Source organism: Haliotis rufescens, unplaced genomic scaffold (assembly GCF_023055435.1).
Source record: "Haliotis rufescens isolate VD_foot unplaced genomic scaffold, xgHalRufe1.0.p SCAF_1, whole genome shotgun sequence".
Classification (NCBI taxonomy): domain Eukaryota; kingdom Metazoa; phylum Mollusca; class Gastropoda; order Lepetellida; family Haliotidae; genus Haliotis; species Haliotis rufescens.
The window spans coordinates 41,308,701-41,570,448 of NW_025963779.1; the positions used below are offsets into that span (position 1 = coordinate 41,308,701).

Sequence of the window (261,748 nt, forward strand, 5' to 3'; positions counted from 1 at the left end):
TTAAACATTAACCAGTATTACAAAACTTATGTTCACATTTAATGTCCATGATAGATATAGCTGGGCGCTAAACTTTGCTGAATATCTTTCTCAATGAAGAGTGCTTTTCAAGAAAAATTGTATGACAGTCTATATTTTACCGACTGAGCCGAGAAATATACCTTTGTAGTCACATTTCTCCCTGGGTATAAATGGGGTAACCATTTAAATTGCGGCATGGTAAATCAGGCGGCATTAGTCCAGATTAGTACACGAACGCACGCGCGCAAACATGCTCGTCGCTATATAAGCGCAATAAACTTGAACGTGACGTTAACCCCCAATTTCATCTCACCTCACATGTATATAGATCAATCTGTTCTTTACAATCGGGAAAAGTAAAGCGATAAATTCTTTGAAACAGAGATATTTCCGTAAACATTTTACTTATTATGTATCATACCTGTACAGGTTTCAATAAAAGGACGTTCTACCTATACATCTTACACTCTTCTGTTTTCCTTCCTGTGCATACCGCTAATGTTTTCTCTTTCATTTACCTTCTTAAGTTCCTCGACATTGTTTTCTCCTACCTACACATCCTGGTGTCCATCACTATTGTTTTCTCCCACCTAGTCATCCTGGTGTTCATCACTATTGTTTTCTCCTACCTACACATCCTGGTGTTCATCACTATTGTTTTCTCCTACCTACACATCCTGGTGTCCATCACTATTGTTTTCTCCTACCTACATATACTGTTGTCCATTACTATTGTTTTCTCCCACCTAGTCATCCTGGTGTTCATCACTTTTGTTTTCTCCTACCTACATATACTGGTGTCCATTACTATTCTTTTCTCCCACCTAGTCATCCTGGTGTCCATCACTATTGTTTTCACCTACCTACATATACTGGTGTCCATCACAATTGTTTTCTCCTACCTACACATCCTGGTGTTCATCACCATTGTTTTCTCCTACCTACACATCCTGGTTTTCCTCACTATTATTTTCTCCTACCTAAACAACCAGGGATTCATCACTATTGTTTTCTCCTACCTACACATCCTGGTGTCCATCACCATTGTTTTCTCCTACCTACACATCCTGCTGTTCATCACTTTTGCTTTCTCCTACCTACACATCCTGGTGTCCATCACTATTGTTTCCTCCTACCTACACATCCTGCTGTTCATCACTATTGTTTTCTCCTACCTACATATACAGGTGTCCATCACTATTGTTTTCTCCCACCTAGTCATCCTGGTGTCCATCATTAATGTTTTCTCCTACCTACATATCCTCGTGTCCATCACTATTGTTTTCTCCCACCTAATCATCCTGGTGTCCATCACTATTGTTTCCTCCTACCTACACATCCTGCTGTTCATCACTATTGTTTTCTCCTACCTACAAATCCTGGTGATCATCACTATTGTTTTCTCCTACCTACACATGCTGGTGTTCATCACCATTGTTTTCTCCTACCTACACATCCTGGTGTTCATCACCATTGTTTTCTCCTACCTACACATCCTGGTGTTCATCACTATTGTTTTCTCCTACCTACACATCCTGGTGTTCATCACTATTGTTTTCTCCTACCTAAACGACCTGGTATTCATCACCATTGTTTTCTCCTACCTACACATCCTGGTGTTCATCACCATTGTTTTCTCCTACCTACACATCCTGGTGTTCATCACTATTGTTTTCTCCTACCTACACATCCTGGTGTTCATCACTATTGTTTTCTCCTACCTACACATCCTGGTGTTCATCACTATTGTTTTCTCCTACCTACACATCCTGGTGTTCATCACCATTGTTTTCTCCTACCTACACATCCTGGTTTTCCTCACTATTATTTTCTCCTACCTAAACAACCAAGGATTCATCACTATTGTTTTCTCCTACCTACACATCCTGGTGTCCATCACTATTGTTTTCTCCTAACTACACATCCTGGTGTTCATCACTATTGTTTTCTCCCACCTAGTCATCCTGGTGTCCATCACTATTGTTTTCTCCTACCTACACATCCTGGTGTCCATCACTATTGTTTTCTCTTACCTACACATCCTGGTGTCTATCACTATTGTTTTCTCCCTCCTAGTCATCCTGGTGTCCATCACTATTGTTTCCTCCTACCTACACATCCTGCTGTTCATCACTATTGTTTTCTCCTACCTACACATCCTGGTGTTCATCACCATTGTTTTCTCCTACCTACATATACTGGTGTCCATCACTATTGTTTCCTCCCACCTAGTCATCCTGGTATTCATCACCATTGTTTTCTCCTACCTACACATCCTGGTGTCCATCACCATTGTTTTCTCCTACCTACACATCCTGGTGTCCATCAATATTGTTTTCTCCTACATACACATCCTGGTGTCGATCACAATTGTTTTCTCCTACCTACATATACTGGTGTCCATCACTATTGTTTTCTCCCACCTACACTTCCTGCTGTTCATCACTATTGTTTTCTCCTACCTACACATCCTGGTGTTCATCACCATTGTTTTCTCCTACCTACACATCCTGGTGTCCATCACTATTGTTTTCTCCTACCTACACATCCTGGTGTCCATCACTATTGTTTTCTACTACCTACACATCCTGGTGTCCATCACTATTGTTTTCTCCTACCTACATATACTGGTGTCCATTACTATTGTTTTCTCCCACCTAGTCATCCTGGTGTCCATCACTATTGTTTTCTCCTAACTACATATACTGGTGTCCATCACTATTGTTTTCTCCCACCTAGTCATCCTGGTGTCCATCACTACTATTTTCTCCTACCTACACATCCTCGTGTCCATCACTATTGTTTTCTCCCACCTAATCATCCTGGTGTCCATCACTATTGTTTTCTCCTACCTACACATCCTAGTGTTCATCACTATTCTTTTCTCCCACCTAATCCTGGTGTCCATCACTATTGTTTTCTCCTACCTACACATCCTGGTGTTCATCACTATTGTTTTCTCCTACCTACACATCCTGGTTTTCCTCACTATTATTTTCTCCTACCTAAACAACCAGGCATTCATCACTATTGTTTTCCTCCTCAACTACACATCCTGGTGTTCATCACCATTGTTTTCTCCTACCTACACATCCTAGTGTTCATCACTATTGTTTTCTCCTACCTACACATCCTGGTGTTCATCACCTTTGTTTTCTCCCACCTAGTCATCTTGGTGTCCATCACTATTGTTTTCTCCTACCTACACATCCTGGTGTCCATCACTATTGTTTTCTCTTACCTACACATCCTGGTGTCTATCACCATAGTTTTCTCCCACCTTGTCATCCTGGTGTCCATCACTATTGTTTTCTCCTACCTACACATCCTCGTGTCCATCCCTATTGTTTTCTCCCACCTAATCATCCTGGTGTCCATCACTATTGTTTCCTCCTACCTACACATCCTGCTGTTCATCACTATTGTTTTCTCCTACCTACACATCCTGGTGTTCATCACCATTGTTTTCTCCTACCTACATATACTGGTGTCCATCACTATTGTTTTCTCCCACCTAGTCATCCTGGTATTCATCACCATTGTTTTCTCCTACCTACACATCCTCGTGTCCATCACCATTGTTTTCTCCTACCTACACATCCTGGTGTCCATCACTATTGTTTTCTCCTACATACACATCCTGGTGTCGATCACTATTGTTTTCTCCTACCTACATATACTGGTGTCCATCACTATTGTTTTCTCCCACCTACACATCCTGCTGTTCATCACTATTGTTTTCTCCTACCTACACATCCTGGTGTTCATCACCATTCTTTTCTCCTACCTACACATCCTGGTGTCCATCACTATTGTTTTCTCCTACCTAGTCATCCTGGTGTCCATCACTATTGTTTTCTCCTACTTACATATACTGGTGTCCATCACTATTGTTTTCTCCTACCTACATATACTGGTGTCCATTACTATTGTTTTCTCCCACCTAGTCATCCTGGTGTCCATCACTATTGTTTTCTCCTACCTACATATACTGGTGTCCATCACTATTGTTTTCTCCCACCTAGTCATCCTGGTGTCCATCACTATTGTTTTCTCCTACCTACACATCCTCGTGTCCATCACTATTGTTTTCTCCCACCTAATCATCCTGGTGTCCATCACTATTGTTTTCTCCTACCTACACATCCTAGTGTTCATCACTATTGTTTTCTCCTACCTACACATCCTGGTGTCCATCCCTATTGTTTTCTCCCACCTAGTTATCCTGGTGTCCATCACTATTGTTTTCTCCTACCTACACATCCTAGTGTTCATCACTATTGTTTTCTCCTACCTACACATCCTAGTGTTCATCACTATTGTTTCCTCCTACCTACACATCCTGCTGTTCATCACTATTGTTTTCTCCTACTTACACATCCTGGTGTTCATCACCATTGTTTTATCCTACCTACATATATTGGTGTCCATCACTATTGTTTTCTCCCACCTAGTCATCCTGGTATTCATCACCATTGTTTTCTCCTACCTACACATCCTCGTGTCCATCACCATTGTTTTCTCCTACCTACACATCCTGGTGTCCATCACTATTGTTTTCTCCTACATACACATCCTGGTGTCGATCACTATTGTTTTCTCCTACCTACATATACTGGTGTCCATCACTATTGTTTTCTCCCACCTACACATCCTGCTGTTCATCACTATTGTTTTCTCCTACCTACACATCCTGGTGTTCATCACCATTGTTTTCTACTACCTACACATCCTGGTGTTCATCACTATTGTTTTCTCCTACCTACACATCCTGGTGTCCATCACTATTGTTTTCTACCACCTACACATCCTGGTGTCCATCCCTATTGTTTTCTCCTACCTACATATACTGGTGTCCATTACTATTGTTTTCTCCAACCTAGTCATCCTGGTGTCCATCACTATTGTTTTCTCCTACCTACATATACTGGTGTCCATCACTATTGTTTTCTCCCACCTAGTCATCCTGGTGTCCATCACTATTGTTTTCTCCTACCTACACATCCTCGTGTCCATCACTATTGTTTTCTCCCACCTAATCATCCTGGTGTCCATCACTATTGTTTTCTCCTACCTACACATCCTGGTTTTCCTCACTATTATTTTCTCCTACCTAAACAACCAGGGATTCATCACTATTGTTTTCCTCCTCAACTACACATCCTGGTGTTCATCACCATTGTTTTCTCCTACCTACACATCCTAGTGTTCATCACTATTGTTTTCTCCTACCTACACATCCTGGTGTTCATAACCTTTGTTTTCTCCCACCTAGTCATCCTGGTGTCCATCACTATTGTTTTCTCCTACCTACACATCCTGGTGTCCATCACTATTGTTTTCTCTTACCTACACATCCTGGTGTCTATTACCATTGTTTTCTCCCACCTAGTCATCCTGGTGTCCATCACTATTGTTTCTTCCTACCTACACATCCTGGTGTTCATCACCATTGTTTTCTCCTACCTACATATACTGGTGTCCATCACTATTGTTTTCTCCCACCTAGTCATCCTGGTGTCCATCACTATTGTTTTCTCCTACCTACACATCCTCGTGTCCATCCCTATTGTTTTCTCCAACCTAATCATCCTGGTGTCCATCACTATTGTTTCCTCCTACCTACACATCCTGCTGTTCATCACTATTGTTTTCTCCTACCTACACATCCTGGTGTTCATCACCATTGTTTTCTCCTACTTACACATCCTGGTGTCCATCACTATTGTTTTCTCCTACCTACATATACTGGTGTCCATTACTATTGTTTTCTCCCACCTTGTCATCCTGGTGTCCATCACTATTGTTTTCTCCTACCTACATATACTGGTGTCCATCACTATTGTTTTCTCCCACCTAGTCATCCTGGTGTCCATCACTATTGTTTTCTCCTACCTACACATCCTCGTGTCCATCACTATTGTTTTCTCCCACCTAATCATCCTGGTGTCCATCACTATTGTTTTCTCCTACCTACACATCCTGGCGTTCATCACTATTGTTTTCTCCCACCTAATCCTGGTGTCCATCACTATTGTTTTCTCCTACCTACACATCCTGGTGTTCATCACTATTGTTTTCTCCTACCTACACATCCTGGTTTTCCTCACTATTATTTTCTCCTACCTAAACAACCAGGGATTCATCACTATTGTTTTCTCCTCAACTACACATCCTGGTGTTCATCACCATTTTTTTCTCCTTCCTACACATCCTAGTGTTCATTACTATTGTTTTCTCCTACCTACACATCCTGGTGTTCAACACCTTTGTTTTCTCCTACCTACACATCCTGGTGTCCATCACTATTGTTTCCTCATACCTACACATCCTGCTGTTCATCACCATTGTTTTCTCCTACCTACACATCCTCGTGTCCATCACTATTGTTTTCTCCCACCTAATCATCCTGGTGTCCATCACTATTGTTTTCTCCTACCTACACATCCTGGTGTCCATCACTATTGTTTTCTCCTACCTACACATCCTCGTGTCCATCACTATTGTTTTCTCCCACCTAATCATCCTGGTGTCCATCACTATTGTTTTCTCCTACCTACACATCCTGGCGTTCATCACTATTGTTTTCTCCCACCTAATCCTGGTGTCCATCACTATTGTTTTCTCCTACCTACACATCCTGGTGTTCATCACTATTGTTTTCTCCTACCTACACATCCTGGTTTTCCTCACTATTATTTTCTCCTACCTAGACAACCAGGGATTCATCACTATTGTTTTCCTCCTCAACTACACATCCTGGTGTTCATCACCATTGTTTTCTCCTACCTACACATCCTAGTGTTCATCACTATTGTTTTCTCCTACCTACACATCCTGGTGTTCATCACCTTTGTTTTCTCCCACCTAGTCATCCTGGTGTCCATCACTATTGTTTTCTCCTACCTACACATCCTGGTGTCCATCACTATTGTTTTCTCTTACCTACACATCCTGGTGTCTATTACCATTGTTTTCTCCCACCTAGTCATCCTGGTGTCCATCACTATTGTTTCCTCCTACCTACACATCCTGGTGTTCATCACCATTGTTTTCTCCTACCTACATATACTGGTGTCCATCATTATTGTTTTCTCCCACCTAGTCATCCTGGTGTCCATCACTATTGTTTTCTCCTACCTACACATCCTGGTGTCCACCCCTTTTGTTTTCTCCAACCTAATCATCCTGGTGTCCATCACTATTGTTTCCTCCTACCTACACATCCTGCTGTTCATCACTATTGTTTTCTCCTACCTACACATCCTGCTGTTCATCACCATTGTTTTCTCCTACCTACACATCCTCGTGTCCATCACTATTGTTTTCTCCCACCTAATCATCCTGGTGTCCATCACTATTGTTTTCTCCTACCTACACATCCTGGTGTCCATCACTATTGTTTTCTCCTACCTACACATCCTCGTGTCCATCACTATTGTTTTCTCCCACCTAATCATCCTGGTGTCCATCACTACTGTTTTCTCCTACCTACACATCCTGGCGTTCATCACTATTGTTTTCTCCCACCTAATCCTGGTGTCCATCACTATTGTTTTCTCCTACCTACACATCCTGGTGTTCATCACTATTGTTTTCTCCTACCTACACATCCTGGTTTTCCTCACTATTATTTTCTCCTACCTAAACAACCAGGGATTCATCACTATTGTTTTCCTCCTCAACTACACATCCTGGTGTTCATCACCATTGTTTTCTCCTACCTACACATCCTGGTGTTCATCACTATTGTTTTCTCCTACCTACACATCCTGGTGTTCATCACCTTTCTTTTCTCCCACCTAGTCATCCTGGTGTCCATCACTATTGTTTTCTCCTACCTACACATCCTGGTGTCCATCACTATTGTTTTCTCTTACCTACACATCCTGGTGTCTATTACCATTGTTTTCTCCCACCTAGTCATCCTGGTGTCCATCACTATTGTTTCCTCCTACCTACACATCCTGGTGTTCATCACCATTGTTTTCTCCTACCTACATATACTGGTGTCCATCATTATTGTTTTCTCCCACCTAGTCATCCTGGTGTCCATCACTATTGTTTTCTCCTACCTACACATCCTGGTGTCCACCCCTTTTGTTTTCTCCAACCTAATCATCCTGGTGTCCATCACTATTGTTTCCTCCTACCTACACATCCTGCTGTTCATCACTATTGTTTTCTCCTACCTACACATCCTGGTGTTCATCACCATTGTTTTCTCCTACTTACACATCCTGGTGTCCATCACTATTGTTTTCTCCCACCTAATCATCCTGGTGTCCATCACTATTGTTTTCTCCTACCTACACATCCTGGCGTTCATCACTATTGTTTTCTCCCACCTAATCCTGGTGTCCATCACTATTGTTTTCTCCTACCTACACATCCTGGTGTTCATCACTATTGTTTTCTCCTACCTACACATCCTGGTTTTCCTCACTATTATTTTCTCCTACCTAAACAACCAGGGATTCATCACTATTGTTTTCTCCTACCTACACATCCTAGTGTTCATCACTATTGTTTTCTCCTACCTACACATCCTGGTGTTAATAACCTTTGTTTTCTCCCACCTAGTCATCCTGGTGTCCATCACTATTGTTTTCTCCTACCTACACATCCTGGTGTCCATCACTATTGTTTTCTCTTACCTACACATCCTGGTGTCTATTACCATTGTTTTCTCCCACCTAGTCATCCTGGTGTCCATCACTATTGTTTCCTCCTACCTACACATCCTGGTGTTCATCACCATTGTTTTCTCCTACCTACATATACTGGTGTCCATCACTATTGTTTTCTCCCACCTAGTCATCCTGGTGTCCATCACTATTGTTTTCTCCTACCTACACATCCTCGTGTCCATCCCTATTGTTTTCTCCAACCTAATCATCCTGGTGTCCATCACTATTGTTTTCTCCTACCTACACATCCTGGTGTTCATCACCTTTGTTTTCTCCCACCTAGTCATCCTGGTGTCCATCACTATTGTTTTCTCCTACCTACACATCCTGGTGTCCATCACTATTGTTTTCTCTTACCTACACATCCTGGTGTCTATTACCATTGTTTTCTCCCACCTAGTCATCCTGGTGTCCATCACTATTGTTTCTTCCTACCTACACATCCTGGTGTTCATCACCATTGTTTTCTCCTACCTACATATACTGGTGTCCATCACTATTGTTTTCTCCCACCTAGTCATCCTGGTGTCCATCACTATTGTTTTCTCCTACCTACACATCCTCGTGTCCATCCCTATTGTTTTCTCCAACCTAATCATCATGGTGTCCATCACTATTGTTTCCTCCTACCTACACATCCTGCTGTTCATCACTATTGTTTTCTCCTACCTACACATCCTGGTGTTCATCACCATTGTTTTCTCCTACTTACACATCCTGGTGTCCATCACTATTGTTTTCTCCTACCTACATATACTGGTGTCCATTACTATTGTTTTCTCCCACCTTGTCATCCTGGTGTCCATCACTATTGTTTTCTCCTACCTACATATACTGGTGTCCATCACTATTGTTTTCTCCCACCTAGTCATCCTGGTGTCCATCACTATTGTTTTCTCCTACCTACACATCCTCGTGTCCATCACTATTGTTTTCTCCCACCTAATCATCCTGGTGTCCATCACTATTGTTTTCTCCTACCTACACATCCTGGCGTTCATCACTATTGTTTTCTCCCACCTAATCCTGGTGTCCATCACTATTGTTTTCTCCTACCTACACATCCTGGTGTTCATCACTATTGTTTTCTCCTACCTACACATCCTGGTTTTCCTCACTATTATTTTCTCCTACCTAAACAACCAGGGATTCATCACTATTGTTTTCTCCTCAACTACACATCCTGGTGTTCATCACCATTTTCTTCTCCTTCCTACACATCCTAGTGTTCATTACTATTGTTTTCTCCTACCTACACATCCTGGTGTTCAACACCTTTGTTTTCTCCTACCTACACATCCTGGTGTCCATCACTATTGTTTCCTCATACCTACACATCCTGCTGTTCATCACCATTGTTTTCTCCTACCTACACATCCTCGTGTCCATCACTATTGTTTTCTCCCACCTAATCATCCTGGTGTCCATCACTATTGTTTTCTCCTACCTACACATCCTGGTGTCCATCACTATTGTTTTCTCCTACCTACACATCCTCGTGTCCATCACTATTGTTTTCTCCCACCTAATCATCCTGGTGTCCATCACTATTGTTTTCTCCTACCTACACATCCTGGCGTTCATCACTATTGTTTTCTCCCACCTAATCCTGGTGTCCATCACTATTGTTTTCTCCTACCTACACATCCTGGTGTTCATCACTATTGTTTTCTCCTACCTACACATCCTGGTTTTCCTCACTATTATTTTCTCCTACCTAAACAACCAGGGATTCATCACTATTGTTTTCCTCCTCAACTACACATCCTGGTGTTCATCACCATTGTTTTCTCCTACCTACACATCCTAGTGTTCATCACTATTGTTTTCTCCTACCTACACATCCTGGTGTCCATCACTATTGTTTTCTCTTACCTACACATCCTGGTGTCTATTACCATTGTTTTCTCCCACCTAGTCATCCTGGTGTCCATCACTATTGTTTCCTCCTACCTACACATCCTGGTGTTCATCACCATTGTTTTCTCCTACCTACATATACTGGTGTCCATCATTATTGTTTTCTCCCACCTAGTCATCCTGGTGTCCATCACTATTGTTTTCTCCTACCTACACATCCTGGTGTCCACCCCTTTTGTTTTCTCCAACCTAATCATCCTGGTGTCCATCACTATTGTTTCCTCCTACCTACACATCCTGCTGTTCATCACTATTGTTTTCTCCTACCTACACATCCTGCTGTTCATCACCATTGTTTTCTCCTACCTACACATCCTCGTGTCCATCACTATTGTTTTCTCCCACCTAATCATCCTGGTGTCCATCACTATTGTTTTCTCCTACCTACACATCCTGGTGTCCATCACTATTGTTTTCTCCTACCTACACATCCTCGTGTCCATCACTATTGTTTTCTCCCACCTAATCATCCTGGTGTCCATCACTATTGTTTTCTCCTACCTACACATCCTGGCGTTCATCACTATTGTTTTCTCCCACCTAATCCTGGTGTCCATCACTATTGTTTTCTCCTACCTACACATCCTGGTGTTCATCACTATTGTTTTCTCCTACCTACACATCCTGGTTTTCCTCACTATTATTTTCTCCTACCTAAACAACCAGGGATTCATCACTATTGTTTTCCTCCTCAACTACACATCCTGGTGTTCATCACCATTGTTTTCTCCTACCTACACATCCTGGTGTTCATCACTATTGTTTTCTCCTACCTACACATCCTGGTGTTCATCACCTTTCTTTTCTCCCACCTAGTCATCCTGGTGTCCATCACTATTGTTTTCTCCTACCTACACATCCTGGTGTCCATCACTATTGTTTTCTCTTACCTACACATCCTGGTGTCTATTACCATTGTTTTCTCCCACCTAGTCATCCTGGTGTCCATCACTATTGTTTCCTCCTACCTACACATCCTGGTGTTCATCACCATTGTTTTCTCCTACCTACATATACTGGTGTCCATCATTATTGTTTTCTCCCACCTAGTCATCCTGGTGTCCATCACTATTGTTTTCTCCTACCTACACATCCTGGTGTCCACCCCTTTTGTTTTCTCCAACCTAATCATCCTGGTGTCCATCACTATTGTTTCCTCCTACCTACACATCCTGCTGTTCATCACTATTGTTTTCTCCTACCTACACATCCTGGTGTTCATCACCATTGTTTTCTCCTACTTACACATCCTGGTGTCCATCACTATTGTTTTCTCCCACCTAATCATCCTGGTGTCCATCACTATTGTTTTCTCCTACCTACACATCCTGGCGTTCATCACTATTGTTTTCTCCCACCTAATCCTGGTGTCCATCACTATTGTTTTCTCCTACCTACACATCCTGGTGTTCATCACTATTGTTTTCTCCTACCTACACATCCTGGTTTTCCTCACTATTATTTTCTCCTACCTAAACAACCAGGGATTCATCACTATTGTTTTCCTCCTCAACTACACATCCTGGTGTTCATCACCATTGTTTTCTCCTACCTACACATCCTAGTGTTCATCACTATTGTTTTCTCCTACCTACACATCCTGGTGTTCATAACCTTTGTTTTCTCCCACCTAGTCATCCTGGTGTCCATCACTATTGTTTTCTCCTACCTACACATCCTGGTGTCCATCACTATTGTTTTCTCTTACCTACACATCCTGGTGTCTATTACCATTGTTTTCTCCCACCTAGTCATCCTGGTGTCCATCACTATTGTTTCCTCCTACCTACACATCCTGGTGTTCATCACCATTGTTTTCTCCTACCTACATATACTGGTGTCCATCACTATTGTTTTCTCCCACCTAGTCATCCTGGTGTCCATCACTATTGTTTTCTCCTACCTACACATCCTCGTGTCCATCCCTATTGTTTTCTCCAACCTAATCATCCTGGTGTCCATCACTATTGTTTCCTCCTACCTACACATCCTGCTGTTCATCACTATTGTTTTCTCCTACCTACACATCCTGGTGTTCATCACCATTGTTTTCTCCTACTTACACATCCTGGTGTCCATCACTATTGTTTTCTCCTACCTACACATCCTGGTGTCCATCACTATTGTTTTCTACTACCTACACATCCTGGTGTCCATCACTATTGTTTTCTCCTACCTACATATACTGGTGTCCATTACTATTGTTTTCTCCCACCTTGTCATCCTGGTGTCCATCACTATTGTTTTCTCCTACCTACATATACTGGTGTCCATCACTATTGTTTTCTCCCACCTAGTCATCCTGGTGTCCATCACTATTGTTTTCTCCTACCTACACATCCTCGTGTCCATCACTATTGTTTTCTCCCACCTAATCATCCTGGTGTCCATCACTATTGTTTTCTCCTACCTACACATCCTGGCGTTCATCACTATTGTTTTCTCCCACCTAATCCTGGTGTCCATCACTATTGTTTTCTCCTACCTACACATCCTGGTGTTCATCACTATTGTTTTCTCCTACCTACACATCCTGGTTTTCCTCACTATTATTTTCTCCTACCTAAACAACCAGGGATTCATCACTATTGTTTTCTCCTCAACTACACATCCTGGTGTTCATCACCATTTTTTTCTCCTTCCTACACATCCTAGTGTTCATTACTATTGTTTTCTCCTACCTACACATCCTGGTGTTCAACACCTTTGTTTTCTCCTACCTACACATCCTGGTGTCCATCACTATTGTTTCCTCATACCTACACATCCTGCTGTTCATCACCATTGTTTTCTCCTACCTACACATCCTCGTGTCCATCACTATTGTTTTCTCCCACCTAATCATCCTGGTGTCCATCACTATTGTTTTCTCCTACCTACACATCCTGGTGTCCATCACTATTGTTTTCTCCTACCTACACATCCTGCTGTTCATCACAATTGTTTTCTCCCACCTAGTCATCCTGGTATTCATCACCATTGTTTTCTCCTACCTACACATCCTGGTGTCCATCACTATTATTTTCTCCTACCTACACATCCTGGTGTCCATCACTATTCTTTTTTCCTACCTACACATCCTGGTGTTCATCACTATTGTTTTCTCCTACCTACATATACTGGTGTCCATTACTATTGTTTTCTCCCACCTAGTCATCCTGGTGTCCATCACTATTGTTTTCTCCTACCTACATATACTGGTGTCCATCACTATTGTTTTCTCACACCTAGTCATCCTGGTGTCCATCACTATTGTTTTCTCCTACCTACACATCCTGGTGTCCATCACTATTGTTTTCTCCTACCTACACATCCTGCTGTTCATCACTATTGTTTTATCCTACCTAAACATCCAGGTGTTCATCACTGTTCTTTTCTCGTACCTGCACATCCTAGTTTTTCTCACTATTGTTTACTCCTACCTACACATCCTGGTATTTATTTCTGTTCTTTTGTACCATTACACATCCTGGTGTTCAACACTATTGTTTTCTCATAGCTAAACATCCTGGTATTCATCACTATTCTTTTCTCCTACCTACACATCCTAGTGTTCATCACTATTGTTGTCTCCTAACTAGTCATCCTGGTATTCATCACTATTCTTTTCTCCTACCTACGCATCCTGTTGTTCATCACTATTGTTTTCTCCTACCTACACATCCTGGTGTTCATCACTATTGTTTTCTCCTACCTACACATCCTGGTGTTTTTCACTATTCTTTTGTCCCACCTACACATACTGGTGTTCATCAATTTTGTTTTCTCCTTCCTACACATCCTCGTGTTCATCACTGTTCTTTTGTCCCATCTACACATACTGGTGTTCATCACTATTGTTTTCTCCTTCCTACACATCCTTGTGTTCATTTCTGTTCTTTTGTCCTACCAACACATCCTTGTGTTCATCACTATTCTATTCTCCTACCTACACATACTGGTGTTCATCACTTTTGTTTTCTCCTTCCTACACATCCTCGTGTCCATCACTATTGTTTTCTCCCACCTAATCATCCTGGTGTCCATCACTACTGTTTTCTCCTACCTACACATCCTGGCGTTCATCACTATTGTTTTCTCCCACCTAATCCTGGTGTCCATCACTATTGTTTTCTCCTACCTACACATCCTGGTGTTCATCACTATTGTTTTCTCCTACCTACACATCCTGGTTTTCCTCACTATTATTTTCTCCTACCTAAACAACCAGGGATTCATCACTATTGTTTTCCTCCTCAACTACACATCCTGGTGTTCATCACCATTGTTTTCTCCTACCTACACATCCTGGTGTTCATCACTATTGTTTTCTCCTACCTACACATCCTGGTGTTCATCACCTTTGTTTTCTCCCACCTAGTCATCCTGGTGTCCATCACTATTGTTTTCTCCTACCTACACATCCTGGTGTCCATCACTATTGTTTTCTCTTACCTACACATCCTGGTGTCTATTACCATTGTTTTCTCCCACCTAGTCATCCTGGTGTCCATCACTATTGTTTCCTCCTACCTACACATCCTGGTGTTCATCACCATTGTTTTCTCCTACCTACATATACTGGTGTCCATCATTATTGTTTTCTCCCACCTAGTCATCCTGGTGTCCATCACTATTGTTTTCTCCTACCTACACATCCTGGTGTCCACCCCTTTTGTTTTCTCCAACCTAATCATCCTGGTGTCCATCACTATTGTTTCCTCCTACCTACACATCCTGCTGTTCATCACTATTGTTTTCTCCTACCTACACATCCTGGTGTTCATCACCATTGTTTTCTCCTACTTACACATCCTGGTGTCCATCACTATTGTTTTCTCCCACCTAATCATCCTGGTGTCCATCACTATTGTTTTCTCCTACCTACACATCCTGGCGTTCATCACTATTGTTTTCTCCCACCTAATCCTGGTGTCCATCACTATTGTTTTCTCCTACCTACACATCCTGGTGTTCATCACTATTGTTTTCTCCTACCTACACATCCTGGTTTTCCTCACTATTATTTTCTCCTACCTAAACAACCAGGGATTCATCACTATTGTTTTCCTCCTCAACTACACATCCTGGTGTTCATCACCATTGTTTTCTCCTACCTACACATCCTAGTGTTCATCACTATTGTTTTCTCCTACCTACACATCCTGGTGTTCATAACCTTTGTTTTCTCCCACCTAGTCATCCTGGTGTCCATCACTATTGTTTTCTCCTACCTACACATCCTGGTGTCCATCACTATTGTTTTCTCTTACCTACACATCCTGGTGTCTATTACCATTGTTTTCTCCCACCTAGTCATCCTGGTGTCCATCACTATTGTTTCCTCCTACCTACACATCCTGGTGTTCATCACCATTGTTTTCTCCTACCTACATATACTGGTGTCCATCACTATTGTTTTCTCCCACCTAGTCATCCTGGTGTCCATCACTATTGTTTTCTCCTACCTACACATCCTCGTGTCCATCCCTATTGTTTTCTCCAACCTAATCATCCTGGTGTCCATCACTATTGTTTCCTCCTACCTACACATCCTGCTGTTCATCACTATTGTTTTCTCCTACCTACACATCCTGGTGTTCATCACCATTGTTTTCTCCTACTTACACATCCTGGTGTCCATCACTATTGTTTTCTCCTACCTACACATCCTGGTGTCCATCACTATTGTTTTCTACTACCTACACATCCTGGTGTCCATCACTATTGTTTTCTCCTACCTACATATACTGGTGTCCATTACTAATGTTTTCTCCCACCTTGTCATCCTGGTGTCCATCACTATTGTTTTCTCCTACCTACATATACTGGTGTCCATCACTATTGTTTTCTCCCACCTAGTCATCCTGGTGTCCATCACTATTGTTTTCTCCTACCTACACATCCTGGTGTCCATCACTATTGTTTTCTCCCACCTAATCATCCTGGTGTCCATCACTATTGTTTTCTCCTACCTACACATCCTGGCGTTCATCACTATTGTTTTCTCCCACCTAATCCTGGTGTCCATCACTATTGTTTTCTCCTACCTACACATCCTGGTGTTCATCACTATTGTTTTCTCCTACCTACACATCCTGGTTTTCCTCACTATTATTTTCTCCTACCTAAACAACCAGGGATTCATCACTATTGTTTTCTCCTCAACTACACATCCTGGTGTTCATCACCATTTTTTTCTCCTTCCTACACATCCTAGTGTTCATTACTATTGTTTTCTCCTACCTACACATCCTGGTGTTCAACACCTTTGTTTTCTCCCACCTACACATCCTGGTGTCCATCACTATTGTTTCCTCATACCTACACATCCTGCTGTTCATCACCATTGTTTTCTCCTACCTACACATCCTCGTGTCCATCACTATTGTTTTCTCCCACCTAATCATCCTGGTGTCCATCACTATTGTTTTCTCCTACCTACACATCCTGGTGTCCATCACTATTGTTTTCTCCTACCTACATATCCTGCTGTTCATCACAATTGTTTTCTCCCACCTAGTCATCCTGGTATTCATCACCATTGTTTTCTCCTACCTACACATCCTGGTGTCCATCACTATTGTTTTCTCCTACCTACACATCCTGGTGTCCATCACTATTCTTTTTTCCTACCTACACATCCTGGTGTTCATCACTATTGTTTTCTCCTACCTACATATACTGGTGTCCATTACTATTGTTTTCTCCCACCTAGTCATCCTGGTGTCCATCACTATTGTTTTCTCCTACCTACATATACTGGTGTCCATCACTATTGTTTTCTCACACCTAGTCATCCTGGTGTCCATCACTATTGTTTTCTCCTACCTACACATCCTGGTGTCCATCACTATTGTTTTCTCCTACCTACACATCCTGCTGTTCGTCACTGGTTTTTTCTGCTACCTACACATCCTGGTCTTCATCACTATTGATTTCTCCTACCTACGCATACTGCTGTTCATCACTATTGGACCTCCATGACCCTTATGACCCTTATTGTCCTTGTGTTCATTTCTGTTCTTTTGTCCTACCAACACATCCTTGTGTTCATCACTATTCTATTCTCCTACCTACACATACTGGTGTTCATCACTTTTGTTTTCTCCTTCCTACACATCCTCGTGTTCATCACTGTTCTTTTGTCCCACCTACACATACTGGTGCTCATCACTATTATTTTCTCTTTCCTACACATCCCCGTGTTCATCACTATTCTATTCTCCTACCTACACATCCTGGTGTTCATCACTGTTCTTTTGTCCCACCTACACATACTGGTGTTCATCACTGTTCTTTTGTCCCACCTACACATACTGGTGTTCATCACTATTCTATTCTCCTACCTACACATCCTGGTGTTCATCACTGTTCTTTTGTCCCACCTACACATACTGGTGTTCATCACTATTGTTTTCTCCTTCCTACACATCCTTGTGTTCATTTCTGTTCTTTTGTCCCACCTACACATACTGGTGTTCGTCACTATTGTTTTCTTCTACCTAAACATCCTTGTGTTCATCACTATTCTTTTCTCCCACCTACACATCCTGGTGTTCATCACTATTCTGTTCTCCTACCTACACATCCTGCTGTTCATCACTGTTTTTTTCTGCTACCTACACATCCTGGTGTTCATCACTATTGTTTTCTCCTACCTACACATCCTGGTCTTCATCACTATTGATTTCTCCTACCTACGCATCCTGCTGTTCATCACTATTGGTTTCTCCTACCTTCACATCCTGGTGTTTATCACTATTGTTTTCTTCTACCTAAACATCCTGGTGTTCATCACTATTGTTTTCTCCTACCTACACATCCTGCTGTTCATCACTATTGTTTTCTTCTACCTAAACATCCTGGTGTTTATCACTATTGTTTTCTTCTACCTAAACATCCTTGTGTTCATCACTATTCTTTTCTCCCACCTACACATCCTGGTGTTCATCACTATTCTGTTCTCCTACCTACACATCCTGCTGTTCATCACTGTTTTTTTCTGCTACCTACACATCCTGGTGTTCATCACTATTGTTTTCTCCTACCTACACATCCTGGTCTTCATCACTATTGATTTCTCCTACCTACGCATCCTGCTGTTCATCACTATTCTTTTCTCCTACCTACACATCCTGCTGTTCGTCACTGGTTTTTTCTGCTACCTACACATCCTGGTCTTCATCACTATTGATTTCTCCTACCTACGCATACTGCTGTTCATCACTATTGGTTTCTCCTACCTTCACATCCTGGTGTTTATAACTATTGTTTTCTCCTACCTAAACATCCTGGTGTTCATCACTATTGTTTTCTCCTACCTACACATCCTGCTGTTCATCACTATTGGTTTCTCACACCTACTCATTTGTGTTCATCACTATTATTTTCTCCCACCTACACATCCTGGTATTCATCACAATTATTTTCTCCTACCTGAACATCCTGGTGTTTATCACTATTCTTTTGTCCCACCTAGTCATCCTGGTATTCATCACCATTGTTTTCACCTTCCTTCACATCCTGGTGTTCATCACTATTGTTTTCTCCTACCTTCACATCCTGCTGTTCATCACTATTGGTTTCTCCCACCTACTCATTTGGTATTCATCACAATTATTTTCTCCTACCTGGACATCCTGGTGTTCATCACTATAGTTTTGCTCCTTCCTACACATCCCGGTGTTCATTACTGTTGTTTTCACCTTCCTACACATCCTGCTGTTCATCACTATTGGTTTCTCCCACCTACACTTTTGGTATTGATCACTATTCTTTTCTCCCCTAGTCATCCTGGTATTCATCACAATTATGTACTCCTACCTAAACATCGTGGTCTTCATCACTATTCTTTTCTCCTACCTACACATACTGGTGTTCATCACTGTGGTAGGCTTGGGGAAGTTAACCTCAATCCCCCCAACACTCACAGATTATGAAATAGATTTCACCAATAAACAACCAACAAGTGATTGAAGACAATAAATTATTATATTTACTGAATTAATAGTAATTAGATGTATATAACAATGAACAATAATTAATACACTAGAATAAATTACAACTTGGCAAAACTTAAAGAAATAAACATACCCGAAATCGAAGCGTCGTACAATCTACGTCCACTCTCATGCAAAACAAATCTTCAACTCAATACAACTGTCACTCATTCGAAACAAGGTACAATAAACATAGCAAAGCACAAAGCAATAAAAGCCTAATGCAAAACAAATCTTCAACTCAATACAACTGTCACTCATTCGAAACAAGGTACAATAAACATAGCAAAGCACAAAGCAATAAAAGCCTAATTGAACTAAGTCTTACGGTGGCCCATAAGGGTCATGGAGTTTGTTTTTCAATATTTTGATATTTCACTTACTGTTATCGTAACCTTTTGCAAATTAACACGATTTGTCATACAAATATGTGATAAATCATGTATAAAGAAGATATTGAATCGCTGAAAAGTGAAGCGAAAATGTCAAAAACGAAAATGAAAAAGTCAAAAACAAAAACGAAAATGTCAAAAACAAAAGCGAAAATTACGGTGGCCCATAAGGGACGTGGAGTCTGTTTTTCAATATTTTGATGTTTCACTTACTTTTATCGCAACCTTTTGCAAATAAACACAATTTGTCATACAAATATGTGATAAATCATGTATAAAAACAACCGAAAACATGGAAAATGTACTTTCAAGTAGCTATTGAGTCGCTGAAATGTGAAGCGAAAATGTCAAAAACTAAAATGGAAATGTCAAAAACAAAAACGAAAAGGTCAAAAACTAACATGAAAGCACAGAAAACTATTTCCACCGCGGTGATAATATTTCCACCGCGTTGGAAATAGTTTTCTAATAGTTCTCTTGACTTTTTCAAGTTTGCTTTCTCCATAATTTCCACCGCGGTGGAAAGTCACGTGACAATGATAACCTCGTTTTGGAGTGAAGGCCATTTTGTTCATGCTCCACAAACATTAAGATGACTATTCCTGAAAACTACAAGCCTTTTGGCTCAGAATCCACAGACAGAGATGAACTAATTGAACGTTTTTTTCATTTAGGCTTCTCTTACAAAGAGATTACCTTGTTTTTATGTGTCCTTCATGACATAAATGTGAGCGTTAGACACTTAAAGAGAATTCTGCGACATCTACAGCTGACTCGAAGAAAGTTTAAAGATGATGTAGATACTGTAATTGACGCCATTGAACAAGAACTCCGAGGCAGTGCTTTCACTCTGGGTTACCGATCTATGCATAGACGATTGCACCAGGTACATGGTGCATGGGATTGTGACTGACAGGGAAACTGTCCGTTCAGTATTGAAGATATTTGATTTTGATGGTGTACTGTCAAGGAGTCAGAGGAGACTGAGACGACGAGATTATAGTGTGAAAGGCCCCAACTATCTCTGGCACATTGACGGGTGGGATAAATTGAAACCATACGGTTTCAGTGTACATGGTTGCATCGATGGGTTTTCAAGGAAAGTGCTATGATTAGAAGTTTCAGCGTCAAACAAAAACCCTTACGAAATATGTACAAACTTTGTCAGTACAATTATGTCACTGAGAGGGATTCCTTACGTTAAACGGGCAGATAGAGGCACAGAAAATGTTAACGTAGAAATAATGCAAGAGTGTCTCAGGGAAAATGTACTTTCAAGTAGCTATTGAGTCGCTGAAATGTGAAGCGAAAATGTCAAAAACTAAAATGGAAATGTCAAAAACAAAAACGAAAAAGTCAAAAACTAAAATGAAAAGGTCAAAAACAAAAACGAAAAGGTCAAAAACTAACATGAAAGCACAGAAAACTATTTCCACCGCGGTGATAATATTTCCACCGCGTTGGAAATAGTTTTCTAATAGTTCTCTTGACTTTTTCAAGTTTGCTTTCACCATAATTTCCACCGCGGTGGAAAGTCACGTGACAATGATAACCTCATTTTGGAGTGAAGGCCATTTTGTTCATGCTCCACAAACATTAAGATGACTATTCCTGAAAACTACAAGCCTTTTGGCTCAGAATCCACAGACAGAGATGAACTAATTGAACGTTTTTTTCATTTAGGCTTCTCTTACAAAGAGATTACCTTGTTTTTATGTGTCCTTCATGACATAAATGTGAGCGTTAGACACTTAAAGAGAATTCTGCGACATCTACAGCTGACTCGAAGAAAGTTTAAAGATGATGTAGATACTGTAATTGACGCCATTGAACAAGAACTCCGAGGCAGTGCTTTCACTCTGGGTTACCGATCTATGCATAGACGATTGCACCAGGTACATGGTGCATGGGATTGTGACTGACAGGGAAACTGTCCGTTCAGTATTGAAGATATTTGATTTTGATGGTGTACTGTCAAGGAGTCAGAGGAGACTGAGACGACGAGATTATAGTGTGAAAGGCCCCAACTATCTCTGGCACATTGACGGGTGGGATAAATTGAAACCATACGGTTTCAGTGTACATGGTTGCATCGATGGGTTTTCAAGGAAAGTGCTATGGTTAGAAGTTTCAGCGTCAAACAAAAACCCTTACGAAATATGTACAAACTTTGTCAGTACAATTATGTCACTGAGAGGGATTCCTTACGTTAAACGGGCAGATAGAGGCACAGAAAATGTTAACGTAGAAATAATGCAAGAGTGTCTCAGGGAAAATGTACTTTCAAGTAGCTATTGAGTCGCTGAAATGTGAAGCGAAAATGTCAAAAACTAAAATGGAAATGTCAAAAACAAAAACGAAAAGGTCAAAAACTAAAATGAAAAGGTCAAAAACAAAAACGAAAAGGTCAAAAACTAACATGAAAGCACAGAAAACTATTTCCACCGCGGTGATAATATTTCCACCGCGTTGGAAATAGTTTTCTAATAGTTCTCTTGACTTTTTCAAGTTTGCTTTCTCCATAATTTCCACCGCGGTGGAAAGTCACGTGACAATGATAACCTCGTTTTGGAGTGAAGGCCATTTTGTTCATGCTCCACAAACATTAAGATGACTATTCCTGAAAACTACAAGCCTTTTGGCTCAGAATCCACAGACAGAGATGAACTAATTGAACGTTTTTTTCATTTAGGCTTCTCTTACAAAGAGATTACCTTGTTTTTATGTGTCCTTCATGACATAAATGTGAGCGTTAGACACTTAAAGAGAATTCTGCGACATCTACAGCTGACTCGAAGAAAGTTTAAAGATGATGTAGATACTGTAATTGACGCCATTGAACAAGAACTCCGAGGCAGTGCTTTCACTCTGGGTTACCGATCTATGCATAGACGATTGCACCAGGTACATGGTGCATGGGATTGTGACTGACAGGGAAACTGTCCGTTCAGTATTGAAGATATTTGATTTTGATGGTGTACTGTCAAGGAGTCAGAGGAGACTGAGACGACGAGATTATAGTGTGAAAGGCCCCAACTATCTCTGGCACATTGACGGGTGGGATAAATTGAAACCATACGGTTTCAGTGTACATGGTTGCATCGATGGGTTTTCAAGGAAAGTGCTATGATTAGAAGTTTCAGCGTCAAACAAAAACCCTTACGAAATATGTACAAACTTTGTCAGTACAATTATGTCACTGAGAGGGATTCCTTACGTTAAACGGGCAGATAGAGGCACAGAAAATGTTAACGTAGAAATAATGCAAGAGTGTCTCAGGGAAAATGTACTTTCAAGTAGCTATTGAGTCGCTGAAATGTGAAGCGAAAATGTCAAAAACTAAAATGGAAATGTCAAAAACAAAAACGAAAAAGTCAAAAACTAAAATGAAAAGGTCAAAAACAAAAACGAAAAGGTCAAAAACTAACATGAAAGCACAGAAAACTATTTCCACCGCGGTGATAATATTTCCACCGCGTTGGAAATAGTTTTCTAATAGTTCTCTTGACTTTTTCAAGTTTGCTTTCTCCATAATTTCCACCGCGGTGGAAAGTCACGTGACAATGATAACCTCATTTTGGAGTGAAGGCCATTTTGTTCATGCTCCACAAACATTAAGATGACTATTCCTGAAAACTACAAGCCTTTTGGCTCAGAATCCACAGACAGAGATGAACTAATTGAACGTTTTTTTCATTTAGGCTTCTCTTACAAAGAGATTACCTTGTTTTTATGTGTCCTTCATGACATAAATGTGAGCGTTAGACACTTAAAGAGAATTCTGCGACATCTACAGCTGACTCGAAGAAAGTTTAAAGATGATGTAGATACTGTAATTGACGCCATTGAACAAGAACTCCGAGGCAGTGCTTTCACTCTGGGTTACCGATCTATGCATAGACGATTGCACCAGGTACATGGTGCATGGGATTGTGACTGACAGGGAAACTGTCCGTTCAGTATTGAAGATATTTGATTTTGATGGTGTACTGTCAAGGAGTCAGAGGAGACTGAGACGACGAGATTATAGTGTGAAAGGCCCCAACTATCTCTGGCACATTGACGGGTGGGATAAATTGAAACCATACGGTTTCAGTGTACATGGTTGCATCGATGGGTTTTCAAGGAAAGTGCTATGGTTAGAAGTTTCAGCGTCAAACAAAAACCCTTACGAAATATGTACAAACTTTGTCAGTACAATTATGTCACTGAGAGGGATTCCTTACGTTAAACGGGCAGATAGAGGCACAGAAAATGTTAACGTAGAAATAATGCAAGAGTGTCTCAGGGAAAATGTACTTTCAAGTAGCTATTGAGTCGCTGAAATGTGAAGCGAAAATGTCAAAAACTAAAATGGAAATGTCAAAAACAAAAACGAAAAAGTCAAAAACTAAAATGAAAAGGTCAAAAACAAAAACGAAAAGGTCAAAAACTAACATGAAAGCACAGAAAACTATTTCCACCGCGGTGATAATATTTCCACCGCGTTGGAAATAGTTTTCTAATAGTTCTCTTGACTTTTTCAAGTTTGCTTTCTCCATAATTTCCACCGCGGTGGAAAGTCACGTGACAATGATAACCTCATTTTGGAGTGAAGGCCATTTTGTTCATGCTCCACAAACATTAAGATGACTATTCCTGAAAACTACAAGCCTTTTGGCTCAGAATCCACAGACAGAGATGAACTAATTGAACGTTTTTTTCATTTAGGCTTCTCTTACAAAGAGATTACCTTGTTTTTATGTGTCCTTCATGACATAAATGTGAGCGTTAGACACTTAAAGAGAATTCTGCGACATCTACAGCTGACTCGAAGAAAGTTTAAAGATGATGTAGATACTGTAATTGACGCCATTGAACAAGAACTCCGAGGCAGTGCTTTCACTCTGGGTTACCGATCTATGCATAGACGATTGCACCAGGTACATGGTGCATGGGATTGTGACTGACAGGGAAACTGTCCGTTCAGTATTGAAGATATTTGATTTTGATGGTGTACTGTCAAGGAGTCAGAGGAGACTGAGACGACGAGATTATAGTGTGAAAGGCCCCAACTATCTCTGGCACATTGACGGGTGGGATAAATTGAAACCATACGGTTTCAGTGTACATGGTTGCATCGATGGGTTTTCAAGGAAAGTGCTATGGTTAGAAGTTTCAGCGTCAAACAAAAACCCTTACGAAATATGTACAAACTTTGTCAGTACAATTATGTCACTGAGAGGGATTCCTTACGTTAAACGGGCAGATAGAGGCACAGAAAATGTTAACGTAGAAATAATGCAAGAGTGTCTCAGGGAAAATGTACTTTCAAGTAGCTATTGAGTCGCTGAAATGTGAAGCGAAAATGTCAAAAACTAAAATGGAAATGTCAAAAACAAAAACGAAAAGGTCAAAAACTAAAATGAAAAGGTCAAAAACAAAAACGAAAAGGTCAAAAACTAACATGAAAGCACAGAAAACTATTTCCACCGCGGTGATAATATTTCCACCGCGTTGGAAATAGTTTTCTAATAGTTCTCTTGACTTTTTCAAGTTTGCTTTCTCCATAATTTCCACCGCGGTGGAAAGTCACGTGACAATGATAACCTCGTTTTGGAGTGAAGGCCATTTTGTTCATGCTCCACAAACATTAAGATGACTATTCCTGAAAACTACAAGCCTTTTGGCTCAGAATCCACAGACAGAGATGAACTAATTGAACGTTTTTTTCATTTAGGCTTCTCTTACAAAGAGATTACCTTGTTTTTATGTGTCCTTCATGACATAAATGTGAGCGTTAGACACTTAAAGAGAATTCTGCGACATCTACAGCTGACTCGAAGAAAGTTTAAAGATGATGTAGATACTGTAATTGACGCCATTGAACAAGAACTCCGAGGCAGTGCTTTCACTCTGGGTTACCGATCTATGCATAGACGATTGCACCAGGTACATGGTGCATGGGATTGTGACTGACAGGGAAACTGTCCGTTCAGTATTGAAGATATTTGATTTTGATGGTGTACTGTCAAGGAGTCAGAGGAGACTGAGACGACGAGATTATAGTGTGAAAGGCCCCAACTATCTCTGGCACATTGACGGGTGGGATAAATTGAAACCATACGGTTTCAGTGTACATGGTTGCATCGATGGGTTTTCAAGGAAAGTGCTATGGTTAGAAGTTTCAGCGTCAAACAAAAACCCTTACGAAATATGTACAAACTTTGTCAGTACAATTATGTCACTGAGAGGGATTCCTTACGTTAAACGGGCAGATAGAGGCACAGAAAATGTTAACGTAGAAATAATGCAAGAGTGTCTCAGGGAAAATGTACTTTCAAGTAGCTATTGAGTCGCTGAAATGTGAAGCGAAAATGTCAAAAACTAAAATGGAAATGTCAAAAACAAAAACGAAAAGGTCAAAAACTAAAATGAAAAGGTCAAAAACAAAAACGAAAAGGTCAAAAACTTACATGAAAGCACAGAAAACTATTTCCACCGCCGTGATAATATTTCCACCGCGTTGGAAATAGTTTTCTAATAGTTCTCTTGACTTTTTCAAGTTTGCTTTCTCCATAATTTCCACCGCGGTGGAAAGTCACGTGACAATGATAACCTCGTTTTGGAGTGAAGGCCATTTTGTTCATGCTCCACAAACATTAAGATGACTATTCCTGAAAACTACAAGCCTTTTGGCTCAGAATCCACAGACAGAGATGAACTAATTGAACGTTTTTTTCATTTAGGCTTCTCTTACAAAGAGATTACCTTGTTTTTATGTGTCCTTCATGACATAAATGTGAGCGTTAGACACTTAAAGAGAATTCTGCGACATCTACAGCTGACTCGAAGAAAGTTTAAAGATGATGTAGATACTGTAATTGACGCCATTGAACAAGAACTCCGAGGCAGTGCTTTCACTCTGGGTTACCGATCTATGCATAGACGATTGCACCAGGTACATGGTGCATTGGATTGTGACTGACAGGGAAACTGTCCGTTCAGTATTGAAGATATTTGATTTTGATGGTGTACTGTCAAGGAGTCAGAGGAGACTGAGACGACGAGATTATAGTGTGAAAGGCCCCAACTATCTCTGGCACATTGACGGGTGGGATAAATTGAAACCATACGGTTTCAGTGTACATGGTTGCATCGATGGGTTTTCAAGGAAAGTGCTATGGTTAGAAGTTTCAGCGTCAAACAAAAACCCTTACGAAATATGTACAAACTTTGTCAGTACAATTATGTCACTGAGAGGGATTCCTTACGTTAAACGGGCAGATAGAGGCACAGAAAATGTTAACGTAGAAATAATGCAAGAGTGTCTCAGGGAAAATGTACTTTCAAGTAGCTATTGAGTCGCTGAAATGTGAAGCGAAAATGTCAAAAACTAAAATGGAAATGTCAAAAACAAAAACGAAAAGGTCAAAAACTAAAATGAAAAGGTCAAAAACAAAAACGAAAAGGTCAAAAACTAACATGAAAGCACAGAAAACTATTTCCACCGCCGTGATAATATTTCCACCACGTTGGAAATAGTTTTCTAATAGTTCTCTTGACTTTTTCAAGTTTGCTTTCTCCATAATTTCCACCGCGGTGGAAAGTCACGTGACAATGATAACCTCGTTTTGGAGTGAAGGCCATTTTGTTCATGCTCCACAAACATTAAGATGACTATTCCTGAAAACTACAAGCCTTTTGGCTCAGAATCCACAGACAGAGATGAACTAATTGAACGTTTTTTTCATTTAGGCTTCTCTTACAAAGAGATTACCTTGTTTTTATGTGTCCTTCATGACATACATGTGAGCTTTAGACACTTAAAGAGAATTCTGCGACATCTACAGCTGACTCGAAGAAAGTTTAAAGATGATGTAGATACTGTAATTGACGCCATTGAACAAGAACTCCGAGGCAGTGCTTTCACTCTGGGTTACCGATCTATGCATAGACGATTGCACCAGGTACATGGTGCATGGGATTGTGACTGACAGATTACTGTCCGTTCAGTATTGAAGATATTTGATTTTGATGGTGTACTGTCAAGGAGTCAGAGGAGACTGAGACGACGAGATTATAGTGTGAAAGGCCCCAACTATCTCTGGCACATTGACGGGTGGGATAAATTGAAACCATACGGTTTCAGTGTACATGGTTGCATCGATGGGTTTTCAAGGAAAGTGCTATGGTTAGAAGTTTCAGCGTCAAACAAAAACCCTTACGAAATATGTACAAACTTTGTCAGTACAATTATGTCACTGAGAGGGATTCCTTACGTTAAACGGGCAGATAGAGGCACAGAAAATGTTAACGTAGAAATAATGCAAGAGTGTCTCAGGGAAAATGTACTTTCAAGTAGCTATTGAGTCGCTGAAATGTGAAGCGAAAATGTCAAAAACTAAAATGGAAATGTCAAAAACAAAAACGAAAAGGTCAAAAACTAAAATGAAAAGGTCAAAAACAAAAACGAAAAGGTCAAAAACTTACATGAAAGCACAGAAAACTATTTCCACCGCCGTGATAATATTTCCACCGCGTTGGAAATAGTTTTCTAATAGTTCTCTTGACTTTTTCAAGTTTGCTTTCTCCATAATTTCCACCGCGGTGGAAAGTCACGTGACAATGATAACCTCGTTTTGGAGTGAAGGCCATTTTGTTCATGCTCCACAAACATTAAGATGACTATTCCTGAAAACTACAAGCCTTTTGGCTCAGAATCCACAGACAGAGATGAACTAATTGAACGTTTTTTTCATTTAGGCTTCTCTTACAAAGAGATTACCTTGTTTTTATGTGTCCTTCATGACATAAATGTGAGCGTTAGACACTTAAAGAGAATTCTGCGACATCTACAGCTGACTCGAAGAAAGTTTAAAGATGATGTAGATACTGTAATTGACGCCATTGAACAAGAACTCCGAGGCAGTGCTTTCACTCTGGGTTACCGATCTATGCATAGACGATTGCACCAGGTACATGGTGCATGGGATTGTGACTGACAGGGAAACTGTCCGTTCAGTATTGAAGATATTTGATTTTGATGGTGTACTGTCAAGGAGTCAGAGGAGACTGAGACGACGAGATCATAGTGTGAAAGGCCCCAACTATCTCTGGCACATTGACGGGTGGGATAAATTGAAACCATACGGTTTCAGTGTACATGGTTGCATCGATGGGTTTTCAAGGAAAGTGCTATGGTTAGAAGTTTCAGCGTCAAACAAAAACCCTTACGAAATATGTACAAACTTTGTCAGTACAATTATGTCACTGAGAGGGATTCCTTACGTTAAACGGGCAGATAGAGGCACAGAAAATGTTAACGTAGAAATAATGCAAGAGTGTCTCAGGGAAAATGTACTTTCAAGTAGCTATTGAGTCGCTGAAATGTGAAGCGAAAATGTCAAAAACTAAAATGGAAATGTCAAAAACAACAACGAAAAGGTCAAAAACTAAAATGAAAAGGTCAAAAACAAAAACGAAAAGGTCAAAAACTAACATGAAAGCACAGAAAACTATTTCCACCGCGGTGATAATATTTCCACCGCGTTGGAAATAGTTTTCTAATAGTTCTCTTGACTTTTTCAAGTTTGCTTTCTCCATAATTTCCACCGCGGTGGAAAGTCACGTGACAATGATAACCTCGTTTTGGAGTGAAGGCCATTTTGTTCATGCTCCACAAACATTAAGATGACTATTCCTGAAAACTACAAGCCTTTTGGCTCAGAATCCACAGACAGAGATGAACTAATTGAACGTTTTTTTCATTTAGGCTTCTCTTACAAAGAGATTACCTTGTTTTTATGTGTCCTTCATGACATAAATGTGAGCGTTAGACACTTAAAGAGAATTCTGCGACATCTACAGCTGACTCGAAGAAAGTTTAAAGATGATGTAGATACTGTAATTGACGCCATTGAACAAGAACTCCGAGGCAGTGCTTTCACTCTGGGTTACCGATCTATGCATAGACGATTGCACCAGGTACATGGTGCATGGGATTGTGACTGACAGGGAAACTGTCCGTTCAGTATTGAAGATATTTGATTTTGATGGTGTACTGTCAAGGAGTCAGAGGAGACTGAGACGACGAGATTATAGTGTGAAAGGCCCCAACTATCTCTGGCACATTGACGGGTGGGATAAATTGAAACCATACGGTTTCAGTGTACATGGTTGCATCGATGGGTTTTCAAGGAAAGTGCTATGGTTAGAAGTTTCAGCGTCAAACAAAAACCCTTACGAAATATGTACAAACTTTGTCAGTACAATTATGTCACTGAGAGGGATTCCTTACGTTAAACGGGCAGATAGAGGCACAGAAAATGTTAACGTAGAAATAATGCAAGAGTGTCTCAGGGAATCGTTTGGCGACAGCAGAGCCCGCCTTCAAGCTACTTTTTTGTATGGGAAGTTACCGGCTAATCAGAGGATCGAAGCATGGTGGAGTAAGTTCAAGCAACAGGGGATGGTTTTCTCGATCAATCACTTCAAAGAGCTAGTCGACAATGGCATTATGGACACATCTTCAGATATGTCGATCAAGTGTGCAAGATTTTGCTACATGGAGTTATTGCGTAAGGAATTAAACATTACGGTTCAACTTTGGAATACTCATCCAATGAGAAAATCCAGAAACAACACTTCTCCTGATGGAAAACCAGACGTCATGTATACCTTTCCAGAGATGTACGGTGCATGCGACTACCTTAGACAGTTGAACGAGGATGATCTACTGCAGAGGCACTGACAGCAGATGAACCCGAATGCAACGACAGGGCTTATGATTTATTCAAGGTAGTGATGGAGGAGGAGAATCTGCAAAGGAACATCATTGAGGCTGACGATCTCTTCGTGTACATACTGGACACAATTGATGCGCATTAAGTGTGTTACATTGTGTTAAAGTTAATTTCAGAACTTAACACATGGAAAGATGGTTTGGTGTTTCTTTAGTGCTACTGTGACGTTTTGTCACAACAGAGAAAATCATTCTATTATGTATTTCACCATTCTGCTTTTTAATATGTTTTTGATATATGTACAACTTCACATGATGTGGAGAGCTATCTCTTTTCTTCAAAGCTTTGTTAATATAAAGTGGTATATAGGTAGATATAACACTAATCTATAGATGTAAACACATATGAAGATACATCTGTGTGTTTAAAGTTGATTTTGACCGCCCGGGCCAAGTCGGACCCAACACAAGCCAAACACTTCTGATAGAGACTATGATGAGAATGTAGAGGGAAAAGGGCTTCACTTTGAGCCCCTTGTTTTCTATAAATACTGCAATCTGTGACATTATAAAGTGGTATATAGGTAGATATAATACTAATCTATATATGTGAATCCATTTGATGATACATCTGTGAGGTTTAAGTTGATTTTGACAGCCCGGGCCAAGTCGGACCCAACACTTCTGACTTAAGAAAATACAGTAAAAATGCTTCACTTTAACGGCCCAGATTTCTTTAAATGCGATAAACTGTGACATTATAAAGTGGTATATAGGTAGATATAACACTATTCTATAGATGTAAACACATTTGAAGATACATCTGTGTGTTTTAAGTTGATTTTGACCGCCCGGGCCAAGTCGGACCCAACACAAGCCAAACACTTCTGATAGAGACTAGGTTGAAAATGTAGAGGGAAAAGGGCTTCACTTTGAGCCCCTTGTTTTCTATAAATACTGCAATCTGTGACATTATAAAGTGGTGTATAGGTAGATATACTGCTAATCTATAGATGTGAATCCATTTGATGATACATCTGTGAGGTTTAAGTTCTTAAGCAAATACAATAAACATGCTTCACTTTGAGCCCCTTGTTTTCTTTAAATGCGATATACTGTGACATTATAAAGTGGTATATAGGTAGATATAACACTAATCTATAGATGTAAACACATTTGAAAATACATGTGTGTGTTTTAAATTGATTTTGACCGCCCGGGCCAAGTCGGACCGAACACTTGTAACATAAATTTTCTTAAGCAAATACAGTAAATATGCTTCACTTTGAGCCCCTTGTTTTCTTGAAATACGATGTACCGTGACATTATAAAGTGGTATATAGGTAGATATAATACTAATCTATAGATGTAAACACATATGCAGATACATCTTTGTGTTTAAAGTTGATTTTGACCGCCCGGGCCAAGTCGGACCCAACACATGCCAAACACTTCTGATAGAGACTATGTTGAGAATGCAGAGGGAAAAGGGCTTCACTTTGAGGACCTTGTTTTTTTTATATATCGCGATCCTAGACACTATAAAGTGGTATTTAGGTAGATATAATGCTAATCTATAGATGTGAATCCATTTCTTGTTACATCTGTGAGGTTTATGTGTATTTTGACCGCCCGGGCCAAGCCGGACCGAACACTTCTGACTTGGATTTTCTTAAGAAAATACAGTAAAAATGCTCCACTTTGACGGCGCAGATTATTTAAATGCGATACACTGTGACATTATAAAGTGGTGTATAGGTAGATATAATAATAATCCATAGATGTAAACACATATGAAGATACATCTGTGTGTTTAAAGTTGATTTTGACCGCCCGGGCCAAGTCGGACCCAACACAAGCCAAACACTTCTGATAGAGACTATGTTGAGAATGTAGAGGGAAAAGGGCTTCACTTTGAACCCTATGTTTTCTATAAATACTGCAATCTGTGACATTATAAAGTGGTGTATAGGTAGATATAATACTAATCTATAGATGTGAATCCATTTTATGATACATCTGTGAGTTTTAAGTTGATTTTGACAGCCTGGGCCAAGTCGGACCGACCACTTCTGACTTGGATCTTCTTTAGAAAATACAGTAAACATGCTTCACTTTAGCGGCGCAGATTTCTTTAAATGCGATACACTTGTACATTATAAAGTGGTGTATCGGTAGATATAATACTAATCTATAGATGTAAACACATTTGAAGATACATCTGTGTGTTTAAAGTTGATTTTGACCGCCCTGGCCAAGTCGGACCCAACACATGCCAAACACTTCTGATAGAGACTATGTTGAGAATGTAGAGGGAAAAGAGCTTCACTTTGAGCACCTTGTTTTCTTTATATATCGCGATCTGAGACACTATAAAGTGGTATTTAGGTAGATATAATGCTAATCTATAGATGTGAATCCATTTCTTGTTACATCTGTGAGGTTTAAGTTTATTTTGACCGCCCGGGCCAAGCCGGGCCGAACACTTGTAACATAAATGTTCTTAAGCAAATACAGTAAATATGCTTCACTTTGAGCCCCTTGTTTTCTTGAAATACGATGTACCGTGACATTATAAAGTGGTATATAGGTAGATAGAATACTAATCTATAGATGTAAACACATATGCAGATACATCTGTGTGTTTAAAGTTGATTTTGACCGCCCGGGCCAAGTCGGACCCAACACATGCCAAACAATTCTGATAGAGACTATGTTGAGAATGCAGAGGGAAAAGGGCTTCACTTTGAACACCTTGTTTTCTTTAAGTACAGCGATATGGGACATTATAAAGTAGTATTTAGGTAGATAAAATACTAATCTATAGATGTGAATCCATTTGATGATACATCTGTGAGTTTTAAGTTGATTTTGACAGCCCGGGCCAAGTCGGACCGAACACTTCTGACTTGGATCTTCTTTAGAAAATACAGTAAACATGCTTCACTTTAACGGCGCAGATTTCTTTAAATGCGATACACTTGGACATTATAAAGTGGCGTATCGGTAGATATAATACTAATCTATAGATGTAAACACATTTGAAGATACATCTGTGTGTTTAAAGTTGATTTTGACCGCCCGGGCCAAGTCGGACCCAACACAAGCCAAACACTTCTGATAGAGACTATGTTGAGAATGTAGAGGAAAAAGGGCTTCACTTTGAGCACCTTGTTTTCTTTAAGTACAGCGATATGTGACATTATAAAGTAGTATTTAGGTAGATAAAATACTAATCTATAGATGTGAATCCATTTGATGATACATCTGTGAGGTTTAAGTTGATTTTGACAGCCCGGGCCAAGTCGGACCGAACACTTCTGACTTGGATCCTCTTTATATATACAGTAAACATGCTTCACTTTAACGGCGCTGATTTCTTTAAATGCGATACACTTGGACATTATAAAGTGGTGTATCGGTAGATAAAATACTAATCTATAGATGTAAACAAATTTGAAGATACATCTGTGTGTTCAAGTTGATTTTGACCGCCCGGGCCAAGTCGGACCCAACACATGCCAAACACTTCTGATAGAGACTATGATGAGAATGTAGAGGGAAAAGGGCTTCACTTTGAGCCCCTTGTTTTCTATAAATACTGCAATCTGTGACATTATAAAGTGGTGTATCGGTAGATATAATACTAATCTATAGATGTGAATCCATTTCTTGTTACATCTGTGAGGTTTAAGTTTATTTTGACCGCCCGGGCCAAGCCGGGCTGAACACTTGTAACATAAATGTTCTTAAGCAAATATAGTAAATATGCTTCACTTTGAGCCCCTTGTTTTCTTGAAATACGATGTACCGTGACATTATAAAGTGGTATATAGGTAGATATATACTAATCTATAGATGTAAACACATATAAAGATACATATGTGTGTTAAAAGTTGATTTTGACCGCCCGGGCCAAGTCGGACCCAACACATGCCAAACAATTCAGATAGAGACTATGTTGAGAATGTAGAGGAAAAAGGGCTTCACTTTGAGGACCTTGTTTCCTTTAAGTACAGTGATCTGTGACATAAAGTGGTATTTAGGTAGATATAATGCTAATCTATAGATGTGAATCCATTTGATGATTCATCTGTGAGGTTTAAGTTGATTTTGACCACCCGGGCCAAGTCGGACCGAACACTTCTGACTTGGATTTTCTTAAGAACTTACAGTAAAAATGCTTCACTTTAAGGGCACAGATTATTTAAATGCGATACACTGTGACATTATAAAGTGGTGTATAGGTAGATATAATACTAATCTATAGATGTGAATCCATTTGATGATACATCTGTGAGTTTTAAGTTGATTTTGACAGCCCGGGCCAAGTCGGACCGAACACTTCTGACTTGGATCTTCTTAAGAAAATACAGTAAAAATGCTTCACTTTAACGGCCCAGATTTCTTTAAATACGATACACTGTGACATTATAAAGTATTATATAGGTAGATATAATACTATTCTATAGATGTAAACACATTTGAAGATACATCTGTGTGTTTAAAGTTGATTTTGACCGTCCGGGCCAAGTCGGACCCAACACATGCCAAACACTTCTGATAGAGACTATGTTAAGAATGTAGAGGGAAAAGGGCTTCACTTTGAGCCCCTTGTTTTCTGTAAATACTGCGATCTGTGACATTATAAAGTGGTGTATCGGTAGATATAATACTAATCTATAGATGTACACACATTTGAAGATACATCGGTGTGTTTAAAGTTGATTTTGACCGCCCGGGCCAAGTCGGACCCAACACATGCCAAACACTTCTGATAGAGACTATGTTGAGAATGTACAGGGGAAAAGGGCTTCACTTTGAGCACCTTGTTTTCTTTAAGTACAGCGATCTGCGACATTATAAAGTTGTATTTAGGTAGATATAATTCTAATCTATAGATGTGAATCCATTTGATGATACATCTGTGAGGTTTAAGTTGATTTTGACAGCCCAGGCCAAGTCGGACCCAACACTTCTGACTTAAGAAAATACAGTAAACATGCTTCACTTTAACGGCTCAGATTTCTTTAAATGCGATATACTGTGACATTATAAAGTGGTATATAGGTAGATATAACACTATTCTATAGATGTTAACAAATTTGAAGATACATCTGTGTGTTTTAAGTTGATTTTGACCGCCCGGGCCAAGTCGGATCCAACACAAGCCAAACACTTCTGATAGAGACTATGTTGAAAATGTAGAGGGAAAAGGGCTTCACTTTGAGCCCCTTGTTTTCTATAAATACTGCAATCTGTGACATTATAAAGTGGTGTATAGGTAGATATAATACTAATCTATAGATGTGAATCCATTTGATGATACATCTGTGAGGTTTAAGTTCTTAAGCAAATACAATAAACATGCTTCACTTTGAGCCCCTTGTTTTCTTTTAATGAGATATACTGTGACATTATAAAGTGGTATATAGGTAGATATAACACTAATCTATAGATGTAAACACATTTGAAAATACATGTGTGTGTTTTAAATTGATTTTGACCGCCCGGGCCAAGTCGGACCCAACACATGCCAAACAATTCAGATAGAGACTATGTTGAGAATGTAGAGGGAAAAGGGCTTCACTTTGAACACCTTGTTTTGTTTAAGTACAGCGATATATGACATTATAAAGTAGTATTTAGGTAGATATAATACTAATCTATAGATGTGAATCCATTTGATGATACATCTGTGAGTTTTAAGTTGATTTTGACAGCCCGGGCCAAGTCGGACCGAACACTTCTGACTTGGATCTTCTTTAGAAAATACAGTAAACATGCTTCACTTTAACGGCGCAGATTTCTTTAAATGCGATACACTTGGACATTATAAAGTGGTGTATCGGTAGATATAATACTAATCTATAGATGTAAACACATTTGAAGATACATCTGTGTGTTTAAAGTTAATTTTGACCGCCCGGGCCAAGTCGGACCCAACACATGCCAAACACTTCTGATGGAGACTATGTTGAGAATGTAAAGGAGAAAAGGGCTTCACTTTGAGCACCTTGTTTTCTTTAAGTACAGCGATCTGCGACATTATAAAGTTGTATTTAGGTAGATATAATGCTAATCTATAGATGTGAATCCATTTGATGATACATCTGTGAGGTTTAAGTTGATTTTGACAGCCCGGGCCAAGTCGGACCCAACACTTCTGACTTAAGAAAATACAGTAAAAATGCTTCACTTTAACGGCTCAGATTTCTTTAAATGCGATATACTGTGACATTATAAAGTGGTATATAGGTAGATATAACACTATTCTATAGATGTAAACAAATTTGAAGATACATCTGTGTGTTTTAAGTTGATTTTGACCGCCCGGGCCAAGTCGGACCCAACACAAGCCAAACACTTCTGATAGAGACTATGTTGAGAATGTAGAGGAAAAAGGGCTTCACTTTGAGCACCTTGTTTTCTTTAAGTACAGCGATATGTGACATTATAAAGTAGTATTTAGGTAGATATAATACTAATCTATAGATGTGAATCCATTTGATGACACATCTGTGAGGTTTTAAGTTGATTTTGACAGCCCGGGCCAAGTCGGACCCAACACAAGCCAAACACTTCTGATAGAGACTATGTTGAAAATGTAGAGGGAAAAGGGCTTCACTTTGAGCCCCTTGTTTTCTATAAATACTGCAATCTGTGACATTATAAACTATAAAGTGGTGTATAGGTAGATATAATACTAATCTATAGATGTGAATCCATTTGATGATACATCTGTGAGGTTTAAGTTCTTAAGCAAATACAATAAACATGCTTCACTTTGAGCCCCTTGTTTTCTTTTAATGCGATATACTGTGACATTATAAAGTGGTATATGGGTAGATATAATACTAATCTATAGATGTAAACACATTTGAAAATACATGTGTGTGTTTTAAATTGATTTTGACCGCCCGGGCCAAGTCAGACCCAACACATGCCAAACAATTCTGATAGAGACTATGTTGAGAATGTAGAGGGAAAAGGGCTTCACTTTGAACACCTTGTTTTGTTTAAGTACAGCGATATATGACATTATAAAGTAGTATTTAGGTAGATATAATACCAATCTATAGATGTGAATCCATTTGATGATACATCTGTGAGTTTTAAGTTGATTTTGACAGCCCAGGCCAAGTCGGACCGAACACTTCTGACTTGGATCTTCTTTAGAAAATACAGTAAACATGCTTCAATTTAACGGCGCAGATTTCTTTAAATGCGATACACTTGTACATTATAAAGTGGTGTATCATAAGATATAATACTAATCTATAGATGTAAACACATTTGAAGATACATCTGTGTGTTTAAAGTTGATTTTGACCGCCCGGGCCAAGTCGGACCCAACACATGCCAAACACTTCTGATAGAGACTATGTTGAGAATGTAGAGGGAAAAGAGCTTCACTTTGAGCACCTTGTTTTCTTTATATATCGCGATATGTGACATTATAAAGTAGTATTTAGGTAGATATAAAGTTTAAAGTTGATTTTGAACGTCCGGGCCGAGTAGGACCCAACACATGCCAAACACTTCTGATAGAGACTATGTTAAGAATGTAGAGGGAAAAGGGCTTCACTTTGAGCCCCTTGTTTTCTGTAAATACTGCGATCTGTGACATTATAAAGTGGTGTATCGGTAGATATAATACTAATCTATAGATGTACACACATTTGAAGATACATCGGTGTGTTTAAAGTTGATTTTGACCGCCCGGGCCAAGTCGGACCCAACACATGCCAAACACTTCTGATAGAGACTATGTTGAGAATGTACAGGGGAAAAGGGCTTCACTTTGAGCACCTTGTTTTCTTTAAGTACAGCGATCTGCGACATTATAAAGTTGTATTTAGGTAGATATAATGCTAATCTATAGATGTGAATCCATTTGATGATACATCTGTGAGGTTTAAGTTGATTTTGACAGCCCGGGCCAAGTCGGACCCAACACTTCTGACTTAAGAAAATACAGTAAAAATGCTTCACTTTAACGGCCCAGATTTCTTTAAATGCGATATACTGTGACATTATAAAGTGGTATATAGGTAGATATAACACTATTCTATAGATGTAAACAAATTTGAAGATACATCTGTGTGTTTTAAGTTGATTTTGACCGCCCGGGCCAAGTCGGACCCAACACAAGCCAAACACTTCTGATAGAGACTATGTTGAGAATGTAGAGGGAAAAGGGCTTCACTTTGAACCCCTTTTTTTCTATAAATACTGCAATCTGTGACATTATAAAGTGGTGTATAGGTAGATATAATACTAATCTATAGATGTGAATCCATTTCTTGTTACATCTGTGAGTTTGAAGTTGATTTTGACAGCCCGGGCCAAGTCGGACCGACCACTTCTGACTTGGATCTTCTTTAGAAAATACAGTAAACATGCTTCAATTTAACGGCGCAGATTTCTTTAAATGCGATACACTTGGACATTATAAACTGGTGTATCGGTAGATATAATACTAATCTATAGATGTAAACACATATGAAGATACATCTGTGTGTTTAAAGTTGATTTTGACCGCCCGGGCCAAGTCGGACCCAACACAAGCCAAACACTTCTGATAGAGACTATGTTGAGAATGTAGAGGGAAAAGGGCTTCACTTTGAACCCCTTTTTTTCTATAAATACTGCAATCTGTGACATTATAAAGTGGTGTATAGGTAGATATAATACTAATCTATAGATGTGAATCCATTTCTTGTTACATCTGTGAGTTTGAAGTTGATTTTGACAGCCCGGGCCAAGTCGGACCGACCACTTCTGACTTGGATCTTCTTTAGAAAATACAGTAAACATGCTTCAATTTAACGGCGCAGATTTCTTTAAATGCGATACACTTGGACATTATAAACTGGTGTATCGGTAGATATAATACTAATCTATAGATGTAAACACATATGAAGATACATCTGTGTGTTTAAAGTTGATTTTGACCGCCCGGGCCAAGTCGGACCCAACACAAGCCAAACACTTCTGATAGAGACTATGTTGAGAATGTAGAGGGAAAAGGGCTTCACTTTGAACCCCTTTTTTTCTATAAATACTGCAATCTGTGACATTATAAAGTGGTGTATAGGTAGATATAATACTAATCTATAGATGTGAATCCATTTCTTGTTACATCTGTGAGTTTGAAGTTGATTTTGACAGCCCGGGCCAAGTCGGACCGACCACTTCTGACTTGGATCTTCTTTAGAAAATACAGTAAACATGCTTCAATTTAACGGCGCAGATTTCTTTAAATGCGATACACTTGGACATTATAAACTGGTGTATCGGTAGATATAATACTAATCTATAGATGTAAACACATTTGAAGATACATCTGTGTGTTTAAAGTTGATTTTGACCGCCCGGGCCAAGTCGGACCCAACACATGCCAAACACTTCTGATGGAGACTATGTTGAGAATGTAGAGGAAAAAGGGCTTCACTTTGAGCACCTTGTTTTCTTTAAGTACAGCGATATGTGACATTATAAAGTAGTATTTAGGTAGATATAATACTAATCTATAGATGTGAATCCATTTGATGACACATCTGTGAGGTTTTAAGTTGATTTTGACAGCCCGGGCCAAGTCGGACCCAACACAAGCCAAACACTTCTGATAGAGACTATGTTGAAAATGTAGAGGGAAAAGGGCTTCACTTTGAGCCCCTTGTTTTCTATAAATACTGCAATCTGTGACATTATAAACTATAAAGTGGTGTATAGGTAGATATAATACTAATCTATAGATGTGAATCCATTTGATGATACATCTGTGAGGTTTAAGTTCTTAAGCAAATACAATAAACATGCTTCACTTTGAGCCCCTTGTTTTCTTTTAATGCGATATACTGTGACATTATAAAGTGGTATATGGGTAGATATAATACTAATCTATAGATGTAAACACATTTGAAAATACATGTGTGTGTTTTAAATTGATTTTGACCGCCCGGGCCAAGTCAGACCCAACACATGCCAAACAATTCTGATAGAGACTATGTTGAGAATGTAGAGGGAAAAGGGCTTCACTTTGAACACCTTGTTTTGTTTAAGTACAGCGATATATGACATTATAAAGTAGTATTTAGGTAGATATAATACCAATCTATAGATGTGAATCCATTTGATGATACATCTGTGAGTTTTAAGTTGATTTTGACAGCCCGGGCCAAGTCGGACCGAACACTTCTGACTTGGATCTTCTTTAGAAAATACAGTAAACATGCTTCAATTTAACGGCGCAGATTTCTTTAAATGCGATACACTTGGACATTATAAAGTGGTGTATCATAAGATATAATACTAATCTATAGATGTAAACACATTTGAAGATACATCTGTGTGTTTAAAGTTGATTTTGACCGCCCGGGCCAAGTCGGACCCAACACATGCCAAACACTTCTGATAGAGACTATGTTGAGAATGTAGAGGGAAAAGAGCTTCACTTTGAGCACCTTGTTTTCTTTATATATCGCGATATGTGACATTATAAAGTAGTATTTAGGTAGATATAAAGTTTAAAGTTGATTTTGAACGTCCGGGCCGAGTAGGACCCAACACATGCCAAACACTTCTGATAGAGACTATGTTAAGAATGTAGAGGGAAAAGGGCTTCACTTTGAGCCCCTTGTTTTCTGTAAATACTGCGATCTGTGACATTATAAAGTGGTGTATCGGTAGATATAATACTAATCTATAGATGTACACACATTTGAAGATACATCGGTGTGTTTAAAGTTGATTTTGACCGCCCGGGCCAAGTCGGACCCAACACATGCCAAACACTTCTGATAGAGACTATGTTGAGAATGTACAGGGGAAAAGGGCTTCACTTTGAGCACCTTGTTTTCTTTAAGTACAGCGATCTGCGACATTATAAAGTTGTATTTAGGTAGATATAATGCTAATCTATAGATGTGAATCCATTTGATGATACATCTGTGAGGTTTAAGTTGATTTTGACAGCCCGGGCCAAGTCGGACCCAACACTTCTGACTTAAGAAAATACAGTAAAAATGCTTCACTTTATCGGCCCAGATTTCTTTAAATGCGATATACTGTGACATTATAAAGTGGTATATAGGTAGATATAACACTATTCTATAGATGTAAACAAATTTGAAGATACATCTGTGTGTTTTAAGTTGATTTTGACCGCCCGGGCCAAGTCGGACCCAACACAAGCCAAACACTTCTGATAGAGACTATGTTGAGAATGTAGAGGGAAAAGGGCTTCACTTTGAACCCCTTTTTTTCTATAAATACTGCAATCTGTGACATTATAAAGTGGTGTATAGGTAGATATAATACTAATCTATAGATGTGAATCCATTTCTTGTTACATCTGTGAGTTTGAAGTTGATTTTGACAGCCCGGGCCAAGTCGGACCGACCACTTCTGACTTGGATCTTCTTTAGAAAATACAGTAAACATGCTTCAATTTAACGGCGCAGATTTCTTTAAATGCGATACACTTGGACATTATAAACTGGTGTATCGGTAGATATAATACTAATCTATAGATGTAAACACATATGAAGATACATCTGTGTGTTTAAAGTTGATTTTGACCGCCCGGGCCAAGTCGGACCCAACACAAGCCAAACACTTCTGATAGAGACTATGTTGAGAATGTAGAGGGAAAAGGGCTTCACTTTGAACCCCTTTTTTTCTATAAATACTGCAATCTGTGACATTATAAAGTGGTGTATAGGTAGATATAATACTAATCTATAGATGTGAATCCATTTCTTGTTACATCTGTGAGTTTGAAGTTGATTTTGACAGCCCGGGCCAAGTCGGACCGACCACTTCTGACTTGGATCTTCTTTAGAAAATACAGTAAACATGCTTCAATTTAACGGCGCAGATTTCTTTAAATGCGATACACTTGGACATTATAAACTGGTGTATCGGTAGATATAATACTAATCTATAGATGTAAACACATATGAAGATACATCTGTGTGTTTAAAGTTGATTTTGACCGCCCGGGCCAAGTCGGACCCAACACAAGCCAAACACTTCTGATAGAGACTATGTTGAGAATGTAGAGGGAAAAGGGCTTCACTTTGAACCCCTTTTTTTCTATAAATACTGCAATCTGTGACATTATAAAGTGGTGTATAGGTAGATATAATACTAATCTATAGATGTGAATCCATTTCTTGTTACATCTGTGAGTTTGAAGTTGATTTTGACAGCCCGGGCCAAGTCGGACCGACCACTTCTGACTTGGATCTTCTTTAGAAAATACAGTAAACATGCTTCAATTTAACGGCGCAGATTTCTTTAAATGCGATACACTTGGACATTATAAACTGGTGTATCGGTAGATATAATACTAATCTATAGATGTAAACACATTTGAAGATACATCTGTGTGTTTAAAGTTGATTTTGACCGCCCGGGCCAAGTCGGACCCAACACATGCCAAACACTTCTGATGGAGACTATGTTGAGAATGTAGAGGAGAAAAGGGCTTCACTTTGAGCACCTTGTTTTCTTTAAGTACAGCGATCTGCGACATTATAAAGTTGTATTTAGGTAGATATAATGCTAATCTATAGATGTGAATCCATTTGATGATACATCTGTGAGGTTTAAGTTGATTTTGACAGCCCGGGCCAAGTCGGACCCAACACTTCTGACTTAAGAAAATACAGTAAAAATGCTTCACTTTAACGGCTCAGATTTCTTTAAATGCGATATACTGTGACATTATAAAGTGGTATATAGGTAGATATAACACTATTCTATAGATGTAAACAAATTTGAAGATACATCTGTGTGTTTTAAGTTGATTTTGACCGCCCGGGCCAAGTCGGACCCAACACAAGCCAAACACTTCTGATAGAGACTATGTTGAGAATGTAGAGGAAAAAGGGCTTCACTTTGAGCACCTTGTTTTCTTTAAGTACAGCGATATGTGACATTATAAAGTAGTATTTAGGTAGATATAATACTAATCTATAGATGTGAATCCATTTGATGACACATCTGTGAGGTTTTAAGTTGATTTTGACAGCCCGGGCCAAGTCGGACCCAACACAAGCCAAACACTTCTGATAGAGACTATGTTGAAAATGTAGAGGGAAAAGGGCTTCACTTTGAGCCCCTTGTTTTCTATAAATACTGCAATCTGTGACATTATAAACTATAAAGTGGTGTATAGGTAGATATAATACTAATCTATAGATGTGAATCCATTTGATGATACATCTGTGAGGTTTAAGTTCTTAAGCAAATACAATAAACATGCTTCACTTTGAGCCCCTTGTTTTCTTTTAATGCGATATACTGTGACATTATAAAGTGGTATATGGGTAGATATAATACTAATCTATAGATGTAAACACATTTGAAAATACATGTGTGTGTTTTAAATTGATTTTGACCGCCCGGGCCAAGTCAGACCCAACACATGCCAAACAATTCTGATAGAGACTATGTTGAGAATGTAGAGGGAAAAGGGCTTCACTTTGAACACCTTGTTTTGTTTAAGTACAGCGATATATGACATTATAAAGTAGTATTTAGGTAGATATAATACCAATCTATAGATGTGAATCCATTTGATGATACATCTGTGAGTTTTAAGTTGATTTTGACAGCCCGGGCCAAGTCGGACCGAACACTTCTGACTTGGATCTTCTTTAGAAAATACAGTAAACATGCTTCAATTTAACGGCGCAGATTTCTTTAAATGCGATACACTTGGACATTATAAAGTGGTGTATCGTAAGATATAATACTAATCTATAGATGTAAACACATTTGAAGATACATCTGTGTGTTTAAAGTTGATTTTGACCGCCCGGGCCAAGTCGGACCCAACACATGCCAAACACTTCTGATAGAGACTATGTTGAGAATGTAGAGGGAAAAGAGCTTCACTTTGAGCACCTTGTTTTCTTTATATATCGCGATATGTGACATTATAAAGTAGTATTTAGGTAGATATAAAGTTTAAAGTTGATTTTGAACGTCCGGGCCGAGTAGGACCCAACACATGCCAAACACTTCTGATAGAGACTATGTTAAGAATGTAGAGGGAAAAGGGCTTCACTTTGAGCCCCTTGTTTTCTGTAAATACTGCGATCTGTGACATTATAAAGTGGTGTATCGGTAGATATAATACTAATCTATAGATGTACACACATTTGAAGATACATCGGTGTGTTTAAAGTTGATTTTGACCGCCCGGGCCAAGTCGGACCCAACACATGCCAAACACTTCCGATAGAGACTATGTTGAGAATGTACAGGGGAAAAGGGCTTCACTTTGAGCACCTTGTTTTCTTTAAGTACAGCGATCTGCGACATTATAAAGTTGTATTTAGGTAGATATAATGCTAATCTATAGATGTGAATCCATTTGATGATACATCTGTGAGGTTTAAGTTGATTTTGACAGCCCGGGCCAAGTCGGACCCAACACTTCTGACTTAAGAAAATACAGTAAAAATGCTTCACTTTAACGGCCCAGATTTCTTTAAATGCGATATACTGTGACATTATAAAGTGGTATATAGGTAGATATAACACTATTCTATAGATGTAAACAAATTTGAAGATACATCTGTGTGTTTTAAGTTGATTTTGACCGCCCGGGCCAAGTCGGACCCAACACAAGCCAAACACTTCTGATAGAGACTATGTTGAGAATGTAGAGGGAAAAGGGCTTCACTTTGAACCCCTTTTTTTCTATAAATACTGCAATCTGTGACATTATAAAGTGGTGTATAGGTAGATATAATACTAATCTATAGATGTGAATCCATTTCTTGTTACATCTGTGAGTTTGAAGTTGATTTTGACAGCCCGGGCCAAGTCGGACCGACCACTTCTGACTTGGATCTTCTTTAGAAAATACAGTAAACATGCTTCAATTTAACGGCGCAGATTTCTTTAAATGCGATACACTTGGACATTATAAACTGGTGTATCGGTAGATATAATACTAATCTATAGATGTAAACACATATGAAGATACATCTGTGTGTTTAAAGTTGATTTTGACCGCCCGGGCCAAGTCGGACCCAACACAAGCCAAACACTTCTGATAGAGACTATGTTGAGAATGTAGAGGGAAAAGGGCTTCACTTTGAACCCCTTTTTTTCTATAAATACTGCAATCTGTGACATTATAAAGTGGTGTATAGGTAGATATAATACTAATCTATAGATGTGAATCCATTTCTTGTTACATCTGTGAGTTTGAAGTTGATTTTGACAGCCCGGGCCAAGTCGGACCGACCACTTCTGACTTGGATCTTCTTTAGAAAATACAGTAAACATGCTTCAATTTAACGGCGCAGATTTCTTTAAATGCGATACACTTGGACATTATAAACTGGTGTATCGGTAGATATAATACTAATCTATAGATGTAAACACATTTGAAGATACATCTGTGTGTTTAAAGTTGATTTTGACCGCCCGGGCCAAGTCGGACCCAACACATGCCAAACACTTCTGATAGAGGCTATGTTGAGAATGTAGATGGAAAAGGGCTTCACTTTGAACCCTTGTTCTCTATAAATACTGCAATCTGTGACATTATAAAGTGGTGTATAGGTAGATATAATACTAATCTATAGATGTGAATACATTTGATGATACATCTGTGAGGTTTAAGTTGATTTTGACAGCCCGGGTCAAGTCGGACCGAACACATTAATCGTGTCACCTAGACAGACACACGTACACGATACAGTTAATGTCACAGGGGTACAGAAAATGTCAGTATCATTTGTGCCCACCACATGCATCAATCACCGCTTGACACCGACGACCCATAGATGCAATCAAGTTGTCAATAACACTCTGTTGGATGTGCTGCCATTCATGCTAGAGTGCCGGAAGTGTTTGGGGGGGGGGGGGTGGATTCCTTCTGCGAAGGCATCGATCCAACTCGTCCCACAGATGCTCAAGCGGGGACAAATCTGGTGACCGGGCTGGCCAAGGTAATGTCTGGATGTTGTTGTGCTGTAAGAAGTCCTGACGCACACCTGTCAATGCACCTGCCACATGCTCGAGAGGCGTCCTACCACCGTGATGATTTCCGGTCCATACCATGACACTCCCGCCGCCAAATGGGACAACCTGCTGCACACGGTTGGGGGCGTAACGTTCACCCCGACGTCTGTAGACACGTGCGCACCCATCAGTACGTGTGAGTAGGAAACGGGACTCGTCAGTAAACAGTACATTTCTCCACCTTGCACGTGCCCATGTAACCCTCTGTTGGCACCAAAGCAGACGGTCCGCCAGGTGACGTGTGGTCAATACATGACGTCGAACAGGTCTTCGTGCAAAAAGTCAGGCCTCCCTCAGTCAGTTGCATACCGTTTGATCTGATATTCTGCGTACCCCAGGGATCTGTGTGGTTGTAGACGTGGCTGTGGTAGTGCGGTCTCGGAGGTGTCGCAGCCGGATGTATCGATCTTGTGCTTGGGTTGTCAACCTTGGTCTTCCTGACCTTGGTCTGTTGTCAACTCTGGATACGCCAAAGTGCCTGGCCACTTCTTGCTGAGTTGCTCCAGCTTGTTATCTCCCAATGGCGTTGTTCCGTTGAGCTGCATTCAGTCTTGGCATTCTGTCACCGCCTCTACTGCCGTTATAAGGACTGTATGAACAGCCGTTGATGTGGATTTTTATACCCATTCAGCAGGGGGGCCTGCATGCCTAAATGCAGGATCCTGTGTTGCACGTTTTTTACAGGCAGTTGCGTTTGTATGAAGCTGTAAAATTGATCCCCAAACGCTACGTTTATGTGCTTTGCATGTGTTTTCGCGAATTATAGACACATCATCTTTCTGTTTGACTTATTTGGTTCTCATTTAATGTAATTATTTTAGATATTTGGCAAAAAGTGGTTTTACATCTATGTCAAGTTTCTTTTTTTGAAGAGTATATATATATATACATTATCAAGCTACAAGAATATAAGCATAAACAATATTCAAATAAAATGTAACTTACGCCACAAGATTGGGACAACGCACCAAAACCAAAACCGTCTAACCAAGGTTAGAATTCTCGTTGACTGCACTGAATTTCAGCTCACAGTCTTTTTAAGTACCCATTCAATCACACAGCTCATACAACAAAAGACGTTCACTCCTGACCCAAGCAATCTTACATAACACCTCTAATGTTCACAGCTTACATACAGTCCAACCACACTCTAACACATACAATCAAACCAACTTCAGAGAAATATATACATTGTGATCTTGACATTACCTCCCTTCCCAGATAACTGTTGACTGAACAGTAACATTACAGTAAAAAGATCACATGGAATTTTGACTGATATACTAAACCACTTAAGGTGGACAACGGCTCAGGAGGTCTGCCCCAACATTCTCAACACCTCTAACTGCCCATATGAAAAATCTTAGTCTGTCTTACAGACCCTGATACAAATATATCAACTACAGCCCATGCAAGTCTATAATGTTTGGCAAGTCTAGATTACTGCAGTATCTGAAAATGAAGAGAATCACTGGGCTCCCTTTTTATTATATTTTTATTAAGATAACTGAGCAACTGTTGTTTTCTGTACGATATGTTCATTTCAGAGACTATATGTTAGTCTAGAAAAATCTGTACGTCCGCAAAGCCAAGGCCCACCTCATAACTCGCCCGTTTGCCAACTTAGCCTTCGCCATCCACACTAGTGGTTGATGATCTGTCTCCAGGAAAAACTCCCTCCCATACAAAAATCTACTCAACTTTTGTAGACTCCACACAATGGCCAAACACTCCTTTTCAATGGTCGAATATGCCTTTTCCCTGTCAAGTAATTTTCTGCTGACATACATAAAGGGAAACTTCTCACCACTCTGTTCCTGCAGAAGGACTGCTCCAATACCTACATCTGAGGCATCTGTCCTCAGTAGAAATGGCTTGTCCAAATCAGGTAAATGGAGTATAGGTGCACTGGGCATCAGATCCTTGAGAGTTTTAAATGACTTTTCATGACTCTCTGTCCACTCAACTATATTGGACTTACCTTTCTTGGTTAAATCTGTGAGGGGTGCCACAATCGCTGAAAAATTGGGGATAAATCGGCGATAATATCCAGTTAGACCAATCATAGCTCTTACCTGTTTCTTTGTGGTCAGCCTCGACAGTTCTAGGATTTTTCTAATTTTTTCCTGTCTGGAGAAATCTTTCCTTCACCGACAGTATGGCCTAAAAACTGCAGTGTATGGTACCCAATTACCACTTTGGAGGGTCGAGCTGTGAGATGGTACTGTCGTAAATGACTGAAACGGCTCTTAAGCTGTCCATATGTTCAGACCATTCCTCTGTCCCCTCTAAAATATCGTCAATGTAGCTATCCACATGAGCTATCCCTCTAAGCACCTTCCTCATTAACCTCGTGAACACTGCAGGGGCGATGACAACTCAAAATGGCATTACAGTCCATTGATACAACCCATCTGGCATAACAAAAGCTGTACATGCTTTACTTGCTTCTTCCATGGGAATCTGCCAATAAACCTTGCTTATATCAATTTTAGAATAGAATTTACATTTGCTAAGACGAGTGATTAAACTTTCTGTCAAAATTATTGGCTCTGAGTCAAAAACTGTGATCTGGTTAATTAAGTCGAGTCCGGTTTCTTGACTAACACAATTGGGGAAGCATAAGGAGAATCAGATGGTTCAATTACCCCTAAGTCCAGCATTGACTGTACCTCTGATGCAACCACCTCTCTCATGTGATGAGGTAACGGATAAGGACGAGACCTAACGGGATCAGAACTGGTTAACCTGATCTTGTACTCCATGCAATTAGTCCTGCCTGGTAAATCAGAAAGTACAACTGCATACTCTTCAAACAATGCTATTACTTCCGCCTGCTGTACACTTGTCAAGTCTGAGGATATCCTTAGCTTCTAAATTGGGTGAAGAAATCTCAGGCATATCAAACTCATGTTTGACCTCAACTGTAGCCTCAGGCACATCGATCAACCCTGTACATACATATTGCGGAAGACTGACTCTTACATCACAGATAACAGTACTACCTACTGTCTCCCTTAGCACATATTCCTTCAGCAGATTTGCGTGATAAGTCTTTAACTTATCCCCAACACGATAATTGCCTATACCAAACTTCTCCTCTATAACAAATGGACCTTTCCACTGTAACAGCAACTTGTTCTGATTGGTAGGCAACAACACTAACACCTGTCTAACATCTGTCTAACCTTTGTCTTCACATTATAGTACTTCCTATACCTGTCTGATGCCTTCTTTAGTGTTTGATGTGCTACCTCTATCGTCTCCTCCAATCTGTTCTGTAAATCCAGAACATACTGATAAGTAGTCCTAGTCTCTTCATTTGGGATATCCTTTGTCCATAATTCTCTTAAAACCTGAACTGGACCTCTCACCTTCCTACCATACAGTAAATCAAATGGAGCAAATCCCAAACTTTCCTGAGGGACCTCACGATAAGCAAATAACAGTGCTGGTAAGTAACGATCCCAGTCTTGGGGTTGCTCTGCACTCAACCGCTTCAGCATGGTTTTCAAGGTGCCATGAAACCTTTCAACGAGTCCATTGCACATTGGATGTTACGGAGTTGTGGTAAGCTGTTTAAGTGATAGTAACCTACTTACTTCTTTCATAACAGCAGACGTGAACTGTGAACCCATATCTGACAGCATCTCCTTTGGAACACCGACCCTGCTAAAAATCTCCAACAATGCCTCACCAACATACTCTGTTTCTATCCTTGGAAAAGCCACTGCCTCAGGGTACCTTGTAGCATAATCTACCACTGTGAGGATGTATCTGTTACCCCTTTCAGTTACTGGATACAAAGGACCAATCAAGTCTACAGCTATTCTTTCAAATGGTGTAGAAATCAAAGGCATCTGTCCTAACGGGACACTTCCAACCTTGCCCTTCGGGATTGTCCGTTGACACACGTCACATGATAAACAATGACGCCTCACATCGCCCTGAACTCCAGGCCAATAGAACTGAGAAGTAATTCTATCCAGTGTTCTCTTTACTCCCATATGACCAGCCATCAATGACTCATGACACACCTTCATGACCACTGACCTTAACTCTAAAGGTACTACAGCCTGAATAACGGGATCTTCCTTGCCAACATACTTGCGATATAGCATACCCTCATCTGCAAAATACTTTGACACACCTTTAGCTATTTGTGTTTCTGTCCCTTCTTCTATCAACTTCCTGACTTTATCCAAACTACTGTCATTCCTCTGCTTCTCCATAAACTCTGACCTGCTAAGTGACATACCAACAGATTTCAAAGTTTTCATAGGCCTCATTCCTTCTACTCTCTTCCGTCTTTGCCTCCTAATCTCTACAGCTGCTTCAAACTCTCCTCCATCAACATTAACTTCCTCAACCATCGGCAATGGATCATCAGAAGCCCGAGCACCTGGGATGTTCCCTAAGATTACATCAAATAGGGGGGTCTCCATACATGCTGCCCTAACAGTACCTCTATAGAAGGGAGAATCAATTGTAACCCAAGCAACTGGAACAATAGTAGCTCTGCCGTCAGCCATGACACACTTCTGACACTCATCGGTCAAACAATCTCTATTGACAAGAGAGCTTCTGACAATGACGCCACTACAACCAGTGTCTCTCAAGACATTCACCTTTTGCCCACACAACTTCCCTGGACAAATTGGCATAGTACCACACATACCACACATTGTACCTGACGTCATCTCTGCTTCACTCTTAATTGGACTTGCTGGAACATCCCCACTGTTCCTCATTTTACCATGAGAGTTTGACTCACAATCGGCTCCTCCATGACCAATGTCCACGTCTACCGCCTTGGCAATAGTACTGACTGCTTCTTCAATCATTACACTGGCTATGCCCAACTTACCTTTTTCCTTAGACTTGACCACACTGCATGACGTAGATATGTGACCTAATTCCCCACAGCTATAGCAACGTCGTTGCTTAATAGGAACAAACCCCTTTAACTCCTTCTGTTCTCCTGTTTGTGATCTGTTTTGACTACTCGAGCCCTTATCTCTATACTTATCATTACCTGATGGGAAAGACTTATTAGGTTTTCCTGAAATGGTACCACGAGCTTCCATAAAATACTCTGCCAACTTAGCCATCTCGTATGCAGTTTTTGGCTTTCTCTCCTTTAAGAAAATACTAAGATTCGGTCCAACAGTATTCAAAATCTGTTCCCTCAACAATAAATCCCTAACCCCTGCATATGTCTTTGCTGTCCCACTCAACTGAATCCACCTGGTAAAGTAATTTCCAATCCTAACTATGAACTGGGTAAAGGTCTCACCTGTCTCTGTTTTTGAAGTTCTGAATTTCTGGTGAAATCCTTCTTCCGTCATTTCATATCTTTTCAACAAAGCCTCCTTTACCTGATTGTACTCTTCTGCTTGATCTGGGTCAAGCCGGGAATATACTTCTAATGCCTTACCTTTTAGCAAAGTACTGAGATACGCAGCCCACTGGTTTTCTGGCCAAGATTGAGCTTTAGCTATTTGCTCAAACCGCTGCAAATAAGCATCTATGTTGTCCTTCTGATCTTCAAAAGGTGGCATCTTAGGCATCTTCGGTACGCCCACTTGCTTAGTTCCACTCTCTCCATCTGGCTTACCTTTCTCTATCTTAGTCTTCGCAAGCTCCATATCTAACCTAGCCTTTTCCAATTCCATAATCTTCTCTTTTTTCCAGCATAACTTTTCTAGCTCTGCATCTCTCATCTTCTCCTCATTATCAAATTTAGCTATTTCTAATTCTATAACCTTATCTTTCTCCAACTTAGCTATTTCCAACTCTATAGCCTTCTCCTTCTCTTCCTTCTCTATCCTTCTCATCTCCCGATTATGCTCCTGCATATCTATCTCTAAATTCGCTACCTCTCTAGCTCGCTCTATAGCCACCTGATCCTGAACAAACTACTGCAGATTTTCCCTGGTGTATCCTAACTCCTTCCCTGTACAATTCTTATCCAAATCCATGATAAGCAGAATACACCAGAAGCTTGCAATAACCATCCCAAGTAAACCAATGAAACCCTTCATCAAAGGTATTTGGGTCAAAGGGACTCGTCACACCTCAGCAAATCAACAGATTAAATACAGTCACTTGAAGGCACTATGGAATAGCTGGGAAACATCCTACTAGGCCACATACCCTATCTACGCCTATCGGTTATTCTAGGCAGTTTCAGATAATCAAGCCAAAATCCAACCTATCACTCTGTGTATGACAAAAAAACTTTTATCCCACCGCTGCCACCAAAAATGTCAAAACACGGAGTAATAACACAACCCAAATATTGATTAAGAATATATTTATTAAATAAAATTAAGAATTATGTTGGTAATGATGTATCCAACGCACTCACACCCATTCAGCTACCTTCCACTATCACCCTTCACACACTTCACACACTTCACACTCTTCACATCTTTCACATCTTTCACACACACTTCACATACTTCACACACTTCACATCCTTCACATACTTCACACACACTCTGTCCCTCTAACATACACTTTCCAAATAGTTGAGGTTAACCCTACTTACACATACACTAATTTTGCACTAATACTCTATCTCTAAATTTCTATTAATACATCAATATATCATCGCATCAATGACAAAACATCAATGCATCAATACATCACATCAAAATCAGAACACATTAATACATCTCAACATCAACACCTCAATACTTTAACATCTTAAAGGCATTAATTCTTCTAACACTTCAATACATGCATGTCAACAATTAATACTCTCTCATTATGTACACAATATGTACAAAGCCATTCGCCACGCCTCCTTCCACGTGATTGCATTATACACTGAACATTGTGTCGAGCCTCACACAGGTCTCATTCTATCCAGATGTAAACATTCCATGTACTTCATGGCCATCTGTCGCCCTGGTGTCAGGCTTCATAAAATGAATATCCCTGCCTCCTCATCCTTCGTACAGGTGCCCCTCTGGGTCCCCGGACACTATACAACAAACGTTTACACGTAAGTTTATACACAAGTGACCATTCACCTTACATCAAGTATGACATACTCGGAATGGTACACACATAGTTATTCACCATACAAATGAACATGGGAGCATGCTCAGAATAACTATACACGGTTATTCAACATACATTGAGTAAGTACAACTTAGAATAACCAATGGCAATATCAAAAGTAAATATACATCATGATATTATTATGGGGGTGCAGGCTAAAACGGCACCTCAGCAAAACGTCACCGATTTCTCTGGCGAAAACGGCACCGCATTTGGCGGAAACGGCTACTATGTGACAGGCGAAAACGGCACCTCTATTTCTAATAATGATAAGAACGATTTATGTACAATGTAGTAGTATATCTGATTTATGTTATTTGTTACATATTATTTGATGTATTTACATGTTATTTCCAGTTGTTCACAGATAATTACATACATTCACATATATACAATATATATTTTATGGCCGCTGTCAATACACTGAGAGGAAAGGCCTTGCGAGCATGGTATAAGATCAAAAGTTCACTGAAATCAACTTCTCATCTCCCAGCAGACATTCTCATTCGCTTGTATAATGTCTTAATTGTACCCATTGCATCATATGGAGCCGAGGTATGGGGCTGCAGTCTTCTAAGACCCCCGCATGAAATGTATCATAACTGGTCTAAACAACTATGTAATGAGATCACTATCAAAATAGCAAAGCAGATTCTAGGAGTTCTTTTTGTACTGTCCAAATTATCAGAATGAAAGACAGATACTTCTTAGAAGACTAGACTTACAAAACTGCTAAATTGATAATAAAATCTTAGCAAATATCCTGAACCCCTGTCCTGAAAGAGGAAAATATGTTTCACAAATTATCTCCGACATGTTTATTAAAAGAACCTCTCTTATAGACAACATCTAGATATGACCTTATTTTACTTCAAGGCATGTTATGTTTTCACAATAATTTGAGTTGCGTATAGGCTAAGTTGGAATATAGTTGGAGTAGAGGCTAAATTCTAATGTAAACTAGTTGTAACATTTCACAATTATTGGTGTTTGCAAGAGACCATGTTAGTTTAATATCATTTATTTTATCAAGGTTAAAAAAAAATAGGGTGCCGTTTTCGCCAGGCAATAGTAGCCGTTTTCGCCTGAGGCGAGGTGACGTTTTCGCCAATCGGTGCCGTTTTCGCCAGGTGACGTTTTGCTGAGGTGCCGTTTTAGCTATAACCCACGTAATTCACGATGAAAAGACATGTTCTTACATCCGTTTACTTTTCTATCTTACATAATATATATATAGTTTCGATTTTTTTTGAACGTGTATAATTTTACCGCGCACTTTTCGTACATCGCCGAAAACAGGTGAAACCGGGATATATTGTGATTAGAGACAGGGCCCAGCTTACTGTACTGGCTCCTAGCTTGGCGCAAGTTGACGACGCGCATAGGGAGCCGGGAACCAGCTTAACTGGGTACGTAGCGCCAGCGCAGCATACCCAGGGAACCAGACTGGCTTAACTAAGGGAGACAACTTTACATACGGACTCGTGACACGGTTCCTTTTGCCTCCTCCACCTTAAACAAAGCAGAAACATTTGGTTGCACGCGCAGTGCAAACATTGAATGATTACTTTCCGTAACTGGTTGCGAGTAAACACAGTTTCAACCATACACTGCTTTGTGCGTTTTACGGGATATACTACAAGCACAATGTCTGACGTGAAATTATTGGTCGACAATAAAATTGAAGAAAAGAAGGTGATGGTTTTCTCGAAGTCAACATGCCCGTACTGCACGAAAGCGAAGGCAGTGCTCAAGAAATACATCGGAGATGGAGAAATCTTGTCGGCGGAAGAATACGAGGTTATGGAGATCGAAAGAGATTCACGGTGCTCTGCAATACAGGATTATCTTTTGAAAATTACAGGAGGAAGATCGGTATGTCACATGGCACAAGTAAATGAAATGTGACGCAAGCCTAGCAACAAGGTTGCGGGGGTTATCGAGTTAGCTCCTCTCAGTCAGTGATCTGAGTGTCAACTCTATAAGTGCACTTAACTTTCATTAATTCGATATTTCGGTTTCAACTAAATTCATGGAGTAGTATAGGTAATGGGGGTTCTGGCTCACTTCAACTGGAGCCAGATTTATATACCTATACTGCTACTACAGGGGGATCGGTAACTAAACTGTAAACAAAGCACGATGTCGAAATCAGGCGTGGTGAAAAAGAGGCCCACTCTAGTCAAGCTACGAAATTGGTCGGGAAGAAACCATCCGATGCAATTAAAATGAAATCTGTGACTTCCGAATCTTCAGCACCGAGGAGAGGCAAAGAACAAAAACTTCCGGATAGAGTAAGCGTAAGATATTTATACCAGCCCCGTGAACTCGAAGGAGGCCTACGTCGCACAACCGATCCTATTTGGTTTTTAAGACATATAACATTAGTAGATTGGTTATGAAAGAAGGAGAGCCTATTCTTTATTATCTTAAAGATGGACCGGGCAGGGCATTTGTACGAGAAGAGTTGCTTATAGTTCCCAACGATACAGTATTACCGCCCTAAATAACCATAAGCATAGGTAGTTACACCATCCTTATCAATCCATCTCTTTGTATCTAAGGGGGATAATGATGTCTTGTTCATTCTTAATCCATATATCCTGTGATTGTAACTTCTTAAAGAGTTCATCTCATGTTTGAATGTTCTACCGTTGAATAATGATTCTTTATACTGTTCGTGTTTGATATGCTTTTATGCCACATACTTCTTAACACCCTTAGCTTTTCTTATCTCTCCATTATCGGACTTCTTTATAGAATACATCTTAGGTCTTAATCTCCATACTCCACTATAGGGGTCCCAGCACATTCAACCTTCATCTTACCTAACACCTTTTTATTTACTACGCTGTGCAGTGGATTAAATTTTCGGGTAATCGCTCGTGTCGTACATATCTATTTTTTCTGCCATATCTTTATACACATCCTCAGTTTGTATTTCCATCAACAAAGTATCTGTGTCGGTATATAACACCTCGCATCTATTGCCCTATTGCTTCTTAAGTTCGTTGTAATAAAAGTTATACATTAAGTGTTTTGACAAGTCAAGAATACTCATACCAACGTACACCGGTCTGTTGAATTTTATATTACTCTTCTGCATATGCAACGCAGCTAAGTCGTTATCGAATATCTTACTTCTGTTAAAAGCCGGACTTGCTATAAGTTTCCTGAGTCTTTCTTCCTCATTAGACCTGACTAATTTAACATCAACACGCTTCCTTAGATTCTCCATAATTTTACCAAATACTGAGTTATTCATGAGCTTATATAGATTCTTTTCGAAATCGCTGGTAGCCATCTTTCTTAAATCTGTGTTCGGCCTTATATAGGGCTCAATCCAAGGGCTTTGATCAAACTTTAGAACTCTGTGTATTTTCTTTAGTTTCACACCTAACGATAGATATAACTGGAGATTTCTGTAGTGAACTATATATTTTGTCTTATCCATCAAATTTGGTACGAGTTTTTCTACATTAGCTAACCTAGTATAACCCATCAAGGAGTGTTGATATTCCGACATCCAATCTTTATTAACCATTAATCAAATTTGGTACGAGTTTTTCTACATTAGCTAACCTAGTATAACCCATCAAGGAGTGTTGATATTCCGACATCCAATCTTTATTAACCATTAATCGTCGAATCTAGACTAATCATCCATATATTCGTAAGGATATACACCTTTTCTCAGCAACAAATGACAGCACCGATCGGTATATTGATTTGTTATCGCAAAGTCATCTGGATTGTTTGCATTAGCTAAATTGTCCAGGGAAGATAACAGAAACTGTACGGAGTCTATGAATCTAAGTCCATTACTTTGTTTTATTCTGGCTTTCCCATCCTTGTCGGTATAATGTATAGTTTTAGTCAAGGAGAATGATATATATTTTTCCATATTATTAGGAATACACGTTAAGCCGCCGTCGGTATTTGAGATAGCTTGCATGATGAGATGTGAATCGTATCCTCTAAGGTTATGAAACACAACGGGGATGGGTATTGTTTGAGAATTCATTTTTAGTTTCAAGTTACACTTGTTATGCAAGGCTCCTCGATAATTACCTGTGACGTGGCAATGATCTCTTACGGAATCCCCATTCAGGGGTTTATTACAAACATGACAACTCCTTCACTTCTTATAGGCCCTCCAATCATCCCTCCTCATACACATGGGTTTCTTACGCGATAGATTTTCCCTGATTATTCTTTTCAATTTTGTAGATATTCTAGGAACTTTCCCGCTGCATCGGGACCTCTATAAATCACGGGCGGGTTTTTTTTCCCATCATACCTTACAACTATATATCCAAATCCACAAGGAATATGTTCTTGAGTTTTGTACGTAAAACTATCTTGATTATCTTGATTGCTGTGTTCAGTATTTTCTATAGGTTTGATAAGCGCTTTGAAGTCGGCGTAAATTACGTACGGTACTGGCATTTGATTACAATAATGTTCAAATTTTAATATATTTTTTCCCTCTTTAGGCATATCAATCCTGATAGCAGTCTGTCCAACACCTCTGCAGTCTTCTTTATGCGCTTCTAATAGATCTTGTCTGCTGTACCCATGCAGGCATCTTTCACGGAAATATTTCTTTTCCTTATGGGTTGTTTGATCGTATAAAAGTCTGCTTAAACTCTTTATCCATGTATAAGGATATTTTCCATCTTTTTCGATCAGAAATGAATTGATTCTGGGAATATGTTCCGGAGCAGAGCTTATCCTGTGTACAACAATTCCTTTAGAAGAATGTCCGAAAACATTTATAGCTAAATTATTTTGCTTTTCCACCTTATCAATTTGTGATATTGGTGTAGGTTCATCTATACCATCGAGGTTTAGTCCATCGTTTTGGGGATAGCTAGAAGGTCTATCCGGATTTTTGTCTACGGGGAACAATGCAGATCTTATCATCATTCTGAAACAGTCATTAGATTTATTTTTTACATTAATTATGGCTTTTTTCTTTTTATAACATGGGGGTAAATCTATATAAGATCCACCTTTGAAGGGCATATAATTGGCTACATCTAAATATAAACTATCGATTTTATCCACACCCCAACCCGAACCTCTATTAGTCCAGCGTTCTAAAGTTTCCTATATCCTCTGAATTGATGTATCTAATGATGTGTTTATAGTATCAGATTTGGTTATAACTTCTTGATTGCTACGGAAATATGGTTCGGTATATTCAGTGCTATCGTCTGCGCTACTTTTACTCAATGACATTTTAATCGTCAGCTGGTATTTTATACTATGTAAATCATCTAATTCCTCGTTTATTTTGCTCGACACAATGGGCTTAACATCATTAACATCCATGTTGGAATTAATATCCATCTTCCAACCTCTTAGATATTTACCAATGCCGGCGGATGTGGGTACAAATTTTAACTCATTATTTTTTTCAACATCATCAACTGATTTATTATCAACATCATTGGATTGATTATTATCTAGTAAAGCGATCAATTCAGCTTTTCTCATTCGAGAATAACCTCTCAGCCCACTGTTTTTTGCTTGAGCTTTGAGTTCTCTAACAGTCTGGGGTTTGTTGTATTCCAAACCGAGTAAATCGATCAATTCAGTTTTTCTCATTCGAGAATATCCACGTAGACCACGTTGCTTTGCCAAAGCTTTCAGCTCTCTGACAACATAAGTCATTGTGATATATAAATACATGTGAACTAATGTCTAATTGGTTTGAATTCTACCCAATCTATTTATCTCATTTCGGTAAGCCTTTTTCCTCTCATAAATAATTTGAAACCGTTTCTTGTCAGCATTGTGACTCTTACATAAACAGTAACTACCTTTGACCCCAATGGAATGGATTCCACAAAAATCTGACATACAGTTCTTTCCACAAATTTGTGATCGGCCCAAGCGTATGAATTTACATCTTGATTTGCCTCTCGCCATTGTGATAAATATACACTTCTAGTATCATTTGTCTAAATGCATGCCCAGCCTAACATCTCCACTGGTGAGTCATAGCTGTCAGGTCTACCGATTAAATGGCTAAAGAAACACCAACGTCAACGTTGCAGTATTATTCATATTGGAGCATCACCCGTTGCAACCCTTGAGGGGGTCCAAATTATTAAAAGTGACAGCATTTCTCTTACTAAGATATTCATGCCGTATAATATACATTTGATAAGGTTGATGTATGCTCTCAAAACATTTAAGCAAGACCAATTAAAGACTATTATATGATATAATAATATACACTATGGGTTTATATCCGGCGCTCGATGAGGCATCTGAAAAGATGGATACTGTTGATGGATTTCAATTACATCAAATAAGCGACATAAAACATCGAATAGATAAGGAGAGGGAGTTTAGACTTGGATTGTATAAAAAGTATCGCAGAGCCGTGAATGCTCTTGATGGAGTTGACACCGCGCTTGTAACAGTTGGCATGGGACTCGGTGTAGCTGGTGTCGGTTTATTATCAACTATAATCGCCGCGCCTATCGTACTTGGCATGGAAATAGCGGCCGGAGTCTCAGGACTGGCAGGAATAACGATAAAATTCATTTCTCGTAAGTTGCAAAAGAAAGCATTAAAACATGATAATATTCGGATACTCGCCGAAGCAAAGTTGAACAGCATTGAGGATCATATTTCAACAGCAATAGCTGATTGTAAGATACCCGAGGAGGAGTTTCGTTTAGTGCTGTCGGAACTCACCAAATACAACATAATGAAGCAGGAGATTCGATCAAATTCTCATAAGACCAGTGGTATTATCGAAGACGAGAAAAAAAAGTTCATAGAACAGGGGAGACAACAAGCACGTCAATTATTCCGTGCCAAAACCAAAGAACTGGTTGGAGATTAAAAATAGATTGCTTACTATCATTAGATCACACCGCATAAAAAATCATATATTCATTTAGAAGAATGCTTACATAAATATATAATAATGGAGAATTACAAACCAACAAAGGAAGAACTTGAAAAAGCTATCAAAACATTTATATTCAGGGACAAAATTATCAAATGGAGAGAATTACCACAAGGTTTATATTATATCAGTGATGTCAAACCAACCAAATACGGTCATCAATTGTTTCTTTCCAATTACCAAGAAGAGTATATAGTCTGGTCTCCTAGTAAAATGAACGAAGAACTTAGTAAAAATGTTGAATATCACTTCGTTAAAAATAATGGTATACGTATGAATAAAAATAATAGAGAATATTGTCATTACAATTTAGTTTAGTCTTATGACTATCGTTGAATCGCATCATCATTTACACATAAAAAATTCCCCCTGTAGTAGCAGTATAGGTATATAAATCTGGCTCCAGTTGAAGTGAGCCAGAACCCCCGTTACCTATACTACTCATGGGGCTATAACGGTTATAAATGGGAAATAATATACATATGTTATTTTTCCGATTCAGTAATTTTCATTATTATATACTGGGATGCAGTTTATAAGCCATTTATTAGGTAGATCTATATACTTATTGACACTGCACATCATGAAACATCGTGGTCTGAACACTGTCTACAGTAGGACATCTTGTGCAGTCAATCAGTTAGGTTTGTCGGCTCTGGTGTTGTAATGAAAATAACAGGTAAGAGCTGTGCCCCCTTCTGATGCATTTTAAAGCATCATGCTTGCAGATAATACACTTGTTGGGTATTGCTCCAACATTTTTAGTTGCATTTAAAAACTTCGATAGATTGGCAAAATGGTTCAGTGTCAAATATTTTGGCTACAGGAAACTGTCCTGGGACTTCCACCAAAGCCACTTTCACTTGCTACATTTGTTCAGTACTGATTCAAAAGCCAACTCGCCATTGTGGTGTCACTAGCCATGCCTATCCTTCCTCATTCCTAATATGATCCACAATATCCTTACAGTGTTCCTTCACACTTTTCTGTCACAAAATTACCAAATGAATTATTAACTACCATGTCATTCATGTGTCCTCATGAATTCGACGTCTGACACCTGAAGCTGCCGTTTTCAGTTCACTCCATATCGGCTCATTCCTCACCACTCAGTATCTTGTAGATTACAGAATGAGATCCGTTTGCTAAATGGCATCGGGATCACTTGTATCAGTGTGGACGTAGCTCAGTTGGTAAGCTGTCAATATTACAATCACAACGCTGCGTGTTCCCTCTGGCGGATTCTCACAAAAACTGGTTGTCTTAGTGACGTGACCTACAGCAGACATCGTCCTCACAGGAAGTTGTGGTGTTGTTAAGGTGCTCCGGCCTATGAAATATTTGTAAAGCAGTCGACCTTTCTATACTGGCTGAAAACGAGGGCTGTGACGTGTAACTCAGGTACTTGGATCGTTTGGGTCCTGAGTTGGACCCGGGTACCCACAGAAGATGTGAAGATGTCTCATGATGTATTGTTTGAGGGCAATAACAATGAAACTCCATGGTTCAAATGCAAGTCGCTAAATGTTTGCATTTCTATCTGAGTGTGCAGTCTTCAATCCTTCTGACCTTTTTGTGTTTGAATAAGGATAAAGCTTCGGCCAACTTCAGTGTATGTATCTAAATAGTTTTTCATTGGACATTTTGTAAACAGTTTGCGACCTACAGTAGGTAGGGTCAGGTACAAGTGTAGTCAATTTGGCTTGTCCGAGCCCTACTGCAAACCGTCTATTTTCACACGTTTTAAGGCATTGTTTCTTAGATCTGGAGAGTCAGAAAAGTGAAGATTTGAAGTTTTGGACCATCAAACGTATCTGCTCACGGTTCCCTTCAGCTCATTTCCCCATTTGTTCTGTTCTTATTAAAAATGTAACGATTAAAACTGTGTTCAATCTTACTCCACTTATTTAATTATTACTATATATATATATATATATATTGTGTGTCAGTAGGGTATGAAGACACACAAGTCACTCAGCTTTGTCGCCAATTACAAGTATAGATTACCACGCTTACTGGATGGGGACTTATTTCAACCTGAAATCCCCACAGACATATTCAGACATAATAAAAAAAATATTTTTTTCACAAATAACCATGGAAACTGACAGACAGATATTTATAAGTCAATAATTCCATTCCATTCTGTTTACAAACTGTTCTACAGTTGAATAATGTGTGAAGAGACCTAGCTAATGTGTTATGATGATAGAAATTTGCTGGACATGTCCTTGTCACTTAGTTGGATTTTGCCATTTCAAATGTCACTTTCACTATGGTTAGAATTGCTTTTCTGTTTCATAAAGTGTTTAATCTCTGGTACTTATTTCTTAGCTTGCCTAATAATGAGTGCACCTATTGTCATTCTGTACCCATGAAGATCTGGGTTAGAATAGGTCTTCAGCAACCCATGCTTGCCATAAAAGGCGACTAACAGGATCGCTGACTTTGTTGATGCATTTCATCTTTTCCCAATTGCTTGGGTTGGTGCTCATGATGTCAATAACTGGATTGTCTGGTCTAGACTTGATTACTTACAGAACATGGTCATGTAGCTTGAATATTGCTGAATGCAGCTTTAAACAATAAACAAACAAACTTTGTATTAGGAGTAATGCCGGACAGGCCCTGCATCATGGGCACCAGTTCCTTAACAAGTAGGTAAATATCGCCCAATGTTGATTCAGTTTTGAAATATAAAGTAAGTTTCTTTCTGCCAGCCCTTGTGCACAGACATGTTTTAATATGCTCCTCAAAATTGTGCCAGCAATATAAATAGGACAATAATATTGTATGTTGCCCAAGGATACACACATGCTTTCAAATGATATATGCAGCCCCCACAGACTCTTTGCTGCTTTTGAGCTGATTTTGTTCACCCAATTGCGAGATTTTTGCCTTGTGCGACTTCGCCCAATATTAGGCTGTGTGCTAAGCTTGGTTATGTGTACACACGTCATAAATACTTCATGGGTGTGAATATAATCCACTACGTACCTGTGAAGTACTTGCCATGAAATTCAAGTGACATAATTCTTTGATAGTCACTTGTGCATGCAACTGCATGTCATTGGACTACAGGTTCCCGCAACTTGCACAAAGACATCTTTACAATAATATTAATAAACTATATGTAAGAATATTATGTAGAGGTAGATCTGTGTTGGTAATACTGAAGAGATAACACTTTGTCTTGCCTAATTCACAAGATTGACTACACCAATGAAAACATAACATTATGATGGACCCTGACAGAATCCTATGTTCATGATAATTCTACACGAAATGATAGCTTTTATACACCTTACATTCAAGTGAATTAGCAATGGTACTTTTCAAAGGACAGAACTGATGTTCCTGGTTGACATTTTCAAAACAACTAAACAAAGATATGTCCAGAAAAAAATACAACTAGTAGCCATGGAAAACAATAATAGTAAAAGCCACAACTACAGTTTATGGTGAAAGTGTGTACCAAATTTTGTAAATGTAGCCCTCGTGGTTTTCAAGTTCTGCTCTGGAGAAAACATATGGATGGATGGACGGACCTGTTTCAATATCCTGTGCAGACTTTGTTGTGACAGGTGATAATTATTGTGCCATTTTTTATACTTTCAGTGTTGAGAGCTCAAAGGATGGAAAAAGTGGAGGGTTTAGTTGACAGAGAGGAGGGGGAATGTTTCTTCCCTTCTGCAAAGATATTGTTTTTAAATATTTGACCGACAGCTATTTATGAGTGGCAGGAAATGAGAAACATTCTTAAATATAACTGATAGCCTTCGCCCAAACCCTGTTCATCCAGAAACCTAGTGTTCAAGACAAGATATTCACTGAACATCTATTTATGATCACAGGGACATTACTAGGAAACCATAAATGAGTCCTCCCGCAACAATTTCACTGAGTGCGTACTGTCCGGATCAACAGGGTTTCATTGTAGATATTTTATAACTGATGTTTGCCAGCTGGCACCTGATTGTCCGATTTTCAAGTGGTTTTATGACAAATATTGTGTGAGGGATCAAAGTAATGAATAGGGACACAAGGTTCTGTAGCTCCCCTGAATAATGGTCTGGAACTTTACATAAGATAAGACCAAGACAAGGGAAAACAAGATACAGTAAACTACGTTTGTAACAAACATTTTATAATAAACTGACGGATATAACAAACTGTTTTTTTTGGGTCCCGGCTATTTACTGTACATATGATGTATACATGCTTATAACAAACTAAAATTAGTAGTCCCATTGTCTTCGTAATAACAGTAGTTTACTGTTGTGGAAAAATTAAACTATTTTTAATCAACAGAGATTTTGACTGCAGGTACATTAATTTACATATTAATACATGCATAGCTGAAGTTGTAATGTTTGACATGTATGATAATGAGATATTGATGCAGTTTTGTTTTAACTTGTTACCTTGTTCATGTGAGCACATTTTTGTTTTCTTCTTTATTATGACCTTTGTAGCATGGCTAGTGTTAAAAATATTTCATAAAGAATATTAGTGAACTACAGGTTTGTGACTATAGTTTTGTTTGTAATCATGGTATGTAAGTAGTTTTCTTGTTTCTAATGTGATATGGGGTGGTGGTCCTGTAACCTAGAGATTAAAGCGTTCGCTCGTCACGTCAAAGACCCAGGTTCGATTCCAACCAAGGGTACAATGTGTGAAGCCCATTTCTGGTGTCCCCTGCCGTGATATTGCTGGAATATTGCTAAAAGCGGCGTAAAACCATACTCACTCACTCTAATGCGATATGGTGGTGGTTTGTTTACATTTGCTGCTTTATACATTCATCTATGTCTTTATACATATGTCTGAACACTTCTGGGTTTTTTTTCAGGTGCCAAGAGTTTTCATCAATGGCAAATTTCTGGGTGGTGGGGATGAAACTGTTGCCGCAGACAAGAGTGGAGAGCTGAAGTCCCTCCTAAAGGCCTGATAGACTGCTAACAGCCACACTGAACATGTCCACTAGATGTCCACTTCTTTATTCATTTTCAGGTTATTTCACAGATAAGGAAAATCAATGAAAACACAGTATTCAAAGACTTTGCATATTAGTGGATGAAATAAATGAATTAAATCAACACAATACGGCATTACTGAAATCACAGAAGAATTCAAGGAAAAGAATTTGTCAAATCCAATTCTGAATTATCAATGAAGGTCTTTCATGTTGTGAATTGTTTAATAGGTCTCCTGTTTATTGTGTTAAACTGCATTATTATTGGATTAACTAGTTAGAAACACAACAGGAAGCAATTTGGTCCCTTTGTAACTACATAAACATATATTTTGTGTTTGATTGTGTGTGTATACTTCATTTTACTTTATATTATGAGCTCACCTGACTGAATGTCAAGTGAGCTAATGTCATGGCATATTTGTCCAGCATCCGGCAGAAACATCATCTGAAAAAAACACTGAATTATTGAAGCTGAAACTTTGCATGCTTGTTCGCACCAATGATGACAACCAATTTGTTCAAGAGGTTCCAATCCAAATACAACATCTCATACAATCATGAGCGTTCATGATGTTATCGTGGTCAGTGTTCTGGCATTGAAGGTAGTGTCATTTGTTGAGGATTGACCTTCAGAACCAATATAGTACATGGGCGGATACAGAGGGGGGGGTTGCGGGGGTGCGCACCACCACCCCCCACCCCCACCCCCACCCCTTTTATTTCGAAAAAAATCTTTATTTCTGTATAAATTACCACCAAAGACAATAAATAGATCTTAATTGTGCACCCCCCCTTTTCAAAAAAGCTGTATCCGCCCATGTAGTAACAGCACTTGTATTACATCACAGCCATACTTGTCAACACCTAATTATGCATAATGTTTCTGCCTGGTATTGCACTTCACATAAACTTCCTGGATGTGCTTTGCATATTATTCACAATAGTATATCATACGCTAGAAAAGACATATAGTTTACTAATGGAGTCCCTGTTAGATACTGTTTTCATTACAATGAGAGTATATCAAACTTATGAGGAAAAGCTCATAATATAAAGGATATGTAACGGGGACGAGAATTATTTAGTTATTACTCATTCTTTGCACATTATCTAAATTCAACGTTGTAAAAAGACGTATTTGGCATGAGAGTGAGGTATGAAGCGGAAAATCTAGCTTCAAACTCAGTTCAGTGTAGGGGAACCGGCAAAACGATCATGTCATGTTGGCTGTGTGATTTCATTCAAGTCGGCAGAACGTTTATCTCTAATGAAATTGGTTGTAATTACCGTCAAGCTACACCATTTGTTCAATTTAGGAGCACAAGAGTCACGACACGAGTTTGCATTTGTTGACATGAGGTCGACATTTCTAACAACTGGCCACTTTGTCCAAGAAGCGCTACTCACATTTACAACATGAAGTTCAAGATCATAAGTAATCGCAGTGATGAATGTTGAGATGATATTTCGACATAATGTGTTGTTTATTAGTGATGTCCTGAACATTAATATTACCATCATGCTTGCACTACAGCAAAGTGAGTGTCCGTATACTCTATTGACACACGTTTGCGGTTTCTATAGGCTACTGGAAAAACTCGTGGACTTGACCATCTTCCCAAGGCAAGGGTAGTTAACTGACTGTACAACTCCAGTTTTCACCCTTACCGAACGAGGCTGTTATTTCTGGGCTCGATTGAAGCGCCATGCTATTATGAGTTATGTCCCTCCTATTGACCAATCAGATACTACCTCTCATATCATTTGCATTTGCCTCAAACAAACTGGCGGCACCTATTCAACACGATCTGATTGATAATCAAAATCTATATTGTGATAAAACGGCACGGCATCAAATCATGTGAGCCTCTTTATTCAAAACACGAGGAAAAGATTTGGTGAAAATAAAAGTCCTACTGATGCGCCCAATCAAATAACCAGTTGATGTAAAACAGTCTCTGATGTTGCTAAACATTGTTTAATAAAGGTGTATTGTTAATAAACGTGATATCTTCACGGGTGAGTAATAAAGTATTTATCAACGTTGTCTATGTTCACAAATTAAATCCTTTATTTCCATTCATCACAATTACAAGAAATACATTTGTGTATTAAGTCTCATCAAAAGTATCCTCAGTGAAACGCTGGGGTATCTAAATGGCTGGTCAGATGTTTGACATCCTCATCTGTATCGACACAATATTCCTTAGTTTCACAGAATAAACAAAGCAATACATGAATCCTTGAAATACAAAGTAAAAACATTTATAATAACCACATAATTATATATGCGTAGTACACATCCTACGATAAGGTTCAAGCAAAAAGGCCTGGGAGCCGTATTGTTATAAGTATTGTTGCTTGTTTACCAATCTCCATTTCATTTTACATTTTTGATGATGAAATAAAAAAGATTAAAGGCCTGGGCTCACAGCACAAAATGACTATATTAACTCCAATACTACAATTTTTACTTCGTGAAGTGGGCCGTGCTTATTTAAAGTTTTGTTGTGTTTTTTCTGATGAAAATAATGCTGATACTGGGGACAAAATATGTATTAGAAAATAAAAATGCTGCCAATGCCTTCTATTATTGCCACATGTCAAATCTCATCAAATTTTCTGTACTGTAGATTCAGGCTTATTCGGAAATAGTATCTGTAACTCAACAGAGTAAACTGAGTGCCTTAAGGGCCAGCACATTTCAAAATCTGTAGGCCCCGTGGAAAATGTGTAGGCCCAGACATTTTTGCTGAAACAGGGAGACATACTCTTGCAATATAAAATACAAAACACAACCAGCAATCTCATTAAAATCAGATCTTAGTTCTTGCTACCGCTAAACAAAGATCTGAGGACATCCCATTACAGGTCACGTCAGACCGACCTTGCGCGAACTTTGACCGACCAATGGAATGACCAATCAGAAGGCAGCTTTCTCGTTCTTTACGGCACTAATTTCAAATTGGCGACTACGTTTCGAAACATATTTTGACAAATTCTCGATTACAAATTTGAAACCTGATCAAAAGAACATTCTGGAATGGGAAATAGAGGGGCTAGATTGTATGGATTCAATCGTTAAACCCGTAACTATCGTTCGGAATAAAGTTTTCAAGGTTGCATGATTAGAAATCACATTCCGACTGTCACTTTCATAATCTGGTAAGCGACGCTCTGATTGGTCGGATGAAAGGTCGTTCTGACGTGACCCCTAATGGGATGTCTTCAGATCTTTGTTTAGCGGTAGCGAGAACTAAAGTCTGATTTTAATGAGATTGCACAACCAGTCAACCAGAAGCTTTACTGCTTTCACACTGAGTTCCCAGAGAGAAGACGAAGCCGACATTTATCAAGGAAATTATCAGCTTGTCATCTTTGCTACTACATGCCATATTACATTTGAGAGATATAATCCTACTGTTTATAATATGAAAGTTATGTTTCAGTGATACATTTATAACTTAATCAAGTGCGTTTTTAATAAGAAATATAAGCCAACACATCATAGGTCCAGATTTTCAGCATAATAGAGCTATCCACTAATGTATTTCTTTTTATATTGTTAACGTAATCGGAAAATGATGATAAAAAATGTTTTAAGTACGATCTATCACCACATATGTCCCGATAATAGTGGCTTTCCACTCAGTGACCGGGAATTAGGGGAGGTTGGAACAAGTGATTTCCGCATTGCATTTAAATAATATCCCCAGGTGGCACCTGTCTAAAAGACCGATTACAGATGGCGCCCATCTCCAGAAGGTCCCATATGAGATATGGGACTATCACGCGGTTTGAAGGTAATAGGCATAAATTTGATGTATTTAATGTAAGGAGCACTATTTTTGGTAAACATAAAACTTTTTCTGATTTCCAGGGAAACTAATTTTGCCGTGCTATATATAAGCAAGTATCTGCTATGTAATACAGTGACTGTTCTGACTGTATGGTCTTGTTTCAAAGAGCCCTATCATTGGGGCATAATGGGCCTCAGCGGTCTACTTTACCCCTGGCTAAGATGTGATCTTAGATTTCAGAATGTTAGTAGATGGACTGCACAATACAAACTCAATAGTAGAGTTAAATTTTCTCCAAAAGTCTGCAACAAAACAGTTTTATTCAGAACTAAATGATGACATCCAAACAAAGCGAAAGAAGTGCTACTTGATGTGATTTGTGCACATGAGTGTGGAGAGTTTGATGAGCTCGTCGGTTTTGCAATGTGCTAAATTATTCCTGAAAGTGCTAAAACCACTGACCAAATGTCCATATATACACATCAATCCACAGTATTACATGCTCGAAAACTTAGTGGAAGACTTATCTTCACTATTGTGAGAAATTACAAAAGAAAAACAGATCAAGGGGCCTATGGAAAGGAGACGCTTGAACGTGCATTTGAGGCTGTTAGATCTGAAAGTTCACTTCGTAAAACAGCCCATGGCTTTGGACTCCCACGATCAACTCTGCAGCGACATTACCAGGGAAAAGTACAAGCCATTGGTAATTTAAACAGATTTTGAAAAATGTTTAATGAGGACTTTGCGTCTGAATTGGTCAGAGATATATTGGACATGCAGCAGGTTTCTATGGAATGTCGTATCGAGATATTAGATAGCTCGCTTTCACACGAGTCGGGCATAAACAATGTCCATAAGCCAGGAAAATGTAGAGAAAATCACTAGCTGGGAAAGAGGGAAAACAGTTATCATTGTATGCAGCATGAATGCGATTGGCAACTATGTCCCTCCACTGATTATTTTCCCTAAGGAAAAGAATGGCCATAGGTCACAAGAAAGGTACACCAGCAGGGTCCTTGGGTTTTACGATCAACCAGGTTATATTCATTGCGTGGCTGAAGCACTTCGTAAAATTTGTCAAACAGCCTGTGAAGAAAAGGTGCCTTCTTTTGCTTGATGGACACAGCAGCCACAAGACACTATAAGCTATAACATATGCAAGTGAAATGGGCATCACTATGCCCACACAGCCCATAAACTCCAACCATTAGACCGAACCTTCTTCGAGCCACTGAAGACAAACTACAATCAATCATCAGTCAAATGGATCTTCTTGGAAATGGAACATTTCATGGATGCTTATCAGCTAACGTCAACCATGGCAAAAACGGTTAATGGTTTCAAGTGCAAGAGCATATGACTTTATAACCCTGAAGTATTTGCTGATGAAGATTTTGAAACACATATTGCAGATTCTTCTACGAGCTCCAATCATGATGTGGCTACTTCCACTTCCAGACATGCAACCTCTACTGCTGCAAGACCAATAGAGCCAGCTCATTCATCAATGCACTGCTGCAGGTGTATCAGAACCACCTCTCAACTCTCCACCAGCTCCAGCCAACCCTCCACCAGCTCCAGCTAACTCTCCACCAGCTCCAGCTAACTCTCCACAAGCTCCAGCCAACCCTGACAGCTGCACTGCTGGTGGTGAACCACCTCAACTCTCCACCTGCTCCAGCCATGACAGCTGCACTGCTGCTGGTGAATCAGAACCACCTCAACTCTCCACCAGCTCCAGCTAACTCTCCACCAGCTCCAGCTAACGCTCCACAAGCTCCAGTCAACCCTCCACCAGCTCCAGCCATGACAGCTGCACTGCTGCTGGTGAACCAGAACCACCTCAACTCTCCACTGGCTCCAGCAAAACATCCACCAGTTCCAGCCAACACTCTACCAGTTCCAGTCATTCCACCTCCACTACCTCAGTCTCTTTATCTGAATCTACAGATGTTGAATCTCTTGTGCATGTTGGATCACCAGCACCACAATTTCCAGGCATCAAGGAACAGATAAAACTTTTATCCCCAGTTCCATGCCGCAAAGTTGCCAGGAGAAAGTGCAAGCAAAAAGGTGACAAGGCTACTGTTGTTACAGCATCACCGTTCAAGAAGTAGCTTCAGGAGAAGGGAAATCAATCAACTGGAGGAAGTGGAAAAAACAACATCAGCAGTTCAAAAGAAAGAATTCAACTCCAAAGTCTGATTCTGTCTCGTATGAATGTTTGTATTGTGGAGAGAATTATGTACATCCTCCAAATGAATACTGGTTGGAGTGCATAATGTGCAAAAACTGGTACCATGCAGAATGCGGCGACGAGAGAAACATTTGTGATTTGTAAAGAATTAGAATTCAATTGTTGCAAGCTGATAACTTAGTTCCACTTTGATATTTCACTATCGTGGTACTAACTAAGTACATAATTAGTTCAGTGTTCTATTTCACAATGATGAGTGAGTGAGTTGGGTTTAACGCCGCTTTTAACAGTATTCCAGTTATATCATGGTACGTCAGCTTAATGTGGGGGGGGAGCCTAAAGTGATGCAAGTCTTAGACATTTACCACTTCGGTGAAAACCACGGGTATGGTGCTGACAAACCTAGAAACATAATCGGGGTCACAATGATGATGTCAACTAAGCGTTTGTTCACATACTCTTTGCTTCACTCCCATGTTAACAGTTAAACAGTGTTGACTGATTCGAAGTCGTGGGACCAGCTGAGGAGTATTTTCTCCTAAAATTGTTATTTGTCTTACTACCATGGTGCCAACTAAATAGGTTGCTTAGAATGCGTTATTTGTTTCACAATCTTTTTTCAGTTGAGTGTAATTCAATGTTTTTTTTATTATCAACCGTGGTACCAAACAAGTATAGTCAGTGTAATTTGCTCAAACTTTGTGGTACCAACTGGACAGTTTGTTCAGTAAAGGTGTGTCCTTTGCTTCGAAATTGCGGTACTGTCCCAATGAGTTGTGTGTTCACAATGTTTTATCACCTCACAACTTTTATACCAGCTGAGTTCGTTGTGTGTTTCATTTTCATGGCGCAAGCAGAGTGTGCTATCAATATCATTTACGTGCCAAAAAGACGATTTTGTCAGTTGGTTTTTTTAATTGTCCCTTCAAGTTCATATTTGGATTAAAAGCTTTTGTCAATGCGTTATATTGTCTTCATTTTGTATAAGGTATGAAGATCGTGGAGCCAAGGGGAAAATCGGGTCCACTCGATTCATTTTGCCCCAAGGGTCGGGGTAAAAAATGTATAAACAATAATTAGCAAAATTTCCAATTTAGCTTTGTTCTTTCAAACAGTGATTAGTGACAATGAGAGGTACATTCCACTCGCCTTTAATGATCCACTGGATAAGTATGACAGTATTCTACATCAAATGAAAAATGTGATAGATTGTTCAGGTGCCTGCTCTACGACGACCTACCCTACCTCCGTTTTTCGAAGCTTTGTATAAATAATACGTGCGTAGATTTGTTTGATGTTTGGTATTATTAGAAGGCTCCAAACATCAATAATATTTCAGTAACCTCACCAGGAGTATATTGTATAGAATTTGGTTTCTAGTGACCCTTTTGTCGTAGTCTAATATAACAAACATTGTTGGTCAAAATAAAGCACATGACCTGAGGTAGCCTATCAAATTACAGCAATTGATACCGTTATCGTGAATGATATATTCAGATTTAGAAAGTCTTTGGTGCAATCATGTTATTTTAAATGTTTAAAGCAGGAACTCGTGACATATGTTTAACATATGGAACTTTGTGGACATATCATGCGAGGTTACGACCTGTGACAAAGATTTCTCATGCATATATTTTGGCATTAAACATCGTGTCCGAGCCTAAAAATCGAGGCGACAAATGCCGAGATGTCATTTAACTTACATTACACGATCGCACGAAAAGATGGAAAGCGTAACTTCGATGTAAGTTTGATAATTTTTAGAAATGTGTTTGTTGGTTTTTATTTATTTCTTCATTTAATTAATATACGATTTTCTTGAAACGTCTTTACATTGCTCTCTGACATGTTCGATATGGACCCGTTGTCCCAGATTATATTTGTTTCACTAACATTGCTGGAAATAGTTCATAATGTTAAAATATGATAATCTGAAATGATATACGTATTTTCTGACTTTGTGAAAAGTGATAGATTTATAAATGAACGATATGACAGGTAGGTTCATGAAACTATATACTATTTTGATGTGGCTACAGAGTGGCCGGGACACCAGCCTACGACGTTGAAAGAGTTAACCAGCAGAGTTCTTTGGAGGTGGACCCTGTTTCACCAAGCAATCTCAGTGTCGTGATTCAATTACCAATCTCAGTGTCGTGATTCAATTACCAATCTCAGTGTCGTGATTCAATTACCATGTTTGCAGCTTAAAATAAACTGCAGGCCATAAGGGCCTGCTGAAATTAAAACTATCAGTCCCAGGACAAATTTGTCTACCTCGGGCCTACGGGCCGACGTCTATTTCGAACAGTGCCCGGAAACCTTGTCATCCGGATGCCATTTACATGAAATGAAATAAATGCTTGCTTACTTACATACTTAGTTTGGTTTTTATCGTGGGCCTTCCGACATATGCGCATTTTGCGCACTGGCCCTCAAGGTCATTTAGTGATGTGGTCGAGAAGGGAATGTCCGAAAGGTAAGTTACTTACTTACTTATATTGGAGATTTTACGTGCGCTTTCCGACAGCAGCGAATTTCGCACACGGGCCCGGCCAGGCCATTTAATGTGTTTCCGAAAAGGGGAAAAAGTTGTTTGGCAATCCAGTAGGGGTGTTTTAGTTGTTGCTTATATAGAATTTGGAAATTTTGAGATTTGGAAAAAATGCCAAGAGGGTTTGGGGAGCGAACTAAGGGAGCTGATGAGTATGGAAGTTTCTTAGTTTGATTATGTGGTTTGGTTTTGGTAGTTTATTGGGGTTTTAAATGCAGTTTATTAGTCCTGTTTTGATTAAGTATACGCCTAAGGCTTTGAATTTTTCTATTTTATTTTGTGGGAAAGGTAAGGCAACCTGGAGGGGCTTTATGGTCGCTTAGAAATAGAAACTGTATAAAATTATTCTTTCATCCAGAAATCCGGTTCTGGATCCAGACAGTGAATTTCGATTACCAACAAAATACACAATATTGTGTTGCACTTGCCTGACAGCAACCACGCTTGACAATGTTTGTTTTGCAATAATTCATCACCCCGCAGCCAACATCAAAGGGGCGGTTATCACGTGATCACTGTGTTTATGAGTTTCCTGCCTGGATCGTTAGATGGGCAGTCTTTGTCATTTGACATTGATGTGTGGTTTGAGATGATTCCACCAATTACACAAGAAAGAAAAAAGGTGACCAAGCATTTGCACTGTACATTGCACCACAATCTATATGGCGAGTCAACCTGCCATGCAGAAACGAATTGCAGTGACAGCTTTGAAAAAGAAACAAGTCTGTCAGTATAAAAACACTAATCCTAACACTAGCTACCACACCAGTTGCAGTTTGTACTCCAAGCGAGCAACACCTCTCCAAGCCTCCAGAGCCTCCTCAAGCCCACCCACAGCACCGCTGATAGCAAGCCCAGGGAGAACTTCAAAGGTAATTATATAACCACTCACCCATCCATTCACAACAACCTACACCTCCTAATCAACGCTCACACCCAAGCCCAAACCTAAAACTACACTCACAAAGCCAACCTAAACAAACTCAAACACTTCAAATTAAAACACAAGCCCTCTAATTAATCTCTTAAAGCTTTAAACAACTCACAAACCCAAAACAACCAAAACTCCGCAAACACTACTCACCCCTTCCAAAACACTCCACCCACAACCCCTCACCTCAAACACCACAACAACACACACTCATCCTATACACCCTATCCCAGCATGGCAGACCAAAGACAAATCGAGATAAGCGAAATCTCTGGCATTACATCCCCTACACCTGCGGAGGCGCACAACACCTCCGACAGGGCAACACCCTCACTCATTCCCACAGGCTACGGCGATCAAGACCCTCAAGCCTCCTACATGGAAACTCAACCCAGCACCCCACCTCCCCAAGCATGCAACACAAAAAAACGCAAACTAGACGCATCGGCATCACCTACCTCACACACCCTCTCACCCGCAGCCCTCATCACCACGTGGGCCCTCTACTTTTTTTCGGCCACCCCCTCAGTACAACTAGCTCCAACACTAACCATAAATAAAATAGGCATGTGGCTAAGGCAACAAAAAATCAATTACCTAAACATCAAACGTAGCTTCAAAGGATATCAGATAATCTTCCCAAATCAGGAATCCTACATAGCAGCAACTAAAATTAAACAAATATTCCAATTCACCGTAAATAGCTCTAAACCTAACTGGCAAATATACACTAGGGGAGTTATTCGAGTGCACCCAAGGGAAACCGACGAGGACCTCGACATATACGCCAAAGAAGCTAACACTATCCAAACCCAACCACAAATAACTAGCCTCCGCAGGATAAAATCAAACAGAAACGGGAAAACCACCCCCACACCTATTGTAATAATAAACTTAAAAAAAACAGCTAAACACCCTGAAGCCCCCAAACATATCACTTTCGGCGCTAACCATAACTTAGAGGTCAAACCCTACATCAAGCAAGTAAGGCAATGTTCAAATTGCCTACAATATAATCACACCGCTAACCAATGTACTTTCAAAAAAACTAAATGCAAAAACTGTGCCCAAACGGACTGCCCAGGGATATGCACACCCTGGTGCATCCACTGCAAATCCATAAAACACTCATCACTCTCCAACCAATGCCCCCACAGACTATCACTCACCCAACAGGCCAACAAACATATAGACATAAACACGGCCAAAATCCAAACCAAAAAACCCACACCGCAAGCATACAAACAACTACTACCAACACCACCCCCAAACAACAACACTCACGCACGCAAAACAGTATACCCAGTCTCCGTATGGGACCAAAATCAGCGAGACGCATACATCGCAAACGAAACAAACACCCCACACATCCCACAAACTCACACTCTCACCCTCCCCGCCTCTCACCCTACAATTACCACATCTACACCCGCAAGCAAAACCCAACGCACAGCGACCACCACACAACCAGCACCAACACAAGCCATCACAGCCACAAGGGCAACAACACTCCAAAACCTACAGGCACCCCCCGAACACCCAGTCAACAGGGAAACTACAGAAACCACTCAGACTCTCGCACCCAAACCCAGCATGCAACCCACCACCGAAGAGAGTGACCAAACTAAAGATAACTTAACCGAAGAGGACGAGTACACATCCTCAGAGGAAATAAACGATCTTACCTTGTCAGCCCCAAAAACCAAAAGCTATAGAAAAAAACTCACCCAAAACGTAGCAAGCAAAAAACTAAACAACTTAGTCCTCCTACTAGCTTACATGTTAAAGCAGTCTAATCCAGAAGCCAGCTCCAAAGCCTTCTTTGGTGTAGCACATAAACTACAACTCGTCACCACCTCTTTCGACCGTTTCAGCAGCAACCTTAATAACCTACTAAAGTAAATACCTAAACCAAGCCTAAACCAAACATAAATCCACCCAGTTTCCAAATGGAAGGCCTAAACATTTTTCAATGGAATGCCAATGGCCTCGCTGGCCATGGTTCTGAACTTAAAGCTAAATTCAAAATAGATAAAGGTCCCCATGTAGCTTGTATTCAAGAAACCAAATTCTCACATAAAACTAAATTCAAGCTACCAAATTATAACGCAGTGAGAACCGACAGGTCCAAAACCATCCCAGGCAGAACAGGAGGAGGTCTAATCATCTACGTTAGAGAGGATATAAACTACGAGGAAGTTAAAGTAAACACTCCTAATCTAGAAGCTAATGGAATCCAAGTCACCATCAATAACCAAAAAATAAAAATCATTAACATCTATCACTCAACACTAAAACCAATTAAAGATACAGACCTAGATATCCTTTACCAATTAGGAAACAAATCAACCATCTTCCTAGGAGACTTCAATGCCCATCATCCTACCTGGGGCATTGCAGATAAACTAGACAACCATGGACAACTAATATCAGAGTGGATCGAAAAAAATGACCTTATACTATTAAACAATAACCAACCAACTAGATACGACAAAATCCACCACACCATGTCGGCTATCGACTTAACAATATGTACGCCAGACTTAGCACAAAGTCTGATGTGGGACGTCCACCCAGTACCTCTAGGCAGCGACCACTTTCCCATAAATATAACCCTAGGAAATATAAAAATACCAAATCAAACCCCTAAACAGGAACCTAAATTTCAGTACAAAAACGCCAACTGGGACCAATTCCAAGAATTATGCAACGAAGCTAATCTAAACGATTTAGAAACAACAGACCCCGAAACATTCTGTCAAAACCTAACTAACTTCATAATCAACGCAGCCAAATCCGCAATCCCCTTCAAATCATCCAACCCAGGAAAACCCACTGTCCCTTGGTGGAATGAGGAAATAGAGCTAACTAGACTAAAACGCAAATCAGCTTTCAACAGAGCTAAACGAGACCCCTCTCATCTCAAAACAGCTCATGAACTAAACCACCAAGTCCAAAACCTAGTTAAAACTGCTAAAACCAAAAACTGGAAAAAATTCTGTGAGGAGCTAAACCACCACACCGACGCTAGGAAGGTGTGGCGCAAAATTCACGCCATCCGAGGCATCAAACGGCACAAAAAAAGCCCCAATATAAACAACTCAACAAACCCCACCCAAAAGGCCAACAACCTAGCCAAACACTTCTCTAAAGTTAGTAGCAACAGTAACTTCAGTAAGAAATTCCAAGATAAACTAAATAAAGAAATAAAATTCTCCAAAGAAATCAGACAAGACAACCTAGAAATAAATCAACCTTACACCATAGAAGAACTAAATCACGTACTAAACAATAGAAAAAAAGGAACAGCCCCTGGCCTAGACCTCACCTCTTACCAAATAATCAAACACTTACCTACCAAACTACTCCAAACTTTACTTAAACTATACAACCTAGTTTACCTAAACGGACAGGTCCCATCCTCATGGAAGGAAGCTCTAGTAATCCCAATACCTAAACCAAATAAACCAGCAGATCAGGCAAACTCCTATAGGCCCATATCCCTAACCTCAAATCTCTGCAAAATAATGGAACTTATGACTAAAAATAGGCTACAGCACTACCTAGACCAAAACAACATCATAAACCCCGACCAAAGCGGCTTCACTCCTGGCCGATCAACTCTCGATAACCTTGCCCGACTAGAACAGGATATAAAAACAGGACAGCTGAACAAGCAATACACCATAGGCATATTCCTCGACTTCTCTAAAGCTTTCGATATGGTATGGCACCACGGGCTAATACAAAAACTAAAAAAAATAGGACTAAAAGGCCAAATAATAAACTTCATCCAAGATTTCCTAAACAATCGCAAAATTACCGTGGGTATAGACCATACGCTATCGGACCAGTGTCCCCTAGAAAATGGCACTCCCCAGGGCAGCATTCTCAGCCCAACCCTCTTCAATATAATGATAAATGATCTATTCGAGGGCTTATCCCCTAAACTAAACACTTCAAAATTCGCGGATGATGGAGCCCTATGGATCCGCACTAAAAGCATTAAAATGGCAGAAAACTTAATCCAAAAATCTCTAAATAAAATACAACAATGGGCAGACAAATGGGGCTTCTCCCTTAACTCAGATAAAACAACAGGAATAGTATTCAAACATAAAAACATGAAACCTGCCTACCCAATCCTCCAGCTAAACAACCAAACAATCAAATTCCAAAAACAAACCAAATTCTTAGGACTTATTTTCGATCAACACCTCACCTGGGAGGCTCACGTCCAAAACCTAAAAACTAGATGCAGCAAAGACCTTGACACATTAAGATGTCTCACCGGCTCTAACTGGGGAGCCTCCAAAGATACCCTCCTCTCACTATATACAACACTAATTAGATCAAAACTAGACTACGGCTGCGCCATATACAATACCCTAAACAACTCTCTATCTAAAAAACTTGACTCAATACAATACCAAGCCCTTAAACTAATTACACGCACCCAACATGGCACCTCCTACACCTCACTTCAGGCCCTAACAGGAGAAATGCCACTAAATCTACGCAGGGAACATCTAAGCCTTAATTTCTGGGCCGCGTCCCAAACAAACCCTCTCATCGAAAACCTAATTAACCAAAACATTAGCCCAAGAAACCAAGCTCTAGCTCGCAAACACCCCTTACTCACCCCAATATCCCAAAGAATAACTAACTACCTCAATGAACACCAAACTCAAAATCTTAAACAAAACTGCAAAAAATCAAATATCTTCACCCCTCAACTCAAAATACCCCAAATAGACACAACGCTAACTAACCAAATAAATAAACAAACCGACCCAAACATAGCTAAAACCACCACACTTTCTTACATACACGAAAATTGGCCAAATTGGTGTCACATATACACTGACGGATCTTCAGACCCGATCTCCAACCACACAGGTTTCGGAGTCCATACCACACAACCAGTTATATCCACACAATCTTACCGACTCCCTAACAACCAATCTATATTCACGGCTGAACTTATGGGCATGGCCTCAGCCCTGCATAACCAACAATCAAAAAACAACAAAAAAATCCTAATTCTCACTGACTCGCTTAGTGGGCTACAAGCCCTCCAAAACAAAAATACCAAAAAACGACCTAAATTAATAAACCAAATACTTAAAAGCTCCAACGACCTAACAAAAGCAGGCAAACAAATAACCTTCTTGTGGATCCCCGCCCACGTAGGAATTTACGGCAACGAAAACGCCGATAAAGCAGCTAAATTATCTCTCAAAATACCAGAAATAAGCCTAAACCTACCCATCTCAAAATCAGAAATTAAAAGTGTAAACAAACAAAAAATAACCAAAAAATGGCATAATCAATATCAAAACTCAAATAGCCAAATCAAAAAAGTGCTCAGAAAACCACTAGCCAAACCTAAAATCCTACACCCCTCTAAAAAAATTGACAGATTAATTACAAAACTCCAAACAGGACACACCAACCTAAATAACCACCTAAAACAACTTAAAAGACACACCACGGGCAACTGCCCCTGCTGCAAACAACCCGAAACCACAGAACACGCACTCATCCACTGCACCCGCTACCAAACACACAGAACCACACTACAAACCAACCTCAATCTAAATAAGGTTCCTACTCTAGATGATATACTAAACCCTCAAAATAAACTAGAAAACTTCAAGGCCCTAGGCGTATTCCTAATCAAAACAGGCCTAATTAAGCGCATCTAAAAACTAATTAATCTACCAATCCAAAATCCAATAAACATACAAGCACCCACCTCACCCGGCTCCCTTAGTTCCCTCCTCCACCCACCTCGGCATTTATTCCAAATTTTAGAATTTCAAAAAAATCGATATAAGCAACCCCTAAAAGCCCCCTCTTGGGTTGCACACACCACTTTCACCCTTCTCGGAATACACTAAATGGTCTGGCCAGGCCCGTGTGCGAAATACGCTGCAGTCGGAAAGCGCACGTTAAATCTTCTATATCAGTCAGTCAGTCACTAGCTAGTTCCCCAACCAATTTAGTATGGCATGTTTCAAAATTCCAGATTTCCGTCAAAAGTAATTAAGCGACCATGAAGCCCCTCCAGGTTGCCTTACCTTTTGGACATACCCTTCTCGACCACATCACCAAATGGCCTGGCGAGCCCGTGCGCGAAATACGCATATGTGGAAAAGCGCACGTTAAAACCCAAACTAAGTTAGTAAGCTAGCCTTATCCTTCAGTTCCCCTACCTTTTTAGTATGGCATATTTCAAAATTCAAAATTTCCATCAAAAGTAATTAAACGACCATAAAGCCCCTCCAGGTTGCCTTACCTTTCGGACATACCCTTCTCGACCACATCACTAAATGGCCTGGCGAGCCCGTGCGCGAAATACGCAAATGTCGGAAAGTGCATGTTATACCCAAACTAAGTAAGGAAGCTAGCCTTGACTTTCAGTTAGGTGAGCTAAAGATAAGACCATTATTTATTTTAATTTGAAAGAATATATTCTATATATATATATATATATATATATATAGGGTCAATAGGATGAGAAAAAATTTCAAAGTATTCATTTCCCTTTCAACATTTTTTGGAAATGTGACAGGAATGGTAAAAATTAAATAGCGTTTACATGTGAATAGTGTTTGTGCAAATATTTAGAGGTCTCTGAGCATGTACAGTCAGACCGAAAACAATTAGTCAGTTTTATTTATGAGAGTGATTATGACAGTTGCCATTAATTAAGCCTTTAACAGGTATTTTCACCCCACCCCCCAATCCTGGTTAACACTAACAGTCAATGGATCCATAAACCAAGTAAAACAACATAAACATAATACATAATGCAGCTATTTGACAAGAAGGCTTAAGGAGGATGGAGTGGATGTTGAACATCTCTGGGATCAGCTTCGGCAAAACGTTTTACAGAAGCCACATTGTGCCACATGATCTTGGGTTTCAGCACAGAATTCTCATCTTGGAGTGGATCACCATGCTGAGTATGAGGTCAAGGAGCACCAATATGGTCTTACTACTCACTAAGTGTGGCAGCAGTTTGTATGAACATGATGTTACAGGGTCGTCTTAATTTGAGCTGCTCAAATCACTGGCTTCCTATTGACAATATCGCTTTTCATTTATAATGAATTTGGAACTGAAACATAATACATTCATTTTCAGCTAGAATCTGTTTCTTTTCAGTCCCATATTATAAAGGTGACATTCAATAGTTGAACTGTGTATAAATCAAATAGTGATACATCAAAACAACATAATCGGATGGACTTGGGAGCCACATCACAAGCCATAAGAGTAAGAGTTGTCAACATTTTACATAGAAAATGTCTGTAATTATTCAACAATGATCCATCATGGAAACCATCACATGCACTGGAAGAAATTGTTCTTAATGGATTCTCATGCTTCTGTGAACATCATCGCCGAATCCCTCTTCCCATATTATGACTGGGTGATGATGCTCCAACAGCCTGGGAAATCTCTTGCAGGAAACTGAAATGATACTGATACTGGTCAGCAACTAATGCAGCTGCAAGCTCTGTTTCTTTATCTATGTTAATAATCTACTGAAAAAGGTTTTCACAATACTAGGTTTTATTGTCTACAGATATTACATGGCTCTTGTCCTGGGTTAGAATAGGTCTTCAGCAACCCATGCTTGCCGTAAAAGGCGACTATGCTATGTTAGGTGACTAACAGGATCAGGTGGTCAGGTACACTGACTTGGTTGATGCATGTCATCGATCCCAATTGCGTGGATCAATGATCATGATGTCAATCACTGGATTGTCTGGTCCAGACTCGATTGTTTACAGACCGCCATCATATAGCTGGAATATTGCTGAGTGCAGTGTTAAACAACAAACAAACAACCAAACAAACAAACATGCCTCTCATGGCTGAACATGCAAGTGGGGACCCAAGTACTTCAGTTGACCCCATGTTTAACATTAATTACATCACTACCTTTTAAATAACCATGAGAATTAGAATTTTTTTGGGAAAAGTGCAATCATCAAATTTTGAACACTTCGATGTAGGGACATACACCTGGAAGTGTGTTTGCCCAGGAACAAATGCATGGACAAACACACACTATAAAATAACAGGAAACATATATGTACTTAAACTGACCATGTCGCCACCTCAATAACCTACCATGGTACATCAGGTGGTGTGTGTTACTACTTCATACAGAGCTGACCACCCACCATGGTACATCAGGTGGTGTGTGTTACTACTTCATACAGAGCTGACCACCCACCATGGTACATCAGGTCGTGTGTGTTACTACTTCATACAGAGCTGACCACCCAACATGGTACATCAGGTGGTGTGTGTTACTACTTCATACAGAGCTGACCACCCACCACGGTACATCAGGTCGTGTGTGTTACTATTTCATACAGAGCTGACCACCTACCATGGTACATCAGGTCATGTGTGTAACTACTTCATACAGAGCTGACCACCTACCATGGGACATCAGGTGGTGTGTTACTAGTTCACACAGAGCTGACCACCCACCATGGTACATCAGCTGGTGTGTGTTACTACTTCATACAGAGCTGACCACCCACCATGGTACATCAGGTGGTGTGTTACTACTTCAGAGAAAGCTGACCACCCACCACGGTACATCAGGTCGTGTGTGTTACTATTTCATACAGAGCTGACCACCCACCATGGTACATCAGGTTATGTGTGTAACTACTTCATACAGAGCTGACCACCTACCATGGGACATCAGGTGGTGTGTTACTACTTCAGAGAAAGCTGACCACCCACCACATTACATCAGGTCGTGTGTGTTACTATTTCATACAGAGCTGACCACCCACCATGGTACATCAGGTTATGTGTGTAACTACTTCATACAGAGCTGACCACCTACCATGGGACATCAGGTGGTGTGTTACTAGTTCACACAGAGCTGACCACCCACCATGGTACATCAGGTGGTGTGTGTTACTACTTCATACAGAGCTGACCACCTACCATGGTACACCAGGTGGTGTGTGTTACTACTTCATACAGAGCTGACCACCTACCATGGGACATCAGGTCATGTGTGTAACTACTTCATACAGAGCTGACCACCCACCACGGTACATCAGGTCATGTGTGTAACTACTTCATACAGAGCTGACCACCTACCATTGGACATCAGGTCATGTGTGTAACTACTTCATACAGAGCTGACCACCTACCATGGTACATCAGGTCATGTGTGTAACTACTTCATACAGAGCTGACCACCTACCATGGGACATCAGGTGGTGTGTTACTACTTCATACAGAGATAACATCTACCATGGTACATCAGGTCATGTGTGTAACTACTTCATACAGAGCTGACCACCCACCATGGTACATCAGGTGGTGTGTGTTACTGATTCATACAGAGCTGACCACCCACCATGGTACATCAGGTGGTGTGTGTTACTACTTCACACAGAGCTGACCACCTACCATGGTACATCAGGTCATGTGTGTAACTACTTCATACAGAGCTGACCACCCACCATGGTACATCAGGTCGTGTGTGTTACTACTTCATTCAGAGCTGACCACCCACCATGGTACATCAGGTGGTGTGTGTTACTACTTCATACAGAGCTAACATCTACCATGGTACATCAGGTCGTGTGTGTTACTAGACCAAAGAGAGCTGACCACCCACCATGGTACATCAGGTGGTGTGTTTTACTACTTCACACAGAGCTGACCACCCACCATGGTACATCAGGTGGTGTGTGTTACTACTTCATACAGAGCTGACCACCCAGCATGGTACATCAGGTTGTGTGTGTTACTACTTCATACAGAGCTGACCACCCACCATGGTACACCAGGTGGTGTGTGTTACTACTTCATACAGAGCTGACCACCCACCATGGTATATCAGGTGGTGTGTGTTACTGATTCATACAGAGCTGACCACCCACCATGGTACATCAGGTTGTGTGTGTTACTACTTCATACAGAGCTGACCACCTACCATGGTACACCAGGTGGTGTGTGTTACTACTTCATACAGAGCTGACCACCCACCATGGTACATCAGGTCGTGTGTGTTACTACTTCATACAGAGCTGACCACCCACCATGGTACATCAGGTCGTGTGTGTTACTACTTCATACAGAGCTGAACACCCAACATGGTACATTAGGTCGTGTGTGTTACTACTTCATACAGAGATAACATCTACCATGGCACATCAGGTGGTGTGTTACTACTTCAGAGAAAGCTGACCACCCACCATGGTACATAAGGTTGTGTGTGTTACTACTTCATACAGAGCTGACCACCCACCATGGTACATCAGGTCATGTGTGTAACTACTTCATACAGAGCTGACCACCTACCATGGTACATCAGGTGGTGTGTGTTACTACTTCACACAGAGCTGACCACCCAACATGGTACATCAGGTGGTGTGTTACTACTTCAGAGAAAGCTGACCACCCACCATGGTACATAAGGTGGTGTGTGTTACTACTTCATACAGAGCTGACCACCTACCATGGCACATCAGGTCATGTGTGTTACTTCTTCACACAGAGCTGACCACCTACTATGGTACATCAGGTGGTGTGTGTTACTACTTCACACAGAGCTGACCACCCACCATGGTACATCAGATGGTGTGTGTTACTACTTCATACAGAGCTGACCACCCACCATGGTACATCAGGTAATGTGTGCTACTACTTCATACAGAGCTGACCACCTACCATTGGACATCAGGTCATGTGTGTAACTACTTCATACAGAGCTGACCACCTACCATGGTACATCAGGTCATGTGTGTAACTACTTCATACAGAGCTGACCACCTACCATGGGACATCAGGTGGTGTGTTACTACTTCATACAGAGATAACATCTACCATGGTACATCAGGTCATGTGTGTAACTACTTCATACAGAGCTGACCACCCACCATGGTACATCAGGTGGTGTGTGTTACTACTTCACACAGAGCTGACCACCCACCATGGTACATCAGGTGGTGTGTGTTACTACTTCATACAGAGCTGACCACCTACCATGGTACACCAGGTGGTGTGTGTTACTACTTCACACAGAGCTGACCACCCACCATGGTACATCAGGTGGTGTGTGTTACTACTTCATACAGAGCTGACCACCTACCATGGTACATCAGGTCATGTGTGTAACTACTTCATACAGAGCTGACCACCCACCATGGTACATCAGGTGGTGTGTGTTACTACTTCATTCAGAGCTGACCACCCACCATGGTACATCAGGTGGTGTGTGTTACTACTTCATACAGAGCTAACATCTACCATGGTACATCAGGTCGTGTGTGTTACTAGACCAAAGAGAGCTGACCACCCACCATGGTACATCAGGTGGTGTGTTTTACTACTTCACACAGAGCTGACCACCCACCATGGTACATCAGGTGGTGTGTGTTACTACTTCATACAGAGCTGACCACCCAGCATGGTACATCAGGTTGTGTGTGTTACTACTTCATACAGAGCTGACCACCCACCATGGTACACCAGGTGGTGTGTGTTACTACTTCATACAGAGCTGACCACCCACCATGGTATATCAGGTGGTGTGTGTTACTGATTCATACAGAGCTGACCACCCACCATGGTACATCAGGTTGTGTGTGTTACTACTTCATACAGAGCTGACCACCTACCATGGTACACCAGGTGGTGTGTGTTACTACTTCATACAGAGCTGACCACCCACCATGGTACATCAGGTCGTGTGTGTTACTACTTCATACAGAGCTGACCACCCACCATGGTACATCAGGTCGTGTGTGTTACTACTTCATACAGAGCTGAACACCCAACATGGTACATTAGGTCGTGTGTGTTACTACTTCATACAGAGATAACATCTACCATGGCACATCAGGTGGTGTGTTACTACTTCAGAGAAAGCTGACCACCCACCATGGTACATAAGGTTGTGTGTGTTACTACTTCATACAGAGCTGACCACCCACCATGGTACATCAGGTCATGTGTGTAACTACTTCATACAGAGCTGACCACCTACCATGGTACATCAGGTGGTGTGTGTTACTACTTCACACAGAGCTGACCACCCAACATGGTACATCAGGTGGTGTGTTACTACTTCAGAGAAAGCTGACCACCCACCATGGTACATAAGGTGGTGTGTGTTACTACTTCATACAGAGCTGACCACCTACCATGGCACATCAGGTCATGTGTGTTACTTCTTCACACAGAGCTGACCACCTACTATGGTACATCAGGTGGTGTGTGTTACTACTTCACACAGAGCTGACCACCCACCATGGTACATCAGATGGTGTGTGTTACTACTTCATACAGAGCTGACCACCCACCATGGTACATCAGGTAATGTGTGCTACTACTTCACACAGAGCTGACCACCCACCATGGTACATCAGATGGTGTGTGTTACTACTTCATACAGAGCTGACCACCCACCATGGTACATCAGGTGGTGTGTGTTACTACTTCATACAGAGCTGACCACCCACCATGGTACATCAGGTGGTGTGTTACTACTTCAGAGAGAGCTGACCACCCACCTCTTAAAGTTGTGTATGGTTGTGCCACCAAGCACTACTCGAACTCCTGGCGTTGACCTGTTGATGTTGTGGATTGCCAAGGCCTCTTCATATGTACAGCCACCAATCACAAATATGACAATATCTTGTGGTCTGTGCAAATGCAAAACAAATAACAAACACATAAGTGTTAAAGGGCAAGTAAAGACAACATGGCAGATTTTAATACTTTAGGTTATACATAATCACAAATACTTGAACAAAATTAAATTTGAAAAGCGGAAATAGTGAAAAACAGGAGATAAAACGTGACAGGAGAAACCGTCCCCCAAACGTAAAAATCTGCCACACAGGGAATTCCCGTTACTGGGGGTAAATCAGGTCCCTGATGTTTGACATGCTGCACAATTACAACGATCGGGCCGACACAAAGTCTGCTTACTTCCGCATTGGGTTTCTAAATTGTATCATGTCAACTTATGCCTTGTTAGTAACAACACTGAAAACTGGCCCCTCGGTCTTGACGGAGAATGTAAGCCCTGGGAGGCAGGAAATAGGGGAGGGCCAAATGTCAACCCAGGGAGGCAGGAAATAGGGGAGGGCCAAATGTAAGGCCAGGGAGGCAGGAAATAGGGGAGGGCCAAATGTAAGGCCAGGGAGGGAGGAAATAGGGGAGGGCCAAATGTCAGCCCAGGGAGGCAGGAAATAGGGGAGGGCCAAATGTCAGCCCAGGGAGGCAGGAAATAAGGGAGGGACAAATGTCAACCCAGGGAGGCAGGAAATAGGGGAGGGCCAAATATCAGCCCAGGGAGGCAGGAAATAGGGGAGGGTCAAATGTCAGCCCAGGGAGGCAGGAAATAGGGGAGGGTCAAATGTAAGGCCAGGGAGGCAGGAAATAGGGGAGGGACAAATGTCAACCCAGGGAGGCAGGAAATAGGGGAGGGCCAAATATCAGCCCAGGGAGGCAGGAAATAGGGGAGGGTCAAATGTCAGCCCAGGGAGGCAGGAAATAGGGGAGGGCCAAATGTCAACCCAGGGAGGCAGGAAATAGGGGAGGGTCAAATGTCAGCCCAGGGAGGCAGGAAATAGGGGAGGGTCAAATGTAAGCCCAGGGAGGCAGGAAATAGGGGAGGGTCAAATGTAAGCCCAGGGAGGCAGGAAATAGGGGAGGGTCAAATGTCAGCCCAGGGAGGCAGGAAATAGGGGAGGGTCAAATGTAAGGCCAGGGAGGCAGGAAATAGGGGAGGGACAAATGTCAACCCAGGGAGGCAGGAAATAGGGGAGGGCCAAATATCAGCCCAGGGAGGCAGGAAATAGGGGAGGGTCAAATGTCAGCCCAGGGAGGCAGGAAATAGGGGAGGGCCAAATGTCAACCCAGGGAGGCAGGAAATAGGGGAGGGCCAAATGTCAGCCCAGGGAGGCAGCAAATAGGGGAGGGCCAAATGTCAGCCCAGGGAGGCAGGAAATAGGGGAGAGCCAAATGTAAGGCCAGGGAGGCAGGAAATAGGGGAGGGCCAAATGTAAACCCAGGGAGGCAGGAAATAGGGGAGGGCCAAATGTAAGGCCAGGGAGGCAGGAAATAGGGGAGGGCCAAATGTACACCCGGGGAGGCAGGAAATACGGCAGGGACAAATGTCAGCCTAGGGAGGCAGGAAATAGGGGAGGGTCAAATGTAAACCAAGGGAGGCAGGAAATAGGGGAGGGCCAAATGTGAGGCCAGGGAGGCAGGAAATAGGGGAGGGCCAAATGTAAGGCCACAGAGGCAGGAAATAGGGGAGGGCCAAATGTGAGGCCAGGGAGGCAGGAAATAGGGGAGGGACAAATTTAAGGCCAGGGAGGCAGGGAATAGGGGAGGGACAAATGTAAGGCCAGGGAGGCAGGAAATAGGGGAGGGCCAAATGTAAGGCCACAGAGACAGGAAATAGGGGAGGGCCAAATGTCAGCCTAGGGAGGCAGGAAATAGGGGAGGGCCAAATGTAAGGCCAGGGAGGCAGGAAATAGGGGAGGGCTAAATGTAAACCCAGGGAGGGAGGAAATAGGGTAGGGACAAATGGCTGACATTTGGCCCTCCCGTATTTTCTGCCTCCCTGGCCTTACATTTGGCCAGGGAGGCAGGAAATACCAAATACCAAATAAGCCATAAAAAGCTTGTTACAGACATTTTTAATTGTTATTTTAATTATATATTCACAATGTCAAGATCAAAGGTCACAACACAAACGCAATCATTTTTTCACTTTACTAGCCCTTTGTATTTTATTTTTGGGGGGCATATCATGGAAAACAGGAACAGTCCCATCATGCCAAGTAATTAACTTAAGAATCTTTTGTATGAAGAGTTAAGATACCACACCATTAACATGGACATTACTCTATAATCCACCTTGGGTATCTTTCTACCCCTCTAACAAAGGGCATTACTCTATAATCCATGTTGAGCATCTTTCTACCCCTCTAACCTAGGGCATTACTCTATAATCAATGTTGAGTATCTTTTTACCCCTCTAACCTAGGGCATTACTTTATAATCCACCTTGGGTATCTTTCTACCCCTCTAACCTAGGGCATGACTCTATAATCCATGTTGAGTATCTTCGTACCCCAGTAACATAGAGCATTACTCTATAATCCATGTTGAGTATCTGTCTACCACTCTATCCTAGGGCATTACTTTATAATCCACCTTGGGTATCTTTCTACCCCTCTAACCTAGGGCATGACTCTATAATCCATGTTGAGTATCTTTCTACCACTCTAACCTAGGGCATTACTCTATAATCCACCTTGGGTATCTTTCTACCCCTCTAACATAGGGCATGACTCTATAATCCATGTTGAGTATCTTTCTACCACTCTAATCTAGGGCATTACTCTATAATCCATGTTGAATATCTTTCTACCACTCTATCCTAGGGCATGACTCTATAATCCATGTTGAGTATCTTCGTACCCCAGTAACATAGAGCATTATTCTATATTCCGGATTGAGTATCCACCCCAGTAACGTGGGGCATTACTCTATAATCCATGTTGAGTATCTTCGTACCCTAGTAACATAGGACATTATTCTATAATCCACATTGAGTATCCACCCCTGTAACATGGGACATTACTCTATAATCCACATTGAGTATCCACCTCAGTAACATTGGACATTATTCTATAATCCACATTGAGTATCCACCCTAGTAACACAGGACATTATTCCATAATCCACTTTGAGTATCCACCCCAGTAACATGGGGCATTACTCTATAATCCACATTCAGTATCCACCCCAGTAACATAGGACAGTATTCTATAATCCACATTGAGTATCTATTTACCCTAGTAACATGGGACATTATTCTATAATCCAGATTGAGTATCCACCCCGGTAACATGGGACATTATTCTATAATCCACATTGAGTATCCACCCCGGTAACATGGGACATTATTCCATAATCCACTTTGAGTATCCACCCCAGTAAAATGGGACTCGTGAAGATTCCGGGGTAGAATAGGTCTTCAGCAACCCATGCTTGCCGTAAAAGGTGACTATGCTTGCCGTAACAGGTGACTATGATTGTCGTAAAAGGCGACTAATGGGATCGGGTGGTCAGGCTCGCTGACTTGGTTGATGTATGTCATTGATCCCAATTGCGTGGATCGATGCTCATGATATCAATCACTGGATTGTCTGGTCCAGTCTCGATTAGTGACAGACTGCCGTCATATAGCTGGAATATTGCTGAGTGCGGCGTTAAACAACAAACCAACCCACCAACCAACATGGGACATTAGTCTATAATCCACATTAAGTATCATCATGTATTCCACGTTGAATATCTATGTACCCCAGTAACATGGCACATTACTTTATAATCCACCTTGCGTATCATCGTACCCCAGAAACATGGGTTATTACTTTATCATCCAACTTGCATTTCATCATACACAAGTAACATGGGACATTACTTTATAATCCATGTTGAGTATCTTCGTACCCCAGAAACATGGGTCATTATTTGATAATCAACCTTGCGTATCATCGTACCCCACAAACATGGGTCATTACTTTATAATCCACATAGCATTTCATCATACCCAGAAACATGGGTCATTACTCTATAATCCACCTTGCGTTTCATCGTACCCCAGAAACATGGGACATTACTTTATAATCCACCTTGCCTTTCATCGTACCCCAGAAACATGGGACATTACTTTATAATCCACCTTGCCTTTCATCGTACCCCAGAAACATGGGACATTACTTTATAATCCACCTTGTGTTTCATCGTACCCCAGAAACATGGGACATTACTTTATGATCCACCTTGCGTTTCATCGTACCCCAGAAACATGGGACATTACTTTATAATCCACTTTGCGTTTCATCGTACCCCAGAAACATGGGACATTACTTTATAATCCACCTTGCGTTTCATCGTAGCCCAGAAACATGGGACATTACTTTATAATCCACCTTGCGTTTCATCGTACCCCAGAAACATGGGACATTACTTTATCATCCACCTTGCCTTTCATCGTACCCCAGAAACATGGGACATTACTTTATAATCCACCTTGTGTTTCATCGTACCCCAGAAACATGGGACATTACTTTATGATCCACCTTGCCTTTCATCGTACCCCAGAAACATGGGACATTACTTTATAATCCACTTTGCGTTTCATCGTACCCCAGAAACATGGGACATTACTTTATAATCCACCTTGCGTTTCATCGTAGCCCAGAAACATGGGACATTACTTTATCATCCACCTTGCCTTTCATCGTACCCCAGAAACATGGGACATTACTTTATAATCCACCTTGTGTTTCATCGTACCCCAGAAACATGGGACATTACTTTATGATCCACCTTGCGTTTCATCGTACCCCAGAAACATGGGACATTACTTTATAATCCACTTTGCGTTTCATCGTACCCCAGAAACATGGGACATTACTTTATAATCCACCTTGCGTTTCATCGTAGCCCAGAAACATGGGACATTACTTTATAATCCACTTTGCGTTTCATCGTACCCCAGAAACATGGGACATTACTTTATAATCCACTTTGCGTTTCATCGTAGCCCAGAAACATGGTTCATTACTCTATCATCCACCTTGCCAAGACTTGATTATTTATAGTGTTATATGGCAGTGTAATATATTGTTATTGATTCTAGTACCTCGGAGGTGAAACTTGACTCCTTTAAGAGCTTCATTAAAGCAGAAATCTCAAAGAAACTCCAGGACCAACTTAGCATAGCATAATGACAAATTCTTTCTGCAGGATGTATTTAGTGATAACTTGAGGATATGATAAAAGTGTGAAAATAGTAGGCAGAGTTTCTCACCAGGTACATTCTGAGTGAGCAGATTGTTAGATTCTACTCAACATTTGATAAATAGGGGTTGCATGTAAATCAAGGACCCCATTGTATGATATAATTGGTCTGTGTACAGAAATACAGAAATGAGATAAAAACATGACCTTTACTTTCTGGGGCATAATACATCCTAATGTACCATGGCTGCTTTAGGTCACATGATGAAGTAAAGCAGTGTTAGTACTGTTACCTGTCCTTGAGCTGGCTGGGGCCGAGGTAGGGATAGCTGGACTCCTTCAGCTTGCCCTTGATCAGCTGATCTACGATTGAGTAGACAAGAGGCTTGTGCTGAGTGTATACATTCTCAACCCCCTGGAAAGGTAAGGAAATCTCCATGATTACTACAGATGGGATGACCACCATAGGCAACACTATTCAGCACACCAGGGCCCAAAACCATAATATGTAAAATAGAATAAAATTAACTTCAATTCGCTGCAATTAACTAAGAGATTAAAATAGTGAAAACTTTTAGCCATAAAGTAAATAAAGTGTGGGTGTTGGTTCTATAGTGTAGGTCTGTTTGATGTGAGCGGACAGTACATGTCAACATCATTTCATTCTTAGTATGGTAACAAACTTAGATATTTTTTATATTTGTATACTTATCCTGCATTACTCCTTAATGCATATTACTGCTTGTTCTTGACAGAGAAAAGAGCTGTGTGAGCTGTGTGAAGCTGAGAGGCCAACCCATCATGCAGCTCTCACGTCCCAAAGGAAGTGACGTCACGGATCATCACATTACTCTGTAGTCCGAAACATCGGAAGGCATCGTGGGGAGGTAGATCTGCGATGGGCGGGTCCATTTAGACGCAGTAATGCAGGATAAGTATACAAATATAAAAAATATCTTTCCTAGATTTTTTACTTACCCTGCATTACTCTTTACTGCATCTTTATCGGACGGAACTGGAGGTGGAGGCGTGGTCAGCGTGTAGTAGTGGGGACCTGTTGGGCCACTACTAACAGACCAAAGCTGTGCGTGCCTTACACGTCCTCCAAAGCGACGTCTCGCATGTAGTGACTGGCGAAGACCGTGTTGGAACGCCAGAAACATCCCTCCATGATGGCGCGTAGAGAGCAGTTGCTGTGAAGCGCCATGGTAGAGGCGACCGCCCGGATCTCATGCGGATTGTTGGAGCCTGGAGGGTCCAGTCCCGCGGCCTCATAGGCCTGGAGGATGATGGCTTGTAGCCAGAAGGCAATCGTGTTGCGGCTGACCTCCGCTCGCGAGATCACAGATACCGGTACAAAGAGGCGTCGTTGTCTATGGCGTTCATCAGATCGTCGGATGTAGCAACGAAGTGCTCTAACCGGACATAGACGGAGCTCTCGTTCGTCTTCCGCGCCCACAATCGATGACAGAGGGGGGATGAGGAACGATCTGTCGGGCTGGCCTGGGAGCTGATTCTTTGTGATGAAGTCCCAGCACAGGCCCAGATGCACGGCTCCGTGTGCTTCCTGCTCAAAGCGGACCCATGTGACGTCTAGGGCGTGTAACTTTTTGGTCAGGTTGTAGAATGACGACGTTTCGAGTGGCTCGAAAGGCGCGTCTCTCAGCGAGGTGAGAATGACATTCAAGTCCCAGCCTGGGGGACGGAACTTCGCCTTTTGGTCTTCCAGTCTGAATGAACGGAGCAGTGCCTGGAGTTCCGGGATTTTCGTCATGCGTCTATCTTTCAGGACTGCCAGGACTGAGTTGAGCGCCACAATGTAGGTCATGCAGTACTGCCCTTGAGCTTACGCTTGTGTCGCAGATGGAGCATAAACTTGGCCAGGAATTGAGGCGATGCAGATGAGGGGTCTTGGTGCTTACTCCTGCAAAAGCTCTCAAAGGATTGTCACTTGTCATCATAAAGGCTCCTGGTGGTTGGGCTATGTGCCATCGTGATGGCCTTAGCCGCTCTGGCCAAGTAGCCCTTGGCGCTCAAAGCTCTCTGTAAATGGACCAGACGTGAAGACGTAACCTGTCTGGTCCTGGGTGTGGCTGTCTGCTGTGAGGGTGGATCAGCAGGTTTGGCCAATCTGGGATGGCAGGGGGTTGCCGTCGGATAGCTCTCTGAGGTCGACGAACCAAGCCCTCGCTGGCCACCAGGGCGCAACCAAAGTCAGATTGAGGTTCCGTGTCGATCTGATCTTCTGGACGACTTTGGGAAGGAGTACAGGTGGCGGTAAAGCGTACGCTTTTAGTCCCTTCCAGGGGACGCTGAAGGCGTCGACTGCCCAAGCCAGTAGATCCGGCACCGGAGATATGTAGGTCGGGATCTGGTAGTTCTGGCTGGTGGCGAATAGGTCTATGTTGGGAAGACCGTGGTCTTGACAAGCAATAGCGAAGGCGTCTGTGTGAAGTTTCCACTCTGTGGGAGCCACCTTGTCTGGTCGAGACAGGGCATCCGCTAGGATGTTTCGGCAGCCAGGGATGTGGTGGACCTGGAACTGGATCCTCAGCTGATCCACTAGGCGAACTAATCGGAACATCTGTTGAAGGAGCGAGGTCGAATGAGTCGTTCCCTTGTTCCGGTGACACCAAACGACAGTGATGTTGTCTGTCGAGATGGACAGCCGGGCGTGTCTGAGCGCCTGCTTCCAGTGAGTGATGGCCAGGATAAGCGCTTCCAGTTGAGGTTGTTGATGTGCCATAGGCGCTGATCGGTTGAGCACAGCCCTGAGGCGACCTGTCCCTCAAGGTATGCGCCCCATCCCTGTAAGGACGCGTCTACGAAGAGGCGTAGAGAGGTCGTAAGCCCTGTCAATGAGACACCGCCTAAGACATTTGATTCCACCGTCCACCACCGAGGTGCTGCTTGAGATGATCCGGGAGGACGATGGATAGAGTGGGGTCCTGGCGTTGGATGTAGGGTGCCAGGAACATCTGAACAGGGCGCAGTTGGAGCCTTCCTCTGTAGGTCAAGTCCTGTGCCGAGGTTAGGAGGCCCAGGAGGACTTGCCATTGGCGCAGAGTGCGTGGTAGGTGAAGAGCTGGAATCAGGTGCGCCTGAATGCGCTCCCACCGGTCTCTGGGTACAGAGATGAGGTCGAGGTCCGTCTGGAAGAGGCGCCCGATGAACTGAAGGCGCGTGGAGGGTGTCAACTCTGACTTCCTGAAGTTGATCTTCCACCCCAACTGGTATAGGAGTCACAGGGTGAAGTCACTGTGGCGGAGTAGAGTGACCGGGTCCAGATGGTCCAGTAGGCAGTCTTCTATGTACGCCTCGAACTGGATCTCCCGTCGATGGAGGTACGAGGCTATCGGCTTGGTAAGCCGTGTGAATAGCAACGGGGCCGAAGAAATTCCAAACGGGAGGACCGCCCATTGGTAATGGAATGAAGCGGAGAAATTTCCGGTCGTCGGGATGTATAGGGACGTGTAGGTAGGCGTCCTCGATTTCCAGGCTGATGAGCGCCTCCTGCGCCTGGATCCGGGATCGCAGTAGCCTGAGCGTGGTCATCCGGAAGTACGGTGGACACGCCAGGTAGCGTTTGTTGAAGGCGGCGAGGTTGTGTATCATCCTGTGCTTGATCGAGTCCTTCTTGGTGCCCAGGAAGACAGTTGAATAGACGCCTGGTGTTATGGCTGGGGCATGTACAACCTCTATGGCTTTCTTGTATAGCAGCGCCGTGATGTTCCGGCTCAGAAGCTGCTGTTGAGTTGGGGGGTATGTGTCTACTATGGGTGACGACGTCAGTGGCGGGTCTTCTACAAGCGTCAGCTTGTACCCGTGTTGGATGATATTGGTGACATATGGGTCCCCCAGGATCTCCCAATTCTGCCAGAAGTGAGCCAGTCTCCCACCTACTGGGGTGTCAAACTTGGACGACTGGGGGTGGGAGGTCCCAGTCGTGCCTATCCGGGGGTTCACTGGAGGTCCCTGCGGCTGGCGTTACCCCTCTTGGGGTAGCCGCGACGGGGCTGGTATGAGCCTGAGGACTTTCCTTTCCCCTTGCCTCTGCCTCGAGAGGTTGATGTGGAGCCCCGCCCCCGGGATCGGAGGGAGTTGCGTGGTTGGTAGGAGCCAGCCTGGGACGCCCTAGCAAAGTCTGGCCGAGACACCCTGGCCAGGGCCTTGAGAGCCGTCTCATCACAGGCGAAGGCTGAGACCTGGCGTGTGTCTGGGATATTTGTCCATTAAAGAGGTCAGAGCCGGACCAGGGTTGGCGCAAAAGGTCTCTCTTGAACTCTTGGTGCCAGTTGGACAAGGCAAGGTACCCAAGGCGTCTGGTGGTAGTGAGCTCGATCAGAGAAGCGCGCATGTGGGAGCACATCTGTTCCACCTGTTGTTGGAGATAGGTTAAGACAGTAGTTAGATGGTCAACAAAGCAGTGTAAAATCACAATGCGTCCCTGCCTGATTATGTATGCTATAATTTGTTTATCCCACTGTGTGGGGTTGTGAAACAAATATTACGACAAACGTAAGACAACATACAACAAACAAACAATACTTGCAAGGATCCGCCAATCTTTGGGTACCAAGCAAAAGAATATAGAACGCAAACCAGTCCACAAACGGCTGGCTACGCAAAATATTCAAGATGGCAACTTGGAGCAACAAGACACCTTGCCTTATGTTTTCTTTTGAGAAAACGCCAGTAAGTGTCTAATAAAGTTATGCACATGTTTATCAAACATAAAATGTACAAAATACAAACCATATGCACAACACAAAGACAAAAAAACATTAACTCAGATAGCAAACACATGAGGGTTGAACCAGTTTTATGTTACAAGGAGAAAAAACAGGTCTTCTCTCATCAAGTGACAAGAGTAATGTGATGATCTGTGACGTCACTTTCTTTGGTCACGTGGGAGCTGCGTGATGGGTTGGCCTCTCAGCTAGTTGGAGCAACTTCTTCAAGCAAAGACCTTCACACAGCTCTTTTCTCTGTCAAGAACAAGCAGTAATATGCATTAAGGAGTAATGCAGGATAAGTAAAAAATATCCACAAATAGTATCACCATATTTGGTGACATTTTAAGATATATGTCTTTTCATCATCATCAACAATGGTCAAAGTTGATTGCGGATGATGATGGCAAATCCCTATCATTTACACAGCTCGATAACTGAGCATAACAAGAGTCAACAGAAGATGACATATTCCTAAATATTTCCCAATAAAGGCACCACTCCAGGACATGATTGATAAACCTGGCATATGTTTTGTTAAAGAATATTTCATGTGCTCTGCTCTGAAAAAATCGACATCCACCCCATCTCGAAACCAAGTTCAATTGTTTTCATGGAAACGGAGAGAAGTAAAAATGCCCCATATACTTAAATAGCAAAAGGCACCACTTCAAGATCTTTATCATATATCTGCCAAGTATTTTTGAGAGATATTGAACGTTTTTTTAGTTTTGCTCCGGAAACAAAATCCGTGCCCCTTTTGCGAGTCCAAATTGATTCCATGGATACCAAGAAAATTTAAAATGCAAAAATCTGCAAATATCAAAAGGCACCAATTCAGGATCCATTTGATATGTCTGCCAAGTTTTGTTGAATGATATGAACAGTTTTCAAGTTATGCGCTGAAAATTAAAAACAAAAATGCCAAAACTCCTTAGATAGCAAAAGGCACCACTGTTTGATATATCTTCCAATTTCTTTTGAAAATTATTGAACAGGTTTTAGAGTTTTAAGCTCCAGTAAAGACTTGATTACGGATGGACGGACAGAAGGAGGAATGGACAGACAGACGAGGCATGGACTATATCCCCCCCACATTATATACCTTCGGTCAAGGTGAGATAAACATAGGAAATGAGCCCTTTCACCCACATTTTTAATTGAAGTTGATCCCAATCACATAAAATGTCCCAATGACACAAAAAAGCTCGCTCTAATGTCATTTCCATGTATAACAATGTGACCTAAAATTTCGAAAAACAGAAATCAGAAAAACATAAGAGCAGTAAATGAAGATTTGTTAATGGTCAATTATATATAGCCCATAACTTCAAGATTGATATTTTATGGGTCATATGACCAAAAAAATAATAAGATAGATTTGAATGGAAATGGAGGTTCATTTGGTATTCCAGGGCTTTCTTATTAATCTGAAGCATCTGAGGCACATTCATCTATATTGTACCAGAAAAGTGTCTGCAAGTACTTGCAAAAACATAAACAGCCCCTTCACTGATATTTCTGAAAAGCCCCATAACAACGATATTATATGCCCCTATGCATTTCCATTGTGATACCATTACCTTCAATTTGGTGCAATACATGCCTCCTACCTGACTAAAGTACCGGTACTTGGCCTCCAGATAACATAATGAGGACCTTAATGCAATGCCACTGTACTGACATTACTTGCGGTCAGAGAAAAAAAATGTTACAGTTAGCCTCCTCAAACAAAGTCCTAGCCACCCAACTAATAGTTTGTAAAAATATACAATATGCAGTGTAACTTAAAACAACATGCCTCCAGTTTGCAAATGTTTTGCATCACAAGTGGTTTCTGACCTGTAGCACTTAGGGGAGAGTTATACACACTTTCAGTTACTGGAAAATGACTTCACATCTGTTTTTGAAAAACACATGCTCAATTCAGTACAACCTAAACACCTGTTGAAGAATTTATGACATAATTAAATCTAAACAAACCCTAACCTTTTTTTAATGGAGGTGGAACTTGTTGTCATGGAAATTGTAAAAAAAAGAAGAGTTTGGCCAAGTACAAACTGACAAAACCAGTTGCAACATTTACGACTGAATTCATTAGAGAAAGAAAAAACATTACAAGTCATGTTACCGGCACTCACTGCGAGGAAGTAGGCTGCCACGAGTGCCACACACATTTTATGTTGTGGCTTTTTAACAATATGGTCATACCATGTGATATGATAAAGTGAAAAAACAAACAAGACAATATTATAAATGTGAATGTTAAAACTCTACAGCATAAAAGTCTTCATATCAACATGTGCTGAAAACTGTAAAAAGTTTCATAGAGAAGTATGCCATCTTATCGCACACTCATCTCTGTCATAATCAATGCAGAAGTAGGGATGATGGATTTGATAATGAAGTCATTAAACAAAAGTTACACTCAACCATTATTGAGGCACATACTGACAACTTGGTAGACGGCATGCACAGTTTCCCCTACTATGGGAGATACCTTCAAATGATGACAAACACAAAATGTAGGCATACATAAAAAATCTTTATTATGACTTATAAGATTCCTTAAACAGGTTAAATGGGTATCAAGTTGATTTTTTTGGCATTTAAAAGAAGAATTCATAAATTTCTAAAAGTTCAACTTGTTGCCATGGAAAAATAAAACAAGAGTCATCAGAAAGATGACATATCCCCCCGGCAGCTGTCTGTAACGTAACCACAAGTAAATGTGCATTTCTGTATGTGCTGAGTTGAATGTTCTTTAAGAAGCATACATTGTTTACCAACAAAAGATCCACAATGGTCGCATCCATATGAAATGGAAAGTAAAACGTGTGTTTCTGTGGGTTTTTTTATGCAAACAAATGACAAATTACAAGAAACAATAACTAAACAAGCGTATAGTCAACGAAGTCATCTATATCCGCCACCTATTTTAACACGTTATGGTCCAAAACCAGGTAACTGACCCAACATTTCTCTTAGCCCATGTCAAAATGTCTGCAATGGAAATTCTAAAATAAACATTTCTAAAACTCCTTAATATCAAATGGCACCAGTTCAGTATGTACTTTATATATAGTTATGCAATGTTTGGCAAGGAAATATTTAACAGATTATTTGTTATACTCCATAATTAACCCACCCTATATTAAAACTGTTGCCATGTTGCCATGGAAATGTAGAAAATAAAAAGAAATAAAATTCCTAAATAGCAAAAGGCACCAGTTCAGTATGTGCCTGGTAGACATGCAAAGTTTTGTAAGAAAGTATTTTAACGGTTTTTGAGTTATGCTCCGGAAACAAACACCACCCTTATAGAACCTAAGTCCAACTTGTTGCCATGGAAACGTAAAAAGTAAAAAATTCTAAAATTCCTTAATAGCCAAAGGCACAACTTCAGTATGTGACTGATAGATATGCCAAGTTTCAATCAAATACACTGAATTGGTTTCGAGTTCTGCCCCGGAAAAGGAAATGATTACGGACGGACAGACGGACAGACGGATGGACAGACAGACTGGCTGATCGCTATATCCACCCGCATTATATGCCGGCGGGATAAAAAATTCTAAAAAATTTTAATAGCAAAAGGCACCAGTTCAGCATGTACCTGACAGACATGCAAAGTTTCATGAAAAAATATTAAAAGGTTTATGAGTTATGCTCTGGAAACGAACCCTACCCTCACAGAACCTAAGTCAATCTTGTTGCCATGGAAACGTAAAAAATAAAAATTTCTAAAAAATTTAAATAGCAAAGGGCACCAGATCACCATGTACCCGACAGACATGCAAAATTTCATGAAAAAATATTTAACGGTTTATGAGTTATGCTCCTGAAACGAAACATGACGGATGGACGTACAGAAGTACGGACGGACTGACGGAGCCCGTTTCTATATCCCTCGCCAACTTTGTTGGGCAGGGGTTAAAAAGTCCCCTGCCTCCAACAACTGTAATTAACCCTGGCATTAACGACCTTGACCCTCAATTCAGCCAAACAAGTGCTCCCTGTGGGGGACACTTTATTCTATGTCACCTGGGTTGGAGACAGTTGTGTGACATACATTTGTTATTTGTATTATGTTATCTTTCAAGTTTCAATGTTGGTACTTCCTTCAACCCCCAAATATCATCCCAATCATTCTGGACTGACTCCAAATACCATTTCTGCACCATGTTTGCTTTACCATGTGTCCCCTGCTGGCCAGCCCTTGTGTTAGTTACTTACTTTATCATCAGTTTGTCTTCAAATGACCATTCAATGTGTGTTTTGGTTTATGAAGAAGGAGAGGATTTGTTGCAGAGTTATTTCCAATGGTTTGCCTTCACATTCTTACTGACAATACTGATGCAAAAGGGCAAAAGGGCAAAAGGGCAAAAGGGCTTTTCACCTCAAATTCACATTTACAAGTTTACCTCTGCAATGCTTGACCTATGACCCTTCCTGGCTCTGATAGCTATCACAGTCTTGTCTGAAAATTTCAATAAAAACTTCAGAGAAGAGAAGTAGCCAGTTGGAGACTAATCAGAAACCTATGTTGTCTTCTTCATGTTTGAATCACGGCCTTTCAAGCCTCGCAATTAAAACTGAGCTGCTTAAAGATCAGAAACCTTGCATGGCAGTTTCCAAGGAGCAATTCTGAATCTACCTAGATATATACATCAATGATTGGAAGATACCCATACTAGGCTGATTGGAAAGTACCTGTTCGGGGTATATAGTTTCACCAATACGTTTGTTACCTTCAATCCTTTAAAAAATCTTTTTGTGATTGCGACAGGATCCTGCACTCCAAACAGGTCACTTCCACGGGCTTTCTTCCCTCCATACTCGAGCATGGCTTGAACCATCTGGAAGATTATAACAAGAGTCATCAGAAAGATGACAAATATAGTTGAATGTTCTTTAAGAAGCATACATTGTTTACCAACAAAAGATCCACCATGGTCGCATCCATATGAAATGGAAAGTAAAACAAGTGTGTTTCTGTGGGTTTTTTTTATGCAAACAAATGACAAATTACAAGAAACAATAACTAAACAAGCGTATAGTCAACGAAGTCATCTATATCCCCCACCCATTTTAACAGTTATGGTCCCAAACCAGGTAACTGCAAAATAGCTGCAATGGAAATTCTAAAATAAACATTCAGTTCAGTATGTGTTTTATATATAGACATGCTGTGTTTGGCAAGGAAATATTTAACAGATTATTTGTTATACTCCAAAAGTAAACCCACCCTATATTAAAACTTAAATCCAACTTGTTGCCATGGAAACGTAAAAAAACAAAAATTTATAAAATTTCTCAATAGCAAAAGGCACCAGTTCAGTCTGTGCCTGGTAGACATGCAAAGTTTTGTAAGAAAGTAATAGCAAAAGGCACAACTTCAGTATGTGACTGATAGATATGCCAAGTTTCAATCAAAATGCACTAAATTGATTTCGAGTTCTGCCCCGGAAAAGGAAATGATTACGGACGGACAGACGGACCGACAAATTAGTGTCAACGCACTGTTACTCACCTGGTTATATGAAGTCAATAGTTCAAAACAGTGTTGGAAACTCAGCAGAGTAAACTTTTCAAAAACTGTAGGCCCAAACATTTTCGCTTAATAAGGGAGACATACTCTTGCAATATAAATTACAAAGCACAACCAGTCAGGCTTTACTGCTATCACACTGAGTTCCCAGAGACGCTGTGGTGAGAGATGAAGCCTACATTTTTTAAGCTTTGTATAAATAACACGTGCGAAGGTTTGTTCGATGTTTGGTATCACGAGAAAGCTCTTAACATCAATAATATTACAGTAACCCCTCCAGGAGTACATACGTTGTTGAAACATTTTATTGAATAGAAATTGGTTTCTAATTCCGCTGTGGTCGTAATCTAATATAAGGATCGTGATTGGTCAAAATCAAGCTCATGACCTGAGGCAGCCAATCAATGGGACCCGTTGTTGAAACATGTGTCCCAGATTATTTTTTTTCAATAACGTTACAGGAAATAGTTTATAAGTTTTAATCTTTTTATAAAAAGTGATAAATTGAAATCAAATATGTATTTTCTGACTTTGAGAAAAGTGATAGATTTAATGAAACTATATATTATTTTGATGTGGCTATGGTCTGGCTGGTACACCTGCCTGCGGGGTTGAAAGAGTTAACGGGAGAAAGGGTTGAAATACTTTGAAGCTGGACCCGTTTTCACTAAGCAATCCCAGCGTTATGATTCATTTACCATGTTCACAGCTTAAAATAAACTGCAGGGCATAAAGGCCCTGCTGAAATGTAAAACTATCATCCCAAGAACAAATCTCGGACTTACGGACTGACGTCTACCTCGAACACTAGTTTAGAATATCAATAATCTCATCAAATTCAGATCTTGCCTGGATATATCTCTCAAAAGTCATATTATCATTTGTTTTGTAGTACCATTAAAATTACAAAAGATTCTTCATAGATATTGAGGATTTATTTGAAAAACATGACACAAGTAACTACATTTACAAAGTGTTTCATTATCTGACCCAATGAACATGACACGTAATATTGTATAAGGCTGTGGCAATAAATTTCCATAAAAAACTTTCAACTCAGAGCCACATATTCCTAGTTGTTTTTATTCACTTTATTGTTACCAATTGTTAAACAAATGAGGGGCTGTCGGTTAGCCTAGTGGTTAAAGCGTTCGTTTGTCACGCCGAAGACCCGGGTTCGATTCCTGACGTATGGGTACAATGTGTGAAGCCCATTTCTGGTGTCCCTGGCCGTGATATTGCTGGAATATTGCTAAAAGCGGTGTAAAACCAAATTCACTCACTCACTCACTCACTGAAACAAATGATAAACATTCAATTTTAATTCCATTCACAAAGCTCAACTTTATAAAAGTGTCAAACTTCCACAGAAATCAAAACATTTGTGTCCACCAAACGTTTCAGAAACAACAAGCATGAAATACTCATATCCCCCGCCAATATGACATGTTCGGCTGTGTACAATGCATTTGCTCCTGTGAACTATGTTCACTGTACCTTTTCGTAAATGGAAAATTGCAGCACTAAAAAAGTTATTACTGGCGTTGTTTTGCCATCTGCAGTTTATGATAGAATATGTAATGTATTTGTAATGAGTAAGAATGAGACATATGAGACATAACAACTTCTTTATTATAATTAGGAACGAAGTTTGGTGTAGGTTTTAACACCGTTATCAAGCAAGTGAAGTACAGAGTATTGTTGACAAGAATATGTACAGGATAGGAGGCAGTGTTTATACAGTTGAGTAGGTTTAAGATGCAGTTCAGTGTTGTATTTGTAATGAGTTGTGTTATTATTTAAACAATAATCAGAGAAGTAAGTAAGGGAGTTCTTACTTTACTTAGAGATCATTGAGAGCAGAGGTCACCATGAGGTGTACTGAGAAGTACAGCACCAATCATCTGATGATCTGAGTAGTAGACTGGAGTCTGGAATGCTACAGCACTGGCATGATCAGTAAACAACAAGTCCAGTGTAGCTCCAAGACAGTGAGTTGGAGAGTGAATGAGTTGAGTCATTTTCCGCACATTAAAGAAATCCTCAAGTTTCAGTTTTTCACTCAGATCACAGTTCATGCTGCTTGGAGAGATTCTAAAGTTTCTGCATGAAATCAGTAAGTGAATGCACCAACCATGTCCATGACACTTTTGTAGGAATATACACACAAGCAATGCAGCACTTGCCAACAGGAAAGGAAATGTATTCAATAATGCGAGATGACATTACATCAAGTAGTATAGGTAATGATGGTTCTGGACCACTTCTACTGGAGCCAGATTCATATACCTATAATGCTACTACAGGGGGGATTTTTTATGCGAAAATGATGATGCGATTGAATGATAGTCATGAGATTAAGTTAAATTGGGTCTAGCTCACCAATACCTGGGTCCAATCATTGCTTCTATTAGTATAAAAATGATGATGCGATTCAACGAAAGTCGTTTTAAAAGAAATATCAATATTAATTAATAATGAATAAAATTTACTAAAGCCCACGAGGATATTGGAAAGGTGTAGGAGCAATAAAAAAATTAGCCACCACGGCTAAGGTATCTAAAGATGTGGCTAAGGATTGGTTAAAGAAACAAGCGATGTGGCAAATATATTTACCGGCACCCCGTTATATACCGAGGAAGAAGTTTGATATTTTTACAACGAATGAAGTTCATCAGGCTGACCTCTTGTTTCTTCCCCACAATAAGGTAAGACGCAAAACGTATAAATACGCTTTAACAGTAGTGGATGTGGCTAATCGATACAAAGAGGCTGAGCCATTAACCTCGAAAGATTCAACAGAAGTAGCTAATGCACTGAGCCTCATATATAAACGCGGGCCACTAAAATGGCCTAAGCTATTTCAAGTAGATCCCGTTCTCGAGTTTATGGGATCGGTAACTAAACTGTTAACAAAGCACAATGTCGAAATCAGGCGTGGTGAAAGAGAGGCCCACCGCAGTCAAGCTATCGTCGAAAGATTTAACAGGACATTAGCGGAACGTTTGTTTGGCTGTCAGTATGGGATCGAAATGAAATCCGAGCGATTGAGATCAACCAAATGGGTGACACGATTATCAGCCGTTGTATCAGTGCTGAATAATGAAGTAACGAGATTAATAGGGAAGAAACCATCCGATGCTATTAAAATGAAATCTGTGACTTCCGAATCTTCAGCACTGAGGAGAGGCAAAGAACGAAAACTTCCGGATAGAGTAAGGGTAAGATATTTATACCAGCCCGGTGAACTCGAAGGAGGCCTACGTCGTGCAACCGATCCAATTTGGTCTCTTAAGACATATAACATTAGTCGATTGGTTACGAAAGAAGGAGAGCCTATTCTTTATTATCTTCAAGATTGACCGAGTAGGGCATTTGTACGAGAAGAGTTGTTCATAGTTCCCAACGGTACGGTATTACCACCATAACCATAAGCATAGTTAGTTACACCATCATTATCAATCCATCTCTTTGTATCTAAGGGGGATAATGATGTCTTGTTCATTCTTAATCCATATATCCTATGATTGTAACTTCTTAAAGAGTTCATCTCGTGTTTGAACGTTCTACCGTTGAATAATGATTCTTTATACTGTTCGTGTTTGATATGCTTTTTTACAACATACTTTTTAACACCCTTGGCTTTTCTTATCTCTCCATTATCGGACTTCTTTATAGAATACATCTTAGGTCTTAATCCGACATACTCCGCTATTGGGGTCCCAGCACATTCATCGTTCATCTTACCTAACACCTTTTTATTTACTACGCTGTGCAGTGGATTATCTTTTGGGTAATCGCTCGTGTCGTACATATCTATCTTTTCTGCCATATCTTTATACACATCCTTGGTTTGTATTTCCATCAACAAAGAATCTGTGTCGGTATATAACACCTCGCATCTATCGCCGTATTGCTTCTTAAGTTTGTTGTAATAAAAGTCATACATTAAGTGTTTTGACAAGTCGAGAATACTCATACCAACGTACACCGGTCTGTTGAATTTTATATTACTCTTCTGCATATGCAACGCGGCTAAGTCGTTATCAAATATCTTGCTTCTGATAAAAGCCGGACTGGCTATAAGTTTCCTGAGTCTTTCTTCCTCATTAGATCTGACTAATTTAACATCAACACGCTTCCTTAGATTCTCCATAGTTTTACCAAATACTGAGTTATTCATGAGCTTATACAGATTCTTTTCGGAATCGCTGGTAGCTATCTTTCTTAAATCTGTGTTCAACCTTATATAGGGCTCCATCCAAGGGCTTTGATCAAACTTTAGAACTCTGTGTATTTTCTTAAGTTTCATACCTAACGATAGATACAACTGGAGATTTCTGTAGTGAACTATATATTTTGTCTTATCCATCAAATTTGGTACGAGTTTTTCTACGTTAGCTAACCTACTATTACCCATCAAGGAGCATTGATGTTCCGACATCCAATCTTTATTAACCATTAATCTTTCGGGAGCTAGCGGATAACTGTTATGATCTTTATGTAACGAACTTGGATATTCCAAGTCAACTTCTAGTATGTACCCTTTATTCGCATCATTATTATGGATATTATGGATATCATTCACTTCGATATCATCGACCCATTCAAAACCACCCGTGGGTTAAGGTTGACTCATAGCCCATCCGTACAAATTGTTAGCGTCGAGATATAATATGTGCGTATTGGGTTTACTGGGATCATATCCTTCCACTAATTTATTATAAGCCTTAGAATCCCTTTTCGCTGCCATCGATATACCACCTCTTAATCCTTTCTCAATAAACAAGTGCATATCGTAATCTGTGAGTTCTACGCCGGTCTTCTTCAACAATGCATCCCACGATAGTCTTGGACTGGAATAGTACCATGCCGGATCCAAGCCGTATTGTTTTAAACATGTCTTTCTAAATATCTCGAATATATCGGCGAGTAACAGTACATCGGTTTTTAAGTACAGATCGTGATAATCGCCTAAATTCTTACAACCTAATTTATCCCACACTGTCAGAGCGAGTTCATAATCGGCATCTGTTATTTTAGATTCTGTTAAGTTACTATAGAATGATTCGAGGGGTGGTAGTTCAGTTTCTTCGAATCTAGACCAATCATCCATATATTCGTAAGGATATACACCTTTTCTCAGTAACAAATGATGTGTTATCTTATCGGTATATTTATTTGTTATCGCAAAGTCATTGGGATTGTTCGCATTAGCTAAATTGTCCAGGGAAGATAACAGAAACTGTATGGAGTCTATGAATCTAAGCCCATTACTTTGCTTTATTCTAGATTTCCCATCCTTGTCCCTATAATGTATAGGTTTAGTCAACGAGAACGATATGTATTTTTCCATATTATTAGGAATGCACGTTAAACCGCCGTCGGTCTTTGAGATAGCTTGCATAATGAGATGTGAATCGTATCCCCTAAGGTTATGAAACACAACGGGGATGGGTATTGTTTGAGAATTCATTTTTAGTTTCAAGTTATACTCGTTATGCGCGGCTCCCCAATAATTACCCGTGACGTGGCAATGATCTCTTACGGAATCCCCATCCAAGGGTTTATTACAAACATGACAACTCGTTGACTTCTTATGGGCCCTCCCGTCATTCACATGGGTTTCTTACACGATAATTTTTCCCTGATTATTCTCTCTTCATTTTGTAGATATTCTAGGAACTTTCCCGCTGCATCGGGACCTCTGTAAATCACGGGCTGGTTTGTTTTCCCATCATACCTTACAACTATATATCCAAACCCACAAGGAATATGTTCTTGAGTTTTGTACGTAAAACTACTATCTTGATTATTATGGTTGGTATTTTCTATGGGTTTGATAAGCGCTTCGAAGTCGGCGTAAATTACGTACGGTACTGGCATTTGATTACAATAATGTTCAAATTTTAATATATTTTTTCCCTCTTTAGGCATATCGATCCTGATAGCGGACTGTCCAACACCTCTGCAGTCTTCTTTATGGGCTTCTAGTAGATCTTGTCTGCTGTACCCATGTAGGCATCTTTCGCAGAAATATTTCTTTCTAGCATGTTTTGTTTGATCGTATAATAGCCTGTTTAAACTCTTTATCCACGTATAATGATATTTTCCATCTTTTTCGATCAGAAATGAAATGATTCTGGGGATATGTTCCGGAGCGGAGCTTATCCTGTGTACAACAATTCCTTTAGAATGTCCGAAAACATTTATAGCTAAATTATTTTGCTTTTCAACCTTATCAATTTGTGATATTGGTGTAGGTTCGTCTATACCATCGAAGTTGAGTCCATCGTTTTGGGGATAGCTAGAAGGTCTATCCGGATGCTTGTCTACGGGGAACAATGCAGATCTTATCATCATTCTTAAACAGTCATCGGATTTATTTTTTACGTTAATTATGGCTTTTTTCTTCTTATAATACGGGGGTAAATCTATATAAGATCCACCTTTGAAGGGCATATAATTTGCTATATCTAAATATAAACTATCGATTTTATCCACACCCCAACCCGAACCTCTATTAGTCCAGCGTTCTAAAGTTTCCTGTATCCTCTGAATTGATGTATCTAATGATGTGTTTATAGTATCGGATTCGGTTATAACTTCTTGATTGCTTCGGAAATATGGTTCGGTATATTCGGTGCTATTGTCTGTGTTACTTTTACTCAATAACATTTTAATCGTCAGCTGGTGTTTTATACTATGTAAATCATCTAACTCCTCGTTAATTTTACTCGATATGATGGGCTTAATATTGTTAACATCCATGTTGGAATTAATATCCATCTTCCAACCTCTTAAATATTTACCAACGCCGGCGGATATGGGTACAAATATTAATTCTTGTTGTTTATTCTCAACATCGTCATTATGTTGAATATCAACATCAACATCATCATCATTAGGTTGATTATTATCTAGTAAAGCGATCAATTCAGCTCTTCTCATTCGAGAATAACCTCTCAGCCCACTGTTTCTCGCTTGAGCTTTGAGTTCTCTAACAGTCTGGGGTTTGTTGTATTCCGAACCGAGTAAGGTAAACAATTCAGCTTTTTTCATTCGAGAATATCCATGTAGACCACATTGCTTTGCCATAGCCTTCAACTCTCTGACAAAAACCATTGTGGTTGAATAGTATATGCAAAATGAGACAAATGTCTAATTGGTTGTTTTTCATATATCTAAATACGTATTCTCCCCAACCTATTCCTCTCATTGATGTAATCTCTCTTCCTAGCATAAAGAATCTGCTTCCTGACCCTATCAGCACCGTGTTTCTTACATAAACAATAACGACCTTTGACCCCTATCCCGCATTCAGAACACGTATAGTTAATGTTTCCGCGCCTGATGTAATAATTGTGTATGCCGCAGTAAATATCAACACAGCGTCAGTTACATTGAGTCGTCTTAACCATGAGTGTAAATATGCAATGATTCATGGTTTATACATCTATCATATCATTTGTCTAAATGCAAATCAAATCTACACTGGTGAGTCAGTCAGCCAACGCTATTTATAGATTAGCTATCACTCTGACTAGGTCATGGTATAGCTGAAAATCAATACAGCAGATAACCCCATTATTACAAATGTGACCTCGCGGTTCTTTTGTTCCTCTGACGGTGTATAAAACTGACTCATTGTTGGTCTCGGTATTGGGTCCTCATTCACTCGTTGTTCCTCGTCCACTTGTTGTTGCGGAAACGCAATCTGTTGTGATGTCACTTGAGTATCCATTATTTATTTGAACTTCGTTCTTTATATTATTAAGTGGGCACGTATGTTTAAATTGACAATACCTAGCCGTTATTAAAGCTGTGGTGAGTGGAGCTAAGAACATTCCGTATCTATGATAAAACTCACAGCTCACTGCACTTATAGCGTTTTCGATGAATGGGTCTTTCTCTAGAGATTCGCATAAATACATGCCATGTTCTGCCGGGATAGGGAGAAACGTACTAGCTACGACTGTGTATAGTTGTAATTTAGCCGACCCTATCGTTTTAGTCATGGTAGCTCCCAGTCTAGACTCGTAACGCGCGTACAGTTTTTTAATTTCTTCGTCGGTCATGTTATCAATTTTTTCGATGGTATAATTTTCTCCCAAATATTGGGAACATTTTCCACCGGCTACCAAAGCCGCGAGTCTTTCTCTATGTTTATCTAAAGATTTATCTACATGTTGATCAACATCAGATTCTTTGAGCATTTGTTCGATGAGTTAGTCGCATTCCATAATGTAATACCTAAGGAGATATTTAAGTCTAACATAATATAATATGGCATATCCAATACATCCCGTAATAATGAACTGTTGTGAAAGAATGATGAGTTCGAACCACATTTTATGTCATATTAACCGCTAATGTTCAATTTATCGTATTTTTGCTATAATTTTGCTACATTTTGCTACAATTTTGCTATAATTTTGCCATATTTTGCAATTTTTGATACATTTTGCTATCATTTTGCTACATTTTGCTAAGCAATTGCATAAGCAGCTGGTTGATCGGTTTTTAATACGAGTTTACAGTGCTTCGTTGCCACTAACAGTTTTCTGACTTTATCTTGTTCGAGCTTGGTATAAATGACATCATTTTCGCGTAAACATTCCTCGAATGAATCTCGATCTTTGCAATGAAACAGTGCTACCCATTTGGTCTGCTCTCTGAGATCTTTCATGACAGAGTTGTATTTTTGAGTAAGTACCCAAACGCTATGTTGAGTGTGCCGTCCGGAGATTGCTAAATACGAAAGCATATCTTTCTTTTTTGTTAGTTCTTTACTCGTGCTGCAATAGTCTATTACGAAAAGGGTTGATTCTCTTTTGTATTTTTCGTCACATACTCGTAAACAGTCTTGTAAACGATCGCCCGGATCGACTCTGTGTACCCCGTCGTCATTCATTACCCAATCTCTCGATAAGTATGTTTTATTAACGCTTATAGTCGGGCACAGAATAATAATATGATCGAAAACGTCCCGATAATGACTTTGTAAAATATCTAGAATAAAAGCTGTTTTTCCACAGCCTGTGATAGCGCAGTGCGGATCTTTAGGTAAAAGATTATTAATAGATTGCTTGCACAAATCTTCCATTCTGTATATTAAGTTGCGCATCTATAATCACGTACAAATATATGTTTAATTTACCAGCCATCCTCGCTAGCATTTTCTATTCTCCTTTTCTATTCTCCTCCAACTGCCGTTTAGTTGGTCATCGTCCATGGTTCGCATGTCTAGCCGTAGCGCGTACTTCGTGGTGAGGTATTCACCCATCGATACACTCCCGAGAGACGACCGCGATAACTTCCGGGGATCGTTTTATAGAAGGAAGTTTTTTAACCTCATCCCACTGGTGATACGCTAGCATTCCTTGGCTATATAGTTGATTAGGAACGCCTTCGATAGTCAATTCTACTTTTGTAATCTTGGGATTGTAGAACTTCTCGGTATTTCTTTTAAATGCATTGGAGGGGTCCTCGAACAACATTAAAATACCCTTCAACGACCTCATGGGGACGTTTAGATTAATATTCCACATCGTATCTTTTTTGTCCCTCGTGATCTTTTCGGTGTCGCAGCAGGCGATCGTACAAAATGGCTAAACTTCCGGTATAATGGTTACGAATTCGGGATCCGTTATCATATCGTACTCCAGCGAGAATATTGTCAATGGAATAGCTAGCATCTTCACCAGATCTGATTACTCTACCGTAGTCATTAAAAGTGAGTTCGTATTCTAACCTATCGCCTAGGGATGCTTGATAAAAGGGCATGTGGGAATCTAGTAATTCAAAGTCTAGGGGAATATAGAATCGGTTACCTAATGCGTCAGCAACGGCCTTATCTTTTACGACGGTACTATCACCATTTTCAGCACCTATGCGCAGTCTCAATGTGTTCCGATTACAAATACCTTGGTACTGTAAGTTTTCCCGCTCTTTATCCGTTCTCCAGAGATCCATGTAACAATAGTATACATCGCTATCGGCGATACTCAAAACCTCATTACCGCTAATTTTAATCGCGATTTTCTTAACGATAGCACGACCTATGTTCTGAACGGGCTCCCTGTTAACGTCGGTAGAAGTCAAAATAATCGTAAATGCTAGTCTGACAGTTCCCGGAACTTACACATCGTGTGCACCGAGATTAGGAAAGCGAACCAGAAGCGTTTGATTCTGATCGATGGTACTAGGGTTATTAGTTATAGTTACAGACTGACGAATTGCTTTGACCCCTAATGGATCTCGAAGTCTAAGTTGTGGGTTTAACTTGCGTCCGTATTGCGAAGACATTGATATTTTGAAATTATATAACCATATGTTTAATATAAAAATGACTGATTTTGATCTAGATTATTTAGATAACCCGAATCCAATTGAAGAGGGTACTGATGAAACCAGCTTTATGAATCTTAACGATGAACTTTTGAACCCAACCGTAAATGATGAACTTTTGAAACCAGCCGTTGATGATTATTACGATACCTTTAAAGATGATAGTTTGAGATAGATAGTAAAGGAATATTGCGACTGCGTGGCTCTCCGAATATTGATCTTATGCATTCTTGTACTCGTAAGCCCCTAGCCTTGTCTACGATAGCCGGTAAACACGGAATCAGCACTGTTCGTGATAAATTAGGTTTTGTAGACTACTCACGACTTTCCGCGAAGACTACTAAGGTTCTTAGGACTGTGCGTACTGAACTCAGTAACACAGATAATTTGGAAGCTTCCTCGAACGTGGCCTCGGACGGACTCGAAGAAATCTTGGGTACATTCTACGATAATTCCATGTCAGTGTATCACCATATTCGGAGTTCAGTATTAGGGAATTACGAGGTCTTGATAAGGCAATGCGAACAATGCGGGGAGAACTCACCAATAATATGGCCAAGATATCCGAAATCGACAAGCAATATAGTTTACGAGAAAACAAAACTTGAACAGGCGGGCGATGAATTCAGTAGACGCCGCGTAGCGGAAAGATTGCGTAACTTAGAAGACAAAAGATCGGCCCACCTCGAGGCTGCTTCGAATTCGAGAAACTATCGATCAAGTCCTCGACGATGACACTACACTGGCTGATAAAATTAAAACATTGTTCAGAGAACAGGGAATAACAATTGCCAGTATTTTAACCGCGTTGGGATTTATTATATCGACTTTGACTCTCGCGTTAACCGGTGGCACAGGTGGTACAGGTGGTAGCGGATCACCGCCTACGTCGGATGGTATAAAAGAGTGGATAAAAAAGCATTTAAAAGCATTAGGTTCAGCACTGGGAAAGCTCACTGAGAAAGCCGCGGCTGCACTTCCCGGTATAATAGGGAGTGTTGTTTCCTGGCTATTGAATTTATTAGCTAAGACCACCACTTGGCTTAGTCAAAACTTGTGGGCACTGATCGTAGCAATTGCAGGGCTGTTGTACGTATCTGCTAAGAACTATTTATCCAAATCAGTTCGCTAAGAACTATTTAACCAAATCAGTTCGCTAACCAAATCATGAGTAAACCAACCGCGACTCCATCTAATACAAGCGCTGTTTTTTCATCGATATGTTGTTGATTTTTAGCCGCAATATGCGGTGGTACTTGTGCGTCAGTAGATGGTTGAGCGATAGTTGGTGTTTGTGGCTTGACTATTCCCTTTTCGCCCGTGATTGTTTGCGTTATTATTTCGACGTTAATATCTGAATTAATACCTGTTTTTTGTTGATCGGTAGCGATAACAATTTTATTATTATAGCCTATCACTTGACCGATCTTAAGTTCCATATTACTTGGAGACATGTATAATCCCGGCGCATAAACGAAGTCCACTTTGGATTGAGCGTACTGTAATACATCTTGAAAACGCTTTATAGACGATGGTATGTCAACTGGTGAATTAATGGCGTCCTCCACGTTTGCGACAAACTGTTTTTGCGCATCGAGCGCCGTCCCAGAACCGATAATGGACGTTCGTGTTTGCGATTGCGCACCGAGAATTGCCCATACATAAGTTCTTATCGATTCATTAAATCTTACAAATCCTGGGTTAGTAAAATTATTTTCTGTTTTATCATTAAGAAATTCATTCCAAGTGTTATCATTCAGTTGTACAAATTTTTTAACAATATAAATAGACCCACTCTTAAAACTCATAATATCCCCTCTCCAATCGTTACTATAAAGTTCCCAGCCTTTATACCAATGACTGGTTTTATGCCAATGATCATATATTCTTGAGTAAAGTTTGCTGGTACGCACCAACTTAGGAAAATTAACTTTAACTTTATTAAGTTCTTTATATACATAATCGCTTTCTTCTTTGACGGTTATTTTTTCCTCTGTGTAAGGAACACCTAGACCATGGTTTGCTCCTTTAATACGCCAATCTTTACTTGTAGAAACATTAAATTCCTTACAAATACGTTCGAATGCCCACCTATTGTACGGATTATTTGTGGAATTCTACACTCCATCCTGCGGTAATGGAGCGCTAATTTCTTTAAGTATACGTCTAATCTGATAGTACACGTGAAATGATAAAACAGACTTATTTAGCTCAAATCCTGGGGAATAAAGAGATACGCCACATCCCGTTGTGGCACACCATATGGCAAAGTTTAACTGATTCTGCCAAAATTGCATCGGATTGTGAAACCAATCGTGCACCATTTTATCGCTAGTTGCCGTGACCCTGTACTTTTCAAAGATATCAGGGAATTTCACGATAAATTCAGCACCAGAGGCAGTTACTATAATCGATTGATTAGTAATGTATCTCGATTTCATATTTAAGTTATGATATAGTATCATTGTATATTTAATATGTATGTTACACTCCCGGGAATAACAAATGGTCAGTCTATTGAACTGCTTCATACTATCGATAACTCGGATGGTCAGCTCGAAGTAGCTCTATGCGATGTAACGTATTACCCACTGTGGACCAATATAAGTGCTGTGAGAGGTAATAATAAGATATTTATATCAAGTGAAAAAAACCTCATTATTATACCTGATGGGTATTACAGCGTATGCTCACTCAATGATGAATTTTTTAAGCCTAATGGAGCTAGTCTCACACAAAATGAATCGAGAGGGATGTTGAAATTCGAATCTGGAGAAAAAAGAGTAACTTTTTACGAGGACTTGGCAGTTACATTTGGATTTGCACGGTTAGTAGTATTACTATCCAAAAAAATAGTCCCCGATTCAGTTCTGCCCGATTTAGTTCCCTATAAAGAGTTGTGCATCCATCTTGATCAAATCAGTACGACGGATAATATTCAACTAGAAAGTCCTTCAACTCTGCTCAGATCTATTCCAGTGAAAAATAAAAATATAATAGCGGTAGACCGGAATCTTTCTCATCATTACAATATAAAAAATTAAAGCGGGGTATTATTTCAGACCTTAAAATTTCTGTATTAGATGTAAAACACCAACCTGTACATATAGGATACTTAAGTGTAACACTCCATATTATAAATAATGGTTGATTCCATATTTAAGTTATGATATAGTATCATTGTATATTTAATATGTATGTTACACTCCCGGGAATAACAAATGGTCAGTCTATTGAACTGCTTCATACTATCGATAACTCGGATGGACAACTCGAAGTAGCTCTATGCGATGTAACGTATTACCCGCTGTGGACCAATATAAGTGCTGCAAAAAGAAATAATATGATGATTAAATCAGGTATTAGCAAAACCATTATTATACCTGATGGGTATTACAGCGTATGCTCACTCAATGATGAAATTTTTAAGCCTAATGGATTTAGTCTCACACAAAATGAGTCGAATGGGATACTGAAATTAGACCCTGGAGAAAGAGGTGTAATTATTTTCGAGAACTTAGCAATTACACTTGGATGGAGAGTAATGTCAGTAATCGTTGCATCAAATCAGGGACGTGATTTACCCGATTTAGTTCCCTATAAAGAGTTGTGCATCCATCTTGATCAAATAAGCACGACGGATAATATTCAACTAGAAAGTCCTTCAACTCTACTCAGATGTGTTCCAGTTAAAGATGAAAAATACAATAGTGGCAGAACGGAATCTTTCTCACCATTACAATATAAAAAATTAAAACGGGGTATTATTTCAGACCTCAAAATTTCTGTATTAGATGTAAAACACCAACCTGTACATATAGGATACTTAAGTGTAACACTCCATATTATAAATAATGGTTGATGCATCAGGCCCTGGAACGCTCAGACAATGTAATACAATTGCGCTTTCCGATCTCGGAGACATAGAAGGATTCGATAAACCCGGTACCAATGGTAAGTTATACGCTTTACACTTACACGATAATGTATACAAGCGGAAAGAAGTTACATTCACGGGTAATCTAGAAGATTTAAGCGATGTCGATGTTAGTAGACTAATTAAAAACACTTCGTATAATATTACTCGCAACGACGATAATAAATGGACTATGGTCGAAGCAAACATCGAGTGGCTAATGAATATCGTCATTACCCCATTGTATGCGATGATGGGTAAGGGACATAATTTAACTAAGATAATAAATAGTGGCATCGTACTCGCGGCTTATATCCCGTCAAAACGAAAAAGTGTGTTGGTCACTCCCCTGCCAGAAAACCCAGGTCATATGTTATATAGTCGTCCGGCCTTAAAAAATATTACTTTAAATTTGGTTACTGAATTCGAAGATATTAAAGATAACTTGAGTGCAATACCTAATATTTCCACGCTTATTATTGAAGTCTTGTTCGGAGATGCACCGGAAGATGTCTTCGAAATATTACCAGGTCTATCGATTAAATGGCTCAAGAAACACGAGCGTCAACGTTGCAGTATTATTCATATCGGAGCATCGCCCGTTGCAACCCTCGAGGGGGTTCAAATTATTAAAAGTGACAGCATTTCTCTTTCTAAGATATTCTTGCCGTATAATATACATTTGATAAGATTGATGTATAGTCTCAAAACATTTAAGCAAGACCAATTAAAGACTATTATATGATCGTAATATACACTATGAGTTTATATCCAGCGCTCGATGAAGCATTTGAAAAGATGGAAACTGTTGATGGATTTCGATTACATCAAATAAGCGACATAAAACATCGAATAGGGAAGGATAGGGAGTTGAGACTTGGATTGTATAAAAAGTATCGCAGAGCCGTGAATGCTCTGGACGGAGTTGACACCGCTCTTGTAGTATCTGGCATGGGACTCGCTGTAGCAGGTATCGGTTTACTATCAACTATAATCGCCGCGCCTATCGTGCTCGGCATGGAAATAACCGCTGGAGTCTCGGGACTGGCAGGAATAGCGATAAAATTCATTTCTCGTAGGTTACAAAAGAAAGCATTAAAACACGATAGTATTCGGATACTCGCCGAAGCAAAGTTGAACAGCATTGAGGATCATATTTCGACAGCAATGGCCGATTGTAAGATATCCGAGGATGAGTTTCGTTTAGTGCTGTCAGAACTCACCAAATACAACGAAATGAAGCAGGAGATTCGATCAAAATCTTGTAAGACCAGTGGTATTAGCGAAGACGAGAAAGTGTGTTGGTCACTCCCCTGCCAGAAAACCAGGGTCATATGTTATATAGTCGTCCGGCAGTAAAAAATGTTACTTTAAATTTGGTTACTGAATTCGATGATATTAAACAGAACTTGAGTGCAATACCTAATATTTCTACGCTTATTATTGAAGTCTTGTTCGGAGATGTACCGGTAGATGCCTTCGAAATATTACCAGGTCTATCGATTAAATTGCTCAAGAAACACAAGCGTCAACGTTGCAGTATTATTCATATCGGAGCATCGCCCGTTGCAACCCTCGAGGGGGTCCAAATTATTAAAAGTGGTAGTATTTCTCTTACTAAGATATTCTTGCCGTTTAATATACATTTGATAAGGTTGATGTATACTCTCAAAACATTTAAGCAAGACCAATTAAAGACTATTATATGATCGTAATATACACTATGAGCTTATATCCAGCGCTCGATGAAGCAATTGAAAAGATGGAAACTGTTGATGGATTTCAATTACATCAAATAAGCGACATAAAACATCGAATAGAGAAGGATAGGGAGTTGAGACTTGGATTGTATAAAAAGTATCGCAGAGCTGTGAATGCTCTCGACAGAGTTGACACCGCGCTTGTAGCAACGGGCATGGGACTCGGTGTAGCAGGTGTTGGTTTATTTTCAACTATAATCGCCGCGCCTATCGTGCTCGGCATGGAAATAGCCGCTGGAGTCTCGGGACTGGCAGGAATAGCGATAAAATTCATTTCTCGTAGGTTGCAAAAGAAAGCATTAAAACACGATAGTATTCGGATACTCGCCGAAGCAAAGTTGAACAGCATTGAGGATCATATTTCAACAGCAATGGTCGATTGTAAGATATCCGAGGATGAGTTTCGTTTAGTGTTGTCGGAACTCACCAAATACAATGAAATGAAGCAGGAGATTCGATCAAAATCTTGTAAGACCAGTGGTATTAGCGAAGACGAGAAAAAAAAGTTCATAGAACAGGGGAGGCAACAAGCGCGTCAATTATTCCGTGCCAAAACCAAAGAACTGGTTGGAGATTAAAAATAGATTGCTTACTATCGTTAGATCACATTTAGACAAATGCTCACATAAATATATATAATAATGGAGATCGAAAAAGCTATTAAATGGAGAGAATTACCACAAGGTTTTTATTATATCAGTGATGTCAAACCAACCAAATACGGTTATCAATTGTTTCTTATCAATTTACAAGAAGAGTGTAATTATATAGTCTGGTCTCCTAGTAAAATGAACGAAGAACTTGATAAAAATGTTGAATATCGCTTAATTGATAAAAATAATAAAGAATATTTTTATTACCATTTAGGCTCATCTAAAGCAATGATTGGCCCCAGGTATTGGTGAGCTAGACCCAATTTAACTTAATCTCATGACTATCATTGAATCGCATCATCATTTTCGCAAAAAAAATCCCCCCTGTAGTAGCATTATAGGTATATGAATCTGGCTCCAGTAGAAGTGGTCCAGAACCATCATTACCTATACTACTCATCACATAGCTGGACACTGTTCTTGAAACTTGTTGAAACATACACAGCAATACCATGTGTTGTGTCTCCTGGATAGACTTGATATCCTGGAAGGTCTCTTTTACTGTAGTCATTGATGTGAGTTTCTATGAAACACAAAACATCAACCACACCAACAAACTTATCCTTCTTCACATCTTCGAAATAAGCACTGAGGGATTGAACAATCAAGTGAGCCACCTTGAGTCCATCGCCATGACTGTTCTCTACAGGGTGTGTCCAGGTGAACAGTCTTTCATTCTGCAATCTAGTCATCTCATCCAATGCTTTTTTGTTTACTACAATTTTGTGTTCAGCAAAACCTTCAAGTTTAGGCCTTTCCTTGATTTGACCCTTTTTTTCAAAAATCCCAAAGTATCAAAAGGCACCAGTTTTCCACTAGACCTATTTATGTGTCAAGCTTGGTGAAGAAATATTGTACGTTTTTCAAGATCTGCTCCAGAAATGAGCACTACCACCATTTTCAATCGAAGTTAAAGTTGTTGCCATGGAAAGTCGAAAAATATTTTTGTTTACAAATCCCAAACTATCAAAAGGCACCAGTTCACCACTAGACCTATCTATGTGCCAAGTTTGGTTAAAATATCTCTCATGTTTTTTTAGTTCTGCTCCGGAAACGAAATGTGATGGACGGACGGATGGACGGACAGAAGGTCGAAAGGATGGACGGCACCCATTCCTATATCCCTCTTCCACTTCCTGGCGGGGGATAATAAAGCTGTAAGTATTTCATGTCAAGCTGGTACAGCCCCATCACTGCTTATTGCTGAACTCTCACAACTCATAACAAGCCAATCTCATAGTAGTTCAGTAATAAGTTCTTGTCACTTAAGGATGACAGTTTTGCAGGCTATCTTCATTTATCTTTATGAAGAACTGTCAAGCTTCAAAACCTGAACCTGCCCAAAGAAGACATGTAAATGTTTCACTGATCTGCCTTCACTTCATTTATGAGAGTTTCTATCAAACTTGAATATGGCAAAATGTTTAAACGCTAAGTGCCATTGTGTCTAGTAGAGATCTAACAGGACCAGTAGATTTTTCATTTGTGCTGTTCTTTTGGACCACTGACAAGTGTTTGTGAGTGCCAGGTGACCTGTGAAGGTGACTACACTTACAGATCTGTAGTCCTCGCTCAGGCCTTTTTTGCGAAGTGTGTCGACCAATCCCGAAACATCGTTGTTTGTGTGATTCTCATATCGTAAAGCATACAGCATCACCATACGGAGCATATCCAGAGGGCGCACACTGTCACTGGACATGAGGCTCTTGATCTTCTGTAAGGAGAAATGATTATTTTAATTGAAACAAGAAAACAGCATTATCACTGTCCCCAGGGCACATTAGACTTTTGTTTGTGCATATAGTAGTGAACAATAACAAAGATGAGCATTTCTGATTAAATGCAATGCTTTTATACTTACCTGATGCTACACAGTGCTTTAGCTTCCCTACCTTATACAAACAGACAGTACTGGAACGAAGAGACGGTTTAAACAGACTACAGTCTGTGCCTCGGCATCCACCAGTTATCCCCCTTGGCCCCTACTCCTCATATTCTTCACTGGATGACATCAGACGTAGAGGACACATTGGCGCCAACGGTAAGGCGGAGGAGGAGGACGGAGTCCGGGTGGGCCTATAGGTGTAGCGTCAGGTAAGTATAAAAACATTGCATTTAATCAGAAATGCTCATGTTTTACCTTACCTGACGCTACACAGTACTTTATTCGACTGATGGAAGGCGGGCTTACCGTGAGAAGCGCCAGGCACACTGAAGAAGCACAATCAAAACCGTCCGGCAGGAAGCTCAGCAGGCAACAGCAAGCAGCGGCTCCCGGGACGGCAGGCAAGGGGATAAGATGCAGTCAAGCCCTCTTGGAACAGAATGGTGGTCTGAAGGTAGAGAGAACAATGCTTGACAGAGGGTAAAAGTAAGGTATTCCGTGACCGTCTCAGCACAAGGGATGGTCCTACCTTGTCGATAGGCGTCGGCGGGGCCATTGGGGCCGCAGACAGCCATGTTCCTCTGCCTCGGCACAGTCAGTGGCGTTGGGGTTGGTCAGCTGCTGGGCCAGGACAAGTGGACCAAAGCTATGTGTACACGCGACGTCCTTCACCAATATGTTGCGAAGATAATGGCTGGCGAAGACAGTAGTAGATGACCAGAAGCATCCCTTCATGATTGATCTGACGGAGACGTTAGCATGGAGGGCCAGCTAAGAAGACAGGGCATGGAACTCGTGTGGATTGGAGGCTGTAGGTGGTGGTAAGTCAGCACGACGATAAGCTCTCAGGATAGCAGAACGAAGCCAGAGGGAGACTGTATTCCACTGCTTGCGATGTTGCTGAGACACCTGAAGATAACGCCGAAGGGCCCGAACTGGGCAGAGAGCGAGCTCCAGGAGGTCATCAGGGCCAACGATCTCTGAAAGAGACGGGACGTGAAATTGCCGATCCGTTTGGCCGGGCAGTTGGTTTTTGGCGATAAAGTCCAAACAAAGGCCAAGGTGAACCAAACCGTGAGGACGCTGGTCGAATCGGACACGGGTCCAGGGCATGAAGCTCGCTATCCCTGGCAGCTGTTGCAAGGGCCAGGAGAAAGCAAGTCTTCAAGGTGAGATCTTCAAACGAGGCAGACGCAAGTGGCTCACACGGAGCCTGGCGTAAATCCTGCAGAACAACATTGAAATCCCAAGCTGGAGGGCGGAACATCTTAGTCTGGTCCTCCAGTCGAAAACCTTGGATCATGGCAAAAAGAGCTGGGACCGATGATAGCCTCGAATCTCTAGCGATCTTGAGGACTGAATTAAGCGCAGCAAGATAGGTCACAATCTTGGAACCAGCCAAGTGACGGGATTGGCGAAGGAAAACCAAAAAATCAGCCACTTGTGGAATGGTGGCCTCCACTGGAACGATGCGCCTCGACAAGCAGAAGGTCTGGAACGACCGCCACTTGTCATTATATAGGGATCGAGTGGAGGGACGATGAGCTCTGGAAACAGCTGCCGCAGCAGGCGCTGAAAAGCCTTTAGCGGTCAGAGACTTCTGGAGACACGCCAAACGTGCAGACTGATGCGGTTGTCTGGTATGAGGATTGAGCAGCAGATTTGGCCACGCCGGGAGACGCAACACAGGTTCTCCGGCGAGCTGAAGGAGCTTGGGAAACCAAATCCGGGACGGCCAATAAGGCACGAGCAAAAGCAGACCCAAAGGATAGGTCCGGGTCGCCTTCTGAATGACCTGGGGGATAAGAACTGGGGTCGGAAAAGCGTACGCGCTTCGGCCGACCCAAGACAGAGCGAGGCCGTCTTCTTCCCAAGCAGCTGGGTCCGGGACCGGAGACACGTACACCGGCAATTGGTGGTTGCACACCGTTGCAAAGAGATCCACGTTGGGAGTCCCCAGGCAATTGCACAAGAACCAGTAGGCTTCCGGGTGGAGCATCCACTCTGTGGGGGACGGGCGATCGGGTCTTGACAGGGAGTCGGCTAAGATGTTGCGACAACCTGGAATGTGACAGGCTCGTATCAGAAGAGGAAGACTGTCAGCCAGATGAAACAGGCGAAAGGTCTGCTCCAGGAGAGAAGCAGATCGAGTCGATCCTTGCTTGTTGATGTAATACACCACCGTGGAGTTGTCTGAGGCAACCATGAGATAACTGTTGTGGAGGATCAGGCGCCAATGACTAATTGCCCGAATGACCGCCTCCCACTCCAGATTGTTGATGTGCCACGCACTTTCCGCAGGAGTCCAAAGACTGGAGGTGGTTTCCTGGAGAAGGTGTGCGCCCCATCCTTGGAGAGATGCGTCCACGAAGAGATGGTGAGTGGCCTCAAAGCCTGTCATAGAGGAACCACTCAAGACGTTTGATGAGACTAGCCACCACTCCAGGAACGGACATAATTCTCTTGGCAGAGGAAGAAGGGACACAGCTGAAGACGACCCCTGGATGTTAGATCCTGAGCCGAGGTCAACAGCCCGAGAAGACTCTGCCACTGGCGGAGATCCAGAGGTTGAGAGAGGGCTCTCCTGACCCAGGATTTGATTGCTGCGAAACGATCCAGAGGAACTTGTATCAAGGAGAGGTCTGTCAGAAAAAGACCGCCTATGAAGGTGAGATGGCAAGAGGGAGTTGAAGGGTGAAATCCCGCTGAAGAATCAAGGTTTGATGGACGCCATGACCGAGGATGCAGTCGTCGAGGCAGGCCCCGAACCGAATCCCCCTGCGGTGAAGAAACACCACGATGGGATGAGTTACACATGTGAATAACCACGAAGCCATGGAAATGCCAAATGGGAGCACTTTCCACTGAAAGTGCTGGCCCAGGAAGATGAAGCGGAGGAAACGACGATGTGTTACCTGAATGGGAACGTGCAGGTAGGCATCCTGGAGATCCAGACTGATGAGGTAGTCCATCGGTTTAAGGAGGTGGCACAGAGACTGGATGGAGATCATCTGGAAATGTGGCGGAGGCGCGAGATAATGGAGGTTGAATAGCGCCAGATTGTGGATCATTCGAAGGTGGGATGAACCCTTTTTGGGCACCAGGAAGATTGGAGAATAAAACCCCGGAGTGATGGAATCGGTGTCCAGGAGATCCACTGCGTTCTTGGCGATCAGGAGATCGATATTGGCCTGAAGATCTGGCACATCACGAGGTCGATATGGAGGTTCCACGGGAGTAGTAGTCAGAGGAAGACGGCACGGAGCTGCAGGCGGTAACCATGACGGAGGATCCGAGTAACAAACGGATCCTGGAGCAGCTGCCAATTCCTCCAGTAGGTATGAAGTCTCCCTCCTACTGGAGACGGATGAACCGGGACAACTGGCGGAGGGAGATGCCAGTTGCCGAACGTCCGAGGAAAGTCACTTCCGTTGCCGATCCCCCCCCGGAAAAGCGTCCATGGCAAGGAGGCTTGGAGGACCGACCATTGCTGGGGGACTGGCGTTTGGGCCGAAAAGAAGAGGATTTCCTCTTCAAACTGGTCCTCTTTCCGACATATGATTTCCTCTGCTGAGAAAACTGGGAAGAAAAGAGCGTCCCAACTCTGGGCCTCCTTAGCCACCGTCGGGATCTGGCCGTTGAAGAGCGTCGACCCAGACCAGGGTTGGCGCATCAGTTGCGTCTTGAATGACGGGTCCCAGGAGGACTGCTTGAGTAGAGCCGAATGTCTAGCTATGGTGAGAGAACCAAGACAGAACTGAATGTAAGTCACCATGTGTACCAGTTGGCTCTGTTGCCAATCCAGGACCGAGAGGAGCTGGTCATTGGCCTCTGAGGGATACTTGTCCAAACAGTCCTGGATGTCTGAGTTGGCAGAAGCAACCGCCGACAGTGGGTAAAGAGTGTGACGGAGCGTAGCATCCATTCTACCAATTTGAGAATCCAACATCGGGACCGCTGTACTGGGCCGGGAGGATCCTACAAGCAACCGTACGTCCTCATCAACAGGAGGAGAAACGTTGGAAAAGTCCATGGAGTGGAAAGGACAGTGGTTTTTCCGGAATCTGGGCACTTTGATGGATGGCTGGACCGGTAGTGTTGGTTGAAATCATGTAGCAAGGGCCTTAAGTTTGTAAAATGGGAATTTACGACACCAATTTTCTAACTCATTTGCGATCGGGACCAGTAACATCAGTGTGTAAAATTCATTTCTCTAACTTTTGAGAAAATTTGTCACCATTGAAAAGCAGACTGAAGACCAAAAAAAGGACCACTTTGTGGCGGGGAATAAAAGTTAATGATGATGACAGTGATCGTGACCTTTTGACATCATTATAACATGTTAAAGGAATTAAAACTAATAAACTTTATATAGTTACCTGCATTACTCCTACTTAATGCATATTACTGCTTTTTGTTGACAGAAAGAAGAGCAGTGTGAAGTCTTGCTGAAGAAGTTGTTTTAACTGCCCTTGAGGACAACCCTATCACACAGCCCCTACATGACCAATGGAAGTGATGACATCATGGTTACTGCTAGGAGCCGGATCATCTGAAGACATTGTGGGGAGGAGCTCTGTGATGGGTGGGTCCGTGTAGACGTAGTTATGCAGGATAAACAAATATAAAAAATACCTAGAGATTTTACCAGAATTTTTAACTTATCCTGCATTACACCTTAATTCAGTCTGAATCCGACTGAACTTGGTGGAGGGCATACCTTCAGATGTGGTATTTTCATCCAAACTCAGCGTCCAACCACCATTCCTGTTGACAGGGAAAGAGGGAGTTAGGTATGCCGTGTATCCAGAAATCGATTCAACTACAGGAAATAACAAAAGTTATAGTTTCATAATTGATGTACTGAGCTAAAATGCGCATATCATGTAGCCTTCTAGTCAAGGGTGGTACGCACCAGTGAGGTAAAAATCCTGGCTCTGGAAAGGCGTAGGCATCAATGATGCAAAAACTGTGTCTGGTCTTACAAACAGAAGGAGCAAAGTAGTGCTTGGAGTTCCAGAATTTTCGTCATATCTGCTGTAGAAGAGAGTGTGAAGGGTCTGCTTCCATTGAGAAAGAGCCAGAATGAGCGCTTCCAGTTCGAGGTTTTTGATGTGCGATAGCTTCTGAGCGGCAGACCACAGCTGTGAGGCAACCTGTCCTTCCAGGTGCACTCCCCAACCTTGAAGAGATGCATCAACAAATAGGGGTGACGAGGTTGTTAGCTCTGTCAAGGAGATGCCTTCGAAGACTTTCGATTCCATTGTCCACCACCGGAGGTGAGGTATTAGACGGTCCGGGATGATGATGGATATATACTTAGTCAAATTAAAAACTTCACATTTTTAAAAGTAATCCCATATATGATATACAACGGACAAATGTATCAGAGAAGGTAATTTTTAATCATTAATGTCCGAAGAAGGATTTTAATTAACGGTGGTAACCATAATTTGTTCCAAGCACCTACGGTATTCTGTAATAACATCAACAGTTTAAATCATAAGTCCCAAGCACAAAATCTGATGGCACACAAGTTCAGTAGCATGTATGGCCACCATGTGCATTGACAACTGCCACACATGGCCTCCGCATGGACCTTGTGATGCTTGTGAACACATGATTGGGAAGACAACGCCATTGTTGCTGCAAAATGGTGCCAAGATCTTGCAAATTCTGTGGTTGGTTCTGGAGAGTGCGCAGACTTCTGCAAAGAGCATCCCAGACGTGTTTGATGGGATTGAGGTCGGGAGACCTTGATGGCCAGTCCATGATGTTGACTCCCGCATTCTGAAGGAAATTCCTTGTCCAAATTGCTGTGTGGGGTCTGGCATTGTCGTGTTGGAAGATCAAACCGAGTCCATGTGCTGCCATGAAAGGCAGAAGTTCTGGTGCCGTTCTGGTGCCAGTACCTGGTCGCGGTAAGCAGCAGTGTTGAGGTTGCCACGGATGACAAGAAGCCTGGAACGTGCATTGCCACAGAAAGCACCCCACACCATGACACTTCTGCCTCGAAAACTGTCAACTTCCTGAACACAACACTGGGCGTAAATTCATGACAGCGCCTCCACACCCTCGCCCTACCATCAGCAAATCGAAGATTAAATCGGGATTCATCACTGAAGACAACTTGAATCCAATTCCTCTGAGTCCATCGTAAGTGTCGCTGTGCCCACAATTGACGTTGACGTCTGTGTAATTGAGTCAGAATCGCCCCGCAGTATGGCCGTCGTGCTTGAAGGTGAGCAGTTTTCAGACGGTTTCGAACAGTTTGCGCACTCAGTTTACCCCTAAACAGTTCATTTCTGGTTGATGTAGCCGTCAAAAATCGGTTACGGAGGTGACGTAAGACAATCTGACGATCCTCTGTTGAATACAATTCCACCTATCCCTGGGTACAGGTTGGAGGTCTCGACTTGTTTGGAGACCCCGATGAACTGTAGGCAGAATGACGCCTCGAACTGGACGCCTCTCAAGTGGAGGAATGACGCTATCGGCTTGGTGATGCGTGTAAACAGCCACAGGGCCAAGGAAATTCCAAACGGGAGGACCGCTCATTGGTAGTGGACTCCAATGAAGATGAATCTGAGGAATTTCCAGTCTGCAGGATGTTAATATGCCTGAGCATGGTCATCCTGAAGTAGGGTGGATGATCCAGGTAGTGTTGTTGAAGATGGTGAGATTGTGTATCATGCGAAACTGGTCTGAGCCCCTCTTGGGGATAAGGAAGATTTGCGAATAGAAGCCTGGTGTTATGGCTGGGCCCCTTTGGCCAGCATCATGTCAATGTTCGTATGAAGGAGCTGCTGCTGAGTAGGGGGTCCACAATGGGCAACGATGTGAGAGGTGGGTTGTCTATCAGGGAGATCCTGTAACCGTGGCGGAGGGTGTTGGTGACGTATGGGTTCCCCAGGATTTCCCAGTTCCGCCAATATCTGTGCAGTCTCCCACCTACAAGGGTGTCGACCACTTGAACAACTGATTCAGACTGAGTCCCCATGTGTTCCACCTGTCTCTGAAGATAGGCGAGGATGGTGGTGAGATGATCCAGCCTATGGGGTTTATCCTCGGATAAGTTCTGTAGGATGGCCCTGGAAGAGGACACCATGAGGGATAGGTATGAGGAAGTGTCTCACTATACACCCACGCATGGTGGTAGGGCGGTTAGAGCCTGTCATGCGGTTGAGGTCCTCGTCCAAGATATAATCATAGTCTGCCTCTTGTATCTGGGTGCCTTGAAGGAGGGGGTAAGCGACAGCTGTGGCCATGTGACCATGTCCTTGATGAGGGGAGAGAAGGAGCATTGGCCTCAAGAAGGTCGGCTAGCCAATCTACCACCTGGTTGAGACCAAGGTGGGTGTTGACCTCCGTAGTAGATCCTTCATACAATGGCTCAAAGGAGCCCTCTGAGTTCGACAAGTAGCCGCTGGAACGGCGCAGCCTTGCCGGTAAACGAAAATATGGTCGTAGTGGAGGTTAGCATGGGTGACCAGGTGGAGACTACGCCTGAGGTGCCAGCTGACATAGTTATTGCAGAACCTGGGGTGTCTATCCTGGCTGATGTCTGGGTGAGGGATGACCTGACCGGGGAGGAGGCGGGCTCTGAAATGTCTGACATTTTGTTTCGTTTACTGGCCTGTTGGGTCTTACGCTTTCGGAATAGTCTAAGATATTTAACAAAAACTGTAGGAGAAAGCGGGAGACAGTCTTCACATTTTGTTGACTGGGTGCACAGGGACATACAGTTTAGGCAGAGGGGATGGGGATCCCACACCGATTTGTTACGTCAGCAAGATGGCTACAAGCAGGGTGAAATCACAATGCATCCCCGCCCGATTATGTACGCTATAATCTTTGTCCCAGTCATGTGGGTTTATGAAAAACAAGTTTATAAAAACCTGTATAACAACACCACTTTAATAAACAATATAATTGCAAGCATACTTCAATAATGAAGTATCAGGCAATGAAAAGAATACAGAACGCAAACCACATGATGCACGTGGCAACGTAAAAAATTCAAGATGGCTACAGAAGCAACAAGACATGTGAATTTACCTGAACTAGGTGTCAAATAAATATGCTGTGGCATAAATCATGTGAAATGTATGAAGATACAAACCGAAATATTCACTAAGAATTACCACAACAAGTTGAGAAACACAGGTCTATCCACTGTGAGTAACAGCAGTAATGTGAACACCGTGATGTCATCACTTCTGTTGGTCACTTGGAAGCTGCGTGATAGGGTTGTCCTCAAGGCTAGTTGAAACAACTTCTTCTTCAGCAAGACTTCACACAACTCTTCTTTCTGTCAACAAAAAGCAGTAATATGCATTGATGAGTTGCATGCAAAAACAGGGGCAGCTCCTGCCCCAACCTTTACCTGAATGCCCCAAACTCTGCAACTAGCCGCCTTAAAAACAAAGTTACACACATGACCAATGCAGTAATACTTGAAAACAGGAAGTCCTGTGCCTCTGGCCACTTTAATAATAAAGTTATAAGAACTTCTACTATCAAAACATCAATGTGAAACCCAATGTCCCTTGCTTGATAACAAAGTTGGGAGCAAAGTTGTAAACAAACAGCAACCGATCGATCAGTTCATCGGGGTTGGCAGGGCATTGATGTAACCTCAGGAATGTGCACAAATATATAAGACTTGTCCCAAAGACACCGAAATTATTTATTTGTCAACATAATCCATTTCCCCATTGATTTACTTTTGCCACCAATGTTGGAGGAATTCTATTCCCGTTGAGTAAAACACCTTCTACTGGTTGTCCCAAAGACAGAGCTTTCTTTATGTTTGGGGACAGAGCAGTATGACAGCCAGATCAGAAGAATAAGCAGGGTGCTGAAGCCATGGTGTGACTGATTTGAGCACTGTTCTGACAGAAGAGCACCCTTTTCCTCTTCTTCTCACTTCACACATATCTTAATATTAATTTTATATTGTAATTGCCTCCAGAGTGCATCATAATAAGCTTTTGGAAGATAGTCCACCATGATGACATCCTTGGCATCCCAGAACATGGAGGACAGTCTTTGCCGTATTTGGTGGTGCTGATGTCAAATGCTTGAACCCTGGTTTCATCTGTAGTCACAAATCCTTTCTGGATCAGATTCAAAAAGAGTCTGTCCTTTTTTTGATCAGATGTCAGAAGCTATGGACTGAGTGAGTAAGGTTTTACTCCTCTTTGGGCAATATTCCAGCCATATTATGGCAAGGGACACCAGAAATGGGTTTCACACAGTGTACCCATGTGGAGAATTGAACCCGGGCCTTCAGCGTAAACCACAAGGCTACCCCACTGACCCCAGAAGCTTAGGAACCCAGCAAGCTTATTCTTTATTCATTGCCAATGTCCCTGTGAAAAATGCTTACTGAACTAACAATATGACTGGATAATGTTTGGTGCTGCTAATGTCACAGGCTTTCCAGGACCATGGTTGTCTTCAAGGCCCTCCCTGCCCATGTAAGCTCTGCTACCCACCTCTTTACAGTGGTATAGTCAGAGCCATTTTCTGCAAGTACTTGATTACCATGATTACTACACAGTCCTCAAGTTTGTCCATTTTCCAAAAGTCACAGACCATTGTTTAATTCAGTCTATTGTCACAGCAAAACAATTAGTCTGCAGAAAAAGGCATTTAAGTGAAAATGGCAAACAAACTTCACAAATGACCTTTACTGTGATTTTGCACTCATATCTAGGTCACTTAAAACCTTTTACATGGGGCAACTTAATAATTAATAACACTCTCTACAGGATCAAGGAAACCCATGACAGTTAAGTATTGTGAAAGGTCAAGCAGCAGGAAAAGACAGTATCCAACTCATGCTCAAAACAGATGTGCAAAACAGAACAGCACACCAGAAGAGTGTGATGCTGTGCACCCCAAGGTGCATACAGGACATGGAGACAGTGGGAAACTATGCGACCCAAGGTGCATACAGGACATGGAGACAGTGGGACAATGTGCACCCCCAAGGTGCAAACAGGGCATCGAGACGGTGGGACAATGTGCACCCAAAAGTGCATACAGGGCATGGAGACAGTGGGACAATGTGCACCCAAAGGTCCATACAGGGCATGGAGACAGTGGGACAATGTGCATCCAAAGGTGCATACAGGGCATGGAGACAGTGGGACAATGTGCACCCCAAAGGTGCATACATGGCATGGAGACAGTGGGACAATGTGCACCCAAAGGTGCATACAGACCATGGAGACAGCAGGACAATGTGCACCCAAAGGTGCATACAGGGCATGGAGACAGCGGGACAATGTGCACCCAAAGGTCCATACAGGGCATGGAGACAGTGGAACAATGTGCACCCAAAGGTGCATACAGGGCATGGAGTCAGTGGGACAATGTGCACCCAAAGGTGCATACAGGACATGGAGACAGTGGGACAATGTGCACCCCAAAGGTGCATACAGGGCATGGAGACAGTGGGACAATGTGCACCCCAAAGGTGCATACAGGGCATGGAGACAGCGGGACAATGTGCACCCAAAGGTGCATACAGGGCATGGAGTCAGTGGGACAATGTGCACCCAAAGGTGCATACAGGGCATGGAGACAGTGGGACAATGTGTACCCAAAGGTGCATACAGGACATGGAGACAGTGGGGCAATGTGCACCCAAAGGTGCTTACAGGGCATGGAGACAGCGGGACAATGTGCACCCAAAAGTGCATACAGGGCATGGAGACAGTGGGACAATGTGCACCCAAAGGTCCATACAGGGCATGGAGACAGTGGGACAATGTGCACCCAAAGGTGCAAACAGGACATGGAGACAGTGGGACAATGTGCACCCAAAGGTCCATACAGGGCATGGAGACAGCGGGACAATGTGCACCCAAAGGTCCATACAGGGCATGGAGACAGTGGGACAATGTGCACCCAAAGGTGCATACAGGGCATGGAGACAGCGGGACAATGTGCACCAAAAGGTGCATACAGGACATGGAGACAGCGGGACAATGTGCACCCCAAGATCCATACAGGACATGGAGACAGTGGGACAATGTGCACCCCAAGGTGCATACAGGGCATGGAGACAGCGGGACAATGTGCACCCAAAGGTGCATACAGGACATGGAGACAGCGGGACAATGTGCACCCAAAGGTGCATACAGGGCATGGAGTCAGTGGGACAATGTGCACCCAAAGGTGCATACAGGTCATAGGGACAGTGGGACAATGTGCACCCAAAGGTGCACACAGGTCATAGGGACAGAGAGGAAGCTACCTGGTGACACCCTTAACTTACTTTTTATTTTAATGCCATGGACAAACCTTAGTCGTTTTATGTTGCTGTTCCATCTAATTCCTTCAGCCAGTTAAGAGAAGAAGTCAAAATTCATGGACAGGCAATGGAAGGGCAGCAAACAGACAACATGCCATGCCTACAGCTCACTTGTATTTTCCTCTTTGTGCAGTGACAAATAAGATTCGGGGGCTGACTCGGTGTTGGAAAGGTAACTTACGCTGCTGGTAAGTAGTATCAAAAGGCTACTGCGGGTTGCATAAGTAGATTTGAAATATATATGAAAATGACTTAGAACCCTGCGGGTAGATCTAAAAAGATAAAATGAAAATATGTAGAAAGGGTGATAGCCTGCGGGTATGAGTGAAAATGAAAATACTTTTGGGGCCACAAGCCATATAATGATAGTTTACAGAACGATTGGCTTGCAAAGCCCAAAACGAGGTAAAAAACCGAGAGCCCCCAAAGTGATAAGAAAGTATAAAATGAGTGAAGATGATAATGTTAAATATATACATATGAGAATTAAATACTGAATCCAGTGAGTTATAACATCCAAGTAATGTCACAGAACTAGATTGAACGGTGTCAGGAAGCACTGATGAGTGTTAGTAGCACCGATAGGAATAACAGTTCAGTCATGCGGGTTGAGGCATTTGATTAGAAGCAGAATAATGTAAGTCACAACACACACGTTGGTCAAGCCTCTAGTGAAAGAAAGAGTCACTCATAGCATAATGCTCGTTGTGCTTTCCTTAATGTCTCTTCTGGTGTTCTGATGTATCTGGTGAAACAGTCTGAATGATCTCCCACACTTGCACTAGCAGCTGTAGTTGCTGCACCAATGGGGAATGAATGTCCAGAATAAGCACTGGATTCTAGCCTGCCCTGGTGAGAGAAAATGTTCAGCCGGGACAAGAAGACAGTTCTAGTAGCAGCTCTAGAGTTGATTCCACGAAAGAGGATCACTGGGTTTTGCTCGGTTCAACTTCCTAACTTGAAGCCATGTCATACAGGTCATGTAGGACACCCAGTCTTAGATGTAGCGAACAACGCTAGTTGCACACCCTTTTGAAGGGATCTGTTTGGAAGCTTTAAGGTTACGATGCACTTATGTTGTGTCTGTTCAAATTGCACATCACTCACTGTTAGATGTACATCTGTATCAAACGACGAGGCACATGTAAATTCTCCACGGCGGAGAAATCCAAAATAGGCAGGTATGCACATACATTGCATAGCCAGATCGTTGAAATATCCAAACACGCCTACTTGTAACTGAGCCACTAGTTTACATAAAACACTGTAAGTAATAGGCAAGCGCTACTTGTAGATATTGATTGCGTTTCTTGTAACCTCCTAATAAAGTCTGTAGTCTGTGTACAGCTCCTGAAGATACATCATCAAAAAGGGTCATGATACCAGCTTGGAGGTACATGAACTTGATACCAGCCAGATAAATCCACAGTGTCATGTTTCAGTTTTAGCACTCCAAAAAAACAATGGCTACGAAATATTGTATATAGTCTCACTTATGGTGAGAGGGCCGACTGGGTTCACAGGTTGCTGACCATGCTGAATTTCAACAGAAAAATTACATGTCTGAGCTGGGTGGGCACTGTTGCAGAAGTACATCTGACTGTGGCACCACTCTGCGGAATTCACCCTGTGGAACGGAGATAGAGAATCAGCAAGTTTGTTCGTTAGCTGTCTGGGAAAATCTCTACTTGCTCCTGTGGCTTGTCTTGACTCCTCTCTGGGTTGTCGTTGTCACTGGTGGTGGTAAATGTACTTGTAGGAGGTTGTAATTGTTGTCCCAAGTTCATGACGATAGACCTCAGTTCAGCGATCTCCCTGTAATGAAAACGCTGTCACTGTGTTTTCTGTAACACTAGCAGAATTATCAGAGCAAAATCCTGTGAATTGTCTCTCTGTAGCGGCACATCACTGCCTTGATCTTGACTGACTGGAGCGGTTTGAGGGATCGTAGTGGTGGCGACCGTGCTGTTGGTGCCTGTCATCACCAGTAGTATAGGTAATGGGGGTTCTGGACCACTTCCACTGGAGCCAGATTCATATACCTATACTGCTACTACAGGGGGCATTTTTTATGCCAAAATGATTATGCGATTCAATGATAGTCATGATTCATATTAAAAGAAACATCAATATTAATTAATAATGAATAAAATTTCCAATAGCCCACGAGGATATTGGAAAGGTGTAGGAGCAAAACAAAAATTAGCCACCGCGGCTAAGGTATCTAAAGATGTGGCCAAGGATTGGTTAAAGAAACAAGCGATGTGGCAAATATATTTACCGGCACCGAGTTATATACCGAGGAAGAAATTTAATATATTTACAACGAATGAAGTTCATCAGGCTGACCTCTTGTTTCTTCCCCACGATAAGGTAAGACCCGTAGTGGATGTGGCTAGTCGATACAAAGAGGCTGAGCCATTAACCTCGAAAGATTCAACAGAAGTAGCTAATGCACTGAGCCGCATATATAAACGCGGGCCACTAAAATGGCCTAAGCTATTTCAAGTAGATCCTGGTCGCGAATTTATGGGATCGGTAACTAAACTGTTAACAAAGCACGATGTCAAAATCAGGTGTGGTGAAAGAGAGGCCCACCACAGTCAAGCTATCCTCGAAAGATTTAACAGGACATTAGCGGAACATTTGTTTGGCTATCAGTATGGGATCGAAATGAAATCCGAGCGATTGAGATCAACCGAATGGGTGACACGATTATCAGCTGTTGTATCAGCGCTGAATAATGAAGTAACGAGATTAATAGGGAAGAAACCATCCGATGCTATTAAAATGAAATCCGTGACTTCCGAATCTTCAGCACTGAGGAGAGGCAAAGAACGAAAACTTCCGGATAGAGTAAGGGTAAGATATTTATACCAGGCCGGTGAACTCATATGAACCGATCCCATATGGTCCCTTAAGACATAGTCGATTGGTTACGAAAGAAGGAGAGCCTATTTTTTATTATCTTCAAGATGGACCAGGTAGGGCATTTGTACGAGAAGAGCTGTTCATAGTTCCCGACGGTACGGTATTACCACCATAACCATAAGCATAGGTAGTTACACTATCATTATCAATCCATCTCTTTGTATCTAAGGGGGATAATGATGTCTTGTTCATTCTTAATCCATATATCCTATGATTGTAACTTCTTAAAGAGTTCATCTCGTGTTTGAATGTTCTACCGTTGAATAATGATTCTTTATACTGTTCGTGTTTGATATGCTTTTTTACAACATACTTCTTAAGGCCCTTAGCTTTTCTTATCTCCCCATTATCGGACTTCTTTATAGCATACATCTTAGGTCTTAATCCGACATACTCCACTATAGGAGTCCCAGCACATTCATCCTTCATCTTACCTAACACCTTTTTATTTAGTAAGCTGTGCAGTGGATTATCTTTTGGGTAATCGCTCGTGTCGTACATATCTATTTTTTCTGCCATATCTTTATACACATCCTCGGTTTGTATTTCCATCAACAAAGAATCTGTGTCGGTATATAACACCTCGCATCTATCGCCGTATTGCTTCTTAAGTTCGTTGTAATAAAAGTCATACATTAAGTGTTTTGACAAGTCGAGAATATTCATACCGACGTACACCGGTCTGTTGAATTTTATATTACTCTTCTGCATATGCAACCCGGCTAAGTCGTTATCGAATATCTTGCTTCTGTTAAAAGCCGGACTGGCTATAAGTTTCCTGAGTCTTTCTTCCTCATTACATCTGACTAATTTAACATCAACACGCTTCCTTAGATTCTCCATAGTTTTACCAAATACTGAGTTATTCATGAGCTTATACAGATTCTTTTCGAAATCGCTGGTAGCTATCTTTCTTAAATCTGTGTTCAACCTTAAATAGGGCTCCATCCAAGGGCTTTGATCAAACTTTAGAACTCTGTGTATTTTCTTAAGTTTCATACCTAACGATAGATACAACTGGAGATTTCTGTAGTGAACTATATATTTTGTCTTATCCATCAAATTTGGTACGAGTTTTTCTACGTTAGCTAACCTACTATTACCCATCAAGGAGCGTTGATATTCAGACATCCAATCTTTATTAACCATTAATCTTTCGGGAGCTAGCGGATAACTGTTATGATCTTTAAGTAACGAACTTGGATAAGTCAACTTCCAGTATGTACCCTTTATTCGCATCATTCACATTGATATTATGGATATCATTCACTTCGATATCATTCTCATCGACCCACTCAAAACCACCCGTGGGTAAAGGTTGACTCAAAGCCCATCCGTACAAATTGTTAGTGTCGAGATATAATATGTGCGTGTCGGGTTTACTGGGATCATATCCTTCCACTAATTTATTATTAGCCTTAGAATACCTTTTCGCGGCCATCGATATACCACCTCTTAATCCTTTCTCAATAAACAAGTGCATATTGTAATCTGTGAGTAGTTTTAGTTCTACGCCGGTCTTCTTCAACAATGCATCCCACGATAGTCCGGGACTGGAATAGTACCATGCCGGGTCCAAGCCGTATTGTTTTAAACATGTCTTTCTAAATATCTCGAATATATCGGTGAGTAACAGTACATCGGTTTTTAAGTACAGATTGTGATAATCGCCTAAATTCTTACAACCTAATTTATCCCACACCGTCAGAGCGTGTTCATAATCGGCATCGGTTATTTTAGATTCTGTTAAGTTACTATAGAATGATTCAAGGGGCGGTAATTCAGTTTCGTCGAATCTAGACCAATTATCCATATATTCGTAAGGATATACACCTTTTCTCAGCAACAAATGATGAGTTATCTTATTGATATATTGGTTTGTTATCGCAAAGTCATCGGGATTGTTCGCATTAGCTAAATTGTCCAGGGAAGATAACAGAAACTGTACAGAGTCTATGAATCTAAGCCCGTTACTTTGCTTTATTCTAGATTTCCCATCCTTGTCCCTATAATGTATAGGTTTAGTCAACGAGAATGATATGTATTTTTCCATATTGTTAGGAATGCACGTTAAACCGCTGTCGGTCTTTGAGATAGCTTGCATGATGAGATGTGAATCGTATCCCCTAAGGTTATGAAACACAACGGGGATGGGTATTGTTTGAGAATTTATTTTTAGTTTCAAGTTACACTTGTTATGCGCGGCTCCCCGATAATTACCCGTGACGTTACAATGATCTCTTACGGAATCCCCATCCAGGGGTTTATTACAAACATGACAACTCGTTGACTTCTTATAGGCCCTCCAATTATCCCTCGTCATACACATGGGTTTCTTACACGATAATTTTTCCCTGATTATTCTCTCTTCGTTTTGTAGATATTCTAGGAACTTTCCCGCTGCATCGGGACCTGTGTAAATCACGGGCGGGTTTGTTTTCCCATCATACCTATAGGATACCTATAGGATATATATCCAAACCCACAAGGAATATGTTCTTGAGTTTTGTACGTAAAACTACATTCAGTTTTGTGTTCGGTATTTTCTATGGGTTTGATAAGCGCTTCGAAGTCAGTGTAAATTACGTACGGTACTGGCATTTGATTACAATGATGTTCAAATTTTAATATATTTTTTCCCTCCTCAGGCATATCGATCCTGATAGCGGTCTGTCCAACACCTCTACAGTCTTCTTTATGCGCTTCTAATAGATCTTGTCTGCTGTACCCATGTAGGCATCTTTCACAGAAATATTTCTTTTCTTTATGTTTTGTTTGATTGTATAATAGCCTGTTTAAACTCTTTATCCACGTATAATGATATTTTCCATCTTTTTCGATCAGAAATGAATTGATTCTGGGGATACGTTCCGGAGCGGAGCTTATCCTGTGTACAACAATTCCTTTAGAATGTCCGAAAACATTTATAGCTAAATTATTTTGCTTTTCAACCTTATCAATTTGTGATATTGGTGTAGGTTCGTCTATACCATCGAAGTTGAGTCCATCGTTTTGGGGATAGCTAGAAGGTCTATCCGGATGCTATATAAGATCCACCTTTGAAGGGCATATAATTTGCTATATCTAAATATAAACTATCGATTTTATCCACACCCCAACCCGAACCTCTATTAGTCCAGCGTTCTAAAGTTTCCTGTATCCTCTGAATTGATGTATCTAATGATGCGTTTATAGTATCGGTTTCGGCAAAGACGTATATACAATGACCAACGTTCGACCACTCGCGCCTCACGGCAGGGGGTCTTTCACATGTGTTGTCGATTGGCTTGGCCCGATTGCGCGGCGCACATCGCCAAAGGCTATCGCTGCAGGCTTCCTATCCTTTGTATGTACGTCCGTGGTTTCGGTTATAATTTCTTGATTGCTACGGAAATATGGTTCGGTATATTCGGTGCTATCGTCTGTGTTACTTTTACTCAATAACATTTTAATCGTCAGCTGGTATTTTATACTATGTAAATCATCTAACTCCTCGATAATTTTACTCGATATGATTGGCTTAATATCGTTAACATCCATGTTGGAATTAATATCCATCTTCCAACCTCTTAGATATTTACCAACGCCGGCGGATATGGGTACAAATATTAATTCTTGTTGTTTATTATCAACATCATTAGGTTGATTATTATCTAGTAAAGCGAGGGGTTTGTTGTATTCCAAACCGAGTAAGGTAATCAATTCAGCTTTTCTCATTCGAGAATATCCATGTAGACCACGTTGTTTTGCCATAGCCTTCAACTCTCTGACAAAAACCATTGTGACCATGGTATATACAAAATGATTCATTTGTCTAAATGGTTGTTTTTCATATATAAATACGTATTCTCCCCAACCTATTCCTCTCATTGATGTAATCTCTCTTCCTAGCATAAATAATCTGCTTCCTGACCTTATCAGCACCGTGACTCTTACATAAACTGTAACTACATTTGACTCCAATCCCACATACAGAACAAACGTAATTTTTAAAACCCTTTCTGATGTTATAAGCGTGAGTGCCACAGTAAACACCCACAGATGGCTTCTGACATTGAATCGATTTCCCCATGAGTGTATATTTGCACAGATTCATGGTTATACACATATCATATCATTTGTCTAAAAGGTAAATCACATCTACACTATTCATTAGGCAGTCAGCCAACGCTATTTATAGATTAGCTGTCATGGTGATTTATTGATTAGCTGTCACTCTGACTCCCCTAACTAGGTCATGTTATAGCTGAAAATCAATACAGCAGATAACCCCATTATCACAAATGCGACCTCGCGGTCTTTCTGAGCCTCTGACAGTGTATAAAACTGACTCATTGTTGGTCTCGGTATTGGGGCAAGTTTTTTCCCATAAACGAGGAAGTATTCGTGCATGGCAGATTCGACATCCTTAAACGTTTGAATTGAATGTCCTTCCTTACGCAGTTCTTCATGAATAAAGTCTAATCTCTTCATTGTCTGCCGCGTATATTGTGACTGAGCTGCTTCGAGTTGTTCTAAAGCATTGTAATGTCGTTTACGCTCCTCTTCAACTTCTTTAGCGTTTGATTTCCTCAAAGTAGAAAATTAATAATTACTCCCCGAAAAAGCTAGAGCATTAACAATAGCTCCACCGACCATCATCGCAATTGTTGCCATAGTATATGAATATAAAATATTCAAATGTTTAATTAATTACTTCATTATGTCTTCCGGGATAAGTTTTTGTTTGATGAGCATATCTTTTGTAGCCATAGCCAATCCAATATCCAGAATCATCATACCTATATCAAATCCATTAAAATCTAGCTTGGGAGGTGTGGCTTAAGTAATCATTTTAGCTATACGGGCATAGCCAATGGCCAAGCCGGTGACCATCGCTGAATGATACGTTGCGTTTACCAACATTTTACCATCTGTAACTGGAGAAGTCAGGCTTCTTATAGCATTATATGGGGGCTAACCTCTAATTGAACTTGTTGTTGCATTGGGGGTGACGTTTTCTCTTCTCCGGTCTTATAAAAGAACCATACAACCGCTATACCAGCAACTCCTACTAGTGCCCATGTTTTAATCGGATTAATATTTGAATTATTTATTAATTTCGCTTTCCTCGCCAGTCCTCCCTTCCTCCCAGCTGCGATTTTCAAAGGATTCTTTGTCACTCTGGGTTGTTTTTGTGTTTTCTCATTCACATGTGGTTCCTCATTCACTCGTTGTTCCTCAATCTGTTGTTTCTCATTCACTTGTTGTTGCGTTTTCACAATCTGTTGTGGTGTCACTTGAGTCTCCATTATTATTAAGTGGGCACGTATGTTTAAATTGACAATACCTAGCCGTTATTAAAGCTGTGGTGAACGGAGCTAAGAACATTCCGTATCTATGATAAAACTCACAGCTCACAGCACTTATAGCGTGTTTGATGAATGGGTCTTTCTCGAGAGATTCGCATAAATACATGCCATGTTCTGCCGGGATAGGGAGAAACGTACTAGCTACGACTGTGTATAGTTGTAATATAGCCGACCCTATTGTTTTAGTCATGGTAGCTCCCAGTCTAGACTCGTAACGCGCGTACAGTTTTTTAATTTCTTCGTCGGTCATGTTATAAATTTTTTCGATGGTATAATTTTCCCCGAAATATTGGGAACATTTTCAACTGGCTACCAAAGTGGCGAGTCTTTCTCTATGTTTATCTAAAGATTTATCTACATTTTGATCTGCATCAGATTCTTTGAGCATTTGTTCGATGAGTTTGTCGCATTCCATTATGTAACACCTAAGGAGATATTTAAGTCTAACATAATATAATATGACATATCCAATACATCCCGTAATAATGAACTGTTGCGAAAGAATGAGGATTTCGAGCCACATTTTATGTCATATTAACCGCTAATGTTCAATTTGCTACATTTTGCTACATTTTTGCTACATTTTGCTACATTTTGCCATAATTTTGCTACATTTTGCTAAGCAATTGCATAAGCAGCTGGTTGATCAGTTTTTAATACGTGTTTACAGTGCTTCGTTGCCGCTAACAGTTTTCTGACTTTATCTCGTTCGAGCTTGGTATAAATAAAATCATTTTCACGTAGACATTCCTCAAATGAATCTCGATCTTTGCAATGAAACAGTGCTACCCATTTGGTTTGCTCTCCGAGATCTTTCAGGACAGAGTTGTATTTTTGAGTAAGTACCCAAACGCTCTGTTGAGTATGCCGTCCGGAGAATGCTAAATACGAAAGCATATCTTTCTTTTTTGTGAGTTCTTTACTCGCGCTACAATCGTCTATTACGAAAAGGGTTGATTCTCCTTTGTATTTTTCGTGACATACTCGTAAACAGTCTTGTAAACGATCGCCCGGATCGACTGTGTACCCCGTCGTCATTCATTACCCAATCTCCGATAGGTATGTTTTATTAACGCTTATAGTCGTTCACAGAATAATAATATGATCGAAAACGTCCCTATAATGACTTTGTAAAATATCTAGAATATAAGCTGTTTTTCCGCAGCCCGTTTGCCCGCATATGATAGCGCAGTGCGGATCTTTAGGTAAAAGATTATTAATAGATTGCTTGCACGAATCTTCCATTCTGTATATTAAGTTGCGCATCTATAATCACGTACAAATATATGTTTCATTTACCAGCCGTTTCCTGGAGCTTTGTTATCTGTATAGTGACACCCTCGCTGGCACTTTCTATTCTCCTCCCACTGCCGTGTAGTTGGTCATCGTCCATGGTTCGCATGTCGAGCCATACCGCGTACTTCGTGGTGAGGTATTCGCCCATCGATACACTCCCGAGAGACAGATCTTTCACAACCCCGTTAACTTCTAATCTCATCCCACTGGTGATACGCTAGCATTCCTTGGCTATATAGTTGCTTAGGAACGCCCTCGATAGTCAATTCTACTTTTGTAATCTTGGGATTGTAGAACTTCTCGGTATTTCTTTTAAACGCATCGGAGGGGTCCTCGAACAACATTAAAATACCCTTCAACGACCTCGTGGGGACGTTTAGATTGATATTCCACATCGTATCTTTTTTGTCCCTCGTGATCTTTCGGTGTCGCAGCACGCGATCGTACAAAATGGCTAAACTTCCGGTATAATGGTTACGAATTTGTCTGTATAATTCGGGATCCATTATCATATCGTACTCCAGCGAGATATTGTCAATGGAATAGCTAGCATCTTCACCACCGGTTCTGATTACTCTACCGTGGTCATTAAAAGTGAGTTCGTATTCTAACCTATCGCCTAGGGATGCTTGATAAAAGGGCATGTGGGAATCTAGTAATTCAAAGTCTAGGGGAATATAGAATCGGTTACCTAATGCGTCAGCAACGGCCTTATCTTTTACGACGGTACCATCGCCATTTTCAGCGCCCACGCGCAGTCTAAATGTGTTCTGATTACAAATACCTTGGTATTGTAAGTTTTCCCGCTCTTTATCCGTTCTCCAGAGATCCATGTAACAATAGTATACATCGCTATCGGCGATACTAAAAACCTCATTACCGCTAATTTTAATCGCGATTTTCTTAACGATAGCACGACCTATGTTCTGAACGGGCTCCCTGTTAACGTCGGTAGAAGTCAAAATAATCGTAAATGCTAGTCGGACAGTTCCCGGAACTAACACATCGTGTGCGCCGAGATTAGGAAAGCGAACCAGAAGCGTTTGATTCTGATCGATGGTACTAGGGTTATTAGTTATAGTTACAGACTGACGAATTGCTTTGACCCCTAATGGATCTCGAAGTCTATGTTGTGGGTTTAAAGTGCGTCCGTATTGTGAAGACATTGTTATATTGAAAATATGTACCCTATGTTTAATATAAAAATGACTGATATTGGTCTAGATTATTTAGATAACCCGAAGATGAAACCAGCTTTAGTGGCCCGAATCTTAACGATGAACTTTTGAACCCAACCGTAAATGATGAACCTTTGAAACCAGCCGTTGATGATTATTACAATACCTTTAAAGATGATAGATGATTGGTCGTGAGTATTCAAAGTTTACGATAGATAGTAAAGGAATATTGCGACTGCATGGCTCTCCGGATATTGATCTTACGCATTATCGTACTCGTAAGCCCCTAGCCTTGTCTATGATAGTCGGTAAACACGGCATCGGCATTGTTCGTGATGAATTAGGTTTTGTGGACTACCGACGAGAAAAACTTCCCGCGAAGACTACTAAGGTTCTTATGACTGTGCGTGATAAACTTGTTAACACAGATAATTTGGAAGCTTCCTCGATGGTGGCCTCGGTCGGACTCGAAGAAATCTTGGATACCTTCTACGATAATTCCACGGTCAGTGTATCACCATACCCGGAGTTCAGTATTAGGGAATTACAAGGTCTTGACAAGGCAATGCGAACAATGCGGGGAGAACTCACCAATAATATGGCCAAGATATCCGAAATCGACAAGCATATAGTTTACGAGAAAACAAAACTTGAACAGGCGGGCGATGAGTTCAGTAGACGCCGCGTAGCGGAAAGATTGTGTAACTTAGAAGACGAAAGATCGGCCCACCTCGAAGCTGCTTCCACTAATAAAGAGGCACTTCGTTCGCAAATCAGTCGAATTCAAGTAACTATCGATCGAGTCCTCAATGATGACACTACACTGGCCGATAGAATTAAAACATTGTTCAGAGAACAGTGAAAAACAATTGCCAGTATTTTAACCGCGTTGGGATTTATTATATCGACTTTGACTCTCGCGTTAACCGGTGGCACAGGTGGTACAGGTGGTGGCGGATCACCCCCTACATCTGATGGTATAAAAGAGTGGATAAAAAAGCATTTAAAAGTATTAGGTTCAGCACTCGGAAAGCTCGCTGAAAAGCCGCGGCTGCACTTCCCGGTATAATAGGGAGTGTTGTTTCCTGGCTCTTGAATTTATTAGCTAAGACCACCACTTGGCTTAGTCAAAACTTGTGGGCACTGATCGTAGCAACTGCAGGGCTGTTGTACGTATCCGCTAAGAACTATTTAACCAAATCAGTTCGCTAACCAAATCATGAGTAAACCAGCCGCGACTCCACCTAATACAAGCGCTGTTTTTTCATCGATATTTTGTTGATTTTTAGCCGCAATATGCGGTGGCACTTGTGCGTCAGTAGATGGTTGAGCGATAGTTGGTGTTTGTGACTTGACTATTCCCTTTTTGCCTGTGATTGTTTGCGTTATTAATTTGACGTTAATATCTGAATTTATACCTGGGTTTTGTTGATCGGTAGCAATAACAATTTTATTATTATAGCCTATCACTTGATCGATCTTAAGTTCCATATTACTCGGAGACATGTATAATCCCGGCGCATAAACGTAGTCCACTTTGGATTGAGCGTACTGTAATACATCTTGAAAACGTTTTATAGAAGATGGTATGTCAACTGGTGAATTAATTGCGTCCTCCACGTATGCGACAAACTGTTTTTGCGCATCGAACGCCGTCCCAGTACCGATAATGGACGTTCATGTTTGCGATTGTGCACCGAGAATTGCCCATACATAAGTTATTATCGATTCATTAACTCTTTCAAATCCAGGGTTAGTAAAATTATTTTCCGTTTTATCATTAAGAAATTCATTCCAAGCATCTCCAGGTGGTTGCTCAACCTTTTGGACATGGAAAGCAACACCACCCTTAAAGTTCATACGATCAACTCTCCACTCGTTACTCAAGAGAGCAAAGCTCGGAAGAAGCCGACCCCTTTTCAGTAAATCATCGCTGACTTCTTTAACAGAGTGTGCACCAGCGTACGGAATACCTAGACCATGGTTAACTTCTTTAATACGCCAATCTTTACTCGTAGAAACATTAAATTCATTACAAATACGTTCGAAGGCCGTCTTATCATAATGATTATTTGTGGAATTCCACGCTGGATCCAGCGGTAATGGAGAACTAATTTCTTTAAGTATACGTCTAATCTGATAGTACACGTGAAATAATATAACAGACTTATATAGTTTAAATCCTGGGGCATTAACAGATACGCCACATCCCGTTGTGGCACACCATATGGCAAAGTTTAACTGATTCTGCCAAAATTGCATCTGATGGTGATACCAGTTGTGTATGATTATATAGCTAGTATATATCAGGGAATTTAACGAAAAATTCAGCACCAGAGGCAGTTACTATAATCGATTGATTAGTAATGTAAGTTGATTTCATATTTAAGTTATGATATAGTATCATTGTATATTTAATATGTATGTTACACTCCCGGGAATAACAAATGGTCAGTCTATTGAACTGCTTCATACTATCGATAACTCGGATGGACAACTCGAAGTCGCTCTATGCGATGTAACGTATTACACGCTGTGGACCAATATAAATGCTGCGAAAAGAAATAATGAGATGTTGGTATTAGGTGAAAAAAATATTATTGACAATTCCATTACTATACCTGATGGGTATTACAGCGTATGCTCACTCAATGATGAAATTTTTAAGCCTAATGGTATGAGTATCACACAAAATGAGTCGAATGGGACAGTGAAAATATACACTGGAGAAAAAGGTATTGTATTTATTGACGAGAACTTAGCAATTACACTTGGATTTGGACAGTCAGTAACATTACCACCCAACAAAACAGTGAATGTATATATATTGCCCGATTTAGTTCCCTATAAAGAGTTGTGCATCCATCTTGATCAAATAAGCATGACGGATAATATTCAACTAGAAAGTCCTTCAACTCTGCTCAGATCTATTCCAGTGAAAAATGAAAAATATAATAGCGGTAGAACGGAATCTTTCTCGTCATTACAATATAAAAAATTAAAGCGTGGTATTATTTCAGACCTCAAAATTTCTGTATTAGATGTAAAACACCAACCTGTACATATAGGATACTTAAGTGTAACACTCCATATTATAAATAATGGTTGATGCATCAGGCCCTGGAACGCTCAGACAATGTAATACAATTGCGCTTTCCGATCTCGGAGACACAGAAGGATTCGGTAAACCCGGTACCGATGGTAAGTTATATGCTTTAAACTTACACAATAACGTATACAAGCGGAAAGAAGTTACATTCACGGGTAATCTAGAAGATTTAAGCGATGTCGACGTTGTTAGTAGACTCCTTAAGAAAAACACTTCGTACAATCTTACTCACAACAATGATAATAAATGGACTATGGTCGAAACAAACATCGAGTGGCTATTGAATATCGTCATTACCCCACCGTATGTGATGATGGGTAAGGCACATAATTTAACTAAGATAATAAATAGTGGCATCGTACTCGCAGCTTATATCCCATCAAAACGAAAAAGTGTGTTAGTCTCTCCCCTGCCAGAAAACCCAGGTCATATGTTATATAGTCGTCTGGCAATCCAAACATTAGTTTAAATTTGGTTACTGAATTCAATGAAATTAAACTTAACTTGAGTGCAAAACCTAATCTTTCTACTCTTATTATTGAAGTCTTGTTCGGAGATGTACCGGTAGATGCCTTCGAAATATTACCAGGTCTATCGATTAAATTGCTCAAGAAACACGAGCGTCAACGTTGCAGTTTTATTCATATCGGAGCATCGCCCGTTGCAACCCTCGAGGGGGTCCAAATTATTAAAAGTGGTAGTATTTCTCTTACTAAGATATTCTTGCCGTATAATATACATTTGATAAGGTTGATGTATACTCTCAAAACATTTAAGCAAGACCAATTAAAGACTATTATATGATCGTAATATACACTATGGGTTTATATCCAGCGCTCGATGAAGCATTTGAAAAGATGGAAACTGTTGATGGATTTCGATTACATCAAATAAGCGACATAAAACATCGAATAGAGAAGGATAGGGAGTTGAGACTTGGATTGTATAAAAAGTATCGCAGAGCCGTGAATGCTCTCGACGGAGTTGACACCGCACTTCTAACAGCTGGCATGGGACTCGGTGTAGCCGGTGACGTTTACTATCAACTATAATCGCCGCGCCTATCGTGCTCGGCATGGAAATAGCTGCTGGAGTCTCGGGACTGGCAGGAATAGCGATAAAATTCATTTCTCGTAGGTTACAAAAGAAAGCATTAAAACACAATAGTATTCGGATACTCGCCGAAGCAAAGTTGAACAGCATTGAGGATCATATTTCGACAGCAATGGTCGATTGTAAGATATCCGAGGATGAGTTTCGTTTAGTGCTGTCGGAACTCACCAAATACAACGCAATGAAGCAGGAGATTCGATCAAAACCTTGTAAGACCAATGGTATTAGCGAGGACGAGAAAAAAAAGTTCAGGCAACAAGCGCGTCAATTATTCCGTGCCAAAACTAAAGAACTGGTTGGAGATTAAAAATAGATTGCTTACTATCGTTAGATCACATTTAGACAAATGCTCACATAAATATATATAATAATGGAGACAACAATCGAAAGAGCTATTAAATGGAGAGAATTACCACAAGGTTTTTATTATATCAGTGATGTTAAACCAACCAAATACGGTTATCAATTGTTTCTTATCAATTTACAAGAAGAGTGTAGTTATATAGTCTGGTCTCCTAGTAAAATGAACGAAGAACTTAATAAAAATGTTGAATATCGCTTTATTGATAAAAATAATACAGAATATTTTCATTACCATTTAGGCTCATCTAAAGCAATGATTGGCCCCAGGTATTGGTGAGCTGGAGTCAATATAACTTAATCTTATGACTATCATTGAATCGCATAATCATTTTGGCATAAAAAATGCCACCTGTAGTAGCAGTATAGGTATATAAATCTGGCTCCAGTGGAAGTGGTCCAGAACCCCCATTACCTATACTACTTCACCCTCATATTTCAATATGGCTGCATAATGTCCGTCTGGACCAGAAAGTGGGCACATTGACACCCATGTCTGGCAGTCGATTATCAGCAGCTGTCAAAAAGGAGAGCTTCTGTTACATTCCTGTGAGAGGAAACAGGGCTAAACGCTTCGCCACGAAGGTCAGAGGTCGTATCCTGGTTAACCCTTCGTGTTGATTGCGATCTGGCTTAAAATGTCGTCTGTCAGCCATTGTTACGATAGCAACAAACAGTTGTACTGCATACACAACAGGATGGCAAAGGATTGTGTAGATTTCCTTGGATGACCGTGATTCGTAATGACAGCTGAGAGAACAATGGAAACAGCTAAACGACATTGAGGCTCTTGTTGTTAATATAGAAAAACAAAATGCCGTCACATCCGTAGTACTGCGCATGCCCGGAGAAAAAATATATTGCATTCTGGGATAGAAAATAGTAACTTGATACAGAGAAGAAATGTGATCGTTCACGGATGATTCTGAATGATAAATGACAACTGGAAATAAATGGAAAAACCTTACGTAGGTAACAAATATATACATCTGTTGTGTAGACATCAATGTTAATAATAGGTGAAAGGATATGTTGATCATTGCACAAACAAAAATATAAAATTAACATTTAATGACTTAGTTTAGGTACATACAATCATTATTGATGTCAAATAAAAGATAATAGACATAAAATTGTTTGAAGCTAAGTAGTTAAGCATCGAGAGATGCTGTTGAGTAAAGAGCAGAGTTACCGAAAGTATTCCTGAGTGGTCACTCTGACAGGCTATTTCCTGCTCTGTCTCCGATACCTCCAGAAGACAGTGACCGCCCACTAATCGAGACAACTCCCCCACTACTGTCACATGCTTAGAAACAGTGCCAGACATCTTCTTGAACTGGGGATAGTTCTCCACAAACGCCTGCCAATGACAAACATAAAAAAGATGGCGGTCAGTGTATCAAGATCATGCATTGTTTTCTGATGAATGGCGTAGAGATATTTGTACTTTTAATATGCGACAAAAATTCAACATCTTGTCATCTTCCCAGCGGCAAGGGAGTTAACTGACTGTAAAAGTGCAATTTCCACCGAAAGTAGGCTTGAATTTCTGGGCTATTACGATTTATGTCCCTTCTATGTCCCTCCTATTGCCCAATCAGATTCCATCTCTCATATCACTTGCATTTGCTATAAACAAAATGGCGGTGCCCAGTCGAGACAATCTGATCGATAATCAAAATCTCCATTGTAATAAAATGGGTCTTACTTCATTAAGTGCATCAAATCATTTAAAGACCGTAATAAAAAACATGAAAGGATCTGCAAAATATCTATTGACGCCAATTAGGCAGTACACATGCTTTTGCAAATCCTGCAGTTGAAATCCATGTTGTTTACAAACCGGATGTCTTGTTCGTCACAGGATTTTGATTGGACTATTGCATAGACTCGTTTGGCCAGACAAAATGTAACTCCAGAATTCCAGCCTAGTTCGTCAAGGGTGGACACTAGATTTTTATAGTATCGGGATATGAGCAACTATTAGCAATCAAACAATGCAATATTATTCAGAAAGTACTAATCATTTCATACTACCCTGACACTCTCGGCAAGTTTCAGAGGAATTGACTCTCATATCACTTGAATTTACTTCAAACAAAATGGCGGCGGACAGTCATGTTGATAGAGGATATTTAATGTGTCGAGTGAATTATCATGTTTCTCTCATCGAGTGGAGATATCACCTTTTTCCCCGTTACAAGATGTCATTATATACGTTTTGTGCAGTTGTCTAACGGAAAATTAAACTAGTTCATTACAAATGTAAAACCTTGAAATGTCAATTCTCCCTACCTGACACACAGGGACGGTTTACCACCCCTTGTATTTGCGACTTAAAAAGTAGTTTCGTGTTTGCAAAATCTTAGAAAATATAAACAAAAGTATCAAAACATATTATGGGTCACGATAATTCTTTTTAATACAATTCAATATGATTATATACAAAATCAACTTTAACAAAAATATTCTTGCTGGATTGATGAGTTAAATGAGAGATTAACAATTTATAACAAAACATTTTCGAGAGAAGAATAAACGGCTAGAAGTGATCTCAACTCCATAAATGACAATCCATCATTATTTTGTATTGTCAATGTGGAACTAACGTAAAAGAATGTCAACAGTTTGTGTATGGGTTAGTCACTTACAACAAAGGGAGACAATTAAAGGGGAAGTAACCTTTGTATGACAATAGTTCTGTCAAAGTGTTATGTTCACTGCAGTGAAATATTGAGTGTTCACTGCTGTGCACTTGAGTTCATATTTGCGTGCCTTAAACAAACTTGAATCTCCATATAAGCATTTATATTGTACAGAAAATTTTCAGCTTTCTGCACCTTTTGGTTCATAAGAATAAGATTTTTACCCATTTTGTAAAATAACATTTTTAACAACTTTTAAGCAAAAAAATTAAAACAATATATGAGCTAGAAAGATGTCTGCATTACATACAAACACATAAGCAACCCCATCACTGCCTTTGCCTAAATGCCCCAAAACACCTACACCCTGACAGTTGACCTTACAAACATTTTTATATTGGGATATTTCTCAAATATTTTTTATCTCTAACCACTTGACCTACTGGCAACTTGACTTACCTTCATGTCAGCAATAGATTCCACTTTTGCTTGACTTTTGGATTTCTTCTGAAATTCTTCCATCAACTCTTTGATATTTGATCCAATCTCTCCAAAGTTCACATACATATTCTGTGGTATAATACAAGTGCATTTAGAGTAGGGCTTATCATACATGCTGATCATTAACACACATGTCAAGTTGAAGAGATATGTTTACTTACATTGGCATAAAACTCATCATGTTCAGCAGACAACACCACTTCTTGCAAGTCCTTAGCAATGCCCGGGACGCTGGCTAGATTTATACGATTGTTGTTGATAGCCAACAGCTCATGCACCATTGCTTGGTAGGTCCACTGTAAACATAATGTATGCTTACGGAACACAGTGGAATACATTTTTCATAATTTTCTTCTTTCATTCGCCATATTCCCATACTTTATTCAAGAACAGCAAATCAACCAAAACCAAATAGCTCACAATTCACAAACCACAGATCAGAGACCTGGAGAGAAGCACTTCCGATTTTCCTTGAAGTGTATGAACCAATCAGTCTGTTTTTCGGTCCTAAATCAGTAACACTCCCTTGCATGATTTGTATACTGTTTTGGAGCATTGAAGTGAAAAAATGTTTCAGCTTACAAGCAGAAAACAATCTGACATTAGCTTTACATGTCAGTGTTACCAAGGACACACTGGGCTTTGTAGTGATCTCTGCAATGGTCTACCAATATCTGACAAGGCAAAAGGCTGGCTGAATGTGAAAGACCAGAGATGACAAAAGGGAGACAACACAACTTGGAGTCTTGTTTCAAATGACCTAAAATGGGAAATTGGAACCCTGGGGAGACACAGGGATTGATTTGAGCCGTGATTCTGCGATATTCTCACATAGTTGTCATAAATATCCCATCAACATTAATTCAGATTGGAAATTGCGTTCATCTTTCAACAATTTCATCTGCATCAACACTCTCATTTTCTCCAACAAAATTCGAATATGTCATATTGCTTGAAAGAATTATCTACCGTACCTAAAAATGTAATTAAAAAAAACTTACTCGCCAGCTTATTTAATCGTCAAAACTTGTCAACTGAACAACTGCATACAACACTTTGGGTTCCCAGGCCACCCACATGAACTGTTGGAGAAGTCACTACCTGAACTGTTTTTATGTTTATTTGCCTCATTACATGATAAGGTAGAGATGATGGGTGACAGGTGAACTCCAGGTAACAATTAAACAGTGATGTACTGAATGTTTATTACTGGTATGGTCACCTGGTTCAGAAGTGGAGTGATGGCATCATCTCGACGGTCCAGGATGAGGAGCACTGGAGCCACATCAGTCTTTCTAAATTCAAACAGAGCTGCTTCTTTGTTGATCACTTGCTGAAAGACAAGGAGGAGGACATATTCTTTCCTAGAAAACTTCACCGGAGAGGTCATGTAGGAAATGTCATCAATGGAGAGCTCAACTCAACAGAGTTCAATGGAGCTAAAACTTGAATTCCACCAAAACTTTGTTTTTCCACAATTTCAATGTTCAGCTCATGAAAGTAATGTTACAAAACTAAAATGTTGATTTAAAACCACTTCCTAATTGACAGTACATTCATCATGTTCATAACAACGCAAATTGAGCCACAAGGCTCTGTAGCTCACCTGGCTTATGAAGTAATATTTTCATGACACTTCAATATTATTTTGGTACAAATATCTATTGTGAGTTCTGGGAGGAAAACATGCTGGGATAAAAAAGAAAGAATTATATTTGCCTCCTTGAACAAACATATTTTACAGTCATTGCATGCAAATGAACTCAGCCAGTTGCCCTGTGGTGCTAAAGAGCAAGGTTCTAAAACATTTTGTAAATTTGATTTTCAAATTACCAATATGAAATTTCTGCATGATCTTGTTGCCACATAAACATGACAACATGTAGACAACAGTTCCTAGGCTGTGTGTTGTAGCTACGGACAATATATGCATAAGTGGTGGTTGTCAAGATCACAAATAATCTTGTATATATTAATTAGTTGTTAGTAATTTAGATAGAGGTATTATGGTATGGTTAAATTAGTATATTAAGCTTGGGGTTTGTGGAAACAGGTTAGATTCAAGGAAGCGTGACTGGGTACAGGGGAAGCTTGGGTAATGGAGGTCAGTTTAAATAGGGGGTCAGAGTAATAATCTGCACAGTCAGCCACAATCAGTATAGTGTTCAGACAGGGCATGGACTGACATTGTGGAAGCTGTTTACTCTGGTTGGTGTAAGTTTTTGCATTTATTTGTTTCATGTAGGATTGTATTTCAGAGTATAAAATTTTAATGCATTGTTTTCAAATGTAATTATATGCATATATTGATTGTAATAACGAGAAGCAACACTAAAAAACAAGAACCCAAAACAACAACACATGATCAAAGTATAAACAGTTCCACTCAGTGAAATGTAAATCAGAGAATGGACGCATTGTTGTATGTATTGTAAGGTATTGACACGTACCTAAGTGACTGAAGTTGCTAATATTATATGTTTTAGTCTGTTTGCAGTCGTACAAATGGGTATCTCTCATATCCTCACGTCTAGTCACACGTTTAAAAGGAAGCCAGAAGCTGGAATGTAAACATTAAACTTGTTTCCGTTGTTTGCTTGGCTATCTAACTTTCTGCCTGAGTTATCACAAGACGATGACAAACCGACGCGTGCGGGCTTTAAGGTCAGAGATACACCATTGTCTCTTCAGTTTTCTCCTCCCGATGCCTTCAGAGCCATGGCTCAAGATATGGACCAGAACTTTGAGTCTGCTCTGCCTGGGCAGAGTTTCTGTACGCCGCCTGGTCGATCTTGTTACCCGATTTATGGCATGCCGTTTTCGTCAACCATGAGTAGGGACTTGGATTGGGGGCTACTCTTCAAGAAATCAGCACCCTCCAAGATTCTAGTAGAAGACAGGCATTTGGAATCCATGGACACTGCTGTTCGTCACCAGCTATAACTGCTTGCTATGCTGTCGACAGCAATCAAGGCCCTCTCAGTGTACTTTGAGGAGAAAGAACCCCAGGACTAGGAAGACAGGACTACGGCACGTCGCCATGGTTACATCGACTGCACTGAACTACCTGATCGTCATGGCAGGTCACTCTTACGGGCCCCGTGGTCATCGCAACAGTTGTTTGACGGTCGTACCAACAAAGTTCTGGACAAGTACTCCAGGGAAGCGGAGTGTGACATCATCATTTCGGCTTCACACAACCTGTCCAAACGGCCACCGGTTTCGAACGCCCCACGACGACGTTACCGAAACGAGAATGTGCAACGGGCCTTTCGTAGGGACATGCCTCGACAGCCGTCCCGCAAGAGAGATTCGGACAGGAAAGGTCGCCAAGTCTCCTTTTCCAAGTATCCCAGAGGGGGAAAGAGCCAGCGGGGGAGGAAGTGAGGTCCCTTCCCCCGCCGTCACCATCGTTGGAGTCTCCCCCGTTGACACTACCTTTAGACGGTAGGGGGGAGACTTCACCACTATGCCCACAAGTGGGCTTCCCTCAACGACCCTTACGTTCAGAACATTTTGACAACAGGCTACGTCCCATGCCTGAGATCGACGCCACCACTGACGTGATCCCCGACATTCCACACTCCACCAACGGCTGACGGCTGACGGAGGCCATCGATTCGTTGGTGGAAAAGGCGGCCGTACTTCGCCTAGGGACATCGGCACCATCGCCGGGGTACTACTCGCACATCTTTCTAGTACCCAAGAAAAACTCCACAAAGATGCGGCTTATTTTTAATCTCAAAAAGTTCAACGCAACATACCTCCAACAACCCGACACATTCACCATGATATCCCTCAGCTCTCTGCATCGGATGATATTACCGAACGACTTCCTCGTCTCGATAGACCTTCAGGATGCGTATCTCCATGTACGATAGCTTCCGAGTTCCAGAAGTACCTCCGATTCGTCTACCAAGGTCTTCATTACCAGTGGGCGGCCCTCCCGTTTGGAATTTCTACGGCCCCGTGCATTTTCACACGGATCATGAAGCCGGTCGTAGAATGTCTCCATGGGCAGGCGATCAGGGTTGCCTTCTACCTAGACGACGGGCTCCAAGCTCACCAGTTCACGGGAGCCCTTCAAGAAGAGTTGGCGACCACCCTGAGTCTACTACGGTACCTCAGGTGGATCGTCAAGCTTCAAAAGTCAGACTTGGTACCAACTCTGGATCTACAGTACATCGGGATACGCTTCCAGACGGGGGTCAATCTGGTCACAGTACCTCAAGACCGTTGGGACAAGATTGTCAGCAGCGTTCCGAGACTTCTACATGCCCCGGCGTCGGCGCACACGTGGCAGGAAGTCCTCGGTCTGTTGACATCGGCCCAAGACCTGACTCGCCGAGGTTGTCTTCAACTTCATCTGCTGCAGAGATTGCTGTACCCTCACCTGGAGTTTCCCAATCTCTTGGTTCCACTTCCGACGCAGCTACGTTGTCATCTGGAGTGGTGGCTCCAGCCGTCGAACGTTTTCGAAAGCGTCTTTATGAGCGAGCCTCTCTTCATACTTCACCTATTCGTAGACGCGTCATTTGAAGGCTGGGGAGCGCACTACGGGGACGACCAAGCGGCCGGGCTGTGGTCGCCAGAAGAAAAGGTCCTCCACATCAACTGCCTCGAGATGGAAGCAGTGATTCAGGCGGTCGAGTTCTGGAAACTTCGACCCCGTCGGAAACGGCTGATGATACAGTCGGACAACTCCACAGTCGTCCACTGCATCAACAAACAGGGAACGACTCAGTCGGCGGCCCTTATGGACCGGACATTCAGGTTCTTCGCCCTTGTCCACGACTTGGACATGGACGTACCTGCCCGTCACATCCCGGGGGCCAAGAATGTGATAGCCGACGCCCTGTCGAGACCATCGAGGCCGTCTCCCACGGAGTTGATGATCCATCCGACAGTCTTTCATCTGCTGACAGATCGACTCTGGTTGCCCCAGGTAGATCTCTTCGCAACCCAGTATAACAAACGCCTCCCTCGATTCGGGTCGCCGGTTCCAGACCCACGGGCATGGGAAAACAACGCTCTAGCGATATCCTGGGAGGGTCTAGACGCTTACGCGTTTCCGCCAACGGTGCTGTTACCATCGATACTGGAGAAAGTTCGTCAAACGGCCAACCTCATCTGCTTTTGGTCGCGCCTTATTGGCCGGCCAGAATGTGGTTCCCGGACCTTCTTCAGATCATCGATCAGCCACCGTTCCCGTTGCCATATCGAGACGACCTCCTTCTTCATCCTCACACCGACGACTTGCATCCGGGGATAAAGAACTTCCAGCTTCACGCCTGGGTCTGCTTAAGACCTCGTAAATGAAGAAAGGTTATGCGGCTAAAGCGGCAGCGCTTGTCTCGTTGGCACATCGAGTTACGACTCGTAAGCTGTACAATGACAAGTGGACCACTTTCTCCATTTTCGCCAGGTCTCATGGCTTCAACCCGGCGGTAGCAACCCCATCACAGGTGGCGGAGTTCCTAGTCTATCTCCGGTCATCCCGGCGTCTGAAAGGGTCGACGATCTCGACTTATCTGGCAGCTTTGGCTTCAGTGGTGCTGTCTCCTACGGGCGACAAGCTCACTAAAGTACCGGAGTTGCAGAAGATTCTACGTGCCTTCAGGGTTGAAGATCAGTCACCTAAATTCCGACCGCCGGCCTGGGACCTCGATGTCGTTCTGAGCAACCTGTCTAGTCAGGCTTACGAGCCTCTAGATCAGGTCGCGTTCGACTTATGTCTCAGAAAACGGCTTTCCTTCTCTCGCTGGCTATGGCAGTGAGAGTATGGGAAATACATGCCATTAACGTTGGTCGGATTACGTTCGATCAGCGTAACCATGGCAACGTCCATCTTGGTCTCAGATGGGATTTTTTAGCGAAAAATCAACTTCCTGGCCAAGATTCGAGAATGTTCCACATTCCTTCCTTGTCTGCCATTATGGGCCCTCATGATCACGTTGATCTCACCCTGTGCCCAGTTCGTGCGCTTCGTATTTACCTGCAGCAATCTGAACAGAGACGACAACATTTTCGACGGCTGTTCATACCGCTCTCAACCAATGCAAAGAAAGAGATTACACGTAATACTCTCTCCATTTGGTTGAGAGCGGTAATTCTCAGAGCTTACGAGACGCAAGGACTCGCACTTCCCACCTCCTCTCATCCACACGAAGTTCGAGCCATAGCTTCAACATTAGCACTTCACAGTAGTTGTTCGCTGCAAGCTATTATGGAGGGCTGCTTTTGGAGATCTACTTCAGTGTTTGCTTCGCATTATCTCAGAGATATCTCAACAGAAGATGTTGAAGGACTCAAACAGTTTGGTCCACTCGTGGTGGCACAACAGATCTCTCAGAAAAGACAGTGAATTTGTGCTTTATTCACTTTGGACTTTTTGCTCGACACTTCGTGCCATATAACATGTTACAATAAAAGCTGTTGGTGAATGTACGCATTCTTATGGTTTTTTGTTGCGTGCAGTACTTTTTTATTATGGTTATTCGGTGTATGAATTGTCTTCCCATACTTTTTAGTACTGCTCGTATTTTTTAGTTACCTTGTATACTACGAGTTGCTCTGTAACTAAATTATGCGCCGACCACACATTTCGATTGCAGTTCAACTGACGTGTGCAGTTGTCCTGTCGCATCGATAATTAGTTGTGTGTCGAAGAGCATTAACCATGCTATTTTTAGTTATCTTGACTACGGCGAGTTGTTCTGTAACTAAATTATACGCCGACCACACTTCGATCGCAATTCAACTGACGTGTGCAGTTGTCCTGTCGCATCAATAGTTACTTGTGGGTCGAAGAGCATTAACCATGGTGTTTTAGTTACCTTGTATACTGCGAGTTGCTCTGTAACTAAACTATACGTCGACCACACTTTGATCGCAGTTCAACTGACGCATGCAGTTGTCCTGTCGCATCGATAATTAGTTGTGTGTCGAAGAGCATTAACCATGCTGTGCTTTTGTGATAAACAACTTGTCTCGTCCGTGCATCTGGTCGAATGTTCTATTGTCACTACAGGGGTGAGGAACTTGGTACATTTGACGTGAAAAAGGTCACTTCCCGATTACTTTCACGACCCTCCTTCCAGTGTTCCATCGAATTCTACCCATTTGTACTACTGAAAACAGACTAAAACATGGGTTTTTTCAGATTAAAAACGACGTTTTATTGGTCTGTTTTCAGTCGTACGTTCTAGAATAGTACTAGTAGATTACAAAGTAGCAGTTTACCGCGACAGACTTTCTCGAGCGACCAGCTCAGAGGCGCGCTGAGAGATTTGTGACATGTCATAGGGAGGTGCGTGCACAACCAGACGGAAACAAGTTTAATGTTTACATTCCAGCTTCTAGCTTCCTTTTAAATGTGCGACTAGACGTTAGGGTATGAGATATACCCATTTGTACGACTGAAAACAGACCAATAAAACATCGTATTTAATCTGAAAAACCCAGTGTAGTGTCCCGGAACTGGCTGGTTATCCTTAAAGTCAAGTAAGGATTCAAGAAGAACCTCCGACACTACGTACGGGGAGAAGTATCCCTGTGGCAGTGCGTGACATAGGATGAACACAGCCATGCGACATCCAAGTAACACAGGAACCTTCAACTACATGTGGAAACCATCACCACAAGAGGAAGTATCCTCTTGTGAACTGTACTCATCGGAAACTCTGGAAATTATGTATATAGCTAATGTGAAAGAGACTGTGAAGTGGTGTTGTTGTTGTTGTTTTGTATACATGTACATCCTTGCTATTATTAATTCATTGTGTATATTAGTTTTGTTATTATTAGGACATAAGTATTAGTATTGTGTTAGTATTATTAGAAATAGACTCTTAGTATATGTGTAGTATCATATTGATAGTAGTATTGTCATTGTCAGTAATAAGATATTAGTATTAGTAGTAGATATTAGTATTGTTAGTAGGACATTAGTATTGGTAGAAGTAGCCTAGGATAGGTTAAGCTAGGTTAGTTAATTGTGTTAGTTAATTTGGAATTAGTTTACATATACGTTCACTGGGTTCTATACATAATCTAAGGGAGGCAATAAAATCTTTAAAAAACTTATTTGTGTTCTTGGTTACTTCAGTATATGAAAGTGGTTATGTTTAAAATCTGATCGGAATTCTGTGAGCAGCTTTCACAGACAATATAGTTGGAATCATTCACACAAATTTCATCTCCAAAGGCCTAAACAGCAGACCCGACAGGTGGATGATGGACAGTACACCATAACAAAGGCTCACTTGACCTTCAGTCAGGTGAGCTAAAAATGTACTAATGAAACAGAAATTACGGCCAATCAAACCAACTATCATCTTCCCCAGTCAAGGGCGTTAACTGACTATAAAAGTCCAGTTTACACCCTTGCCGGACTAGACTGGAATTTTTGGGCTCGACAGTAGCACCACCAGCGGCTATTACAATTTATGTCCCTTCTACGTCCCTCCTATTGCCCAATCAGATTCCATCTCTCATATCACTTGCATTTGCTATAAACAAAATGGCGGTGCCCAGTCGAGACAATCTGGTCGATAATCAAAATCTCCATTGTAATAAAATGGGTCTTACTTCATTAAGTGCATCAAATCATTTAATGACCGTAATAAAAAACATGAAAAGATCTGCAAAATATCTATTGACGCCAATTAGGCAGTACACATGCTTTTGCAAATCCTGCAGTTGAAATCCATGTTGTTTACAAACCGGATGTCTCGTTCGTCACGTGATTTTGATTGGACTTTTGCATAGACTCGTTTGGCCAGACAAAATGTAACTCCAGAATTCCAGCCTAGTTGGTCAAGGGTGGACACTGGATTTTTATAGTGTCGGGATATGAGCAACTATTAGCAATCAAACAATGCAATATTATTCAGAAAGTACTAATCATCATCCTACCCTGACACTCTCAGCAAGTCTACGTGCCATTTCAGAGGAATTCTGAAAGCGGATCATTGGGCATTTCTTCAATGAGAGTAAAACAGATGTTAGTCCTTGCACTGTTCTCTGAAGAGCATGTGGTGCCCAAGTCAGTGACTGAAACACATACAGACACTTCAAACAATTCTTGCACTCACAGTTGTGTTGGGAAAGAACTGTGCTTCCTAAAATGTAAAACAATCTATTAGGGACATCATTGATACATCAGTTCCAACCATTGTCAGCAGATGATCACCCAGTTAGTCCATTTATGAAAACACAATTTATTGGTAGCAGGGCTCCAAATAAATGCCATTTCAGCATATGTACGGATGAAAATATGCCTGATACAGTGGGGGATAATTTAGAAAACGTATCAGATATGCATCATGACATACATGTACGGTCTTATATTCAGTTATAGACATATTTCAAAAAAATTACATTCAGATTTCAAGCAGCATATTTCCTACAGTACAGTGTGCATTTTTGTTCCCAAAAACACTGCTGTTACATAAAGGGGGTGCACATTATATATGCCATACCGTATTCGACGTAATAAGCGCCCCGCTCTAATAAGCACCCACGGCGATATTTGCTAATATATTGGCTAGTGAACAATCCCAATCAGCACCCCTTCCGATTGATCAATGTACGCAAGACTTATTTATTCGCACATATTACGCACTCGTGTGTTATATCACCCTTAATTATGGGCAATTAAATTCTTGAAAAATATATCTGTCGTATGTAAACATTTCAGGATGTTTGCATAAACCACGAAATTTACGATCTTTCAACTCAAAATAATATTCTAATAAGCGCCCCCTATTTCTAATTTTGAGAGCGCCCTGGGCGCTTATTACGTCGAATACGGTAATGAGTTTTTATGTTTTTTCCCAATGCAAAGACATTACCGTGAGCATGTAACACCGAAAATACCATGTCAACAAATCCTAACTAAAGTTTTCAAATTAATCATGTAATTACACTGTCTGGTTATAAAAAGTGTTTATTTTTTATCTGGACTTATATTTGTAACCGTTTTTAATTTAATAATTTTATTCAAAATTGCATTCAATATTGTTTATGCTCATTTCAGCGAAATCGCACAACTCACTGTGATTTGCAGCAACCACAGTCAGATAACTGTTTTTGACGCCATGAAATGAATTTTAGTTGACAGAAAATGGATACATATATCATAAATGCCACACTTTGAGTTGTTAAAAGTCATATTTGTTGTAGTTTGACTGTTATATGTCAACATAGAGATTTTGGGAGTGGGGGACGAAATAATATCCGGCAACAGCGTTCAGTTGTACCAAATTTAGTGCTAAGCTTATGGTTATTATGTAAAACATATACAGTAAAGCTGCAACTAAAATAACATATTGGAATATATTATTCTTGATAGAAAAATAGTTTCAGGTATAATTCTTCCAATCACCGCATGAAAATTCTTTAAAATGATATTATTGGGTAATTTTTAACCTATTCACCGGTAGATTGGGAGAAAAATTGTGTACAGCTGATTGCTGTTTCCCGCTTAGTTTATGAGAAAATACACAAACGCTCAGAATATATAAAACAATGCCCAGTAGAATTGGAAATACAATTTAAATGGTAAATCATCATGTCTAGTGATGTTTCATCTCAAATTTTCAGTATGTATTAACCAAATATATCACCTATTCATTATTCGTAATTAGATATTACTTCCAAATGATTTTTAGAAGTTCTGCTCATTACATTTATATCTTTTTCCCCAAAAATACTAAATACCAAAGAAGAGGTGCGGACGATACAATAGACAAACATGTACAAAACAGTATTTATTGTTTATTGACCTGTTTGCACGACTGACAAACTGACAGAAAAATCTGTCCATTAATTTCATTATGATAACAAATTCCAAACATTTTGAAGTTTAATTTCATCACCACAGACTGAAAATGATAGGATTAAAAGAAAGCGAAACTAAAAATTTATTTTTATATTTTTTGGTTAGTAATCCTAGCATAACTAGTTGTCATGTGTTTAGATCTAATGAATTTTTTATCAATCTGTACAATAAATGGTCAGATTTTTCAGTCAATTAGTAAAATGACTGAAATAGTTAGATATTTTATAAATTGCCTAAGTGAATCACAGTTTACATAGTGAAGGTATCAATTACACACCTACAAACGAAAAGGCTTGTGAATGTATTAAAGCTTTGTGAGTACAACTGACATATGACAGATGACTAAACCACAAAATGAAACACTAACTTGATCAATGTGGTGATACGCCCATGTACTACATGTTTATACCATGTGTATAAATAAAAGCGATAAATGCACTTATGGTTGGTGCAGAACAGGTCGCACACTAGTCGAGATTTCTGGGATATCATCCGGATAATCTTGGAAAAAACACAATGACAAAGGCTACAGCCAGTCTTAAAATTTCCGAGATTAGTGCCCCTTTAAACCTCTTCTTGCTGGCAGACCGCCTCCGTGGTCTTGTGGTAGAGCGTCCGCCTGGAGAGCAGAAGGTCCAGGGTTCGATCCCGGGCCGCGTCATACAAAAAGACATTAAAAGATTGTACTTGTTGTTACCCTGTCTGGCGCTCGGCATTAAGGGGCTAAAACAAGGACTGGTCGGCTCGGAGTCAGTATACTGTGTCTGAGTGGGGTATTCATGTTAAACTGCGGCATGGTATCTCAGTGAGCTAGCACTATAAATCGGCATCAATCCGGACTAGTACAAGCAGCCACACACACACATACACGTGCATGCACGTCGCTATATAAGTGCAATAATCTTGGACGCGACGTTAAACCCAATTTCACCTCACCTCTTCTTGCTGGCAATTGCCATATCACTTGAGCTTGTGTTGTTCGTCGTTTTGCAAACTGTATGAATCAACATATCCTAATATGAAATTTCAATCAATTCCATGAATATTTGCAGAGTCTTTGTCCAACAGATCTTTTTGTTTTATAAACTGAAGGAGCAGTGTCCTGAACAAACTTACCTGACAGACACCAGACAGGTTGAGAGAAAACAGATGAGGGTTCACAGCAATATAGTCTCCAAAGAATTCCTGAAGAAGAAGTCATCACACTTAGCAACAGTGATTGGTTGAACCGAACAGAGCTGAGACGGACATGTACACAAGCTGGCCAACTGAAAGTAAGCCTTAACCTCAATGATAATAGAACCCAACTTGAACATATTTGATGAGGTTCATTGTTGACTTAATAGGTATTTGCATTACATACAAATACATAGGCAGTCCCATCGCTGACCTTTTCCTAAAGGCCTCCAAAACCTTTCCACCATAAAACTGTCACAAACCATATATCTGTTGTTTTGTCTGATCCATAATGATCCCTAATGCTGTCAAATGCAAATTTATACATCTAGCCACCACCCCCTCCCCCCTCCCCCCTCCACCACCACCCCCCTCCCCCCCTCCCCCCTCCCCCTCCACCCCCCCCCCCCCCCCCCCCCCCCAACCCTACCCTACCCTTGCTTGAAATGAAATGTCATGCAGCACCACATCATCTGCTCTTTTCCTTCCATTACTGACAGTACACCCACTGCTTGAAATGTCATGCAGCCCCACATCATCTCCTTTACTAATCTATAGGTCGACAGCCAGATGCTCATATACATGTTCCACTAAACTTGGTCATGGGGCCTAAAACTTAGCATCCTCAGCTTGACATTAATATTTTTAAAAATTTAAGGGAGCTATGGTCATTTTCAATTCATACCTAAAGCTTGACACAGTATTGTTGTATTATATGAAGTTTGACTTGTGTGGAGATTACAGGTTACCTGGACTTCTCTAACCACCTCCTGATCATCTGCTTCTGCCAGCAACTTCACATCTTGTTTGCTGATGACGTTACTCCAATCTGGATCATTCAACATAGGTTTGGAATGTAAAGAGCTCACATAATACTGTCAACTGTCATGCTTACATACTGAAAAAATTAACAGACCTGCATTTGCTGCTGCCACAATCCTTAATGCTCGGTGAACTATGTTCTGTGATTTGCTGAATAGGAAGTCTGAAAGGAACTGAGGAGGGTGATGTTCCACAAAGTAATCTTAGCACTATGACTGTTGTATCTCAATGCTTAAGAATGGGAATTATAATCTTTTAACATTGCTTTGTGGAACAGGCCTAGGCAACATTGTTATTAGCTGGTTCAAATGTGGGGTTGGATCTGGAGTCTTGTGACAACCTATTCTAGTTGAAAAAGCTGCTGAAACAGAATTATAAAGACAAAAGAATCATAACTGCCAAATCCATGAAACACTAAAATCTTGCTTAATGGTGAAGATGTCTAATATAACAAGTCAGATAGGTCTTACTGATCAACAAATCTTAAATTTATTAGCATGACATGTCAACGAAATAAATCACTATCAAAGAATCAAAATTGGTAGAAATGTTACAACTGATCAATCTATTGCTTCACAGTGATTCACTTAATGTCACTGGCAATAAATTGTTGATAACTTAGGATAAACTGTGATATATGTCGCTATATTAATTCTCCATTTCAATACACATGATATATGATATAAAATAAAGTCAAATGAGCTTGTTTTGTGGCAGGTTGTCCGTCTGTCATTAACTTTTCAACATCTACCCTGAAACTACAAGGGCTATACAGCATTGACATTCATATATTTTCAGCTAAAAAACCACAAATGAACACCAAAATCATGAAAAGTTCACAGAGCGAAAAACGCATTTTGAGAGAATTTAAGAGCATGATCCAAATTAAGTCAACATCTAAAATATCACAGAAAATGGAACACATGTGTTGAGCCCTCCTAATATCTGCAAAAATACTAAATTTCATCACATTTTGAAATTAAATGGTGGAATAATGTCCATAAGAAACTTCAGTATGGCCAAAGTGTAAATCAAGGACTAAAAATATAAATACTGCAAAAAAGGAACAGATATTTGTTGAGCTACACATCAGCGGTAGAAACTTACATTTTTAGTCCACAAGTCCTTATAATGATAACATGTAGTAAAACCCTTCAAAATGGCAAATTTCTACTAGTCCTTCTGATACCTTAAATATAGGGTAGTTTGGCAAGGACTACAGGACTACTGTAACCTTAGGTTCCGGGTACTTTACCCTTCTACCTTTGGTCACTTGTACTTATCAACTATTCCTTGGTTCTAGCGATGATGTAGCTCTCTCAAAATCACAAGTCAGCTGGTTTGCTCAAGTCCTTTTTATTTATGATAGAATTAATCATAAATATACACACATGGTCCTCAGATAAGTTCTTGTTGTTGCCTGAATTGCTTAAGTACAACACATACCTAGATGATGCGTTGAAGAGCCTGATGGTTTTTCTGATGAACATTTAACTCTACTTCTTTTCTGACCCGGAATTCCAATCTACAGAGAGGACCGCTCTGTTCAGCCGTGAGCTTCCGAATCCCCGCACCACTCTCGGGCCACTAACAAAATACTATCGATGATAATTTTAGCTCCTCCCACCGAAATCATATTTGACATCATGAGAAATGAGTCATAACGCTCACTTCTCTATGAACCCCAATTCCCATTTCAATCAGTCTTTCTATCAAGTTCTTCTAACCAAACACTCAACTAATTTCCTAAATTAATGGTCAAATCATTGGTCAACCGAACATACCCACAACTCAAAACAACCCTAGATGTAAACCCAATACTCTGTCAGACTGGAAGGCACCGAAAAGACATTCCAGTCACGTAGTAGCACTCAGAAATATTTGGTCACATCAATACTAACAATTTTTGTTCCATCCATTCATTTCCCTTCTGACCCGTATACTGCAAGACCGGATTCTACTAATTTCATCGTACTAATGAAAAGTTATCTCTATCACTTAAGAGAAGCAAAATCAATAATCGTTTGCCCTGGTGTCACTTCTCTCATATGCGTCCATATTTTACCCAAAAGCTTTACTTAGTAAACTACATTTTAAGTAAATACCTAAAACCCTTTTTCTAAAATACCCTGGTTATACTACTGCCAATTTCTAACGCTGCACATGTACAAAATTTCAATTAATAATTGACTTTCACTTTGTGTTGGTTCATTGTAGCACGATAGTTTGGAAGTGCATTTCTTCATGTTATTCATTTGGATGGGTCGTAGCGAGGATATTTGTGAACACTCATGCAGTCAAACTCTCTGATGTTTCTCAATGTATACTGAAATGCTGAGTTCAAGACTAAAGGGTCTAAATGTTCAGAAAGAACGCTTCTGTATATACATAAGGGTCAAATGTCTTAGATTTATCAAAACTCAAAATATGCACACAAAAATGTATTAAATATTATAGCAAGTATTACTTGCTGAAAAGGCAGTGTATTTGGAGAGAAAAAAGACATTTTTTCAATATGGCCCCCTATGTAAAACATATTTATGATGTCAAAGAATCATGTAACTTTGCACATCTATATTTCTAGTCTCATGTCTTCTTCAATTCACCCAGTATGACAGAAGTTTCTCAGATTAAAAACTGTCAATCAAAAAACCCTTTACGGTATGAACATGATGAAAGAATATTAAGGTGTCTACAGACCAGGTCCCTGATTCACACAGCTATCTTAGCTCTTAGAGTATTGTCACTCCAATACTTCAACACAGACTTATGACAATCGTAGCAACTACTTTGTGGAATGGGGCCCTGTGTAGGTTGGTCTTCCTGATGAACATAATTTGTTATTTCTTCCTTCATATGTATCAGATGTTATTTGAAACAAAGAAAAAACTACTCACAAATGTAATAAAGTCCATACTTGGGGACTCGAAGTTCCTGACACAACAGCTCCACATTCTCCTTGCTGGGTCGGAGGAAGGCAATGCACTTGAGATGCTTCATGGTCTCGCGGCCACTTGTGTCCAATCTTTCAAATAGGTACACCTCTTTCTGCAGGATCTCAGATTGGGCATATACCATGCTTACAACACTAGTCTAAACAGCAAGAAAAACCCAGATTCAGTGTCTGTACAACATTATGTGCATAAGGAAGCATGGTCATCAAAATGGTAATGTGAGCAATATCAGCATCAATATGATCACCTTAAATTGACTGTGTAAACATGTTTTTGGATATGTCTACTGCACGGTGAGTGACCTTCACTTTCAACATCATCCAATCACACAAGGACATTACCGGTACTTGTTGAGAACACAATGTGATGTTACAAATATAAAGTCTCCAAACCATGCTTACAATATGTTGCCAATGCAGTTATTTAAAAGTCATTTCATGAGCGATAGACTTTTAAAATGGCCTTGACATTTTTTACTTTATAATTTCAATATATTGCATATATTAACCCATTTACTACTCAGATCTATTCCTGCCTTAACAAAATTGACAGAGGATTTGATCATAGTTTACACTTGATGGGAAAGGGGATCCTAGAGATAAGGATAGAGTCAGGGTAACCTAGTCTTACCTTAACCTGAAACTGCCATGGTTTCCTTCAACCTAACATCAGGAACAATTTAATGAAGTGCACTAGCTTCCACTGGACATTGTATTCCGACTCTACATGCAAGGACACAAGTGTGTGTGATCTGCTGGTAACATGGCACACTGTAGTTATTTTCTGCAGACAGACCAACAGACAGGCGGACACACTGATTCCATAACTAATGTTTTTGCGGGGAACAATGAACTAATAATCTAATGAAATGATATACACATGGGTTTTCAAAAGGACTTCATAAATAGATATTTACTCATTGAGATGATTGAGACCTGTAAATTTCAAAATGGCGACTGTGAGACCATCTTGGATTTATGAATGAGGTTATATTACTGGACCTTGTGCAGATTACCACACATAGTTTCATAAAGAGCACTAATTAGTATGGGAAAATAGTCTATCTAAATTTTGACCAATCAGAGGACTCCATTCCGTTGTTATTGTAATAAAATGTGCTTTGTGTGCAAAAATATATCTTAATATATCTTGTAACGAAATCAAACAACTAAATTTCAAATGCCTCGGAGCTGACCAATCAGCTCTGCAGGTGCTGCTTTCCGTTGCAGTGGAAACAAGGCAGTGATGAAAATAAAGTCATATTGTATGGTATTCCTAGAGACACCTTTGCACCAAGATTTAACAAAATTGGCTAAATGACATGTGAGTAATGACCACTTAAAGAAAACCTGTAAATAAAGACAAGGTTGTCGTTGAGAGGTTGTTGGAATATGAAAGATGCAGTGCACTTACACAAGGTCCATGAATCTACTATATGTTGTTCCTGAGAAAACACACGAAGTTGAAGGAAGAATATATTCTATTATGAATAGTTATAAGAAACAGAGCAAAAACAATGAAAAATAAGAACATGGCAAAAATACCATATATTTTCAATCAAACTTTGTTATAAAATTCTTTTACAATAAGGGTGATATGTATAATATTAACCCTGAATGTAAAAACTTCAAAGCGTTGCGGGGTATTACTCTTAATGTAAAACTTTTTACATTAAGAGTTGACATGTAACCCGTAATGGACATATTTTTTACATTAAGAGTAACTTTTACATTAAGGGTTGTAACAAAGCTGACAACGCATGCGATGTACAGAGTAAACTGTCATCAGTAATGTTTTTTCATTCACATGATTTGAGGCAAACTGAAGAGGAAGCTTGTATGCTTTTCCTACAGAGGAGTTACAAAATACTAATTGCCAGCATGATTGCATTAGAAGCCAGTATTTATCAAAGCTAGTTTACAGTGTAGATATACCTCGGTCGTATGAAGCCAATCACTCTCCTACCCAGAGTTCCTTGCGGCCAGCCTCGTACTCCTGTCACATTGTCACATCTTACACAGTTCATTCAAGTGTTTTTCAAGTTTCATTTTGGATGAGTGTACACATAACTTTCATTGCGAGGATATCCTAAAACATGAAAAACTGTTTCCTTTTGCGTATTTATTCTCCACATTTTGTCATCAAAGAACTACGGCAAGCTAGCAATACAGTCACTTTGATGTGTAAAGCTATAATATTGTCATGCATCTCTCTGTTGCAGTTGTAGTAGTATGTCTAAATATTTATGCAAAACAATATGTAAAGTGCACTGAATGACTTGCATTAGGCTCATCTGTTCAAATTTCAGGATAAGTGTGTTTGTTTACAAATAAGAGAAAAGTCTTGTCACGTGATAAGCCTACACCCACAGTCTGGGGACTGGAGCAGAACATTCTGTTGCGGAATAAGGTGAGAAGAGCCGAGTAAGCTGGGCAGTTATTGGTTATTGTTTACAAAGCTTCAGAATGGTCAACGTCCTGTCCCTTTAAGCGCTGCTAGAGGTTCTTAAGCCACATTGGACCCCTAATGTAGGTGATATTCTTGATACTCAGGGAGACATTTTAAATGTATAGGAGAGACACACATAACTGTGATATTGATTTGTTGCTACTTTCTTGACAGCTGTCATTTCAATTATGAACGTGTTCTTGGCTCAAAATTTTCAAGTTCCACAAGAAAACCAACGGTTGCTTTCAAGTGTTGCTCGCTCATTCTATTTGTAAGTATTGCTTCATAAAACTTAACACATTCATTCTTCATATCATGCTTTTGTCCTTTTTCGTTTTAAAGTCCTGGACCCAGTTGTATCAAACTTTAATGATGCATTAACATGTAATTAAACCTTCATTAAACTAATGTATCATTAAATCCAGCTGTACTAACATTTTAATGGCGTTGTGCTGTCATAAGCACGTCATTAATGAAGGTTCTGGGGCATCATTAGCGTGTCATTAAAAAACAAACATGGCAGCAAACATATTGTTTGAACGCTTAGGACACACACAAGGAAAGACCGTGTTTTCAGAAAACGAACTCATCACCTCGAATCCATGAGCTTTGAAGAAGTAGGGGCACGCTACCGTTTTTGGAAGGCAAGCATCAGATATATCTGCGATCTTGTGAGAGATGAATTACTGCCCAAATTTGCAAGATCGCACACACTTAGTGTTGAACTACAGGTAAATGTTTGATAATTAACACGTCGTCACTAGAAACTCAGCAAGTTTGAAATAAATATATAATTATACCGCCACATCGGGCACATTTATAGCGGCAATCTTTAAATGAATCATACGCAGTTCTTCGTGGGTCTGCTCACTAACACGTGTATCGGTACAGTCATATTTGCAGCCTAATGATACCAACCTTGTAAATATATTTCACAATTGGAAGTAATGTAAATTCATGGATGCTTTTCACTTCACCCAAGAAAGATACGTTTTTAACTTGGCGTTGTCAGCCAGGATCAGTTTCATAGAGGGGAGTTACTCTAATGACTTAAACTAAATGTTTCGTGCATACTGAAGAGAACAGTTTTGCATGTTCGATCCTGGCCAAAAGATCCTTTAATTATTAAAGCATGCACATCTTATATCAATCATTAACACTTTACTTACTGAGACATAATGAAACACAGCAAAATAAAAAATAACAAAGCAGATATAAGTATTATGGAAATATTTGAAAATTGGTAAAACCTATCATTAGCCTCTTTATAACCATTTTATCAGGTTCTGGTAACCCTACGCTTCTTTGCAAGTGGAAGTTCCTGCAAATCACTGGCGACACAATAGGCACAGACAAATGTGACAACGGCCTCACGAGTTGTTAGGAAGGTTTCCCTTGCCATCGGGTCTCTTGTGCCCAAGTTTGTTACCTGGCCGTCCAAGATGGAAATAGCCAACATTAGAAAGGAATTCTACAATATATCTCGTTTTCCTGGAGACATTGGTGGAACACATGTACGGATACAGGCACCATCAGACAACGAACCTGCCTTTGTCAATAGGAAAGGCTACCATTCGATCAACGTTCAAGCAATGTGTGACAGCCAAGGTGTGTTAAATAAATTCTTATTTATATAATAACAACTAAAATGTCACTGTAAAACCTGTGCATGGAGCATACACGTCTACCCAAATAGCCTCTCTTCTTTCGTGGGTAACTGCTGCACAACTTACTGTTCTTCAACAACTCGCTAAACAACAGCTAAATATCGGAGCTGCCGAAATTCTTGTTTCTATACTAAGGTTTAGGTGGATACATTGCCATTTTGACAGATGACCGGAAGTAACGCTTACGTGTTTACCTCAGGGAATTGTGGGATATATTTAGGGAAAACCCTGAATTTAATGACAGGTTAATGAAAACATTTACATTAAGGCATCATTACATAATGATATGCTAATAAACGTTTGATAAAACCGATTTTAACTAATGGTGCATGAAGAATTAAATGTATCATTAGGATTTAATGTGGCCATTAGTTAATGAGGCTTTGATACAACCGGGTCCCTGGCTTAAATTTTGATAAAATGTTATTCAAACGAAACAGGCAAAATCCGAAAGTAAACTCAGGTTTTAAAAACTTGCTGTCTCGGTACTGATGAGACTGTGACATCAATCTCAGGGGCCCAGTCTCTTTATTATCAGATCTTAGTTCTCGCTAGCGGCAGCGACAAATTTTTCCCCAAGATCTAATTCTTATGACATTGGTCTGACATGGTCGGATGGTTACTTACAGTATCTTTATCCATTAATAACACTTTCATTCCGGGTCCACTGTCGTCAATCATTTTGCTGATATACTGCTTAACTGCTAATATAACGTTCATATTTATAGTTTAAGTAGATCAACGTTAAAACAAAAACAAGGCTCTTCCTGGTTTCCTACACTTAACGAGGTTATCTCCCTTGATTCGATTCTAAAATGACGAACTGATAAAAAAAACGGAATTCGACCCTAAAGTATGCCCCTTCAAATAATCGTAAGCAATAAATCAATGGTGCTTTTTAAAATATGACTGTTTGATAGTTATCATCGGATCATCTATATAATTGTCGGCATGGTGCGCCGCGTTCGTTGGATCAAGTCCTTCACACACAGAATCTTTTTTGAACAGGGCTGTGACTATTTATTGATAGTATCATGTTCAACCAACGAAATAATGTACAGAATATACTTGATTGCCGAGTCATAACTAGAGTAACAAAACTGTATGAAACCTTTCATTACACAATACATTTCTCTCTTCCAATAGTTTTACTGATGCTGTATTCATAGAGCTGGCTTAACTTTCTTTTATATAATTTAGATTGGTTTTGGTTTTATAAAATACATATTCCACAGTTATGTGGCAGGACTAGGTCAGCCTGCGACTGTAGAGCCGGACCAATCTTTCTAATCAATATTAAAAAATCTCGCAACGTTTTCATAAATATTATTTTATTATATATAATGATAAACAGCGACTAAAATACGCTATCTGAGAGTCTCTGATTTAAACAAGCTGACAGCATGCTGAAAGCGAAGTGACCAATCCATAATGGCGGATATCGTAGCCCGAACATTAAAATGTTGCATTGGTAAACGGAAACGAAATTGACATTGAATAAATCATGCAAGTGCCTTTTCTGTACAGGCAGTTACAAATCCTGTGTTTGCTTTCAGATTCGAAGTTTGAAAGTAAACATATGAGGTCATTCTTCCAGGAACATTCATGTCAAGTTTGTGTGTCTTTTTATAAAATTTGTTTCCAAACAAAGTAGATTGTATTAAATGAAGATATGTCAAACTTTTCTTCTTTTTCTCTTATGCTATTTGTTGCTTCTAATATGATATTTATTGCCATTTTTTAAACATATATTTTGTAAGAAAAATAATAATAATGCCATGAGATATTTTAGCACAAGTATAAAGTGGGAATGGGACTACTGCATCGAAAGCGAATTATTCCTATATGAGTTAACACTATTTGTATTGTAACAATCATTATATTTTCGCGATTTTCGAAAATCCACGTAGGTGAAAGAGTTGTTATATGTGTAACCTCTGCCGTAAGTCTAAAAAGTAAAATGTTTCTGGGGCATCAACGCGTCAGTCCTTAATTCTTATCGACGTCTTAAACAAAATAACTTAATTGTCTTTTTATACTGTCGCCCAAATCCAGTTAAATGATGAAAATATATTTGAAAAAATCATAAGAAAAAAAACGCAAGTCTGTCCAGTGGAGGGCAGTGGATATATATCTTCTGTGTTGTTTCAACATATTTATATTTAAATTGGGCACAACTTATTTCAACTTGGGTATATAACTTTCATTAACAATATTTACACGAAACATAAATACACTGTTAGGAAATGTTCAGAAATTAAGGAGTGTAAACACAAGGACGGGGAAGTACAAATGGAGATTATTGATAGATATTTTTGGAAATTAAATCTCTTTTGAAAATATATTTGTATAGGTGTTACCTACACAGCCATTTATTATTAGTTCAAATCTATGTACAATTTGTGTTACTGACGCAAACAATGACCTCGTCGTCCAGTGGACATTCCTTTTGAAGTTATCTCATGACAGACCTCGCAGACAATTTTACATGTCGTATTTTTGTTTTGATTTTATTATATATTGTATGTTCTTATTTCACGTGGTTTGTTTGTTTATTACTCTCTAGTTTAGTGAGGGGGCGGGAAAACATCTCTTTGCTTACCCGTACCCATGTTTCAATAACCCTTACTCAGTGGCCCTTGCCTTGAAAAAGCTTACCCGTACCCAATAGAAATTGATATTATTAATACTAATATTTAACACAAAGACATAGTTTTATCTAACATCGACATGACCCTCAAGAGTTTCTTGACCCAATATGCTTAAACAAAAGCGGGTAGTTCACTTAATTGATTGAGCCAATTTGTAAAACACTCATTGTTGACATTTACTATCAAAATAATGAGATTTTTTATAAAACGCTAAACTTTTGATAATCTGAAAACTGCCATGTTTAGTTAACTGAATGAAAAGCATGTTAATAACTGAATAAGCCAATCGCTACCGATAGGTAGTTTGTAATAACAATGGCTAGCTTCAAGGCAGTCGGAATTACTGAAAACAACATCCGATATATTTCACAAACTGGTCTCTTGGACGGAAGTTAGCATAAATATGATGTTGTCTACGTCAGGTCGATGTCATTCACCAAGACTGAAGTATAAATTTGTATGAATTGAATGAAATTGAATGAATATGTGCATCAAACACTTTTTTGTATGTTTTCCTTTGTCTCTTCTGGTTAAAACAATCCTGTTTCTCCACCACTTTGTTTTCTAATAACAAACACGTACGGGTCAGCCAAATGTATAGGTACGGATCAGCCAATTTTAGGTACGGCTTAACCGAATTTGGGGACGGGTCAGCCAATTTTAGGTACGGGTCGGCCAATTTGAGTACGGGTCAGCCAAATGTCGGTATATGGTCTCTGGTATGGGTAAGCCAAAATCTCAGGTATGGGTTACGGGCTGTTGAAAGTACGGGTTGACTAGTCCCCTTCTCCAATATGTACATCGCTTCACATTTTTTAAGATGAAGGAAATAAAATATATGTTTTTGAATATTACACGCATTGCTAAATTTTTATGAAGTCCCCGTCTAAACAGTAATAGACAAAGGGTCACGTAAATATATATGTGGTGACTTTATCATTGTAACTTTTATGTAATATGCAAAGTTAGCGATGTTTTCTTCTTTCTGAACAGTGCTCCATCCTGTTTCAAGTATGTGTTTGGGTAATCCTGTAGCTATGCGTGCAACTTCAAACGGACTGTATATATTTACTGCGAGTGTGCGTTAAGTTTTCTCATAGAACATAGGTATATCGTGTTTGAAGTAGATTTTATCACTTTCTTGATAAGAGAATACCATTTACCGCCAGAAGTAATGACACAAGTTTTGTTTTTCGGTCTTAGATTTTGACATAAATAATATGGCTCACATAGAAATTACAGTTTCATCGTAGATATACAACATATAAGGAATCTAACAATAACACGGGGATTCAGCCAATTTGGTCCAAATTTAGTGTTGGAATATATCAGTTTATGGGACTTTAGCCAATTTGGTCCAGTTTCAAAACTGTGGAAAAATCTTCAAAATTCAGTCAAAATTTGAAAATTCATTCTGGGATGTTGCCGTTTAGTCTGGTTATGTGTATTTAGGCAAGATATACATATAAAAGAAGAGAAAATTATATTCTTCGAAATCATCAGTTTGTGGGACTTTAGCCAATTTGGTCCAATTTCAGTAGTAGTATAGGTAATGGGGGTTCTGGCTCACTTCCACTGGAGCCAGATTTATTACCTATACTGCTACTACAGGGGGGATTTTTTATGCCAAAATGATCATGCGATTTAATGATAGTCATGAGTTGTATTAAACGAAACATCAATATTAATTAATAATGGATAAAATTTACTATAGCCCACGAGGATATTGGAAAGGTGTAGGAGCAATAAAAAAATTAGCCACAGCGGCTAAGGTATCTAAAGATGTGGCCAAGGATTGGTTAAAGAAACAAGCGATGTGGCAAATATATTTACCGGCACCGCGTTATATACCGAGGAAGAAGTTTGATATTTTTACAACGAATGAAGTTCATCAGGCTGACCTCTTGTTTCTTCCCCACGATAAGGTAAAACGCAAAACGTATAAATACGCTTTAACCGTAGTGGATGTGGCTAGTCGATACAAAGAGGCTGAGCCATTAACCTCGAAAGAATCAACAGAGGTAGCTAATGCACTGAGTCGCATATATAAACGCGGACCGCTAAAATGGCCTAAGCTATTTCAAGTAGATCCCGGTCGTGAGTTTATGGGATCGGTAACTAAACTGTTAACAAAGCCCAATGTCGAAATCGTCCGTGGTGAAAGAGAGGCCCACCACAGTCAAGCTATCGTCGAAAGATTTAACAGGACATTAGCAGAACGTTTGTTTGGCTATCAGTATGGGATCGAAATGAAATCCGAGCGATTGAGATCAACCGAATGGGTGACACGATTATCAGCCGTTGTATCAGCGCTGAATAATGAAGTAACAAGATTAATAGGGAAGAAACCATCCGATGCTATTAAAATGAAATCCGTGACTTCCGAATCTTCAGCACCGAGGAGAGGCAAAGAACGAAAACTTCCGGATAGAGTAAGGGTAAGATATTTATACCAGGCAGGTGAACTCGAAGGAGGCCTACGTCGCGCAACCGATCCCATATGGTCCCTTAAGACGTATAACATTAGTCGATTGGTTACGAAAGAAGGAGAGCCTATTCTTTATCTTCAAGATGGACCGGGTAGGGCATTTGTACGAGAAGAGTTGTTCATAGTTCCCGACGGTACGGTATTACCACCATAACCATAAGCATAGTTAGTTACACCATCATTATCAATCCATCTCTTTGTATCTAAGGGGGATAATGATGTCTTGTTCATTCTTAATCCATATATCCTATGATTGTAACTTCTTAAAGAGTTCATCTCGTGTTTGAACGTTCTACCGTTGAATAATGATTCTTTATACTGTTCGTGTTTGATATGCTTTTTTACAACATACTTCTTAACACCCTTAGCTTTTCTTATCTCTCCATTATCGGACTTCTTTATAGAATACATCTTAGGTCTTAATCCCACATACTCCGCTATAGGGGTCCCAGCACATTCATCCTTCATCTTACCTAACACCTTTTTATTTACAACGCTGTGCAGTGGATTATCTTTTGGGTAATCGCTCGTGTCGTACATATCTATTTTTTCTGCCATATCTTTATACACATCCTCGGTTTGTATTTCCATCAACAAAGAATCTGTGTCGGTATATAACACCTCGCATCTATCGCCGTATTGCTTCTTAAGTTCGTTGTAATAAAAGTCATACATTAAGTGTTTTGACAAGTCGAGAATACTCATACCGACGTACACCGGTCTGTTGAATTTTATATTACTCTTCTGCATATGCAAAGCGGCTAAGTCGTTATCGAATATCTTGCTTCTGTTAAAAGCCGGACTGGCTATAAGTTTCCTGAGTCTTTCTTCCTCATTAGATCTGACTAATTTAACATCAACACGCTTCCTTAGATTCTCCATAGTTTTACCAAATACCGAGTTATTCATGAGCTTATATAGATTCTTTTCGAAATCGCTGGTAGCTATCTTTCGTAAATCTGTGTTCAACCTTATATAGGGCTCCATCCAAGGGCTTTGATCAAGCTTTAGAACTCTGTGTATTTTCTTAAGTTTCATACCTAACGATAGATACAACTGGAGATTTCTGTAGTGAACTATATATTTTGTTTTATCCATCAAATTTGGTACGAGTTTTTCTACGTTAGCTAACCTACTATTACCCATCAAGGAGCGTTGATATTCCGACATCCAATCTTTATTAACCATTAATCTTTCGGGAGCTAGCGGATAACTGTTATGATCTTTATGTAACGAACTTGGATATTCCAAGTCAACTTCTAGTATGTACCCTTTATTCACATCATCATTATGGATATTATGGATATTATGGATATCATTCACTTCGATATCATTGACCCATTCAAAACCACCCGTGGGTAAAGGTTGACTCATAGCCCATCCGTACAAATTGTTAGCGTTGAGATATAATATGTGCGTGTCGGGTTTACTGGGATCGTATCCTTCCACTAATTTATTATTAGCCTTAGAATACCTTTTAGCTGCCATCGATATACCGTCTCTTAATCCTTTCTCAATAAACAAGTGCATATTGTAATCTGTGAGTAGTTTTAGTTCTACACCGGTCTTCTTCAACAATGCATCCCACGATAGTCCGGGACTGGAATAGTACCATGCCGGGTCCAAGCCATATTGTTTGAAACATGTCTTTCTAAATATCTCGAATATATCGGCGAGTAACAGTACATCGGTTTTTAAGTACAGATCGTGATAATCGCCTAAATTCTTACAACCTAATTTATCCAACACCGTCAGAGCGTGTTCATAATCGGCATCTGTTATTCTAGATTCTGTTAAGTTACTATAGAATGATTCGAGGGGTGGTAATTCAGTTTCTTCGAATCTAGACCAATCATCCATATATTCGTAAGGATATACACCTTTTCTCAGCAACAAATGACGAGTTATCTTATCGGTATATTTATTTGTTATCGCGAAGTCATCGGGATTGTTCGCATTAGCTAAATTGTCCAGGGAAGATAACAGAAACTGTACGGAGTCTATGAATCTAAGCCCATTACTTTGCTTTGTTCTAGATTTCCCATCCTTCTCCCTATAATGTATAGGTTTAGTCAACGAGTTCGATATGTATTTTTCCATATTATTAGGAATGCATGTTAAACCGCCGTCGGTCTTCGAGATAGCTTGCATAATGAGATGTGAATCGTATCCCCTAAGGTTATGAAACACAACGGGGATGGGTATTGTTTGAGAATTCATTTTCAGTTTCAAGTTACACTCATTATGAGCGGCTCCCCGATAATTACCCGTGACGTGACAATAATCTCTTACGGAATCCCCATCCAGGGGTTTATTACAAACATGACAACTCGTTGACTTCTTATGGGCCCTCCAATCATCCCTCGTCATACGCATGGGTTTCTTACATGATAATTTTTCCCTGATTATTCTCTCTTCGTTTTGTAGATATTCTAGGAACTTTCACGCTGCATCGGGACCTCTGTAAATCACGGGAGTGTTTGTTTTCCCATCATACCTTACAACTATATATCCAAACCCACAAGGAATATGTTCTTGAGTTTTGTAGGTAAAACTACTATCTTGATTATTATGGTTGGTATTTTCTATGGGTTTGATAAGCGCTTCGAAGTCGGCGTAAATTACGTACGGTACTGGCATTTGATTACAATAATGTTCAAATTTTAATATATTTTTTTTCCTTCTTTAGGCATATCGATCCTGATAGCATTCTGTCCAACACCTCTACAGTCTTCTTTATGCGCTTCTAACAGATCTTGTCTGCTGTACCCATGCAGGCATCTTTCGCAGAAATATTTCTTTTCTTTATGTTTAGTTTGATCGTATAATAGCCTGTTTAAACTCTTTATCCATGTATAATCATATTTTCCATCTTTTTTCGATCAGAAATGAATTGATTCTGGGGATATTTTCCGGAGCAGAGCTTATCCTGTGTACAACAATTCCTTTAGAATGTCCGAAAACATTTATAGCTAAATTATTTTGCTTTTCCACCTTATCAATTTGTGATATTGGTGTAGGTTCGTCTATACCATCGAAGTTGAGTCCATCGTTTTGGGGATAGCTAGAAGGTCTATCCGGATTTTTGTCTACGGGGAACAATGCAGATCTTATCATCATTCTTAAACAGTCATCGCATTTATTTTTTACGTTAATTATGGCTTTTTTCTTCTTATAATACGGGGGTAAATCTATATAAGATCCACCTTTGAAGGGCATATAATTTGCTATATCTAAATATAAACTATCGATATTATCCACACCCCAACCCGAACCTCTATTAGTCCAGCGTTCTAAAGTTTCCTGTATCCTCTGAATTGATGTATCTAATGATGCGTTTATAGTATTGGATTCGGTTATAACTTCTTGATTGCTACGGAAATATGGTTCGGTATATTCGGTGCTATCGTCTGTGTTACTTTTACTCAATGTCATTTTAATCGTCAGCTGGTACTTTATACTATGTAAATCATCTAATTCCTCGTTAATTTTACTCGATATGATGGGCTTAATATCGTTAACATCCATGTTGGAATTAATATCCATCTTCCAACCTCTTAGATATTTACCAACGTCGGCGGATGTGGGTACAAATATTAATTCTTGTTGTTTATTCTCAACATCATCATCATTATCATCATTATCAATATCATCATCATTAGGTTGATTATTATCTAGTAAAGCGATCAATTCAGCTCTTCTCATTCGAGAATAACCTCTCAGCCCACTGTTTCTCGCTCGAACTTTGAGTTCTCTAACAGTCTGGGGTTTGTTGTATTCCAAACCGAGTAAATCAATCAATTCAGCTTTTCTCATACGAGAATATCCACGTAGGCCACTTTGCTTTGCCATAGCTTTTAACTCTCTGACAAAAAACATTGTGGTTGAATGGTATATGCAAAATGAGACAAATGTCTAATTGGTTGTTTTCATATATCTAAATACGTATTCTCCCCAACCTATTCCTCTCATTGATGTAATCTCTCTTCCTAGCATAAATAATCTGGTTCCTGACCCTATCAGCACCGTGTTTCTTGCATAAACAATAATGACCTTTGACCCCTATCCCGCATTCAGAACACGTATAGTTTATGTTTCCGCGCCTGATGTAATAATTGTGCATACCGCAGTAAATTTGAACACAGCGTCGGTTACAAAGAGTAGTCTTACCCATGAGTGTAAACTTGCAGTTATTCATGGTATATACATCTATCATATCATTTGTCTAAATGCAAATCACATCTACACTAGGCGAGATATTGATTAGGCTATTTATAGATCGCTCTAAACTAGGTCATAGCCACAGCTGTCACTCTGACTTATGCATAGCCACAGCTGTCACTGCGTATTCATGGTATAGCTGGAAATCAATACAGCAGTCAATCCCAACATGATAAATTTTACCTCTCGGTTCTTTTGTTCCTCTGACGGTGTATAAAACTGACTCATTGTTGGTCTCGGTATTGGGTCGAGTTTTTTCCCAAAAACGAGGAAGTATTCGTGCATGGCATATTCGACATCCTTAAACGTTTGAATTGAATGTCCTTCCTTAATCAGTTGTTCATGAATAAGTCTAATCTCTTCATTCTCTGCTGTGTATATTGTAACTGGGCTGCTTGGTATTGTTCTAAAGCTTCGTTATGTCGTTTACGCTCCTCTTCAACTTCTTTAGCGTTTGATTCCCTCATACTGGAAAATAAATAATTACTCCCCGAAAAAGCTAGAGCATTAACAACAGCTCCACTGACCATCATCGCAATTGTTGCCATATGTTTAATAATATAAAATATTCAAATGTTTAATTACTTCATTATGTCTTCCGGGATAAGTCCTTGTTTGATGAGCATATCCTTCGTTGCCATAGCTAATCCAATATCAAGAATGGCCATTCCGATGTCATATCCATTAAAATCTAGCTTGGGAGGTGTGGCTTTAGTAATCATTTTAGCCATACGGGCATAGCCAATGGCCAAGCGGGTGACCACCGCTGAATGATACGTCGCGTTTACCAACATTTTACCGTCTGTAACTGGAGTAGTCATGCTTCTTATAGCATTATATGAGGACTAACCTCTAATTGAACTTGTTGTTGCGGCGGGGGTGACGTTTTCTCTTCTCCGGTCTTATAAAAGAACCATACAGCCGCTATACCAGCAACTCCTACTAGTGCCCATGTTTTAATCGGATTAATATTTGAGTTATTTATTAATTTTCCTTTCCTCGCCAGCCCACCCTTTCTTCCTGCAGCTATTTTTTTTGGGTTCTTAGTAACTCTAGCTTGTTTTTGTGTTTGTTGTGCATTCACATGTTGTATTTTCTCATTCACATGTGGTGCATTCACTTGTTGTTCCTCATTCACTTGTTGTTGTGTGTTCACTTCTGGTTCCACAATCTGTTGTGCAGTTTCGTTCACAGTCTGTTGTGGTGTCACCTGTTGAGTCTCCATTATTATTAAGTGGGCACGTATGTTTAAATTGACAATACCTAGCCGTTATTAAAGCTGTGGTGAACGGAGCTAAGAACATTCCGAATCTATGATAAAACTCACAGCTCACTGCGCTTATAGCGTGTTCGATGAATGGGTCTTTCTCTAGAGATTCGCATAAATACAGGCGATGTTCTGCCGGGATGGGGAGAAACGTACTAGCTACGGCTGTGTATAGTTGTAATATAGACGAACCTATCGTTTTAGTCATGGTAGCTCCCAGTCTAGACTCGTAACGCGCGTACAGTTTTTTAATCTCTTCGTCGGTCATGTTATCAATTTTTTCGATGGTATAATTTTCTCCCAAATATTGAGAACATTTTCCACCGGCTACCAAAGCCGCGAGTCTTTCTCTATGTTTATCTAAAGATTTATCTAAAAATTTATCTACATGTTGATGTGTTTTTTGATCAACATCAGATTCTTTGAGCATTTGTTCGATGAGTTCGTCGCATTCCATAATGTAATACCTAAGGAGATATTTAAGTCTAACATAATATAATATGACATATCCAATACATCCCGTAATAATGAACTGTTGTGAAAGAATGAGCATTTCGAACCACATTTTATGTCATATTAACCGCTAATGTTCAATTTGCTACATTTTGCTACATTTTTGCTACATTTTTGCTACATTTGCTATAATTTTGTTTAGCAGTTGCTACATTTTGCTTAGCAATTGCATAAGCAGCTGGTTGATCGGTTTTTAATACGTGTTTACAGTGCTTCGTTGCCGCTAACACTTTTCTGACTTTATCTCGTTTGATCTTGGTATAAATAACATCATTTTCGCGTAAACATTCCTCGAATGAATCTCGGTCTTTGCAATGAAACAGTGCTACCCATTTGGTCTGCTCTCTGAGATCTTTCAGGACAGAGTTGTATTTTTGAGTAAGTACCCAAACGCTATGTTGAGTATGCCGACCGGAGAATGCTAAATATGAAAGCATATCTTTCTTTTTTTGTGAGTTCTTTACTCGCGCTGCAGTCGTCTATTACGAAAAGGGTCGATTCTCCTTTGTATTTCTCGTGACATACTCGGAGGCAGTCTTGTAAACGATCGCCCGGATCGACTCTGTGTACCCCGTCATCATTCATTACCCAATCTCTCGATAGGTAGGTTTTATTAACGCTTATAGTTGGGCACAGAATAATGATATGATCGAAAACGTCCCGATAATGACTTTCTAAAATATCTAGAATAAAAGCTGTTTTTCCGCAGCCCGTTTGACCGCATATGATAGCGCAGTGCGGATCTTTAGGTAAAAGATTATCAATAGATTGCTTGCACGAATCTCCCATTCTGTATATTAAGTTGCGCATCCATAATCACGTACAAATATATGTTTAATTTACCAGCCGCTTCCTGGAGCTTCGTTATCTGTATGGTGGCACCCTCGCTAGCATTTTCTATTCTCCTCCCACTGCCGTGTAATTGGTCATCGTCCGTTGTTCGCATGTCGAGCCATAGCGCGTACTTCGTTGTGAGGTATTCACCCATCGATACACTCCCGAGAGACAGATCTTTCACGACCGGAGAACGTTTTATAGAAGGAAGTTTTTTTAATCTCATCCCACTGGTGATAGGCTAGCATTCCTTGGCTATATAGTTGATTAGGAACGCCCTCGATAGTCAATTCTACTTTTGCAATCTTGGGATTGTAAAACTTCTCGGTATTTCTTTTAAACGCATCGGAGGGGTCCTCGAACAACATTAAAACACCCTTCAACGATCTCGTGGGGACGTTTAGATTGATATTCCACATCGTATCTTTTTTGTCCCTCGTGATCTTTCAGTGTCGCAGCACGCGATCGTACAAAATGGCTAAACTTCCCGTATACTGGTTACGAATTTGTCTGGCTAATTCGGGATCCGTTATCATATCGTACTCCAGAGAGATATTGTCAATGGAATAGCTAGCATCATCAGCAGATCTGATTACTCTACCGTAGTCATTAAAAGTGAGTATTCTAACCTATCGCCTAGGGATGCTTGATAAAAGGGCATGTGGGAATCTAGTAATTCAAAGTCTAGGGGAATATAGAATCTGTTACCTAATGCGTCGGCAACGGCCTTATCTTTTTCATTGGTATCAACACCATTTTCAGCACCCACGCGCAGTCTCAATGTGTTCTTATTACAAATACCTTGGTACTGTAAGTTTTCCCGCTCTTTATCCGTTCGCCAGAGATCCATGTAACAATAGTATACATCGCTATCGTCGATACTCAAAACCTCATTACCGCTAATTTTAATCGCGATTTTCTTAACGATAGCACGACCTATATTCTGAACGGGCTCCCTGTTAACGTCTGTAGAAGTCAAACTAATCGTAAATGCTAGTCGGACAGTTCCCGGAACTAACACATCGTGTGCGCCGAGATTAGGAAAGCAAACCAGAAGCGTTTGATTCTGATCTATGGTACTAGGGTTATTAGTTATAGTTACAGACTGACGAATTGCTTTGACCCCTAATGGATCTCGAAGTCTACGTTGTGGGTTTAACTTGCGTCCGTATTGCGAAGACATTGTTTATATTGAAATTATGTACCCTATGTTTAATATAAAAATGACTAATTTTGAACATAATGACTTTGATCTAAGTACCTTTGATGACTTTGATAATCCAATCGAAGAGGGTACTGATGAAACCAGGTTTAGAAGTCTTAACGATGAACTTTTACAATCGTCCGTCAATGATTATTACGATGCATTAAAAGATGATACCCCAATAGGTCGTGACTATTCAAAGTTTGAGATAGATAGTAAAGGAATATTGCGACTGCATGGCGCTCCGGATATTGATCTTATGCATTCTCGTACTCGTAAGCCCCTAGCCTTGTCTACGATAGCTGCTAAACACGGCATCAGCACTGTTCGTGATAAATTAGGTTTTGTGGACTACCGACGACTTTCCGCGAAGACTACTAAGGTTCTTAGGAGTGTGTGTACTGAACTCAGTAACACAGATAATTTGGAAGAAGCCTCTAACGTGGCCTCGAACGGACTCGGAGAAATCTTAGATACCTATTAGGATAATTCCACATTACAGGTACCATCCTTGGAGTTTAGTATTAGGGATTTACGAGGTCTTGACAAGGCAATGCAAACAATGCGGGGAGAACTGATAAATAATACAGCCAAGCTATCCGAACTCGACAAGCATATAGCTTATGAGAAAACAAAACTTGAACAGGCGGGTGATGAAATCAGTAGTCGCCGCGTAGCGGAAAGATTGTGTAACTTAGAATACGAAAGATCGGCCCGCCTCGAGGCTGCTTCCAGTAATAGAAAGGCACTTCGTTCGCAAATCAGTCGAATTCGAGAAACAATCGATCAAGTCCTCAACGATGATACTACACTGGCCGATAAAATTAAAACATTGTTCAGAGAACAGGGAATAACAATTGCCAGTATTTTAACCGCGTTGGGATTTATTATATCGACTTTGACTCTCTCCTTAACAGGTGGTAGTACAGGTGGAGGCGGATCACCTCCTAGCGATGGTATTAAAGAGTGGATAAAAAAGCATTTAAAAGCATTAGGTTCAGCACTGGGAAAGCTCGCTGAAAAAGCCGCGGCCGCACTTCCCGGTATAATAGGGAGTATAGTTTCCTGGCTATTGAATTTATTAGCTAAGACCACCACTTGGCTTAGTCAAAACTTGTGGGGGTTGATCGTAGCAATTGCCGGGCTGTTGTACATGTTCGCTAAGAACTATTTATCCACCAAATCAGTTCGCTAAGAACTATTTATCCACCAAATCATGAGTAAACCAACTGAGACTCCACCCACTACAAGCGCTGTTTTTTCATCGATATGTTGTTGATTTTTAGCCTCAATATGCGGTGCCACTTGTGCATTAGTAGATGGTTGTGCATTAAAAGATGTTTTAGTAGATAACTGCGGCTTGACTATTCCCTTTTCGCCCGTGATCGTTTGCGTTATTAATTCGACGTTAATATCTGAATTTATACCTGGTTTTTGTTGATCGGTAGCGATAACAATTTTATTATTATAGCCTATCACTTGACCGATCTTAAGTTCCATATTACTCGGAGACATGTATAGTCCCAGCGCATAAACGTAGTCCACTTTTGATTGAGCGTACTGTAATGCATCTTGAAAACGCTTTATAGACGATGGTATGTCAACTGGTGAATTAATGGCGTCCTCCACGTTTGCGACAAACTGTTTTTGCTCATGGAACGCCGTCCCAGTACCGATGATTCCCGTTCGTGTTTGCGATTGTGCACCGAGAATTGCCCATACATAAGTTCTTATCGATTCATTAACTCTTACAACTCCTGGGTTAGTAAAATTATTTTCTGTTTTATCATTAAGAAATTCATTCCAAGCGTCTCCAGGTGGTTGCTCAACCTTTTGGATGGTGAAAGCAACACCACCCTTCAAGTTCATACGATCATCTCTCCACTCGTTACTTGAGAGAGCAAAGCTCGGAAGGAGCCGACCCCTTTTCAGTAAATCATCGCTGACTTCTTTAACAGAGTGTGCACCAGCATACGGAATACCTAGACCATGGTTTGCTCCTTTAATACGCCAATCTTTACTCGTAGAAACATTAAATTCATTACAAATACGTTCATACGGATTATTTGATGCATTCCACGCTCGATCCTGCGGTAATGGAGCATTAATTTCTTTAAGTATTACGTCTAATCTGATAATGCACGTGAAATAATAAAACAGACTTATTTAGCATATATCCTGAGGCATTAACAGATACGCCACATCCCGTTGTGGCACACCATACGGCAAAGTTTAACTGATTCTGCCAAAATTGCATCGGATTGTGAAACCAATCATGCACCATTTTATCGTTAGTTGCCGTGACCCTGTACTTTTCAAAGATATCAGGGAATTTAACGAAAAATTCAGCACCAGAGGCAGTTACTATAATCGATTGATTAGTAATGTATCTCGATTTCATATTTAAGTTATGATATAGTATCATTGTATATTTAATATGTATGTTACACTCCCTGGAATAACAAATGGTCAGTCTATTGAACTGCTTCATACTATCGATAACTCGGATGGACAACTCGAAGTAGCTCTATGCGATGTAACGTATTACCCACTGTGGACCAATATAAATGCTATAAAAAGAAATAATGAGATGATTATACCAGGTGAAAGCAATAGTATTGAAAGAGTCATTATTATACCTGATGGGTATTACAGCGTATGCTCACTCAATGATGAATTTTTTAAGCCTAATGGAATGAGTATCACACAAAATGAGTCGAATGGGGCGCTGATTTTAAACGCTGGAGTAACAAGTATACTTATTGGTGAGAACTTAGCAATTACACTTGGATTTGGACAGCCAGTAATATTAGCACCCCACGAATCAGTGATTGTATATGCATTACCCGATTTAGTTCCCTTATAAAGAGTTGTGTATCCATCTTGATCAGATCAGTACGACGGATAATATTCAACAAGAAAGTCCTTCAACTCTGCTCAGAAGTGTTCCAGTGAAAAATGAAAAATATAATAGCGGTAGAACGGAATCTTTCTCAACATTACAATATAAAAAATTAAAGCGGGGTATTATTTCAGACCTCAAAATTTCTGTATTAGATGTAAAACACCAACCTGTACATATAGGATACTTAAGTGTAACACTCCATATTAAAAATAATGGTTGATTCCATATTTAAGTTATGATATAGTATCATTGTATATTTGATATGTATGTTACACTCCTGGGAATAACAAATGGTCAGTCTATTGAACTGCTTCGTACTATCGATAACTCGGATGGTCAACTCGAAGTCGCCCTATGCGATGTAACGTATTACCCAAGGTGGACCAATATAAATGCTATAAAAAATAATAATAGGATAATTACATTAACTTCATATGGTACTAGCAAATCCATTACTATACCTGATGGGTATTACAGCGTAAGCTCACTCAATGATGAAATTTTTAAGCCTAATGGAATTAGTCTCACACAAAATGAGGCGACTGGGACAGTGAAATGGAACCATGCAAATATAATTGTAGTGGACCAATCAAGTAGAGAGGAATTTAGTCGCTTAATTGGCACACATCCTGATGTTAAATTACCCGATTTAGTTCCCTATAAAGAGTTGTTCATCCATCTTGATCAAATAAGCACGACGGATAATATTCAACTAGAAAGTCCTTCAACTCTGCTCAGAAGTGTTCCAGTGAAAAATGAAAAATACAATAGTGGTAGAACGGAATCTTTCTCGTCATTACAATATAAAAAATTGAAGCGTGGTATTATTTCAGACCTCAAAATTTCTATATTAGATGTAAAACACCAACCTGTACATATAGGATACTTAAGTGTAACACTCCATATTAAAAAATAATGGTTGATGCATCAGGCCCTGGAACACTAAGACAATGTAATACAATTGCGCTTTCCGATCTCGGAGACACAGAAGGATTTGATAAACCCGGTTACAATGGTAAGTTATACGCTTTACACTTACACGATAATGTATACAAGCGGAAAGAAGTCACATTCACGGGTAATCTAGGAGATTTAAGCGATGTCGATGTTAGTAGACTCCTTAAAAACACTTCGTACAATATTACTCGCAACGACGATAATAAATGGGCTATGATCGAAGCAAACATCGAGTGGCTACTTAATATCGTCATTACCCCACCTTATGTGATGATGGGTAAGGGACATAATTTAACTAAGATAATAAATAGTGGCATCGTACTCGCGGCTTATATCCCGTCAAAACGAAAAAGTGTGTTGGTCACTCCCCTGCCAGAAAACCCAGGTCATATGTTATATAGTCGTCCGGCCTTAAAAAATATTACTTTAAATTTGGTTACTGAATTCGAAGATATTAAAGATAACTTGAGTGCAATACCTAATATTTCCACGCTTATTATTGAAATCTTGTTCGGAGATGCACCGGAAGATGTCTTCGAAATATTACCAGGTCTATCGATTAAATGGCTCAAGAAACACGAGCGTCAACGTTGCAGTATTATTCATATCGGAGCATCGCCCGTTGCAACCCTCGAGGGGGTTCAAATTATTAAAAGTGACAGCATTTCTCTTTCTAAGATATTCTTGCCGTATAATATACATTTGATAAGATTGATGTATAGTCTCAAAACATTTAAGCAAGACCAATTAAAGACTATTATATGATCGTAATATACACTATGAGTTTATATCCAGCGCTCGATGAAGCATTTGAAAAGATGGAAACTGTTGATGGATTTCGATTACATCAAATAAGCGACATAAAACATCGAATAGGGAAGGATAGGGAGTTGAGACTTGGATTGTATAAAAAGTATCGCAGAGCCGTGAATGCTCTGGACGGAGTTGACACCGCTCTTGTAGTATCTGGCATGGGACTCGCTGTAGCGGGTATCGGTTTACTATCAACTATAATCGCCGCGCCTATCGTGCTCGGCATGGAAATAACCGCTGGAGTCTCGGGACTGGCAGGAATAGCGATAAAATTCATTTCTCGTAGGTTACAAAAGAAAGCATTAAAACACGATAGTATTTGGATACTCGCCGAAGCAAAGTTGAACAGCATTGAGGATCATATTTCGACAGCAATGGCCGATTGTAAGATATCCGAGGATGAGTTTCGTTTAGTGCTGTCAGAACTCACCAAATACAACGAAATGAAGCAGGAGATTCGATCAAAATCTCGTAAGACCAGTGGTATTAGCGAGGACGAGAAAAAAAAGTTCATAGAACAGGGGAGGCAACAAGCGCGTCAATTATTCCGTGCCAAAACTAAAGAACTGGTTGGAGATTAAAAATAGATTGCTTACTATCGTTTGATCACATTTAGACAAATGCTTACATAAATATATATAATAATGGAAAAAACTATGGAAAGAATTACCACAAGGTTTTTATTATATCAGTGATGTCAAACCAACCAAATACGGTTATCAATTGTTTCTTATCAATTTACAAAAAGAGTGTAGTTATATAGTCTGGTCTCCTAGTAAAATGAACGAAGAACTTAATAAAAATGTTGAATATCGCTTTATCGATAAAAATAATAAAGAATATTTTTATTACCATTTAGACTCATCTAAAGCAATGATTGGCCCCAAGTATTGGTGAGCTAGAGCCAATCTCATGACTATCGTTAAATCGCATAATCATTTTGGCATAAAAAATCCCCCCTGTAGTAGCAGTATAGGTAATAAATCTGGCTCCAGTGGAAGTGAGCCAGAACCCCCATTACCTATACTACTTCAGTACTGTGAAAAAATCTTCAAAATTCAGTCCAAATTTAAAAATGCAATCTGGGATGTTGCCATTTAGTCTGGTTATGTGTATTTAGGCAAGATATACATATAAAAGAAGAGAAAATTATATTCTTGGAAATCATCTGTTTATGGGACTTTAGCCAATTTGGTCCAATTTCAGTACTGTGAAAAAATCTTCAAAATTTAGTCCAAATTTAAGAATGCAATCTGGGATGTTGCCATTTAGTCTGGTTATGTGTATTTAGGCAAGATATACATATAAAAGAAGAGAAAATTATATTCTTGGAAATCATCAGTTTATGGGACTTTAGCCAATTTGGTCCAATTTCAGTAATTTGGAAAAAACATGTAAAATTCAGTCAAAATTTGAAAATTCATTCAGGGATGTTGCCGTTTGGTCTGGTTATGTGTATTTAGGCAAGGTATACATATAAAAGAAGAGAAAATTATATTCTTGGAAATCATCAGTTTATGGGACTTTTGCCAATTTGGTCCAATTTCAGTACTGTGAAAATATCTTCAAAATTTAGTCCAAATTTAAAAAAATTCATTCTGGGATGTTGCCATTTAGTCTGGTTATGTGTATTTAGGCAAGGTATACATATAAAAGAAGAGAAAATTATATTCTTGGAAATCATCAGTTTATGGGACTTTAGCCAATTTGGTCCAATTTCAATACTGTGAAAAAATCTTCAAAATTTAGTCCAAATTTAAAAATGCAATCTGGGATGTTGCCATTTAGTCTGGTTATGTGTATTTAGGCAAGATATACATATAAATGAAGAGAAAATTATATTCTTGGAAATCATCAGTTTATGGGACTTTAGCCAATTTGATCCAATTTCAGTACTGTGAAAAAATCTTCAAAATTTAGTCCAAATTTAAAAATGCAATCTGGGATGTTGCCATTTAGTCTGGTTATGTGTATTTAGGCAAGATATACATATAAAAGAAGAGAAAATTATATTCTTGGAAATCATCAGTTTATGGGACTTTAGCCAATTTAGTCCAATTTCAGCACTGTGAAAAAATCTTCAAAATTCAGTCCAAATTTAAAAATGCAATCTGGGATGTTGCCATTTAGTCTGGCTATTTGTATTTAGGCAAGGTATACATATAAAAGAAGAGAAAATTATATCCTTGGAAATCATCAGTTTATGGGACTTTAGCCAATTTGGTCCAATTTCAGTAATTTGGAAAAAACATGTAAAATTCAGTCAAAATTTGAAAATTCATTCAGGGATGTTGCCGTTTGGTCTGGTTATGTGTATTTAGGCAAGGTATACATATAAAAGAAGAGAAAATTATATTCTTGGAAATCATTAGTTTATGGGACTTTTGCCAATTTGGTCCAATTTCAGTACTGTGAAAATATCTTCAAAATTTAGTCCAAATTTAAAAAAATTCATTCTGGGATGTTGCCATTTAGTCTGGTTATGTGTATTTAGGCAAGGTATACATATAAAAGAAGAGAAAATTATATTCTTGGAAATCATCAGTTTATGGGACTTAAGCCAATTTGGTCCAATTTCAATACTGTGAAAAAATCTGTAAAATTCAGTCAAAATGTGAAATTTCATTTTATGATGGAGCAGTTGAATTTTTCAATGTATATTAAGGGAAGAAACAAATAGAAAAAAGAATAAAAATAATATCCTTTGAAATCACCTCATTATTGGACTTTAGCCAATTTGGTCCAGTTTCAGTAATTTGGAAAAAAAATAATCTTAACTCAGTCAAAATTTGAAAACTTTATCTGTGATGTTGACTTAAGTTGATTATGTGTATTTCAGCATAGAACATACGAAAAAGTAAAATCCTTTGGAATCATCAATTTTAGTATTTAAGCCAATGTGTTCCATATTTCAATTGGGGGTGGAGGGGAATGGGTTGGTTAGCTCAGTGGTTGGTGAGCCTGCCTTCAGCCACTTGTTTCATCAGGGCGCTTACTGAAGATCCAGAGTTTGATTCCCATCAGCAGCAGTGGTGAAATTAGGATGCAATGCTACATTGCGAATGCATGCTGCATAACACCCTCTGTCAGCCAGATACCGGCATTGTCCTCCAGGTCTTACTACATCACTTAAATACCATGGTGGTGTTGGTTCTCCTACATTAAATCTGGACGTCGTGAGATCAGTGAAATATTCTGGAAAGCCACATTCAAACCCAACTCACTCACTCCCTCACTTTATTTTCAATAATTTGGAAAAATCTTATGAAATAATATCCTTTGAAATAATCAAATCAGGTAATTTTGAGAAGTCACAGAAAGTGAGTTAAAATTTGAAACTTCATGCACATGTGCTCTTTAACCCATCAGGCAATAAACCTACATGTATTCATGCCACACTGCTTTGCATATATGTATGTGGACATCCAACCTGATGTGTGAGACTAACAATAGATTATCTTTCTATGTCATTTAAGAAACAAAGACAAATTTCAATTATAACTTTTATTACTTCACAAGAAATATCAACAGAAGAGTCCTTCACATACCAGTAAGCACTCATTACAATCCTTACTCAATCCTCACTTTCATTCATACACTAACTCTGTAACAAAAAATCTGACTTAAAATATACATTGAAGAAGAGTTCTATTTCGCCTAATGAAACCATCAATACATTTCATGTACATAATACATGCTCAAACAAAAGTAGATGAGGTACAAATTCTTCCACGTGATTGTGTTTATAATTCACATTTAATTGTGGCAGAACATCTGTTACAAAAAGGGTAGTTGGAGACACATGCAGAAAAATGAATGTGGAAATGTTTTTGGCCTTTGTTAAATACAGAGGACAAATACATGAACCAACATTCACAACCATTCATTCACTCACACATGAACACTATTGTTGCATCATAAAGAAATTCATTGATCTTTAAATATTTTGTATTACTATTGTATGCAATGTATTCTCAAACAATTCTACCTTATTTATATTTGAATAATATAATTAAAATAACAGAAAAATATTATCTGTTTTGACCCAGTAGAAGAAAATGATACCAAGTGAATAAATTCATGACAACTCTGTAAAATAGATCACAAGCAAACAATCTAATCATTAACTAACTTCAAAGGACATACATGTAACAAAGTCAACTTTACACAGAATAAACCCATATAGTATAAACATGTTCAGGCCAATGTGATGTCCAATATCAGTTAATGGCAATGTACATTGAAGCCCCTGTAGTCAAGAAAATACCTCTACGTGACAATCATGTTTTGGTAAATTGATTCATTAAAACCAGATACAATGTTTTCAAGTTCTATAGACTTTGATATGGACACCAACCTGCAAAAACATGTTACAATCTGAGCGCAAGAACTATACATGCAAGATTTGATGTTAAACTTCCAGTGTGTTTGTTTTACTAACATTTACTAACTTTTTTAAGAACAGGTTTACTCAATTGTAAGTATTAATCAATGATTACATCAGCCAAAATTATTGGTAATAACCAGAAAATGGTTACTGCTATGCTTTTCAAATGAACAAACTGATGATCATATGATGATCAAATCACACCTTTTAGGAAATTTACATCTAAATATATTATAGCAAACTTTATTTTTAAATTCAATGTAGACTGCTAATGTTATTAAACAAACACTGATAACAAGAGTCATGAGAATATGACACATCCCCCTGCAGCCTCACAATATATCACCAATCTCATAAATAACAAAATAAAATAAAAAGTTATAAAAAATTGTCTATATTCAAACATATCCAAAGTCACATCAACAATATCTGACTGATCATTTTCCAATTTGTTTTGAAGATATTATCATGGTATAATATTTATACTAAGTTATCCTATAATAATTAGATCCACATCAAGTGCTTTTATGAGTTATCATGGTGTAATATTTATACATCATTTCATATAATTATAGTTTAGCAAGTAATATTTATCATCAGGTAAAATGTATATATAAAATATCAGTAGTTTCAGTTATAGCTTTTTAGATAGATGCTAGCCTAAGGTAATGGGAGCGCATCTAGACATACTATTCAATAAGACAAGAGTTACATCTACATAGTTTAATAGAGATAGATTTTTGGAGATTTTACGAGCGCTTCAACCTCTGGCTATTTCGCACTCGGGGCAGACGTTTTTTATAAAGTATAAAATAGTGGGAATAATAATAAACGTCTAGCCCAAAAAACTGTAAGTGAAGGGGAATAAAGTAATGAGAAGGGAGGTTGAGGTTTTAGTGGCAGTAGAGAGACGAGGAGGGATAAAAAGTCCTACATTAACCAAGTTTTATTGGGGTGTAATAACTAGGATAGGTAGAGTGACAGAAGTAATCAGTTAAGCTGATGTGTAACTACTAATAATAAATAAAAAATAATTTATAAAGGGGGAAAGGGTAGTGGATATGAGTAGGTAACCTAAGTTAAAAGCAGGGGCCTAGCGCGGGGGGTGGGTGGTGGGGGCAAGGCTGTGTGTCGGCGTGATTGGCAGTGGGCTTGTTGTTGTTGGCTATGGGTGGGTGGCTGGTTAAACAGCTATATTGTTTCTATGGATGGATATGTGGTTTTGTGGCGCGGACGTCGGAGTAGACAATCCGCGCTACGAGTTGGGGGCGCGGACGTCATTGTAGACAACCCGCTATAGAATTTTGAGGCGCGGACGTCGTATAAGACAGTCCGCGCTGAGAATTTCGATCCCGATCCGAATCTAGAGTTTTGCTGTAAATGTAAGAGTTACTTGCTGATTTTGTTTGGGAGGGTCTAAATTTTTTCTATTAAATTAGTGTCCTTACTTACTTACTTACTTTGGAGATTTAACGTGCGCTTTCCGACTGATGCGTATTTCGCACACGGGCCCGGCCAGGCCATTTAATGTGTTTCCGAAAGGGGCGAAAGTGGTCTGTGCAACCCAAGAGGGGGGTTTTAGGGGTTGCTTATATAGAATTTGGGAATTTTGAGATTTGGAATAGATGCCGATGGGATTGGGGAGGAGAACTAAGGGAGCTGGGTATGGTGGATGTTTGTTTGTTTATGTGATTTTGATTTGGTAGGTTATTGTGTTTTTAGATGCGTTTTATTAGTTCCGTTTTTATTAAGAATACGCCTAAGGCCTTGAAGTTTTCTAGTTTATTTTGTGGGTTTATTATTGCTTCTAGAGTTAGAGCCTTGTTTAGATTGAGGGCGGTTTGTAATGCGGTTCGATGTGTTAGGTAGTGTGTGCAGTGGATGAGTGAGTGTTCTGGGGTTTCTGGTTGTTTGCAGTGTGGGCAGTTACCTGTAGTGTGTTTTTTTAATTTTTTTAGGTGGTTATTTAGGTTGGTGTGTCCTGTTTGGAGTTTAGTGATTACTCTGTCAATTTTTTTGGATGGATGGAGAATTTTTGGTTTGGTTAGTGGTTTGCTGAGCACTTTTTTGATTTGGCTATTTGAGTTTAGATATAGGTTATGCCATTTTTTGGTGATTTTTTGCCTGTTTACACTTTTACTTTATGATTTTGAGATGGGTAAGTTTAAGCTTATTTCTGGGATTTTGAGGGATAGTTTAGCTGCTTTATCGGCGTTTTCATTACCGTATATTCCTACGTGGGCGGGTATCCACAAGAAGGTTATTTGTTTGCCTGCCTTAGTTAGGTCGTTGGAGCTTTTAAGTATTTGATTTATTAATTTAGGTCGGTTTTTGGTATTTTTGTTTTGGAGGGCTTGCAGTCCACTTAGGGAGTCGGTAAGTATTAAGTGTTCTTGAGAAAGGTGGCTATTTGTAGGTAGGTGGCTGGTGGGTTGTTGGGCTTAAATAGCATTGTAATATTGTTTTTGTATTTGGGCGGGAGAGAGTTGTATAGTGTTAACTGTTGTTGTTTATATTTGCTGCAGGTGGTGAATATGTGTTTTATGTCTTCTATTGTATTGCAGTGAATGCAGTTTGGGCTTGTATGTCTGTTTTGCTTGTATAGTGTTGCATTTAAGTTAGTTTGGTTGCTTTGTATTCTGTTTATAATTTTGTCTGCTAGGATGGAGTTTGTATAGTTTTTGCATTTTGTTGTTGGTTTGATTAACAGTGTTTTGATCCATTGAGACTTACATTTTTGGATGTTATTGTTAAAGTTTTGTTGTATTATATTGTGTTTTATTAGTGTTTTTGTTTCTGTTTTGCTTGTATGAAATTGTAGGATGGGTATTTGGTCAGTTGTAGCTATTTTTGCTGTTTGATCTACAATTTCGTTGCCTGGTATGCCTGTATGGCTGGGTATCCATACTAGTGTTATTGTTTTATTAGCTGTTTTGAGTTTTATGTGGGTATTTATTATTTGTTTGATTAAGTCGGGTCTGGATTTGGAAAATTTGTCTGCTATTTGTTTTATTGAGTTTAATGAGTCAGAAATAATGATGATTTTGTTATGGTTTGATGTTTCAGCATGGTGATAAGCTTGAAGAATGGCTAGTAGCTCTGCTGTGTTTGTATGTGAGTAGTTTAATAGACTTACTTACTTACTTACTTTGGAGATTTAACGTGCGCTTTCCGACTGATGCGTATTTCGCACACGGGCCCGGCCAGGCCATTTAATGTGTTTCCGAAAGGGGCGAAAGTGGTCTGTGCAACCCAAGAGGGGGGTTTTAGGGGTTGCTTATATAGAATTTGGGAATTTTGAGATTTGGAATAGATGCCGATGGGATTGGGGAGGAGAACTAAGGGAGCTGGGTATGGTGGATGTTTGTTTGTTTATGTGATTTTGATTTGGTAGGTTATTGTGTTTTTAGATGCGTTTTATTAGTTCCGTTTTTATTAAAAATACGCCTAAGGCCTTGAAGTTTTCAAGTTTATTTTGTGGGTTTAGTATTGCTTCTAGAGTAAGAGCCTTGTTTAGATTGAGGGTGGTTTGTAATGCGGTTCGATGTGTTAGGTAGTGTGTGCAGTGGATGAGTGCGTGTTCTGGGGTTTCTGGTTGTTTGCAGTGTGGGCAGTTACCTGTAGTGTGTTTTTTTAAAATTTTTAGGTGGTTATTTAGGTTGGTGTGTCCTGTTTGGAGTTTAGTGATTACTCTGTCGATTTTTTTGGATGGATGGAGAATTTTTGGTTTGGTTAGTGGTTTGCTGAGCACTTTTTTGATTTGGCTATTTGAGTTTAGATACAGGTTATGCCATTTTTTTGTGATTTTTTGCCTGTTTACACTTTTACTTTCTGATTTTGAGATGGGTAAGTTTAAGCTTATTTCTGGGATTTTGAGGGATAGTTTAGCTGCTTTATCTGCGTTTTCATTACCGTATATTCCTACGTGGGCGGGTATCCACAAGAAGGTTATTTGTTTGCCTGCCGTAGTTAGGTCGTTGGAGCTTTTAAGTATTTGATTTATTAATTTAGGTCGGTTTTTGGTATTTTTGTTTTGGAGGGCTTGCAGTCCACTTAGGGAGTCGGTAAGTATTAGGATTTTTTTGTGTTTTTTGGATTCTTGATTATGGAGGGCTGAGGCCATGCCCATTAGTTCTGCCGTGAATATTGATTGGTTGTTTGGGAGTCGGAAGGATTGTGTGGTTTTAGTTGGTTGTGTGGTATGGACTCCGAAACCTGTGTGTTTGGAGGTCGGATCTGAGGATCCGTCCGTGTAAATGTGACACCAATTTGGCCAATTTTCGTGTATGTATGCTAGTGTGGTAGTTTTAGCTATGTTTGGGTCGGTTTGTTTATTTATTTGGCTAGCTAGTGTTGTGTCTATTTTGGGTATTTTAAGCTTAGGGGTGAAGATATTTGATTGTTTGCAGTTTTGTTTAAGATTTTTAACTTGGTGTTCATTTAGGTAGTTGGTTATTCTTTGGGATATTGGGGTAAGTAAGGGGTGTTTACGAGCTAGAGCTTGGTTTTTGGGGCTGATGTTTTGGTTTATTAAGTTTTGGATGAGAGGGTTTGATTGGGACGCGGCCCAGAAGTATAAGCTTAGCTGTTCCCTGCGTAGACTTAGTGGCATTTCTCCTGTTAAGGCCTGAAGTGAGGTGTAGGAGGTGCCATGTTGGGTGCGTGTAATTAGTTTGAGAGCCTGATATTGTATTGAGTCAAGTTTTTTAGATAGAGAGTTGTTTAGGGTGTTGTATATGGCGCAGCCGTAGTCTAGTTTTGATCTAATTAGTGATATGTAGAGAGAGAGGAGGGTATCTTTGGATGCTCCCCAGTTAGAGCCAGTTAGGCATCTTAGGGTGTTTAGGTCTTTACTGCATTTAGTTGTTAGGTTTTGGATGTGAGCATCCCAGGTGAGATGTTCATCGAATTTCTGAGTTAAGGGAGAAGCCCCATTTGTCAGCCCATTGTTGTATTTTATTAAGAGATTTTTGGAGTAAATTTTGGACCATGTTCATGCTTTTAGTGCGGATCCAGATGGCTCCGTCATCTGCGAATTTTGATGTGTTTACTTTAGGGGATAGGCCCTCGAATAGATCGTTTATCATTATATTGAAGAGGGTGGGGCTGAGGATACTGCCCTGTGGAGTACCATTTTCTAGTGGACATTGGTCCGATAGAGTTTGGTCTATACCCACGGTTATTTTACGATTGTTTAGGAAGTCCTGGATGTAGTTTATTATCTGACCTTTGAGTCCTATTTTTTTAAGTTTTTGTATTAGCCCATCGTGCCATACCATCGAAAGCTTTAGAGAAGTCTAAGAAGATGCCTGTGGTATATTGTTTATTTAGTTGTCCTGTCTTAATATCTTGTTCTAGTCGGGCGAGGTTATCTAGGGTTGAGCGGCCAGGAGTGTAACTGCTTTGATCTGGGTTTATGATGTTATTTTGGGTTAAGTAATGTTGTAATCTATTTTTAGCCATTGATTCCATTACTTGACATAAGTTTGAAGTTAGGGATATTGGTCTATATGAGTTAGCTTGATTAGCTGGTTTATTAGGTTTAGGGATTGGTATGACTTGGGCCTGTTTCCAGGGAGTAGGAACCTGTCCGTTTAGGTAGATGAGATTGTATAGTTTGAGTAGTGCCTGGAGTAGTTTTAGGGGGAGTTTTTTAATTATTTGGTAAGAAGTTAGGTCTAATCCTGGGGCTGTGCCCTTTTTCCTGTTTTGGATTACGTAGAGGAGCTCTTCCATTGTGTAGATTTGAAGCTTTTAGATAAATGCTAGCCTAAGGTATCAAGATCCCATCTCCCAGACAAAGGATATGTCTACATAGTCTTATAGATTAGTTGTTGTTGCTGTTGCATTAGGTGTTTAAGAGGTCGCCTTCTGCCTAGGCAATTTCGGCTGACCTGTCCCTCTTTGGGACTCCTGTGTGTGAGAAGGGTTCACATATCTATTGTGAGTTCGGTGTTCACATAATTTCTGTTTTGGCATTGATATGATTTCTATTTTCTTATATTGATATGATTTCATTTTTATCCTTGGCTGCTCTGTTTATATACGTTCGAGCAGCTGTCCATCTCTCAGAAATAGAGTTAGTTTGGCCTTCGCTATTGCATCTCTTGGCTTTAGGAGATCTATGACAGATAGCGGATCTAACTGCAATTCTTGTTTTAACCTAGCCCGGGCTGGGGCATGGTCTTGACATTCTAGTAACAGGTGGTCAATGGTTTCAGCCTGATTGCAAGATGAACAAACCTTGTCATAGTGCTTTTTGTGACCAAGTCTGAGGCGTGAGATAGCAGTTTCAATTTTCCTTTCATTTGAGTATGAGTTTGGCTTTTGTTGGACCTTGGGTTGAATTTTGTATAGCCATCTGCCGATCTTACTTGCGTCCCATTGGGTTTGCCATCTTTTTGCTATGGAGGCTTTGATTTTGCTTTTTATCTCTAGTTTACTAAAGGGAATAGGCTGTATATCCGCTTTGTCTAGAGCTAGCTTCGCCAGTGAGTCTGCTTTTTCATTTCCATGAATATCTATGTGAGAGGGGATCCAACACAGCTCCACCTGTTGCCCTTGGTCCGATAGTTTTGTATATTCGTATAGAATATTGTTGACTGTGTTTGGCCTGGAGTTTGAGTTTCTTCCACTGATGGCCTGAAGTGCACTTAGCGAGTCTGATAGGACGACTGCCTTTGCTTCCGGGAGTTCCGGTATGAGTTTGAGTGCATGATGAATTGCCTCCAATTCAGCCGTGAATACTGACTGACCATCGGGCAAGCGAACTGAATGTGCTTGGGGTTTGGAGCTGTGGATATGGATCCCGTAACCAGCACTGTTGTTGATAGGATTCTTGGATCCATCAGTGTATATATGGGCCCAGCTGTCCCAGGTAGTTTGAATTTTAGTGATAGCTACTGATCGTAGTAGGGTTGGGTTTTCTCTTTTAGTGACTTCTGATGTTAAAGCAGTGTCAACTTTGGGAGTTTGTAAAGTCCAGGGAGGGTGTAACCCTTTGTAGTGACTTTCTGGAGGCTGAATGTCATCGCAATTGTGACTTCGAATGAGTTCACGTACTAATATCCCAGATGGCTTTAGTGAGGGATTTTTTCGAGCTAGGGCCTCATCTCGAGCGTTTTTGTCTTGCCATATCTTTTTAACCAAAGGGTTTGATGTTCGTCCCCAGAACGATAATATTGCCTGCTCTCGTCTTAGTTTCAATGGGAGTTCTCCCGTTTCTACTTGTAGTGCTTCTAGTGAGGTGCCTGTCGCTGCGCCTGTGGCCAGTATTAGGGCTTTGTATTGTATTCTGTCTAGTCACCTCAAGACAGTATTTGATGCTGAGTGAAAAGCCTCACAACCATAGTCAATTTTTGATCTGATAAGAGCTTTGTAGAGGTCCAGCTGAGTGTCCCTCGATGTGCCCCAAGATGTGCCTGAAATTGCCCGTAATACGTTCAGGTCTTTTTGACATCTGTTTTCCACATATTCTATATGCTTGCGCCAAGTGAGGTGTTGATCAAGGATAACTCCAAGAAATATTGCAGATTTTTCGAATTTGATAGGTTTGCCTTTTATGGAGACACGGGGTATCATAGCATCTTTCCCCCGGCGTTTGAATAGAACTCCAACAGTTTTTTCACTTGAAAGGGTGAATCCCCATTTATTGCACCATTGATCTACTCCGTCCAGGGCTGACTGGAGTTTTTTTCTGATTTGTGAGATATCTCTGTGCTTTACCCATATTGCTCCGTCATCAGCGAACTTAGAAGTTTGGGTAGGAGAGTTGACATGGTCAAAAAGATCATTGATCATGATATTAAACAGGGTTGGGCTTATAATGCTGCCTTGTGGCGTGCCATTGTCCAGTGCCATAGGATCCGATCGATTGTTCCCTATTTTAACTGAAAGCGACCTGTCTTGCAGGAAGCTGTCTATGAAGTTTGCCATGTTCCATTTTGTGATAGTTTTGAGAGGAGTCCGTCATGCCATACCATGTCGAAGGCTTTGCTGAAGTCCAGAAATACTGCGGCTAGGTATTGTCTGTTTAATTGGGCTTTTTTTATTTCATTTTCCAGTCTTAGAATATGATCTAGACACGAGTGTCCCTTCCTGAAGCCACTTTGGTCAGGTTTTATGTGGTTGCCAGTTTCAAGATGATGCATGAGCCTTTTTGTAACCATGGCTTCCATGGCTTTGCACATGTTTGAGGTGAGTGAGATCGGTTGATAAGAGTTTGGTAGGGCTTCGTCTTTCCCTTGCTTTAGCAGCGGGATAACCGCAGCATGTTTCCATGCTTTTGGGACTTCTCCTTTGGACCATATCGTGTTATACAACTCAGTGAGTAAGCCTTTGGTTTGATCAGGTAGGTTTTTCAATATCTCGTAGCTGGTTGTGTCAAGACCAGGTGCTGTGCCTTTTCTATGTTGTATCGCATCATCAAACTCTGTCACAGTAAATGGTATATTGTATACCAGATGCTTGCTTTGCGGCTGTTTTGAGATTTTAGGCATAACCATTTTTGCCTGTTTGAATTCTTCGCTGCAATTTGTGTTGCTGCTGACAGATGAGAAGTGCTCAGCTAGAATGTTGGCCTTTTCTTTGACTGTATGGGCGTTGGCTAACTTGGGAATTTTTGTGGGTTTATGCTTACCCCTGATTGCGTGTATTTTGCTCCAGACTGTTTTAGCATTTGTTTTCTCATTAAGGGATTTGCAGAAGGTCTGCCATGACTCTTTTTTAGAATCGTCTATGAGTTGTCTTACTTTCGTCCTGGCTGCTCGGACTTGGGCAAAGGCTGATTTATCCCTTTTTGACCTATTTAGGACTTTCTTTCTCACTCTCCTAGCTTTTGCTATTTCCCTGTTCCACCATGGTACCGGCGTTTTGCCAGTTTTGTGGTCTTTTTTGGAATTGATTTTTCAGCTGCGGCAATAATTGCTGAGGTGAGATTTTGGCAAAAAAGATCAGGATCATCCGAGGCAATTTCTGAGGACTTGAATACACATTCCTTCCTGAATTTAGGCCAGTCAGCCTTTGCATAGTTCCATGTGGGCTAAGGATTGGGCTGTTCCTCTAATTGTGGTGGGCTACCTATGTAGGTGAGTATAGGAAGGTGATCGCTTCCCCAAGTGTCGTCATGGACTTGCCATTGGCAATGTGAGGCGAGGTTTTTGGTGGCAATTGTGAGATCAATTGAACTCCACGTGTTGTGGACTTGGTCATAACGTGTGTGACTGCCGTTGTTCAGAGTTATGAGATTGTCGTCCTCAACCCATTTCTGTACCATTTTGCCGTATTTGCATGAATCATTCCTGTCTTCCCAAAGAGGGCTGTGGGCATTAAAGTCACCAAGGATTATCCCATTTTTGCCTACTATTTGAGCTAGTCTTGTTAGCTCTTCCATGTTCGTTTCATGGGTAACCCTGTGATATATGTTAGCTATGCGTAATTCGTTGGCATTTGCCAGTTTTAGGGAGATTACTTGGGTTTCAAGGTTCCCTACGTTTGCTTTAATATTTTTGGAGGTACAGCTGTCGTGGACAAGGGTGATTAGTCCTCCTCCCTTGTTGCCTGGCATAAGTCTTTTTCTGTCTTTTCTATATTGGGTATACCCAGGTAGTGTGAATTTGGCTTTTTCACTGAGTTTAGTCTCTTGTATAAGAATGACATGAGGCTTGATCACCTTTTTTTTGACGAGTGCAGTCAGTTCATTGCCATGGCTCTTAAAGCCATTTGCGTTCCACTGTAGTAAAGAGAGAGAGAGAGATATTTGGAGATTTTACGAGCGCTTCAGCCTCTGGCTATTTCGCACTCGGGGCAGACGGTTCTTATAAAATATAGAATAGTGGGAATAAATATAAACGTCTAGCCCAAAAAACTGTAAGTGAAGGGGGATAAAGTAATGAGAAGAGGGGTTGAGGATTTAGTGGCCATAGAGAGCCGTAGAGAGATAGTAAAGTTCTACATTAGCCAGGTTTATTGGGTTATAATTACTAGGATAGATAGAGTGACAGAAGTAATCAGTTAAGCTGATGTATAGCTACTATTAATAAATAAATTAAATTAAATCAAGGGGGAAAAAATAATGAATAGGTATGAGTAACCTAAGTTAGAAAACGGGGGCCTAGCGCGGGGGTTGGGTGGTGGGGGTAAGGCTGTGTGTCGGCGTGATTGGTAGTGGGCTTGTTTGTGTCGGCTGTGGGTGGATGGCTGGTTAAGCGGCTATAGAGTTACTGAGTATGGGTATAGGAGTTTGTGGCGCGGACGTCGGAGTAGACAGTCCGCGCTATAGGTTGAGTGCGCGGACGTCATTGTAGACTATCCGCTATAGAATTTTGAGGCGCGGACGTCGTAGAAGACAATCCGCGCTGAGAATTTCGATCCCGATCCGAATCTAGAATTTTGCTGTTAATGTTAAAGTTACTTGCTGAGTTTGTTTGGGAGGGAACTAAACCACGTACTTCAAAATAGGAAAAAAGGAACAGCCCCAGGTCTAGACTTAACTTCCTACCAAATAATCAAAAAACTCCCGCCCAAACTACTCCAGTCACTACTAAAACTCTATCATCTAATTTATCTAAACGGCCAGGTTCCAAATCCTTGGAAAGAAGCTCTCATTATCCCCATCCCTAAACCCGGTAAACCAGCCAACCAAGCCAACTCCTATAGGCCAATATCGCTCACCTCTAACCTATGCAAAGTAATGGAATCCATGGCAAAAAATAGACTCCAACACTACTTAACCCAAAATAATATAATTAATTCAGACCAAAGCGGTTTTACTCCCGGCCGCTCAACCCTAGATAACCTAGCACGTCTAGAACAGGATATCAAAACAGGACAACTAAATAAACAATATACTACAGGCATCTCTCTGGACTTTTCCAAAGCCTTCGATATGGTATGGCACAACGGGCTAATCCAAAAACTTAAAAAAATAGGACTAAAAGGTCAAATCATAAACTACATCCAAAGTTTCCTTAAAAACCGTAAAATCACAGTGGGTATAGACCAGGCCTTGTCGGACCAGTGTCCACTAGAAAACGGCACACCCCAAGGCAGCATTCTTAGCCCCACACTATTCAACATAATGATAAACGATCTCTTTGATGGCTTATCCCCTAAAATAAATACTTCCAAATTTGCAGATGACGGAGCCCTCTGGATCCGTTCTAAAAGTATTTTAACTTCCCAGGACTTACTCCAGAAATCACTAAACAAAATACAACAATGGGCCGATAAATGGGGGTTCTCCCTAAACACTGAAAAAACCACAGGAATAGTATTTAAACATAAAAATATGACACGGGCCACCCCCACCCTTAAACTAAACAACAAACCAATCCAATTTCAGAAACAAACTAAATTCTTAGGACTAATATTCGACGAACATCTCTCCTGGGATGCCCACGTCCAAAACCTAACCACAAGATGTAGCAAAGATTTAAACACACTAAGATGTCTAACCGGCTCCAACTGGGGTGCCTCTAAAGATACCCTCCTCAGCCTCTATACATCCCTAATCAGATCCAAACTAGACTACGGCTGTGCCATATACGATACCTTAAACGAAACATTAACCAAAAAACTAGATTCAATCCAATACCAAGCCCGCAAATTAGTCACACGTACCCAACAAGGCACCTCCCTTACGTCACTTCAGGCCCTCACAGGAGAAATGCCGCTAAACCTACGTAGGCAACACTTAACACTAAACTTCTGGGCAGCTTCTCAATCAAACCCTCTTCTACAAAATCTCCTAAACCTAAACATACGTCCCAAAAACCAGGCACTAACTAGGAAACACCCTCTACTCACTCCAATTTCCCAACGTATTATAAACTACCGCAACGAACACCAAATAGGGAACCTACAACAAAACTGCAAAAAATCCAACGTATTCACCCCAAAACTTAAAATCCCCAAAATAGACACTTCCCTAGCCAAAACAATAAACAAACAAACTGACCCTAACATAGCTAAATCCACCTCACTAGCCTACATACATCAAAACTGGCCAAATTGGTGCCACATCTACACAGATGGATCTGCTGATCCATTCACAAATCACACAGGTTTCGGAGTCCACATAGCCCAACCAATAAGAAATACGCAATCCTTCCGACTCCCAAACAACCAATCTATCTTCACCGCAGAACTCATGGGTATCGCCACGGCCCTCCACAGCCATCACACTAAAAACCAAAATAAAATCCTAATACTCTCAGACTCACTAAGTGGACTCCAGGCCCTCCAAAGCAAAAACACCAAAAACCGCCCCAAATTAATAAACCAAATTCTCAAAAGTATAGATAAATTAACAGAGGCAGGCAAAAACATAGTACTCACCTGGATACCAGCCCACGTAGGAATATACGGTAATGAGAACGCCGACCAAGCCGCTAAACAGTCCCTAAAAATACCAGAGATAAGCCTTAAGCTACCAATAAGTAAATCAGAGATCAAAAGTATCAACAAACACAAAATCACCCAAAAATGGCATAGCCTCTATCAAAACACAAACACCCAAATCATAAAAGTCCTCAAAAAAACCCTTACCAAACCAAAAATCCTCCATCCATCCAAAAAAATCGATAGAATAATCACCAAACTCCAAACAGGACACACCAAACTAAATAACCATCTTCTAAAACTAAAAAAACACGCAAACGGGAAGTGTCCACACTGCACTCACCCAGAAACCATAGACCACGTACTACTACATTGCACCCACTACCTCATCCAACGTACAACATTACAACCAACCTAAATCCAAATAAAGCTCTTACCTTAGAAGCAATCCTCAACCCCCAAAATAAAATAGAAAACTTCAAAGCCCTAGGCATTTACCTAACCAAAACAGACCTAATTAATCGTATCTAAAAATTCACTAAACCACCAACACTAAACATCTAAAAACAACAACTCACCCCCACACACTCCCTTAGTCCCAACCACTCCCCTAAGGCATGTCTTCCAAATCTCAAAATTTCAAAACTTTATATAAGCAACCACTAAACCCCCCTCCTTGGTTGCACTCTTCTCGCTTCCCCTTTTATATCACTAAATGGCCCGGCCGGGCCCGTGTGCGAAATACGCTCCAGTCGGAAAGCGCACGTAAAATCCCCTAATATAAGTAAGTAAGTAATGTTTGGGAGGGTCTAAATTTTTTCTATTAGGTTGGTGTCTTTAAGGAAAGTGGCTATTTGTAGGTAAATCGCTGGTGGGTTGTCGGGTTTGAATAGCAGTGTTATATTATTGTTGTATTTGGGTGGGAGAGAGTTGTAAAGTGTTTGTTGTTGTTGTTTATATTTACTACAGGTGGTGAATATATGTTTTATGTCTTCTGTTGTATTGCAATGAATGCAGTTTGGGCTTGTATGTCTGTTTTGTTTGTATAAGGTTGCGTTTAAGTTTGTTTGGTTACTTTGTATTCTGTTTATGACTTTGTCTGCTAAAATGGAGTTTGTGTAATTTTTGCATTTTGTTGTTGGTTTGCTGAATAGTGTTTTGATCCATTGGGATTTACATTTTTGAATGTTATTGCTAAAGTTTTGTTGTATTATATTGTGTTTTATTAGAGTTTTTGTTTCGGCTTTGCTTGTGTGAAATTGTAAAGTGGGTGTTTGGTCAGTAGTTGCTGTTTTTGCTGTTTGGTCTGCAATTTGGTTGCCTGGTATGCCTGTATGGCTGGGTATCCATACTAATGTTATTGATTTGTTGGATGTTTTGAGTTTTGTATGGGTGTTTATTATTTGTTTGATTAAGTCGGGTCTGCATTTGGAAGATTTGTCTGATATTTGTTTTATTGAATTTAGTGAGTCAGAAATTATGATAATTTTGTTATAGTTTGATGTTTCTGCCTGTTTATAGGCTTGGAGAATGGCTAATAGCTCTGCTGTGTTTGTATGTGAGTAGTTTGTATATTGGTATTTCTTTGTGCTTTGTATGGGCTGTGTTGTATGGACACCCAGCCCTGTTTTTTGGTTTTTGCTGTTGTATGATGCATCTGTATAGATGTGTGTATGTTCCGGCCAGTTGTCATGAATATAATTAAGTGATATTGTTCCCTTTTCTATATTTGTGAGTTTGTTATGGTTGTTTAATAGTTTGGCTAGGGATATGTCTATTTCGGGGGGGGAAGGTCAAGAATATAAGTGTTGTCTGGGGGTGAGTGAGTTATGTGTCCTAGATTGTGTGTTTTAATGAGATTTTGCAGGTGTGTTATGAAGGGTGCTATATTTGTCTTGTTTTTGAACTTTTTGAGGGTTGCTGGTCTTGAATTTTTGTATTTGTGAAGTATTTCGTTGTAAATGGGGTTTTGTTGTGCCCCAGCCCAGTAACTGAGTATAGATTGATGTCGTTTGAGTTGAATTGATGTAATGCCTGTGATGATTTGCAGTGTATTAAGGGAAGTGCCATTTCTAGTCCCCAGGGCTATCTTGAGGGCCTTATATTGTATTGAATTGAGCTTTTTTTCCAATTTATCTGTTAAAGAGTGAAGGACCGGAGCGGCATAGTCTATTTTTGATTGAATAAGGGTTTTGTATATGTTTAATAATGTTTGTTTGTCAGCTCCCCAGTGAGAGCCGCTGATGGCTCTCATTAGATTAATATCTTTTTGGCAGGAGTTGACCACGTTATTGATGTGGGGAGCCCATGTGAGATGTTGGTCAAATGTGACTCCAAGGAATTTTGCTTCTTTTTGGAATTTAATATTTTCTTTAAGGAATGTAAGTTTGGGTGTTAAATTTGTCATGAAAGGTTTTTTGAAGACAATGCCGATGGTTTTTTTGGTGTTAATTTTGAACCCCCATTGGGAAGCCCAGTTTTCTATTTTCGCAAGAGTTGGTTTGATTCTGTTTTCAATTTGTTTTATGGATGTTGATGACGACCAAAATGATATATCATCAGCGAATTTAGCTGTGGTGGTGTTTTTTGGGGTAGATGGGAATATGTCATCAATCATTAGATTAAATAGAGTGGGGGACAGGATGCTTCCCCGGGGGGTGCCATTTTCAAGAGTGTGGGGGTCTGATAGGGTGTTGCTTGATTTTACTGTTATGTTTCTGTTATTTAGGAAAGAGTGAATGAAATTTAGAATTCTCCCATCAATTGCTTTATTTATTAATTTTTGAATTAGGCCTTGTTGCCAAACCATATCAAATGCTTTAGAAAAGTCTATAAAAATGGCCACAGTGTATTGTTTTTGTGCTTGAGCTGTCCTAACATCATGTTCCAAATGTAAAATATGGTCTAAGGTCTGTCTGTTTGCTGTAAAGCCGCTCTGGTCCTCTTTTATAAGGCTATTGTTTTGTATTTTATGCTTTAGTCTGTTGTTTATTACTGTTTCCATGATTTTACATAGGTGAGATGTGAGAGAGATAGGGCGGTAGGAATCAGGGTCATTTGGGGATTTCCCTGGTTTTAGGATTGGCACCACTAGAGCATTTTTCCATGTTTTGGGGAGGTGGCCAGAAGTCCAAATCTGATTATAAAGTTGAAGTATTAATTTTTGAATTTTGATGGGGACATGATTTAGAATTTTGTAACTTATATTGTCTAATCCAGTGGCTGGGGCTGTGTTTTTGCTTTTTAAGGCGTTTTGGAGTTCGTGGATGTTAATAAGTTTGTTTATTGCGAGATGTGAGAGTGGTGATCTGTTTTGAAATGCAGGTTGAGTGTTTATTGTGTCTTGTATGTGTTTGGAGTGGTTGGCGGAGCTACTTACGGTCGAAAGATGGGCGGCCATGGCATTGGCTTTTTCTTTATTTGTTTTAAGTAGGGGAAAGTTGGGCGAGTTGAAGGATTTGGCGATGCCTTTTATTGCTTTGAGTTTATTCCACAGAATTTTTGAATTTTGTTTGCCCATCTTCAAGGTTGATGTAAAAGTTTGCCAATGATTTCTTTTTGTTGCCATTATTAGTTCTTTGGTAAGATTTCTTTGTTTATGAGCCAAATGGAGTTTAGTTCTATCATGTTTTGCCTTATTAAGAGCTTTTTTCCTGAGTTTTCTAGATTGAATAATTTCAGGGCTCCACCATGGTACTGTATTATGTGTGGGTTTTGTTTTGGTTATGGGAATGCATTTAATGGATATGTTGTATAGGGTATTGCTTAGGTTTGAGTTGAAGGTGTCGATGTCAGTACTATGTATATTGTGGGGGTCTATCTGGTTGCATAATATATTGAACTCCTGCCAGTCAGCTTTGGTAAAATTGAATTTAGTTTGTGTGGGGTTGTCAGAAGTGGGGTTGGGGTCAGATAGGGGTTTATTAGGAAGAATGTTTATAGAGATTTTTATGGGGAAATGATCACTACCCCAGGTGTCATTGTGGGGGTCCCATGTGAGTTTTTGAAAGAGTTGGGGGGTAGTGATAGATAAGTCTACTGCAGTAGGGGATTGTAAGTGGGTAGTAGGGATTCTAGTGGCTCTATTGTCGTTTAGGCTAATGAGATTTTTGGTGTCTAACCATTCAGTTATATATTTTCCAAATCTATCTTGGTAATTTTTAGTGCCCCACAGTGGGTGATGTGCATTAAAGTCTCCTAGAATGAGGGTATTTGGGCCTATAAATTTGGAGAGAACTTCTAAATCTTCAGGTTTAAACGGTTTGGTTTTAGTGTGGTAGCAATTAATTACAGTTATTTTAGTGTCATTAATAGTGATGTTAGCTGCCAGGACTTCTAGGTTAGGAGTGGGGATGGGTAGTTCTGTAAACTGGATAGTGTTTTTGATGAACAGGCCTAGTCCTCCATGGGGGGGGGGGGGGCCTGGTTTATTGGGTGGTCTGGCTCTATCTTGTCGAATGAAAGTGTAGCCTGGCAATTTGAAGGCTTTTTTAGGAGATATTTTGGTTTCTTGTACTGCTATTACATATGGGGCAATTTTGTTTAGGGCAATGAGGGCCTTGAGTTCATGCCCATTAGTATTGAGACCATTACAATTCCACTGTAAAAACACCATGTTCTGATTTGAAGGTTTTTTGGGGGTGTTAAGGCCAAATGCATGGTGCTATGGGGCTAATTTGGAAGAGGGGTTGGGACTGATTTAACTTGTTATTTGAGAGCTCTTAAGGCAGTTTGGAAGTGATGGTATGGTTTTTGGTATAGGTTAGACACCAAAGCTATGTTGTGGATTTTTTTGGGGGTGGGGTTTTTGATAAGGAGAACTGCTGACAGGAATTCTATGATCTTGTTTGTGTTAGAGTGAAGTTTTTGTGGGGTGATTGGTTTGGGTGTGGTGGACCTGAGTGATTGTATTTTTTGAGCGAGTAGTGGTTTTCTAGCTAAGTGTGCTTTGACTTTGTGGGTTTTGGACTGTATTTGTAGTTGGGTGGCTAAAATTGGTATAGCAGATCTGAAGAGTGTGTGAATGGGGGTTTGGATAGGTTGGGAGGTGGGTTTGGGGGAAGGTGGGATGGATGGGGGGAGGGGGTTATGGCCGGGTTGTGAGGGAGGTAGGATGGGGGGGTGGGGGGTAGGGGTAGGGGTAGGTAGCAGGGGGGTGGTGGCCTTGGGGAGGGTGTTGTATGTTGTGGGTGGGGGTACTGCTTGTGGGGGGCGTGTTTGAGTTGAGTTATCTGTGTGGGGTGGGACAGTGTTTACTGATTGGGTGGGAGGGATGGTGATTTGTGGGTGGAGGGGGGTCTGGTGGGTTGGAACTGGGGTGGAAAAGAGTTGTTTACGTTTGGGCTGGGTGGGTCGGGTCTGGGTGGGGGGAATAGGGGGAGGTAATGATGTGGAGGATGATGTGTCTGATAGATCTTCGTAGTCTGGAAGGCTGTTATATGTTTGTAGTATTCTGGCCGGTTTGGGTAGGTGTTCCTGTTTGATATGTTTGTTGAGCCGGAGGATGTGTTGTTGTTTGAGTGGGCAAGTATTTTGTGTGGCTGTATGACCCTTGGTTTCGCACTGTATACAGTAGGCCGCCCATGTGCATTCTTGGGGTTCGTGTCTGAGGGACCCACATTTCTGGCACATGGGCGGTTGTCGGCAAGTGGCTGTAGTGTGATTGTAGGAGTGACATATGTTGCATTGTGGTGGGTTTTTCCTTATTGGATTAATTTTGTACCTTAGTGCTCCGAAAATAATGTGTGTGGGTAGTGTGGTGCTCTTGAATGTAAGGAAGATAGTTTGTGTTGTGGTTCTGCCAGGTATGGGTGTTCTGTTGTTGATGCTCTTATAGTCTGTGATTTGGGGTTGTGAGTGGAGTTGATTTGCTGTTTTGATGTATTCTAATATATCTTCTTGTGTGTCCCTATGGTCTATGTATATTACCCCCTGTATAGATGTGAGCCATTTTGGTGTTTGCCATGTAATGTTTAGACCGTCTATCATAGTTTGTCTGCGTGCTTGATTTAGTGTGTCTTGAGTGGGAAAGGTGATTTTGAACCCCCTGCCACATCTGTTTATATATTTGTATGTTATGTGTGCTTTTTTCAGGCAGAGGGCGAATTTGTTGTTTGAAAAGGTGTCGTTGAGTGGTGTTGAGTTTGTTGAGAATGCCAATAATATAAGTTTGTTTTGATCTGTTGCTGTAGGCTGTTCAGATGTTGAGGTGGTTGGAGGTGTTTGTTTGGCACATGTTTTCTTTGTTGTTAGTGAAGATTCTGTTGGGGATTGGTGTGGTCGTTTTGTAGGTTTTGGGGATGGGGGTTTGGGGGCTGTTTTGGGTTTGGTTTGTTGTGTTTGGGGAGGAAGGGGGGGAAATTGGAGTTGACTGTTGGGGGATGTGATGCTGCTGTGGGGTTGGTTGAGTCAGTCAGTTCTAACCATTATGGAGCAAACACCATAGCGGAAATCACAATTCAGAGATCACGCAGATTACTGCCCCAGAGCAACGTAATCTCCTAAATTGGGATATCGAACAAACACCCCAAGTGGGAACAGACAGCAAAACTATACCAAGCCGGCAGTCGGCGGCCATCTTGGCCAGGGACTGACCCCCCAGGGCGACCCCCAAGGACAAAACCAAACTTGATAAGTGCCTTTATCATCTCCCTCTCCCCTCTATTCTTTCTAGTTTTTCCGGTAACTGTTGTATTTATATATTTTCTCTCTATATTCTACTGATAGTATTTAAATCAACCCTGTGTTATATTGCCATTACCTTGTTTATATCAATCATGTCATCAAACACCCCCCCACCCACATCCCCCCTTACAGACTCCATTTTCACTACACCCATACACTCAGACACCCATTTCCCGGGACTTACACCCACTCACAACCAAAACCCTGTCCCCTTTGATTTCGGAATAGACCTACTGTAGTAAAAGCAAGTCCATGATAATTTATAGATGAGCGCTTATTGAGTTTTAGGGCATACCCTATTTAGGAACTGTTTCTTTGTTCCTTTGTATTTCATTATTTTGGAAGCCAGTTTGAGGATGCAGGTGGCTTTGGCTTTGACACTCATTTTTCTGCTTGTAATTTGGATCAATGCCGTGGCAATGAACTCTACAACTTTGTTTGTGTTCTGAGCCTTTTGTGTACCATGAGCTGGTGTTTTCTTTGCCTGACTGATTCGTTTGCTGTGTTCCTCAGTTTGAGGATTAGAAGGCATGGGGTTTGATTGGGAAGCTTGGGTCTTTTTTCCCTTGCGTTTTGCAGTGGCCTGTGAGTAGGCGGATCAGTGCTCACAGTTTCGATTGTTTGCTCAGTGCTCACAGATTCCATTGTTTGCTCAGTAGAGTGATCAGTAGTCGCTTGGGTTTTTTCGACCTCAGTGGGTTGAATAGATTTGGATTCAGATTGCTGAGTAGGTATTTTATTTATACGTTTGCTGATGAGCAAGCGTTTAGGGCACAGCCCCAGGATTAGACCTAACTTCTTACCAAATAATTAAAAAACTCCCCCTAAAACTACTCCAGGCACTACTCAAACTATACAATCTCATCTACCTAAACGGACAGGTTCCTACTCCCTGGAAACAGGCCCTAGTCATACCAATCCCTAAACCTAATAAACCAGCTAATCAAGCTAACTCATATAGACCAATATCCCTAACTTCAAACTTATGTAAAGTAATGGAATCAATGGCTAAAAATAGATTACAACATTACTTAACCCAAAATAACATCATAAACCCAGATCAAAGCGGTTTCACTCCTGGCCGCTCAACCCTAGATAACCTCACCCGACTAGAACAAGATATTAAGACAGGACAGCTAAATAAACAATATACCACAGGCATCTTCTTAGACTTCTCTAAAGCTTTCGACATGGTATGGCACGATGGGCTAATACAAAAACTTAAAAAAATAGGTCTCAAAGGTCAGATAATAAACTACATCCAGGACTTCCTAAACAATCGTAAAATAACCGTGGCTATAGACCAAACTCTATCGGACCAATGTCCCCTAGAAAATGGTACTCCACAGGGCAGTATCCTCAGCCCCACCCTCTTCAATATAATGATAAACGATCTATTCGAGGGCCTATCCCCTAAAGTAAACACATCAAAATTCGCGGATGATGGAGCCATCTGGATCCGCACTAAAAGCATGAACATGGTCCAAAATTTACTCCAAAAATCTCTTAATAAAATACAACAGTGGGCTGACAAATGGGGCTTCTCCCTTAACTCAGAAAAAACAACAGGAATAGTATTCAAACATAAAAACATGAAACCCGCCTCCCCAATCCTCCAGCTAAACAATCAAACAATCAAATTTCAAAAACAAACCAAATTCTTAGGACTTATTTTCGATGAACATCTCACCTGGGATGCTCACATCCAAAACCTAACAACTAAATGCAGTAAAGACCTAAACACCCTAAGATGCCTAACTGGTTCTAACTGGGGAGCATCCAAAGATACCCTCCTCTCTCTCTACATATCACTAATTAGATCAAAACTAGACTACGGCTGCGCCATATACAACACCCTAAACAACTCTCTATCTAAAAAACTTGACTCAATACAATATCAGGCTCTCAAACTAATTACACGCACCCAACATGGCACCTCCTACACCTCACTTCAGGCCTTAACAGGAGAAATGCCACTAAGTCTACGCAGGGAACAGCTAAGCTTAAATTTCTGGGCCGCGTCCCAATCAAACCCTCTCATCCAAAACTTAATAAACCAAAACATCAGCCCCAAAAACCAAGCTCTAGCTCGTAAACACCCCTTACTTACCCCAATATCCCAAAGAATAACCAACTACCTAAATGAACACCAAATTAAAAATCTTAAACAAAACTGCAAACAATCAAATATCTTCACCCCTAAACTTAAAATACCCAAAATAGACACAACACTAGCTAGCCAAATAAATAAACAAACCGACCCAAACATAGCTAAAACTACCACACTAGCATACATACACGAAAATTGGCCAAATTGGTGTCACATTTACACGGACGGATCCTCAGATCCGACCTCCAAACACACAGGTTTCGGAGTCCATACCACACAACCAACTAAAACCACACAATCCTTCCAACTCCCAAACAACCAATCAATATTCACGGCAGAACTAATGGGCATGGCCTCAGCCCTCCATAATCAAGAATCCAAAAACCACAAAAAAATCCTAATACTTACCGACTCCCTAAGTGGACTGCAAGCCCTCCAAAACAAAAATACCAAAAACCGACCTAAATTAATAAATCAAATACTTAAAAGCTCCAACGACCTAACTAAGGCAGGCAAACAAATAACCTTCTTGTGAATACCCGCCCACGTAGGAATATACGGTAATGAAAACGCAGATAAAGCAGCTAAACTATCCCTCAAAATCCCAGAAATAAGCTTAAACTTACCCATCTCAAAATCAGAAATTAAAAGTGTAAACAAGCAAAAAATCACCAAAAAATGGCATAACCTATATCTAAACTCAAATAGCCAAATCAAAAAAGTGCTCAGCAAACCACTAACCAAACCAAAAATTCTCCATCCATCCAAAAAAATCGACAGAGTAATCACTAAACTCCAAACAGGACACACCAACCTAAATAACCACCTAAAAAAATTTAAAAAACACACTACAGGTAACTGCCCGCACTGCAAACAACCAGAAACCCCAGAACACGCACTCATCTACTGCACACACTACCTAACACATCGAACCGCATTACAAACCACCCTCAATCTAAACAAGGCTCTAACTCTAGAAGCAATACTAAACCCACAAAATAAACTAGAAAACTTCAAGGCCTTAGGCGTATTCTTAATCAAAACGGAACTAATAAAACGCATCTAAAAACACAATAACTCACCAAATCAAAATCACATAAACAAACAAACATCCACCATACCCAGCTCCCTTAGTTCTCCTCCCCAATCCCATCGGCATCTATTCCAAATCTCAAAATTCCCAAATTCTATATAAGCAACCCCTAAAACCCCCCTCTTGGGTTGCACAGACCACCTTCGCCCCTTTCGGAAACACATTAAATGGCCTGGCCGGGCCCGTGTGCGAAATACGCATCAGTCGGAAAGCGCACGTTAAATCTCCAAAGTAAGTAAGTAAGTAAGTAAGCAAGCATTGGACATTTCGGCGCCAAGGATGAGTGACCCTCTTTCCTGCAGTTTGTGCACCATGTGTTGCAGTTTTCTTTGCAAGAAACTCGGGGACAGTTTTTGCACTTGGGTGGCTGGTTACATGATGTTTTTGTATGTCCATAGAGCATACAATTTGTGCACTGGGTTGGCCTTTTCCTGTATGGCATGGTTTCTATGTCCTTGCCACCTAGATTAAGGTGGCCGGGGACTGACTGTCCAAGTAATGTGAGTATTACTACTTGTGTGTTGTTTGTGCCCATTGATTTGATCCTGAATGCCGACAGGATTGTAGGTTGAGTGACTTTCTTTTGGGCTTGACAGACAATTTGATAAAGCTCGTTGTCATTAATTTTTTTGTCTAGATGTACCGCACATCTGACATTGCTAAGCCACTTTGGGGTATCCCATTTTAGTTTGATCCCGTTTATGCTTTTGGGCATATCAATTGACTCTGTGAGGTTGTCCCCGACCACAACATACCCTCTTCCACACTTATTTATTCGAATAATATTTTTGTGCTTCAGCTCTTTGGCAATATCTTGAGCTGTTAGGATCTTATTAAGATCTTGGGAGAAGTCTGCGCTAAAGACTACTTTTTCCCATTTGGTTTGTGGTCTTCTATTTTGTTGTGTCTTTGATTCTGATGAGACCATTTTTTGTCGTTTCTGTACCATTTTAGCCTTAGGTGGGCTAGATTGAGGCTGTTTGCGTTTAAGCATGCCTTGAGCCCATAGGGCACTATAATCAATATTTTCTTTGTTTTTAGTTCCTGAGAACGTGAATCTGTCCTGAAAACGGTCAGGGACATTTAGCGCGGCTTGACTATAAGTCAAGTTGGCTGTTTTTTTGGCAGTTTTTCTCGTGACCAGAGTGAAGGGATTCCCTTCATTTGGGTTGGGCTGACCCTTTCGAGAACTGGGCTGGTTCTCTTGAGAGTTGGGCGAACTCTCAACAATTGTAATTTCTGGACATAAGTCCGCCATCTCCATTTCAAGTTCATATTTGTCAGTCCCAGGGGCCTGGGTGATTGACAACCGTGCAGTTTAAGCTGGTGAGCGAACCGAGCTTGGTAGGCGCGGAGGGTTGTGTACAGTACCTGGAACTATTTTATTTAAGTATATCTGTCATCACCTACCGGGGTATATTATAATAACATTACTTCAATTAAGACTCATTAAGGATTAGCCCCCATACAAGCTCGTCTACAGTACATTAAGGATTAGCCCCCATACAAGCTTGTTTATAGTGCATTAAGGATTAGCCCCAACACAACCTCGTCTATAGTGACACCATAACCTCTTTCCAAAGCATCCAGTAAATATGTCAACAAGATTAGTGCCAGTCCAACAGGATTAACAGGAGTAAGTATTCCTCTCTGTCTAGCCATCCATTTAGCATAGGGCACAACCAATCGTGTATCAACCAATCCTATTCCTTTTTATTGTTCAAATGTTTGTTAAATACATACTGTAGCTAAGTTTATATGTGAATGATTTGTTTGTTTGTTGTTTAACGCCACACTCAGCAATATTCCAGCTATATGATGGCGGTCTGTAAAATAATCAAGTCTGGACCACACAATCCAGTGATTGACATCATGAGCATCGATCTACGCATTGGGGATAGATGACATGTATCAACCAAGTCAAACAATACACAACAGGCATCTTTCTGGATTTCTCCAAAGCATTCGACATGGTTTGGCACAACGGGCTAATACAAAAACTTAAAAAAATAGGACTAAAAGGACAAATAATAAACTACATTCAGGACTTTCTAAACAAACGTAAAATAACAGTGGGGATAGACCATACTCTATCGGACCAGTGTCCCCTAGAAAATGGCACTCCCCAGGGCAGTATCCTCAGCCCCACACTCTTTAATATAATGATAAACGATCTCTTCGAGGGCCTATCCCCTAAAGTAAACACATCCAAATTCGCGGATGATGGAGCCATCTGGATCCGCACAAAAAGTATTAATATGGCCCAAAATTTACTCCAAAAATCTCTTAATAAAATACAACAATGGGCTGACACATGGGGCTTCTCCCTTAACTCAGAAAAAACAACAGGAATAGTATTCAAAAATAAAAACAAGAAACCCGCCTCCCCAATCCTCCAGCTAAACAACCAAACAATCAAATTTCAAAAACAAACCAAATTCTTAGGACTTATTTTCGATGAACATCTCACCTGGGATGCTCACATCCAAAACCTAACAACTAAATGCAGTAAAGACCTAAACACCCTAAGATGCCTCACTGGCTCAAACTGGGGAGCATCCAAAGATACCCTCCTCTCACTCTACATATCACTAATTAGATCAAAACTAGACTACGGCTGCGCCATATACAACACCCTAAACAACTCTCTATCTAAAAAACTTGACTCAATACAATATCAGGCTCTCAAACTAATTACACGCACCCAACATGGCACCTCCTACACTTCACTTCAGGCCTTAACAGGAGAAATGCCACTAAGTCTACGCAGGGAACAGCTAAGCTTAAATTTCTGGGCCGCATCCCAATCAAACCCTCTGATCCAAAACCTAATAAACCAGAATATCAGCCCCAAAAACCAAGCTCTAGCTCGTAAACACCCCTTACTTACCCCAATATCCCAAAGAATAACAAACTACCTAAATGAACACAAAATTAAAAATCTTAAACAAAACTGCAAACAATCAAATATCTTCACCCCTAAACTTAAAATACCCAAAATAGACACAACACTAGCTAGCCAAATAAATAAACAAACCGACCCAAACATAGCTAAAACCACTACACTAGCATACATACACGAAAATTGGCCAAATTGGTGTCACATTTACACGGACGGATCTTCAGATCCGACCTCCAAACACACAGGTTTCGGAGTCCATACCACACAACCAACTAAAACTACACAATCCTTCCGACTCCCAAACAACCAATCAATATTCACGGCAGAACTAATGGGCATGGCCTCAGCCCTCCATAGTCAAGAATCCAAAAACCACAATAAAATCCTAATACTTACCGACTCCCTAAGTGGACTGCAAGCCCTCCAAAACAAAAATACCAAAAACCGACCTAAATTAATAAATCTAATACTTAAAAGCTCCAACGACCTAACTAACGCAGGCAAACAAATAACTTTCTTGTGGATACCCGCCCACGTAGGAATATACGGTAATGAAAACGCCGATAAGGCAGCTAAACTATCCCTCAAAATCCCAGAAATAAGCTTAAACTTACCCATCTCAAAATCAGAAATTAAAAGTGTAAATAAGCAAAAAATCACAAAAAAATGGCATAACCTATATCTAAACTCAAATAGCCAAATCAAAAAAGTGCTCAGCAAACCACTAACCAAACCAAAAATTCACCATCCATCAAAAAAAATCGACAGAGTAATCACTAAACTCCAAACAGGACACACCAACCTAAATAACCACCTAAAAAAAATAAAAAAACATACTACAGGTAACTGCCCGCACTGCAAACAACTAGAAACCCCAGAACACGCACTCATCTAAAAACTCTATAATCCACCAAATCAAAATTACATAAACACACAAAAATCCACCATACCCAGCTCCCTTAGTTCTCCTCCCCTACCCCATCGGCATCTATTCCAAATCTCAAAATTCCCAAATTCTATATAAGCAACCCCTAAAGCCCCCTCTTGGGTTGCACACACCACTTTCGCCCCTTTCGGAAACACATTAAATGGCCTGGCCGGGCCCGTGTGCGAAATACGCATCAGTCGGAAAGCGCACGTTAAATCTCCAAAGTAAGTAAGTAAGTAAGCGGAGAAGGGGTGTGACTCTCTTACCAAGCAGACCTCTCTCCCACAGCCCAGAGTGTTGTACCGACTCTCTGTGGCACCCTCAGTTATTATCTAAGTATATTGTAAATTCTTAATTGTTAATTGTTCTTGTAAATAAAATTGTGATTAGTCTCCTGTGACTCCGGCTCTTTTCTGACTAATTCCCCCCCAAAAAACCAGCATGCTGTTTGGAAGGTATTGTTCACCCAGAACAGTTCCATGATAATTTCATCAATATTCTTTCTTCTTTTAAAAAAATTCAACTCAACTGAATGTAACTCCAACTTTATTCCAGAAAAAGTAACAACTTGAAACTTTAAAACATTGTTCAGTAGCAAAAGACAATTGTCCACTATCTGATTAATCATTCTGCATGTTTCACGAAAACATGTCTCATAATTCTTAAATTTTAATCTTGAACAACATCCCACTCCATCTAAATCCAAGTTCAAATTGTTTCAATGTCAACAGACAGACTTTGAATAAATCCAGAGTTTACTCAAGTTTACTGCTTTAATGATACACATGCCTTTTCTTTATGATCAGGTTAGTTACAAGGAGAACCGTTAAGATCTGTTTCTATAGTATACCCCTATTCTTTTTTCGATTATTGATTCACCAAAACATGCTACATCAAAAAGTTTGGAAATTCATAAACATGGATAAGTTTTACACACACAATGATCTGCACTAACAGGGTTTTTACTATATTCAACTGAAATATACATCAATGGGAGGAGACTGAGGCATTTTCTATACACATATGCATGATATGTGAATGATTTGTTTGTTTGTTGTTTAACGCCACACTCAGCAATATTCCAGCTATATGATGGCGGTCTGTAAAATAATCAAGTCTGGACCACACAATCCAGTGATTGACATCATGAGCATCGATCTACGCATTGGGGATAGATGACATGTATCAACCAAGTCAGCGAGCCTGACCACCTGATCCTGTTAGTCGCCTTTTACGACAAGCATATTCGCCTTTTACGGCAAGTATGGGTTGCTGAAGACTTATTCTACCCTGGAATCTTCACGGGTCCATATGTGAATGAAAGAAAGGTACAGAGAACAACCAAACCACATCAAGGCATCAATGAGTTGGCTGCATTCATTAAAACAGTAACCCTTTCAAAGGAGCATCATAATTATGCAATTAAAGCTCTTTTGAATGCAATTCTGTCCTTTGACACTCTGGGTTGATTGAAGAGTAGGTTCTCCCTGTCAGTTTCTCAGCAAGGAATATGATTACTTCCTTAATGGCCACATACAGAATGCAGTGCCATGCAGCCCTGTAATAAATTAGAGCATATTCATAACCAGACTCAATTTTAAGAATAAAATAAATATCTCCAGTTCCAGTTTCATAAATGTAAGTTGTAACTGGAATAATTGGAAATCATTTACTTGCCAAAAATTCCAAGAATTAGCTTTTACAATTACAATGAATATATTTATTTTCAGTAGCTTCACTAGGTACATTGTAATTGATTATTACTTTACAAGACTATTATCTCATTCTTTGGTGTCTCCATTTTCACAATACTAAATGTTTTTTCCAATGGGGGATATATTCTAACAAAATATGACTGAATTTCTGTTCCCTTTCACCAAATTGGTACTTTTCTGTTTAGCATTCATTCCAGTGAGTGTTTAATAGTAATGTATCTAACAACATTGTACCTATAACTATGTACCAGAAATCAAGCAAGCAAACCTGTACACATAATACATACTATTATATTTCTGGAACATGTCTGCTTCAGATAAAACAACCCAAAATTGTCAATAATGAAATGTAACAGACATGTTTGTTTTCCTAACTGAAGGAGACAAACACGTATAGAGGATATTTGACTTTTCCTGTCGAATACAGTGTTTATCTCGTCGAGTGAAGTTGACTAGTTTGTATTTTCATGAGTGGCGTAGCCACAAGTGTAAAAATTAAACTTTTCAACTTCACGAGATGACATAAACACGGTATTCGACAGGAAAAGTCAAATGTTCTATTTATTCTATTCTTCCTTATTGCTGAATTTTATGAAAACCGGACCGATGACTCGCAAATTCAGTACATTCACTGTGTCAGTCGTCTTGTTGCCTGGTGATACACATTAAGTCATCACATTGTTTACTTTTTGATTTTGATATCTAACTCAGTGTAGATGCAGGTTTTATTTTAACCGATAAATGCAGTATTTCACCGATAGAAATAGAATAATAAATTGTATTTTCTGTGATTACTGTGTGTACTCCATTGGAGATTCGCATCAACATCCGGCACAGTAAAGATCTGAGTCACTGACTTAGTGTAAGGGCGACTGAAAAGGAATCAAAGGTGGTCAGTGCCATTATGTGAAATTTAGACCATGAGCAATTTTCAATGTATCAATTTCATCTGTATGTCTAATCAAATGATAAGCTTCTTCTGTGAATATGCTTTAGATGTAAACTTTTCCTAATCACACTTAACTACTGCTCTGTTCTCATTCAATTTGGTAAACACTGGTAAATATATGCTCAAAACAACATGCATAAAACTGTGAATTTACACTGATTTTAAATTTGTGCCATTGGGAACTTTAGAAAAGAATCTACACTATTCACCATTATTCTTACCGTTTATCTCTCACTAGACGGCGTGTCAAGGATTGCCCCAGCCACTGAAGTATGTGCCCATACATCTGAAATTTGTTTTGCCATGTATAAAGTACAATTCACTGAGCAACTGATATCATCAACTATTTGCCATTTTTTCCCCCAAACATTTTACTTTAATCTTCATGAACACTTATATTTTACCTATATGCAGAAAAGTGTATGTCAGAAACAAAAGAACATGTACATTGTGTTTATTGCATAAGATGATGATTACTATCACAACATAAGAATTGTTACAGTCATGGGATTGAAACTTTTTCAACAATGAAATTTTGGAAATTTTCTCTACTAAATTGTGGACTTAGGACTTAATTGTGAACATTGGCATTCTCATACTTTAATGAAATTTAGCTGTACATATGAATTCATTTTCTTACTTCAGCAGACACAAAATCTGACCCAAATCCAGCCTTGACTTCATGGTAGGGATACTTGGTAACAAACCAGTTGTGTCTCTCACCACGTCCTTGTCCCCACTGTAAAGACAAAAGTGCCTCAAGAATGCCACATTCATTTTATATTGACTGTTGTGTGATGTTGGTGTATATGTGACTGTTAACTTTCAATGTGATATACAGGAATATCAACAACAGTGTTATATAAAAGGAAAGGATACATACATTGAATTGGTTTATTTTGGCCAGATGTGATGTGCATGTTTCGGACTTCAGATCATTCTCCATGGCCATGTACTTTATAGAGTATATTACCTGAACTTACCCTGTAAAAGGCTCTTAATGTAACTGCAAACTTCTGGTTTCTGTGAAGAAAGTCAAACAGTCAATTCATTAGACAGTTTCCGCTTTAACCGTTTCAATTTCAACAAGCATATAGTCGACAAAGTCATCTATATTCCCTGCCAACCTTAACATGTAATGGTCCGAAACCAGGTAAACTAACCCAACATTTCTTTAAGCCCAAGTTCAAAGAGCTGCCACGAAAACCTTAAAATAAAACGTTCTAAAATTGTTGAATAGCAAAAGGCACCAGTTCAGCATGTGTTTGATTCAAAATACTAAATGGTTTAGCAGTTATTTTCTGGAAATGAACCCTACCCTCATAGAACCTACGTCCAACTTGTTGCCATAAAAATCTTAAAAAAATAAAACATTCAAAAATTTCTAAATATTAAAAGGCACCATTTCAGAATGTGCCTGGTAGACATGCTAAGTTTTGTTAGAAAGTATTGAACTTTTTTCCAGTTACACTCCACGAACCAACCCCACCCTCATATTAATGCTAAGTCCAACTTGTTGCCATGGAAACTAAAAAAAATCAAAATTTATAAAGTCCTAAAACTAAAACAACAACTATTCCCTCAGCCTGTCCATGATAGCAAAGACAAGGTACTGCAGGGTAGGAAACAGTGGGATCTGAGTTGAACTCATTAAGAAAGTCTAGCTGGCAGCTGAGTGTAGTTGGGAATTCTGGATAGTGTTATGACAAATCAAACATAATTAATGTCAGAGATATGTATAATTAAGTTTAAGCATAAGATGTAGTCTGGCTGCAGAAACCATAAATCTGTGATGTTGCACCCTATAATTACTACCCCAATATGTGCAGCTGGTATACGGATTCCGCAGCTAGATGTTCTACGGTTTCCGCAGTTAGTTGTACTATGGTTTCCACAGCTAGATGTACTATGGTTTCCACAGCTAGATGTACTACGGTTTCCACAGCTAGATGTACTACGGTTTCCGCAGCTAGAAGTACTATGGTTTCCACAGCTAGATGTACTATGGTTTCCACAGCTAGATGTACTACGGTTTCCGCAGCTAGATGTACTATGGTTTCCACAGCTAGATGTACTATGGTTTCCACAGCTAGATGTACTATGGTTTCCACAGCTAGATGTACTATGGTTTCCACAGCTAGATGTACTATGGTTTCCACAGCTAGATGTACTACGGTTTCCGCAGCTAGATGTACTACGGTTTTCCGCAGTTAGTTGTACTATGGTTTCCGCAGCTAGATGTAATACGGTTTCCGCAGCTAGATGTAATACGGTTTCCGCAGCTAGATGTACTATGGTTTCCGCAGCTAGATGTACTATGGTTTCCGTAGCTAGATGTACTACGGTTTCCGCAGCTAGATGTACTATGTTTTTTGCAGCTAGATGTACTATGTTTTTTGCAGCTAGATGTACTATGGTTTCCGTAGCTAGATGTACTACGGTTTCTGCAGCTAGATGTACTATGTTTTTTGCAGCTAGATGTACTATGGTTTCCGCAGCTAGATGTACTATGGTTTCTGCAGATACATGTGTAGTAATCATGGTAATATCTCACCTTGTTTTCAAAGAAATCAGCTGTGACTTGAAGGGAACCTGAATAGTAAATTAAAGTAATTTTAGTATTAACATGATTAATCCGTATTGAAGTGACAATCAGTGGTGAAAGTGGCAGTGTGGACGCTCCCAAAGTAGAATTTCTTTTAATCATTCCCACACCAAGACTGAGTTTGGAACCATGATAAAAACCATTGAAACAGAGAGAAAAATGGTTGAACTTTGATATAAGAGAATGCTTAGTTACTTGAAAATTGTCTTTGAAGCTGGCCAATTTTGGCCTTTTTAGGCTAATTTTGTACCACATTTTCTCCTCAAAAGACTAATCTAGTCACATAATTGGCATAATTTTATGTTTACAATGCAACCAGATGCCATTTGCTTGGTTGTCCATCATGTTTCTGTAAATACCTGCAGAAATCACAAAGATTGGGCTTTACAGGCAAAGATTTGAACTGGGAGTGTGGACCAGGAGGCTCCCAATTTGGGGAGCCTCCACAATCCGATCTCTGACTGTTAACAATGAAGAAATAATTAATGGATTTTTAAGATATTTGGTTACAAATGATACATCATATAACTACAATAACAACATGAGTACAATAGACAAAGAAGGGAGATTGAACACTTATTTCAAATTTAGTTAAAAGCAACTATTGCAAATTCATTCTACAAACTTAATAAACAAATATTTTAAAATTTTATCACTACTTATCATGTAATTTAAATTGTTAAAATAACTTGCTAGATGTAATACATTTAGACACCAGTCATGGAATACCAAAATTTACTGTCTAATTCTACAGAATCCATTTTTTGTAATACTTGTTTGGTTTGGTCATGTTTTCTGTACACAACATTTCTTTCAATAATAAACTCAAAGATAACATTGATACTGTTTAAAATCTAAAGAATTCTTTTAAACATTACATTTATTTAAAAAAATTAACCAGCAGCAACAATACCTCAAATACATCTCAGCATATGTGTTCTTCTTCAAACCAAAGAAATAAGATAAATATATACAAGATCAAGTCTCATATTTTGGAAATATGAACATTTTCATTGAGTTAGCACAACAGTAACTGCCAGAAATCTGTATATGCTTCATGTTTCAGTTTTATCCTTGACAGAAAAGGAATATTAAGGTACTCTTCTTAAATATTTATCTTATATAATAAACAAAATAGAGTTAGTTGACACAGGGTGCGAAATTAACCTGTTGTTTTTGTTTTCACATATTACCCCCTGATTTCATCTTAAATGCATCCAGTTGACTCCCTCCTCCTCCCACCCAGTCTTTATGATTTACTATGATGAAATGAAAGTTTATTATGAAACCAAATACTTTTCATCCCCCTAAGCTGACTTAGGTATGGTATGCAACACTTGGGTACTGTACGGTAAACTTGGGTGACTTCCTGCATTGTCGGGGTACAGTCCGGTATACAGGGCCTTACTCGGGCTTATCTCCTATGGTACCCATCCTTACAACGACCCTTTCCACATAACTTATCCCATTCATGCTCAGCCAACAAGCATTCCTCTGACTTATACTCCTTTCACATTAGGTGATTTAACCGTCTCTAGACCGTTTCTAAAGTAACTTTGTGACAGTTACCATTTCACATTAGCGCTTGTCTCGCTTGTCTCATAAGTTACCACCTCTCAAGGTGGTTCAGAGATGGTTTACCTTTGGAGTCGGCGCTGGTCTGCCTAAATATTGTGACAGTAATTTCCTGACACTGACATTTCCGTTATCATCTTATTGGGCAAAAGATGTTGGTCTTTCATGCTATTGATCACTTTTGAAAACCAATAATATAAAGGAAAGTTGACAAGAAGTTCAAAAGTATTTTGGAATTTAGATCTTGAATTGGCCTACACCAAATACAGACAAATGTTGACAGCAAGGGAAAGAAGCATAAAAGAGCATTTTTCATCTTGACTCATTTGTAATGTCCAATAACTTTCTCAGTTTTAGAGAATTGACTGGTGTAAAGAAATCAATAATACCAAAGCTTCTCCTTTACATTAGCTCTTTAATCTTATTGGACTTTCCATTCCAAAGAAACTTAAATAACATTTTATTTAACTCCTTAATAAAATTCCCATAATGATTTGGCAGTAATAAACAATACCAGTAAATTCAATTTGAAAATAAGTAAGGCCTCAATAATGGCAATTGAACCAAGAGAGGTTAAAGTTCTGTTCATTTCAAGTCTGTTGAAAATATAACACTAGGCAGCCTGAGATCTTCTGGGTTTCATTCAATTATTTTATTATGCAAATGCCAAACTGAGTTATTCTTCTTTGGGCCTATCAATATTACTTGGGACTTATGAAATACCCACTGTAGCTTCAACAGATTTTTCTCACCTGTCAAAAGGAACTCTGTATTATCATCATATTGTGTTAAATATTTTTCATCTTTTAACTAAAATATCCTTGACATTAACATATTGTTCTTAACAAGCCCAGCCAGAATTTCAAGAGCGTAGGAAGATAGAGGGAGAAATATCCTGACCTTGTCTACAATCACTTTCAACCGAAAACCAAGGAGACAGTGTGTGATTTATTACTAATTATGATTATGCCAATATATAATACTGAATCATTTCTAGATATCCTTACCAAGGTGAAAGAAAACTATAGTTTTGTTATTATAATCTCAAGAAACAGAATCAAAACCTGTGTAATTCATTAAATCATGTACCTATAATCTGTCTGAAATTGTCACCAAATTATATCTACCAGGCACAAAGTCAGTACTGTTGATAAGTTAGACTAATTTCATCAATCAAAATCATTTACTGAACCTAAAAAACATGCTGTGTTTAATTACCATACATTCAAACATAATACTGCTTATCCAAGGTAATGAACATTCCATTTTCAACTGACCCTTAGTTCCAGCAATACCAGATCCAAAAGACCCGTCCAAAGAGAATCATCTACTGAAGGAATTCCTTTACTGCCAAAGTCCTTGATAAGTTTCCTCAACCTAGCAGTACAAGTCAGTACACACAGATTGACTGAACAAAATCCTAATGATTCCAATGAAATCAATGAAGTGTAGTAACTGTCGCGGCAACAATGCAGTTTACCGGGCACAGCCCGAGCTCTACTATCCGCTCAATAACCGCGCTATAGTGCCACCGCTGTCTCGTTATACCGTTACCGTGCCTCACGCTCTGGTGACTCTCGCTTCACGATCCAACACCCGTTTTCGGTCTTAGGGAAACTTACGCATCTTTACAATCAAACACCCGTTCTCGGTCTTAGGGAAACTTACACATCTTTACGATCAAACACCCGTTTTTCGGTCTTAGGGAAACTTACACGTCTTTACGATCCAACACCCGTTTTCGGTCTTAGGGAAACTTACACGTCTTTACGATCCAAAACCCCTTTACGGTCATTAGGGTCAGCTGGCTTTGGGTAAGGGTTAGCCATAAATTCTTACCTTTTCAAGCGTTAATCCAGTTAATCCCATTGGTCGGTCATGTTGACATAAACAATTGCGGGTGTGGTTTCAAGAAAAGATGAATGGGAGATTGTTTACTGAATTACGCATGCATGTCAATGGGGATTCTAATGACCTGTTAGACGAGCACTGATTACATGTGATAGCACCTGTGGTCCAGTGGTAGAGCGTCGGCTAATAAACGCATTAATTAGCAGAGCCGGTGAGCCGGCGAAGCGCGTTCGAGCCCCATCTGCGCTAATTGGATCTGAAAAAGTGCGCCCAGTAAAGTGCACTACTCCCGTTGTCGCCTATTCGTTTAACTGAAGCATAATGAGACAACTGTCTCATTCCTAGAGCAATACAACAGTGATGGTCTGGTACAAAACATCTAATCATTGGCTAATTACTCCTAAGATGACAAGTAAGGGGAGGAGCCCACCTCACCAGGCCAGAGAACATATACCAGGTGGCCAGCATTACATAATATTACCTAACACAGCTGGTAATTGGAGTGGGGTTCTTCCCAGCAAGTTGACATTTTGAAGAATAAGAAATTATTGTATTTTGAGTTCACTGTAGTAGTATAGGTAATGGGGGTTCTGCCGCAACTCCACTGGAGCCGGATTTGTATACCTATACTGCTACTACAGGAGGAATTTTTTATGCGTAAATGATGATGCGATTTAACGATAGTCATGAGATTCAGCTAAATTGACTCCACCTGGAGTCTATGATATAAATTTTTATAGGTAATAGGGGTTCTGGACCACTACCAATACCTGGGGCCAATCATTGCTTTAGATGAGCCTAAATGGTAATAAAAATATTCTTCATTATTTTTATCGATAAAGCGATATTCAACATTTTTATTAAGTTCTTCGTTCATTTTACTAGGAGACCAGACTATATAACTACACTCTTTTTGTAAATTGATAAGAAACAATTGATAACCGTATTTGGTTGGTTTGACATCACTGATATAATAAAAACCTTGTGGTAATTCTTTCCATTGAATAGCTTTCTCCATTATTATATATTTATGTTAGCATTTGTCTAAATGTAATCACACGATAGTAAGCAATCTATTTTTAATCTCCAACCAGTTCTTTGGTTTTGACACGGAATAATTGACGAGCTTGTTGCCTCCCCTCTTCTATGAACTTTTTTTTCTCGTCTTCGCTAATACCACTGGTCTTACGAGATTTTGATCGAATCTCCTGCTTCATTTTATTGTATTTGTTAAGCTCCGACAGCACTAAACGAAACTCATCCTCGGATATCTTACAATCGGCCATTGCTGTCGAAATATGATCCTCAATGCTGTTCAACTTTGCTTCGGCGAGTATCCGAATACTATCGTGTTTTAATGCTTTCTTTTGCAACCTACGAGAAATGAATTTTATCGCTATTCCTGCCAGTCCCGAGACTCCAGCGGTTATTTCCATGCCGAGCACGATAGGCGCGGCGATTATAGTTGATAGTAAACCGATACCCGCTACACCGAGTCCCATGCCAGATACTACAAGAGCGGTGTGAACTCCGTCCAGAGCATTCACGGCTCTGCGATACTTTTTATACAATCCAAGTCTCAACTCCCTATCCTTCTCTATTCGATGTTTTATGTCGTTTATTTGATGTAATCGAAATCCATCAACAGTTTCCATCTTTTCAAATGCTTCATTGAGCGCCGGATATAAACTCATAGTGTATATAACGATCATATAATAGTCTTTAATTGGTCTTGCTTAAATGTTTTGAGACTATACATCAACCTTATTAAATGTATATTATACGGCAAGAATATCTTAGAAAGAGAAATACTACCACTTTTAATAATTTGGACCCCCTCGAGGGTTGCAACGGGTGATGCTCCGATATGAATAATACTGCAACGTTGACGCTCGTGTTTCTTGAACCATTTAATCGATAGACCTGGTAATATTTCGAAGGCATCTACCGGTACATCTCCGAACAAGACTTCAATAATAAGCGTAGAAAGATTAGGTATTGCACTCAAGTTAACTTTAATATCTTCGAATTCAGTAACCAAATTTAAACTAATGTTTTTTAAGGCCGGACGACTATATATCATATGACCTGGGTTTTCTGGCAGGGGAGTGACCAACACACTTTTTCGTTTTGACGGGATATAAGCCGCGAGTACGATGCCACTATTTATTATCTTAGTTAAATTATGTCCCTTACCCATCATCACATAAGGTGGGGTAATGACGATATTCAGTAGCCACTCGATGTTTGCTTCAATCATAGTCCATTTATTATCGTCGTTGCGAGTAATATTGTACGAAGTGTTTTTAAGGAGTCTACTAACATCGACATCGCTTAAATCTCCTAGATTACCCGTGAATGTGACTTCTTTCCGATTGTATACATTATCGTGTAAGTGTAAAGCGTATAACTTACCATCGGTGCCGGGTTTACCGAATCCTTCTGTGTCTCCGAGATCGGAAAGCGCAATTGTATTACATTGTCTTACTGTTCCAGGGCCTGATGCATCAACCATTATTTTTAATATGGAGTGTTACGCTTAAGTATCCTATATGTACAGGTTGATGTTTTACATCTAATACAGAAATTTTGAGGTCTGAAATAATACCACGCTTCAATTTTTTATATTGTAATGATGAGAAAGATTCCGTTCTACCGCTATTGTATTTTTCATTTTTCACTGGAACACTTCTTAGCAAAGTTGAAGGACTTTCTTGTTGAATATTATCTGTCGTGCTTATTTGATCAAGATGGATGCACAACTCTTTATAGGGAACTAAATCGGGCAATGTATTTCCATGTTGTGTTTCGTTAGAACTTATAATTTTAAGCTCAAATCCAAGTGTAATTCCTAAGTATGGGATAAGAATTACACCATTTTCTCCAGTGTCGATTTTCAGCATCCCATTCGATTCATTTTGTGAGAGACTAATTCCATTAGGCTTAAAAATTTCATACGCATACGCTGTAATACCCATCAGGTATAGTAATGTATTTGTCAGGAGCATCTTCATCTACTATATGTATCCTATTATTAATTTTCGCAGCACTTATATTGGTCCACAGTGGGTAATACGTTACATCGCATAGTGTGACTTCGAGTTGTCCATCCGAGTTATCGATAGTACGAAGCAGTTGAATAGACTGACCATTTGTTATTCCCAGGAGTGTAACATACATATCAAATATACAATGATACTATATCATAACTTAAATATGGCATCAACCATTATTTTTAATATGGAGTGTTACACTTAAGTATCCTATATGTACAGGTTGGTGTTTTACATCTAATACAGAAATTTTGAGGTCTGAAATAATACCACGCTTCAATTTTTTATATTGTAATGACGAGAAAGATTCCGTTCTACCGCTATTATATTTTTCATTTTTGACTGGAACAGATCTGAGTAGAGTTGAAGGATTTTCTAGTTGAATATTATCTGTCATGCTTATTTGATCAAGATGGATACACAACTCTTTATAGGGAACTAAATCAGGTACGTTCTCTACATCAACTGTTTTGTTGCGTGGTAAGTATATTGCCCATACAAATCCAAGTATAACTGCTAAGTGCGCACTAATAAGTATACCTGTTTCTCCAGTGTATATTTTGACTTTCCCATTCCACTCATTTTGTGTGATACTAATTCCATTAGGCTTAGAAATGTTATCATTGAGTGAGCTTATGCTGTAATACCCATCAGGTATATAAATGGTTTTTTTAACAACCCTGTGTACACCTGCTATAAATATCTCATTATTATCTCTCGCAGCACTTATATTGGTCCACCGCGGGTAATACATCGCATAGAGCTACTTCGAGTTGTCCATCCGAGTTATCGATAGTACGAAGCAGTTCAATAGACTGACCATTTGTTATTCCAGGTAGTGTAACATACATATTAAATATACAATGATACTATATCATAACTTAAATATGAAATCGACTCACATTACTAATCAATCGATTATAGTAACTGCCTCCGGTGCTGAGTTTACCGTTAAATTCCACGATATCTTTGAAAAATACAGTTTCACGGCAACTAACGATAAAATGATTGACGATTGGTTTAACCATCCGATGCAATTTTGGCAGAATCAGTTAAACTTTGCCGTATGGTGTGCCACAACGGGATGTGGTGTATATGTTAATACCCCAGGATTTAAACTATATAAGTCTGTTATATTATTTCACGTGTACTATCAGATTAGACGTATACTTAAAGAAATTAGTGCTCCATTACCGATGGATCCAGCATGGAATCATGCAAATAATCATTATAATAAGAGGGCCTTCGAACGTATTTGTAATGAATTTAATGTTTCTACGAGTAAAGATTGGCGCATTAGTGGACCTAGCCATGGTCTAGGTATTCCGTACAATGGACAAAGAACTATTAAAGATAAAAGCGATTATTTAATTAAAGCGGGTGTGATCCCTTCAGGCTTTGCTCTCTCGAGTAAACAGTTTAGAGCAGATCGTATGAACTTTGAGAGTGGCATTCCTTATCTTATAACAAAGTTTGTGCATCCAAACGATACAACAGATGCTTGGAATGAATTTCTTAATGATAAAACGGAAAATAATTTTACTAACCCAGGATTTGAAAGAGTTAATGAATCGATAAGAACTTATGTGTGGGCAATTCTCGGAGCACAATCGCAAACACGAACGTCCATTATCGGTACTGGGACGGCGTTCGATGCTCAAAAACAGTTTGTCTCAAACGTGGAGGACGCCATTAATTCACCAGTTGACATACCATCGTCTATAAAGCGTTTTCAAGATGCATTACAGTACGCTCAATCAAAAGTGGACTTCGTTTATGCGCCGGGACTATACATGTCCCCGAGTAATATGGAACTTAAGATCGGTCAAGTGTTAGGCTATAATAATAAAATTGTTATCGCTACCGATCAACAAAAACCAGGTATAAATTCAGATATTAACGTCGAATTAATAACGCAAACGATCACGGGCGAAAAGGGAATAGTCAAGCCACAAACACCAACTATCGCTCAACCATCTTTTATCGATCAACCATCTACTAATGCACACGCACAAGTACCACCGCATATTGAGGCTAAAAATCAACAACATATCGATGAAAAAACAGCGCTTGTAGTGGGTGGAGTCTCGGTTGGTTTACTCATGATTTGGTGGTTAAATAGTTCTTAGCGAACACGTACAGCAGCCCTGCAATTGCTACGATCAGCCCCCACAAGTTTTGACTAAGCCAAGTGGTGGTCTTAGCTAATAAATTCAATAGCCAGGAAACTACACTCCCTATTATACCGGGAAGTGCAGACGCGGCTTTCTCAGCGAGCTTTCCCAGTGCTGAACCTAATGCTTTTAAATGCTTTTTTATCCACTCTTTTATACCATTTTTATTGTTAGGCGGTGATCCGCCACCAGTACTGCCACCTGTTAACGAGAGAGTCAAAGTCGATATAATAAAACCCAACGCGGTTAAAATACTGGCAATGGTTATTCCCTGTTCTCTGAACAATGTTTTAATTTTATCGGCCAGTGTAGTGTCATCGTTGAGGACTTGATCGATAGTTTCTCGAATACGACTGATTTGCGAACGAAGTGCCTTTCTATTACTGGAAGCAGCTTCGAGGCGGGCCGATCTTTCGTCTTCTAAGTTACGCAATCTTTCTGCTACGCGGCGTCTACTGAACTCATCGCCCGCCTGTTCGAGTTTTGTTTTCTCTTGAGCTATATGCTTGTCGATTTCGGATATCTTGGCTGTATTATTGATGAGTTCTCCCCGCATTGTTCGCATTGCCTTGTCAAGACCTCGTAATTCCCTAATACTAAACTCCGAATATGGTGATACACTGACCGTGGAATTATCGTAATAGGTATCTAAGATTTCTCCGAGTCCGTTCGAGGCCACGTTAGAGGCTTCTTCCAAATCATCTGTGTTACTGAGTTCATCACGCACGGTTCGAAGAACTTTAGTAGTCTTCGCGGAAAGTCGTCGGTAGTCCACAAAACCTAATTTATCACGAACAGGGCTGATGCCGTGTTTAGCAGCTATCGTAGACAAGGCTAGGGGCTTACGAGTACGAGAATGCATAAGATCAATATCCGGAGCGCCACGCAGTCGCAATATTCCTTTACTATCTATCTCAAACTTTGAATAGTCACGACCTATTGGGGTATCATCTTTTAATGTATCGTAATAATCATCAACGGATAGTTTCAAAAGTTCATTATGTACGATTGGGTTAGTAAAGCTGGTTTCATTAGTATCTTCGGTTGCATTATGGTTATCATGGTTATCAAAGGTATCTAGATCATAGTCATCCATTTTTATATTAAACATAGGGTACATAATTTCAATATAAACAATGTCTTCGCAATACGGACGCAAGTTAAACCCACAACGTAGACTTCGAGATCCATTAGGGGTCAAAGCAATTCGTCAGTCTGTAACTATAACTAATAACCCTAGTACCATAGATCAGAATCAAACGCTTCTGGTTCGCTTTCCTAATCTCGGCGCACACGATGTGTTAGTTCCGGGAACTGTCCGACTAGCGTTTACGATTAGTTTGACTTCTACAGACGTTAACAGGGAGCCCGTTCAGAACATAGGTCGTGCTATCGTTAAGAAAATCGCGATTAAAATTAGCGGTAATGAGGTTTTGAGTATCGACGATAGCGATGTATACTATTGCTACATGGATCTCTGGAGAACGGATAAAGAGCGGGAAAACTTACAGTACCAAGGTATTTGTAATAAGAACACATTGAGACTGCGCGTGGGTGCTGAAAATGGTGTTGATACCAACGAAAAAGATAAGGCCGTTGCCGACGCATTAGGTAACAGATTCTATGTTCCCTTAGACTTTGAATTACTAGATTCCCACATGCCCTTTTATCAAGCATCCCTAGGCGACAGGTTAGAATACGAACTCACTTTTAATGACTACGGTAGAGTAATCAGATCTGCTAATGATGATGCTAGCTATTCAATTGACAATATCTCGCTGGAGTACGATATGATAACGGATCCCGAATTAGCCAGACAAATTCGTAACCAGTATTCGGGAAGTTTAGCCATTTTGTACGATCGCGTGCTGCGACACCGAAAGATCACGAGGGACAAAAAAGATACGATGTGGAATATCAATCTAAACGTCCCCACGAGGTCGCTGAAGGGTATTTTAATGTTGTTCGAGGACCCCTCCGATGCGTTTAAAAGAAATACCGAGAAGTTCTACAATCCCAAGATTACAAAAGTAGAATTGACTATCGAAGGCGTTCCTAATCAACTATATAGCCAAGGAATGCTAGCGTATCACCAGTGGGATGAGATTAAAAAACTTCCTTCTATAAAACGTTCTCCGGAAGTTAACGCGGTCGTGAAAGATCTGTCTCTAGGGAGTGTATCGATGGGTGAATACCTCACAACGAAGTACGCGCTATGGCTCGACATGCGAACAACGGACGATGACCAATTACACGGCAGTGGGAGGAGAATAGAAAATGCTAGCGAGGGTGCCACCATACAGATAACGAAGCTTCAGGAAGCGGCTGGTAAATTAAACATATATTTGTACGTGATTATGGATGCGCAACTTAATATACAGAATGGGAGATTCGTGCAAGCAATCTATTGATAATCTTTTACCTAAAGATCCGCACTGCGCTATCATATGCGGGCAAACGGGCTGCGGAAAAACAGCCTTTATTCTAGATATTTTAGAAAGTCATTATCGGGACGTTTTCGATCATATCATTATTCTGTGCCCGACTATAAGCGTTAATAAAACCTACTTATCGAGAGATTGGGTAATGAATGACGACGGGGTACACAGAGTCGATCCGGGCGATCGTTTACAAGACTGCCTCCGAGTATGTCATGAAAAATACAAAGGAGAATCGACCCTTTTCGTAATAGACGATTGCAGCGCTAGTAAAGAACTCACAAAAAAGAAAGATATGCTTTCGTATTTAGCATTCTCCGGTCGGCATACTCAACATAGCGTTTGGGTACTTACTCAAAAATACAACTATGTCCTGAAAGATCTCAGAGAGCAGACCAAATGGGTAGCACTCTTTCATTGCAAAGATCGAGATTCATTCGAGGAATGTTTACGCGAAAATGATGTCATTTATACCAAGGGGGAACGAGATAAAGTCAGAAAAGTGTTAGCGGCAACGAAGCACTGTAAACTCGTACTAAAAACCGATCAACCAGCTGCTTATGCAATTGCTTAGCAAAATGTAGCAAAATGTAGCAAAATTATAGCAAAAATGTAGCAAAATGTAGCAAATTATAGCAAATTGAACATTAGCGGTTAATATTACATAAAATGTGGTTCGAAATCCTCATTCTTTCGCAACAGTTCATTATTACGGGATGTATTGGATATGCCATATTATATTATGTTAGACTTAAATATCTCCTTAGGTATTACATTATGGAATGCGACGAACTCATCGAACAAATGCTCAAAGAATCTGATGTTGATCAAAATGCTGATAAATCTTTAGATAAACATAGAGAAAGACTCGCCGCTTTGGTAGCCGGTGGAAAATGTTCCCAATATTTGGGAGAAAATTATACCATCGAAAAAATTGATAACATGACCGACGAAGAGATTAAAAAACTGTACGCTCGTTACGAGTCCAGACTGGGAGCTACCATGACTAAAACGATAGGGTCTTCTATATTACAACTGTACACAGCCGTAGCTAGTACGTTTCTCCCCATCCCGGCAGAACATCGCCTGTATTTATGCGAATCTCTCGAGAAAGACCCATTCATCGAACATGCTATAAGCGCAGTGAGCTGTGAGTTTTATCATAGATACGGAATGTTCTTAGCTCCGTTCACCACAGCTTTAATAACGGCTAGGTATTGTCAATTTAAACATACGTGCCCACTTAATAATATAAATGGAGACACAGGTGACACCACAGATTGTGAACGAGGAACCACAGATTGTGGAAACGCAACAACAGATTGCAGAACAACAAGTGAATGAGGAACCACCACCAGTGAATAAGGAAACAAAAAAACAACCCAGAGTTACTAAGAATCCTTTGAAAATAGCTGCAGGAAGAAAGGGAGGGCTGGCGAGGAAAGCAAAATTAATAAATAATTCAAATATTAATCCGATTAAAACATGGGGACTAGTAGGAGTTGCTGGTATAGCGGTTGTATGGTTCTTTTATAAGACCGGAGAAGAGAAAACATCACCCCCGCCGCAACAACAAGTTCAATTAGAGGTTAGTCCTCATATAATGCTATAAGAAGCATGACTACTCCAGCTACAGACGGTAAAATGTTGGTAAACGCGACGTATCATTCAGCGGTGGTCACCGGCTTGGCCATTGGCTATGCCCGTATGGCTAAAATGATTACTAAAGCCACACCTCCCAAGCTAGATTTTAATGGATTTGACATAGGTATGGCCATTCTGGATATTGGATTAGCTATGGCAACGAAGGATATGCTCATCAAACAAGGACTTATCCCGGAAGACATAATGAAGTAATTAAACATTTGAATATTTTATATTATTAAACATGGCAACAATTGCGATGATGGTCGGTGGAGCTGTTGTTAATGCTCTAGCTTTTTCGGGGAGTAATTATTTATTTTCAAGTATGAGGGAATCAAATGCTAAAGAAGTTGAAGAGGAGCGTAAACGACATAACGAAGCTTTAGAACAATACCAAGCAGCCCAGTTACAATATACACAGCAGAGAATGAAGAGATTAGACTTTATTCATGAACAACTGATTAAGGAAGGACATTCAATTCAAACGTTTAAGGATGTCGAATCTGCCATGCACGAATACTTCCTCGTTTATGGGAAAAAACTAGACCCAATACCAAGACCAACAATGAGTCAGTTTTATACACCGTCAGAGGAACAAAAGAACCGAGAGGTCGCATTTATTATTATTGGATTGACTTCTCTATTGATTTTCAGCTATACCATGCATAAGTCAGAGTGACCTAGTTTAGAGCGATCTATAAATAGCATAATCAATATCTCGCAGTGTAGCTGTGATTTGCATTTAGACAAATGATATGATAGATGTATATACCATGAATAACTGCAAGTTTACACTCATGGGAAAGACTACCCTTTTATAACCGACGCTGTGTTGATTTTTTTTACTGCGGCATACACAATTATTACATCAGGCGCGGAAACATCAACTATACGTGTTCTGTATGCGGGATAGGGGTCAAAGGTCGTTATTGTTTATGCAAGGAACACGGTGCTGATAGGGTCAGGAACCAGATTATTTATGCTAGGAAGAGAGATTACATCAATGAGAGGAATAGGTTGGGGAGAATATGTATTTAGATATATGAAAACAACCAATTAGACATTTGTCTCATTTTGCATATACCATTCAACCACAATGGTTTTTGTCAGAGAATTAAAAGCTATGGCAAAGCAAAGTGGACTGCGTGGATATTCTCGTATGAGAAAAGCTGAATTGATGGATTTACTCGGTTTGGAATACAACAGACCCCAGACTGTTAGAGAACTCAAAGTTCGAGCGAGAAACAGTGGGCTGAGAGGTTATTCTCGAATGAGAAGAGCTGAATTGATAATAATCAACCTATTGATGATGTTGATAATGATAATGATGATAATGATGATGATAATCAACATCAAGAATTAATATTTGTACCCACATCCGCCGGCGTTGGTAAATATCTAAGAGGTTGGAAGATGGATATTAATTCCAACATGGATGTTAACGATATTAAGCCCATCATATCGAGTAAAATTAACGAGGAATTAGATGATTTACATAGTATAAAATACCAGCTGACGATTAAAATGACATTGAGTAAAAGTAACACAGACGATAGCACCGAATATACCGAACCATATTTCCGTAGCAATCAAGAAGTTATAACCGAATCCGATACTATAAACTCATCATTAGATACATCAATTCAGAGAATACAGGAAACTTTAGAACGCTGGACTAATAGAGGTTCGGGTTGGGGTGTGGATAAAATCGATAGTTTATATTTAGATATAGCAAATTACATGCCCTTCAAAGGTGGATCTTATATAGATTTACCTCCGTATTATAAGAAGAAAAAAGCCATAATTAACGTAAAAAATAAATCCGATGACTGTTTAAGAATGATGATAAGATCTGCATTGTTCCCCGTAGATTCTAAAATTGCAAAAAGACCTTCTAGCTATCCCCAAAACGATGGACTCAACTTCGATGGTATAGACGAACCTACACCAATATCACAAATTGATAAGGTGGAAAAGCAAAATAATTTAGCTATAAATGTTTTCGGACATTCTAAAGGAATTGTTGTACACAGGATAAGCTCCTCTCCGGAAAATATCCCCAGAATCAATTCATTTCTGATCGAAAAAGATGGTAAATATCATTATACGTGGATAAAGAGTTTAAACAGGCTGCTATACGATCAAACAAAACATAAAGAAAAGAAATATTTCTGCGAAAGATGCCTGCATGGGTACAGCAGACAAGATCTATTAGAAGCGCATAAAGAAGACTGTAGAGGTGTTGGACAGAATGCTATCAGGATCGATATGCCTAAAGAAGGAAAAAATATATTAAAATTTGAACATTATTGTAATCAAATGCCAGTACCGTACGTAATTTACGCCGACTTCGAAGCGCTTATCAAACCCATAGAAAATAATCAAGATAATAATCAAGATAATAGTTTTACGTACAAAACTCAAGAACATATTCCTTGTGGGTTTGGATATATAGTTGTAAGGTATGATGGGAAAACAAACACTCCCGTGATTTACAGAGGTCCCGATGCAGCGGGAAAGTTCCTAGAATATCTACAAAATGAAGAGAGAATAATCAGGGAAAAATTATCGTGTAAGATACCCATGCGTATGACGAGGGATGATTGGAGGGTCCATAAGAAGTCGACGAGTTGTCACGTTTGTAATAAACCCCTGGATGGGGATTCCGTAAGAGATCATTGCCACGTCACGGGTAATTATCGGGGAGCCGCTCATAACGAGTGTAACTTGAAACTAAAAATGAACTCTCAAACAATACCCATCCCCGTTGTGTTTCATAACCTTAGGGGATACGATTCACATCTCATTATGCAAGCTATCTCGAAGACCGACGGCGGTTTAACGTGCATTCCTAATAATATGGAAAAATACATATCGTTCTCGTTGACTAAACCTATACATTATAGGGACAAGGATGGGAAATCTAGAACAAAGCAAAGTAATGGACTTAGATTCATAGACTCCGTACAGTTTCTGTTATCTTCCCTGGACAATTTAGCTAATGCGAACAATCCCGATGACTTCGCGATAACAAATAAATATACCGATAAGTTTACTCGTCATTTGTTGCTGAGAAAAGGTGTATATCCTTACGAATATATGGATGATTGGTCTAGATTCGAAGAAACTGAATTACCACCCCTCGAATCATTCTATAGTAACTTAACAGAATCTAGAATAACAGATGCCGATTATGAACACGCTCTGACGGTGTAGGATAAATTAGGTTGTAAGAATTTAGGCGATTATCACGATCTGTACTTAAAAACCGATGTACTGTTACTCGCCGATATATTCGAGATATTTAGAAAGACATGTTTCAAACAATATGGCTTGGATCCGGCATGGTACTATTCCAGTCCCGGACTATCGTGGGATGCATTGTTGAAGAAGACCGGTGTAGAACTAAAACTACTCACAGATTACGATATGCACTTGTTTATTGAGAAAGGATTAAGAGGTGGTATATCGATGGCAGCTAAAAGGTATTCTAAGGCTAATAATAAATTAGTGGAAGGATACGATCCAAGTAAACCCGACACCCACATATTATATCTCGACGCTAACAATTTGTACGGATGGGCTATGAGTCAACCTTTACCCACGGGTGGTTTTGAATGGGTCGATGATATCAATGTTATTAATATCCATAATATCGAAGTGAATAAAGGGTACATACTAGAAGTTGACTTGGAATATCCAAGTTCGTTACATAAAGACCATAACAGTTATCCGCTAGCTCCCGAAAGATTAATGGTTAATAAAGATTGGATGTCGGAATATCAACGCTCCTTGATGGGTAATAGTAGGTTAGCTAATGTAGAAAAACTCGTACCAAATTTGATGGATAAGACAAAATATATAGTTCACTACAGAAATCTCCAGTTGTATCTATCGTTAGGTATGAAACTTAAGAAAATACACAGAGTTCTAAAGTTCGATCAAAGCCCTTGGATGGAGCCCTATATAAGGTTGAACACAGATTTAAGAAAGATAGCTACCAGCGATTTCGAAAAGAATCTGTATAAGCTCATGAATAACTCGGTATTTGGTAAAACTATGGAGAATCTAAGGAAGCGTGTTGATGTTAAATTAGTCAGATCTAATGAGGAAGAAAGACTCAGGAAACTTATAGCCAGTCCGGCTTTTAACAGAAGCAAGATATTCGATAACGACTTAGCCGCGTTGCATATGCAGAAGAGTAATATAAAATTCAACAGACCGGTGTACGTCGGTATGAGTATTCTCGACTTGTCAAAACACTTAATGTATGACTTTTATTACAACGAACTTAAGAAGCAATACGGCGATAGATGCGAGGTGTTATATACCGACACAGATTCTTTGTTGATGGAAATACAAACCGAGGATGTGTATAAAGATATGGCAGAAAAAATAGATATGTACGACACGAGCGATTACCCTAAAGATAATCCACTGCACAGCGTAGTAAATAAAAAGGTGTTAGGTAAGATGAAGGATGAATGTGCTGGGACCCCTATAGCGGAGTATGTGGGATTAAGACCTAAGATGTATTCTATAAAGAAGTCCGATAATGGAGAGATAAGAAAAGCTAAGGGCGTTAAGAAGTATGTTGTAAAAAAGCATATCAAACATGAACAGTATAAAGAATCATTATTCAACGGTAGAACGTTCAAACACGAGATGAACTCTTTAAGAAGTTACGATCATAGGATATATGGATTAAGAATGAACAAGACATCATTATCCCCCTTAGATACAAAGAGATGGATTGATAATGATGGTGTAAATACCTATGCTTATGGTTATGGTGGTAATACCGTACCATCGGGAACTATGAACAACTCTTCTCGTACAAATGCCCTACCCGGTCCATCTTGAAGATAATAAAGAATGGGCTCTCCTTCTTTCGTAACCAATCGACTAATGTTATACGTCTTAAGGGACCATATGGGATCGGTTGCGCGACGTAGGCCTCCTTCGAGTTCACCGGGCTGGTATAAATATCTTACCCTTACTCTATCCGGAAGTTTTCGTTCTTTGCCTCTCCTCGGTGCTGAAGATTCGGAAGTCACTGATTTCATTTTAATAGCATCGGATGGTTTCTTCCCTATTAATCTCGTTACTTCATTATTCAGCGCTGATACAACGGCTGATAATCGTGTCACCCATTCGGTTGATCTCAATCGCTCGGATTTCATTTCGATCCCATACTGATAGCCAAACAAACGTTCCGCTAATGTCCGGTTAAATCTTTCGACGATAGCTTGACTGCGGTGGGCCTCTCTTTCACCACGGACGATTTTGACATCGTTCTTTGTTAACAGTTTAGTTACCGATCCCATAAACTCGCGACCGGGATCTACTTGAAATAGCTTAGGCCATTTTAGAGGTCCACGTTTGTATATGCGACTCAGTGCATTAGCTACCTCTGTTGATTCTTTCAAGGTTAATGGCTCAGCCTCTTTGTATCGACTAGCCACATCCACTTACGGTTAAAGCGTATTTATACGTTTTGCGTTTTACCTTATCGTGGGGAAGAAACAAGAGGTCAGCCTGATGAACTTCATTCGTCGTAAAAATATCAAACTTCTTCCTCGGTATATAACGCGGTGCCGGTAAATATATCTGCCACATCGCTTGTTTCTTTAACCAATCCTTGGCCACATCTTGAGATACCTTAGCCGCGGTGGCTAATTTTTTTATTGCTCCTACACCTTTCCAATATCCTCTTGGGCTATAGTAAATTTTATCCATTATTAATTAATATTGATATTTCTTTTAATACGAATTATGACTATCATTAAATCGCATCATCATTTTGGCATAAAAAATTCCTCCTGTAGTAGCAGTATAGGTATATGAATCCTGCTCCAGTGGAGTTGCGGCAGAACCCCCATTACCTATACTACTACTGTAACAATATTCATTGTTAAAAAATATACAATATTCAGCCATAAGGCCTATGAGACACCTAAGACAATAATATTTAGATGCACTTCATAAGCATATTCATTGGGAAAATAAAATAAAAGCACATAAAACATAAGTGTCATTTTCCCGTGGTTTCAACACTAAAGTGTTCTCATTTTGGTTTTAATAAAAGAATGTTAGATTATGAATACACAATGCCATTTAGAAAGTGGTCAAATGTAACTAATGTTATATTTGGGATAACACTTTCTTAGTAAAGTACAGATTGTAGTACTTTTAGTACTTTTGGGGGGTTGAGTCCCGTGCGGGATTCGAACCCACACCTGCCAGGGTGAGGCACCTAATCGCCAGCACACAAAGTCAGTGATCTAACCCACTCAGCCACCGAGGCTTCCACAAAAATGAAAGTCCAACAACTTACTAGAATCTGTACTTTACTAAGAAAGTGCTATCCCAAATATAACATTAGTTACAATGTTAGATTAGCTAGGTATATGATCTTGAATGTGATGTCCTGATGAAAAAACAAATGTTTAATTAAACACATCTTTTCTTTTCTTTGAGAATATTATGCCTAATTGATAAAGCTTGAATATTTGATACTTATAAAGAAATTTACAGTGCTTGATCTCTGTGAACTGGCACAAAAAAAATAACTTTCTGGTAATGAAATCATTTCAGAGAGGATCCATAGTGCAGCATCCTTACAAATAACATGTAAGACATGAAGCAAAATCTTTCAGTAATGACAGAAACTTTTAATTTTTAAAATATTAATCAGATAATGACAGCAGAAATTCTCCCATGAAAAAGAACTCACTATAGAATTTTGGGTAGATCTCACTAACAGCATGAGGTGAATACATTCTAAATGTGTGTGTATGATGCACTAGTCACCCCTTGTCAGAGGCCATTAAACACTTTACAGGGGTAGAAACTAACAGTTTTAGTCCACTAGTCCTTGATAACAAGTAGCAAAAGCCTTATAAACGGCAAATTTCTACTAGTCCTTATGATACCTTAACCATTGGGCAGTTTGGCAAGAACTACAGGACTAGTGCTAATTTCTAACGCTGCTTTATGTCAATTATCTCTCACTCATAATCATTAAAATCAGGGTATTTCAGCATATCAAAACTTGGGTGTTTGAAAATTTAATCTTATTATATGCAAAGTAGTTAAATACTGTGTTTTCTCAGACAAAAAGTGATATTTTCACTGCAGTGAAATATCATTTTTCTCGTCACTGCACTGAATTCAATTGTGTGATATCACGTACTGCTATACAGCAAGTACAATGGCATGATGACACCGAAACAATCACATGACATCACTTGAAAAATTTCGTGATGTCACTGACAATGATAAGACGTCGCAACAAGATGCGATGTTGGGAAAATTTGTACTGTGATCAGCACATTTGAATGTGTAATTTTCATAAAAATAGCATATAATATAAAGTTGTGAAACTTGAAATATCCTCTAATCTATTATTGTCAGAATCATAAGAAGAAGCTGTACACCAATTCTGAAAGCAATGACTGGTTAATGACAAAGTAATTTGAAAAAACTATTATTTCTTCTACAAGCATAGCTAAAAGCTGGTGTCATAGCAGCCATACTGAATTTTGTTTTAAGGCATACTATATTTTTAAAGTGGAAAGCCCACATCCTTTTAGAAAAGATATAATAAATACAATGCCTGATGAACCAAGATGATTTCCAGAAAAAAAAGAGCTTGACATGACCATTAACAAATTTTAAACTGGTAGACATCATTAATGACCAAGAATCTAGCCAAACTGCAATTCTTTTTCAAACAACCATGAGTGTTGCCTTCCCATTATGCCTACTGGTTAAACAAACACATCATACAGTTGAGTAAATGCTAGTTACCACCGGTCACCCCTCCTGACTAAGTTTGTTAACCTGTCTAAAGGTAGACAGATTAGGAATAGAATCATTGACAAATGTAGGTTCTCGCTTGTACATGTATAAACATGCATAAAGAAATGCAAGAATACATGTCATGCAGGAGTACAATCAATATATTTCTATGTAGCTTCAAATGAATGTACATGTATGTAATTTCCATACACCATTTTAATGATGCTATTATGTTTTTTATGAATCATTTGCCTATGACCGGATGTTGTATTTTTAGTAACCCATTATGTATAGTTTGTTGGTTTGTGCTACAATCACAAAATAAGTTTCTTTTTCTTCTGATAATGTTTATGCTCATCATCATAAATGGTTTGTTTTCAGCTTTACAACAACATATTTCACTGATGGTATTATTATTATTAACTGTTTTAATGCTAAGAGAACATAATTACAAATGTACTAAGTTGTGTGCATTTTACCTACATATCTTGTTTTTATACATTTTCATAATGTGTGTGTTACCTTCAAAATGTTCACAACACTACATAGAGTGTAATCATGAAGACACGACCTTGGTTCATGATCTTATCAGTAGGAGACCATTTCTCTATAAATTGTCATTGTGTCAGTAAAGTGAATGTTTAACATTTTATTTTCACAATATTCCATGAAAGTGGTCTTATTCTACTTTCTAGACCAGTTCATTTTCACATGGGTAAGCTAAGTTTATTACATATTTGTCAGTAGGCATAATGGCAGTGAAACCCATCAACATCCTGCTATGACCAACATATTGATTTTTTTCAAAATCAAAATCCATCTTTGTTGTGGAGAAACATATCATAACTGTACTTTCAAACTCTGGAATTTTGAAAGTTAGTAGATTTTGAGAAGATAAGTGTGGCGAGATAAGTGTCTAGCTGAAATATAAAGAGGATAGTTTCAAAATGAAAACCTTACTTTGTTGGTGCCAGACCCATAGGAACAGACGATGGCCCAATCCCCATAACAAAAGCTCAATTTAATGTTGTCAAGGTGAGCTTAAAATGCAATGAAATCATACTTTATTCTATGTTCTACTGAAATGAAAGTGATACTTAAACTTTGTACCGCCAGTATTAGCATAATGTTTTCACAAATGAAGAAGCCATATTCAAAGAATATATTTCTATCACTTATCTGTCTCTTCACTGTAGGATACAAGATGTTCTCAGATGTGGATGTTGTTGCTCCTGAATTACATATTGAAGATGTCATGACGTTTAATGCAGCACTTAAACAGCTGTAATATTGGAACATGATTCAATTCAACACATGTCCAACCACTACAACATGGAGAACTTCTGCATTACTATCGGGAAACTTCTGAATGTGGACAAATCTGTTCCATCAACATGAGGAAACCTGAAATGAAAAGAATAAAGTATGTGATGCAGGACCAAATTAGCTAAAATCCCATAAATTGATGATTCCAAAGGATTTTCTTTTCTTTTTTAATACATATTCCTCACTTCAATACACATCATCAGACAAAACTGCAACATTTCAGATTGAATTTTTAAATTTTGCCTAAATTTTAAAGATTTCTTCCAAATTACTGAAACTGGACCAAATTGGCTAAAGTCCAGTAATGAGATGATTTCAAAGGATATTATTTTTTCTCCTTTTATGTCTATTCCTTGCCTAAATACACATAACCAGATTAAACGGCAACACCCCAGAATGAATTTTTAAATTTGTACTGAATTTTACTGATTTTTTCGAAATTACTGAAACTGGACCAAATTGGCTAAAGTCCAATAATGAGGGGATTTCAAAGGATATTATTTTTATTGTTTTTTTTCTATTTGTTTCTTGCCTTAAAATACATTGTAACTCAACTGCTCCATCATAAAATGAAATTTCACATTTTGACTGAATTTTGAAGATTTTTTCCAAATTACTGAAATTGGACCAAATTGGCTAAAGTCCCATAAACTGATGATTTCAAAGGATATAATTTTTTCTTCTTTTATGTTTATACCTTGCCTAAATACACATAACCAGACTAAATGGCAACATATCAGATTGCATTTCAAATTTTGACTGAATTTTACAGATTATTTCACAGTACTGAAATTGGACCAAATTGGCTAAAGTCCCATAAACTGATGATTTCAAAGGATATAATTTTTTCTTCTTTTATGTTTATAACTTGCCTAAATACACATAACCAGAGCAAATGGCATCATCCCAGATTGAATTTTTAAATTTTGACTGAAGTTTACACATTTTTTCGAAATTATTGAAATTGGACCAAATTGGCTAAAGTCCAATAATGAGAGGATTTCAAAGGATATTATTTTTTCTGGTTTTTTTCTATCTGTTCCTTGCCTTAACATACATCTCAAGACAATAGTGCTCCAACATAAAGTGAAAGTTCACATTTTTACTGATTTTTTAAAGATTACTTCCAAATTACTGAAACTGGACCAAATTGGCAAAAGTCCAATAATGAGATGATTTCAGAGGGTATTATTTTTTCTCCTTTTGTATGTATTCCTTGCCTAAATACACATCACCAGAGTAAACGACAACATCCCAGCTTGAACTTTTAAATTTGGACTGAATTTTGAAGAGTTTTTCCACAGTACTGAAATTGGACCAAATTGGCTAAAATTCAGTATTGAGATGATTTCAAAGCATATTGTTTTTCGTGTTTTTTTCTATTTGTTCCTTGTCTTAAAATACATCACAAGACTAAACTGCTCCATCATAAAATGAAATTTCAAATTTGGACTGAATTTTAAAGATTTCTTCCAAATTACTGAAACTGGACCAAATTGGCTAAAGTCTAATAATATAGATAATTTCAAAGGATATTATTTTTTCTCCTTTTATATGTATTCCTTGCCTAAATACACATCACCAGACTAAACGACAACATCCAAACTTGAACTTTTAAATTTGGACTGAATTTTGAAGAGTTTTTCCACAGTACTGAAATTGGACCAAATTGGCTAAAATTCAGTATTGAGATGATTTCAAAGCATATTGTTTTTCGTGTTTTTTTCTATTTGTTCCTTGTCTTAAAACGCATCACGAGACTAAACTGCTCCATCATAAAGTGAAATTTCAAATTTGGACTGAATTTTGAAGATTTTTCCACAGTACTGAAATTGGACCAAATTGGCTAAAGTTCAGTATTGAGATGATTTCAAAGCATATTATTTTTTGTAGTTGTTTTCTATTTGTTCCTAGCCTTAAAATACATCATAAGACTAACCTGCTCCATCATAAAATGAAATTTCAAATTTGGACTGAATTTTGATGATTTTTCCACAGTACTGAAATTGGACCAAATTGGCTAAAGTCCAGTAATGAGATGATTTCAAAGGATATTATTTTTTCTCCTTTTATGTCTATTCCTTGCCTAAATACAGATAACCAAATTAAACGGCAACACCCCAGAATGAATTTTTAAATTTGTACTGAATTTTACTGATTTTTTCGAAATTACTGAAACTGGACCAAATTGGCTAAAGTCCAATAATGAGGGGATTTCAAAGGATATTATTTTTATTGTTTTTTTTCTATTTGTTTCTTGCCTTAAAATACATTGTAACTCAACTGCTCCATCATAAAATGAAATTTCACATTTTGACTGAATTTTGAAGATTTTTTCCAAATTACTGAAATTGGACCAAATTGGCTAAAGTCCCATAAACTGATGATTTCAAAGGATATAATTTTTTCTTCTTTTATGTTTATACCTTGCCTAAATACACATAACCAGACTAAATGGCAACATATCAGATTGCATTTTCAAATTTTGACTGAATTTTACAGATTATTTCACAGTACTGAAATTGGACCAAATTGGCTAAAGTCCCATAAACTGATGATTTCAAAGGATATAATTTTTTCTTCTTTTATGTTTATAACTTGCCTAAATACACATAACCAGAGCAAATGGCATCATCCCAGATTGAATTTTTAAATTTTGACTGAAGTTTACAGATTTTTTCAAAATTATTGAAATTGGACCAAATTGGCTAAAGTCCAATAATGAGAGGATTTCAAAGGATATTATTTTTTCTGTTTTTTTTTCTATCTGTTCCTTGCCTTAACATACATCTCAAGACTAAAGTGCTCCAACATAAAGTGAAATTTCACATTTTGACTGATTTTTTAAAGATTTCTTCCAAATTACTGAAACTGGACCAAATTGGCAAAAGTCCAATAATGAGATGATTTCAGAGGGTATTATTTTTTCTCCTTTTGTATGTATTCCTTGCCTAAATACACATCACCAGAGTAAACGACAACATCCCAGCTTGAACTTTTAAATTTGGACTGAATTTTGAAGAGTTTTTCCACAGTACTGAAATTGGACCAAATTGGCTAAAATTCAGTATTGAGATGATTTCAAAGCATATTGTTTTTCGCTTTTTTTTCTATTTGTTCCTTGTCTTAAAATACATCACAAGACTAAACTGCTCCATCATAAAATGAAATTTCAAATTTGGACTGAATTTTAAAGATTTCTTCCAAATTACTGAAACTGGACCAAATTGGCTAAAGTCTAATAATATAGATAATTTCAAAGGATATTATTTTTTCTCCTTTTATATGTATTCCTTGCCTAAATACACATCACCAGAGTAAACGACAACATCCCAGCTTGAACTTTTAAATTTGGACTGAATTTTGAAGAGTTTTTCCACAGTACTGAAATTGGACCAAATTGGCTAAAATTCAGTATTGAGATGATTTCAAAGCATATTGTTTTTCGTGTTTTTTTCTATTTGTTCCTTGTCTTAAAACGCATCACGAGACTAAACTGCTCCATCATAAAGTGAAATTTCAAATTTGGACTGAATTTTGAAGATTTTTCCACAGTACTGAAATTGGACCAAATTGGCTAAAGTTCAGTATTGAGATGATTTCAAAGCATATTATTTTTTGTAGTTGTTTTCTATTTGTTCCTAGCCTTAAAATACATCATAAGACTAACCTGCTCCATCATAAAATGAAATTTCAAATTTGGACTGAATTTTGAAGATTCTTCCACAGTAGTGAAATTGGACCAAATTGGCTAAAGTTCAGTATTGAGATGATTTCAAAGTATATTATTTTTTGTGGTTGTTTACTATTTGTTCCTAGCCTTAAAATACATCATAGGACTAAACTGCTCCATCATAAAATGAAATTTCAAATTTGGACTGAATTTTGATGATTTTTCCACAGTACTGAAATTGGACCAAATTGTCTCAAGTCCCATAAACTGATGATTTCAATGGATATTATTTTTTCTTCTTTTATATTTATTCCTTGCCTAAATAAACACCACCAGACTAAATGACAACATCCCAGAATGAATTTTCTGCATTACTGTGGGGAAACTTCTGAATGCAGACGAATCTGTTCTATTCACATGAAGAAACCTGAAATGAAAAAAATAAAGTATGTGATGCAGGACCAAATTAGCTAAAATCCCATAAATTGATGAGTCCAATGGATATTTTGTCTTTTTTAATACATACTCCTCGCTTAAATACACATCATCAGACAAAACTGCAACATTTCAAATTGAATTTTTAAATTTTGACTGAATTTTAAAGATATTTTCCAAATTACTGAAACTGGACCAAATTGGCTAAAGTTCCATAAACTGAATATTTCAAGGGATATTATTTTTCCTTTTTTTCTATTCATTCGTTGCCTTAAAACACATCATCAGACATAACAGCTACATCACAGATTGAATTATCAAATTTGAACTGAATTTAAAAATATTTTCCAAATTTCTGAAATTCGATCAAATTGGCTAAAGTCCCATTAATTGGTGATTTCAAAGGATATTATTTTTATTGTTTTTTCTCTATTTCTTTCTTGCCTTAAAAATACAACAGCAACATCCGAGATTGAATTTTTAAATTTTGACTGAATTTTAAAAAGTGGACCAAATTGGCTCAAGTCCAATAATGAGATGATTTATAAAGGATATTATTTTTTTTCTTTTTGCTACTTGCCTTAAAATACACCATCAGGCTAAACTGCTCCATCCTAAAATGAAATTTAAGATTTTGACTTCATTTTACAGGTTTTTCTAAAGTACTTGCTATTATATTGTTAAGTATTGAATGATAGAAACATTTTTTAAACTGAATGACAGTATTGTCACATCATTTATTTCATCAAGAAAACAATTGAATCAATAAATGTAGGATCATTTTCAGCAGGTTGTGCTCAGTGATGATGAGTGGGGCTTGCAAAAAAAAGCTGCTTTTTATAAAGATAAATGTAACAGCGGTACTCTGGTCGTCTCAAAGATAAGGGAGTACTTGTTGGGTCAGATGGGATTTATTTTCAATGGGCGTAGAGTGAGAACTACACGATAGTCCGGATCTGTCCTAAAACATACGTAATTTGATACAAATATCATGGGTATGGACAGTATAAAGGCACAAGATAACAACAATAATAATAATACATTTAGATCTATAGTTACTTACTTTTGGCAGATATATTTGAACAAATCCTTCCAGATAAAAAGAAGTACACTCTATACATAGTTAATCATGCATACCTTGTCTCAGGGACGCAGGCTGGAATCTCCTTTATTGATGTACAGTGAATAGCCCCGCACAAATAAGTATACTACATATAAATATATTACATATCCACTGTTACACTAGTGTGTATGAAATACAAGCATAATAAATTCTACAAAAGACTATACATATATACATGATACTTGTATATACATTTATCACTTCTAACCAGTTTATATCTATTTTATAAAATGTATACTTGGCTATTACCTCAGTCAAATACACAGTTAGGGTAAAAGGTAAAATAAATTCCTACGTGCACAAAATAAGTCAACAGCACAATATGTCTACTGAACTGTAAACAGTCACATGTCTAATGTCACACAAAAACAATGTTATTAACTCTGAACAGACAAGCTATGTTAGATCTGGGTGCAGGCTAAAACGGCACCTCAGCAAAACGTCACCGATTTCTCTGGCGAAAACGGCACCGCATTTGGCGAAAACGGCTACTATGTGTCGGGCGAAAACGGCACCTCTATTTTTAATAACGATAACAACGAGTTTTGTGGTAATATATAGGGTTTATTTACATGGTATTTGATGTATAGAGTACATCTGAAGCCGTAATGTGAATTTCCGATAGGTTTGGTACTCTGATTTCTTCAGCATCTTCTGACTGGAAACTGACATCAAAGTTACCGATCACCTTTTCAATGACGGGAGCAACGCATTTCACACAGCGGAAAGGGAAGTCTTCTTCAGTCCGGCAAATTTCTCTTTAACGGGCCACAGAAAGTCCGGTTCCACATACACAATGGGTCCACTGGTCACAGTTATCACAGGATACAGCATGTTGATTTTTTTGTGACATTCGTCTCGCATGCAACACATCGAAAGGCCATTGTGAATAATTGTGAACTGACAGCCCCATGTTAGGCCTCTAAAATACAGTTTCAGTTTAAATTGAGTAAAGGTACTTAAAACTTCAAAGCGTATAGTGTTTTCACAATAAGTTAAGCTAAGTTGGATTATAGTTGGAGCAGAGGCTAATTTCTAATGTAAACTTGTTTTAACATCTCACAATTATTGGCCTTTGCAAGTTACAATGTAAGTTTAATATCATTTTTTTTACCAAGGTAAAAAATAAATAAGGTGCCGTTTACGCTTGAGTCGAGGTGCCGTTTTCGCCAATCGGTGCCGTTTTCGCCCGGTGTCGTTTTGCTGAGGTGCCGTTTTCGCTATAACCCGTTAGATCTACGTTGCTGAGGAAAATGACAATAGGACATTTCTTGGAAAATCTCTGATGTTTAGAATTTTCAATAGGACATTCCCATAGACTGCTGTATAATTTCTACAAAATCAATGGGACATTTGTGACAATGGGTAGGCAAATATCCTAAATATTGGACGATCTGTATCACTGGTAACGTTACTTGAAGGCTTGTTGCAAGCGAGATTTCGTACAGTTCAAACATCGTGACACTGAAAGGGCCTTGATCTAATCAGTGTGTGAGGACGCCTGGCGTGCTAAATAAGAAACAGACCTTTACTATCTGGTCATAAGTTTACAACATTCACAGGCTTCGTAGGACAGGTTAAAATCAAACAATGCGCTATTGAAAAAGCATAAAAAAATATAGATTATGCCAGACGGCTCCTTCGCATTATCAAGGGAGGCAACTCTTAATAGGTTTTGCTGCCCACTATCAATGTTCTCTTTGCGACACATGAATGCACTCTCCTACCCAGAGTTCCATGCGGCCGGCAGCCAGCTAGCATAGTACCTCTGCCACAGGCCAGCGCCATGTGACGATTCGTCACATCTTTCAAAGTCCATTCAAGATATTGTATATGCTTTTCATCCGTTTCATGTTTGACAAGTCTACACATTTTCATAAAAAAATGTCAAAGAATGGTTAACTTTCATTTAGAAAGTATGCAAATACGTAAAAATCTACTTGTTTTTGCGTAGTTATCCTTTGTTTACATTGGTTGTACGGCTCCACGTGCTGTCATCGAAGCCCAACGGAGAGCTAGCGACACGGTCACTTTGATGCATAAATATATATTGTCATGCAACTCACTGTCGCAGTTGTAGTAGCATATCTAAATAGTTATGCAAAACAATATGTAAAGCGCCCCCAAATATTTGCATTAGTCCGTTCTATACTGATTTCTGAAAAAGCGCGTTTGTTTACAAACAAGAGAAAAGTCCGGTCACGTGATATGCAAATTAGCCTGTGGCAGTGGTGTTATGCTGAGTCACCACTGCGACGGAGTGTGACATGAATGGTTTCATAGCTGGGTAATACTTTAGAATGTTGGAACAACATTGGCCCAACATTGTTGTATGTTTGTAAGAGTCTGATATCGCAAATAAAATTTATTCTACAATATTAACACGTAATTTCCATTTTTTTCTTTGTTCGTCGAAAAACCTCTCACAGTTTTGTATCAACTGGTAAAGTGGCCCGCAGAAAGTGGGTTGAAATAAAATTGTGGATCGGTTAGTCAAAATGGGCCTAGTCAAAACGGGCCGTTACGACTGTAGCGACCAGAACTGGGATACTACCAGAACTTATAATTTGGGGGGGAACCATACTGAACCATACTGAATATGATCTTTTGTATATTTCCATGTTTTATTCCAAATAAATAACCCACATAAATTCGTCACTATAAATTCGAAACATCTTCAGTTATTATTATTATTTTGTTATTTTGTACTTGACAAATATTAACACGCCTTTCTGTGCGGCAATTTACATTTATGCACAAATGTCACTGTGTCTGTACGGTATAACGGATTAGCCACTGCAGATAAATGTAGTTGTACGCAGGTTCACGGCCATCATTTAAAGGGGCACTGATCTAACGCAATTCCCCGGGACTGGTTGTTGCCTTTGTTATTGTTTTTTCCCAGTGAGTACCCGGATGTATAGCAGAAATCTAGACTAGTTCGCGACCTCTGCTGCGCCATTCGTTAGCGCATTAGTCCCTTTTATGTGTATTAATAAGGGCGTATGGTCACATTGATCAACAAAATGAAATACAGTTTCGAGATAATAAGGAAATGTAGGTATCTTTGTGGGTAGCATCGGTAATGGTGACGAAGTTTTCATAAGTCACTTGCTTGGTAATTTTGCGATTTTCGTTTACACTATTTTGACTTGCAACACAAAGTAAATATTTCACCTGAGCATTGCTTTTTTTATAGTGTGTACATTTTTTTAAGGGTCAAAATGTGTAACATTTTCAATTTTATTAAACACCTAAATATTCAGTTATTTTACAAAGTGACTGAAAACATTTCCATCTGTATTATTATGATAACGAATTCCAAACATTTTGATGTTTAATGTCATCACCAAGAGACTGAAAATGTTACGTTGAAAAGTACATTTCTATGTTGTTTGGCTTCTAATCCTACATAATAATCTGTTGTGATGTTTGTAGGCCCTTTTGATCGTCTTAATCAATCTGGACAGATTTTATAGTCAAAATGACTTAAATATTTACACATTTTATAAATTGCCTGAGAAAATCACATATTACAAATTGACGGTAATATATACATGCTTACAAAGGAAAAGACTTGTGAAAACAACATCTATCGCGCATTGAAGAATTTCCCAACCAAGACGTAGAGAAACAAGGACCAATCGGTTCAATGCTACAGCAAATGAAGGAAAACAAAATGCAAATACCATAATTACAACCTACCAAATTTATGTGTATACATTTTAGGCAGCTTCCTTGTTCGAGGAATGTATCCGTGAATATCCACATAAACGAACAATATCCCACTCGTCTGCAGCTGTACAAAGAAACTTATTCGATGTCACGTGTCTCTGTAACAATCAAATATTTTAAAAGATATCGTTTCGGGATATTATAACCCGTGTTCGTTTCTCAACTGATCACTTTGAATGTTTCAGGTGTTTCACATAGGGTCGGCTGAGAAAGCCCACGTGACAACTATTTTCATAACGTCCACGGTTCCTAAAAATCCATTGAGTGATAGATAACAATGATCAATCAATCAACGTATTATCAGTTAACCCTTTGAACAAAGTATGTTGTTTTTACATCGGCACTTCACGCCATGATATGAGTGTATTCCCTTTGTTTTAGTAAACCTAGACATGTAAACACTCACTTTTGACATATCCACTGTGCAAGATAACAGTGATTAATCAATCAATGTATTTTCTGTTCATCCTTTGATGACTAGGAACGATCCGTTGATTTACCAAAAAAAGTAAATCAACTGATCATTCACCTCTTGCTGGTCTGCCACGTGCATATTACATAAACACACATTTCACCTCACTTCCAAACTGGATTTAGATTGAATAATTACCCCAGACACAATAAATGCCAAATGGGAACCTTGGTCAGGTAATCTAAGTGGTGCTACCACTAACTGTACCTGTAATAAATTCATTAACTGAGCATCAAGTGAATGACGACAAATACACAAGTGTAGGGTTATACGAGAAAACGTGGATGACAACAAGGGAGTAGTAATCGTATTATCGACGCATTCCGAAATCCGAAAATGCTTTCACTGCATGGATACTTTTTTTAGTATTAAACTATAACCATCTGGGGTATTTCCAAAAGACGACATCCGATGAGCTCTGCCGTTCTTTTTGATTGTTTGTTTAGGCTGAAGAAATTAATTAACATGCGCCCTTTGTCGAAATCTTTTAAGATGACAGTTAACCAATCAGTGTTTATGCAAAAATGCGTAAAACAAATATCGCAAATATACCTCAAGTTTATTTAGCTGTCCTTGCAGACAGAAGCCCAGTCTCTGGTCACGCTCAATTGCGTTGCGTATCATCCGGGTACTCACGGGGAAAAAACCAATAACAAAGGCAACAAGCAGTCCGGGGAATTGCGTTAGATCAGTGCCCCTAAATGTTAACGGTTAATGTTGTTGTGTTTTGTTTTGTATATATATTTACTACCCACATACACACACGTACGTATGTATGGTTGTTAGGTATTGTCCTTGAGTGACGACCAGTTATTTATTTTCTATTACCACATAAATATGCTTGTTTTGTTCATTGTTTTCATTCAGTACAATAGTGAATTTAGGTTAAGAAATCAAAATGAATTCAATTCTGCATAACTTCGATTATTGGTGTTGTTATTTCTAATTGTTATCCAGGTACCGCATCAGAATAAGACGAAGAGCTGAACGGATGTTCTTGAAATGTAAACATACACATACATGTAGTATTGATACTTGCTTTATTAGTCCAATAGTCTTCGTTAACTGTTACTTCACATACATGATTGTGTTGCACAGAATCACATACATGTAGTATTTGTACTTGCTTTATTAGTCCAATAATCTTCGTTTACAAAAATCGGTTACGGAGGTGATTTAAGACAATCTGACGATCCTCTGCATGTGACGTCACACGTGGTCGACCTGGCCGAGGGCGATCAGCGGTGGTACCCGTTTGCTGTAGACGCGTCTGTAAATCATAAACAGTCCGTTGACTACAACCCATCGTCCTTGCGACTTCAGCTACGGACGTTCCCGTCTGCAACATGCAGATGGCATAGTGAAAGGCGTGGCATGACAAATGGCCGTAAAGACTTTTGTTTTCTTGTGTTTTTCTTTTTTTGTTAATGACTGCTAACAAGTATGGCTGAAAACACGTGCGGTATTGACCAGTTGCACGTGAAAAAACACTTTTGCCACTATAGTGCTGTGTACATGATTTTGATTGATTCACCTGCACAAAAACGGGTGTTATCTGGAGACAATACGTGGCCATTACTGTTTAAATACACAATAAGGGCCCACGATGATAACTGGTCAAAATGTTAAAATTTTAGGATTGTGAAGTTTTTAATTTGGTTCAGTATATTATGTCTCTAATGATTGTGGGGCGGTCGGTAGCCTAGAGGTTAAAGCGTTCGCACGTCACGCCGAAGACGTTCGATTCCCGACATGGGTACAATGTGTGAAGCCCATTTCTAGTGTTCCCCGCCGTGATATTGCCAGAATATTGCTAAAAGCGGCGTAAAACGAAACTCACTCACTCACTCTAATGATTGTATCCAAAAATAGAAGGATATTTTTAATCCATGATATACTTTGTGTTATTTGCCGCCAATACATTCTTCCTGGTCATGACACCATTTAGTAAACATTATGTACTGATCTTTTACATCATAATTATCATATTTGTTTTATTTTTTACTTATCACATACAAACTGAGGAAGTGTGGATAACTTTTAAATATGACATATTATTTGAACATGCTAACTCTCTTTTTCTTTGTTTTCCATGCAAAACCTCTATAACGAATAATGGACACAGCCAATATCCTTAAACCTCAAACCAGGATGTGGAACTATCCCAAGGCCTCCTACATCACCCCAAAACCATCAGTACAGAGTGCCAAGACAAGCCAGCTCCACATCCAGATTCCCTGATGACAGCAGAAAGAACTTTTACATTCCTTATACCAAAGAGACTCTATAATATTTGTTATTTAATATACTACCAGTTTAACTTAATACATTGTCCATCTAAGCCATAATTATTTTATTTTACACGTTTGGGGTCCAAACTTTTTCAGATGGAGGGTAAGTTATCATGACATAACATTTATACTAAGTTTTCCTATAATTATTAGATCCACATCAAGTGCTTTTATGAGTTATCATGGTGTAATATTTATACATCATAACATGTAATTATAGTTTAGCAAGTAATACTTATCATCAGGTAAAATGCATATATAAAATATCAGTAGTTTCAGTTATAGCTTTTTAGATAGATGCTAGCCTAAGGTAATGGGAGCGCATCTCCTAGACATACTATTCAATAAGACAAGAGTATTATAAATGTCTACATAGTTTAATAGATTTGAAGATTTTAGATAAATGCTAGCCTAAGGTATCAAGATCCCATCTCCCAGACAAAGATATGTCTACATAGTCTTATAGATTACCTTGAACTATTTTATTTAAGTAAATCTGTCATCACCTATATTAGAATAACATTCAGCAATTACTTCAATTTAGACTCATTAAGGATTAGCCCCCATACAAGCTCGTTTATAGTGCATTAAGGATTAGCCCCAATACAAGCTCGTCTATAGTGACACCATAATCTCTTTCAAAGCACCCAGTAAATATATCAACAAGATTTAGTGCCAGTCCAACAGGATTAACAGGATTAAGTATTCCCCTCTGTCTAGCCATTCATTAAGCATAAGGCACAGCCCATCGTGTATCAACCAATCATATTCCATTTTATTGTTCTAATATTTTTTAAATACATACAGAAACCAAATGTTAGGCAGAAGGGGTTTGACTCTCATACCAAGCAGACCTCTCTCCCACAGCCCAGAGGGTTGTACCGACTCTCTGTGGCACCCTCAGCTATTTTCTAAGATATTGTAAATTGTTAATTGTTCTTGTAAATAAAATTGTGATTAGTCTCCTGTGACTCCGGCTCTTTGCTGACTAATTCCCCAAGAAAACCAGCACGCCATTTGGAAGGTTTTGTTCATCCGAATATACCATAAAAATTGCATGATAATATGACGCTGGAGATGTTTTACTGTTGAGATGTTTCCATGAAACACACTCTTGAAGAACAAACTCGGGAAATAATGCCTTACTGCTGAGATGTTTTCATCAGACACACTCGAGACAAACAAGCTTGGAAAATTTAACTGAGAGATAAAGCCTTACTGTTGAAATCTTTCCATAAGATACACTCGTGAAAAACTAACTCGGAATATAAAGCCTTACTTTTCAAATGTTTCCATAAGAGGCTTGCCTGACAAACTGACTCGGAAGATAACACCTTACTGTTGAGATGTTTCCGTAAGGGACAGGAAGGAACGATGTAATGTTCATTCACACTCAAACCATTGGACAGTGACAAATAACATGCTGACATTAATGGTACTGAAAAAAACAAGCCATTGGTTTGATACATGACCAGGCTGCAAAGAGTTTAGGCTGTAGTGGAATGACTGTCCACAGGCTGATGGTCCGTAAAAGGCACACTGGATGGGCAGGAGACAGGCCATACTTCATCTTGATGTCATTGGTGAGACGCCACTACTAGCCATGCAATATCCCTTAACGTCGTGGAGCTTTTGTCCCCAAAGCATTTTAAAAATATTGAAAGTCCAAGTACTCACTAAAATGCATTTCTCCAATCACAAAGATCAGTTTTTGAGAACACACTCGCTTACATCATCACAAAATAGAAATATGTGACACCAGACCCATCAGTCTCCCTTTTCATAGGCAAAACACACCCATTTGGAAAGAATGTTCCAGACAGGTGCAAGAAATGTTTGAAGTGAATATAATTCAACCCACTTCTTCTGAATGGCACTCTCCCATTGTCATGGTTGAAAAACGTGATAGCTCTTTCCGCTTTGCCTTAGATTAGAAACGCCTCAATGCAATTACCAAACCTATATTTTCCCCTCTTCCACCTCTGCCAATATTTTTAGTGTGCTTGATTGTGCAAGTGGCTTTCAGCAAATACCATTCCATCCAGATGCAAAACACAAGATGGCCTAAAGTACACCCGATGCTGTTTTAGGATGGAATCGCCTCCCTTTGACCTAAAAAAAGCTCTAATCGCATTTCTGCAAACCTTTTCAGAGGCAATAAGGAAATGAATTGGCGTCACTTACTAATATATGTAGATGACATAATATTTTCTTAAACGTCTTTGGAACATTTGTGTCACCTCAAGGCTGTATTCCGAAAGATAAAAGAAGCAGGACTCACTCTAAAACCAAGCAAATGTAAAATTGTGACAAAACAAGTCACCTACTTAGAGAATACCTTCATCAAAGATAGCATTCATGTCGATCCTTCAAAAATAGATTTAGTCACATAGATCCCACCCTCTTATAATGTCCTTGACGTGCGTCATTTCTTAGATTTGGCTTCATATTATCACAAATTTGTAGCAAACCTTTCTGGCATTGCCTCCCCTGTACATAACCTTCTGAAAAAAGACGCGTATTTCAAATAGTCCAACAATTGCCAACATGCATTCGTAAAGCTAAAGCAAGCCCTTACCACAACCCCCTTCCTTGCATAGCCGACCAAAACAAACCTTTCATCCTCACAACTGATGCATCTCAAACCACAAAAGGGTACATTTTAGGGCAACTTGATTCTCATGGCGTAACTTGGAGTGATGTTGTTAATTCATGTCTTTTGACTATACAAGAATCTTCCTGTTCTGGTTTTAGGAACAAACAATGTTGACTGGTAACGTTTCTTTTGCTCGTCAGTTTCCAAGTAAGGGTATATGATGCTTAATGGTCATTTCCCGTCACAGCCAACAACTGGTATGGCCTCTTGAAATGATTATTAATAAATAGGGGTTACAGGCACACTGTCTCTCATGGTCTTGTTTCCCGGACAAAGATTATGG

General features: G+C 39.7%; 3 protein-coding genes across 4 annotated transcripts; 1 reads left to right on the top strand and 2 right to left on the bottom strand.

Moving 5' to 3' along the window:
• Positions 1-55,343: 55,343 nt before the first annotated feature.
• Positions 55,344-68,076, top strand: LOC124127125 (glutaredoxin-1-like). The gene is made up of 2 exons (XM_046490578.2): positions 55,344-55,729; positions 65,638-68,076. Exons 1-2 carry the CDS (start codon positions 55,415-55,417, stop codon positions 65,734-65,736), a joined length of 414 nt encoding a protein of 137 aa, XP_046346534.1. The 5' UTR covers positions 55,344-55,414; the 3' UTR covers positions 65,737-68,076.
• A 13,835-nt stretch (positions 68,077-81,911) lies between these two features.
• Positions 81,912-172,444, bottom strand: LOC124127126 (vacuolar protein sorting-associated protein 45-like). Of its 2 annotated transcripts, none has more exons than XM_046490580.1 (14): positions 172,279-172,444; positions 167,480-167,675; positions 164,510-164,589; positions 163,701-163,769; positions 160,658-160,795; positions 152,964-153,074; positions 151,903-152,037; positions 151,700-151,810; positions 149,788-149,955; positions 121,602-121,760; positions 102,568-102,675; positions 93,377-93,498; positions 87,821-87,952; positions 81,912-82,730 (listed from the first exon to the last, which is right to left on the bottom strand). In XM_046490580.1, the coding sequence occupies exons 1-14, from the start codon at positions 172,369-172,371 to the stop codon at positions 82,655-82,657; spliced, it is 1,698 nt and encodes a 565-aa protein (XP_046346536.1). In that variant the 5' UTR covers positions 172,372-172,444; the 3' UTR covers positions 81,912-82,654. The 2 variants fall into 2 exon arrangements, with proteins under 2 accessions (XP_046346536.1, XP_046346537.1); XM_046490581.2 differs by lacking the exon at positions 172,279-172,444 and adding an exon at positions 168,167-172,260.
• A 48,691-nt stretch (positions 172,445-221,135) lies between these two features.
• LOC125371770 lies at positions 221,136-228,620 on the bottom strand. Its single transcript, XM_048380495.1, has 8 exons — positions 228,553-228,620; positions 228,069-228,246; positions 225,166-225,203; positions 223,595-223,634; positions 223,252-223,350; positions 222,833-222,897; positions 222,458-222,534; positions 221,136-221,505 (listed from the first exon to the last, which is right to left on the bottom strand). The coding sequence occupies exons 1-8, from the start codon at positions 228,618-228,620 to the stop codon at positions 221,462-221,464; spliced, it is 609 nt and encodes a 202-aa protein (XP_048236452.1). The 3' UTR covers positions 221,136-221,461.
• Between the last annotated feature and the right edge of the window lie 33,128 nt (positions 228,621-261,748).

Coding starts and splice junctions, on each gene's coding strand:
- LOC124127125 (XM_046490578.2), top strand. CDS start 55,415: ATGATTACTTTCCGTAACTGGTTGCGAGTAAACACAGTTTCAACCATA. Junction 55,730..65,637: donor AAATTACAGGAGGAAGATCG/GTATGTCACATG, acceptor GTTTTTTTTCAG/GTGCCAAGAGTTTTCATCAA.
- LOC124127126 (XM_046490580.1), bottom strand. CDS start 172,371: ATGAACGTTATATTAGCAGTTAAGCAGTATATCAGCAAAATGATTGAC. Junction 160,796..163,700: donor ACCTGTCTGGTGTCTGTCAG/GTAAGTTTGTTC, acceptor TATGTGTTTCAG/TCACTGACTTGGGCACCACA. Junction 121,761..149,787: donor ACCACTCAGGAATACTTTCG/GTAACTCTGCTC, acceptor TTCTCCTTACAG/AAGATCAAGAGCCTCATGTC.
- LOC125371770 (XM_048380495.1), bottom strand. CDS start 228,620: ATGGCTAACCCTTACCCAAAGCCAGCTGACCCTAATGACCGTAAAGGG. Junction 228,247..228,552: donor GTTTTGGATCGTAAAGACGT/GTAAGTTTCCCT, acceptor TTGCCGCGACAG/TTACTACACTTCATTGATTT. Junction 221,506..222,457: donor TCTCCAATGGAGTACACACA/GTAATCACAGAA, acceptor AATTTATTACAG/GGCTGCATGGCACTGCATTC.